Raw genomic sequence first — 288,358 nt, 5'->3', positions numbered from 1 at the left:
TCATAGTGCGTCATGAAGAAGTTAAACCCAAGCGAATCTATCGTCCCCCACTAATGAAAGGCTGGAGTGAGTTCGGTGGCCCATGAGCCTGAAGGTCGCCTCACATACACTGGAGCCAGTTGCAGAACACTGGTAGCAATAAACAAAAGATCCGCGTTGAACTCAGGATTGTTGGAGTCGACCGGAGGGTCAGGTGATTCGCACAGGAAGACGCCTATTCCCAGTTCTACATTTTAAACAACGAACCAGCTGGCAGCAGCTAGACCAGCGATTTCGCCCATCTGATGACGCTTCTAGGTCAAATTGCGAGGCCCACGAGAAAGGCGGGCTCTGGCACGTACGTCATTTGTGTAGGCCTGATCTCTCTCGCTCACCCAGCGGAGTAGACGAACTTCATTTCTAAACCTGTTAACTCTTAATTCGGTTAACGACAACTGAATATTCTACCGTGACTCGCCATTATTGAGTCTTACTGATTACTAATACTGCAACGAAACGCAAATGCTGAAATTTCAGATCCACGCCCCGCATAAATGGTATAACGGCATTCCGTCCTTCTCCTTAACAGTCCTCATTTGATACAATATGTATTGCCTCATGAAATCAAATGGTTCAAATGGCTCTGAGCACTATGGCACTTAACATCTGAGGTCATCAGTCCCCTAGAACTACTTAAACCTAACTAACCTAAGGACATCACACATATCCATGCCCGAGGCCGGATTCGAACGTGCGACCGTAGCAGTCGCGCGGTCCCGGGCTGAAGCGCCTACAACCGCTCGGCCACCGCGGCCGGCGCCTCATAAAATCGTTAACCGTTTTGGCATGGTTTTTGTTTATTGCACCTCGTACAGAGGTAAGTATCAGTGGTAGGCCTATGCACAGGTTGTCCACACAGAAATTCCCTATTTTGTGAGGCAATTTAAAAATAATAAATCTTTCTTTGTTTCAGGTCCGTAGGGTGCAGAAGGACTTATAAAGTTGCTGCCTAAATTTTTCAACATCTGGCGCACATTCATTGTTGAATTGTTGTCCGCGGTAGCGGAAATGGCGTCAGTTCTGGAGAAGGCACAAACTTTGCTTTGGAATGCAGAGCTTAAATTCATTATTATGGTGCAAAGGCAGTTTCGTTGTGTTTACAGGAAAGCAGAACCAGACACCAAGAACATAAAAGCATGGCACAGTTGGTTTCTGGAAATTGGCAGCATCGCATTTGCGACCTAAAAATTAAAAAAACGCACAAAACAACTTCAAAGCGGTTCTAGGCGCTACAGTCTGGAACAGTGCGACCGCTACGGTCGCAGATTCGAATCCTGCCGCGGGCATGGATGTGTGTGATGTCCTTAGGTTAGTTAGGTTTAAGTAGTTCTAGGTTCTAGGGGACTGATGACCGCAGAAGTTAAGTCCCATAATGCTCAGAGCCATTTTTTTAGCCAACTTCAAAGAAGCCTGGGAGAGGTCGCCGTGTCTCTGAAGAACAAGTTGAGAATATCCGCCAAAAATTCCAACGAAGTCCGCGAAAATCTGTTCGTCAAGCTACACGAGAACTTCAGATGCTTCGTGCAACTGTTCATGAAGTCATCTGAAAACGGCTGCCTCCGCATTCATGAAAGGTGCAGATACCGCTGGTCATAAATCCTGATGACAAGCAGCGACGATACGAATTTCGATGTGAAATGCTTAACCGAATCGATCAGAATCCTGCGTTCCTGTCAAGTTTAATGTTTTCTGACGAGGCCACATTCAAGATCTCTTGGACTGTGAACAAGCATAACGTTCGAATTTGGGAGTCGCTGAATCCACAAAGTGTCAGGAAAAGCTACGGGATAGCCCGAAAGTGGACGTTTGTAGGGGCCCCATGGGTGACAAGATAATTGGACCATTGTTGTTTGTTGGAACATCTGTCACAGGAACAACGTACCTAGACATGATCGACATCTTTATCTTTCCCTATGCTGAAGACTTGGAACCAAACCTTTGGTTTCAGCAAGATGGTGCACCCCCTTACTGGTCGCTGGATGTTCGGAAAGCTCTAAATGCAAAATTTCCAAGACGCTGGACTGGACGAGTTGCACCCATGAATTGCCCTCCACGTTCTCCTGACAGCACACCGTTGGAATTTGTTCTAAGGTGCTCCTTCAAGGACAGGGTGTTCGCCACTGCAGTGAGGGGCATTCGAGGCTTCCGTACTCGGATTGTGGAAGTCATTGATACCATTTCATCGGACATCTTGCAGCGGACATGGATGATAAGCTGAAAACAAACTCGACATTACAAAAAAGCCAATAGGCAGTTTGTCGTACTCGACATTCTTCGTGTCACTGCAGGGGCTCACGTGGATGTGTTTTGATCTGTTATTGAAATACTTTTGAAAATTTGTCTTCACACACATCCTACTTTTCTGAAAAAAATAAAGTTATTTCATTTAGCTTTGTGTATGGAACAAATTTAAAATAAGGAATTTCGTTGTAGACATGCTGATTTTCTGGTCGTTGCAGTACCAGTAATTAGCAGACCCCTTAATAGCGAATTTCAGTATAACATGCTATACTCGTTCGTACGTAAATTCCCAAATATGAGTTAACAGGTTTAGAAACGTAGTTCGTCCGCTGAGCTCGGCCCAGCCTCATGACGTAGCTTCGCAGCCTGTCCTCTTGGACCTCGTTCGTTATAACGGCTCTGTCCCATATTGAACATTCGGCTTGTGTGAACACTGTCATGGTCCCGGTGCAACACTGAAGTAACAAGTCGGAGTGTTGCTAACGTCTGAGGAGAGGGGGAGGGGGGGGGCAAATATACGGTGATTCACCTGCCTCTACCAATGGGTTTTATGTAACCCATCACACCAACGAATACCACGCGCAAAATTTTCGTTTTCTTTAGTTCGCTACGCGCAAACTTTTGATTCTGGAGTAAATATGAATAGTCACGTTGAGCCACGAATTTATTGTATACTCACGTTTATTCAGTACCACCTCATTAGCTACGCGATCTACCCATCCAGTGTTCAGGATTCTTCTGTAACGCCACGTTTTGGAAGCTTCTATTCTCTTCTTGCCTAAACTGGTTATCGTCGATGTTTCACTTCCATACATGGCTACACTCTGGACAAATACCCCCAGTGGCTCTGAGCACTGTGGGACGTAACATATATGGTCATCAGTCCCCTAGAACTTAGAACTACTTAAACCTAACTAACCTAAGGACATCACACAACACCCAGTCATCAAGAGGCAGAGAATATCCCTGACCCCGCCGGAAAATACCTCCAGTAAAAACTTCCTAATACTTAAGGCTATAGTCGATGTTAACAAACTCCCATTCTTCAGAAACGCTTTTCTTGCCATTGCTAGTCTACATTTTATATCCTCCCTATCTCTGCCACCATCTGTTAGTTTGCTGCCCAAATAACAAAACTCATCTACTACTTTAAGTGTCTCGGTTCCTAATCAATTCCCGCAGGATCGTCAGATTTAATTCGGTTACATTCGTTTATACTTTCCTTACTTTTGTTGATATTCCTCCTATATCCTCGTTTCAAGTCACAGTCTATTCCGTTCTGTTCTTCCAAGCTTTTTCCTGTCTGTGACTGAATCGCAATGTCATTGGAGAATCTCGATATTTTTATACCTTCTCCCTAAACTTTGACTCGTACGCCAAATTATCCTTTGTATTCCTTTTCTGCTTGCTCAAGGTGCATCTACATCTACATCTATGTGATTACTTTGCTATTCACAATAAAGTGCCTGGCAGAGGGTTCAATGAACCACCTTCAAGCGGTCTCTCTACCGTTCCACTCCCGAAGGTTCAAATGGTTCAAATGGCTCTGAGCACTATGGGACTTAACATCTGTGGTCATCAGTCCCCTAGAACTTAGAACTACTTAAACCTAACTAAACTAAGGACATCACATACATCCATGCCCGAGGCAGGATTCGAACCTGCGACCGTAGCAGTCGCGCGGTTCCGGACTGAGCGCCTAGAACCGCGAGACCACCGCGGACTCCCGAAGGGCACGCGGGAAAAACGAGCACTTAAATTTTTCTGTACGAGCCCTGATTTCTCTTATCGTGATGATCATTTCTCGCCATGTACGTGGGTGCCAACAGAATGTTTTCGCAATCGGAGGAGAAAATAGAAATTTCATGAGAAGATCCTGTCGCAACGGAAAACGCGTTTGTTTTACTGATTGCCACTCCAATTCATGCATCATGTAGGTGGCACTGTCTCCCCTATTTCGCGATGATACAAAACGAGCTGCCCTTCTTTGAAGTTTTTCGATCTCATCCGTCAGTCCCACCAGATGCGGACCCCACTCCGCACAGCAATACTCCAGAATATGGCGGACAAGCGTACTATAAGCAGTCTCTGTGATAGACCTGTTCCACCTTCTAAGTTTGCTGCCAATGAATCGTAGTCTTTGGTTTGCTCTACCCACAAACGCTTCTGTGTGATTATTCCACTTTAGCTTATTTGTAATTGTAATACTTAAGTATTAGTTGAATACTTGATTAAACAACATTTCGGATAGGCTACAAACCTGTCTTACTCCTTACTCAACCACTGGTTTCCTTTCATGATCCTCGACTCATAATTGCCGTTATGCTGTAAATGGCTTTTCTCTTCCTGTATTTTACTCCTGCTACTTTCAGAATTTCATGAAGCATACTCTAGTCGGTATTGTCAAAAGCGTTCTGTAAAACCAAAAATGCTGTAAACATAGGTTGTCCTTTCTTTAAAATATTTCATAAGATACGTCATAGGGTCAATTCTACCCGTGTGCTCCTCCATTTCTGCGAAATCCAAGCTGGTCTTCCGGAGATCGGCTTTTATCATTGTTTCCATTCTTCATTAGGGAATTCACGTTAATATGTTGCGATCATGACTTATTAAACTGATAGAGCTGCAAATTTCACAGCTGTCAGCAACTGCTTGCTTTGGATTTGAAATGATTACATTCTTCAAGAAGGCGGAGGGTATTTCGCCTCTCTCATACATCTTCCATACGAGACGTGAGAGTTTTTTCATGGCTACGTCTCTCAAGGCTATCAGTACCTCTGATAGAATGTCGTCTGCTCCATGCGCATTGTTTCGCCCTTTTTCAGGGCTCTGGCGAATTCTTTTCATGGTGTCAAACTTCCTATCTCATCTTCGTCTACGTCCTGTTTCTATACTGTTGCCTTGAAGTTAATCCCCCTTGTATAGACTCTCTGTATACTCCATCCACTTTTCAGCTTTTGCTTCTTTGCTTAGGACTGGTTTGCCAGCTGAGCTCTTTAAGTTCATATAACTGTTTCCCTTTTCTGCAAAAGTCTCTTTAATTTTTCTGTAACAGGTATCTATTTTTCTCCGGTGAAATATGACTTAAATTCTTAAATTTTTCATTTAGCATTCCTGCTTAGCCATTTTGCACTTTCTGTCAAATTCATTTTTACCCGTTTGCTCATATCGAGCGAGAGAATTTATAAATCTTTCATGTGGTGTTTGAAGGTATAGCAGGTTGCCTGAAGCCTACTCGTAGGGGTAGCTAAATCCCCCAGTATTATCGGCAGCCATACTTGTGTCGTGGCTCACTTCCCGTCATAGAGATGGATGCAGAAGCATGGAGCTATGTTGCGAAGCCACAATATGTGGTAACCCAGTCCAATGATACTATAGACCACTGTACTGCAGGACGCTAAGCCACCTTATTTTACCACACAGCTACCGGATTTCTTTGGTGGCGAGCCTGCCTGCCCCTTGGCTGGTTCTGAAGCCTTGTATGTAGGTGATGCCGCAACATAGAAAAGGAACAAGTAACTCATACAGCTTCATACAATTTGTAGCAGCGAAGGAGTATTGAAATTTTCCATTATCACAATTTTGTAAAATCGGTTGTAACTTTTGATACGAGAAAAAGTTTTGAAGTGTTGAAAGGTACAATTGAAGGTAATCTTTACAATTAATCTGAATGCGGCCTCAATACAACTGTCGCGCAAACGGAATGCAGTAGGATGTGCCGTCCATCAGAGCTGAATGAGGCATGAAGTGGAATTTCAGCTGTGAGAGCGTAAACAAAAATTCTGGCAAAAGAACATTTATTAAATTGGTAAATTTAACTGCAGACATGTATAGTAATTAATATGATGGTTCCTGTAGCCTGCAATCTATTACGTCGCATATAAATTAAACGTAGAACTTTACTTCCGAGTCCCCTGCAAGATCTATGACCAATGGAAGAGAGATGATCAAAGGATGATTTAATCACGAACACTTACATTCACACTCACTTGAGTGACTAACAGGAGGGAAAAGAACTGAAAGCCTTCACCACAGCAAACGTGGGAAGCAAGAGGGTCTGTTCCCTGGATTTTAACATGTGGGATAAATGAATAAATTTTTTATTAAACTGAATTGCTATAAAAATGAAGCATAAATGAGACTCACAATTAATTCAGATATTCTGCAGCGAAAGATCAGTGTGGCCTTGGTACTGTAGACTTTCACATTAGATCACGACCACGTGGTCCTCACAAACAAAAGCGTGCACGAAGGAAGTTGCCAAGTGAGACGAATTGCACAAAATTCAGTCATAAAATCACGGATATCATACGCAATATACATGCTCTCACGAAAGGGATACTAAACAAAACGAACGGGATCACAATAATCTCAACACGAGTCCACGTGTTTGATTAACAGTTCAACTGGACAGTAGCCTACACCGTCCCTTGATTTTAACACATTTAACACTCGCAAATTAGCAAGTAAAAGTTGTCACACACGATAATACACTATGAACGAGGAAATGAATCATTTACTTTGACTAGCTTTGAAAAATTTACATGAAACACAACATTAACTTCTCATTGAAAAGGCCGACTTACCGACAATCGGTCTCACCCGTCTCGTGTCCCACGGAACACTCCACGAGCATCCGCTCTACAACCAATACAAAAGATTCATCCAGTGCAAACAGAAACCTCTTTGCTACATGGTACGTGTTTCCTACAGCTGGCAGTTCTGACACAGTGGCAGATTTCTGCACTCTCACTGATCTACACACTGAAATCCCTGCACACTCTCATTCATACATTCAATTGATCGGACAAGAATAGAAACACTGAAATATGGCCCTTAAATGTATGAAACATGCACGTAGGGCTCCGACAACTACCAATAACGTAATGAAACGTTAAAACGAATTATGGATAGTATACTGTGGCCACCACAAACACACTCAGCTGCTCAGTCTTTTCCCTTTTCTTCTTTACATCTACGGTAATAGGCCATTTGCACCAACAATTGAGACGCCAGACGCAAATTCTTTTCTCGCGGATTCTGCAGAGGACGTCCTCATTCCATACCTTATCAGTCACCCCAGTTTTCAACATTCTTCTGTAGCACCACATTACAAATGCGTAGATTCTCTCCTGTTCCGGTTTTCCCACAGTCCGTGTTTCAGTACCATACAATTCTGTGCTCCGAACGTACGTCCTCAGAAATTTCTTCCTCAAATTAAGAGCTATGTTAGACACAGTACACTTCTCTTATCCTGGAATGCCCTTTTTTGCTAGTGTTAGCCTACTTTTCATATCTTTGCTCACTCCATCATGGCTTATTTTGCTGCCTAGATAGCAGAATACCTTAAATTCATCTACTTCGTGATCACGTGTCGATGTTAAGTTTCTCACTGTTCTCATTTCTGCTGCTTCTCAATTACTCCCGTCTCTTTTCGACTTACTCGTTGACCACATTCTGTATCCATTACACTGTTGGTCTCAGCCAACTGATCTTATAATTTTTCTTCACTTGCACTGAGAATAGCAATGTCATCAGCGAATTTTGTCATCGATAGGGCTATCCTTTCACCTGGTATCTTAATCCCACTCTTGAACATTTCTTTTATTTTCGTCATTGCTTATTCGATGTATACTTCGAAAAGCAAGCACGAGAAACTACATCCGTGCCTTAGACTTGTATCTGAACACTTCGTTTTTAGATTTGCAATCCTATTATTTCCTGTTGGTTCTTGTGTATATTGTACGCTATCCGTCCTTACCTGTAGATGTTTTCAAAATTCGAAACATTTTCACCATTTTACATCACGAACTTTTTCTTCCAGCTTGACAAATCCTATGAATTCATATTGCTTTTTCTTCACTCTTGCTTCCACTATTAACCACACGTCAGAACCAACTCTCTGCAGCCTTTACCTTTGCTGAAGCCAAACTGATTCTCACCTGGCAGATCCTAAACTTTCTTTCCGATTCTTCTGTATATTATCTTTGCCAACAATTTGGATGCGTGAGCTGCTATGTTGATTGTGTGATAATTCTCGCACATGTCGCCTCTTGTAATCTTGGTGATCTTGTGGATGACGTTTTCCCGAAAGTTGAAGGTATATCGCCAGTTTCATACATTCTCAGACAGGTACTAATTTCCCAGTTCCTATCGTTATATTTACGATGATAAACTTTTGTAACTTTTGTAAAGGTGATAGTAAAATTATTATCTGTAAATAATAGTAATATTGTTATACTGCAATGAGTTAGTTTTATTGCTACGAAATCTGTGGTGTCTTTGACTTCATTATAACCTATTTGCAAGGGATGCTGAACTTTCACCAACCAATTGCGATCAGCACACTACGGACGCCATTACATATTTTCAAGTCGCGTCAGGCCGTCGTTGCCCTGTAATGTGATAGTGAATAACCCGTCGGCGTGTCGTTGCTGTTGTGGTAGTCACTAGGCCGCAGCCTACGTCTGCCGATGCCGGCCCAGACCTCTACTTCCGAAAAGACGGGTTATGAGGAGTGAAGATTAGCTTCAGTGAAGAAGCAATGTGGATGAAACTTGTTGGATGTTATTCCTTTGTACAGCGTAGTAATTACAACTAGAGATGTAGATATGACACCGGGAGGGGGGGGGGGGGGGGGGGCGGGTAGAAGTATTGAATGCTTAACTATATGGTATACCATAATAAATAACTAAAACTGCTGACATAGTTATAAGTATACAATAACAAGCAAATTCGTTGCAATTAATGTAGGACACAACGAGATGTTTGTGATACAGCAGCGAGTGTGTAGTTGCGTTCCTGTATCTACTTGACTATGAAATAGACTCCTATTTAATTAAGATTTATTTAAAATTATGTCCCCATTCAATTGCGCTCAAATTTGCATTGGGCTCAAATTTGAAGAAAGTGCACAGGTCCTTAGAGAACCACACATCTGAAATGGTTTTTACATATGATTTGTTTGCTGAGTAATTCTAACTCGAAGGTTTTGCTTTCATGGTCGATATATTTCAGTCTTCTGTGGCGTAGTGAAGAACATGTATATCTGTGGTTTCCGACGTGTGCTTGCATTCAAAATTATTTGGCTTCATTTATTGTCTAAGAGACAACCAAAAAAATCATTGAACACCCTGAAAATTGTCGTACTATCTTCAGAGTGGCTACATAAAACACTTGCATGACTGAAGGAAAGATGATAAAAATAAATAGATGAACTTTATCATTTCCTATTGTCGTTGGAATAACGCAACAGCAGATGTAAAACTTTATGACTAGGCCCTATAGTCCGGAACCGCGCTGTTGCTGCGGTCGCAGGTTCGAATCCTGCCTCGGGCATGGATGTATGTGATGTCCTTAGGTTGGTTAGGTTTAAGTAGTTCTAACTCTAGGAGAGTGATGACCTCAGATGTTAAGTCCCATAGTGCTTAGAGCCATTTGAACCATACGCGCTATTTTTTAGAGCTTTGTGAATTTACTGTTCTGAGCCTCACGCTATACTATTAATTATTAAGTAGCAATGACAAACTACGAAAATATTTATCCCTCGCCTAGGGATAGCGCATTTGATTAGTAACCCAATCGTCCTCGGTCCCGGGTTAGAACCTCGCCACTGCTTAAATTGTGAATAAAAATTATCATCAAGTTCCGGCTTAAGAAGTCACCGTTATTCTGCCAATGGCGTTGTCAAAGAGAATGGAGGAGCGCGCAGAGGTTCAGGGGTGGGAAACTGACCCTAAAAGATGGAAGAATCACACATGATCGACGGCATGAGGTTTACAGAAGGTAATGGAAACCACTGCATTAAAGACAGTTAATGTGTGTCCACACGACGTGTAGCCTATAAAAGAAAATGTGTCATGATGATTTCTCCATTGGCAAAAGATGCCTGAGTATTCCCCCATTCCGATCTCCAGCAGGGGACTGCCAGTGGGGAGGTGACCTTGACGAAAAGATTGAATAACCAATGAAACAATAAGTTTCCATGATTCAGCGCGTGGAATGTCAAAAGTTTGAACTTAGTAAGGTAGCCAGGAAATCTGAAAATGGAAATGCTAAGATTCATTCTAAATACAGTCGGCGTCAACGCAGTTCAATGGAAAGAAGAGTCATGAGAAGGGTGTAGAGTACTATCAACAGCAGTAGAAAACGTTATAACAAAGTAGGATTCATTATGAACAGGAATGTAGGACAGAGAATGAGTGACTGTGAACAGTTCAGTTGTTCCCGACTGAGCTGTTCTCATCAAAATCGACAGAAAACGAACACGGACAGCAATAGTTCAGGTATACATGCCGACATCGCAAGCAGAAGAAGAAGATATAGAGGAGTATATGAAGATATTGAACGCTCTAAATTCGTAGGCTTCCAAGGCCCGTGTAAGTTTGGATCAAATAATTTTGGGTATTGGGCTGCGTCATTGCAACTACTAAAACAGCTAAATTGCCGACGTTTCGACATGTTCGCTGCGGCCCTCTAATGGCTACTGACGTCACGTATCTGAGGTATCATTGAAAAATGTGAAGAGGTTGTTATACAGAGGAAGGGGGGCAAACTAGGCCATAAAGGCTACAGGAAGTCGACACAAAATAACGCTGTGCTACGTATTATGACAGCCCGAACGCAGTGAATTAGTGACGCCAACCACATGCATCAGGAAATGAACGAGCTCAAGACACAACAGCAGAGACATCTAATGAGCGGTGAGGTACAATATAGATAAAACAGATAAAGCTATAAAAGACACGCTTCCTGTTGCTTGTATACCTTATGAGAGAGGCGTCAGCGACTGTGTAAACGAAGTTCTGCGTCCCCCAGGAGTAAGACCTATATTTAAAAGTTATTTGTTGAGGCCCACTAACTTCTCTGTGAATCAGAGACCGGGAAAGCAGTTGTCACTCGCGTAATGGTCATCGGGGATTGGAATGCCGTTGTAGAGGAAGGAAAACAATAAATGGTTACGGGACATTATGAGCTTGGTAGTAGGAATGACACAGAAAAGTTTCAGATAGTAACAGTGAATACCCAGACCAAGAATCACAAGAGGAGGTGACGTCCTTGGAGAAGACCGGGAGACACAGGAAGATCTCAGGTACATTATATCGTGGTCAGATACGAAGTTCAAGAGAGTAGTCAGGAAGAATCAAGGCGCAAAGAAGTGGGATTTTGAAACAGTTAAGGAGTGAAGAGGCAGGCTTGAAGTTCTCTGAGGCCATAGATACTCCGATAATAAATAGCTCAATAGACAGTTCAGTAGAAGAGGAGCGAATGTCTTTCAAAAGAGCAATCAAAGAAGTTGGAGATAGAAAGAAATCATTGTCTGAAGGACTGACTCAGGAAAAAAAGTAAAAGCACCTGTGGTGAAATTAAGAGAGAGGATGTAACATTAACAGTGCAGTGGGAATTTCACTGTTAAATGAAGAGGAGAGAGCGGACAGGTCTCCATTTGAGGAAGATATTTCTGGAGCACAGAATTGTAAGGCAGTCAGGCACAGACTGTGGAAAAACCGGAACAGAACAAAAGCTTTTTCGATGTGATGCTACAGAAGAATGTTGAAAGTCAGGCCGAATGGTAAGGTAACGAATGAGGAGGTCCTCCGTAGAATTAGCAAGAAAAGGAATATATTTAGGACACTGACGAGAAAGGTAGGGCGATAGGACGTCTTTTGGGACATTCCGTGATACTAGATGAAGCTGTAGTGGGTGAAAACTGCAGAGAAAGACAAAGACTGGGATACATCCAGCAAATAATAGAGCTCGTAGGCTGAAAGTGCTATTCTGAGACTAAAAGGTTGGCACAGGATGGGGAGTCAGTGGTGGGCCGCAACAAACCAGTCAGGAGACTAATAACCGAAAGAAAAAATTAGGACTTCCTTGAGTTCCGTATATGAATTTATTGTTTGTAAAAATAGTCGAAGGCTGTAAAGAAATATTAACGTAGATGTTATTAACAAAATTTGATGGCTAATAACGCAGGAACTACTTTTTTGATTAAGAGAGAGTTTACACGCACACATCCACCTTATTTTTCTCTTTTAATTGATATGCCTGTTCATTATACAGCTGTCTTTGATCGAATAATATAGAATTTTGGTGTATTTAGTTCGTGCTGCCCTGATGTTTCTTAACCTTAGCAATACTAACGCGCTTTCCATAACACGTAAAACCAAGCAGGTGGGATACTGGGATACTCTGTGATCACCGCCAGAAAAACGTAAAAAAAATTCGTTAAACGTGTTTAACTTTTATTAACAATGTACTTTTTAAATATGTATTGATGTCTAATTAGGGTACAGAACCTAAAAATGTCTCTTGATAAAATCTTAAGAACACCAACATATTTTCCACAATACTTACATCGAGTGGAGGAGTACTTTATGAGCGCCGCAAACAATTTAAAATATTACAGATTTCGTTAATTGTCGTTGATTTCCGTTGACAACACACTTCTTAAAGTTATATAGATGTCTGAGAAGGGCCCTGGATCTGAAAATACAAATATGACATCTGTTGCGAAAAGTCACATTCACTATTAGACTTAAATTTTTCGGTTAATATGCATATATGAGCAAAAAGTACCCACCGCCTCTTGGTATTTTTAGGGTTAAACTACCGTTCCCGCCAATCACAGTGTCTGAAATTTGTAGTCACTCTTGACTAAAGCATCGTCGTCATTTTGTGGCGAACTCAGCAACCTTGGCACGGCAAGCCTGTGAGTCCATCCTAGCACAGCCAATGCACCCCTTTCAGCTGTCAAATTTATCTCACACACAGCCGTGTCTGCCTTTAAAAGTTCTGCACTAGACGTATCTGGGCTGCTACTTCACACTTGTCAGTTCTTGCCGTCAGTTACAATAGACCTTATACTTTCTGTAATACGAACTCAATCTGAGTCTTTCCAGTGACTTAGTAAATAATGCTACGTACAGCCACCAGAACCTGCTTCATCACTCTTGCAGCGAAGAGACAAAATACTGCAGAATCCAGGATTCATAAGCGGATGCTGCATTGATAATGCAGAAGAAAATTGTTAAATCCCTTAGGGTGACGTGAACAAAAACGAAACAGTAACATCACGAAGTATTCAACTTCTATCAGTTCCATATAAGGAAGCAGAGGTACCAAGAAAAACTGCACGTCAGATATCAGGCATTGTCAAAAATGTTCAAATGTGTGCGAAATCTTATGGGAATTAACTGCTAAGGTCATCAGTCCCTAAGCTTACACACTACTTAACCTAAATTAGCCAAGGCCAAATACACACGCCCATGCACGAGGGAGGACTCGAACCTCCACCGGGACGAGCCGAACAGTCCATAACTGCAGTGCCCCAGAGCGCTCGGCTAGTCCCACGCGGCTCAGACAGAGTCACTGGATAAAATTTCTACACTCAAAAATGTTTTGTTGGTAGTACTTAACAATCGAATCCCTGATAAAAAATATCTCTACAAAGCTAATGGAAATATTAAACGTTCAGCATTACGAAATATTGGTCTTTAGTTTGCATTACAATTCACTGACATGAGCTCTGTTAATACTCATGGTTACTGGACTGCTAAAAAAAAAAAAAAATCACTGCTGCAGATGACGGAGAATAGCTAGTTGTATAGTTAATTATATAGTAGCAATGACTGGCAAGAGCGCTCAATGACATAACCACACTGCTAGCAGTAATCAGCTAGCGGAGCGTTTAGCTACCACACTCGCCTCGGCAAAAAAGCCTTCACCGTTTGGTCGTTGACCAACGGGATTACCAAACTGTAGGACGTTTCCGCAGCTTTGCAGCAAGGGATATATATGACACCTCGGGCGTCTACTTACCAACACGCCTCACACAAACACGTAATATATACCAATACCGACAACCAGGCCGGTAAGAATTAATGAATCAACGACCGCTGTGGAGTTGGTGGCCGCCGTGAGGCTGAAGAACCGACGTCGCTCGTATATCATCCACTGGAGTAGCCACTTCAGTTGCAATCCGGCTGGGAAACCTGCCTTGGAGGCCCAGCCTATGCACAATGGGTCAACGATCAAAATGAGACTCTTCCAGCTACACAACGCATGATCATTTGTTCACCAAAAAAAGCACACAGACTCTCAATATCTGCACCCGTCGTCTAGGGATAGCGTCTTTGACTAGTAACCAAAAGTACTCGGTCTCGTGTTAGATCCTCACCACTACTTTGAATAAAAAGCATCATGAATGGCTTCCTGAGGCTTCCGGCATATGAAGTCGTCCTCGTTCTGCCAACGGCCTTGTCAAAGAAGGTGGAGGAGCGGACAGAGGCTTAGGGCACTGTCTTGCCCATGCTGTGCGAAACTGCGCCTAAAAGGCGCAAGAATCAGCAGTGATCAATGGCAGACAATGCAGAAAGCAAAGGAAACCATTGAATTACAGATAAGAAATATTTCACGCACTGTACAGCCCCTAATTAAAAAAGTGTCATTATGATTTCGCCATTGGCAGAAGACATTCGGATTACGTTATGGTCAGGCAGAGATTTCAAAACGAGGTCTTGGAATGTCAGGCGTACAGAAGAGCAGATACAGACTCAGATCGCAATTTAACAGTAATGAAAATTAGGCAGAAGTTGCAGACCAAAGTCAGGAAGCGGGATACGGAAGTACTAGGGAATGAGGATGTACGCTTGAATTACTGAAGTTATAGAAATATTGGGCAGTTCAGTTAAATGAGGCAATCGCAGGAGCTGGAAAGGAAAACGTATGTGCAAGAAAGATAACTGCGAAGAAGTCATGGGTAACAGAAGAAATACTTCAGATGATCGACGGAAGAAGGAAGCCAAAAAGGTTCAATTAAATTTAGGAATTTATCATTTTGTTCATAGCTGTAGCTCATAACCTGCAGATTATTTCAACGAAGCTAAAGAGTAAGTCGTCAGCTGCACAACAAAACAGTCATTTGGTTCACTTTAACGGCTTCGACAGTTTAAAGCGTAAACAGAGGGAGCCAAGCAAAGGAAAGTAAACTGTTCAGATTTTATTATTGGTTTGTGATGGTGCCATGGGCCACTGGAAAAGCGGCTGTACGTTAAATTGTTCAGTATCCTGGAGACGAGGCCTGCCGCTGGACGAGCAATAGCAGGGAACACAAGTGAGACGCTCTCGTTCAGTTGTAGGCAGAGGACGCCGCCGACCCGAAGGAATTGTGTGGAACAGTGCCTGAAACTTATCTAGACACTAAATACCGGGTGATCAAAAAGTCACTATAAATTTGAAAACTTAATAAATCAGGGAATAATGTAGATAGGGAGGTAAAAATAGACACACATGCGTGGAATGACATGGGGTTTTATTAGAACCAAACAAAATCACCCCATATTGCTAGACACCTGAAAGGTCTCTTGCGCGCGTCGTTTAATGATGATTGTGTGGTGAGCCGCCACTTTCGTCATGCTTGGCCTCCCAGATCCCCAGACCACAGTCCGTGCGATTATTGGCTTTGGGGTTACCTGAAGTCGCAAGTGTATCGTGATCGACCGACATCTCTGGGGATGCTGAAAGACAACATCCGACGTCAATGCCTCACCATAACTCCGGACATGCTTTAGAGTGCTGTTCACAACATTATTCCTCGACTACAACTATTGTTGAGGAATGATAGTGGACATATTGAGCATTTCATGTAAAGAACATCGTCTTTGCTTTGTCTTACTTTCTTATACTAATTATTGCTATTCTTATCGGATGAAACGCCATCTGTCGGATATTTTTTGACCTTTTGTATTGTTTTGGTTCTAATAAAACCCCATGCCGTTCCAAGCATGTGTGTCAATTTGTACCTCTCTATCTTTATTATTCCGTGATTTATTCAGTTTTCAAATTTATACTGACTTTTTGTTCACCCGGTAAAACGTACTGTGTTCGAGCTAGTAAACGTTGGTGGGTATTTTCATAAGTCAGTCTGTGACAGTTACACATTAAAAAATAAGTAGTAGTTCTTGGCAGCACAAAGAAAACCTCGTCATAAAGTAAAAAAAAAAAAAAATGTCTACTTACATAAAATCCATTACTACATACTGGATAGAAAAGATAAATTAAAATTACTTTAAAACATCTAAGTAAATCAACTTAGAATGTGTTATCAGATGCAAGAAGGGTTCGACATGAAGTACAGTCACTGTAAATCATTTAACAGAGAAGCTGTACAATCAAAAAACAATCTGTTTTTCAGTGCGAGTTGATTATTCAGAAAATCCCCAGAGTTTAGGTGGAAATGTTTGTAGATTTCAACTTCTTCTAAAGGTTCATTCCACGTTCTTTGTCGACTACACGCAAAATTTCAACATCGAGTAAAGGTGGCCGGTGGAAGTGTGTTTTTCAATTTTAAGATGTTCCACGAAAGTTGACTTATAAGAATTCTCTTTGGTGAGTAAGTCCTCGTGAAAACAGGTTTTAAAATCCGTCGCTATTTGTCCTATACAAAATCCCGGAAACACATTGCAATGAATTTTTTATATTCCAGATTTGAGATATTTGTCGGTTGTAGGCCTGTAGTTATGCATAAAAAGCAACTTGGTGACGTTGTTAGTGGTAAGGGCAACACTAATGTCATATTTTCCTAACAAATTCCAATAATGGAAACTCCAGGTAGGAATATCAACAATGTAGGAAAAGGCACACTGCTGCTTACGGTAAAGGAGACACGCCAGGTTGTAGAGATTCACAATTGAAAGACACTGAGAAGAGTAATGCGGTAGTAAGTCAACTCGGCAGCTCGATATGACAGGCCTTCTAGGAAAGGAACTGCAAAATATTTTTTCTCAGTGACACCATTTGTATTAAGTAAAGAAGAACTGGTGTAGTTATTAGTTTTAGCATTTTGTAGTTTTTGCACAAGGCTAGAAGGATACCCGTTGTTGACAGAAAAGCACTTAGCATTGTTAAATTCTGTTGCAGTAGCAGAGAGAGAAAGAAGGACCTAAAACGCGCGACCAGTCACAGCACGAAAAAATGACGTTTCTAACCAAACGAGTGACATCAAGAAGCGTGGGTGATGTTATCTGTCGTAGTAGATTTCCTATACATCTACATCTATATCTGCATTGATACCCTGCAAATCTCATTTAAGTGCCTAGCAGAGGGTTCATCGAAACACCTTCACCATTCTCTATTATTCCAATCCCCTATAGCGTGCGGGAAGAACATCACCTATATACACTCCTGGAAATGGAAAAAAGAACACATTGACACCGGTGTGTCAGACCCACCATACTTGCTCCGGACACTGCGAGAGGGCTGTACAAGCAATGATCACACGCACGGCACAGCGGACACACCAGGAACCGCGGTGTTGGCCGTCGAATGGCGCTAGCTGCGCAGCATTTGTGCACCGCCGCCGTCAGTGTCAGCCAGTTTGCCGTGGCATACGGAGCTCCATCGCAGTCTTTAACACTGGTAGCATGCCGCGACAGCGTGGAGGTGAACCGTATGTGCAGTTGACGGACTTTGAGCGAGGGCGTATAGTGGGCATGCGGGAGGCCGGGTGGACGTACCGCCGAATTGCTCAACACGTGGGGCGTGAGGTCTCCACAGTACATCGATGTTGTCGCCAGTGGTCGGCGGAAGGTGCACGTGCCCGTCGACCAGGGACCGGACCGCAGCGACGCACGGATGCACGCCAAGACCGTAGGATCCTACGCAGTGCCGTAGGGGACCGCACCGCCACTTCCCAGCAAATTAGGGACACTGTTGCTCCTGGGGTATCGGCGAGGACCATTCGCAACCGTCTCCATGAAGCTGGGCTACGGTCCCGCACACCGTTAGGCCGTCTTCCGCTCACGCCCCAACATCGTGCAGCCCGCCTCCAGTGGTGTCGCGACAGGCGTGAATGGAGGGACGAATGGAGACGTGTCGCCTTCAGCGATGAGAGTCGCTTCTGTCTTGGTGCCAATGATGGTCGTATGCGTGTTTGGCGCCGTGCAGGTGAGCGCCACAATCAGGACTGCATACGACCGAGGCACACAGGGCCAACACCCGGCATCATGGTGTGGGGAGCGATCTCCTACACTGGCCGTACACCACTGGTGATCGTCGAGGGGACACTGAATAGTGCACGGTACATCCAAACCGTCATCGAACCCATCGTTCTACCATTCCTAGACCGGCAAGGGAACTTGCTGTTCCAACAGGACAATGCACGTCCGCATGTATCCCGTGCCACCCAACGTGCTCTAGAAGGTGTAAGTCAACTACCCTGGCCAGCAAGATCTCCGGATCTGTCCCCCATTGAGCATGTTTGGGACTGGATGAAGCATCGTCTCACGCGGTCTGCACGTCCAGCACGAACGCTGGTCCAACTGAGGCGCCAGGTGGAAATGGCATGGCAAGCCGTTCCACAGGACTACATCCAGCATCTCTACGATCGTCTCCATGGGAGAATAGCAGCCTGCATTGCTGCGAAAGGTGGATATACACTGTACTAGTGCCGACATTGTGCATGCTCTGTTGCCTGTGTCTATGTGCCTGTGGTTCTGTCAGTGTGATCATGTGATGTATCTGACCCCAGGAATGTGTCAATAAAGTTTCCCCTTCCTGGGACAATGAATTCACGGTGTTCTTATTTCAATTTCCAGGAGTGTATTTCCGTGCGGCTCTGATTTCCCTTATTTTATCGTGGTGATCTTTTCTCCCATGCTGGTCAGTCGCTACAAAATATTTTCGCATTCGGGGGAGAAAGTTGGTGACTGGAATTTCGTGAGAAGATTCCGTCGCAACGAAAAAAGGCTTTGTTTTAATTATGTGCAGACCAAATTCTGTATTATTTCAGTGACACTCTCTCCCATATTTCACGATGACACAAAACTTGCTGCCCTTCTTTGAACTTTTTCGATGCACTCCGTCAATACTATCTGGTAATGATCCCACACCCCGCAGCAGTGTTCTAAAAGAGGACGGAGAAGCGTAGTGTAGGCAGTCTCCTTAGTAGGTTTGTTACATTTTCTAAGTGTCCTGCCAATAAAACGCAGTGTGTCGTGAGCCTTCCCCACAACATTTTCTGTGTCCTCCTTCCAATTTAAGTTGTTAGTAATTGTAATTAGTATGTATTTAGTTGAATTTACGGTTTTTATATTACGCTGATTTATCGTGTAACCAAAGTTTAACGAGTTCCTTTTAGCACTCACGTGGATGACCTCACACTTTTCGTTATTCAGGGTCAACTGCCACTTTTCGCACCACTCAAATATCTTTTCTAAATCGTTTTGCAATTTGTTTCGATCTTTTGATGACTTTATTAGTTGATAAACGACAGCGTCATCTGAAAACAACCTAAGACGGCTGCTCAGATTGTCTGCCTAATCGTTAATACTGATACGGAACAGCAAGGGCCTATAACACAATCTTGGGGAACGCCAGAAATCACTTCTGCTTTACTCCATGACTTTCCGTCAATTACTACGAACTGTGACCTCTCTGACAAGATATCACAAATCCTGTTACATTATTGAGACGATATCCCAGAAGCACGGAATTTCACTACAATCCGCTTTTGTTGTACAGTGTCAAAAGCCTTCCGGAAATTCAGAAATACGGAATCGATCTGAAATCCCTTGTCAATAGCACTCGACACTTCACGTGAATAAAGAGCTAGTTGTGTTTCACAAGAACGATGTTTTCTAAATCCGTGTTGACTGTGTGTCAATAGATCGTTTTCTTCGAGGTAATTTATAATGTTCGAAAACAATATGTGTTCCAAAATTCTGCTGCGTATCGGCGTTAATGATATGGAACTGTGATTTGGTGGAATACTGCCTTTCTTGAATATTGGTGTGACCTGTGCAACTTTCCACTCTTTGGGTACGGATGTTTCGTCGACCAAACGGTTGTACATGATTTTTAAGGACTAATGCATCAGCATACTCTGAAAGGAACCTAAGTGGTGTACAGTCTGGACCAGAAGGATTGTTTTTATTAAGTGATTTAACTTGCTTTACTACTACGAGGATGTTTACTTCAACGTTACTCATGTTGCCGACTGTTCTTGATTCGAATTGTGGAATATTTACTTAGTTTTCTTTTGTAAAGGTATTTCGGAAGGCTGTGTTTAATAACTCAGCTTTGGGAGTACTGTTTTCGATAGTATGTCCATTGCTATCGTGCAGAGAAGGCATTGATTGTTTTTTGCCGCTAACATAATCCACATACAACCAGAATCTCTATGCATTTTCTGTCCGGTTTCGAGATAATATTTCGTTGTGGATACTATTATAAGCACCTCTCATTGAAGTCCACGCTAAATTTCGAGCTTCCGTAATAGATTGCCAATCTTGGGGATTTTGTCTCGGTTTAAATTTGGCATGTTTGTTTCGTTGTTTCTGCAACAGTTCTCTGATCCGTTTTGTGTACCAGGGAGGATCAGCTCCGTCGTTTGTTAATTTATTTGGTACTTAATAGTTGACGATACTGTTTCTTTGAATTCAAGCCACATCTGGTCTACACGTATATTATTAATTTGGAAGGAGACGAGATTGTCTCTTAGGAAGGCGTCAAGTCAATTTTTATCTGCTTCTCAGAATATGTATATTTTTCGTTTATTTTTGGCAGATTTATGGACTACAATATTCAGTCTCGCTACGACAACCCTGTGTTCACTAATCCATTTATCCGTTTTGATGCTCGTTATTAACTCAGGATTATTTGTTGCTAAGAGATAAAATGTATTTTCACAACCGTTTACTATTAGCGTGGGTTAATGAACTAACTGCTCGAAATAATTTTCAGAGAATGCGTTTAGCACAATTTTGGATGATGTTTATGCGTACCTCCAGAATTACACATGTATTTTCGCCAACATATCGAGAGTAAATTAAAGTCACCACCAACTATTATTTTATGAGTCGGATACGTGTTTGTTATCAAACTTAAGTTTTCTTTGAACCTTTCAGCAATTGTATCATCTAAACTGAGAGGTCAGTAAAAGGATCCAATTATTATTTTATTCCGGTTGCCAACAATGTTTTCTGTCCGTACTAACTCACCGGAGCAATCTGCTTCAATTTCACGACAAGATAAACTACTTCTAACAGCAACAAACACACCTCCGCCAACCGTGTTTAGCCTGCAGCCACAGCTTCCGGTCCCGCGATGCGTCCACGCTTCTGCCTTCCCCGCCACCATTCGAAAAGCTCCCGCTTGATGTAAGAATGTGGCAGCACTCAGACAACAGTATTTGTACTCCCCAGAACCAGCCATCCATCGTTGAACAGATGGGCTACGTTATGAAGCGCACCATGTGGTGAATACTGCTGTGAAGACACCGGCGTACCTATGAAGCTGACACCTGTACCGTCACTGGACACACTGCCGCCACCGTTGGTCTATTTGCCGAGATCCAGCAAGCTTCAACTGCTGCAGAGCTCGAACTGAGTTGTTTCCAGCTGTGCACTGCTGGGTCCAAACATAGCTAGTCGTGGTCATCCATCCTCCGGTGCCGAGTTCAGAGTTCTGAGCACCATTCCATCATTGGACCATCAGCTTCGCAGAACAGCAGTTGCCTCGGCAGGACGTGCTACGAGGCAACGAGATGTCAACAGGTGCCAGACGCACCATCAGCTGACACTCAGTAAGCGCTGCCCTCATAAGGACGATGCTGTGAGTGCAACGTGCGAGATGTCGCTGTGGTGGAGTATGTTTGGCACTCCCTGAGATCCGAGAATTCAACACGTCACCAGATTGAATGCCTGTAAATAATGCACGCTAAATGGCATTTATATCCATGGGTTGGTTTCTACTGCGGCATCCACATCCATCACAGTGACTGACTGACGGACTGACTTCCCATCTCCATGCCGTCCTGACATCCTGTCACGTAATAGTTTCTTACAATACAATTCCCCACAGCGGACATTAGTTTGAATAATTAATTAGTCCTGGACAAAATTTTGTAGAATTTTTAAGAATAGTTTGCCAGAAATGGCCTGAAATGTAATTTGTAGTGAACGAGGTGCTGATATAAAATTTGATATATTGCGTAACAAATTAATATCATTAATTGATTTCTTAAATCTAGCAGAGGAAATAGGTGCAAACAGTTCAAGAGGACGTCGAAGCAGTATGCTGAAAAAGGAAAGTTCATGGAGTTGAATGATGTGAATAAATCACGTGCTTCTGCTTCTAAAATTAAGAAAATTGTTTATTCTCTCAAAAGCAGAAGGTGATCTTGATTTGATGGTATTTCCACCAGATTGCTAAAGAGTTAACCCTAGACACTAATTACTGTCTTTACTGAAATACGCAAATCATCACTAGCTGAGGGTATTTTCCCCGAGACATCGAAATATGTAATTGTGAAACATATTGGGAAAGTGATAGGGGAGATGTCAATAGCTACCGATCAGTTTCGTTGTTAACATGATTTCAGAGAACACTGAGAAGTTGTTCCACTCTACAATAGTATTTTATTCGAACAACAATGGTAGATTTTAATTTTTTTTCACTATCTGTCACAGATGCGAGTAGCCATTTTTTGGGACCATTAGTTTGTAATCATAGCCGACAAAAGAATCTTGTGGTCCTAACGAAGGTAAAATTAATGTTCTTCTACAAGTGTACACATAAGATGAACGTTACGCAAAGCACTATAAAATGTTTCATCTCTGAAATACGTGTATTATACATACCTTACATATAAGTATAATCACACAGTCCATCAATGTAGAGATGAGTAACAGACGTTCATATTCAACGTTAGACCTCTTAACTGAAACGCTGAGCAAATCTAGTCGCCTCATTACCTGTGTAGAGGTCACTAGTAGTGATGTGCAACATCGTCATACGTAATTGAAACGTTACTTTCATTTTAGTCATCGGTATCACACAACTTTTAACAGCACAAACCTGCATCACAATTAATTACAACCATCTACGTATTTATAGCTATATAATTATAGTACATCTTAATTATAGTACATCACGTTTTATTATAAGCCAAAACAACGCCGCTTATAACATTGTTAGATAATTATAAGTCCGTTTTAATAATGAACTGTTTATATTGGCAACAACTTGCAGGTGCGCATGAGAATATGTTCCATAGACAAAGTATTAGTGAAGGCTTTATAAATGTTGAAGGAAAGTTTTTTTTACTGCTAGTACAGCTCCTTTACTGTGGGTGCATGTGGCAGTTATTCAGTACCTGTATGAAAAGTAGTTCTACAAGTGTGGATGCCAGATGAGATGTATAGGTGAACATCTGTTTGCCAGTGGCGTGTTGTATAAGAAAAGTTACCTTTATTATTGTTTATTATGTGAAATGATGTTGGCATATGATCAACATAATGATTTTACCTTCATTTACAACGAAGTGTGGACCACTAGTCATTTATCTGGTCAGTGCAAGTATTACATATGGTGCAGGCAGGACCACTAAAGACAATGGTCTGTTTATTTATATTGTAAAATGAGGAACATACTTGTTTTGGGATGAATAGGTTTCGAAAGATTGAAAAGTTTTCATATGTGACGACGTGAGCTTCACTACAGCCTGTAATATTGAATGGTAATTTAGCTTAAGGTGATTAAGTGTCCAGCTACCAAACTACACAGCACTCGAGAGTATGGGCCGTGGGCAAGACATTGCTTGGAAGTTTGCTAAGATAGGTTTACCGAATGTTGTATGGTTTATGTGTAATTATGTTTACTGTCAACTCGGCTACTTACCTATTGTTGCGTATGAGAGACAGTGATTTAGTAGTTGCAGAAAAATGATTTGTTTGTACACACTCTACATGCAAGATAAGGGACATAACCAATATAGGTAGCGTTTACTGCCCCAACAGAAATGTTTTATGAGATCATATGAGTTGAAGATAGCAAGTGATCAGTGTTAAAGTATAACAAGATACAGAACGCGCGTAATCTTTCTCATAAGAGTATATGTCAAATGTGTTGTAGGTAGGAAATAACTATTTGTATGGTAAGTACGAAGAATTTGCCGGTTCTGGAGTTAATAGGCTACGAAAGTTATAATATTTTACAAAGTGCGCTGAATATAGCACATTGTATGGTTTAAAGGTTTTTGTGTTTTACGCTGCAAGCCTGACTACAGTTACGGAGTGATAATCTGGTTTGTAATGTAGCTAGGACTTAGGCCACCAAATTGTGTAGTGCACTACTGGTTGAAGGTTTGGTACGACAAGCTTTACAAAATGCTGTGTGGAGCAATATGTAACTGTTGTTATTGTGGGTACGGCTGCTCTATTACGGTTAGATTCGAAAGGTAGTGATTCAGTAGCTACATAAAATGTGCTGTAGTACGCATATTTATAACTGTCAACTTTTCACTAACACTAAAGTAAATATGAGGTATTTACCTGTTAGGATGAATATGTTTTAAAAGTTGTAGTATTTTACGATGTCAGTTGAATGTAGCAAACGATAAGATTTGATTGTTTCAGGATTTTTAAATTTGCGACGTGAGCTGACCACAGCACATTATACGGTTCAGAGTTAAAAGATTGTACTAATCGGAAGAAATAAAGAAAGAGAGAAGTAAATTAACAAAAACGAAGAAAATTACATGTGGCTACGTCGGTCTAGACTGGCAGGTGTTGGCTGGGGCACATTGGGTCGTGGCGTTGCTTTGGTTTTATTACAATGCGCTGTGTACTATAATTATGTGTGTAAAACAATGTAGATAATCTTCATTAATTGTAATGAACGTTTGTGCTGTTAAATGTAGTCTACAATGCAAGTTACGTTTCAGTTACATATGAAGCTGTCATATATCACTGCTAGTGACCTCTAAAGTAATGAGGCGTCTACGGCAGCGTAGCGAATCAGTCTGCTACGTTCTACATCTACATCTACATCTACATGATTACCCCGCATTTCACATTTAAGTGCTTGGCAGAGGGTTCATCGAACCACAATCATACTATCTCCCTACCATTCCACTCCCGAACAGCGCGCGGGAAAATCGATCACCTAAACCTTTCTGTTCGAGCTCTGATTTCTCTTATTTTATTTTGATGATCATTCCTACCTATGTAGGTTGGGCTCAACAAAATATTTTCGCATTCAGAAGAGAAAGTTGGTGACTGAAATTTCGTAAATACACTCCTGGAAATTGAAATAAGAACACCGTGAATTCATTGTCCCAGGAGGGGGAAACTTTATTGACACATTCCTGGGGTCAGATACATCACATGATCACACTGACAGAACCACAGGCACATAGACACAGGCAACAGAGCATGCACAATGTCGGCACTAGTACAGTGTATATCCACCTTTCGCAGCAATGCAGGCTGCTATTCTCCCATGGAGACGATCGTAGAGATGCTGAATGTAGTCCTGTGGAACGGCTTGCCATGCCATTTCCACCTGGCGCCTCAGTTAGACCAGCGTTCGTGCTGGACGTGCAGACCGCGTGAGACGACGCTTCATCCAGACCCAAACATGCTCAATGGGGGACAGATCCGGAGATCTTGCTGGCCAGGGTACTTGACTTACACCTTCTAGAGCACGTTGGGTGGCACGGGATACATGCGGACGTGCATTGTCCTGTTGGAACAGCAAGTTCCCTTGCCGGTCTAGGAATGGTAGAACGATGGGTTCGATGACGGTTTGGATGTACCGTGCACTATTCAGTGTCCCCTCGACGATCACCAGTGGTGTACAGCCAGTGTAGGAGATCGCTCCCCACACCATGATGCCGGGTGTTGGCCCTGTGTGCCTCGGTCGTATGCAGTCCTGAATGTGGCGCTCACCTGCACGGCGCCAAACACGCATACGACCATCATTGGCACCAAGGCAGAAGCGACTCTCATCGCTGAAGACGACACGTCTCCATTCGTCCCTCCATTCACGCCTGTCGCGACACCACTGGAGGCGGGCTGCACGATGTTGGGGCGTGAGCGGAAGAAGGCCTAACGGTGTGCGGGACCGTAGCCCAGCTTCATGGAGACGGTTGCGAATGGTCCTCGCCGATACCCCAGAAGCAACAGTGTCCCTAATTTGCTGGGAAGTGGCGGTGCGGTCCCCTACGGCACTGCGTAGGATCCTACGGTCTTGGCGTGCATCCGTGCGTCGCTGCGGTCCGGTCCCAGGTCGACGGGCACGTGCACCTTCCGCAGACCACTGGCGACAACATCGATGTACTGTGGAGACCTCACGCCCCACGTGTTGAGCAATTCGGCGGTACGTCCACCCGGCCTCCCGCATGCCCACTATACGCCCTCGCTCAAAGTCCGTCAACTGCACATACGGTTCACCTCCACGCTGTCGCGGCATGCTACCAGTGTTAAAGACTGCGATGGAGCTCCGTATGCCACGGCAAACTGGCTGACACTGACGGCGGCGGTGCACAAATGCTGCGCAGCTAGCGCCATTCGACGGCCAACACCGCGGTTCCTGGGGTGTCCGCTGTGCCGTGCGTGTGATCATTGCTTGTACAGCCCTCTCGCAGTGTCCGGAGCAAGTATGGTGGGTCTGACACACCGGTGTCAATGTGTTCTTTTTCCATTTCCAGGAGTGTAGATCTCGCCGCGACGAAAAACGTCTTTGCTTTAATGACTTCCATCCCCACTCGTGTATCATATCTGCAACACTCTCTCCCCTATTATGCGATAATACAAAACGAGCTGCCTTTTTTTGCACCCATTCGATGTCCTCGGTCAATCCCACCTGGTAAGGATCTCACACCGCGCAGCAATATTCTAACAGAGGACGAACGAGTGTAGTGTAAGCTGTCTCTTTAATGGAGTTGTTGCATCTTCTGAGTGTCCTGCCAATGAAATGTAACCTTTGGCTCGCCTTCCCCACAATATTATCTATGTGGACTTTCCAACTGAAGTTGTTTGTAATTTTTACACCCAGGTACTTAGTTGAATTGACAGCCTTGAGAATTGTACTATTTATCGAGTAATCGAATTCCAACGGATGTCTTTTGGAACTCATTTGAATCACCTCACACTTATCGTTATTTAGCGTCAACTGCCACCTGCCACACCCAACAGCAATCTTTTCTAAATCGCTTTGCAACTGATACTGGTCTTCGGATGACCTTACTAGACGGTAGATTACAGCATCATCTGCGAACAACCTAAGAGAACTGCTCAGATTGTCACCCAGGTCATTTATATAGATCAGGAACAGCAAAGGTCCCAGGACGCTTCCCTGGGGAACACCTGATACCACTTCAGTTTTACTCGATGATTTGCTGTCTATTACTACGAACTGCGACCTTCCTGACAGGAAATCACGAATCCAGTCCCACAACTGAAACGATACCCCATAGGCACGCAGCTCGATCAGAAGTTGCTTGTGAGGAACGGTGTCAAAAGCTTTCCGGAAATCTAGAAGTACGGAATCAACTTGAGATCTCCTGTCGATAGCGGCCATTACTTCGTGCGAATAAAGAGCTAGCTGCGTTGCACAAGAACGATGTTTTCTGAAACCATGCTGATTACGTATCAATAAATCGTTCCCCTCGAGGTGATTCATTATATGCTCCAAAACCCTACTGCAAACCGACGTCAACGATATAGGTCTGTAGTTCGATGGATTAATCCTACTACCCTTCTTAAACACTTGTCCGACCTGCGCAATTTTCCAATCTGTAGGTACAGATCTATCGGTGAGCGAGCGGTTGTATATGATTTCTAAGTAGGGAGGTATTGTATCAGCGTAATCTGAAAGGAACGTAGTCGGTATACAATCTGGACTTGAAGACTTTCCCGTATCAAGCGATTTGAGCTGCTTCGCAACCTTTAAGATATCTATATCTAAGAAACTCATGCTAGCAGCTGTTCCTGTTTAAAATTCTGGAATACTCCATTCGTTTTCCCTGGTGAAGGAATTTCGGAAAACTGCGTTCAATAACTCCGCTTTAGCGGCCGAATCGTCGGTGACAGTACCATCGGCACAGCGCAGCGAAGGTATTGACTGAGTCTTGCCGCTTGTGTACTTTACATACGACCAGAATTTCTTCGGATTTTCTACCAAATTTCGAGACAATGTTTCGTTGTGGAACCTATTAAAGGCATCTCGCATTGAAGTCCGTGCCCAATTTCGCGCGTCTGTAAGTTTTAGGCAATCTTCGGGATTTCGCGTTCTTCTGAACCTCGCATGATTTTTCCGTTGCCTCTGCAACAGCGTTCGGACCTGTTTTGTGTACCATGGGGGATCAGTTCCATCTCTTACCAACTTATGAGGTATGAGGTATGAATCTGCTGTTGCTACTATATCTTTGAATTTGAGCCACATCTCGTCTACATTTGCATAGTCAGTTCGGAAGCAATGGAGATTCTCTCTTAGGAAAGCTTCTAGCGACACTTTATCCGCTTTTTTGAATAAAATTATTTTGCGTTTGTTTCTGGTGGATTTGGAAGAAACGGTATTGAGCCTAGCTACAACGACCTTGTGATCACTAATTCCTGTATCAGTCATGATGCTCTCTATTAGCTCTGGATTGGCTAAATGGCTCTGAGCACTATGGGACTTAACATCTATGGTCATCAGTCCCCTATAACTTAGAACTACTTAAACCTAACGAACCTGAGGACATCACACAACACCCAGTCATCACGAGGGAGAGAAAATCCCTGACCCCGCCGGGAATCGATCCCGGGAACCCGGGCGCGGGAAGCGAGAACGCTACCGCACGACCACGAGCTGCGGACTAGCTCTGGATTGTTTGTGGCTAAGAGGTCAAGTGTGTTTTCGCAATTATTTACAATTCGCGTGGGTTCGTGGACTAAGTGCTCGAAATAAGTTTCGGAGAAAACATTTAGGACAATCTCGGAAGCTGTTTTCTGCCTACCACCGGTTTTGAACAAGTATTTTTGCCAACATATCGAGGGAAGGTTGAAGTCCCCACCAACTATAACCGTATGAGTTGGGTATTTATTTGTTACGAGACTCAAATTTTCTCTGGACTGTTCAGCAACTATATCATCGGAGTCTGGGGGTCGATCGAAGGAGCCAATTATTAACTTAGTTCGGCTGTTAAGTATAACCTCCACCCATAACAATTCGCACAGAGTATCTACTTCGACTTCACTACAAGATAAACCACTACTGACAGACAAAAACACTCCACCACCAATTTTGCCTAATCTATCTTTCCTGAACACCGTCTGAGACTTCGTAAAAATTTCTGCAGAACTTATTTCAGGCTTTTTTGGGTATTCCATAACCAAGTTGTTGGTCCTATCTTCCATTATATAGGAACTTCCTAAATAACAACTCTGTTTAATCACAGATTGGATATCCGAAAAGTTGCACAACTGTGAGTACCATTAACACTTTAAGTCACCAAACATCATGCACTTTAAATAATGAAGCAGCACCAGTTCAACAATCTATCTAAGGCATTTCAGTTTCTGAATCACAATATTCTCCTAGATAAACTGCCGTTTTGTGGAACTGATGATGCAGCCAGGCAGTAGATGACGTCTTATCTAGCCGAGATTGTGCAGAAAGCTCAACCAATACTGGAAAGATTCTTCTGACTGGGAAGAAATCACGTATGCCGTTCCACAAGGATAGAAAGTTTCTCTTGTATACAAACGACTTTCGCCCTGGAAACCTACAAGTGAAATTAGTACTTTTAGCGACTGTCGCCAGTATTTCACTCAAACCATACTTACAGTAACAACCATCATAGCAAATTACGTCAGTAAAACAATTATTCAACGTATTTCTGTAAATAGTCTCACTCTCTACAATTTCATGAAGTTTGAGCATGTTCAGTTATCAGTGATAGCTAAATAATAAAAAAAGTAAGTAGAACAAATAGACAAACTGATTGATACAAGGGACTTTGACAACGGGCAGAGTCTTATGGCCAGTCTCCTGCGACCGGGTATCTCGGAAACGCCTTAACAGATACCCAACTAATGTGCTGCTGTTGTGAACATCTGTTGAAGAGAGATCAAGAGTAGTCCACAAGATATTGTACTTTTACACTCATCATGGAGCGTTGAGGTCGCTCCGTAAAACCGTACTGTGCATCCACAAGTGTTTTGGAGCACGCTGTTCACTGCACACTCTTCAACATGGGGCTCCACAGATAACGAATCCTACATGTCCCTATGCTGAACTAACGACATTGTCAGTTAACATTGCAGTAGTCATGGGATCATGGAGATTTGACCGTAGATCAATGGAAATGTGCAGCCTAGTGGGAAGACTTACGTTTTTTGTTACACCAGGTCGGTGATCTTGTCTGGATACGTCGTCATCAAGGCTGATGGCCGCTCGAAACATGCCCTGTGTTACAGACGTTGGCAAGTGTGGGCGGTGCTGTACTATGGAGAACATTCACTATGCCTTCCATTTCATATGCGGTTGGAATCTAAACATCCATGGTGCTGTGGACAATGTGAACATTATTGCAGGCCAAAGGCAATCCCTCGGTCACCTCTCATGGCGATGATTTTCCTGTCACGAAACCAGAATCATGCTACAGTGATGTACATATGAAGACCGAATCGACGAATGAAAATTTCTACTTAGACCAGGATTCGAACCTGTGTGTCCTGCTCACTAGGCAGATTCACTAACCACTACGTAACACAGGCACAGTGGCCTTACACAGCTGCATGGACAACCCTTGCGCACCCTTTCCTCAGTCCCAATTCTCATTGACGCCTCAGCCCATTTGGGTTTCTCCCTAACGTCGAGCAGCATTGAGGAAGTTCTCCAACTGTAATTGAACAGCACCCCAGCATCGAACGAAAAGGAGGGACCCTGCCTGACGCCCAGGCACGTGATTGGTTAATCTGTACAGCTGTGTAAAGCCACTGTGCCTGGGTGGCATATTGGTTAGTGGATCTTCCAAGTGAGCACGAGATCTGGTTTGAAATCGCAGCCTGGTACAAATTTTCATTCGTCGCTTCAGTCTACTTATGTAGGACATGGATGTTTGAGACTTGAAAATGTCTCTGTAACCATATAGATTCATTTTATTCAAGCTATAGTGGTTTGAGGAACATGATAGTGAACTCTGAACCAGAGTGATAAAATCTGGGATACTATAATGCGTCAGCTCCACCTCCAGAAAACACTGGGCCATATTTTTCAGGTGTCCCGTGGATAGAGATCGAGTGACACATACCCCCAGAAACCTATCAAGGACTTTAGAATCCTGCTTTATTGCGTTACAGTGTGTCAGGGTACGGCAGAGCCTTTGACGTACCAACGTCAGTATAAGAATGATCCTCATCGGTTGGACTGGCCGATAGTCGGAGCGCTCCGCATGGACACATATGCAATTAATGATGTACAAAGTATAACTAACACGACAGGGATGGTCCTGGCGTCTTGAGAAATGGATGCTGACCTGACAAAATGTAACAAATAGGGTTTTCAGCTCAATACCGAATGAAGCAGTGGTCCACTTTAATCTCTCTACATTACACAGTTTTCTGCTGACCTACATGAATAACAAATTCCTACAGGATCGATTCGATAACAAGTAACGTAGGAAATGAGAAAATTATCAATTGTTAACTTGGGTCAACACTAACACGTGACAGCCTCAGCAAAGAATGGTTAATTCAGATGTGTGGGACAAGACCATAACTTACACATGAATAATGGGAAAGCAGTATAAGAGCTATACATGCAACTACCATTTACGATTGAACCGTAGTGAGCCTTCACCCACTATAGAAATTATTGGATCCTGAAGCGAGGCTAATCTTAGCAGCTAGAAATCTGTAGCAGACTGTACTAAGTCAGGTGTTCTCACAAATCTGAGCCGTTCCCTAGCAGAACTCTTCTTCCCGAATCTGGAACCCAAGTGCTGTCCACTGTTCGTCTAATAGCAATGTGTTCTCTAGTTCTCTACCGGCACTGCCTTCGTTCTCCACTCTGCATTGTCGAGTAATTTTCATGCGTAAATCAAAACAGACCTGCCAAGTGCTGTCTGTTTAAGAGTATTGCGACGTTAACTAATCGTTGTACACCCGGGATGGCAGTTATTTATTACACACTTCTGACTTACTCCCCCACTTTTCACAGAGTTCAATGTTTTTGTCAATGCTACCACCTACAAGTACGCAGATGACGAATATTGTTGTCATGACTTCCAGTACTCTGCTATTTGCTTAGAGCCGATGACGAGCTCCCTTACAACTTAATATCCAGGGGCTATTCATCTCACATGAAATGGTGATAGTAAGCCGGCACATTGTTTTACAGAGAGAACGGAATTCCTCTTCACAAAGCAACACAGCCGATTCTCATGGAACACTACGATGTTTACCTCTCACAGACAGCCTTGGTTGGTTGGTTGTTTGGGGAAGGAGACCAGACAGCGTGGTCATCGGTCTCATCGGATTAGGGAAGGATGGGGAAGGAAGGCGGCCGTGCCCTTTCAGAGGAATCATCCCGGCATTTGCCGGGAGTGATTTAGGGAAATCACGGAAAACCCAAATCAGGATGGCCGGACGCGGGATTGAACCGTCGTCCTCCCGAATGCGAGTCCAGTGTCTAACCACTGCGCCACCTCGCTCGGTCAGACAGCTTTTCGCCTAGCGTTGCTGGAAGGCGACTTCTCGACAGGAAACGAAGTTCCTTATAGGTTTAAGGACCCGGACTTCACTGCTTGTATTAAATGAAACTTTCCACGAGTGCAGATATTCGTCACACCAAATAAAAAATTCTATGAATGTTGCCCTGGACCATTAGCGTGCAGAACGCATATCATTGTGCCAAAACTGCAGGAAGACGAGTGACTGTTGTCAGTCCTGACGTAAGTCGGGTCAGCTTGTAACAACAACTGTACATATAATAATTTTTTTCTTCTGATTTTCGATAAATTAGTGTAAGAAATGTTTTGATTTCATTTCTTTTTCTTTTCGTGTCATTATGTTAAAGAAACTGTAAGCAACTTTCGAGGTGAATATTAATGTTTATGTCAAATTTCAAGCTATGCTATAACAGAATTGAAGTGTAACCCATGTTGAATCTATTGTAATATGTTTAAAATTGTAATTGTGCGCCTGATCCATACGTAGGCAATGTATTAGGATATGTCGAATGTAAAACCTTTGGTGAATACCCTGTCTGTAGGGGAGCGGTAAAAAGTGGAGGCAGGCGAGCGCGGGAAAATGCACACGGGCGCTGCACTGCATAACGGGCTCAGCAGTAGTAGTCGGAGTTGGGCATCGGTCTGTGGAACACGTTCCGGATCGAGGAGGCTATCCTGGAAAAAGTGGTTTCATTGAGCCTCGGATGTGCCGTTTCCGACGACTATACAGCATGGCTATAATCTATAGGCACTGAATTGAAAAGGATTGCGACGCCAAGAAGAAGCAAAGTGCCGATACAGCAAGAGCCATAGCTGCGATTGTATGTGTGCTGTGCGCCTCGCCATCTCGCTGCCCGCCAACCGCCGCATCGACTCGAACAGGTTGAATCTTTAGAATTGTATTCGTGTGGACCAGTACCAGTGTTAATTTTGTTCCTGACTATTCAATAATAACTTAACTTTTACCAGAATTGCCCTATCAATTAATTATCCTCATCAATAACCCAGACAGGGTCCTTTCCACATGTTGTGCAATCCGAGTGTCCCGAAATGAAGATTTAAAGTTTATGTTAATAAGAATTACCTGCAGACCTATCTATGCTAGAAAGATGTTTAAGGAGCTTTATTGTTAATGAAAATATAAGCAAAGAACAAAGGTCTGACAAAGTTGGAAGATAATTTTGGAATTGGTTTAGTAATGAAGCTTAAATAATTTGAGACAAAAATAATGGTAGTTAAATGAGGAAGTAATAAGACTAAAAGAGTAGTAACTCATATTTTGTAAATCTTGAGTGCTTAATGTTTCTAATAGTTAATAGTTTCAACACAGTCATCATAACAGTTTCAGGCCCCCCCCCCCCCCTTCCACGCTTTTTTTTCTATTCATTTAAATTCTGGAGTGTACTGAACTGATTTGACCTGCAAAGTTAAAGTCAATATAAAACCTAAATTTATCAGTGTTTACTCTTATTAAAATTGACATTGTATGTGTGTTTCAAAAGTGCTATTTCTAGTGTATTCTATGCCCGATTTCAGTCGGATCAGTAGACAAAATGCAGTTTGTAGTAATCATTGTAGTGTAATGTTGTGTATTTACAGCTTGTCCAAATTAGTACAGAAAGGGAAAATATTAGTTCAGTAGATTTTTCTGGTTCTAAAATTTACCATATAATGAAGTATTACGACGTCTGGTTATGCTTGTACGTACACCCACTTGTACAAGGAAAAAACTTACTTAATGCCTAATTAGGCTGGCGACCGTATTATTAACAATTGGTAGCATCTGCTGTGCATATTCCTTGCCCGTCCTAACGTGTAGTTGCACTTTATACTTGCTTGACGTATCATTGATGTTACTGACTGGGTATAAGTCCGATTTTGCTTCCATTCAGGTACACGCGGTCAACATATGTACTAAAATCCTTTCTTAAAAAGGTGAAGCCCGTCAACTTATCATAGTACAGGCTTTAAAAAGTTAACGTACGCCAGAGCGGAGACGTTACAAGTGGCTTCCCGGTGACAGGACATCCAGTTGTTGTCGGTCACAAATTTAAGTGAATACCGAACAGTGGATGTTCAGTGGCTCGAATTGCAATAATAGTCAGTAAAGTAAATAGCAGTGAACGTCAAGTACAGTGGAGAGGTGTAATTGGCATTCAGCATGGACAGGAACGTAGACACGGTAGATGTGCCGAGCGTAATGGAAAATGCGGCTGGCAGTGGCAGGAGTTTACGCGGCCAGATAACAGATGGCGTTAGCGGAAGACAATTGGCGTACATACAATATCATGAACACGTTAACGAACAGATTGAAATGTCGAGATCGTCTCGAACACAGCAAGGGATAAAACAGGAAGTAGAGGGTGGCTTTGTAGATGATAGTGGGAATGTGAATGAATCCACTGACATGTTTGATTCACCACAGATAAAGAAAGAACCGAAAGAAACTTCTGAAGTAGGATCAGAATACACCGATTAAATAGAACAAAACAGTGTGAAAATTTTAAGCATGAACGATTTATTTGAACAATTAACCAAACAAATTTCAGGGCAGAATAATCAGCTTAAAACACACGTTGCCGAGCAGCTCAAAACACAGAATGATCAGCCTGAAACACACGTTGACGAGCAGCTTAAAACACAGAGCCATCAGCTCAAAACACAGAATGATCAGCTTCAGAAACAAGTTGGTAGTCAGGTTAGGCAGCTTAAAACACACGTTGACGAGCAGCTTAAAACACAGAGCCATCAGCTCAAAACACAAATGATCAGCTTAAAGCACAGGTCGAAGAGCAAGGAATTAAAATTAGTAAACAAATAGAACAGGTAGAACAAAAAGTGGGTAATTTAAGTTCTGTGGTAAATACTATGAAATTTGAAATTGACACCATTAACAAAAATATGGATACTATGCAGGGCGAAATTGACAACATTAACAGTAGGTTTGATGTTGAAATTCTCAACGTCCAAGAGAAAGTAGAGCCTCTGGTTGAAACAAAAGTAGACGAAAAAGTTTTCGGTCTTAAAACTGAGATCGTAAACGAATGTCAACACGGAATCGCACAATTGAAAAAGGCAGTTTCATACACTGAAAGAGATTTAGGTGAGAAAGTTACCGGATGTGTACAAAAATGTGAACAAAATATTTCGAAAATTCAAGGCAAAATTTTCGATCTTGAGAGTAAAATTAAAGATAGGCCTGGTGTTGTCTGTAATGGCACACCACTTACGAAGCTATTGGAAGGTGAGGAACACTTCGATCCCGCCAAGAAACATAACGGATGGCATCCGTTGGATTTCATCAAAAATTGCGAGAGGATTTTCCTGAACACTTGTCTGATCAGGATAAGATAAACGTAGTAATTAGCGCCTTAGCAGGTGACGCTAAGCGCTGGGGAATAAATTTGAATACCGAACGAATGACGTTCGGCGAATTTAAGCAAAGGTTTACGGAAGAATATTGGTCCGAACAAAAACAGGATCATTTATGGCGCGAGTTTATCATGGCCAAGCTTCATGATAACCGGGGCAGGAATTCTTTGAAAGATTTCTGCGAATATTGGTACAGGAAGTTGACGCATTTAAGAGGAAGAAGATCCGATTCAGGAATCATCTGGGAACTATATAAAAAGCTTCCAGAAGATTCAAAGAGATACGTGGGAAGCAATCATCGCAGCTTCCAAGCATTTCTCGAAAGGGTCGAAGACGAAGACCATTGGCGCGAAAGTCGTGCCAATTATCAAAATTTTGGTAATCGAAATAACCGTAATAATGACGAAAGAAATGACGGCGAAGGGTTTCTCGTCAATATGATACAGAGAGGTAGAGGTAGAGGCAGAGGAAGAGGAAGTTATCCAGGTCGCGGTAGAGGATACACCGCGCAAAATAACATCGACGCGGGAAACTGATTTCCGCGAACGTTGCGGGCCAAACGGAAGCGGACAATATATACCGGCCCCGATTTAAGAAAAGTAACCGAACTGACAGTTATATTATGAGACAGGTTAGAGACAGGCGTGGAACGACGCAACCTGTTGTTGCGAAACAAACGTCAGGTGCGAGCCAGAATGAGTCATCTAGGCCGCGCAGAGCGCTACTTGTTAACAGGCGAGTGGAGCATCAGAGGGCAACGGCCCAGCCTAGCACAACAGCTGTTCAGAGAGAAGCCGCTAGCGACGAGGCAGCATTAGATACGAACATTGCCGTATGAGCTGGTGAATACATTACGAGTGGTAATTCCGTGGCGAAGGAAATAATAGATGAAACTGTGGATACACAGAGAGGTGCGGTTATCAGCGTTAGCAATAAAGTAAAAGGCGAGAATGAATTAGCGGAAGTAATTGGCGTGTGCAGATCGACGATCTGTACAAGGGTCTCAAGCAATGTGAGTGGGAGGATTTTAAGAAGGAGTATGAGACAAGGAAGTTAGTTAGTGGAAAAGAAGATAGTAGGGACGTCGATAATGTGACGTGGCCCGAATTTGAAGAGGAGAGAGTAAATAGCGCCGCGCAATGTACGCGTGCTGCCGATAGGACGAAGGTTAAAGATAGGAAGGAATTGGAGGATGAAATCCTGAACATTGACGAGGAAGTAACTTCTGTTAATGATCCGCCAACAGTACAAGCTGCTACCGAAAGGCACCATGGGGAACGGACAGATAATTACCTAAAAGTAAATGAAGTCCACGAGGATTACACGAAATATGAATTAACAGTAGATGTGAGCGAAGCTGATAATGAGGACGTTTTGCCGAAAGAGGATACTGAGTTAAAATCTGCCCAAATCTGAATAATAGGCAGCAAATATGTTTAGTAATTTTCTAAATATTATTGTGTGTTTTTTTTTTTTGGTAAATAAGGAAATGAACTGCCATTCAATGCAAGCAGCAACAAATTGTCTTATAGTGTATATAGATATTTGTGTTTGCTTTTGTAGTTAAGTGGTTGTGTTCCAGATTTTGAAATTATTTCTTTGAGAAATTTAGTAAATATTAGTAATTTGGTATTTTAATAATGTTGTGATGGGAGGTTGGACTGTGCAAAAGGCACTTAAGTAAATGTCAAGTAAATGTTCCTGATATGTTAAAAAGTATAGACCTATATAATGTGAGTGAAAGGAAGTTTGTGATATAAAATTGTTTTTTTGGGACATTCACATAAAGATTCAGAACCACTGTATCAATGTAAAATTTAGTGTTCCCATTAAATTTATACTTAGTACAAATTTACTGGAAACAGAGGCATGTGTAACAACAACTGTACATATAATAATTTTTTTCTTCTGATTTTCGATAAATTAGTGTAAGAAATGTTTTGATTTCACTTCTTTTTCTTTTCGTGTCATTATGTTAAAGAAACTGTAAGCAACTTTCGAGGTGAATATTAATGTTTATGTCAAATTTCAAGCTATGCTATAACAGAATTGAAGTGTAACCCATGTTGAATCTATTGTAATATGTTTAAAATTGTAATTGTGCGCCTGATCCATACGTAGGCAATGTATTAGGATATGTGGAATGTAAAACCTTTGGTGAATACCCTGTCTGTAGGGGAGCGGTAAAAAGTGGAGGCAGGCGAGCGCGGGAAAATGCACACGGGCGCTGCACTGCATAACGGGCTCAGCAGTAGTAGTCGGAGTTGGGCATCGGTCTGAGGAACACGTTCCGGATCGAGGAGGCTATCCTGAAAAAAGTGGTTTCATTGAGCCTCGGATGTGCCGTTTCCGACGACTATACAGCATGGCTATAATCTATAGGCACTGAATTGAAAAGGATTGCGACGCCAAGAAGAAGCAAAGTGCCGATACAGCAAGAGCCATAGCTGCGATTGTATGTGTGCTGTGCGCCTCGCCATCTCGCTGCCCGCCAACCGCCGCATCGACTCGAACAGGTTGAATCTTTAGAATTGTATTCGTGTGGACCAGTACCAGTGTTAATTTTGTACCTGACTATTCAATAATAACTTAACTTTTACCAGAATTGCCCTATCAATTAATTATCCTCATCACTAACCCAGACAGGGTCCTTTCCACATGTTGTGCAATCCGAGTGTCCCGAAATGAAGATTTAAAGTTTATGTTAATAAGAATTACCTGCAGCCCTATCTATGCTAGAAAGATGTTTAAGGAGCTTTATTGTTAATGAAAATATTAGCAAAGAACAAAGGTCTGACAAAGTTGGAAGATAATTTTGGAATTGGTTTAGTAATGAAGCTTAAATAATTTGAGACAAAAATAATGGTAGTTAAATGAGGAAGTAATAAGACTAAAAGAGTAGTAACTCATATTTTGTAAATCTTGAGTGCTTAATGTTTCCAATAGTTAATAGTTTCAACACAGTGATCATAACAGTTTCAGGGTCCCCCCCCCCCCCTTCCACTCTATTCTTTTCTATTCATTTATATTCTGGAGTGTACTGAACTGATTTGACCTGCAAAGTTAAAGTCAATATAAAACCTAAATTTATCAGTGTTTACTCTTATTAAAATTGACATTGTATGTGTGTTTCGAAAGTGCTATTTCTAGTGTAGTCTATGCCCGATTTCAGTCGGATCAATAGACAAAATGCAGTTTGTAGTAATCATTGTAGTGTAATGTTGTGTATTTACAGCTTGTCCAAATTAGTACAGAAAGGGAAAATATTAGTTCAGTAGATTTTTCTGGTTCTAAAATTTACCATATAATGAAGTATTACGACGTGTTGTTATGCTTGTACGTACACCCACTTGTACAAGGAAAAAACTTACTTAATGCCTAATTAGGCTGGCGACCGTATTATTAACAATTGGTAGCATCTGCTGTGCATGTTCCTTGCCCGTCCTAACGTGTAGTTGCACTTTATACTTGCTTGACGTATCATTGTTGTTACTGACTGGGTAGAAGTCCGATTTTGCTTCCATTCAGGTACACGCGGTCAACATATGTACTAAAATCCTTTCTTAAAAAGGTGAAGCCCGTCAACTTATCCTAGTACAGGCTTTAAAAAGTTAACGTACCCCAGAGCGGAGACGTTACAAGCGGTCTGTAAAAAAAGAAAAAAAAATAATCGTATGGCACTGTTGGCCTGGATGTCCCAGTTGAGTTCGGCAGTCAAGTACAAGTCTTATTTCGGTGCCACATTGGGAGACTTACGGCCGATGACGAGGATGAGATGATGACGAGGGCAACACAACACTCGGTCCCCAAGTGGAGGAAATCTCCGACCCGGCCGGAAATTGAACCCGCACCCAGTGCATGGGAGGCATGCACGTTACAACCCAGCTAAGCAGGCGGACAGTGGACTGCGACTGCGCCTAAGGGTCGTCTCGCCTTGCCATTTCCTCTGAAATGGCAAACTGCATCTCTGAGGAGGGGTCGGTCCGAGCATAAGGTCACTGGCCTGGCCCACTGTGCGGGATGACTTCCAAAAGAGCTTCGGAGAAATTTACATGTGAAACTGCCAACAAGAAAAAGAATGAATTGATGCAGAAGTAGACTGCTTGTATCTGGTAATCGCAGACGTTATTCATCACAATCGCTCACTATTTTATTAAGTAATTGAAGCTTATATGCGACGGTTGTTCATCGAGTAATGTAACATATATTTTTCAGGGCTAATTTCGGTTAAAAATTCGATAATTATACTAGCTTCAAGCCCTGACAGGCGACGACGCTGTACGTAGCCTTTAAAATCGCATCTACTTATTGACTTATTGCTACATAACCGGATTCAGAATATATCATTCTTCTGCAACACAGCTAGCTCTTTATTCCCATGAAGTAATGAGTGCTGTCGACAAGGGGTCTAAGATCGATTCCATATTCTTAGATTTCCTGAAGGCTTTTGATACCGTTCCTCACAAGCGACTGTTAATCAAATTGCGTGCAAATGGAGTATCGTCTCAGTTATGTGACTGGATTCGTGACTTCCTCTCAGAGAGGTCACAGTTCGTAGTGATAGACGGTAAATCATCGAGTAGAGCAGAAGTGATATCTGGCGTTCCGCAAGGTAGTGTCATAGGCCCTTTGCTGTTCCTGATTTAGGTTAATGATCTAGGTGATAATCTGAGCAGCCCCCTTAGATTGTTTGCAGATGACGCTGCAATTTACCGTCTAGTAAAAATCATCAGGCGATCAATTCCAATTACAAAATGATCTACAGAGAATTTCTGTATGGTGCGAAAAGTGGCAATTGGCACTGATCAAAGAAAAGTGCGAGGTCACCCACATGGGTACTAAGAGAAATCCGATAAATTTTGGGTATACGATAAATCGCACAAATCTATGGGCCGTCAGTTCGACTAAATACCTAGAAATAGTAATTACGAGCAACTTAAATAGGAAAGACCACATAGATAATATTGTGGGGAAGGTGAAACAAAGACTGCGCTTTGTTGGCAGAACACTTAGAAGGTGTGACAAGCCAACTAAAGACACAGCCTACATTACACTAGTCCGTCCTCTGCCGGAATATTGCTGGGGTATATTGCTAGGTAGGATTGACGGAGGACATTGCAAAAGTTCAAAGAAGGGCAGCTATTTTCGTGTTATCGCGCAATAGAGGTGAGAGTGTCACTGGTATGATACACGAGCGGGGGTGGCAGCCACTGAAACAAAGGCGGTTTCCTTTGCGGCGAGATCTTCAATCACCAACTTTCTCTTCCGAATGCGTAAATATTTCGTTGACACCCACATCCGTAGGGAGAAATGATCATCATAATAAAATAAGAGAAATCAGAACTCGAACGAAAGATTTGGGTGTTCCTTTTTCCCACGCCCCATTTGAGAGTGAAACGGTAGAGAAGTGGTATGAAAATGGTTCGATGAACCTTTGCCAGGCACTTAAGTGTGAATTGCAGAGTAACCATATAGATGTAGATGTAGATCTGTAAAGGAGACGAGTTCCAAGACGAGAGCTGCCATAGAGTTCCTTTTTTCCAGAAAACCAGAACGTAGTAGATATTCACAGGCGCTTCAGAATGTCTACGGAAACCTGGCAGTGAACAAAGCGCTGTGAGTGACTGGGCGAGGCGTTTGTCATCATCGCAAAAGACTCGCGCAATTCTGTCCAGTCTTCCGCGTGACACCCAGCCGCACACAGCTGTGACTCCTGCAGTTTTGGAAAGTGCGGACCCTCTCATTCGAGGTCACTAATGGATCACACTCAAATACCTCGTAGCACAACTGGGCGTCTCTGTTGGCAGAACTGACACACTCGTCCACCATTTGTGGTACTTAAAGGTGTGTGGCATCTGGATTTCTCACTGCCTAACAGAAGACCGTAAGGAGCAACAAAGAGCCATCTGGGCCGAACTGCTTGCGCGTCATGAGGCTGATGGTGACAATCTTTGGTCGAACATCGTCACAGGCGATGAAGACTGGGTTCTCCACAAAACGGCATCCCTAGCAGTCTTCTTCCAGAAGAAAAGTTTAAAATTCACACCCTCAGCCGGCAAAGTCACCGCTGCGGTCTTCTAGGACTCTAAAAGGTTATTTGGTTTTATGTCCTCCCTCATAGTGCAACGACCAACTCAGAGGTTTGTTGTGCTACCCCCAGGAGATTGAAAAAGCAGGTTCAGAGTGTTTGCCGCTACAACAAAGCGAACTAACTTCTCCTTCTTCATTACAACGGAAGACCTCACTGAAGTCTGCACGTCCCAGAAGAGCACACAAAAAGAGGATCTCATTCTGACTTCCATCTGTTTGGTTCAATAAAGGAAGCATGGGGAGATTATTGACGCAGCAAGATGTTGGCTCCGAAGTCGGCCAGTAGAATAGTGTCAGGCGGGTCCTCCCAGGAATATGGCGTAAGACCATCGCACTCAATGGATATTACGTTGAAAAATACGGTTTTGTAACCAAAAGCGTGTGGAGTAATACGGTGTATTGGAATCCTCAATAAAACCAATAATTTTTCAGATCAAAATCAATTGCTTTACTTATTTAAAGCCACTCGTACAAATGATTTTGAATGTATGGAATAGTACATGAAACATGCCAGCACGGCAGTGCATTGCCGCATATCTAAGAGTAAACCAACAAGTTTTATGCAGGTAGTCAAAATATTTCTCTGGTAAGTCAGTTTGAAGAAAATTTGGAAGGAAACAGAGAGAGCAATGAAGATATTCCATAATGTCAATGGATATGTTGTCGGTGGATAGATGACGGGTAAAAGTTTATAACCCTTTCAGTAAATCTGTAACCTACGTAGTTCGATGCGTTACAAGAAATGACGTTGGTGTACATAAGAAACAGAGCAAATATTTGATTGAAAAGGCAGTAGAAAGGAAAATGTGGAAAACTGAACTATAACACACTCAAAGGAAAGTAACTGAATACCTTGCTAAAATGAACATTCTGTAGTATCGGCTTTCAGAGTATGACCCGATTCCGTACCCCTGTAACTGTCAATTTTATTTTCTGTAGCTTCAGACAGTTTCAGCCTTGGCCCACCATAAACATATAAATACATTTACTGCCTGCAATGACTTAAAAATATGTAATGAAGAATATTATGATACTCATCTCTTGCTAGTGTCGTACACAAGTTGTAACATGCCCGGGGGTACAAATGGTGGGGAGGGGGGCTGAAACTGGTTTCTCTCTTTGCTGTGCGCCCTGTCCACACCACGTACCTGATACTCCCGCGGCGTTCGTATTGTTCTGCTCCACACTGCTGCTGGCTTTCCTGAGATTATGTATCTAAATATGCAGGCGGGTTTAGGGGAGCCACTCTACATTAAGCACAGCACTGCTCTGCGTCTGGTATGAACATCTATATTCTGAGACAAAACAAAATCTCAGGTTTCACTGTTTACACTCTAAGTCGCAAGTGTTGATGCCAGTTAACATTCTTGATGATTATATGTCCACAATATCACTTGGACGAGCGTACGTGTAACCAAGGCGGGTAATTGTTGATCATGCAGAAGCCGAATGAGTGAACGAAAGTTCTTAGACTCGTCACGCATACACAGATATCTGGTATCAGTCCTACCTGACACTTATAATAATATAACACTGTTCATAAAGTTAAAATACAGTTTACAGTTCTCACTTGCACGAGCGTGCTCGTAACCGTCGCGGCGCGGCTGATTGTTGATGATGCGGACCGAACGCGATGACCGAACGCACTTTCTCACCCTCGCTGTAAGGCACTGGCACTCGATTGTACTGCTATGTGGTAACTATTTTTGCTGATTTACGTTAGTTCATTCTGGGAGGCCGAAGGCGACGCGGATGTTGATGTTGTACGGAACAACACACAAAGGGAGGATACTCAAACACGTTATCGACGGCGCTGCTCATATTTAATTATTTCTATACCCACTTTTCTCTGAATCCGCTTCTATATCTGATTACTTCACTGTAATAGCACTTGTAGCAACACTTGAACTTCCATAATAATGCCTTTCACATGTAGAGCTACCAACAGCACAACATAACAGCTCCGTGACCGTTCTCGAATCTGCAAAACGCGACGCTCGCATAGATACTCCGCAACCAAAACCATTGATATGAGAATACGCTTACAAAGACATGTCCATAGCTTCAAACATCTGATTTGAGGTTTCATACACATAACTAAAACTGCACGTCCAGCACCATTGGTATTCCAGCACGTCAAGAGGTGTACTCTATATTTATTAGTAACTGACATAATCATACTCGTCGCACTACCTTATGTCTCATACATAATACATCCGCACGTGCCATGAAATTTAAAATAGATTTACAGTAATAAGCAGCAAATACTGCCATTCACCAGTCATGAATGGAATTGAGAAAACAGTAATATAGAGTATTCCAAAAAAAGAGAATCAGATTTCAGAACCCTGTATGTCCAACCCGTATGAAGATGAACACTTTCTAATTATTTTTAACTTATGTATACGATTAGTACCAAACTTTTATTTTCAAAAGAGCAAATCACTTTTACGAGAGTACGTCTTTTAGATGCATGCACGTAATACGCTGAGATATTTTAACAAGAAACGACTGAGGTCAGAGGTCCCAGTTACCTTTCAGAAATATTCGATCTGCCCTCCACCACACGACTTAAAAAATCCACTCGGTAGTGTCGCAGACGTTTATGAGAATTCCTGGAGCTACAGCATTCACTGTTGTTGCTGCTAAAGTGTGTCGTATTCCCGCAGGGTTGTTGCAAGAGGAGTCTTTCACAAAAGAAACACATACCACTAGGTAAAGCGACCATGGTGGTCGATGCTGTAATCAGGAATCCATATGCCTCTTACACTGTAGGTGCCGTACTCACGACGAAAATTACGTCAGACAGTGAAATAGAGTGTCACCTGTTGCTACTGAGAACGCAAGATGCCTCCTCCTGCTGTGTTATCGGCATTCCGTTACGACGCAAGTTCGTAATGAGCTATCTGCAACAGTGAGCCGTCTAAAAGAAACCATGCAAACGACAGATTTATAACAGGCGTCAAGAAAATTATTTGGGTTTTATTCCCAAGTTAAAGTCCACCAAAATCTCCATAGAATGGCTCTTTTTGAAACAACCAGCATATGGTACAGCAGTTCACTCTACTCTGGGATTTGGAGCGGTTAGAGAATATTGTGTCACGATTAGCTGAAGTGGTCGATTGAGCTCTTTGTTCAACATCATCTGTTGCCTTCACGTAAAATATTCAACGAACATAAGAGGTAAATACTAGCGCTGCTCACGCTTCCGGTGCTGGGAACCGTCCTGGATTCCTCTGGTCGACGCCCTGAGTCAGATCCGCGAGCACTCCACCTCCTGGCATTCCGCACGCGCGGCCAGGGCTACGGCTGCGCTCGTAAACCTCTGCCGGCTCATAAAGTGGAGTCCCTTCCACAGCACTCAGGGAGCCAGAGGGGTCCGCGCTGCATCCGCCTGCCTTTGCTACGTGGACCAGCCGGATATCGACGACGGGCTCTCTAAAATGTACTTCTACTTACTACTCCACTGTACACCACGAGACCTCCATGTACGTCACCTCACATATGCTAATTTCAGAGAAGGAACTTGAGGTGGATTCGAAAGACCGTTAATACATTGTGATTCACCTAACCCTCCCACTATCATTTAATACAACCAGCACCCTTATATCCGGCCTTCATAAACCACACGCGAGATTTACATATTCTCTCTCTCGCAACGCGCAGGCTATTAGTCTCACAAAGAAAATGAGCAGCAACTTTTTTAGGAAATATAACGTAGTTAAATTCTGTACTGGGATACGTTTTTGCTAGACGCCACGGTTTTCGAGTTATTGAACAAAAACCTGCAATAGTAACCTCCAAACTCACCACCACGCCACACTGATCCCCACCGGTCATGACTTTCGGTAAATCGTTCGTGCTACTCAGCAGAAAAATTTCAGACAGCCCGAACTATACCAGATATTCGCCTTTTTTGGCGTGCATTAATTGAGCTATTACGCCACCATATATTCGAGTATTTCTGTAACATTCTTAATGTAAGCGTGCCCATGAGGGGAATGAACGAAAATTACTTTTGTAAACGTTACGCTAAAACAAATTACGTTCGCATTTCGATCCAAACTTAGGCCTGACGGATACAGCTATGTAACTGTTTATTTTATGTTGTTAACATTCACAAAATTATTAGGTGAAACTGACACAAACTGAATTTAACAATTTCGAATGCTCAAGTAAGATGGTATATGTAATGTTGGTAGTATAAGGCCAGTCGGTGAAGACCAGGCAAGGTCGAAAGTGGGAAGGAATTAGTGCAGATGCAAATATTTGTACTGTGGTAAGACAGTACCATGAAGAACATAGTATGAATTCCGACCGGTGTGGGCTGAGTGTAGGAGTGTGGGTGCCTTTGACTGTCACGTTTGAACGTTCTTCATGTGTAAGTCGAAAACTTCTGCGTCTAGCGAAAACGTATCTCAGTGCAAAATGTAACTACATTAAATTTGCTGCAATAAAGTCCTACTCATTTTTACATTGTGACTAGTAGTTGGTGCGTAGTGAGCGAGACAATATGGCAATCTAACGCGTGCTTTATAAAGGCCAGGTATAACATTGTGAGTTGCATAAAACGACAGCGATTGGCACAGTTGCCTCATACTGTACACACGGGGCGGAGAAAAACCACCCTATAATCACGTAACAGCAAGATAGAGGTCAAATGTACGAAGGAAGGAAGATTATAAATGATGCGTCTACAAATATATAAATCCAGCGCAAAAATTATTCGTATCTAAACTGCATATCCTTCGTTGCGATATCTGTTCACATTTGGGGAAAAAAAAGCGGTTTAGAATAATGCAGTCGCTCGTAAATTCAGTGCCCAGTGTGTATCAAATATAAGTTCATGGTGTACAACATATGATATTTACAACAGGCTGTGACCTCATTGCGAAGACTTCCGAGGTCAGAGTCAGTTTACGTAAAGTTTTCTGGTACACAGACAGAGTATATCGGAAGCCGGCACATATGGGCAGCTATTTGCACGCGCAATCGAGGCACCATCCAGCACAGAACAACTCATTTATCCATTCTTATGCCAGCTGTGAATATCGCATAAGCGATGGTCGAAACGTAACACATGTACTCAAAAGGCTACGTACAACGTTCTTGACCAATGACAACTACCACAAATCGATCCAAACAGCCACGGCGACAAACAAAAGGAAGCGAGATAGACCAGGAACTGACAGACTGCTGCCAGCAGCGCTCTGATCTACCAGTCTGAGCAGATAGGCTGCATACAGGCTTGCCCCATTCTGCTTGCCAGGCATCAGAGTCCAGCAGGCTGCAGCATCAACTTGTGACTCGAGCGCTATCGGCGAGTGACTAGCGCCGCGTGGCTTGCGTTGTGCAGTAGGGAAACAGGAGCACACGCCTCATTCGCCGATGAGCACCAATCATAGCAAACACCTCCTGGCATTCCGCACGCGCGGCCAGGGCTACGGCTGCGCTCGTAAACCTCTGCCGGCTCATAAAGTGGAGTCCCTTCCACAGCACTCAGGGAGCCAGAGGGGTCCGCGCTGCATCCGCCTGCCTTTGCTACGTGGACCAGCCGGATATCGACGACGGGCTCTCTAAAATGTACTTCTACTTACTACTCCACTGTACACCACGAGACCTCCATGTACGTCACCTCACATATGCTAATTTCAGAGAAGGAACTTGAGGTGGATTCGAAAGACCGTTAATACATTGTGATTCACCTAACCCTCCCACTATCATTTAATACAACCAGCACCCTTATATCCGGCCTTCATAAACCACACGCGAGATTTACATATTCTCTCTCTCGCAACGCGCAGGCTATTAGTCTCACAAAGAAAATGAGCAGCAACTTTTTTAGGAAATATAACGTAGTTAAATTCTGTACTGGGATACGTTTTTGCTAGACGCCACGGTTTTCGAGTTATTGAACAAAAACCTGCAATAGTAACCTCCAAACTCACCACCACGCCACACTGATCCCCACCGGTCATGACTTTCGGTAAATCGTTCGTGCTACTCAGCAGAAAAATTTCAGACAGCCCGAACTATACCAGATATTCGCCTTTTTTGGCGTGCATTAATTGAGCTATTACGCCACCATATATTCGAGTATTTCTGTAACATTCTTAATGTAAGCGTGCCCATGAGGGGAATGAACGAAAATTACTTTTGTAAACGTTACGCTAAAACAAATTACGTTCGCATTTCGATCCAAACTTAGGCCTGACGGATACAGCTATGTAACTGTTTATTTTATGTTGTTAACATTCACAAAATTATTAGGTGAAACTGACACAAACTGAATTTAACAATTTCGAATGCTCAAGTAAGATGGTATATGTAATGTTGGTAGTATAAGGCCAGTCGGTGAAGACCAGGCAAGGTCGAAAGTGGGAAGGAATTAGTGCAGATGCAAATATTTGTACTGTGGTAAGACAGTACCATGAAGAACATAGTATGAATTCCGACCGGTGTGGGCTGAGTGTAGGAGTGTGGGTGCCTTTGACTGTCACGTTTGAACGTTCTTCATGTGTAAGTCGAAAACTTCTGCGTCTAGCGAAAACGTATCTCAGTGCAAAATGTAACTACATTAAATTTGCTGCAATAAAGTCCTACTCATTTTTACATTGTGACTAGTAGTTGGTGCGTAGTGAGCGAGACAATATGGCAATCTAACGCGTGCTTTATAAAGGCCAGGTATAACATTGTGAGTTGCATAAAACGACAGCGATTGGCACAGTTGCCTCATACTGTACACACGGGGCGGAGAAAAACCACCCTATAATCACGTAACAGCAAGATAGAGGTCAAATGTACGAAGGAAGGAAGATTATAAATGATGCGTCTACAAATATATAAATCCAGCGCAAAAATTATTCGTATCTAAACTGCATATCCTTCGTTGCGATATCTGTTCACATTTGGGGAAAAAAAAGCGGTTTAGAATAATGCAGTCGCTCGTAAATTCAGTGCCCAGTGTGTATCAAATATAAGTTCATGGTGTACAACATATGATATTTACAACAGGCTGTGACCTCATTGCGAAGACTTCCGAGGTCAGAGTCAGTTTACGTAAAGTTTTCTGGTACACAGACAGAGTATATCGGAAGCCGGCACATATGGGCAGCTATTTGCACGCGCAATCGAGGCACCATCCAGCACAGAACAACTCAGTTATCCGTTCTTATGCCAGCTGTGAATATCGCATAAGCGATGGTCGAAACGTAACACATGTACTCAAAAGGCTACGTACAACGTTCTTGACCAATGACAACTACCACAAATCGATCCAAACAGCCACGGCGACAAACAAAAGGAAGCGAGATAGACCAGGAACTGACAGACTGCTGCCAGCAGCGCTCTGATCTACCAGTCTGAGCAGATAGGCTGCATACAGGCTTGCCCCATTCTGCTTGCCAGGCATCAGAGTCCAGCAGGCTGCAGCATCAACTTGTGACTCGAGCGCTATCGGCGAGTGACTAGCGCCGCGTGGCTTGCGTTGTGCAGTAGGGAAACAGGAGCACACGCCTCATTCGCCGATGAGCACCAATCATAGCAAACAATGCAAGAAACGTTAGAGAACAGCAGATCACCACTCCCTGCACCGTACGAACCTATCATGACAAAGTTCTCGCTCCTTCCGTCTCAAGTGACAAATCATAACAACGACCTTTTAAAATCACGACGTAACGTCGTGCCCAGTGAACAGCAATGACAAAATGTGAGGGTCTCCACACAACTAAAGCATTTCAGTAGTCCCAGAAAAAAGCCATTGTAAACGTGGCCGATTCGTTGGCGGTTTGTCCATTATGATTTTTTACATTAGGACGTGGTACGATACTAACAGAATTTTCATGTGAGTTTGTTACCTTTTTAACTTCATACCAATCTTTCACGACGATAAAAATGGGAATAAAGCTTTTACGTCATTATTTTAAAATGGTAGCTTATATCAATCACGAGAACATTTCTTGGACACCATTTCTGAATGTGAAAGTCAGTTATGACTTTAGGAGTGACAGAGAGTCAGAAAATCGGTTCTTACACGTTGCACAAATTCAACACACATGTTTATTTCTGAGGTTCCTGTCTTGATCTTTCAAAGGAGGAAAAAGGATGATCAGAATTTAATAATCCGTTGATGACAAGGTCATTAGTGACGGAGCACAAACTCGGATTCGAACACTAAGGAAGGAAATTATCAGAAATGAGCAATGCCCTTACAAAGAAACCATCCCGGCCATCACATGACACCATTTTTAGAAAACATGGCAAACCTAAATCAGGATGGTTGGCGGGGGAATTTAGCAGGTTTCAACAATTTGTGGAAATCAGATCTGTTGGGTCTGAGACTTGGATTCTTGACCATGTAGCTATTTAAAGATTTTCCCCATTACCTTTTAAGTTGCCTTTATACCCCTACATCCAATGGTTGCAGAATGTGAGTAGTGTGAGAAGGATATGTCAGAAGAATGTCTTCTTCGCCAGATCAGTGACCTCTGAAACATGGGATCCATGGGAATCCATTACTGAAATTATAGGTCTTGCGGGAGGTATACATTGTATGAAATGATTGAACCATTCCAGAAAAAGTTCTCTACTTATCCACCCATTTGGTGATTGTTTCACATTGTTGCCAGGAATTACGTCTTTCAGAAGATCTTCTGACATTCGGACACCCTTAAATATCACCATAGGTGGTATCCACTGACCACTAGCATTGACACAGGCAAGCAATGTATGATTTTCACCTCGATCAGCAAATGTTCTGCTATTTACATACTTTTTGCCAGTTGCTGCAACGATCTTGGATGCTTTCACCACATATGAGAGGCCTGTCTCATCGCAATTCCATACTAGATCTGGACTATTTTGAACTTCTAGATCTGTGACTAATGCTTCTAATTTTTGATGAAAGTCAGTAAATATTGATCTATTTCTCATTGAAGACCTATAAGCAGCTATATTTTCAGGCACTCTTAAGGTAAGCCCTTAGTGTGTTTTAAAATCTTTCCACCACCAGTCCCCTACAACTTCATCTTCTTCATTGAAGATATGTTTCCTACCAGTTGCTGCAGCTAGCTTATATGCCAGATTTAGAATCTGAATTACAGTCAATCCGAATCCTTATTCCTGCATGGAATGTATGCTATTGCATATTCTTTGTTCCACTTGTACAGGTAAAGAAAACGGTTTCCTTAATTTAGGTAGGCATACACATTCACCTTCAGTGCAGCTAAGAAAGTCTTTCAGGGTAAACCATGGCACATCACATTGCTTTGATGCCTTGTAAATTGAGTACTTCTCCTCTTTTACCAAACTTCCTGCTGTAACAATATTTTGGTTGGCATATTTGCGATATTTTGGAGGCATCTAACATGCAGAAGAAAAAAACTGGTTAAGCTCGTGATAGCTTGGTTAATTCGTGATATGTAAATTTCATATATTATCTGATTTAAAATGAAGTGCTCCATCTATACCACGGGCATGCTACCACAAATAAATAAATATCCGCTTTTAAATACGTTTATTAGCCAGTGTTTGCGAAGACTGCCTAGGGTGGCGCCAAGATGTCAGTCAAAATGCTAAGAATTTTACTAGCGCAGCTAAGGCTATTATGTCTAAACCCACGAACGCAAAAAACACAAACCTTAATCAGAAAAATTTATTTATATCACATCAACAACTGTGCAAAATCAAAAAATGTTACCTTGTTAATATGAGGAGTAATCAGCACTTTGAAAACACTTGGGATTCTACAGCTCGAAAGCGAAAGACAACTATCCCCAACGGAAGAAAAAAACTTACTGGGCTGCCAAGTCCGCTGCTAGCGTGGTGTAAAATGCCGCTGCAGGTAGGGGACATGTGCTGCTATTTGTGGGTCAGCGACTGCTCTTCTAGCGTCGTTGATAAATCCCTGAAGAGGAATCAAAAGAGTATCACGAAATAAGCAATGCCACGAACTTACCAAGGTTTACCCTACTTACAGACGTAATCAGAAAACGTCGATTAACATTCTTGAAGCACATAGACAGAATGAGCAACACCAGACTCATAAAGAGGATTTTTGATGTACTCAACAGCTCAATCAAAAAAACCAACTGGTTTCATGAAATAGAAGAGGACCTAAAACAAGCAAGAATCAATAAAGAAATGACAGATGAAGGAGACAAATTCAGAAACAAACTTATGAACAGGAAATGTGAAGTTAAAGAAACTAAGAGACCAGGACGAATATAGACGGAACAAAGAAACACAAACACAGTCAAAGAATGAAGAAGTTTTGGGAAGAGAAAAAAAAGAAGAAACACAAAAGGGGAATATTGAATAATCATGTAATATTCAGGTACAATCACTGTCTTAATGGCAAAAATGTATAATAATAGTAATAATAATAATAATAATAAAAAGAAATAAACGAACAAGCTAAAGGAATTTTACAGATAATGTTCCTCTGATAACCACTTGTCTATTGGTTATCAGCAATGTCGGCTGAAGTCTTCCTCATAAGAAGTCACTCACATTCAGCCAACAGCCTTGTCAAAGAGGGTGGAGGAACGGACAGAGGATCAGGCGACATTCTTGCCAGTGGGATGATGGGGCATTGCGCCGAAACCGGAGGAAACAGTAATGAGGAGACAGATGGCAGTGGAAACCGCTGCATTAAACGCATAATGTGTGGCCTGAAATTGAAAAAGTGCCACATTGATCTCTTCATTCACAAAAATGTCGGACTAGTCACCCATTCGAATCTCCTGGAGGGGACTGCCAAAGGGGCAGTGACAACGAGATAAAGACTGAATAACCAAGGAAGGGATGACGTTCTACGAGTACATTGAAAGTGGCCAGGAAGCTAGCAAATCTGAAAACAGAAATGCTATGGCTCAACGTAAATGTCGTGGGGTCATTGATTTCAAAGGGAAAGAAGACAAGGAATTCTGATCGGATGAGTATAGGTTAATATCAACAGCAGCAGTACTCGTCAATCGTATTACGAGAGTAGTAATCGTTATGAATAGTAAGTCAGGTCATAGAGTGAGTTACTGTGAACAGTTCAGTGACAGAGTGACCCTCATCAGAATTGACAGAACACCTACATAACAACGACAGCTGAGGTGTTCAAGTGGTTCAAATGGCTCTGAGCACTATGGGACTTAACATCTAAGGTCATCAGTCCCCTAGAACTTAGAACTACTTAAACCTAACTAACCTAAGGACATCCATGCCCGAGGCAGGATTCGAACCTGTGACCGCAGAGGTCGCGCGGTTCCAGACTGAAGCGCCTAGAACCGCTCGGCCACATTCCGTCGGCGGCTGAGGTGCATGTGCTGACGTTACGAGCTGAAGATGAAGAGATAAAGAAAGTATATTGAACGACGTAAATTTTATAATTATGGGGGACTGGAATGTGGTTGTAGGGAAATGAGTAGAAGAAAGGGTTAAAGGAGAGTATGGGCTCAGAACGACGTATGAGAGAAGAGAAAGTCTTATTGAGTTCTTCGAGAAATTTCAGCTAATAAGAGCGAACAGTCTGTTCAAGAATCACAGGAGTAGGACGGGTGCGTGGAAAAGGCAGGGAGGTAAAGAAATACGTCCGTTAGATTACATCTTTGTCAGACAAATATTGCGAAACCAGATGTTGCATTGAAAGACGTACCCAGGAGCAGATATAGACTCTAATCACAATTTAGTAGTGATGATGTGTTGACTGAAATTTAAGAGACTAGCTAGGAAGAAACAATGCGCAAAGAGTGGTATGAGGAGGTACTAAGGAAGGAAGAGATATGCTTGAAGTCCTCTATGGACGAGGATATTGCAGTAACGAATTACTGGGTGGACAGTTCATTTGAAGAGGAAGGGATGGTTCTAAAAAGTGCAGTCACAGAAGTTGGGAGGAAAAACATAGGTACGAAGTAAGTAACTGTGAAAGAAGCCACGGGCAATATCAAAATTATTTCAGTTGATCCACGAAAGAAGAAACTGCAATAATTTTCAGGGAAATTCAGAAGTACAGAAAGTCATTTAAGAATAAAATAAATCGGAAGTGCAGAAAAGTAAAGGCGAAATGGCTGCATGAAAACTGCGAAGATATTCGAACAGGAAGGATTGTCCGAAGGACTGACGCCGTACATTCAAAAATGAATACAACCTTCGGCGAAATTAATAGCAAATATGTGAACATTGAAAGTGCAATGGGAAATCCACTGTTAAATGCAGACTGGAGGAAAGTGTACACTGGAGGCCTCTATGAGGGGGAAGATTTGTATGATGACATGGAGTTGTTATAGCAGATGTAGTGGATCCAGTGTTAGAATTTTAAATTGCTTTGGAAGACTTATGATCGAAGAATACAAAGGGAGTACATAGCATTTTATCAGAAATTGTAATATCATTGGGGAAGCGTGCGAATGTATCTGGCTGGTGATATACCATCAGATTTAGGGAGAAATATAATCCACACAATTCCGTAGATGGCAAGAGGTGACAAGTGCTGCTGACAAGAACAAAACACAGAGGAAACGAAAAGAAATTTTATGGCCTGTTAAATGACGATCAGTTTTGTGTTAGGAAACGTGAAAGCACCAGAGAGACAGCTCTGACGTTGCGAGTGATAATCGAAATAAGACTACAGAGAAATCAAAACATGTTCATATGATTTGTTGACCTGGAAAACGCGTCCGAGAATTCAAATGGTGCAATATGTTCGAATTTCTGAGAAACATAGGATAAGCTATAGGGAAAGACGGATAAAACACAAGATGTACAAGAATCAAGGGGGAGTAATAAGAGTGGAATACCAAGAACGAAGTGCTCGGCTAAAAATGTGTAAGACATGGACGTAGTCTTTCGTCCCTACTGTTCAGACTATACTTCGAAGAAGCACGTACGAAAATAAAAGGATGGACTAAGAGCGGAACTGAAACTCGACGTGAAAAGATTTAAATGATAAGACTCGCTAATATCATTCTTGTCCTCTGTTAAATTGAAGAAGAATTACAGGATTTTCTGAATGGAATGAATGGTCTAATGAGTACGTAACGTGGATTAAGAGTAAATCACAGAAATAATATAGTAATGAGAAGTAGCAGAAACTTAACATCAGGATTGGTGATCATGAAGTAAATGAAGTTAAAAGAATTCTGCTTCCAATGCAGAAAAGTACCCATGATGGACGGGGCGAGGAGGACAAAAAAAAGCAGACTAGCAATACCAAAAAGGGCATTCCAGGCCAACAGAAGTCTACTAATATCAAAAATAGACCTTAATTTTTGGAATCAAATTTCTGAGAATGTAATTTTGGAGCACAGCATTAGCGAAGCATGGACTGTGGGAAAATCGGAAGGGAGGAGAATAGATGCATCTGAGATGTGGTACTACAGAAGAATGTTAAAAATTTCATGGATTTGTAAGGTATGCAATGAGGAGGTTCTCCGGAGAATCGGTGAGGAAGTAATACGTGGAAAGCACTGACTATAAGAAGGGACAAGATGGTAGGACATATTTTAAAGCATCATGGAACAACTTCCGTGGCCCCATCAAACCATTCAGAAGACTAGTAATTCAAGAAAAGAGAAACGTTTCTGCGAGATTGAGCCTCACCTAGGGCATCGACTGGCAAGCAATAAATGTTATTCTGGTCATTAAAATGGACAAGGAGGTCATCTACATTCTTGGTCGACTGCTTGATCTTGGCCACTTTGCCCTCGCTGTCCTCTTATGTGAAGCCTCATGATTTAATCAATGACTTAGCCCTGCCGACACCAACTGTTAAGAGAGTTAACGGGCTTTTAACACCCAGGTAAGTAGCTGAAAGACGTTCACCTTGCTAGCCTTGGCGCTCAGATTTCCAGAGTTAAAGACATTCGTTATCTGGAGCAATTAGCAAAGATTTCGATGTCTGGAGAAAACATTCCCTTGATTTCAGCTTAGGTGAAACTGTTGATGATTAAGCATTGGGTCAACTTCAGTCGTTCGTAATCAGCAGCGAATTCTCATTGTTGAAAGTTCAGTGGTAGCATGAGAGTATACCTTCTTAACAGGGGTGGATTGTGGGCACCTGGTAGTAAACCTCCACATCTAGTTCTCGGTAGCTTCCCAGTCTTCGCATGAGTTGGTGTATAACACCGAGGGCATGCTTGTCTGCAGAGGAGTAGCACACAACTATTTCTGTGTTTCTAGGAGCTCGTAATTTTCCCACCAAGTTTGTACCTGTTAGCGTCCTCAGGATGTTATTTCTAGCACTGACTTTATAATTAATGCCTGAGCAGTGTGACAAATCTCAAGGAGAGATGCAGCGTTACCCCTACGTATTTTGGGCTGCAAAAATGTTTCAAGAAGGTTCCATTATAAGACATGTTGAGGCTTGGCGCCTTGATACCGCTCCTGTCAGTAGCCTGTGTATAGGGAGAATGACTCATGCATGTACAGTGACAGAAGGTATGAAGCGGGTTCAGTCGAGTACGTAGTTCTAATTTTCATCCACCAGAGTGCAGCAGCGGACAGAGGCATTCAAGGAACAGGTCAAGACAATGTTTTTGTGAATTGTTCTGTTCATTTCTTGAAGGATTTTTTTGTTTATTTATGTTTGTACAGTTATGTATATGTCTTTAGTAGTGTGAATGATGTGTGAATGTGGTCTAAAGTAAATACGTAGATCATTGTTATACTGACAAATGATGTACGAACAAGCGCGAGAAATTTTTAAGACATTGTGATTGAAGACGTCGGGGAATTTTGTATCATCATATGTTAAGTAAGTTTGCGGTAACAGGTAAGATAATTCCAGTGCAAATGACAACAGCTGATAGCGAAAAGTACAAATAAAATATGAGAATGTTAAATATTTATTTCGGGGGAAAGTACAATTCCAAAGCGTGTTATTTGTTGACTGGTGAGTCATGAAAAGCGAGGACTAACGAGGGAGAATATTATTTTTCACTTGACCTTAAAAAGAAAACTGACGAATCAGAACGGGGTATTCTTTCCACGTCTTTTATCTTGGAGACAGAGAATGCTTACAGCAGTCTAAAGTAGTCGGAGACCAGGCTATCAATAGTACGGTCGCGTGTAGTATGAATTCCGAAGGAAGTTACAGTTTGCTGGTTTTAGCTGTGCCACATAACTGAAAAGTGCTTTCAAGTGAAGGCATATTTATTCCGGTGTGTTTTGTTAGAAAGTACGGATTTTTTTAAGTAATTTTTGTATGAGAAAAGATAGTAATTCCGCGTGGCATACTGAGCAGATCGGTGACCAAGAACATCAGTGCATTGGACACTGATAAACTTAATAGTGAGTTGAACATTTTCATTTCAGAACAATCTGTGCTTAGCAGCTGTTCAGATTTCGGAAAATACGTTACCATAAACCTGCTAACGTGAATGACAAGGTTTGCGTATGAATGGGTTAGGATTAGCACGGGTTTGGCAATGAACTTGTAATTCTAAACGTCAGAATATACCGAACTTTTGCCAGTATTTCCACCTTTCATTCAAAATTAAGACCTCTTCCCGATTTTTTTCTCTCAATGGAGAGAAGTCTTCCGAAGTAAGAGTGATTTCAGGTGTGCCGCAGGGGAGTGTCGTAGGACCGTTGCTATTCACAGTATATTAAAATGACCTTGTGGATGACATCGGAAGTTCACTGAGGCTTTTTGCGGATGATGCTGTGGTATATCGAGAGGTTGTAACAATGGAAAATTGTACTGAAATGCAGGAAGATCTGCAACGAATTGACGCATGGTGCAGGGAATGGCAATTGAATCTCAATGTAGACAAGTGTAATGTGCTGCGAATACACGGAAAGAAAGATCCCTTATCATTTAGCTACAATATTGCAGGTGAGCAACTGGAAGGAGTTAATTCCATAAATCATCTGGGAGTAGACGTTAGGAGTGATTTAGAATGGAATGATCATATTAAGTTGATTGTCGGTAAAGCAGATGCCAGACTGAGAGTCATTGGAAGAATCCTTAAGAAATGAAATCCGAAAACAAAGGTAGTAGGTTACAGTACGCCTTTCTGCCCACTGCTTGAATACTGCTCAGCAGTGTGGGATCCGTACCAGATAGGGTTGATAGAAGAAGTAGAGAAGATCCGACGGAGAGAAGCGTGCTTCGTTACAGGATCATATAGTAATCGCGAAAGCTTTACGGAGATGACAGAGAAACTCCAGTGGAAGACTCTGCAGGAGATACGCGCAGTAGCTCAGTACGGGCTTTAGATGAAGTTTCGAGAACATACCTTCACCGAGGAGTCAAGCAGTATTTTGCTCCCTCCTATGTATATCTCGCGAAGAGGCCATGAGTATAACATCAGAGAGATTTTAGCCACAGAGAGGCATACCGACAATCCTTCTTTCCACGATCATTACGGGACTGGAATAGAAGGGAGAACCGATAGAGATACTCAAGGTCCCCTCCGCCACACACCGTCAGGTGGCTTGCGGAGCATGGATGTAGATGTAGATGTGGATGTACGAGTCGCAGTACGATACATTTCTGTTCGGCTTTCCTACCGGCGATCTGCTACGACGATTTCACAGATAGGTGCAGGTTTAATCTCAGAAAGTAACCGTGCCTCAGCACTGTACTCGTAGTTTACTTGAAGCCGCTTAATTTCTGAGGTGCAAAGCACAAATTCGGAACGTTGACAGACTTGGCCTTTCGTGGGTAGCTTTAAAATATGTGCTAAGGTCCTTCAGAGCACTGCCTTGGGTGATTTTCACCTCTTCGAATGTGCCACACTGGCAAGTTAGTGGAAGGGAGGCTGCATTGATAAAATTTCTTGTGTTCTTGGGGTGTTGTAGGTCAGTAGTGAAGATGTTGCATAATAACAGAACCTTGACATTGAAGATCGACAGCAAACCTTCCATTCTTTAGCAAGACTGACAGCAGTTTATTACGTTTGGAGACCTCTGTAAATACAAAGCTCTTCTATAGCAGTATACTGCGGCTCACGGTCTCACACGCTGAACTGAGATCAGTCAAAGCTTTTCCTCTGATTTTTCGATTTTCAAATCCACTCTCAGTTTTGTGTGTATGGTTGAGAGCTAGTGAGACAGCACATTTACCTGGTCTGAAGCCTGCAGTGGAATGAGGTTTTACCCATAACCTGGATGGGTCTGCTGAGGAGCATTTTTCGAAAACCTTAGATAGATGACACAGGAGAGATAATGCTCAACAGTTCCTGGAGTCTCTGCTGTCCTTTTCAGACTTAATAAAAGCAATTACGTGAACTCATAAACACTATTTCGGTAATTATCAGATGCTTAGGTTTTTATTATTAAACTGTGGTAACCATTCATTTGCAGTCCTCCTGAATTTCTTCACTTATCGAAATGCAGTGTCATCGAAACCAGTAGAATCAACTAATTTTCAATGAATTATTGGATTCTCCAATTCAGTAGTCTAAATATATTTCATAAGTTCTGATGTTTCTTCATTCCAGATGCAGTTAGGATCCACATTATTGCCTGGTATTAGCTTCTTCTGCTATTTTTATATTCATGAAAAATTTATGGGCAATCTAATCGGCTCTTACATCTAAATGGGTATTATTTGTAGTTGGTTTTCTGTCAGTTTCTTCCGTCTACAGACGTCCTGTCTATACTGTGTCATACCGACTTCTTCTCCTTGACGAGAGTGTCTTAGATGTTACGGTACATGCCGCTTTATAGGTACCCTCGCCCATTTGGTTTGTTCGAATAGAGTACAGAAGTCTCATATTTCAGAAATCTCATCTTAAAAGCGACCCTTGATGTAGATGGTGTAACGTCTGCAGAAACCTTCAGGACACTCTTAGTAAATGACCATAAGCTCTGGGAAAATGTTTAATGTTTGGAGCAAGGCGTTCAGTACAGAAGAGAATATTTTCCAGTCCACTTTTCTGAAGGGGTTGGAAGGAAATTCAATGCATTCCAAACGTTGACTGACAATTTCCGAATTAAGGAGGTCCTCCGCAGAATCAGTTTGGAAAGTAACAAGTAGGAAACTCTCACAGAAAGAAGGGACCAGATGACAGGGCGTTTGGTAAGACATCCGGCAATAATTAACGTCGTAGCAGAGGGAGCTGTGGAGGATGCAAATTACGGAGCAAGAAAGATATTGCAACACAATCAGCAAATAATTGGGAAATGATGGGTGCAAGTAATGTGCTGAAATAATGAGGAGGGGAAGGCTTTTTGAGCCTCATTAAAAGTGTTGGAAGACTGATAATTAGACCAACACGTCTGTTGCTTGACGTCTGCGACAAATACAAATGACACGAGATAATTTTAGTTATCCTCCGTGCTTCCTCACATATGTGATCTAGCATGGTGCTCTAAGCAGATCCAGAACTCGTTTGATAATGTGGTGAGGTGTCATTCCTCGGCCTTGATTCGTCGTTGAGAGCCCTGTTCAGGACTCTCTTCTCTCTTGTGCCGCTGTAATATCTCTTTATATTCTACTAATTATCCCTGCACAATTCTGTGAGTGAATTACGTTTCCTACTTGACCATCTGTATACTCGCAGAATCGATGCGCAAAGTAATACAGTACTGTTACTATTCCATGAGCGCATAATTACTCTTTGTAATATTCTCTCTGGTGTGTTGAGATGATTTCTAGAATCTTCTCCGTGCCGAATAGCCACATTGAATATTTGTAATTTGGCTATCGAGATTACTGGAAGAAAGGGATTGAAAATATATTGTATGCTACTTAAGGAAATATATACTGAGCATTTACATCAAAGGTGTGTAAGGAATTTCATTACGTATGTATTCTCTGATTGGAAGTTTGCATGGAGGTGTCGTTTCGTTGGTAACCAGAAGGGAACTTCCGATGAATTGGAAACGAACCTGCAATTATTAGATCCAAGAGCTCCATTATTTCATCGGATAATTAAACTCTATCAAAGCAAACTTTCCGCTTGATCGGAGGTTTCCCGACTGACTACGCAACGCAAGAAAATCTAGACATTTTATTTACACATCGCTTCGAATCATCGAGACTGCGGACAAGGAGAGTCATCGTCCGATTCTGATTAAACAAGTAAAGCTTAATTATAACTTTCTTGAGCGACTGTGATGACTGTGATATGGCTGCTTATGAATGAGAACATTAATAAAATACTAATAACTAACTTTCTTCCTCACCAACAACCAGTATAAACACAATACTAACTAAAATTATACCGCGCCTAGGGAGGCGGCCACAATACAAACAGTTCATGGTGAAATAGATGACGGCGCACTGTCCGCTTGGATACTTAATTGTGTCGCTGCTGACCAGGCTATATCCCCGCCGAAGGTACGTGATGTAGTTCTACAGTAACCGGAAACCCCTTAGTGGATATCAAATAGGGTGTGACCACACTTCGCTTTTGCAGTGGCTTGAGGTCTGTTGGGGCCACTTCCAGTGAGGTGTTTTAATGTCTGTGGAGGAATGGCAGCCCATTCTTCCTTCCAAAAGCAGAGAAGGTAGTGATGTTGGACGCTCGGGTCTGGAACGAGGTCAGCATTCTAAGGTATCCCAAAGGAATTCCATTGGGTTCAGGAGGAGACTCAATTCCCACTCCTTCGCTAACTCCATTATCTCCGAACAGCACCTACACCCTCCGTCCTTCATTATCTGTCAGATGTATTAGTATCTCTGCCCTTCTACCCTCAGTAGTTCGCTCTGGTACAGTGGAAACTATTTCCAGAGGTCTTAACATATGGCCTGTCATCCTGTCCCTTCTTTTCATAAATGTTCTTTACTCCGCCGATTCTGCGGAGAGATTCCTCGTTCCATTTCTTATATGTAAGCATAGTTTCGACATTCTTCCGTAGCACCACGTATTTCTCCCGTTCTATTTTTTCCACTGCCTATGATTTACTACCATACAATGCTGTCCTACTTAAGTAATTCCGAGAAATTTATTCCTCAAATTAAGGCCTATTTTCCATACTAGCTGACTTTGTTTTGGCCTGGAATGCCCTCTTTTACTTTGCTAGTATGCTTCTTATGCCCTCATTGCTTCGTCCGTTATGGGTTATTGTGGTTTGTAGTTAGCAGGATTCTTAAATTCATCTACTTCATGAACACCAATTTTGGTGTTAAGATTCTCGCAATTTTGACTTGCCTGCTTCTTCTCATTAATTTTGCCTTTTGCCAGTTGCTCTCAATTTATATTCTACACTCACTGTATCGATTTCTCCAGTCAACAGATCCTGTAACTTACACTGAAGATAGCAATGTCATCAACGAAACTAATCTTTTCATCCTGAGTTTTAATCTTACTTTTGAATGTTTTCTTCCGTCATCGGTTTATCTATATTCTGATTGCAAAGCACGAGTAATTCTTATACTTCGTACTTGCTCTTCCAGTCTTATCGTTCCTTCTTGGCTCTTGTATGCACTTTATATTACTTGTTTTCCCGTATAGTTCACTGCATTTTTCACAGAATTTCGAACATTTTGCCTCATTGTACATTGTGTAGCGACTGTTCTAGGTCAACAGAACGTACGAGCTTGTCTTCATTATATTATTATATACAAGTAAATGCGTCACAACTGCTGCTTTCTATCAAGCTATGCGAAACACACCCATACCACCTTCTACATACTTCACTGTTAGCACTACAAGTGATAGCAGGAAACGTTCTCCTTCAGCGGACCAAAATTCTCCTGTGAGCGTGAGCCATTACTCCCGATCAATCGTTTCCATTAATACTTGGTCCATTATTTTCATTCTGCACACCCCCTCAAATGTTGCTGAGCACTGTCAACAAAAATGCGTGGCTTATGAGAAGTTGCTTGACCATTGTACCCCATTCTTTCCAACTTCCAGTACAGTCACTGAGCTAGCTGAACTACTGGTGGCACTCTTTAAGTCATGAGAAACTCCTTCCGCTAATTTCATGCGACTTTTAGAATCGCTGTAAAGCTCGATGGTCCCTGTCTGTCGAAACATGATGCCTGCCTAATTTTGATTTATCTGTTGATGCTCCTTTGTGTTTCCACTGCACAACGGTTCACAAGCAGTTGGGCGCGGGGGTTCACTGTCACTCTGCATTGTTGCCCGATTCCCCACATCCCCTATGCCTTCCCACTATGACAACTTCGATGATGCGATGAATTGTTACCAGACGTCTCACCTTAACCCACCCTTCTGAAACTGACCAATTGTCATATGTACCAACCAGCGAGAAATTAAAAAACTGGTTGGAAATTCGAAATAGCCAGAACTTTCCCCCACTCCTATGATGTCACTCTTCTAGTAGGGTGGGTAAATTGACAGAAAACTCAAATAGCCAAATAGAGCAAATGTCCTGTTGGTTGGAAATCAAGGATGGTGGATCCTGGAATATGGGGACAGACTGTAGGTTTCTGAGATCACTTGTTCAGAGTATTGAATACAAGATGGTGGACGCTTGGGCCAACCTGCATGTTTGTCAGACTTCCCTGCCCCATGGCATCAGAATCGCACACGGCGGATCTCGTTATTGAGCTAGTCTGTATGGTTGTCAGATCACTTGTGCCAAGCATGGAATCGAAAATAGCCGACCCTGCAATACTGAGGCAACTAACCCTCATCATGTCAGATGACTTGTACTAAGTACAGAATCAAGGATTACTGACCCGTTGATATTATTTGAGATGGTGTAAAGAGTGACAATACTGGACTGAGGATGAGTAGAAACGAGTGATTGGGAGCAGTGCTTCAACCTACATCCTACATTGTCAGGTTCTCACCAGGCCAATATTGTAATATTCCAAGATGAAGGACCATGGGATATGGTTACAAGGTCATTATACCTAAATTTAAAATTGTAGGTAGCACAAATTTTCCCTACTCCTATGATGTATCAGTTCCGTCGCTCTAAGAGTAAGCTGTTAGCCCAGTCTTCCATTGTTTATACATTTTTCCGTCTAAAATTACAGTTTAAACAATTTCCACACTCTTCTGACATTACAGTTAAGTAAATGTCACCCCAAGTGTGAAACCCAAGAGCTGATTTGATTTACGTTAATACTGGCGATAAAATGACTTAGCACAAGTTTAAAATGGCGGGAAGCCCTCTGGTGGTCAGAACCGGATCACTTGTCTCAGTTTTAAATTTTTTCACCGGAGCCAAATAATCACTAAAAGTTTGCAATAGCTAGGTCCGGAAGAGGTATAACATGTGTCTTTATTTAAACAATGAGCTGCACGGTACTGCAACACTGCAGGTGTTGGGCCGCACCGACTTGCTGCTGTGGCCACTTCACCCATATCATGCAGTACTAGCACCTTCACCACAACCAAAGCCATACAGAGTAATTCCGTACATAAAAGTCATCATCCAACTGTCGATAGGCCCTAGTGCCTGACCATCAGAGAATCCTTTACATGACACACAACACACTGGTAAAGGGAGACTGCTTTTGCCTGCATGTCGGAGCTTTTGAGTTACTTGTATTGCTACGCCACGTGATTACTTAGGTATGTGGGCTGTTGTCTGTCCTCTACGGTTGGCTAAGAGAGTGAGCATAGATCACACCTGATGCATTCAGACACAAGACACTGCTCTCAGATGCATTCCTAATATTGCACAATTTTACACCAAAACGTAATCTAACTTTTCACCTGTTCCTTCCCTGGCCACTTGCTCGTCAGGAGTCTTTCGACGAGAGAATCATTACTAACGTATCAACGCCCCAATACAGCTCACACACTCTGACGAGAAATTTTAAGACATTAGAAGAAGGGGACGCAAAGACCACACAATAAATTTTAATGTGTGTAACAGTATTATTCTCTAACTACTATCGATTTTTGTGTCGTATGTGCCCTTTGAAGAAGAGAGAGAAGACAGGTGAAACGAGTGGATTGAAATCCTCTGAGGAAGAATACTTTGCCAGTGAGATGACAGGAGATGAAATTAGTATCGATATGGATTACATAGGGGATTCAGTGTTAGAGCCATAATTTCAAAGGGCTCTGGAAGGCAGGGGGGACAGACAGTATTACATCGGAATTTCTAAACCATCGGGGAAAGTGGCAAGGGAACAACTACTCAGACTGTTGTGACTGGTGACACACATTCAGCCTTTCGGAAGATTAACAAACAACCACTCAAATCCGAAGATATCATGGGTAGATAACTACGAAAATTATAGCGTACTAAGCTTAACAACCCATGCAACCAAGCTCGTGACAGTGATAATACGGGTAAGAATGGAAAAGGAAACTGCGGAATTACTAGATTAAGATTAGATTTGCTTCATGAAAGCTAAAGGCATCAGACATGCACTCCTGAAATTCGGCTTAATGATGGAAGGAAAAATGCAGAGAAACCAAAACAGTTTCTTTGGATTGTCGACCTAGAAAAAAGGTGCAAGATAAGAGGGAGATTGGTAATATACAGTTTGTGCAACAACTAAGACGAAACAATAGTAAATGACCCAAAACGAAGTGGCTGGATTAAAAAGGGTGTAAGGCAGGGATGACATCTCTTAACCCTACTGTTCTATCTACATACAGCAGAAGGAATGATGGAAATAAATAAAATGTTGAAGAGTTAAAACAAAGGGTGATTGATAAAAATGATAAGATTCGCCCATGTTATCCTCAGTGAAGCTGCAGAAAAGTTACAGAATCTGTTGAAGTCGATGAACAGTCTACTGAATACAGAATGTGGACTCAGAATCAACCACAAATAGGCAAAAGTAGTGAGAAACAACGTAAAAGAAACAGAGAGAAACTTAACATCATGATTGGTGAACATGAAGTGGCTGAAATTAGGGAGTTTTGGTATCCTGTTAGTAAAATTATCCATGATGAACTAAGCTCAGACGACATAAATAGCAGACTAGCAAAATCAGAAAGGGCTTTCCCAGCTGAGTGGAATTCACCGTTACCTAAGACAGGACTTAAATTGAGGAAGTTTTTCCAAGAACGTACGCTTGAAGCACAGCGTTTTGTGACAGTGAATATCACAGAAAGAAAACTGGGGCAGGGTAGAATCGAAGCATTTGAGGTGTAATGCTATGGAGCAATTTGAAAATTATGTGAACTGATAAGATAAGGAATGAAGAACTTCTCTCTACAGAATTAGCAAGGAATAAACCTATGGAAAACGCTGAAAAGAAGAAGAGATATGATTAGAGGATATGTGTTAAGACAGTAGGGAATTAAGAAACTGCATGATACTAGAGGGAGCAATTGAGGATAAAAATTGAAGGGGAGGAGAGAGATTTGAATTCATTCAGCAAATTATTGAAAATGTATGTTGAAACCGATACTCTGGGAAGAAAATACCGCCACAGGAGAAAAATTCGTTATGGACCACATCAAACCAGTTTAAGACTGATGACTCAAAAAAAGCTATTTCACCATACAATGCTGTACCATACCATGAAAACATTTATTCCTGATGTCAACATAAAGGTCGCTCTGGAAGAAAGTTTAATCTATGTCGCTGGTAAGGGCAATGATGTCTTCCGCTAGCATCGGATGTTACCCTATTCTCATTGTAATCACCTCTGTTAAGTGATTCAGTAAGTAAGGACATAGGGCACAAGTGCTACTATGAGCTGAGGAGGTTAACGAAGGAGAGCAATTAATGGCAGGCTGCATAAGATCAGCCGGAAGACGGGTGACTAAAGATAAAAAGAAACAGAAAACGTATTTGGTACAAAAGGAATTTTAAGAGTGATCATACTTAGGGAGATACGGACAGTATGGGTAGGGCAAGTTAAGATATGTTTAATAGTGTGCTGAGTCACATTCCGCACGCAATACAGAGGTCATTCCACGTGGCGCGAAACCCTGGTTTATTTCTCGAGAGATGTGAAATCAAGTGTTTACAATTCTTGTAAGCTGTGGATGGAAACCCGTCATCCAATTCCATAATAGACCCCCTTACGTCAGACGAATTTGACTGCTAAGAAATCAGGCATCCATTTTCAACTACTTTTTAATGTTACCCGACAACCCAACTGCAACTGCAACGTCCTAACCGACTTGTAGATAATAATTTTAATGTTTAAACAATTAACACTCTTCGTGTGTGTGTGTGTGTGTGTGTGTGTGTGTGTGTGTGTGTACGTTCTAGCATAGTTTAGTTTACGACAAGAACATCTAATTATCTATAAATATGCTGCATGCTGAGCCACTTGTCGAGTTCAGGACGCCACTGTAACAAGTTGCCCCATGCTGCAGAGGAGTTGTAACAAAGCGCCCCATGTTACATTGAAATTGTAAGATACTAACCATTGTTATAGGTAAAATTGAAAGGAACTGTCTCAGGTTACAGTGAAATTTTAGCAACCTACTCCATGCTGCAGTGGGATTCTAACAAACTACCCAATGCCAGAGCTGAATTGCAACAAAACACTACGTGTTACAGATAAAGTGTAAAAAAATGTGAAATTGTAGAACCACACTCATTTAGGGGCTAGGAGGGGGTGGGAACCTAGTAGGGCCAGCAAGCAAATGGTTCAAATGGCTCTGAGCACTATCGGACTTAACATCTGAGGTCATCAGTCCCCTAGACTTAGAACTACTTAAGCCTAACTAACCTAAGGACAACACACACATCCATGTCCGAGGCAGGATTCGAACCTGCGACCGTAGCAGCACCGCGGTTCCGGACTGAAGCGCCTAGTACCTCTCGGTCACAGTGTTCGTCTTCATAACACAGCATATGTGCGCTGCTTTCACAATGATGTCAGGAAAAATCCAGTGAGAGGTGGGAAATGTGGCAACCACGCAGACTGCACACGTTATGAAATATCTGTGAGCTAGAAAGCCCTAGGGTGTTTTACAGATTCTTGGAAGTTAGTACCTGTAGAGTAAGGTCATATAAATTATATTTTGAGTAGCTTAAAATATCACATTTCTGGTGAATGAATAATACACGGGCATTTTGAAAAGCAAAGTCGCCAAATTTTTTATATCACAGCAGTTAAAACTTTTTAATAAAACCACTGCTATTTACTTTCAACATTTTTAATATTGATATCTACGTATTTGTCTTGATCTGCTCCTAGAGTAGTCTTTACAATAGTGTTTAGCGTGGTGCTATGAAATATAACTGTGCTGTGCAGGAGAAAATGGAGCTATAACTTATTTTCCAGTTTGATGAGTTTATTGACAAATGGAACACCCTCTCCTTTAGCATGAGAGTGGTAGACAACACACAAGCTCTGCAACAATGCGACATTTGGGCTCACTGTCATCGATCATCAAAGGTCTTCACTTTGACAGCGATTAGGCGGTGATAGCACAGATAAAGATGTGGCTCCAGCAAAAAAATCAACCGTTCGATAGTGTCAGTGAAAACTAATTTGTGTCTTGATGAGAGAAATATGTTCGTTGGCAGGATGACTATGTTGAGAAATAATTAACCGGACATAAAGAATATAGATGCAGAATGTTAAACAGTTTTCATTTTAAGAAAACTTCAGACTTTTCAGCAAGCTGATTGAAGACTTCCATCATAAGAAGTCACCCACATTCTTCTAACAGGATAGTCAAAGGAAGTGGAGGAGCAGACAGAGGTTCTGGGCAGTGTCTTGCACTGGGGTGGGAAACAGTCCCTAACAGATGCAACAATCAGCAATGATCAAGGACATGAGGGTGCAGAAGGCAATGGAAAGTGCTGCGTTAAATACATGTCATGTGTCTCCACAGGACATGTGGCCTCTGATTGAAAAATTGTCACGATGATCATTCCACCGGCAAATGATTCCGGACTAGACCCCTACTCGGATTTCTGGACGGGACTGCCAAGTGGGAGGTGACCACTAGAAAAAGATTGAATGACCAGCGGAAGGACAACGCTCTATGAGTTATGGCAAGGAGTATCAGAAACCTGACTGTGGTAGCGAAGCTAGAAAATCGGAAAAGGGAAGTGTTAAGGTTCAATCTAGAGGAAGTGGCAATCAGTGAAGCGAAATGGAAACAAAACAAGATTATCTGGTCAGATGAGAATTGGGTAATATCAACAGCTGCAGAAAATGATGTAATGGGAGTAGGATTCTGTCTCAATAGGAAGGTAGGGCAGAGAGTGAGTAATTGTGAACAATTCAATGATAGGTTTGTTCTCAACAGAAACGACAGCAAACCAACACCGACAACGACAGTTCAGGTGTACATGCCGACGTCACAAGCGAAGGTGAAGAGTTAGGGAAAGTATATGAGGATGCTGAACGGGTGATGTAGTATATAAAAGGAGATGAAAACATAATAGACGTGGGTTATTGGATTGTGGTTGTAGGGTAGGAAGTAAAAGAATGGGATGCGGGAAAATATTGGCTTGGTAGCAGGAATGAGAGAGATGAAATACTAATAGAGTACTGCAGTACATTTCAGATAGTAGTAGCGTATAATCTGTTCAAGAATCACAAGAGTGGGAGGCATACTTGGAAAGGGTCGGGAGATATGAGAAGATTTCGGTTGGATTACATCTTGGTCAGGCAGACGTTTCGAGTTCAGATATTGGCTTGTAAGGAGTAACAAGGAGCAGGTATAGGCTCAGATCTCAATTTAGTAACAATGAGGAGTTGGCTGAAGTTCAAGACACTTGTCAATTCAAGTTAGTGCACAAAGAAGTGGGATACGGAAATACCACGAAATGAAGAGATACGTTTCAAGTTCTGTAGTTCAGTAGGCAGTTCAGTTAAAGAGGACTGAACATCTCTATAAAGGGTAATCACAGAAGTTGGAACGAAAGAGTAGACACAAGAAAGGCACTCAGGAATACCGAGATACAAGTTACATAGAAATGAAATCAATATGAAGTTCAGGGAGACTAAGGCAAATGGCTGCATGAAAAATGTGAAGGAATCGAAAAATAATTAACTGTCGCAGGGACTGCCTCACCATATAGGAACCTCAAAACAACCTACATTGAAATTAAAAGCAAGGACGGTAACAATAATAGTGCCTCAGATATTCCACTTTTAAGTGCAGAGGAGACAGCGGATACCTGGAAGGAGTACACTGAAGGCCCCTATGATAGGAAGACTGTCTAATCACGTGATAAAAGAGGGAACAGGACTCTAAATGGAAGAGACTGGGGATCCATCATTACAGTAAGAGTTTAAAAAAGCTTTGGAGGACCAAATAAAGATAACATTCCACCAGAGTTTTTAAAATCATTGGGGGAATTAAAAAAAAAATACATTTGTGTATAGAATGTATGAGACTGGCGATGTACCATCACCCTTTCCAGAAAACATTCTGAACACAGTACCGAAGACGGAAAGAATCGACAAGTGCGAGAATTATCACACAATCAGCTTAAAAGCTCATGCATCCAAGCTGAAGACAGGAAAAATATACACAAGAACGGGAAAGGGTAATGAGGACCTGTTACATGACGATCAGTTTGGCTTTACGAAAGGTGAAGGTACCAGGAAGGCAGTTCCGACGTTGTGATTGATAACGGAAGCAGGATTGAAGAAAAATCGACACATTCATAGTAGCTGTCGATCAGGAAAAAGCATTTGTCAGTGTAAAATGCTGCAAGATATATGAAATTCAGCAGAAAGTAGGGGTAAACTGTGGGGAAGGGTTGGTAATAAATAATATTTACAAGAAAAAGAGGAAACAATAAGACAGAAAGACGAAGAACGAAGTGCTCGGATTAAAATAGTTGTAAGACAGGGCGATAATCTTTCGCCCTTACTGGTCAGTATAGTCGGAAATAAAAGAAAGATTCATGTGCAGGATTAAAAGTGAAAGAAAAGTGAAAAGGTATCAATCATAAGATTTTCTGATGTCATTGCTGTATTCGGTGAAAGTGAAGAAGAAATACAGGATTTATTGAATGAAACAACCAGTCAATGGGTACGGAATACGTATTGAGGGTAAACGGAAGAATGACAAAAGTAATGAAAAGTAACGGTATTGAGAACAGTGAGAAACTTAGCATCAGAACTGGGCATCACGAAACACACAAAGTCAAGGAATTCTGCTATCTAGGCAACAAAATAAGTCATGACAGATGTAGCGTGGACGACATAAAAGCAGATTATCATTGGGAGGAAAGACATTCATGGCGTAGAGAAATTTGCTGTTATCAAAGACAGGACTTAATTTGAGGCAGAATTTCTAGGAATGCACACTTGGAGCTTATCATTGTGTGGTAATGAATCTGGCAACTGGAAAACCAGAAGAGAGGAGAATTGAAGCATTTTAGATACGAAGAATGTTGAATATCTGGTGGACTAATAAGATAAGGAATGAGGAATTTTTCCACAGATTTAGCTAAGAAAAGAACACTTGGAAAATCCTCACAAGAAGAAGGGACAGAACGATAGGACATTTGTGAAGCCATCAGAGAATAAATAACGTCTTCTGTACTAGAGGGAGCTGTGGAGTGTAAAAACTGTAAAGCTGTAGGGGAAGATACAGAATGGACAACATCCAACGGAGTATTGAAGACGTAGGTTGCAACAGAAGACTGATGAGAAAAAATCATATAAAATTTTGTAGGTATTACTTTTCACCATCCTGTTATATGTTTGCAGACATAGAATTGTATGGGGAGAGGTTGGATAGCTATCAATAAGTGAAGCTATGTGTTCATGTGCTACACATAGCAATGCTCGTTACTACCAGAAGGGTAATGCAGTAGGGGAATGTAGACCAGAAGTAGCATGTTTCGTGTAAGTGGCTTACTACGTTGGAATACAACGTTCCTAGTGAGTGAAGAATATGCAAATTCATAGAACAAGACATCTTCTGAAGTGTTCTGAAGGATTTTCTCTATAAGCCTTCACCAAACAATTCTATAAAATCTGTACACGTAAGGACATCACTCGCTCGATCGCTTTCTATCAGGTTTCTGAACAGGAATTTCTAAAACTGAGTGCGTTACGTGGTAGACATGCGTTTTTCACTGTTCTCGTGGAACAATCCAATACCACTGCCGGCCGCGGTGGCCGTGCGGTTCTAGGCACTTCAGTCCGGAACCGCGTGACTGCTACGGTAGCAGGTTCGAATCCTGCCTCGGGCATGGATCTGTGTGATGTCCTTAGGTTAGTTAGTTTTAAGTAGTTCTACGTTCTAGGGGACTGATCACGTCAGATGTTGAGTCCCATAATGCTCAGAGCCATATGAACCCAACGAATACCACTGGCAGGATTTGAGAATTGAACATTGCAAATTTTTTTCCTGTTGAATTCTGACATGATGCTATAGAATGTCAGTCGTGCATCAGCTCTTTACAGGGATTATGTAAATTTGTGATGTGTGATAACTCTGCAAATCTGGAAGAAATTGATTTACCATATTTTATTCGCCTATAATTCTAAAACTTCATGTGGAATGCAGTGTATGCCGTAACAGGAGACCCCCACTATCGTGAGCGTTCGCAAACTTTTTCAACAAAAGGGCTATCTCACTAACATTGTTATTTAAATAACAAAGTTTCTGTTTATCTAAAATGATTTAGAAGTCCTGTGGGATGATTCGTTGTCAATATCGCGCTTATAGTTTGGCACCCACCGTATGTATGTTCGATTGAAACCCGGTGATACTTGTCAGCAATCGCCTAGTGTATAGCAAAGAAGGCTTTTACCAACCGAAAAGGCTCCTTCACCATGTCTAGAACTACTTACAACAGTTTAGGATATGAGACCTTCACACTAATTCTACTAGCTACAATCTCTGATCATAGAAAAATGGCTCTGAGCACCATGGGACTCAACATCTTAGGTCATAAGTCCCCTAGAACTTAGAACTACTTAAACCTAACTAACCTAAGGACATCACACACACCCATGCCCGAGGCAGGATTCGAACCTGCGACCGTAGCAGCCTCGCGGTTCCGGACTGCAGCGCCAGAACCGCACGGCCACCGCGGCCGGCTGTGATCTTAGAAATGAACAGCAGATTTCCTTGCTGCAAAAACCTCCGAGATCAATGCTCACAGGATATACAGCATGTATTCGCCACCCACACCACCCCGTAACCAAATCACCTGTACAAATATGTCAACTGATACACTATCTCATCAGGATACAGTGTTGAGAGCACTGGGTTTTCCTGAAAACATGGCAAATGAATCTGTTGACATATGTCCTTGGGCTCGCTTATCGGTCCTGTCCTGATGACGTAGTGTATCTGTTGACATATATGTTACGGTGGTTTTGTTAGTGGGTGGAACGGGTGGCGAATTCTTGCTGTACATGCTGTGGGCATAGGTCTCAGAGATTGTTACAGCTTGTTACGCAATGTTTGTAAACAGTGCATGACCTTAATCGCCCTTATGTGGCCCTTGCACTCGCTTATCTGATCGTGCCTGCCAAACATACACTACTATTACGTGCGCGGGCATATGTGATAGCGCCCCGCCGACCAAGCACTGAAATTTTCAAGGACACTTTCAGTGCGACACTGCGACTGGGTATCATCTGACGGAGTGTTTCCGAGCAAAGTTGTTGCGTTCGCGATGCCCTGTCGTCGTTACAACAGACGTCGTATCCGTCGGGCTCCTCTTTAGAAATCTATTGATAATGTGTCAGAGGCTACATCGTCTAAAATTGGTGCGCAAGTTATTTTGCAGGGACCGACGTTGTTTGTCGGTTGTGTGTTGAAGTTTACTGTTACTAAAAGCGATGGCGCTCAACATGGTAATGGTTGGGTAACTGCTGCTATAGTGCCTTGTTCTGATGCTAAACAAGCCCCCGGGCTTGATAGCTTTAAAAGTCGTGATGTGATTGCTTATCGTCTGTTTCAGCTTGTAGAGGTATGTAAGAAAGATGTTGGTAGTATTTAGTTTCTAGCATGCCTCTGGTTTTGAGGACTACGTATCGTTGTAAGATAAATGAGTTAGGGGGAGTTTTCGTTTCGTTTAAAGTTTATTTAAGTAGTAAGATTATTAGGATTGTTGGTGACTGAGCATTTTATAACTGTAATTGAATAATAATGGCTGATAAGAACAACACACTGATCTAGCCAAATTCATAGAAGTAATTTATTTGCTTTTGTAGCGTCTCTGGGCCCCTGGCTTCTATGGGTCCCAGGGTTCTCAATACAGTATCCAGATGACATAGTGTATATGTTGACATGTGTGTCAAGGTGGTTTGGTTAGGGGTGTTGTGGGTGGCGAGTTCGAGTTGTACATTCTGTGAGAATTGGCCTCTGAGGATATTAAAGCATATTACGTAATATTTGTAAAGAGTGCGTGCCCTTGATCGCTCTTACGTCGTCCTTGCGCCCTCTTACCTAGTCAACTGTCGTAAGCAAGACAGTACCACAGATCTACTCTTGCAAGTTCTATACGTGAAGTACCAAAGTTTATATGGACGTGTAGTCCACCTCATTTTCAACTTTAGGAGACTGTACCATTAGAAAACCGGCGGAAAAGTTAGAAGTCGTATATTCAATGTGAAACGCTAACAGTCTATTGAGGAATCGCTGAAAAGCCACTTAAAATTACAATGCTAGCCTGAATGCTAGATCTCTTTCTCTTTATAGGAAGGATGATTAGAATTTAATGTATTTTATAAATCAATACCATTGCAGAAAAATCGCTAGCTCACACTGACTGCAGCCACTTTGTTGTAGAGCCACAACTGCATAGCCGTCGGGCTTGTCTGATCTGAGCACAGCTAGGACGCTACTAAACGCCTTCCATTTGCTCAATTCGTGAGATTGATTTGGAAATCTAGTGGAGGCCTTAAGCTCGTTAAAAGCGCATCATTTTAGCAGTTCGCATGAAACTATACTGGCAATTTGGTGTTTCAGATTGCGCCGTAAGAGAGACCTTCTCCCGATCTCAGTCTTCCTCTACTGTTTTTACGCGCTGCAGGTCCATCTAGCACGAAGGTAGTTGTTACGTGATGTCTTAACAGATGTCTTATCATCGTCTCCCTTCTTCCTGTTTCCGGAACATTCCTGTCCTCGCCGATTCTGCGGAGGACCTCCTGATTCCTTACCTTATAACTCCACCTAATTTTCAACATTCTTCAGCAACACCACATATCAAATGCTTCGAGTCCCTTCTGTTCCAGTTTCCTACAGTAAATGTCTCAGTACGTACAAAGGTGTGCTCCTGTTGTACATTTTCGGAAATTTCTTTTTCTAATTGAGTTCTATGTTCGATATTGGTAGATTTCCCTTTGCCAGGAATGCCCTTTTTGCTGGAGGTCGTCTGCTTTCTATGTCCTCCTCACTCTGTCCGTCATGGGTTAATTTGCTGCCTAGGAAGCAGAATTCCTTAATTATGTGCTTCGTGATTGCCACACCTGACGTTAAGTTTCTCGCTTCTCTCATTTTTCCTACTTCCCGTTACTTTCGTCTTTCTACGACTTACTTTCAAACCATATTCTGTACTCATTAGACTGTTCATTCCATTAAACAGATGCTGTAATTCTTCTTCACTTTCACTGAGAATAGCAATGTCATCAACGAATCTTTACCTTGATATCCTTTCACTCTGAATTTTTAATCACGCACTTGCACTTTATTTTTATTTCACTCACTGCTTTTTCGGCGTATAGACTGAACAGTAGGGGACGTCACTCCCTTTTTAATCCTAGTACTTTGTTCTTGGTTTTCAGTCATATTTTTCCCTCTCCTTCTGTCTCGTTGTATATTATGCATCTTTCCCTACAGCTTATTCCTATTTTTCTCAGAATTTCGAACATCTTCCACCGTTTTACATTATCAAACGCTTTTCCCTAGTCGACGAGTCCACAGAACGTATCTTGATTTTTCTTCAGTTCTGCTTCCATTATCAACTGCAACGTCTTGTGTCTTAGCTTTACTAAAGCCAACTCTTTGTTATCTAACGGGCCCTCAATTTCCTTTTCCATTCATCTGTATGTTATTCTCATCAATAACTTGGATGCTGCTGTGTCACCCGAACAAGACACAATCAGAGCAAAAGCACCACAGGCGCAAAGATGCGAGCTGGTGGCAATGCCATAGAGACTCGCCACTTGCGCGAGTTCCACCAGCGGCCCGGGAGGCGGTGAGGATGAAGATATCGACTTCGCATCTGCCAATTGCCGGACGAGTACAATCCACCAATGACCGGATGACAACGGACAGAAGCTTACTGGAAAGTTGGAAGAGCAACTCTCGCCCACTTGGTTACAGATTCCCGTCCAGGGTTGACAGACAGGGAACGTCGTATTGTGAGCTCTTAGAAGCGAAAAGACCGTTTTTGTAAATTGCATTTGCTATGTACTATGAAGTTTACCTACGATTATTTGCACTTAGGCATTGAGGGACTTCTTGTATTATATTACCCTACAGTGTTGCAGACAAGTAACAAAGAGAAGTAAACCTTTTTAACTTATTTGTGTGAATTTGTCAATATTTGTTGGAGTGTTGTAGAACCTATCCTGTTACCTGCCCCTGGGGCATAGCTGCGTCATGGTTGCAGGGAGAAATTGTCTTGGCGATGTACTGCACCAGAAGCCGTTTCAAGAACTCACGAGCTCTGCATACCGTAACAACAAGGGCCACTCGTCTTATATAGCAGTAGCGACGAGGCCATTTCAAAACTGGCGACGAGAGTTTATTAAAAGATGCATTAGCTGTTGAGCTGATTATGCGATAATTCTCGCACTTGTTGTCTCTTATAGTCTTGAGAATTGTGTGGATGCCGTTTTACAGATGACGCCAGTCTCAGACATTCTCTACACCAATGTCAATAGTCGTTTTGCTACCACTTTCTGCAACGATTTTAGAAGTTCCTATGGATTGTTATCTATTCCTCCTTCCTTACTTCATCTTAAATCGTCCAAAGCTCTTTTAAATCCCATTTCTAATACTGTATCCCCTATACCTTCTCTCATTCGGAAGGACGACGGTTCAATCCCGTGTCCGGCCATCCTGATTTAGGTTTTCCGTGATTTCCCTAAATCGGTCCAGGCAAATGCTGGGATGGTTCCTTTGAAAGGGCACGGCCGACTTCCTTCCCATCCTTCCCTTATCCGATGAGACCGATGACCTCGCTGTTTGGTATCTTCCCCCAAACAACTCCCCCCCCCCCCCCCCCCCTATTCCTTCCCTGTCTACTGCCGTTTCTTCTGTGACGTCACCGGACAAGTCGTTCCCCTTGCAGATACCTTGAATGTGCTCTTTCCATCTACCAGCTCCCTTCCCTGCTTTTAACAGTGGAGTTCCCATAGTACTCTTAATGTAACGCCCTTACTTTGTAATTTCATTAAATGTTGTTTCGACTTTTCTATGTGGCGTGTCCGTCCTTATGACAGTCATTTATTGTTCAATTTCTTCACATTTTCCATGCAGCCATTTTGCCTTAGCTCCCCCGGAACTTCCTACAGTTGTTTGAATAAATAAAAACTCGCCTATCCTACCACATAGTCACAAAACAGCTTCAAATGTGATGCGTGACTTTGTGGTGAAGCAATCTTCTTATACAGCACAGCATTCCTGTCGTACAACAGACGCACAGTAGTAACTGTTTAAATATTATTGTAAGTCTCGTACTTACGATAAGCTACACATTTCTTGAGATGGTAATCTTGAAACTGGGTAGCTGAATGGTACCGAAAAATGATTCAAACAGCGTGCCTACTTCTTATCCATTAATTTCATCTGCTCAGAACACATCTGTTACACTGTTAGACAGCATTTTGAATTTCGTAAACATTTGAGTCAACATATCTCCGGAAACCAACAAAGGGGTTTGTGCCATACAAAATGATCATTTTATTCTGTGCAGATCTTCACTTGCTTAGTCCATGCTCTTCAACTCTCTCTAGTTAAAGCTACTGCTAAAATTTCGTTCACTCCAAAGCCTAAGTATGACAGAAAAATCAACGTTACTTAAAAAGTAATATTGTCGCATATAAAAAAAAGTGTATGATTATTGCAAACGGTATGCAGTTACTGTACATAAGTTTCATTCTCTTGAAGTTGGCTTTTCTAGAGGCAGTATTTCAGGACGCAGGCATATTAATAATAATTCGTTGGTGGAAGTATTCAAGAGGATTAAGATGCCAGGAAACATCCAGTAATGAAATTAAACTGTGAGTGTAGAATTGCGAAGTCTTAGGAATGTGTCTAAGACGTGTGACTTGGATCTAATCTCATCATCTATTATGGTGGTGCACTACCTTAGAAAATAATAGAGGACAGAGATGTGCTAACATTCCAAACTAACGACGCAGCATAGTGAGGGAAACAACTTGCAAGCTCTAACGCACAGGTAAAAGCCATCTCCCTGGTGCAGTGCACTGTGTGATATCAAGCATTCTGCAACGTTTGACACCAGGATTTGTCGACAGCCATGGTTTCTGACGGTGGCAGCAGCAGTGATTTAATGCAGGCCAACACCCATGACCATCCGATAAGCTACAACACACTGTGTAAATAATGCTGCACGTGCATAATTGTACCAGTCTTACCTTACCACACAAACAGTGATTAATGTTCATACATACTGTAAAATGATGACAGGTTGTCTGGTTCTGGGTTCTTGCCATTTTAAACTTTGTCTAAGTGATTGCCTCATCATTTTAAACTTAGAGCAAGCTAAATGTAACATCATAGGATTGGAGAAAGTCGACGATTTTTTAATTTCCCACCATTTTAAACCTAGTAACACGTTCTGTAGTTACCAAAAGCGACCTGGCAACTACCCGGGCTAATACATATCACATCGTCTGCTATCTACTGTTCTGATGTAACAAGGCTGGGGAAAATCTGACTACGATGCACACCTAGTTCCGTATACAATGACACACTATCTAGGATTCTGATGTCACACGGCTGGAGAAATCTGAAAACCATGCAGGCCGGACCAGTAATACTAGGTCAGCCATCTTGCACCGCATATGTAGCAGAAGTGACTTGTAAACAAGCTGGCTGGTCCAGTATACCAGGTTCTGCCATCTTGAATTCCAACCACAAATGATCTGACAACCTTGTAGGCTGACTCAGTATCCCAGAGTCCACGATATTGAGTTCTGCGCATTGTAAAAATGGTTTTATAACCCTGCAGGCTCACCCAGTACCCCAGAGTCCGACCTCTTGGATTCTGACATCTTAAGGCAGGGAAAATCGTAACACCATGCCGGTTATCTCAATATTGCAGTGTCTGAAATCTTGGATTTTCAATGAATGGGACAAATGCAAATCTAGGCAGTTTGAATTACCCCCGAACTTACAGTTGGGACAACGATACTACTATCGCAATGACATCATAAAACTGCTGGGAAACATAGGTGTCAGAAAGGTGGAGGAGGGACAAAATGCACAACGTCATCGATGACATACGGAGCGCGGCAGGAGCCGGAGAAGGAGACAAATATCGTAGTAATGAAGAGTGGCCCAGAACACCCAAAGTCTTGCTGCTATCACCAATCGGTATGGGCAGCTTTAAAAGGGTAGAAATATTCTTGATGGATTTATTACACAGGTTAGGTTCGACAACTAGTTCATGTTCGAAATCAGTGAGCTCTCCCATCCGTTCTGCTGTTACTGCTTCTGGTCAACACATCACTACTCCTTCCTTTTATATTGGCCTGTTTGTCTCCCGTCTCACCTAGTGGTCATTTCCACGTTTCGTAGCAGCGTCCGTGTGCTTATGATCAGGAAGCCTACATATCTGCATGGCTGGAACAATATTTGGAGTTTCGGAGTACATGTCCATGGAGCAGCCGAGATCCGGCATGGTGTAGTGTATGACACTCCAGAATCCATCGACTCCATATTCGCATGACAGTCGTCGGATCTGGCCAAACGTGAGCACCAATATCGCCAAACGATAAACTGCGGTCTCACTTGGCTACGATCTTCCCGTGGTACAATTCCTACACGTGCTGGTAGGTGTTTCAGCTTTTTACACGAGGTACAAAACCACCTTATCACAAACCAAACAGCATTCCGATACGCTTTCCGAATGCTATATGCACTACACAACCTTTTCTTATACGTACGAGTAGATGACGCTTCTCCCATTTAATTATCGCGGATGCGATGAAGTGGTTAGCACTGGCAGTGTCTATCCAAGCATGTAATACCGTTAATGCCAAATCGACATGTGTTGCTTGGTGTCTTGATGGTACTGCACTTTTCGTTGTCAGGAGTGTGACAATCAGAAATGGAATTACAATGAAATGAAAACCCAGAGCTGCTTACAGGCTTGACGTACGTCAACAGGGACAGGTGAAAATGTGTGCCCCGTCCAGGACTCGACCCGGGATCACCTGCTTACATGGCAGACGCTCTATTCATTTGAGCCACCGAGGACACAGAAGATAGTGCGACTGCAGCAATTTATCTCTGGCACGCCTCCCGCGAAACCCACATTCTCAACGTATTGTCCCGCACTACATTCGTAGTGCCCACGCCCATTATACTAATTAATCGCGGCGTGTTGCCGATTCCCATAAGAGTTAGGCACTGTTTGTGTATCCGCACAGAAGAAGATGGTCAAGTGGACGGTGAGCCTTAATTGTATATATACTAAGGTGGTATCTGTTCTTTCGGACAGGTTGGTCCATTGATCGTAACCGAGCCAAATATCTCACGAAATAAGCGTCAAACGAAAAATCTACAAAGAACGAAACTTGTCTAGTTTGAAGGGTGAAACTAGATGGCACTGCCATAGGTCAAACGGATATCAACTGCGTTTTTTTTTAAAATAAGAACCCCGATTTTTATTACATATTCGTGTAGTACGTAAAGAAATATGAATGTTTTAGTTGGACCACTTTTTTCGCTTTGTGATAGATGGCGCTGTAATAGTCACAAATATATCGCTCATAATTTTAGACGAACAGTTGGTAACAGGTAGATTTTTTAAATTAAAATACAGAATGTAGGTACGTTTGAACATTTTATTTCGATACAAGTACCTTTGTGAACTTATCATTTCTGAGAACGCATGCTGTTACAGCGTGATTACCTGTAAATACCACATTAATGCAATACATGCTCAAAATGATGTCAGTCAACCTCAATGCATTTGGCAATACGTGTAACGACATTCGTCTTAACAGCGAGTAATTCGCCTTCCGTAATGTTCGCACATGCATTCCCAATTCGCTGACGCATGTTGTGAGGCGTTGTCGGTGGATCACGATAGCAAATATCCTTCAACTTTCCACACAGAAAGAAATCTGGGGACGTCAGATCAGGTGAATGTACGGGCCATGGTATGGTGCTTCGACGACCAATCCACCTGTCATGAAATATGCTATTCAATACCACTTCAACCAAACGCGAGCTATGTGCCGGACATCCATCATGTTGGAAGTACATCGCTATTCTGTCATGCAGTGAAACATCTTATAGTAAAATGGTTCAAATGGCTCTGAGCGCTATGGGACTTAACATCGGAGGTCCTCAGTCCACTAGAACGTGGAACTACTTAAACCTAACTAACCTAAGGACATCACACACATCCATGCCCGAGGCAGGGTTCGAATCTGCGACCGTAGCGGTCGCACGGTTCCAGATTGTAGTGCCTAGGCGCTTCAGTCTGGAACCACGCGACCGCTACGGTCGCAGGTTCGAATCCTGCCTCTGGCATGGATGTGTGTGATGTCCTTAGGTCAGTTACGTTTAAGTAGTTCTAAGTTCTAGGGGACTGATGACCTCAGATGTTAAGTCCCATAGTGCTCAAAGAAACTTGAACCATTTTTGTAGTGCCTAGAACCGCTCGGCCACTGCAGCCGGCATCTTGTAGTAACATCGGTAGAAATTTACGTAGGAAATCAACATACATTGCGCCATTTGGATTGCCATCGATCAAATGGGGGCCAATTGCCCTTCCTCCCATAATGCGCACCATACATTAACCCCCCAAGGTCGCTGATGTTCCACTTGTCGCAGCCATCGTGAATTTTCCGTTGCCCAGTAGTGCATATTATGCTGGTTTACGTTACCGCTGTTGGTTAATGACGCTTCGTCGCTAAATACAACGCATGCAAAAAATCTGTCATCGTCCAGTAATTCCTCAGGTGTCCAGTGGCAGAACTGTACACGACGTTCAAAGTCGTCGCCATGCAATTCCTGGTGCATAGAAATATGGTACGGGTGCAATCGATGTTGATGTAGCATTTTCAACACCGACGTTTTTGAGATTCCTGATTCTCACGCAATTTGTCTGCTACTGATGTGTGGATTAGCCGCAACAGTAGCTAACACACCTACTTGGGCATCATCATTTGTTGCAGGTCGTGGTTGACGTTTCACATGTGACTGAACACTTCCTGTTTCCTTAAAAACGTAAATATCCGGAGAAAGGTCCGGACACTTGGATGATGTAGGATATTGAGCAGCGTACATAGCACGCTCCCGTTGGGCATTTTGACCACAATAGCCATACATCAACACGATATCGACCTTTTCCGCAATTGGTAAACGGTCCATTTAAACACGGGTAATGTATCACGAAGCAAATACCGTCCGCACTGGCGGAATGTTACGTTATACCACGTACTTATATGTTTGTGACTATCTATCACAAAGCGAAAAAAGTGGTCCAACGAATATGTAATAAAAAACGGGGATTCCTATTTTTTAAAAAAACGTAGTTGATATCGGTTTGACCTATGCCAGCGCCATCTAGTCGACCAACCATAGCGCCATCTGGTTCCCCCTTCAAGCTAGAAAAGTTTCGTTCTTTGTAGTTTTTTCGTTTGACGCTTATTTCGTGAGATATTTGGCCCGGTCATTATCAATGGACCACCCTCTATAATCAAAAATGGCTCTGAGCACTATGAGACTTAACATCTGAGGTCATCAGTCCCCTAGAACTTCGCACTACTTAAACCTAACCAACCTAAGGACATCACACACATCCATGCATGAGGCAGGATTCGAACCTGCGACCATAGCGGTCGCGCGGTTCCAGACTGAAGCGCCTAGACCCGCTCGGCCACCCCGTCGGCCGTGTGGCCATCCTTACGTGCTAATGGCAGTGGTGTGGACAATAAACAAAGTGCATCGAATACCGTCAGGTGAACTTAACAGAAAAGCAAATACTTCGAACACATAAACAATTTTACAGTTATAGTTACCGAGCGAGGTGGCGCAGTGGTTAGACACTCGCATTCGGGAGGACGACGGTTCAATCCCGCGTCCGGCCATCCTGATTTAGGTTTCCCGTGATTTCCCCAACTCGCTCCAGGCAAATGACGGGATGGTTCCTTTCAAAGGGCACGGCCGACTTCCTTCCCCGTCCTTCCCTAATCCGATGAGACCGATGACCTCGCCGTCTGGTCTCCTTTCCCGAAAAAACCAACCAACCTACCAACAGTTATAGTTTTCCGTCAGCACTGTTGGTTGTATTCCGCTGGTCTGTACGATCTTGTGTAATTTGCTGACAAGTCGCTAGTGAGTGCGCTGATACTATAGTACCTCAATACTAAAATGTTGGACCACACTAAATGTCTGTTCGGTCTCATCATCTTAAGCACAGTCAATGGAAACATTTTCGGTGACAGGTGCATGGTTGGTGATAAAGTAGTTGCAATTTATATTAAAAAAGTGTAAACTGTCATAGCTTCCAGTACGGTCGCGTTATTATAAAAACATAAATCCAGATGCTATGTGTTGTAAGGATTATACATTAACAAGACTGAATCAGTATCAGTAAATATACGTGTAGCCTAGAATTCTGTCATTTCATCAACGATTAAATTCTTCCATTTATGGCTGTCGATATACATTTACAATCCCTCCTGGACTTTCAGCTGGAATCTTTTTCCGTCTGTATAGAATTCTTTCAAATGAATTCGTGCTACGTCACGTACGCCTGAACTGATACTTTTTCTTTGTGTTTGATGGACGGGATGCGACGCTATTTTAAGTCATCACTTGTGGGCTAAGCGTTTTTTAAAACCAGTGTATCTAACCTTTCGTTTTAGTTTTTGTGACATAGCTCCATATTACAAAAACATTACGAAGTTCCGTTTCTTTTTCATTACTGGGGATGTCTCTGCACCTAGTGACAGTAGTTTTGTTTCATACATTTATTAGCAGGCTTTAGACAAGTGAACACTGATTCACATGATGAGAAAAATCAGCTGAGGTTATTCCAGAGCTACGTCGGTAAGGAAATGATGCGGTAGCCAAACAAGAACACGGATATATCCACCATAGCGTGAGTAGTATGACAGTGGAGGTAACATGTCATCTTTGGAACTTCCACACAGTTACGCTAGTAGCTTTGGATCGTTCGTAACCAAACACTGGAATATATTACAGCTTCTCTCAGGTGGCACACTACGTGAAGCAAAAAGGTCGTATCATCAATGAGACAAAGTGTGGAATGTCATGCAAATCACGGCTGTGGCAATAGACTACTGTCATTTTATAACGACCAACGAACATTTCAAATTAATTTGAATCGTTCAGTTAGACGGGGAAAGACGGCTTACGTAAAGTTTCTGAAACCAATGACAATTTCATACGGTATGGCCTTCAATTTACTACATGTGGATCGCTACGTTTATCGCAATCTTTGCAGCACCACCATATTCCCAATATAGGTCGTCCAACACATGCACGGAACTATATGCGTGTATCTCGGTCGTCGGTTGCCTCTGGATCCCGGGGTCCTGGGTTCGGTTCCCGGCAGGGTTGGGGATTTTTTTCTGCCCGGGGACTGGTTGTTTGTGTTACACCCATCATTTCATCATCATCATTCTTGAAGGTCACTAAAATTAGACTGTGTAAAGATTGGGACATTGTACGGGCGCTGATAACCGCGCAGTTGAGCGCCGCACAAACAAAACATCATCATCATCTGACGTCGGTCTGTTGTAGAATTGTGGAACATGTTTTACTCTAGCGTATTATGAAATTTCTGGAGACCTAAAATCTCCTCTCTAGGTATGGACATGAGTTCCGAAAACAACGATCGTGTGAAGCCTAGCTCGCTCTGTTCGTCCACGAGACCCAGAAAACAGTAGATCCCGGCGTGTGGGCCGATAATGTGTTCCTTAACATCCGGAAGACGTTCGCTACGGTTTCGTAATGAGGCTATAGAACAAAATACCAGCATATGAAATATCAGACCAACTGTGTAGCTGGATCTAAGATTTCTGGCAAACGGAACACAGCTTGTTATCCTGAACGAAGATAAGTCTTCGGATGTAAAAGATTCCCAAGCAGTCCGTCAACAAAGGAAGTGGCTAACTAAACATTCGTTCGACCAGTACTTGAATATTACTCAGTAGTATGAGATTATAGCACTGACAGAAAAAATAGAAAAATGTCCAAAGAAGAGCAACGTGTTTCGTCACATTTTCATTTAGTAAGTATGAAAGCGATACGGGGATGTTCAACTCCAGTGGATGACGGAGCACGCTGCAAGAAAGGCGTTTTGCATCACCGTGTGATCTGCTGTAGGCCGCGCGGTCTAGGGCTGCTTGTCACGGTACGCGCGGCTTTCCCCGTCGGAGGTTCAAGTCCTCCCTCGGGCATGGGCGTCTAGGTTGCCCTAAGAGTAAGTTAAAGTTAGATTAAGTAGTTTGTAAGCCTAGGGACCGATGATCTCAGCAGTTTGCTCCCATAAAACGTTACATCATATTTTGAAACTTTTCTCTTGTTAACAATTCCGAGTGTGTCCATTCTTGCAACTGACAATCTATATATTTATTCCTTGTAAGCATACCCCGCGAAAAGAGCCTGGAGATAAAAGAGAGATTTGAGACCACATGGGGGCTTACCATCAGCCGTTCTTCCGGCAAACCATTCGCGACAGAAAAAGGAAAGGATGGAAAGTATAGGTGGTAAACAAGGTACCCTCCTCCACACAACTAAGGTGTAAAGATATAGATGTATGTGTAAATTACACATTATAACACTCAACGTCATCCATACGAGTTTTTCAAGTGTTCAGTAGTAGAATCGTTATTTAGTGACCAAGATCGTAAACCGCTAATACTGTAATTTCGAGGAGTGTTGCAGTAGTGGCACAAGGAAACCTAAAGACACCGTCGTCTTATTGAAAGAGATGTACAATAGGTTCAAAGTGACACTGTTCTTACTTTTAATAGCACCAGGATTTGAATACATTTTATATAATTGTATATACAAGAACAGGTATTCCTCATTACATAATTCTTCCCTTACATTTGTTCTTATTACAGCATGCATGGCCTGGTAATCATTTATACAGATTTAATATTGTTTGATAGAAAATCATTCATTGTTACAGATGTGAAGAATGAGAGAGTACGTGCCGATTATCATAACAATGTTTTTCGAAAGACAAATTCATTATACTATTTCTCATGTGCCAAACCTACGTCGCAACACGTGACTGATCCCGTGGAATTTGTTTGTGTCATCAATTTACACTAACGTAAGTACGCTAACTTTTAAATTTATGGCAGGCCATGGTTGCATATGTGATATCAATGGTAAAAGGGTATGCCACAAGAAGCTATGTGAGAAACTATCCGTTGATCATAGGACACACTTACTCTCATAGCACCATCGCTATCTTATTGTAGTATACACAGAATTATACAGTAAAGATCTCTAAGGAATCTTGAGATACCGACGTGCTGAAAAGAAGACTTGGAGAAGGTGGTACTTGCAGAAATACCCTTCAATGTACTGCATTCGGAGTCAGTGGAGAGGAAATTCCCCAAAAGTTGCAGGTTTTAAAGCAAGAGGAATAATAAAAGTTAATAACTCTCTTCAGGAGGATGTGTATAATCCGTATGTTTTTTTTTAATGTACGTAGTGTGGAACTGCCGAGTTAGGTGCAACGATGGCGGCAGGGATATGTATCTTACTTTGTGAGTAAAGATTCTAAGGTGAAATCTGTAAGATTATGCAGCTGTAATTAAATACATGTGAGCAGAGCGATGCTTCCGATGTTTACAAATAAGATTTTCTAGTTTTCTAGGGGGCTACTAGCCAAAGACTGGACTAAAACACAAGTACCGTAACTGGAGAATTTAGTCTGATGACAGTCACTTAACAATAGATTTGCCTAATGCAACAGTAACTATAAGATTGTATTGCATATTAATATGTGAAACAAGTTCCTTATAAATATTTAATGATGTCTTGTTTAGACTGTTGCATGCTGTATATATTTTAGCCTTGTGCGAAACTGTCAAACGATATATATGGATTATTGATATGCCATGTCGATTAGAAAATTTACAAGAATCTACTAGTGAGAGTCGGGAGTGATTTAGTTTTACGTCTTACGAAAGATGACATTCAAAAGCTATTACGAAGTGATATGTTACCCGCTGGTCATCAGCTTTGAAGTAAATAGCGATGAAGAGGAATTTATATTTTTGCAATTTAATATAAGATTGCATTATGTCTATAGGTTTCTTTGTCTTACTACGATTCTGTCCGTAACGTTATGAATGAAGAAAACACGATAAAGTTTTGCAATGAACATTTGAACCACGATAACTATTTGTTAATTGTATAATATTAAGTCAATGTAAATCCTCTCGTGTCAACGCTATTTTCTTTTGTAACAAAATGCAGATTTTACGTTGAGGAACTATGACCGTGATTTCTTGTGCAGGCTCTCACCTGAAAATTCAGGGAAGGTTAGAGGGACAGACAGAAACTTTATCATTCGTAATGTTTATCATTCTTAATATTTTCAAAAATACTTTATTTTTAACGTTCTCAAAGTTTCAGATATTTTTCTTACAATTCAACTGAATTAGACAATTGTTTCAGCTGTACTGTGTATAACTTCGTTCTCCACGTAGTTATAAGTTCTATGGGTACATAAATATTTATGTTAATAACTTTCTGCACACGCCAGTAGCACACTTATTGAGCCGTTGAGCCATATATTCGGAATTCTGACGTATGAACACACACGCTTCCATCACTCACTTCGTCACACATATTAAGTTTTTTTTAGAAAGGCCTTTCCCGTCTTCCATCAGTTCAGCACAAACTTAAAAAATGGCAGACCCGTACGGATACTGAAATCTGGCAAGGAAACACGCAGACACGAACACGCAACATCAGATTATGAAACCGTGGTTAAATGAAACTCAAATGATGTTCGTTTCCTGACATGTATTATAAAATGTTACACCAGTGACTATCGTAATTGTTTATTACCTTGTGATGTGGCAACTGATGGTTCAGACGCAGACAGAGGGTAACCAATGGATATCGTGATAAGCATAAATATTCATAAATACGATACATAATTTGGAGTCACGTTAAGTGATGCTCACATGAGCAGACCACATGTGAGTACAACAGATGGCACGGAGCTTATGGGAAATGATTTTATAGAGGCGTAAGTCCGAACTGTATATGTTGGTTTTCTTCTCGAGATCTGAGCAAAGCGATGTGTTATCGAGGAACGTCTGCAGGTTTGCAAACAAGGCTGAAAGCACAAATGCATAAAGATATATTGTGACTGAGAAGGGTCGTAGATATTCGTATTGTTCTTGCGAGTTACTGACTTCTTAATGGATAGGTGACGTTTCTTTCACGCAATGTTTTAGTCAACAATTATATGACGTTATTTTACGAGAATGGACAGACATAATCAAAGGACAGTAGGTACTTTGGATTTTGAGGGAGTTTTGGTAAATAGACTTTGGCAGAAACCAATATAGGTTTCGATAAATAGTGAATATTTCTGTCACGCATTTGCAGCTCATTGTGACTATAAAGAGGGGAGAAATATCCGATCATATTACACGTGTGCCCTCTTCGTGCTGCAGACGTTCATAAAAGGAATTCGTGAACATTACTGCAGAGTTAAGGAGTGTCCCTGTGTGGAGGATTATGCGACGGACGACGTAGCTCAAGTGCCTTTACGATGGCTTCAGTCCACCACGACCCGGCCTAAAAGGGTTCATCCGCATTGCCCACTGTCCCCGTTAGTATTTCGCGGAGCAGTGCCTCATGTGGCCACCCTGCAGCGTATAGGCTGGTTCACACATCCGTCGTCATGTAGTCCTGCTGTCACACACGCAGCTCCTCCATTTTGTTGGCGGCACTCGCGGCTGCCGCCGCCGCTGCCGCCCCCGCGGCGGCGGCAGCAGCCCCCTTCTTCTTGGTGAGCGTCCCGGAACCGCCCCCGGCTAGCAGTGGGATAGCGTGCGGCGGCAGCAGTGGTTGGGACTCGGGCTGCGCCGTCGCGGACAGCGCGGGGATGGCCGCCGGCTTCGGCGTCTTCGGTGGGGGCGGAGGCCTCGGCACTGAGACTCCTCCAGGTGTTCCGCCGCCTCCGCTCCCTGGTACACCGCCCCCGCCGCTCCCGCCGTTGCCCGTAGCGGACGGCAAGTCGGCGAACTCGGGAGGAGGCATCTGGTGGTGGTGTGCGTGGTGGTGGTGCGGACCGTGCGGGTCCCCTTTGCCGCTGTCCGCCACCAGCAGGTCGCCGCAGATGCTGTTGGGCATCTGGCCGTTCTCGGACCGCTTCTTACCGACGACGGCCGCCGCCCCGCCTCCGACACCGCCCCCGCCGCCTCCGGGACCTCCTCCGCCGCTGCCGCCCTGTAGCCGCGTCTTGTCGCGCTGGTAGTAGACGCCCGCGAAGATGAGCACGTTGAGGATGAGCAGCGAGCAGCCGATGGCGATGGTGACGCTGAGTGCCGTAGAGTAGGCCGCGAAGCCGTCCTCCGGCTGCTGTGGCGGCGCGGCGGCAGAGGCTGAAATGGCGGACGCGGAGTCCTCGTTGGCGGCGGCTGGAGGCTGGCTCGGCGCCGTCGCGTTATCGCCGCCGGACGTCGCGGGCGGCGTGGGCGTCGCGGCTGCGCCTCCACCGACGGCGGAGTCGGGGGCTGCAGGCGCGAGGGGGCGGCTCGTCACGAGTGGCGGCAGCGGGGGTGGTGCGCCGTCGTCGTCGGGCAGCCGGTGGTGGGAGGCGGGCACGTCGTCGCCGCCGGGACGGTGCAGGTCGGGCACCAGGTTCAGCCAGAAGGAGAGCCGGTGCGCGCGGTAGTGCGTCTTCACCTTTGGCTTCGTGTCTGCGTGAACAACATATAAACGAATCAAGGAACGAAGGTCTCCGACAACCCTGAAAAGCCTGGATGTACGCTAGAAACCAACAGATTTTTAGTGACACATGAACAAAGTGCACACATCCTTACTTCAGTATTCATCGTAAAAATGAGAAAGGCTCGTATTTGTAAATGTTGACATAAATGTGACAATTTGATATTGCGTTTAAATACACTCTAATTTTGATAAGGTAAAGTAAGGCATTAGATGTAACCTCATTGGTTGTATTATCTTCATAGATCTAAAATCCTACATGTAATGTATGGCACTGACATTGAAACACGTAACGATTACATAGCAAAGGGAGACGTTCAGTAAATGAATAACAGGTCACCGACATATTTCCAAGCAACGGTATAGCAGGACTTTTTTTCCGTAGCATAACAGAATCAAGACTTAAGGAAAATGAAGACAGGTTTACAGGATTTGTCGACATAGAAAATATTTCGGCGATGTAAGTTGGGACAGGATGTTCGAAATTCTCGTCGAAAACGCGATGATGGAAGTAAATGACATATGTAGCATATGATAGCAGAACCTGGCTGTTATGTAATACGGATTTTTGATGGGGTATAGCAGTAACTAGCCACATATCGGTTTATGGATACTGTTTTGAAAAAGTACCGTTATCTGTTTCGAACTGATAGTACTAATCATCAGGCAGTTTTCAAGTTTCCGCCGAAATACATGTTACGTTGGATTACAGGTGACTTGCCGCAGGATAACCTATGGTTCGCAGTTACAAAGTTGTAATAATGATGGTTGCTCTAAAGACTTAGAATAAAATTATCGTGATGTTTCCGACAGTGTCGTTTATTTTTACTGTTTCCTTTTTCTTCTCAACGATTCGCGTCATGTTTTTCGTATTGTTACACACAAATTTTACACACATTCGTTGGGCCACAAAACTATTTACTAATGTGAATCACATATTATGATACACTTGAAACACATCAAAATGAATACAGATTCGTAATACAGTACATGAGCGCCAACGATTTGTGTCAGACTGATTCTTTCCATAACTGCGGCATTTCGGGATAGGGTGTCATTAAACTGAGAACTCATTTTACGTTAAGTATAATGTGTTGAATATGGAGGAGTAAAAATACAACGAATATTAATATAAGTCGCTGGAGCAAAATGATGAACAGAGAACGACCACGCGGAATCTTGGTAAGTGCACTTAAAAACAAGTCTGCTCAAAAATGGTTCATACGGCTCAGAGCACTATGGGAATTAATATCTGAGGTCATCAGTCCCCTAGAACTTAGAATTACTAGAACCTAACTAACCTAACGACATCACACACATCCATGCCTGAGGCAGGATTCGAACCTGCGAGCGTAGCGCTCGCGTGTTTCCAGACTGAAGCGGCTAGAACCCCTCGGCCACACAGACCGCCTAAACAAGTTTGTTGCACAGCCGTCATTACGCTTTCGTAATTGTGAATTGTTGTTTATCCTAGGGCAAATCACCTTCAAACGAACGTATCATGTATTTTGGGGAAACACTGAAAGTCGTCTACTGATGAGGATTATCAAATCGATAACGGGTTTCAAAATGTTTTTCGATACATTATCCAAAATCCAAGTGCAGCTGGTTAGTGCAGTACACAATCAACAATTTGTAATAAAAGACAGGTTCACGATTCGGATTAAAATTCAGGGTGAAAGAATATCAATGCTAATAAATGATGATGAAATTTCTGTCCTTAGAGAATGAGAATAATTACATAACCTGCTAAATGCAATGAACAGGATAATGAGTACAGAATGTGGACTGAGAGGAAGCTGAATAAAACGTAGCTAATAAGGCGTAGGAGTAATTTATTTAGCGATAAACTTAATATCAGAACTAAAGAACAAAAACTAGACGAGGGAATTCTGATAGCTTGGAAGCTAAACTGCTTCCGGTGGACGAAGCAATGAGGATATAATAATCAGACTATCAAATGCAAAGAGGGGTATTCCTCCCAAATAGTAATCACCTAGTGTCAAACGTAAGCCGTATTTCGATCAAGTTATTTCCGAGAATGGACGTTGGGAACACAGCATCGTATGGAATCGAATGACAGACTTTGATAAAACCGGAAAACAAAATAATAGCGTTTAAGGTATAGTGCTATACAAGGATATTGAAAAACAGATGGGCTTCTCAGATAAGGAATGAAAAAAGTCCTTGATAGAACCAGCGAAAAGACCAACATATGCCGAAAAACAACAGGAATTAGGGACAAGATGATAGAAAATGTGTCAATACACCTGCGAATAATTCAGGACAAATGTTGCTTGTGCTACTCTGAGATGAAGATGTCGCCACAGGAGAGAGATTGGAGACGTGATACAACAAACCAGACAATTTGTCTTTCGTTTGAAAAAGGAAGTGAAATGATCATTTGGCATCAACTGGGAGTTAAATCGTAATTTTACTCCCTCTCGTTTCCTAAAAAAGGTACAACGTTTGTGCGTTTCTATCTTTCTTCCACAAACAGTGAGAAGAAGAGCTTCGGATAGTAGCAATAAGGGTGTCCTGAGACCATGACATCTCTCTCAAAATCCTTACATCTCGGACGGTAAGACAGACACCGTCGGTGGAGCCTCAGTAATGTCTCCACGTGCTGTGAACTAACAATCCAGAAAAAGGACAAAAACGTATTTTATTCATAATTTTAGACAACAAATCCGTGGTGCACAATGGGGTACAGAACTGTAGTGCACGAGTACCTGTGTTGTGGAACCTGGCCGAGTCTAAATTTAGGTACTACTTTGTAGATTTTTGTTCTCTAATTCACATATCAAAAAAATGCTTTGCATTACCTCAGTTCCGAGTGTTTCGGAACATGTACAGGAAATTGGCACAGAGATCAACATAAACATAATTTCCGCCCTTTTCTATTGCTTATGAAAACCACACACGCATATTGCACCACCATACAGAGAGACCTTCAGAGGTGGTGGTCCAGATTGCTTTACACACCGGTACCTCTAATACCCAGTAGCACGTCCTCTCACATCGATGCACGCCTGTATTTGTCTGGCATACCATCCACAAGTTCATCAAGAAACTGTCTGCCCCGGTTGTCCCACTCCTCAACGGCGATTCGGCGTAGAACCCTTATAGCCGTTGGTGGCTCACGTCTTCCATGAACAGCCCTTTTAAATCTATCCCACGGATGTGCAATAGGGTTCTTGTCTAGAGAATATGCTGGCCACTTTAGTCGAGCGATTTCGTTATCCTGAAGGAATTCATTCACAAGATGTGCACGACGGGGGCGCCAATGGTCGTCCATGAAGACGAATGCCTCGCCAATATTCTGCCGATATGGTTGCACTATCGGTCGGAGGATGGCATTCACGCATCGTACAGCCATTTCGGCGCCTTCCAAGACCACCAGAAGCGTACGTCAACCCCACATAATGCCACCTCAAAACAGCAGGGATCCTCCAGCTTGCTGCACTCGCTGAACAGCGTGTCTAAGGCGTTCAGCCTGACCGGGTTGGTTGATGGCACATGCGACACTCATTCGGTGAAGAGGACGTGATGCCAATCCTGAGCGGTCCATTTGGCATGTTGTTGGACCCATCTGTTCTGCGCTGCATGGTGTCGTGGTTGCAAAGTTGGACCTTGCCATGGACGTCGGGAGTGAAGTAGCGCATCATTGTAGCCTGTTGCGCATAGTTTGAGTCTTAACACGACGTCCTTTGGCTGCACGAAAAGCATTATTCATCATGGTGGTGTTGTTGTCAGGGTTCCTCCGAGCCACTGTCCGTTAAGCAGCGGTCATCCACCGCAGTAGTAGACCATGGGTTATCTCTCTGTACCTCCTCCATGCCCAAACAACATCGCTTTGGTTCTCTCAGAGACGCCTCGACACCTCGATTGTTGAAAGCCGTGCCCAGCACAAAGTAACAATGCGGACGCGATCGAACAGCGGTATTGACCGTCTAGGCATGGATGAACTACAGACAAAATGAGCCGTGTAGCTCCTTCCTCGTGGAATGACTGGAACTGATCGGCTGTCGCAGCCGCTTCGTCTATTAGGCGCTGCTCATGTTTACATCTCTGGGCGAGTTTAGTGACATCTCCGAACAGTCAAAGGGACTGTTTATGTGTTATAATATCAACAGTCAACGTCTATCTTCAGGAGTTCTGGAAACGGGGGTGACGCAAAACTTTTTTTAATGTGTGTAATGTGCCTCGACTCATGTAGAAACTTTATTTTATTAAGAGGTTGACGTATTACACGTATGCTAAGTGTCTTGAAACTTGAGGGTCCGGATGATATACGTATCTTTAGGACAACATTAACTCAGACGAGTGACGGTGGAGAAAGAAAACTGTCATTAACTTGATGCTACAACAATATATCCACTTGTATGATGCAATTCAGCGAAGCTATTAATGGAAATCGCGAGACTAGAATTGGAGATCTGCTCTTGCTAGAAACGGACCCAGTGTCTCCACTGCTGCAGGACCTCAGCTAGATTAATTTCTGAATTTATTTTTCTTGTCATAGCAGGTAGAACTTAAATTACATCAAACGTTATGTTTTGTCAAATGGTCGGATTTATTGGTGAGCTACTTCTACTGCTCATATTGCAGTGTGCAGTTGAGACAATAATAATTTAAGTAGTGATATTTTTGCTACTAAGTCGGCTGGTACATTGAACTTCTCTCGATTAGGCTGAAGAGATGTAACTACTGTAAATATGCTATTGTATGTGATTCATCTTGAACAAACGAACAAACGAAAATGGTTTTTTTTTTCTTTTGCCCAGACATGCTTCGCTGAAATTACAGTATTTCTGTGTTTCTTTTTTTTAAAAAAACAAATTTTCGTTCTACTAAACAGCGGGGAAAATTCTTTACTACATGTACATACAAAAATTGGAGTTTCTTAATAAATATTCACAAATTTGAAAACAGACTCGATTTTTATACATGGCTAGTTACAACTAACTGTGGTTTTCCTATGTTTTGCGTTCTACTGTGTTTCTTTCACAGTTAGGCATTTGCAACAATGTAAAACTTATTTTAGAAAAGTTATTTAGATCGAGAGACTAACATTACTTAATTGTGTGTGAAAGCCCGAAACAATTTTGACAGTGTAAAATGGTGTAAGGTGTTCGAAATTCTCGGAAATGTACGTATAAGCTGCAGGGAAATACGAGTAATAAACAATACTTACAAAAACCAAAAGGAGCAATAAAAATTGAAAACCGAGAAATAAGTACTCATATTAAAAAGGGTGTTAAACACAGATGCACTGTCTCACACCCACTATTCAATCTATTTATCGAAGAAGCAATGAATAAGAAGAAAAGTAAGCTCGGCACTGAGATAGGAATTTAGATGGTTCAGATGGTTCTGATGGCTCTGAGCACTATGGGACTTAACATCAGAGGTCATCAGTCCCCTAGAACGTAGAACTGTTTAAACCTAACTAACCTAGGGACATCACACACATCCATGCCCGAGGCAGGATTCGAACCTGCGACCGCAGCAGTCGCGCGGTTCCGGACTGACGCACCTAGAACCGCTTGGCCACCACGGTCGGCGATTGGAATTTAGGGTGAATTTATACAACTGATGATATTCACTGATGATGGTTGCTATTCTCTGTGAAGGTAAAGAATAAATACGGAACCTGTTGAATGGCACTGACTATCTTATGGGCACATAGTTCGGACTCAAAGTAAAGTGAAGAAAGGCCAGTAACAAGTATTAACGGAACTGAAATTAGCGATAAATTTAACATCAAAATAGAGGACCACAAAGAAAACGAAATGAAAGAATTTTTCTACCTTGGAAACAAAATAGCGCATGAGGAACAAGGTCTGAACGACATAAAGTGGAGACTGGAACAGGGGAACTAGCAAAGAGGATATTCCTGGCCAAAGCTTTTCTAGTAGTCTCAAATATCGGTTTTCATGACAGGAATAAACTTTTGAGGATATACGTTTGGAGCATAGAATGGTGTGGAAGCGAATCATTGACGATTGGGAAATTGGAAAGTAGGAGAATCAAGGCGTTAGTGATGCTCTGCTATAGAAGGAGGCTGGATATCTAGAGTCAGTGTAGAAAAGAGTAAAGGGGTTTTCCACATTATCGACGAAGGGAGGAACATGTGGGAAACACTGACAAGACTGAGAGACAGAATTACAGTATATCTGTTTTGACATCAGGGAACTATAGAACTAGAGGGAACTGTAGGGGATTAAAAACTGTAGGGGAAGAAGACTGAGACTGTGTAATATGCGATTCTAAAATGATATGTAGTAAAATATATTTACGGAATCTTGACTCTGCAATACTTTAGATGTAAAAAGTGGATCAGGCGTAAGAATATGTACCTGAGAAAGATACTAAAGAATCCGCAACATACCTTGTTTTCAGTAATAACCAAACAGACGAATTTCACTCTGAGATGATAGAGACATTAGTATATCACACAGTTTAATTTGCTCAGTAACCTAAAAGTGAATTCATTCATCTTTCTTCAGGAGAATATTTCATCACAAGTTTAGTACTTGGGCAGGTTTCCGTTTATCGTTTATAGTAAATGACTAAGAACTGCATTGCCTTCGTTAACTTCACAAAATGATCTGCAACGATTAAAATATGTAGCCTTATCGTTGATGAAAAAATAAGTAGCGAGAAGTGACGAATGGGTTATTGTGTATGAAAATACAAGTACCAGTTGAAGAGAGGTACCCGTTAGTGCTATTGTGGCAGCGACAGTAGCCAACAATGCCAGTAGCGGCTTATTATTTCTGAGTGCTGTAATGTAGGAATGGACAAGTACCGAGGTTGAGGTACTTCTTGTGGACTGCCTCGTACGCCGTCCACTCGATGTTCTTGAAGCGGTTCCTCTCCTGGCGCGCTCCGTGCACCAGGTCCGGCTCCTGCGGTTCGTTCGGATTCCTGAAGCAGAACAACCACTCCTGTGAAACACTACTCATGTTGAACTAGTACAGAATTATTAAAACACTAGTCAAACGAGAAAAAGGAAAAAAACTTCGGCCTTTGTAAAATAAATAATTTCATCTCTGAGCCAATGAAGATTCTTTTACTTTGCGCTTGAAACTGTAGAGGAACATGTTACTTTGACTTGCTTTATAACGAATAACCTAGTACACAAATGTTTGCACAGTAACGCAAAACAGCAACGTCAGTTTAAATTTGATGACACTTGAGGGAGACTGCATGTAAAATCATGAAAATGGAAGACATTATCTGGCATATTTACTGGTTTCTCCTACTCAGTGAAGCAAGAATTCGTGCTTGACCCCACTTCAGCAGTTTACTCACCAAATAGTTTTGATATCCCGACAGATAGGTTCTATGTAACACCCAGTTAGAACTGATAGAGAAACTGATCAAAATTTCCACTTGGTGTAAAGAACAGCAACTCTTCTTAAATGTAGGCAAATGTAACATAGAACCTACAAGAAAGGGAAAAAGGAACAACGGTAAAGATCACAAGACTACTGGCGTAAATCTTAAGCACGCCATGTCGTATAAGTATTAGGTGTAACACTAAGAAGTGACATCGAATGGGGCGGTCATATAAGATTAGTATTTGAGAAGGAGAAAGGGATTTTAGCCACGGTAATACATTTGTAAACGAATTCGCATACCAAACGCAAGTATGACCTATTCTAGACTTCTCTTACTGTGTTTAAATTCCTTACAATGGCGGCATTCGGAGGTGCACTGCCAGGTTCGTTAAGTAGTCGGTTTAGTCGATACGGAAAACTAACAGATACGTTCAGGAAATGTACATGGGAATCTTTGGAGGGACGGCGATACAGTTATTGTCAAAATCTATTGGTTAATTTAAAAAAAAATATCATTCAAATACTGTGAGAATACAACAAGAGAGAACAGGGCGAGTACGGAGGCATATAATAAGGTAATAAGGTACTTTCCTGTCGCTCAGTGTGCTAACGACACAAGCAAGGAAATCGATACCTCTAGTACGAAACAAATCCAAACACAAAGACGGGGTGTGAGCATTTAGTTCGCAGGAAACCACGTTTAAGAAAACTATGAAAATGAAGTGTTATATGAAGCCAAGGACTATGAAAATGAAATATTATACGACGTCATGCTCTGGAATTTGATAGAAACTCGGCACTATTAATTTCGTTTAGAACTAAGGTAAGATTCGCTGGAACTACAGACAGAAGTCAGGAAGATCACGAAGACATTTTAAATGCAGCCATCGAAGTTAGTGTTCGAGGATCGTGGATACTGAAGAATAAGTGCAAGGTTGATGAGGAGAAAAGTAAAAGTCATAAAATGGAAATCATGACGAACATGTTTGTCAAACTTTAACTTCTTACGTTAAATGATCTCTCTGGTTACTTGTTTCATTTACGTATTTTTCAGTGTTGAAATAAATTAATACAGACACGTTCGCGAATTCATACTCAGGTGAAAGTCCGTGGATTTAATTCTCATGACGTTAAAAGGTGCTTAAGATGTTATGTGTCTAGAAACTAACCAGATACCTAGTCAAAACGTAAGTTGTAGCTATACTCACAACTCAGAAGATGTTGTTGTTGTTGTGGTCTTCAGTCCTGAGACTGGTTTGATGCAGCTCTCCATGCTACTCTATCCTGTGCAAGCTGCTTCATCTTCCAGTACCTACTGCAACCTACATCCTTCTGAATCTGCTTGGTGTATTCATCTCTTGGTCTCCCTCTACGATTTTTACCCTCCACGCTGCCCTACAATACTAAATTGGTGATCCGTTGATGCCTCAGAACATGTCCTACCAACCGATCCCTTCTTCTAGTCAAGTTGTGCCACAAACTTCTCTTCTCCCCAATCCTATTCAACACCTCCTCTTTAGTTATTTGATCTACCCATCTAATCTTCAGCATTCATCTGTAGCACCACATTTCGAAAGCTTCTATTCTCTTCTTGTCTAAACTCTTTATCGTCCATGTTTCACTTCCATACATGGCTAAACTCCATACAAATACTTTCAGAAACCACTTCCTGACACTTAAATCTATATTCGATGCTAACAAATTTCTCTTCTTCTGAAACGCTTTCCTTCCCATAGCCAGTCTAACTCAGAAGATATTTGAAGGAAGTCAATAAATTCAGACACGGCTTTGCCTCAAATATTGATTCCCTATACTCGAAACAATAGCGCATGGTGGGAGCTATATCAGTCGACTTTCTTCCAGTAGCTCCTGTGAAGCTCAGAATCGTTGTATACCTTTAGTACTGATAGAAACTGTGTTTGGGCATAAACATGGAAACAACGAGAGAAATATATGCTTGAACGTAGATGCAGACTCTAGCTAATCCTGCAGGTTGCGCTGTAGGATCTGACCACCAGCGGTACCTCTGTAACAATGTCCTGAATACGCTACAAGTGTCAGCCCTTTGTCACAAAAGTGCTCATTGTTGTTACGTGTGCATGAAGACTGAGCTAAGCGAAATCAGAGAGATAATTGTTGGTACTCGATGGTGGGTGTCGCCATAAACAAGGCAGCTGAAGTATTTGGGTTTCAAGAGGCACCGTATCCATCATTTATACCGCATACAGGGAAACCGGTGAAACATCAACCGCTAGTCCACAACGCAGTCGAAGTATGTGTTTAGTGAACTTGAGAGGCGGTCACTGAAGAGGATTCTGAAGAAACACAAGAGGTCGAAAACTGCTAAAGTCACTGCAGAAGTGAATGTCGTAATCGTGGACGCTGTTAGCACCAAAACAACGCGAAAGTAACTCCATAAACAAGGGAACTGTAGGGCGAGCTGTAATTCCAAAATCACTTGTCAGTATCGCAATGCTCATAAAAGGAAAACATGGTGTCGAAGCCATAAAACCTAAACAATGGATCAACGGAAGGGAGTAATTTGATTGGATTAGTCTTGTTTCAAAATGTTCCCAACTTCAGGCCAGGTTGACGTTCAAAAGTGAAATAAGGCGGGGATTCGGTGATGGCAGTCGTGGTTACTCTGCAAGATTACGTAACTGCCAGAGGTTATGTCACACAGTTTTGGGTGATCAGGTCCCTCCTGTAGTACAGTCTTTGTCCCCTGATGATGATGATGGTGCTGTGTTTGCAGAGATTAGGGCCCCTCTTCACACTGCTCGCATTCTCCTGCACTGATTTTATGAGCACTGGGATGAATTGTCACATCTCCTCGGCCACCACAGTCACCAATTTTCAATATTATTGAGCCTTTGCGATCTACTTTAGAGAGAAGGGTGCATGATTGTTATCCATCTCAGTCGTCATTACAAGAACTTGACACTATTATGCAGGAAGAATGGTATACCATTCCCTTGAAAACTATGCAGGACCTGAATTTATCCACCCCCATACGGCTTGAAACTGTTATGAGTGTCAACGTGCTCCCGTACCGTAATTCCATATATACTACTGGCCATTAAAATTGCTACACCAAGAACAAATGCAGAAGATAAACGGGTATTCATTGGACAAATATATTGTACTAGAACTGACATGTGATTACGTTTTCACGCAGTTTGGCTGCATAGATCCTGAGAAATCAGTACCCAGAACAACCCCCTCTGGCCGTAATAACGGCCTTGATACGCCTGGACACTGAGTCAAACAGAGCTTGGATGGTGTGTACAGGTACAGCTGCCTATGCAGCTTCAACGCGATACCACAGTTCATCAAGAGTAGTGACTGCTGTCTTGTGACGAGCCAGTTGCTCGGCACCATTGACCAGACGTTTTCAATTGGTAAGAGATCTGGAGAATGTGCTGGCCAGGGCGGCAGTCGAACATTTTCTGTATCCAGAAAGGCCCGTAAGGGACCTGCAACATGCGGTCGTGCATTACCCTGCTGAAATGTAGGGTTTCGCAGCGATCGAATGAAGGTTAGAGCCACGGGTCAGAACACATATGAAATGTAACGTCCACTGTTCAAAGTGCCGGCAATGCGAACAAGAGGTGACCGAGACGTGTAATCAATGCCACCCGCTACCATCACGCCGGGTGATACGCCAATGTGACCATCATGATGCTGTAAACAGAACCTGGATTCATCCGAAAAAATTACGTTTTGTCATTCGTGCACCCAGGTTCGTCGTTGAGTACAGCATCGCAGGAGATCCTGTGTGTGACGCCGCGTCAAGGGTAACCGCAGCCATGGCCTCTGAGCTGATAGTCCATGCTGTTGCAAACGTCGTCGAACTGTTCGTGCAGATGGTTGTTGTCTTGCAAATGTCCCCATCTGTTGACTCAGGGATCGAGACGTGGCTGCAATATCCGTTACATTCATGCAGTTAAGATGGCTGTCATCTCGACTGCTAGTGATACGAGGCCGTTGGGATCCAGCACGGCGTTCCGTATTACCCTCCTGAAACCACCGATTCCATATTCTGCTAACAGTAATTAGATATCGACCAACGCGAGCAGCAATGTCGCGACACGATAAACCGCAATAGCGATAGGCTACAATCCGACAAACATGATGGTACGTCTTTCTCCTCCTTACACGAGGCATCACAACAACGTTTCACCAGGCAACGCCGGTCAGCTGCTGTTTGTGTATGAGAAATCGGTTGGAAGCTTTCCTCATGTCAGCACGTTGTAGGTGTAGCCACCGGCGCCAGCCTTGTGTGAATGCTCTGAAAAGCTAATCATTTGTATAGCACAGCATCTTATTCCTGTCGGTTAAAGTTCGCGTCTGTAGCACGTCATCTAACGGTGTGGCAATTTTAATGGCCAATAGTGTATTATTCACCCCTGCCGAGCAGTGCTCACTTGAATTCCTTCAATCTTCTTCCTTAATCTGACCTCATTGCTGTTCCATTAAATCGAGTTCTCATGTGTACGCTGTAAAGATTTTTTATGAGTGGTTTCTTTTATAATGGATTTTCCCAGAGCTCTTCCATCGTATCGACAACTTCGCATGCCCATTTTACAACAGATATCATGTGGTCGCTGCCGTTTCATGTCGTCTCACAATATTGCGCTTGCGCATCAATAAGATGTTATCACATTTAAGAAAACCTAGAGGATATTTCCGCTTATTTATGTGCACTGTCACGTATTTAACCAAATTAAATTAAAGCTGCCATAAATTTCACCATACGTATGCGTTACCACCATCTCAACAAGGGTTGGATCTTAAACAGTGGCAACCACTTATTCACGACTGATACAAAAGAGTTACATATTGGAACCTGCTACTGTTCTTCAAAGTAGTCACCAGCATTGTGTAGAACCTGTTGCCAGTGATGTGGAAGGCGTAGTATACCGTTAGCCGAGCGTGTTCTGCTGACGGTGCGAATGGAGCGGTCTACTGCCTGTCGCAAAACTGGAACAGTTCTGAAGCGAATGCCATGAAGTGGTTCCTTCATCTTCGGAGTCAATCAAAGTCACAAGGACTTAAGTACGGGGAGTATGGTGGATGGTAGAGTGCTTCCTATTCCCATCGACCGAACAGAGCAGCCACACTTTGCGCTATATGCGCCCGCGCATTGTGGTGCAAAATAATGGGTGGGTTGCGCAGAAAGTGTCGCCGCTTCTTTCGCAAAGCTGGTCGCAGATGTTGCTCAAAAAACGAACAGTAATACTATGCATTGACGGTCTGCCGTGGAGGAACGTAATGCGTTAGGATAACACCATCACAGTGGTACACAAGAATCACCGTAACTTTCGACTGCTCCATTCTTTTGTATTGATCGTGAATAAATAATTGCCACTATTTAGGTTCCAATCATCGTATGTACACTCCGAACACGCCTCTATGGCATTCCCTAAAATTATTATTCATGATTAATACTAACCATCGAGGATTCCGTACTGGCTTCCACCTGCCCACAACTATTCGTGGAGGACAAACGTTTGCGGAGAACTATGTAGTACCTTCCTCAATAAATTATAGTCTGGTGTTCAACACTTCTTGAGTATGTATGAGTGCGAAAACTACCTACTCACCTGAATGTCTGATTTGCAATACCTCGCTTGTGAAGAAAGCTTGTTTAGTGTTGTTCTTAATGTACGTTACCGTTAATCTCAAAGCATCGCCGACTGAAAACTGAGTCATAGAGTGCCACAGTTGTGTTATACTCGTATGTCATTTTGAAATAATGTTTTTAACATGCGCTCTTCACCTTACATTTAAGTGAACAGGCAATTCTATCTTAGAATAGCGTATTATGTTCAAAGCTATGTTGTATGTTAAAAAATGGGATAGAAACAGCAAAACAAAGTTGTTGCCCTAATATTTTCCACACGCTTAACTTAGAAAGTCAGGCGAAGAATGAGAAGTATTTCTCAAAATGGAAGTTCCTCAAAACTGAAGCAAAAATAGGCAATAGGCAATATTATACTCTTTTGTTAAGCACTCCGTCTTCAGACCACACATACCCTATCGGGACCAGCCGACCGCCGTGTCATCCTCAACTGAGGATGCGTATAGGAGCGGTGTATGGTCAGCACACTGCTCTCCCGGTCTTTATGATGGTTTTCTGTGACCGGAGCCGTTACTGTTCGGTCACGTAGCTCCTCAGATCGCATCACGAAGCTGAGTGCACCAAGGAAAATAGCAACAGTGCATTGGCGGCCCGGATGGTCACCCATTCATCTACCAGCCACGCCAGAATTCACTTAATCTCGGTGTTCTGACGGGAACCGTAGTATCCACTGCGGCAAGGCCATTACTCGCTCTTTCGGTTAGTCCAGATAAAACGTTCGTCATACTCCCGACAACATAAAAATTATAATTAATATGTCTAAACCGATTAAACTACTATTTTATGTTCAACCAAATTTTACGTTGTAAAATGGGAAGCAGTGGTCCATAGCAGATACTGAGTAATTTAATATGAATTTTGTAAACTTCCGTCCCGTAACGATTGCTGAACTAAGATACGTCTTTCGTGTTTTTGTCCACGCGAATGAAATTTACCCTGGCCACTGAGTTGCAATACTGACAAAATACACTTCGAGTGAAAATAAAGCCAGAGGGGCAATATCAAAAACCCTGAATTATAAACAAACTACTGGGTTATTGAAAGCTTAAAGAGTTTCTTTGAGTAATTTCTAAATCAGACCGTGGTACCCAGGAAACCTTGATGTGACCTTGATTACATGCAGGGCAATAGCACAAACTGACAGCGACAATTAATCCTCATTATTGCCTACCCTTTTACACACTACGCAAAATTTTCACGAGTATACTAATGCGCGATAGATATTACAGTAGACGCGCTTTCTAGCGAAAACAGTTCTGATACGGACCAGCAATGTACATTGGCCACAATTAAGCATTGGAACCGTTTTATATTTCATTTTATCGTCTGACGGAAATTATTCCCGGCTATAGCTTCACAATCGTTTTCCCTCCCTTTATTTGGCTACGTATCTACTCCTCTGTCATCTCGGGACATTTGTTCCATCATAATGAAAACACGTTGTGTTACAACATATAATCCTGGAATAACTCGATATAATCAGGAATTTACTCCATACTGTCACTGAAGTGGCTGTTTAGAATATACGTAGGTAGAATCATAGGACTAAGTGGTTATTTCGGATAATAGTATCGAACACAAATGAACTTAACAGAGAAGTGACCATTGCCAGGACTTATTCGCTAATGATACAGGCTACACTTTTCTGAACCGAAAAGTGTGGTATTGTTGTGGAGGACGTTATTACAGACTGATACTGAATTCCTGGCGGGGACCGCAAATCTGTTTATGCTGATATCTGTCAGGCTGCCACTGATTACGCCATAATCAGAAATCCGTGACGTGTCGTTAATCAAATCTGACATTACCTGCAGGAAATGAATACGAATTAGTGCCACTTCCCCGAGTAATACATTCGCATTAAGCCTTACGTCGTTCGGTAAAGCGAACGAGTATGATAGTCCGGAAGTGAATCTGATGGTAAATTCGTTAAAAGCAGCGATTGTAAAATATTTGTGGTGTGATCTTTACAGTAAGGAAAATATTTATATGTTCAGTAAGCTAAAATGCTACTAAATTCAAAGACTCTTTTTGCGATTATTATTTTTTGGTGCTGTAAGCATTTTCGGCTCCACGGACATTGTCAAGCTACCTGCAAACATATTTTGTTAGTGCGTATCTGTTTGTAGCTAATAATTTCGTTGCACTTACTTTCAAAACACATAAATAACGCTGTCGCTGTGTAGCACTTTGTACTTCTGCGTAGTTTGGGTGTAGCGTAAACCAAACTACATATATGTAATGTGTTTCAGCAGTGGAATTCTCCTGCTGAGCCGTATTCGTTAAGACGTAAGTTGGACAGTTTCATTTGACAGTTCGGTCAACGATGTTACAAGGTCATATAAATTAGATTATTCATCTATGGAGCTGTGTGCTGTAATAGTAAATTCTTTGCTAATATTTGCTGATGTGGGCTTCGAAAATCAATCACTACATTTTCGGCCACTCCTATGTGCCTAATGCATGTACTGCCTAACAAATTCTAGTGGCCGAAATTGTCTTAAGGACGAGTTGTCCTTATGTGTATGCTGAAGACGAATGTCATAGGTTTGTGGTCTGTATATATGATGAACGGTCTAGTTTCAAAGTACGAGCGATAGTGCCGCACTGTTTCATATGCGGCTAATAGCTCGCTACCAAAAGGGCGCTGTTTGACTTCGGATGCCGTGAGCTTTGGGGAGAAAAAAATCAAGTGCTACCAACAATCATTAACACAGTGATAGAGGCCGGCACTAATTGCTTGCTGGCTGGCGTCTACAAATACTGTTGAAGGTTCGTCACGTACAGGATGGGCTAGCAAAATTGCTTTCTGCAAGTTGGCTTTCACCTGTTTGAAAGCGCGCTATCCGGTGTCCGCTGTAGTGGCCACCGACCTGTGGCATGCTTAGCTGCCAGAGCTACTGTCAGAGATGCTTGTACCTCGGCTGGGAGAAGTTTAGGACGCCTAGGAATCTTCTTAGCTGATGAAAGTCTATCGGGCGAGGAGTGTCCTTCATGATTTCAATCTTGTCTTTCAAAAGTCGGTTGCCAAACGCTGAAACGACGTAGCCAAGGAAATTTAACTGCGTCTGACGCAGAGTACACTGTGCTTCGTTGACCACTACACCATAGTTGTGTATTCGGTCAAAGACCGCTTTGAGGTATTCTTCGTGCCGTGCGGTAGATCTGGAAAACACCAAGACGTCGTCCAGGTACGCAAAACACAAAACGTTGCCATGTCTGTGCAGCATTTTTCAGTCCGAAGGGCATTCCTAAAAAAATCGAACAATCCAAATGGAGTTACCACAGCAGTCTTTGGTAAGTCTTCATTCCCCTCTGGTATGTAGTTGTATGCCTTCTTTCAATCGATTCTTTTGAATATCGTGGATCCTGCTAGTAGGTTTGTGAACCCTGAGACTGTGCGTTTGCTCTGGGCCCGGTAATCCCCACAAGGCCTCCACGTGCCACCCTTCTTCTTTGCTAGGTGTAGTGGGGCCGCGAAGGTGCTATTTAACATGTGGATGACGCCCGTTTGTGGCATATCTTCGAACTCCGCCTTTGCTGTCGCGAAACGATCGGGAACCAATCTTCTTGGCCATCGTGAGACCGGTTGTCCTGGTATGCTCTTAATCTGGTGAACTGTGTTATGCAACACCGCGTTTACTTGTTCTCCACTTCCCAAGTTGTTCACAGCACTTCGACCCAGAGGTTCTGTGACGAACTCGAATTCAATTTTTATCTGTGCTGCATTGACGTTTATCTCTATCCTCTGTTGACATATAAAATCCACTCCAAAGATAGGACCTGAGAAATTTGCCAGCATGAAATTTTACATAAATTCTTTCCCAAATCCGAGATTCACTTCTATTTCGCGATATCCATTCGTCGCTTTGGACGAATTTTTTGCAGCCATGAGCCGAGTAGGCTTGGCTGACATTCTTTTTTGTGTGCCTACTGGTAATGTGCTAACGTCGGAGACCTATTAGACGATATAGTAAAGATCCGCATTAACTTCGCTTGCGTACAATCTGCGTGACGATGGTAGTAGAATGGATTGGTTGTTCGTTCACTGGGGTTCTGTTAGGCCGTCGACTGTCTTAGTAGGGCGCTTTTGTTGAGCTACCCCGACCGCTGGCACCGTTTGGGTATGAACACGATGAAGTAAATTTCGTCGATCGCTCCCCGATACGCAGATGATAACAACATGTTGAATCTAGCCTCTTCGTATTATATTGTTTATTCTTACTTTCAATGTGTTGTCAGTGTATATCCACTGTACCTTCTACACTACTGGCCCTTAATATTGCTACACCACGAAGATGACGTGCTACAGAAGCGAAATTTAATCGACAGGAAGAAGATGCTGTGATATGCAAATGATTAGCTTTTCAGAGCATTCACACAAGGTTGACACCGGTGGCGACACCTAAAACGTGCTGACATGAGGGAAGCTTCCAACCGATTTCTCATACACAAACAGCAGTTGATCGGCGTTGCCTGGTGAAACGTTGTTGTGATGCCTCGTGTAAGGAGGAGAAATGCGTACCATCACGTTTCCGACTTTGATAAAGGACGTATTGTAGCCTATCGCGATTGCGGTTTATCGTATCGTGACATTGCTACTCGCGTTGGTCGAGATCCAATGACTGTTAGCAGAATATGGAATCGGTGGGTTCAGTAGGGTAATACGAAACGCCGTGCTGGATCCCAACGGCCTCGTGTCACTAGCAGTCGAGATAACAGGCATCTTATCCGCATGGCTGTAACGGATCGTGCAGCCACGTCTCGTTCCCTGAGTCAACAGATGGGGACGTTTGCAAGACAATAACCATCTGCCCGAACAGTTCGACGACGTTTGCAGCAGCATGGACTGTCAGCTCGGAGACCATGGGTGCGGTTACCCTTGACGCTGCATCACAGACAGGAGCGCCTGCGATGGTGTACTCAACGACGTACCTGGGTGCACGAATGGCAAAATGCCATTTTTTCTGATGAATCCAGGTTTACAGCATTATGATGCTCGCATCCGTGTTTGGCGACATCGCGGTGAACGCACATTGGAAGCGTGTATTCGTCATCGCCGTACTGGCGTATCAACCGGCGTGAAATTATGGGGTGCCATTGGTTACAGGTCTCGATCACCTCTTGTTCGCATTGACAGCACTTTGAACAGCGGACGTTACATTTCAGATGTGTTACGACCCGTGGCTCTACCCTTCATTCGATCCCTGCAAAACCCTAGATTTCAGCACGATAATGCACGACCTCATGTTGCTGGTCGTGTACGGGCCTTTCTGGATACATAATATGTTCGACTGCTGCCCAGGCCAGCACATTCTCCAGATCTCTCACCAACTGAAAACGTCTGGTCAATGGTGGCCGAGCAACTGGCTCTCCACAATACGCCAGTCACTACACTTGATGAATTGTGGTATCGTGCTGAAGTTTCATGGGCAGCTATACCTGTACACGCGATCCAAGCTCTGTTTGACTCATAGCTGAGGCGTACCAAGCCCGTTATTACGGCCAGAGTGCCGGGGGGAGTGGCCGGGCGGTTCTAGGCGCTTCAGTCTGGAACCGCGCGACCGCTACGGCCGCAGGTTCGAATCCTGCCTCGATCATGTATATGTGTCTCGTCCTTAGGTTAGTTAGGTTTAAGTAGTTCTAAGTTCTAAGGGACTGATGACCTCAGATGTTAAGTCCCATAGTGCTCAGAGCCACTACGGCCAGAGGTGGCTGTTCTGGGTACAGATTTCTCAGGATCTATGCACCCAAATTGAGTGAAAATGTAATCACGTGTCAGTTCTAGTATAATATATTTGTCCAATTAATACCTGTTTAACATCTGCATTTCTTCTTGGTGTAGCAATTGTAATGGCCAGTAGTGTACCAATGCCGCTACTTGTTTCTGCAAGGCTTGTATTGCTCTCTCAAGTGTTCATAATGTCTGTTAACATCTGTGTGTCGCTCTTTTAGCGTAGCCGCAGTCTCTGGCGTGTCGCTTTCCTCAGGCGATTTAATTACACTCGGTGCGTTCTTCTTGTCTAACATTGCTTACACTTTGTCTGCAAGCGGAATATCGCGTTGATGGCAGTATCGCCGTAGGTAACAACATCTGCTTGCACCATAACTGGCAGCTGTGCCATCCACAAGTGTCACAGCGTGGCGTCTGGTAACTCCTCTTCTCTGACGATACTTCGTAAATGTCGCCTGAATTCTGTTGGTGTTCTGTCACCTATTTCCTCGTTGCGCAATGCTTGCTGGATTCGTTGTCCAACTGACGTACACAACCGATCAATTAGCGTTTTCGTTAGGGGTGTATACTGTTGTTTTTTGGTGGTTTAAATATGACGTCCGCGACCATAGCGGCAGCTTTGGCGTCCAAACTGTCTGCTGCTGACGCGAAATGTACGTCATCGTCAGTCATTTCGTTCTGGACAAATGCTAGGTTTAACGCTGCAAACCACAATTCCGGTTTCTCATGCAAGGCAGAGTTTGCACTTACATTCTAGACTTGAATCGCAACTCGTATTTGTCGGCCTACCTGTGTGTTGAATCTTTGTCTTCTCTCAGCGATTATGGCCACGTCTCTCCTCTATCTTGCTTATCTATTGCGTCTTCAAGATCCTTAATCTGCTTCTGCCAGTCGTCTTGTACCTTTAACAGCCACAGTGCGGCTTGAACTCGATATACTTCTGGATAAGACGATATCGTATGACTCTGTATAGTCTCTGCCATCTGTGACTTCTTCTGCGTTTCGGGAGTCACCAGTTTGTAGCCATCCTGCGTCTTCATCATTTTTTGACAATGAAAACACTTTCGAGGATGCTAGGACGAATTTTTTTATTTCTACGGAACTCGCTATTACTAACTGTTCGAAAGTGAATTAAAGAAATCTAAGAGTAGTGTCGAGTTCATAAGGGTAAACATATTGACAATAGCGTCCGTTTCAAAGACATAAAATATGCTGGGTGCGATCTGTTCTTTGTGCGGCGATTATCACAAACTTTTTAGAAGAAATAGAACTCTACATACACACACGCAAATTTACAGACAAAATTCGTATCTAACAAATCGATTTTAAACATAAAAATTATAATGGGAACCTTATTGAAATTATAGACAAATATAACACCCGCAAATATTGATAAAGAGTTTACTATTACCACACACAACTACATAGATGAATAAGCTAATTATGTAACCTTATAACATCATAGACTTAACTGTCTAATGAAGCTGTCAAACTTACGTCTTCACGAATATTGCTCAGTGAATAAATGTCACTGCTGAGACTTTAGATAGCTGAACTCTCGTCTGCGCTACACCTACGATACGCAGCAGTACAAGGTATTAGACAGCAACAGCGTTAACGATGTGTCTGAAAGTATATACTACGACGGACCTACGCAAAATTGTTGTTGTTGTGGTCTTCAGTCCAGAGACTGGTTTGATGCAGCTCTCCATCCTACTCTGTCCTATGCTAGCTTCTTCATCTCCTGCCGGCCGCTGTGGCCTAGCGGTTCTAGGCGCTTCAGTCCGGAACCGGGCGACCGCTACTGTCGCAGGTTCGAATCCTCCCTCGGGCATGGCTATGTGTGATGTCCTTAGGGTAGTTCGGTTTAAGTAGTTCTAAGTTCTAGTGGACTGGTGACCTCATATATTAAGTTCCATAGTGCACGGAGCATTTTTTGTTGACTTCTGGAGGTACTTCAGATGCGTAATAGGTAGTAGCGAAACGGTAAGCGTCGCGCACTGTAGATAAGTCGTCGCGAGTTCAGTTACATTCGGTGCTACATTTTGGCCGGCCGGAGTGGCCGTGCGGTTCGAGGCGCTGCAGTCTGGAGCCGAGCGGCCGCTACGGTCGCAGGTTCGAATCCTGCCTCGGGTATAGATGTGTGTGATGTCCTTAGGTTAGTTAGGTTTAATTAGTTCTAAGCTCTAGGCGACTGATGACCTCAGAAGTTAAGTCGCATAGTGCTCAGAGCCATTTGAACCATTTTTTCTTCTTCATCTCCAAATACCTACCGCAACCTAAATCCTTCCGAACCTACTTAGTGTATTCATCTCTTGGTGTCCTTCTACGACTTTTACCGTCCGCGCTGCACTCCAATATTTAGTTGTTGATCCCTTGATGCCTCAGAACATGTCCTACCAACAGATCCCTTCTTCAAGTTGTGCCACAAATTCCTCTCCTCCCCAATGCTATTCAGTACCTCCTCGTTAGTTATGTGATCTACCCCTCTAATCTTCAGTAAGTTAGAAATAGACACAGATATGCAGGTATGCGCTAACAGCTGAGTATGATAGCAATGGATTCGAAAGAAGGTTATAGCACCGGAAAATAACACCATAATAAAAAGTCTTTGAATGTCGCAGTGGTGTGAGTTACTACATATATAGCGTATATAACGTCCATACAAGACATCTGTAACGCAGCAGGCACAGAATTATCCAAAAGCACAATATTTTTCGCAACGGCGCAAGTCGATACACGATACTTCTTGCGTAACAATAGCCCAACCGTTTGTATACAACGTTTTATTTATGTTTCCGTGGCACACTACCTTCCAGGCAGGAACAAGTATTTGTGAGCAAAAATATGCAATGCTTCGTGACTATCAAGGCACATCAGGCACGTTACAGACAGCGCTTAGGCAATTGATGTGCGCGATTTTAATATACAGGATTCGTAGGTTCTTCCACTGTACGTACTGGAGATACCTGCAGATGATACAACTGCGCCGTGAACGGTCCTCCACAGGCATTTCACTGATTACTTGATGCGTTAATATCACGGTCAGAGACTGCCGTGGCAGTTCTCACAGACAAAGCTAGGTTTTAAGAGTCCTAATTTCACATGAACACTGAAATACGTTCATCTTCATAAGTGACCAGTACGCGTTAAGTTCTTGTAGGCTGCTCGGCAGAGAATGCAGAGCATGATAGCATGCGATTAAACACTGAAAACACTGAAATTACTTAGGCTGCACAACAAGCACATTGAATGAAAGCTTTTGAAATCTTTGACAATCTTAAAACATCAGGAATAAGAAACAGGAGGCGAAAGGATATCTAAAAATTGTGTGGGAACAACAGTCGTAAGAGTCGGAGATGAAAGAGATGCAGTAATTGAGAAAGAAGGGGGAAAGGGTACAACTGATGTTATTCAGTCTGTACATTGTGAAAGCTGTGAAGTGGATAAAGGAGAATTTTGTAAAGCGAATTATCATTCAGCGAGAAGAAACCCCTTTAGGTTTGCTGATGGCAGAATAACCTTGTCAGAGTAGCAAACGACTTGAAATAACTGTTGAAAGGAATGGATAGTGTCACTAAAAGAGGTTATACGATGAACGCCAAAAAAGTAAAATGATTTTAATGGAACGTGACGAAATTAAATAAGGCGATGCTGAAGGAATTAGATCAGGAAATGAGGCACTAAAAGCAGTAGATGCGTTTAGCTATTTGGGCAGTAAAGTAACAGGTGACAGCTGAAGGATATGAAGTGCAGACTGCCAATAAAAAGAAAAGTATTTCTGAAAAGGAGGAATTTATTAAAATCTAATTTAAAAAAAATAGGTATTAATCTTCTTCGAAAGCGTTTGTACGAAAGTGAGACGTCTACGATGAGTAGTTCAAACAAGATAGGGAAAGAAGTTTCTGAAATGTACTGCTGCAAATGAGTGATAATGAGTAGATGGATAGTTTGAATAACTAATGAGAAGGTAGTTATTCGATATGGAGGAAAACGAAATTTATGGCGTAACGTGACAAAAAGATAGATTCGGTTCGAGTGACATATCCTGAGGCACCATGGAGTCGTCAGTATAGATGGAGGGATGTGTGGCCTAGGCTCGAATACAAGCAGGTTCAGATATATGTACTCAAAGAGTGTAGTAATTATGCAGAGGTGAAGACACCTGCCAATTGCAGACTATCATGTAGAACTGCATCGAATCAGAGTGAGGACCATAACAACAACCACGACAACAACATAAGTCGCTAAGCACCGCTATTAATGTCAATTATTTTTAATCAAGAAACATATAACTAGCTCTATATTGAAAGTAGTAATTCTATTAGACGCAGTACTATAATTAAAGATTATTGTTGCTTGTGTGGAATCCCGTTTTGAGGTAGCAGTAATGGTACAGAGATCAGTAATTGTAATATTGGAAGAATATATGAACATTAATGCAGAAAAAGTCTGTTAACTGCAGGGAAACTATTTTTTGAAGCATTAAGGGGTGTAAGAGTTAATCAATGCAGTCTCATTTAGGAAGGGAGAATGTGTCGAGCAAAATTTCCCTGTTTCTCCAGGAACTTCAAACTTCAATTTTCTGTTCACCAAGATCACCAGACTTTGCAATGACGGATTATGCCTGTGCGGTAATAGGAAAAATTTACTGTTTTCCAAATCAGTGGACACAGTGTAAGAAGTAGTCACAGGTACTTCAGTAGATTTGAAAATTAAAAATACATATTAATATCCTCTGCAGAAATGAACATTCCGATTAGAACAGATACATTTTTGGTTACTGCTGAAGGTGAGAATGGTGAGCCATTCATATTACAAATGTAATCCTTATCATTGATGGTCCAACTCCCAGCATTTATGTTCTGGGGAAAAAAATTAACCATTTCTCACTTTCAGTTTCCCAAATAAAGCGAAGGGTCTCAGACACTTTATCATTCCTCGAAGTGAGCCAGCTAGGGTTACCCCAAGGTAAGCATACAGAGCGCAGTAGCAGACTTAGATAGTACAGGATAGTCGTAGATAAGCAGTGGGAATCATGGATCCAAAGTAACCTCGAATACTGTCCTTAACCTTTAATTCATCGTGTCATCATCCCAAAAACTCCTCTCCCCCTCCTTCCCCCTCCTTCCCCCTCCCTCTCCCGTCTCCACTCCAATCAATCAAAGCCTCATATCTTATGAGACATTAAAATGAAATAGCCAATCAAATCCCAATACGGTGGAACTGACCCAACTGTGTTTGTGGAAAATTTGTAAAAAGTAATAGAAAATTGTGGTACTAGCCATGTTGTGCTTCTTACCTTCTACCCTTCCCCTCTGCAGCTAATCACAGCAAAGTATGAAAATGTGCCAACCGGTCAGAATGTACATGAGAGCTTCTGGTGCCGAGTTCAAGTTCCATAAACTGCGTCCACATATATTCCTCTGATTATAAACAGTGTAATATTGAAATTGTGCTGTCGATTGCGCAAAAAGTATTGTCAGGATCAGAGATATGCAGAAAAATTACGTAACCTTCATTTGAAAGCCAAAGATATTTGTGTATAATTGGTATGCCGCTGTGTAATAAGCTTAATATTAAAATGATACAGACAGTTCCATAATGACGGTGCGAAGTTCAATGATATGCACTGTTTCCATAAACTTCACTTGAAAATCAAATAATACATATGCATAAAATGTCGTAAGATGTTTGGTTCTGAATTGCACACACACACACACACACACACACACACACAGGCTAGTGGGTGAGGGCAATGTTGGTCAGTTGACTGGATAGCACTGAGTGGAACAAAAATGTTCATTATACAGACAGACTAGCATTAACCTGCATGTTAATGGGTGGGCGGTTTACAGGTAGACTAGTTATGATGGTGACGGCATTCTTATCAACGGCAAAGCTTCTGCAGCGAGTTTGCATGCTTTTATAAGACCCCACCATGCTTAAACAGCAGGAAAAAGTGTGATTACTATGCATTAGTCAGCAAATACTTTGTATTGCTGTTGCAGCATCATGTTTCTGGTTTCCCACATTCGTAATGTCTATGAACGAAGCTCTGAGATATACAAAACTCAATCCCTGAAACAGAGGACAGATAAGCGGAACTCGAATTCCGTGCCACAGTTTTGCAGTACTAAAGTTTTACCGTAAACTAAACATTTCTGCTCCTCAAGATGCATGTTATAATCCAGCTCACTACGCAGTTTAAGACCACGCAATATTAGTGAGCGATTGCCAGGAGGCTCTGTGATACGACGGTGCCCACCAGGGGACGTTACCTTGCTCATTGCACTCAGCAAATGTAATACTTGCTCTATGATTCGGTCTACATTTCCAATTCTTCTGTGGACTCAAATATACTCTTTCATGTGAACAGTTTTCAAATCAGCGAAAAGCACTTTTCGTGGACGTATCTCAACTGATAGAATGGTGTCACATGCAAATTCTCATCCTGCTACTCAGTCTTCCCCTTTATTTTCCACAATACTGCAAACTTGCAGAAATATAAATGCTTCGGTAAACTAACTCCTCTAAAGATTCAGCAAACGAGCGGACATTTCGCCAGTGTTCATTAACATTCATTTCTACAAGCATTTACACTATAAGGAAGAACTTGTACGTGCCATACGAATGCCGCATTTTTCTTTTTTTATACAAATAATTGCCCACATTATATAATTGGAATCATAATGGAAGGCTCAGAACTGCACTCTCGTAGCATCTGAAGGTTACAGCTAAGTAGTGTCCCAAATGTCGCACATTAAAGCAAGAAACTGCAGCAAATTGTGGCAAAAATCGCCACATCGTAAAATTGATACGGGATGTGTCCGCTCTTTGCCTTTAATATCAGCTTGACCTACGCTGTCAAACTTTCAATGTGACATCTGAATGCCTGCTGAAACCCATTTTTATTCAATGACCACCGAGGAAGATGGCGCAGCTGTTAGCACACTGACTCGCAGTCGGATGACGACGGTTCAAACCTGTGTTCAGCCATCCTGATTAAGGTTTGCCGTGATTTCCTTAAATCGCTTCAGACAAAGGCTGGGATGGTTCCTTAGAAAGGGTACGGCCAACTTCCTATCAAACCAACCATGTAACCAACCAACCATGTTATTAAATGACATATAGCAGAGATGGTAGTGGTGTTGGATGCCCATGTCGGTCAGCACTGTAAGTGATCCCAAATGTATTCCATCACATTCTTGCAAGAACTTGGAGCCAACTGTGCTGCTCCATTTTGGGAATGTTATTGTCCACAAATCATTACCACACAGGAGCTGTTTTAGGACATAGTGTATTGTGATGTTTAGGCAAACAGTCATCAAATGGCTCCAAGCCCTATGGGACTTAACATCTGAGGTCATCAGTCTCCTAGACTTAGAACTACTTAAACCTAACTAACCTAAGGACTTCGTACACAGCCATACACGAGGCAGAATTTGAACCTGTGACTGTAGCAGCAGAGCGGTTCCGGACTCAAGCGCCTAGAACGGCTCGGCCACAGCGGCCGGCTACAAACAATCACCGCATCCTCTGCCATATGATGTACACAATGCTGTATAATGTCTTAATGCTTGGGAGGAAACAACACGTTCTCAGCACGGTTTCAGAAAATACTGATCTTGAGAAACGCAACTGGCCTTTTATTCACTCAAACTACTGAGAGTTATCAACAGATGACCTAAGGGTAAACAATAAACTGCTAACAGTTAAACAATTAAAAGGTAAAATGGTTACTAGTAAGACAACTAAACCTGGAAATTGTGGAACGGTTAAGTAGGTAAATGGTTAAACAGTGAAATATTTAAATGGTTAAACGGTAAATGGTAAACCGTAAACAGTCTTCGTTTACCGCCCAGTAAAGTCATCGTATGTTCAATACGAAACTCAAAATGTGTTACTAATTACCTATATTTTATTTCGCTTGCCACTGATATTATAAGCTGATAATATCGAGTAGTTTTGTATATAATAGTGCACAGTTCCACATGTCCTTCTGTAGTTCCTTGAGATTAGCCAGTAGACAACAGCGAACAATCTGCAGACACTGTCTTATAAAACTTTTAGATGGACAAGAAAATTATTACGATTTTCAGAAATCAAGGAAGACGGAATCTGATTGTTTGCCTACATCTACCATTTTCAAAATATCGTAAATTAAAACACGATCTCTGTTGTAGCGCGACCACCACTGTAAAATCCGGCTCGGGCTGTATCACATCAATTGTCTTCGTAAGGTAAACGAGGCCACCTACGCTGAGCATGAAGTTTTTCTATGACGGTATTCCTAGTTGAATTTCACTGGAAACCGCCGTCTCCATCAATAAGGGGCTCAGACAGTCGTGTTATCACTGATTCATTGATCATGGACCTCCGAAAGTATGCCTTACGGACCAGATTCTTCGTTTTGTTGTATTTTACCAAATGACCCGTGGAAATACAATGTTAGGCGATAGCGGAATTATTGACTTTAAGGATCTAAGCCGCTGATGTACTACGATGAGTTCCTGCACTGTGCGAGTCGTCTACCCTATCTAAGATTCGCGTCGTCGCACGGAATTCTGCTAATACCTGCCCTGCTCAACTTTAAGTCGTCTTGAAGATAGTCCAATACCACCGAGACTTTAGAAGAAGGACGAAAAACTGCTCTAACTTGAAGTCTTCTTAACAATCTGCCTGCTTTGGCTGAAATATTGGCAATATATAGTAAATAAACAGTCATCCTCATTCTCTTGCTTGTCTTGTCGTTTGCATGTCTGTAGCGATTTCTCTGTACTTGCTGAGACGAATATCCATGTCTGTAACACAGTTTTCAGGCGGTCCAGTTTGTAGATTATCAGCATCCGAGATGGTATAAGCTCGGTGGATTAAGGTTTTTAGAATACCTATTGCTTGTGCCGGATGGTGGCAACTAGTAGCTTGCAGATTTCGAATGCTCAAGTGTGTCATCGATCTTACTTCACACCAGGAGGTCTAAATTCGGCATGAAACCATCTTTGTCCATCTCCTTAGTAAATATTATGTTTTAGTGTATGGAGTCCAGAGGTTGAAGGAATTCTTGAAGACTGTCCAAACCATAAGGCCAAACTATAAAAGTGTCATCAGCGTACTACCAAAATACGATTGTTTTCAAAACAGCTGAGGCGACTGTTCGCTCCTCAAAGTCTTGCATAAGTAGATTGATCACCAGGGTAGATAAAGGAATCACCATGGCGACACTGTCACACTGTTCAAAAAACTCGTCGTTAATTAAAAAGTATGTTGAGGAGACAATGTTATCGAACAAAGCTATTGCCGATGAGATGCAGGTAGCCGACCAGAGGCACATTTTTAAACTGCAAAATGTCATCGGAACTGACCAACAGGTCGTTGATTTCCAGCTTTATTGTCTGTAATCTGCTGATAAAATCATTAGAATATCTTATGTGATGTGGACATTTGCCTACAAGTCAAATATTTGGCCAAATATTAGGCGGCTACTCCTATATTGCTTACTATACGACGTAAATGAACACCTTCTTCGTGGGCCTTGAACAGTCCATACAACCTTTGTGGGACTGAACCGTTTGGTCTCAGTCTCTGAATGCTCTCCTTTGGTAGAGTACTATTAGATATATGTTCTGCTGATTTTCGAATCACTCGATTAATAAGTTCCTTATCGTTTTCGGATACGTTGTATCACTCAATAAAACATTGTTGTTATTAATTTATTCCTCATGTGGCATGAGAAAAGTAGTATTACCTTCATCCGTCTTGAGTACTACCGTATCCACGTCTGCTGGTAAGTTACGGAGGGCTGCTCTCTCTGTAGGACACATGTTGCTCTTCGGTGTTCCGGCTCTCGTCAACACACGGCATGACACCCGAGGAATTTCCTTTTGCTGAATCTACTGGAAGACGGCGCACAGCATCTTCGATGAAACTGACAAAGTCCACTAGTGGTGGTGAAATATGTCTAGGAACAAAATTAAGACCTCCTTCCAACACGGAGACAGTCGCCTCTTCTATAGATTTCCCCATCAAGTTGATAACAGATCTTCGAGTAGGTACTTCCTGCGGCAACCGTGTTGATAGTCGTTCAGTCTTTCCACTCTGCCTCATCGTAACTCCGACTTTGTCATGAATCCAGTTCCCTTCGGCCCATGGCACACCATCCACCCCGTCCGAAGACAACGTCGATAGTCATACTAATCCAGAGATGCAAAAAGAAAAATAAAACCTGCAGAACATCTTTCTAACAGTGCTCTATCAAAGTATGTCATTAAGGGACTAAGACCAAATAGTTCAGTTATACCTAGGCCGTATGGAGCGTTCAAGGCCCATAAAGAAGGTTTGCATTTACGTCCTATAGCAAACAATAGTGGAGCAGCCGCCTATGAGTTGGCCAAATACTTGGCGTCATTACTGCAGTCAGTGGTTTGTGGTGATTTTAATGTAGATTTCTTAAAAGATACGGATAGGAAAAATGAGATAGAATCTTTGTTTGCTTGTTTCAATCTAGTATCTGTTGTAAATTTTCCAACTCGTGACCAGCAGGATAGTAGGTTACTTATCGATAACATTTTCATAGACAGTGCTCAGACAGAGACAATTATTGTGTACCCAGTTGTTAATGGGCTATCTGATCATGATGCACAGTTAATGGAAACAACACAAATAGCACCTTACAGGATTCATGCAGGTACATACAAGGTAGGGAGGCTTATTAATGCGAACAGGATACAGAGCTTTAAGTGCAGCCTAGAAGAGGTAGAATGGGATCAAGCATACACAGAAAACGATGATGATGCCAAATTCAGTTTATTCCACCGTAAATTAGTCTACATATTTGAGAGTTGCTTTCCTGAATCGTTATTCAAAAAAGCCATTTCAAAGTCAAGAAAGCCATGGATTACTAAGGGAATTAAGATATCGTGTAAGAGGAAGAGGGAAACATAAGGACAGGCCAGAATAAGTCAGGATCCGACGTTACTTGCTTACTACAAAAGGTATCGTAATTTTTAAGGAAAGTCATTAAGAAGTCGAGACGCTTGTGTGTTCTGACTGAAATTAATAATGCGGATAATAAGATTAAAACTATACGGAATATTGTCAAACGGGAGATGGGGCAACCTGACAGTGCACAGTATACCATAGCAATAAAGCTAAATTATTATGTTGTGAGTGATAATTCCCAAGTTGCAAGTATTTTTAACAATCACTTTCTGAATGTAGCAGCAAAAATAGGGTTAATGGGTTCGGTTGAAGAGTCAAAAAAATATGTTAGAAATGTCACTCCCCAGGACTTTAGGCCTTCAGAAACAGCACCAACATCCCCCAATGAAATTAATGGGATTATAGATATACTGAAAAACAAGAGCTTATGTGGTGTTGATGGAGTCTCTAACAGAATTTTGAAGTGTTGTTCTAATTTAATAAGCGAAGTCCTTAGCGATATATGTACTGCTTCACTGACACCGGGAATTTTTCCAGACAGATTGAAATACTCAGTTGTCAAACCTCTTCGTGAGAAAGGGTACAAGAGTGACTTAAATAATTATAGACCAGTCTCATTTCAGACTTCAGTTTCTAAAATATTCGAAAAAGTTATGTATTCAAGAGTAGTGTCACATTTAAGTGAAAATAATTTACTCAGCATGTCACAGTTCGGATTCCGGAAGAGTTCCTCGACTGAGAAGGCAATCTACACATTTACCCATCAAATAGTGCAAGCCCTAAATAACAAACTATCGCCAGTTCGTATTTTTTGTGATCTCTCCAAGGCATTTGACTGTGTGGATCATGTCACACTCTTAGAAAAACTCAGGTATTATGGAATTGAAGGCTATTCACACAGTTAGTTTGAATCATAGCCGGCCGAAGTGGCCAAGCGGGTCTAGGCGCTACAGTCTGGAACTGCGCGACCGCTACGGTCACAGGTTCGAATCCTGCCTCGGGCATGGATGTGTGTGATGTCCTTAGGCTAGTCAGGTTTAAGTAGTTCTAAGTTCTAGGGGACTAATGACCTGAGAAGTTAAGTCCCATAGTGCTCAGAGCCATTTTAAGCATTTTTTTTAATCATACTTAATGAACAGAAAGCAAAAAGTCGTGCTAAATAGCACAAACATTGTTGGGAGGGCGGTAAATTCTAGTGAATGGGGAGTTATCACAAAGGGGGTCCCACAGGGCTCTGGTTTAGGTCCTCTGCTGTTCCTTATTCATGTGAATGGCCTCCCAGTTAACGTTCAGCTAGCGGAACTAGTACTTTTTGCAGATGACACGAGTGTTATAATAAATCCCATTCCAGAAAAAGCAGCTGAAGATATTGTTAAGGATGTCTTTCAAAGAATTATTAAGTGAATCTCAGAAAATGGATTCTCCCTTAATTTTGAAAGAACTCACTACATCCAGTTCTGTACACTGACTACAGACCACCGACAGTTGATGTAGCTTATGAACAGGGCTCAGTTAACAAGATAGATTTCTCCAAATTTTTGGGTGTTCACATTGATGACAACTTGAACGGGAAGAAGCATATTACTGAGCTTCTCAAACAACTAAGTTCAGCTTCTTTTGCTCTTCGTATAATCGCTAGTCTTGGTAATAAACAGATCAGCCTCCTAACGTACTTTGCATATTTCCACTCAATAATGTCTTATGGAAAAGTTTTCTGGGGTAACTCACCACTTAGACATAAAGTACTGATTGCACAAAAGAGAACAGTGAGAATAATTAGTGGAGTTCACCCAAGGACGTCATGTAGGCACCTTTTAATGGAGTATTTTAACTGCGCCATCAGCGTTCATATATTCGCTAATGAAATTCCTTGCAAATAATCCATCTCAATTCGTGAAGGACAGTGCTGTCCATACGTACAACACTAGAGGGTAAATGACCTTTTCTATCCGTTATTGAAGCTGTCAGTTGCTCAAAAAGGAGTACATTATTCAGCAACAATAATCTATGATCATTTTCCCAAGCATAACGTGTCTGGCAGGTAGCAGATCACGTTTTAAATCTAGCTTAAAAATCTTTTCTTTTGGACAACTCCTTCAACTACATCGACGAGTTTCTGTTTCAGAAATGGTAAAAAAAAATTGTGCATCTAAATGTAGTTGCATGTGTAGAACTAAAAATTTCAGTAATATTAATATTAGCACTAATCATGTATAGAACTAAAAACTTCTGTTATATTAATATTAGCACTATTCATCTGTGTATATATATCTTGTAATCTGACTTGTTCCACAACATATCGATAAAATAATAGGGAAAATTATGTATGGAAAATGACATAACTAAAACTAAACTAAAACTAAAACCATTGTAGGCAAGCATCCATTACACATAAAATATTCTAGTGATTTTATCAGCAGACTGCAGTATCTTATGCTGGGAAGCAACGACTTATTGGACAGTATCGATGTCTTTTCGCTTTTTAAAAATGTGCCTCTGTTCGATTCACTTTATGTCATCGACAATTTCTTTGCTAATTTTTACTTATGGACCGCCTGACATCATTGCATTGAAACAAGCGTTCAGTTCGTAGTGCTGTGGAACATGGGAAAAAAACCGCAAATCGGCATTCGTAAGAAGAACAACAACACCAAAACTGTAACAAGAGCGTAATATGTAAGAAATTGTCCACGTAACTTGCCACTGATGATGCCTTTGCAGAAAATAAAGGCGAAACGCGTACGGCACTGAAATTGTGTTTTATTCAGTTGCTGTCAGACGGTCCATAAGTAAAAATTATCAATATACCGTAATATTACGCGCAACTGAGGAAGACAGGACTACAAAAGTTGAAGATGACAATTGCTTTGTTTGAGTGCATCGTCTCCTCGACAAACCTTTTATTTAACAAAAAAATGGCTCTGAGCACTATGGGACTTAACATCTGAGGTCATCAGTCCCCTAGAACTTAGAACTACTTAAGCCTAACTAACCTAAGGACATCACACACGTCCACGCCCGAGGCAGGATTCGAACCTGCGACCGTAGCGGTCGCGTGGTTCCAGACTGAATTTTATTTAACAACGAGTTTTTAACAGTGGGACAGTGTCGGCATGGAGAGCCCTTTGTCTACCCTGGTGACCAATCTTTTATGAAAGGAGTTAAGGAGCGAACATTCGCCTCAGCTGTTTTGAAAACAATCGTATTTTGGCGTTACGTTGATGATACTTTTATAGTTTGGTCTCATGCTTTGGACCGCCTCCGATAGTTCCTTCACTGTCTGAACTCCGTACACAAAAACGTAAAAATTACTATGGAAATGGAGATATGGTACCTTAGAGCATTCGGTGTTCATGAAACCCATTCATTCAGACCCGTATCTGCCAGTTACAAGTTGCCACTATCCGGCACAAACGATGGACTTTCTAAAGACCTTAATCCACCGACCTAAAACCATATCGGAAGCCGATACTCTGTAAACGGAGCTGGACCAAACTGTGTTCCAGATCAATGGATATTCGTCCAAGCAAGTACACGGAACACTACACACATACAAACGACAAGACAAACAAGAGGATAAGGATGACTGCTTATTTACCCTATATGAGAAATAGTTCAGCCATAACGGGAAGGATATTAAGAAGACATTATGTTAAAGCAGTTTTTCGTCCTCCTTGTATAGTCTCGGCGCTATTGGGGTCTGTTCAAGAAGACTTCAGGTAGCGCCAGGCAGATGTTAAAAATTCCGTGTAATGCGACAAATCTTTACTCGGACAGACAGGAATGCATGAGCGGCATTCTTTCTTCAAGCGAATATGTCCACTGACACCGAAAATTGTATTTCTCCTGGTCATTTGATGAAACACAACGAAATGAAGGTTGTGGCGCATACGCCAAACTTTTGAAGCTCCATCATAAATGGATCAGTGGAAATACGAGTGTCTGAGTCCCTTAGTAATCGAGACGGTGGTTTCCTATTCTATTCTGCATATAATTAATTACAAGTAATGCGTTTGCCATTAAGAAATATGTTAAAATCAGGTATGATTGTCTAGAACGCATTTGTTGGGATTCAGATATTAATAACCTGATAAGTACCAGCAAAATACCCAATTGTGATGGGTTTAAGGATCTCACACGATTTTTTGCCTCATGTCTCCCAGTTTTCACCAACAGAGTGTGGGAACGGAATCAGCCAATGGAGTCAAATTCTCAGCACTCTGTAAGTACCTATTGCCCAAGTCAGTTTCGGTTAGGAAAACGTATATGAATACCAAGCATGCGCCTCTATTGAAGATTTATGACACCAGTGAATGGTATTCACCCAACGTTACAGACTGACTTACGGTAAAGGGGGAACGATTATAGCTGGGCATTAAAAGAAATTGTTAAACCTCGCGTTAACGGTAGTTGGCATAAGGTATTTTACTTGGGAAAACCTAGGAAATTGTCATAAACGATAATAAGAAAACTGTGGTAAAGGCTGATTATAACACTAATGCTTTTTGCTTCAAATGGTTAAATATAGCCAGTTCGTACCCACAAAATAGCAATGTGAGCCACATCCTTATATCATGTTCATATTTACAAATATTGAACTTTGCGAATATTTCATATTTTCAGAATGAGATTTTCACTCTGCAGCGGAGTGTGCGCTGATATGAAACTTCCTGGCAGAATTTTCTTGTGGTCCTCTTCTGCCCCTCCTATAACCATCGACCTCAGCTCAGAGCACTAAATTCCGTATGCATCAACAGGTACATTTATTTTGTCACTCTGCAGAGTGAAAATCTCATTCTGGAAACATCCCCCAGGCTGTGGCTAAGCCATGTCATCGCAATATCCTTTCTTTCAGGAGTGCTAGTTCTGTAAGGTTCGCAGGAGAGCTTCTGTTAAGCTTGGGAGGTAGGAGACGAGGTACTGCCAGAAGTAATGCTGTGAGGACGGGGCGTGAGTCGTGCTTCGGTAGCTCAGTTGGTAGAGCACTTGCCCGCGAAAGGCAAAGGTACCGAGTTTGATTCTCGGTCCGGCACAAAGTTTTAATCTGCCAGGAAGTTTCATTTCATATCTTAGTGCACTGAATCGTGTGGATCTATTTAGAATGACAAAATAAATGTACCTGTTGATGCATACGGAATTTACTGCAATGAGCCGAGGTTATAGGAAGGGCAGAAGAGGACCACAAAAAAATTCTGCTACATAAAAACTTTCTAAAACTAGCACGTTGTACTATAGCTATTCACAATCACACATGTGAGTAGCACGTTAATTTCATACTAAAGAGAAGTTAGTGGCATATTTAGATGAATATTCGCTACTGAAATCAGTCAGAAGTACGACACTCAAACAGGTAATGGATTCGTAAGGTATGAGTCGTACAACAAACAATTAAATCCAGCATTCGTCATATATGCAACTCGCAGTTAGTAAAGGGATTCGTGTGCACATACCGCAAGGTATAGCTTTCCACGTGCAAGACAGGTACAGCGACCGCTGTTCAGAGTTTCAGCGGTATCTATGTGCAAGTTGCATATAATGGTTTAGGAAAAGGCTGTGACCTATTGGCCAATGAATAAGAAATTAATTATTGGAAAACCAGATGCTGATTGTTAGTATAGAAGAGGAAGAAGAGTCTGAACAGCACAAATCTGCCACATTTGCAAAGAACGCTTCATGCAGACTGACCTCAGATCACCACCATTTTAGCGGCTGATTTCGTGGTGCTGCGCATGATAACTATAATTTAAATTATAAACTTAATTTTATAGTGTACCTGTTGTGTTCCACGATCTATCGGATTACGATCCACAGTTTATTATCATGAACCTCTGCAAACAAGAGGAGGAAACGGCGAAAATAATTTCAGGTTATGTTTTTGCGATTTCAACAAACGAGGAAAAATATACTAAAGTTGTCATAAATCTGTCGCGGTGGGATGTCTAGACTTAATATTTCGGTTTGTAGAGTCCTTCAACTTATTGGTATTCCGTGTAGATAAATGTGGCTTACAAACATGTAACTGAAGAATCTGTTTTGCTAGAGGACACTTACAGCTGACTGAGGCGTTCCAAGGCTTGCTAACCACTGAAATAACAATCAAAAAACAGGAATACCAAAGACCATCCAGTGTGTAAACTTTACTTGAATGCAAGACATTACAAGAGTTCTCCAACTACATTTGAAAAACAACTCATTGCTAATTTCTGCTGCATTTGTAAACTTCTGCAGACACTGTCTTAAAACAGACAAACTAGATCTGACCTATTATGTGACCTGACCTGCCTAGGTATGGGACGCGTTGCTGGAAACTACAAAAGTAAAATTGCAACATTACGGACACAGACCGATTACAGTTCGTTATAGCGCAACAATAGCAGTTTTATTGTTATCTGCTCACATAGTACATGCAGTTGCAAGCAGTAGACTCTCATGGCTGACTATGATGAAAGGAAAGATGAGTTATATTTCATAAACTTCGACGTTAACAGTCTGTACCACTGAGTAAGGTCTCAGTGTAACTACTATCTGATGTGGCAAGTCTGTGGACAGTTTCGATATAATGAGTGTACCTAATAACTCGGAAATAGGGTACAATTTAGAAGTGGATCTTCAGTATTCGGAAAGTTTAAGGAGTATCACTCTGATTATACCATGTCCTGAGCAAATTGTACCACTGCGTAGCATCAGCAAGCAGGGTAATCCAGAGAAGTTCATTTTCACAATATACGAGATAAGATAAACTGTATAATTCACGACAGAAATTTATTGCCCAGATAACGTGATTCCATAACGTTCTATGGATGAAAACGTATATTTGTATTAATGCTCAGAAACATGTAAATACCAAGAAAGACTTCGGAATAAATTTCCTCACACTCACAAATAATAATGTTTCCTGGAAAACTGTTCACAATCTGCCGAATATTAATGATGTGAAGTTAGTACCGAAATGAGAAGGTAGATTCGGAGCTGCTGCTCTGATTGCAAGAACAAATTTTCTAAGTGCAGTATCGTATTTATTGAAAATTTGGTTACATTCAACACGAGCAGACTTAACATTGTTTACGATAAGCATATAGCTAAAGCAATGGCTATCCTAGATATTTCAAAGAAGCTGATTAAAGGTTTTTATTATGGCCAGACACTGAAGACATTTGAGTCAAAATATGCTAAAATGTGTGACACTGACATGGATAGCTTAATATATCTTGTCACCACAGCAAACATTTCTGATGCTATTAAAAGCAGTGGGCTTCGGTGGTCTGACACTTTGGCTTACCCTGGTAATAACTTTTATAATATCAGACATGTGAACAAAAAGAAAGCAGGTTTAATAAAAGATAAATTGTCAGGATCGATTATTACAGAATTCGTAGGACTGAGAGCTAAAACGTACTACCTTGACACTTGAGGGCAACGTGTAATGCGCATAATGAAAGGTCTTAAATATTTAACAGCAAAAGATCTTAACACTGAAGAATACTGGGAATGCGTGTTAAATACTGGCTACAATCAACAGTCCCGTATATAATTCGTTCTGAGCTGCATTCAGTTAGGACCATACAGCAATGCTAACTAGTTGTTTTAGCTACAGATGGTGTTTCTTACCTGACGATCAAGTGAGCACTGTTGCACGGGGTCATTCCTATGTCCAACAGTAGATTTGACAGTAAACAATTGTAATTGTGTAAGTTGGCATTCCATTTTTACGACCTTCCATGGGCAACAGATACGGTGACAGTCAATTCCACCGGGCAGCTCCTCGACGAGACGATTCTAATGATATGTCACACGCCGTACTTTGGGATTAATCGACTTAATTTTCGTCTCAAATGATAATGAAAGTGTACTTGACTGAACTGGATATTATACTTTTCCCATTTGCATGTACATACATTTAGACAGCAACGGAGACATGGAACGGAGAGAATGCAACTAGCCACGACACATCACTTTTGTTCAAGAGCCACGTTGTAGACTCATGTCGGAGGATGGGGTTTGTCGTAATTATCACGGCTGCAAGGAATCAAAGGACGCAGCGTGGGTCTCGACAGAGTCACACAGCTTGCGAAGGAGGGCAAACGGTGCGTTTACAGTCCCAGCTACCCCATGGCAGAGGTTCAAATGGTTCAAATGGCTCTGAGCACTATGGGACTCAACTGCTGAGGTCATTAGTCCCCTAGAACTTAGAACTAGTTAAACCTAACTAACCTAAGGACATCACAAACATCCATGCCCGAGGCAGGATTCAAACCTGCGACCGTAGCGGTCTTGCGGTTCCAGACTGCAGCGCCTTTAACCGCACGGCCAATTCGGCCGGCCATGGCAGAGGCGACTGTGCGGTTCACACTAATTAGAATGGCCGCATTTTCAGAGGTGACGAAGGCAATACTTAGTTAAAACCGTACATGGCACTCAGATTAAGAGTACTTGATATCTAAATATATTCATAGGAATTCTACTAAAGTCGTGGGCCTCTCGTAGAACGACCTCTCTCTGACGCTGCCAGGATAGCGAAAATGGTATTGATTCCGACTAGCTTGTAGTATTCTGATAAGCAATTGTACTTAGATAAACCTGCAAGGACACTAGATATTAGAAGAAGGTACTGATTCTTATAAGCAATACAATTAAATGAACCTGCCAGGATTGTGGAAATGGTAGCAGTTCTGATGAGCAATTATAATTAGATGAACATGCCATGATTGACGAAAATGGTAGTAATTATGACAAGACTCGTAATTAAATGAATCTGCCAGAACACGGAAATCAGTATTGATTCCGATTAGAAAATGTCATTAGATGACTACAGCAATTATTTTGCCCCAGTTTCTAGACCAAATATTTTGGTCGAAAGAATTCAGAAGATTGAAATCACTTTCACTGCAAGAAAATTCACTGATTCAGGAGATTAAAGTAAATGTGTGACACTTCTAGATTCAGGAAATTTACGATAGATAGCGTACTTGCTGCTTGCTCATTTCAGGTTCCTTCAATTTTTATTTTTATTCCAGAATGAGATTTTCACTCTGCAGCGGAGTGTGTGCTGATATGAAACTTCCTGGCAGATTAAAACTGTGTGCCCGACCGAGACTCGAACTCGAGACCTTTGCCTTTCGCCGGCAAGTCCTCTACCAACTGAGCTACCGAAGCACGACTCACGCCCGGAACTCACAGCTTTACTTCTGCCAGTACCTCGTCTCCTACCTTCCAAACTTTACAAAAGCTCTCCTGCGAACCGTGCAGAACTAGCACTCCTGAATGAAAGGATATTGCGGAGACATGGCTGAGCCACAGGCTGGGGGATGTTTCCAGAATGAGATTTTCGCTCTGCAGCGGAGTGTGCGCTGATATGAAACTTCCTGGCAGATTAAAACTGTGTGCCCGACCGAGACTCGAACTCGGGACCTTTGCCTTTCGCGGGCAAGTGCTCTACCAACTTTTTTTTTTGTTTTTTTTTTTTTGTTTAAAAATTTGTATTGAACAAACTAAAAGTACATATATATTCACTATGCAAGAGTTCTTCAAAGTACCATTTAAAAATATACAAATGACTGTTAGTTAAACAAAAAACAATATTAAAAAAGAAAAACATTAAATAAAACAAAATATAACATATTCTGTCTTCTTCCTTTTTTTAAAAAAAAAGAAAAAAAATAAAATTGTGTTTGTTTTTGGTCGATGCATGAGAACGTGGATAAGGGTGTTGCATCATGTGACAGGTAGGCATGGTACACCCCAACTTTGAGGGGGGTCAAGAAAGACGCTGCGGAGATAACCGGCAAAAGTTTGTCGGTAAGATGGTTTTCGGGTGAGGGTGCTATGCGCGGTCACAACTTTGTACCAGAAGTCAAGGACTGTATGCGGACCACTCCGAAAGAGATATTCTAATGCCTGTCCTCGAAACCAGATTAGGGTATGGTGCTTAGCAAGAGGGTAGTGAAATGTCTGGGGCAACAACAGGAAATCCGGGGTTACCGTCGTTGGCGGGACACGGAGGTAAAAGCCCACGATTCGTTGGATGAGGAGCCATACGTTTTGTTTCAGGGGGCACGTAAGACGGTGCTCGTCGGTGTCTTCGAGCTGACAGTCAGGGCAGAGTGGGGAGGTGGCCAGTCCTATGCGATAAAGTCGACTATTAGTCGGGAATTTTCCATAGACTAAAACATACCAGAGTGCAGACACAGACGTCGGTAAAAAGGGTGCATGCACACACCCCCAAACCGTGCGCCAGTTAATGTCAGGATGCTGTAGCACCATGGGGTCGCAAGGGTTGGACAGCATAAACAAACGATAATAATCTTTTGTACGGGGAGGACGGGTGACTGGAAGATCGGCCCGAACGTAGCTGAGTTCTATGAAACAATTGGCGATGTAGTACAATAATGGAGAAATAGGTGCCACATTGATCGGTGGATCGAGAGAAGCTGGTCGGAGGATATCTAAGAGACAGCGTGTTAAAGACGGGACCGGCCCCTGCCAGTGCCGCAACAGAGTGTGGACAAAGAGTGCAGAAGAGCGTGCCCGCACGTTGATGAGTCCGAGGCCACCTTTTGCAGGAGGCAGTGTTAGAGTGTTGTAGCGGACTTTGAAAAGTGCCCCTGCTGACACGAAATATCCAAAGGCTGATTGGATGCGGCGGCCAAGGAGTAACGGCAGTGGGAGGATCTGGGCAACGTGTACCAGTTTAGGGGCGACATAGATGTTTACATAGGACACACGTTGGAGTTGGTTTAAGTTACGGTGCACTTGACCGCGGACATGGTGCCGAATCGACTGCAAAAGCCGCCGGTAAGCCAGGGCCACTGTGCGGTGTGTGGAGCTCGTAAATTCGATACCCAAGTAACGAAGGGTGGCACTAACTGGGAGTGGGGTCGGCACCATAGCCGGGAGGCCGCGCCCAATGTGCATCATAGTCGATTTACGGACATTAAGAATGCTACCAGAAAGACGTCCATACTGCTGGATCCATTGGATGGCGTCATTGAGTTCCGTGGAGGAGCAGGTGAGAAAGAGGAGATCGTCCGCATAAGCCCTACAGTGAAAGGTGTGGTCACGCAAAGTGAGGCCCTGCAGTCTAGAGGTAAGTCCAGTGATGAGGGGCTCAAGTGCAATGGCATACAGGAAAGTAGACATAGGGCATCCTTGACGCACAGAGCGGCGTATAGGAATCGGTCCTACAAGCCTCCCATTGACTTGTACCATCGAGACCGCGGGAAGGAGTAACCGGCGAATGGCATCGACAAAAAGCAATGGGAACCCCATACGTGTCGCCACCATGAGGAGGAAAGGGTGTCGAACGCGATCAAAGGCACTCGTGAAATCGACGGATACCAGTGCTGCACGAAGGCGACAAACCGACGCCAGTGCAATGAGGTCACGGCATTCTCCCAGGGCTGTTTGTAAGGTGGCCCCACAACCACGTGCAGTCTGCTCAGGAGAAAGGACCGTAGGTAAGACGGTGCGTATGCGCGCTGCTAAGAGGCGTGCATAGATTTTATAGTCTGCATTCAGTAGTGTAAGGGGGCGATATGCAGAGACATGAGACCCTCCCTTCGGTTTAGGCACAGGTAGAAGAATGCCAGTGACGAATTCAGGTGGAATTGGGAAGGACGGAGTAAAGAGTTCCTGAATCATTTCCGTCCAGCGAGGAAGCATTAACGTGGTGAACGCCCGGTAAAACTCCACTGGGAGACCATCTGGTCCGGGTGATTTGTTCTTGGCCCCTTTGTTGATCGCTTCTACCACCTCTTCTGCGGTGATTGCAGACATCATGGACGTTGACTCCGCTACGGTGAGGGTCCGTTCAGGGGAAGGACGGAGATCATCAGGAAAGGGCGTCGCCATCGCTTCATCATCATAAAATTGGCGATAATGTTCAGCAAAGGCGGACACGACCGCCGCCTGTGTTGTGTGGTGAACACCATCGGAGGTCGTGATGTTGGGGACGAAAAGCCGACGTCGACGACTATGGTCGGATGCGGCATGGATTGTGGATGGGGTTTCGTCGTGGAGGAGGTCTTGTCGTCGGGAACGCACCACGACACCATGCAGTCGTGCACGTTGAAGAGAGAGGAGACGAGCTTTAGTACGTTGTCGTTCCCTGTGGGTGTCAGGTGATGGAGGGAGCGCATCGAGCTCACGGAGGACGGCGTAGTGAAAATTTGTGGTGTCTCGATGCCATGTTGCTGCTTCCTTGCCACATTGTATGAAGGCCTTTCTGATCGCAGGTTTGGCACATTTAAGCCACCAATGGAACGTGGATGTGTACTGCGGAAGGCGTCTTTCGCAAGACGCCCATGTAGCGGCAATACATTGTCGGCAGTGTGGATCATTAAGGAGGGAGGTATTAAGCTTCCAGTAACCTCTGCTGCGCCACACTGACTGAGGTGGCAGAGCCAGGGAGCAAATGGCGGCGCAATGGTCCGAAAATGCAAGGGGCCATCGTTCAGCTTGGGCGACTTCATTGCCGAGGTGAGCAGAGACATAAAACCGGTCCAGTCTGCTCGCAGAATGTGCTGTATAATGGGTAAAACCGGGGGTATTGCCATGAATTTTCTCCCAAACGTCCACTAGATGAAAATCTTCGATTAAGGTGAGCAGCGCCGGGCATGGCGAATAACCAGGTACTTGGTCCTGCGGATGGAGGACACAGTTGAAATCACCTCCCATGATAAGGCGATCATAGCGTCCAGAAAACAGGGGCGCCACGTCATGTGCGAAGAAAGTGGACCGCTGCCGACGGTTCGTGGAGCCAGACGGAGCGTAGATATTGATGACGCGCGTGTCGAAGATGGTAACAGCCATGCCTCTTCCACATGGAAGGATTGTCGTGTCCGTGAGTGGGATTCCTTCGCGTATGTAGAAAGCCACTCCACGCCCTGATTCATCACATGTGGACGTGTATGAGTCGTAGCCGTAGACTGGTGGTAGTGTGGCAACGCGTACTTCCTGAAGAAGGGCGACGTCGACGTCAGAGGCCCGAAGCATGTCACATAGGAGTTGCAGCTTGGGTGCAGTGCCGATCATGTTGATGTTCAGTGTGGCAAACCGGTATGTTTGTTTCAGTGGTGGTGGACGCGCATCTACCATCACCAAGGGAAGTAAGAGGAGGGCACCGACAGGAAGTCCCGTCCCATCAGCTGCAGTGCCTCGCTTTTGATGTTAACAGGCAGCCTCGTCCGGCGGAGGTAACTCATCCGGAGGAGGGGGCGTACCTTCCTCAATGTCGTCGGCCCATGCTCCTGTGCCGTGGGTCTGTCCAATGTCCATGGGAATTGCGTCGTGGTGAGAGAGATCTGGAGTTGTCGGCGGGGAGACAGGCGTCTCAACCGGCGCACCGATCGTTACATTGTGCGTGGCGACCTCCATAGTGGTCCCGTCCTGCGAAACGTCTTGTTCATCGTGAAAGTTGTCCGCCGACCTCTGCGTGGAAATGTCGGCTGCTTGGGTGTCGTCTTCGTCGTCGCGGGTGGCAACGCTCTGAGAGCCCGTGGGGGAACGGCGACGGCGTTTGCGCCTACGTGGCGAGCGTTGTTTGCGCACGTGTTCCTCAGTGTCGGACGACGGCAAGGAGGAGCGTCGACCTGGTTCGAAGGCGTCGGTGGGTACAATGAGATTGTCAAACAGGTGTTGTGAAGATGTACTGGTCTCCTCAGCGTCCGGTGCGGGAGCCTGTTCGGCGGCAAGATTGTCAGGTGGGACGTCTGTACCGTCCGTTGGTGACTGGGACGGTGGGACGTGCCGATCGGAAGGACCGGGCGACGGACTGGACGAAACTGTAGACGTGGCAAGAGCCGCTGCGTAAGTGACCGGTAGGGCGGTCATCGTGGGTGTGACGGACGCTTCCGACAACGGGAGCTGCGCGACACGTCGTTGAATGCATTCAGACCGTAGGTGACCTTCTTTCCCGCAACCGGAACAGGTCCGAGGTTGGCCGTCGTACATTATAATGGCACGGCAGCCTCCGATACGTAGATAGGAAGGCACGTGTTTCTGCAACTCGATGCGGACCTGTCTAACACCGTTTAAAACTGGATAGGTCTGAAATTGGACCCATCGTTCGGCAACATGTTCCAGGACGTTGCCATAGGGACGGAGCGCCTCGATGACGACGTCTGCAGGTAGTTCGAACGGCAGTTCGAAGATCCTTATCGTCCGTGTGCCGAGACCTGCGTGATCGACGGTAACGGGTCCGACGTTGCCGTCGGAATGACAGAAGCGCAGTCCACGTTTTGCCTCTTGAAGCACCTTGTCGCACGCCGCATCGTTGATCATTTTGACGTAGACGGTACTGCTAACTATGGACAAGTGGATACCAATTAGATCCGTTGGTGGTATTTTAACTTCATCGCGTATAAATCGTTCTACCTCCAGGGCCTTGGGTCGGGCGAAGTCGGAACAAAAGTTGAAACGTAATGTCTTCTTCCGATAGTTGTGCGCCATGGTGGTCTAGAAGGAAAACGGCACTTACAGCGGCCGAAGTAAACACAAACACACTGTGCGCGCCTCGCCCGCAGCGCTCTGGCGCGTGACCGCCTCGCAGCACTGCCGGCGGCAGACTTAAGTGTTGTCCAACTGAGCTACCGAAGCACGACTCACGCCCGGTACTCACAGCTTTACTTCTGCCAGTACCTCGACCTTCGCAGGAGAGCTTCTTTAAAGTTTGGAAGGTAGGAGACGAGGTACTGCCAGAAGTAAAGCTGTGAGTACCGGGCGTGAGTCGTGCTTCGGTAGCTAAGTTGGTAGAGCACTTGCCCGCGAAAGGCAAAGGTCCCGAGTTCGAGTCTCGGTCGGGCACACAGTTTTAATCTGCCAGGAAGTTTTATTTTTATTTCTTTATTTTTTTTTAAATTCTGTTTCACATGAGAACAGCGTTGTCTCGTCAGGGAGAGTACAGGGCAGAGCAATTTTTTGCAAAATTAATGCCGTCTCAAGAACTTTCTTTATCAGAGACGTCAGATACAAACATGAATTATTTTCCTGAAAAAACTAAAATCCTATAATTACATGTTGACAAGAAGCCAATCGCATTAACACTTAGAAGGACAAAGAGTGTCACTCCGGTTCGACATCGCAAACAGGGATAGGTCGCAACAGAGCCGCCAGGTTGTGAGGCGGGGAGTGGGGGGAGGGTGTTAGACCAGACCGAGCTGGTTGAGCAGCCTGGCGCTGATCGTATACAGCCCGATGTGGGACAGGAGACTAAAAATGAGGCGGAGGTACTAAGTGAACAATGAGAGTCACATCCTAAAAGTGACAGACTTCTGGAAGCAGCAGACGTAATCATAGAGGATCGAAGGTCACAAGATCGTAGCGATCGTAATACCGAAGGGTTATATGTTAGTGCACCAGCACTGTGTGCATGGGAGAAAAAATCGGAAATTCACAAATGAAACAGAGAAAGGTTGCATGCAATGGTAACAGGGAAGAGGGACAGTAAACACGACGACGAACTGGACATGTTCGAAGATTTGCAGGAACTGAGTCGGAAAATTACCGTAAGTGTAAAACAAACCTGTCAGTAAATATCAACAGCCTGTCGAGATGTATCAGAAAGTAAAAAAAAATAAAATAAAAATCAAGAGATTCGAGAGATAAAGAAAGGCACTAAGTGAACAGTTAGATCGTAAAAGACAGGACGCGAAGCCAGGCCACGATGCTATTGGAAAACTGACATCACAATAAGAACATAAGGAGAAAAATATCTGCGACGTACAGAAAGCGGCTACGAAAATCCGAGGCGAATTAAATACCTCACGCGACGTCATTCAAAAGAGTGTCTAGAGCGCGAAGAAAGACATAAAAAATAATAGCGAATAGCCCTTCGTGTAGAGCGAGAGAAGCTTTAGAAGAAACGGGTGCACGACAGAAAGCGACATGCCCCGCGTTATGGAAATTCAACAATAGAATTCCCACAAATGAATCCAAAAACAAATAGGGGGTGTAACCTTACAAGATTTAGTAAAGCTGTTCTTGAGTAAATACGAGTAAGACATGGAGTGTCTGAAGCGTGGAGAGTGACCAAAGACTACTATCGAAAAACGGAGTACACGCAGTGGGAAAGAATGCGAAAAGACATCTAGAACCGAAACTGAGTGTAGTGTAGGAAGCACAAAAGTCCCCACTTAGTAGATCGGGCAAAGAACTAATGATCAAACGTGCACAAGAGAAACAGACAATCTGTAGTCAAAATTACACGAATTTCGAGGCGTTAAACCAGGTTCAAAGCAAACAGATATGATAATGCTGCAACAAAATCTGATTTGACCTGCGCACGCGGTAGTGCATGCAGGCAAATGTCAAGCTAGACCAGTCCCAGGTATACATGTACCAATGCATTGTGTATCAAGACACAGTGTAGAACAGTCTGTAACGTATAACAGTTCGACGTTGTTGGCATGTTAAGACACAGGACTGATGACAGGCGTAATTCAAGGACTCGAAACATATCTGGAATAGAGAAAATGTTAACTACAGGGCAAGTAGACACAAGTAACTGCAGACCGTTAATACGATGCAATACGCATCTAAGAAGTCTGAAATACCCGATAACCGTTCCACAAGAAGGAGGTAACAATGTGAACACAACAGGTGGAAGACGGGGTACGATGGTCGAGTCAGCACCAAAAAATTTTCAGAATAATAAATTTCGTAACGACCACTTCTTAATAGTCAGGAATTTTTAGCATTATAAAGAGGATGGAAACACATTTCTCCCACATGCCCTTACAAATCAGTTTCAAGTTGGCTTAGCGGAGAATTGGCCATTAGCGTACAAATTGGCCTTTGTATCCCCCACATGGAAAGTGGCGTAGTAGTAACGATTCAGAGAGTGGTAAGGATCTGCATGTCATACGACGATCTTAAGACATATTTTATTAGAATATCCTGCTGGACTGAAGCACAAAATCGTTTAAAGTATTGGTTCCTCCAAAGAACCATTATCGAACTTTGTGGGGAGGCGAGTTCATTGAAATATTTTTAGAACATTGCGAAAAGAAATCAGTGTCTCGATACACTGTACAGTGATGGGGAGCTGATATGTTTCCATACGATGAAAATTCCGATTCATTATCAACAGTCATTATTAGGAAGAACAGGAGATAATGTGCTAGCGTTTAAAGGGGTTCTGAGAGAGATGGAGTTCATGGAATTCACATTTAGTGAAGAAGAAACACGCAAACGAAAGTATCAGGGAGAAGGTAACGGTGATAGACAGAGGAGCGGCAGTACCTTCGGATATTGAATAGCAAACACATGGCAAAACGCAGACTGGAGTAGATCGAATGATAACATAAATAGGACCGTTAACGGGTTCCATTATAACAGAAACAACAACGGAAATGACAACTCAAATACGTATGGGCGTCCTTGGAACGGGCAAGGCAGACCAAATAGTTCCCAGCCACGCTACCAAATCTTTAATGGTGTTCTACCTTTGTTCGACAACAACAGAATCCGGGCAATCAAAAGATTGTACAACTATTAGAGCACGACAGTTGGAGCTAAGACCACCTAATGCGGGTCAACGTCGGAAATGACTAGACGTGGAAGTGAAAAACCAGGATGACAGTGGGTTACTCTCACCTAAACTCAGAACTGAAATCAGGAGAATCCTTACACTTGCTTATGGCGTAAAAAGTTAACAAAATGATACTTAAAGTACACAGATGGGGCTAAAAAGTAAAAATTTCATGTTGGGACACAACAGACTGATAATCTAATAGATGATGCAAGCTTTGACTGCCTAATACAAATGTTTGAACCGGATGGGGAAGACAGAGAAATCTCTCAGGATAGTGAATGACCCGTAGGAACACAGGTAGCAGGAAAATAAGAAGTGAGAATCACTGTTTCCACTCCACTGGAAGCTAGTTACCTGACATTAGATAAACTCACGGCTTAATACGAGACAGACTACAGAAAAACGAAGATCCATTCAACAACGTACAAGCGATGCAAATTCTCTAATAGGAAACAAGGGAAATAAATTGTCTCTAGTATGAATCACTAGAAGAAGCATTAGTAAAAGAGGTGGAACCCAAGACTTCAATAGATGTTCATCCGATAGTCGAAGTATCCATAGATAACACAGAGGTGAAAGCGATGCTCGACAATTGGAGTAAGCAAACAACCATTTCGGAATATTTATTTAATCGTTGTAATGCGGAGTAGAAAGTGCCATTTTGGAAACCAGGAACACGAAATTGGAAATTCAAGGGGTCCATAACTGGACCTTCAAGTAAGATCGTAACTCAAATTAGAGCTACAACTCTCTTTCAGGAACGCCACTGAGAAACCAATTTCGTGATCATTCCAAAGCTGTCCGTCGAAATGATTAAGGGGACCGATTATCTCAATGAGTGGTAGGCAATATTAGGCATTAGAAATGGATGTGTCATGTTTGTAGACATTGTGATTCACTTCGAAGATAAAATTACAAACACATTCGCTTCAGGGACTACTTGCAACTGCAATTTGTGACAGATGATGCAAAAACTGAGGAAAAACGTCATTATATTTGAGGTCTGTGTTTAAGAAAATTGAGTTGGCACCAGAATGTAGACAGTACACAGCCCTCATTGCATTTGGTAGATGCTACCAATTTAGAAGACTTCCGTTCGTACTCAATATCACCTCAGCGGCGTTTATAGGCGGCTTGGGAACAATCCTAGACAAGGATTTACAGGAGAGGTTAACTTCCTACGTCGATGATATTTTGATAGCAGTGGGTACATCGGGTCAAGACAACCAAACATTAAGTAAACTCACTGAAAAGTTAAAAGCTCATTTGGCAACGATAAATATAACGAAGTCCATCTTTGGAACAAAACAGGTAGAGTTTCTAGAACATATTACCTTAGCAAAAGGAATTGCCTCGGACTCATACAAAATAGAAGTAATTAGACAGTAAGATACACCCAAAAATCGTAGAACACAGTGAGGATTCTTAGGAATTGTCAATTTTTAGAATAAATTATATTAATTATTAATTTGGCCACACTTCACTTACGAGCACTGTCAGGAGAAAAACGCCCTAGCAGTGGGACAGACCATATGATGCAGAATTTAAGAAATTAAAGGCACCATTATTAGCAGCGCCGTTTCTATCACATCTAGACCTAACGCAGAGTTTCTGCATGGCAATAGAGGGCCGAAAAAGTACTGGGAGTGCTCATACATCAACGATTTGAGCAAGAAGGACGAACAGCTTATAAACCATTGTATATGGAAGCAAGGTTTTATACAAATGTGAAAGAAACTACTCCATAACAGAGACAGAAGCTTTAGCGGTAATATGGGGTTTCAAAAATTTGCCACAAATATCAGAGTATACAGCGATCACAAAGCGTTAGAATGTATACTGAGGGCGACACTAGGTATTCAGGACTCGCCCAGTGAGTGCTTAGTTTACAAGAATGTGATTTCACAGCGATTTATATACTTGAAGCAACAAATTGAATAGCAGGTGCCGTACCACGTTCGCCAAGGTACAGTGAAGACGACACAAGGCAAAATTCACACGAGAAACATTTTTCAGTCTACTATATAAGTAACATTCCTTTTGAAAACTTTATTACTAAAACTTGTAAAAATATCGAAACAGAACAAGAGAAGGTTTCAGAAACACTAAAGATTAAACACAAATGAAAGAGTAAGTATAAATAGAGATTAGGCACGTTATTTGTTGCGTGATGACATCTTGTTTTATTGACGAAGTGTGTAGTGCCTTATGGAATATTTTTCCACCAAATGACTTAATTAACAGACACATTTGGTACATCGATCTAAGTTATGGTCATTTTGGATCAAAGAAATGCTGTCTCAAAATCAAACGGTCATGTCACTTCAATAATATGGAAAGGTGAATAAGAATGGTACTAGCAAAGTGTAAAGACTGTCAACGGGCTAAACGTGTAACATTCCAAACAAGAGCACCCACATAATCCATAACACCCACTAAACCGAAACTGTTATTCACAACAGACTTGATGGTGCCGCTTACCAGTACTACAAATGGGCACACGTACATTTTTGTGGTAACAGTACTAATTTCAAAACAAGCAATACACCTATGAAAAAAACAACAGGAAGGAACATCAGTGAAGACCTGACAAAAAATTTTCTGAAACAAGAATAATGGGATAACAAGCTGTTGTGGCACAGTGGGCCACAATACAGGTCGATTCAATGGCGAGCCAGACTAAAAAGGAGCAGAATAAAACCTGTATATATTTGGAAGTATCAGCCTAGTTCTGACGTGCCAGAATACATGGTGGAAGATGTGGGACATTACGCTGCCTACACTGCAAAAAAAGGCTCAACACTTGGGATACCCATTTACGAGACTTCCAAGACTCGACAAATGTATTGCCTCATATCACAACTCAAGTACCACCCACGACTGTTCTAAACATCCAAAAGCCGTAAGTAAAATAAGAGAAATAATTAAATTCCCACAACCCCGAGACAACAACAGAGACAAGTCGTAGCAGAAGCAATACATAATATTCAATGTGTGTGCATGATATGCAAAAATAGAGCAGATAGAAATGCGAGTAGGCGAGAACATAAAATAGGCCAGAATGCCTGCCTGTCGAGTAACCAAAAACAAGAGTTTCACAAATTCCTTCTTGCATTCAGGGGATTGACGGGGGTCTGACCTATTACCCATGCTAACGCAGTAGAACCAATCGACCCCAAAACACAAAAATTAGTGGGAGTGTATAATGTAAGAATAGTTACGTAAGCTACGCCTAGGAAAGTTATTACAGGATAAATTCTGGTAAAAGCGCAAATGATCACTATCAGTTTAAGGTAAAACATTCCATTTTATACTCTGTATAGAACACAACAATGCGCTAAGCAACCATTATAAAAACAGACCATACATAGTATTTTGAAACAGTTGTGAAAAATAAGCTGGGAAAATTGAGGCAGACAGTCCTAACAGCATAATGGGATGAAGTAACTTAGAAGCTGCAATATTTGTTAACGAGTGGGTGCACGAAAGATATGTAATGTTGCTTAAGGGCTACGTATTTACACACAAAGAATGGAGAATTGATGTGAATAAGAAGAACCTATTGGACTTAAAGATAATTGTCAATGGTTTAATGGGTGTGTAATTAAACGAAGGTTAAGAGACCAAGGCCACTAGCTCACTGAATGAAAATGTAGTAAGCATTGTGTTGTAATAACATAAAAGAGGATTGTTGGACCCAAGGATCACAAGTATCAATATATGAAGCATATCTTGTAAGCACATAGTGATGGGATACTTCCTAGCAGATTAAATTTGTGTGCCACACTGGGACTCGAAACCAGGATCTTTGCCTTTCACAGGCAGGCGCTCTAGCTACAGAACTGCCTGAGCAAGATTCGGGACCTATACTCACAGTCTTACTTCCACAGTAAGTCATTTACAGCTGTCCAGACTTCACAAAAGTTCTGCTTGGCTTGCAGAACTAGCACTCCGGAAAGGAAGATTATTTGGAGATATGGCCTTGTGGATTGTTTCCACTATGAAAGTTTCACTCTGCAACAGCGCGGGTGCTCCATAAACTTCCTACCAGATTATAACTGTCTATTAGACAGTGACTTGAACTCAGGATCTTTGACTTTTACAGACAAGTGTTCTCCCAACTGATGTACCTCAGTATGACTCACAACACGTCGCTATGGCTTTACTTCTGCCAGTACCTCATCTCCTATCTTTCAAACTTCACAGAAGTTCTCCAACTTAACCTGAAGGATTAGCATTCCTGGAAGAAAGGATACTGTTAAGACTTTGCTTAGCCACAGGTTTGCGAATTACTTCCAAAATGTAATTTTAAATGTGCAGCGGAGTATGTAGTGACATGAAGGAGATGAGGATGTGAGGAGACGAGATACTAGCGGAAGTAATGCTGTGCACATGAGTTGTGAGTCATGCTTGGGTAGCTAGGTTGGTAGAGCAATTACCCTTCAAAGACAAAGATCCTGATGTTGAGTCCCATAGCAAGAGACAGTTTTCATCTGCCATGAAGTTACTTAACTGTGATATATTGTTTGAAAAATTTCGTGTAACAAAATTTATATCTGTATATTATTGTATGGATTTTCCTCCCTCCATTCCCTACGTTATATAATATAATGAAAATCAAAATTCTTTTAAATATTTTTGAAGTTAACTGCAGCAGTGAAAAATCAGTATTAAAAATTTAATTACGAAACAGTACTGACTGCATTAAATAATTTATTTTTATATTAAAATGTGACTGGTTTCGATCTGATCCATACCCCCCATTTCCAACAGAAATAATGGAGTAGCAGGTCTGATTATGATCTCACACAGACCGAAACCGATCACTTTTTACCATAAAAATTGTTTTAAGTGGTGAAAGAGACACACACATACACAGACACACACACACACACACACACACACACACACACACACACACACACTCTCACTCATACACATACACAGACACACACACACACACACACACACACACACACACACACACACACACACACACGCACGCACAGCTCACTGGGACGGACTGTGTTTTATCATAAATCTGAGATGTGAGGATATATGTGCAGCACTGACCTTTCTCTTTCTCAAACAGTCAGTTGCTGTGCTGTTGTTTGTAACACATGTACGTGTGTGTGTGTGTGTGTGTGTGCGTGCGTGCGTGTGTGTGTGTGTGTGTGTGTGTGTGTGTGTGTGTGTATGTATGAGTGAGTGTGCGTGTGTGTGTGTGTGTGTGTGTGTGTGTGTGTGTGTGTGGTAGAGACTGAGTATCTATACTTTCTTGGCCTGATTTCGTAACGGTTGCTTATCGCATTGTTGTCTTCTATACAGAGTATAGAATTTATTCTGCAATAATTTTGCTAGTCATAGCATACATAATTATTCTTAAATGATGAACATGGTGAGTCAGTACCATTGTTCTCACAGTGCAGAAGGCGTCACATATTGGAAGAGATATCAATTACTTCGGGAGGGAGGTCATCCACAGGGGGGACGGTTTCAGGCAGTGGATTATGTCACCTATTGAGGTTGTTAGCTGCTAGTGGTGTAAGCTGCTAGGGGAATATGACCGAAATCCTTGACTCTTTCTTTTTTTTAATACAGCGAAAAATTCAGGTGTATAAGTGCATGTAAGAGAGAAAGAGAGAGCACATGTCAAATGATGACCATTAATTGCTCCATCCCATAACATGATAATGACCTCGATCCATGTAAGCTATGCCACTTAATATCACCAAAAGAGTGACAGCAGTCACCTTTTGAGGTGACCATCATTTTCCCCTAACCACCTTTTTCAACTGACCAACACACTCTATAGATGATCATACCCTACTGAACATCATTCTCCATTCACCATTATTCACCACTGTCCATCATTAAACCTCACAAACACGTGTGTGTGTGTGTGTGTGTGTACACAATAGAGAGAAGAGAGAATCTTGCAGCTACATTATCATTTGTGGCCTCATTTTAATACTTCGTTATGAAGTCAGGGAGAAGGATGTGAAACGTAACTGCTTTGGTTTGTATGAAGCACAGCTGCATTGCCTCCCAGATCTTGGAGTTTCTTTTTTATTTCACACTGGCACAACTGAGTTACTTTTATTTAGGTCCACTTTAGAAGGTCCTGAAAGACTAGGCTATTATTTGCTTATACGTAGAGGGGAGGGAAGGGGGGAGCAGAGGAAGTGGGGTAGGGATAGGGCATTACGATATGATGCATTCAAAGTCAATGAGTGTGGTGAAGGTCATTTTTTATCGGGAACCTTCACTACATACCTAATGATAGGCATAAGAAGTTACAGCCTACTTAACTCGACAAAAAAACTAATATCAAGCTAACAAGTTATATATATGTTTGGTATGTACATCATTCAAAACCTTGTCTGACTGGATTATTAAAAAAATTGAAAATAATTAAGTTAAGATAGAGAGCTTAATGCTTCAGGTGTTTGAATTTCAATAGAGCTTTTTGGGAATCAAGTTTTGTGGGACAAACATTGCACACTATCTTCTCTTCTTCAAAAACATTCTGGAAAATCTCTTGCACACTATATATAGACATTTTGCGTCATTGCTGTTTGTGACCCAACAATTTTGGCATACTACAGCCTCATGTCCACAACTTAACACAGGCTGCCCACAATTTCAGGGTGTATACGTGGACAAGGAAAAAAACTCCCGGGTGTTTCCCGGATTTCCCCATTAAAAATACACTTTCTCCCGGGTGAAAACACACTTTTTCCATGTTAGGTAACAGTATATTTTCCGTGCAAAACTTGTCAATCCTTTGAATGGTGATGGTTTTATACACGGGCGTTGAATTTTCCGGCTATTTAGAAAACGAAACTCAGGAGAAAAGACACGTTTTGGAAATATCTTTGATGTGCAGCAACATGTACGCTTCGTATTTTCGTATTACGAAAGTATACATTGCAATTCCGCCAAACACCGCATGTTACTTTCCGAAACATTTAAATCGAGATTGCGATGCGCTTTTGTAAGCCGGACATAGCTCATGTCACGTGATCTCGCCAGCTGATGACATCAGATATTCAGAGAATAGGACAAGTGATGTAGTCAGCCAACAGCAACATCACTGTTAAGTAGCACGAAGACACAAACAGGGAAAGTTAATAGTTTAAATTAATCTACATAATGTTGCTACAAGAAAAAAAAAGCTTTCACATATTATATTGTTCTCTAAGGTTAATAAACTGCCAGAGAAGCTAAGCTTTCGCAATATAATGTTGATCTTTTTTGCGCGTGTTACACTTTAAGATATATCACACAAATGTGTCAGTAAAATTTTAATAATGACATGTCTGATCTTCAGGGTTCGAAATTCTTCTAAATGGCTCGTCATCAAAGAGTTTATTTCTAAATGTGAGGCAAACGCTCTGTGATTTAAGAAATTCATGTACATTCTCGCACATGGTTCAACTTACGTAAGAGGATATTTACTTTGAAAGTAACGCTTTTCAAACCACCATTCGCAATATTTTCCCGCGACCTGTTAGAAATAGGTTCGTTTCAGCAATTGCCAGAGAGCGCAGATAACAGGTGACACCGCGCTTGCACAGCTACCATGATGTCGGAAACCCGTATGTACGTGTAAAACTTTGAAAGATCATACATTGTGTAATAAAAGAAACAAGACATCAGAGGATACTCCAAGAGCATCGGTATTTCGTGAACCATACTAAAATGTATACATTTAAAATGCATATTTAAAGTGCACATTCGTATGTCCAGATTCCCAATGAAGTAGACCTCGACCTGACATTAACCTTTTTAATGTGGTTTTCGGGATGTAAATTTTCTTGGAGCACCACTACCTTATTATACAATGTTTGGTTCTTTATTATAGCATACTGTCATACGTGCTAGAAGATGGAAACGTGCACTTGAAATGCAGCAAAAAGTTGAAACTAGCAAGTAATGTGGAATTAAACATTTCGTTTCAAATGCATTGACTGACTCTGCGGAAAAAGTTAATAAAAGTCAAATTTCTTTAGCAAACAGACAAAAATAACTTCATTGTTCTGCAAGGCGTTTATTGCTTGACTGTCAGAAAGTTGGAAATGAAATAAAATCTGAAACTAAGTACATATTTTAGCCTTCCGTAATTGTGTGAATGTACTTTCATTCACTTGATAGCTCCCGCCCACACAAATCCGTTTTGTTTTCATTTGACATGAGAGTAAACGAAGGAGAAACAGCAAAATCACTAAATGTAAACACGGGTCACATGGAGACTACCCACTATAACTCAGACTGCGCTGCGCATCAGTCCCGGATCTACGATATTTGCTAACCTAGTCAATACTAAAGAAAAATCGAATTTTCAAACGTATGTTTATCTTGTAGCGCACATCTTTCCGAAAAGTCTGAAACAAAACATATGTGCTCGAGGAAATGTAAGACATGTTGTTTGATCTTAAGTGTGCCAAAGCGCAGGTCAAAAATGATTCAGATGGTTCTGAGCACTGTGGGACTTAACATCTGAGGTCATCAGTCCCCTAGAACTTAGAATTACTTAAACCTAACTAACCTAAGGACATCACACACATCCATGCCCGAGGCAGGATTCGAACATGCGATCGTAGTGGTTGCGCGGTTCCAGACTGAAGCGCCTAGAACCGCTCTGCCACATCGGCCGGCCCGAAGTGCAGTGCCACGCCTCTTCAAACAGCAAACTTGTAAATTTTTTAATGGATGCCATCAAACTAAATTGAAGACAGTGGCAACTGAAATGTCCTGTGGTGCCTCTCCTGCTCCCAGTCAGCAGGCTTGCCCCTCTTAAAAAAAATTAAAAAAAACCTCGCATTTAATAGCGGATGGGATTATTTGTAATCTGGAGAACAAGAACTCTTCAGAAAATTTACAGTCTTTATTGCCTGTTAGCTAATAACTTGCTGTTCTGTGTGACATAGAATTAAGTATAGGATACATAAAGCCAATAAAGACAAAAGACAAGCAAGAAAGTAAACATTAGCTCCTAGCATTTTTTTCTCTCTATTCTTGCTACAGCTTTACAGGGCTTGCTTTCCTTTCTGCGAAGGAATCTATTACCTCATCAAAGCTCGTCAAACGTTTTGCTACAAGAAAAATCGATATGTCGTTATCTAACACTGAAAAAGCTGTTAATACAAATAATACCCAAGACTTGTGTGGTTTCTCGATCTGATTACGTCTATTTTGTCACTGTATACTAGATAAAACAAAATAGGCCTTTCTAATACTGCACCAATTTTGTAGCACACGCCAAGTAAACGAGACTGTTTTGCCACAAATGGTCATTTTTATAACACAACAGAATATAATTCACGGCTACAAATCTCAAATGCCTATTAGGCCTACTACAAGCAAAAAGCTTTATGTTAGGAAATAGTTTCACATTTCATTGATACGCACCAGTTTCTCAAGCATGAGATCGAAAAGTAGTATTACGAAATTTTTATATAAATTTGGAATCGTCTCATTCTTCCATAATTTGTGTGATGTCCCCGTGTCTTCTCCTCCCTCGTTCTAACAAACAATTTTGTCATCACCAATTCTGTAGCTATTCCTGCCATTGTCAAAATTTGTTCGTCGATTAATTTCACTAACCCTGCCACAATCATAGGTTTAGTTACCCCGCGACTATTCTCCGGTTAGGCGTTGTTACATGTTCGTACAACACATTTTCCGCGTTACTTCCAGATAGAACTTAAGCGGCTGCTAACCGGTGACTGTACAACTGGTCCTTAATAGTGTAGCGATCTGGCCAAAAAAATTCTGTCAAAATTTCACTTTCTTGGATACACCGAGAAGATAATACGTAATCTTTCTCACCTGTTATTCCTGTTAGTCGTTTATTTCCATTCTGGTAGTCTGAATCTATGGATTTCGCAAGTAATTATAACAACGCTGATCATTCGCAAACCCAATCAACCACATAATCAGACAGCGATTGGCATTCATCCTTTCGGCTTTACTACGCTCAGCTCGTATAGCCCCGTCCCCTTTTGTCTGCGGAAAGTTTATTTCTAGATGCGACGAGGATTCTCCTGACAGAGACATCACGCATTCATAAATCAACTTATGATTCATTCAGAAATCAACTTAAAATGTTTTCAAAAATGTTCAAAAACCAACAGTGATGCGTTTCAAAATCATATGAATAATCGATAGACCAACGTGCGCTGGATGCGCTTTGTGAAACAAGTTCTTTTTTCCTCAAGAATATGACTTTGGCACCCCTTTTACCCGGTACCCTCTAGCTGCTTGCTGTGCTGCTTGCACAGCCAATAGCCACATTCCTATAGCCATAAGCGAGAGAATCTACTACCCAAACGTGACTCAACTGCACATACGCATGAGCACGCTCGTACCTGCTAAAACGAATCTAAAGTAAACAGTTGTGACTACACGCTCATCGGAGACAATTTGTTGTTATGAAGCATTGCATAGTCTTCCTAAGGCCTTTAACACATTTTGCTGTCGGCACACCCTTGCATGAGCACTGTGTGTCCTTGTTGTATATGGCGCATTTCCTTTGCGATTTATGTTATTTTCGTTTTTTTTTTCTCCCGTTTATGTTTTATCGTTGAAGTGTTATCCTTCAGTAGCGGGACACGTAATATCCTTTGTTAGAGTATCGGTTATTACCAGTCAAAATTAGAAAAAATTAACAGGAAACTGAAACAATGAAAAATTCCCGGAATTCTAAAAAATTCCCGGTTTTCTCCCGGATGAAAAAATTCCCGGGTTTTTCCCGGATCTCCCGGTTGTCCCGGGTTGTATACACCCTTAATTTACTGGTTGCATGTATGTGTTTACAGTCGTCAGTTCAAGCTATTGTCACTTTGTACTGTGTTGACGTCATTTGTATCCAGGAATAAAATCAGCTTCGGAATGTTGTGGGCGGGCACTACATATACCCACTGATTACACATTCACTTACTCAGTACACTAACGAGATTCCCTACACACCCACTCAGTTTACATGATCTTCTCCATCAATTCTCAGTAGAATAAAAGTTGTGTATTCGTAACTGGTAATGTTTTATTACGGAAACAGACGTTCGACAGTAGTGCCTTTTATTTCACTTATTTAGCTCTCGTCCATGTTACAAATTTCATATTAAACACAGTATTTAGCTGTAGACTACTTACCCGGTCCTGGCGAAGTTGCTCCAGTAGATGATGGCGGCCTCTGCCAGCAGCACCTCTGTCTTGGTGTAGTTCCTGGGGAAGTGTGCGAGGCCGCCCACCAGCGGCGCACCGAACACGTACGGCAGTTCCTCCCCGTGGATGCAGCCCTGCCTCTGTGCACACCACCATCCAACACTGTCACACCTGCTGCAGTATATGCTGTAGTACACGACCATAATTGACCACGGTATTCTCTACTATTTAACAGCGACATTATGTGAGCACCCATAAGCAACGAACATCCCTAAGGGTCAGTATTTACTACCAATAAGCTCTGAATAAATTCCATTGCCTCTTTGAGTTGTAACTAATGCATAGAAAATTTAGCTTTAGATGATATTGCTAGCAAACAGCAACGACGACTGTCGCCCATTTCTTACTCAGAACCATTCCACGCTCATTTCCATGGAATACTCCAAATTAAAAGTTGAATTTTCCTTATTGGCCATCAAATCAATTAATGAAGCTAAAACTTCTAAACATCATTTAACAAATGTGTTTTATTATGTACACAGAATATTCCTTACGACTGCTACAAGGCATATTCTGAGAAAATTCTGGAAAGAAAAATTGGGATTAATTATTGATTCTAGTTACTTTACCTGTAAAACATTCCACAGAGCGTCATGGATATTCGATGGCGAAGTAAAGCATTTTGATTTAGCCACCCGGGTACCTATGTATGTTAAAACGCCGCTTCCAGGACGGTAAGGTGCGCCAATCCTAGATCAAACCCATTTGGCTAATTAAAGACCAGGGTCTGTGTACCACCCATCCTGGATGTAGTTTTCAGGTGGTTTTCCACATCTCTCTACCTGAATATTGGGCAGGCACCCTATTCCTACCTCAATTACACGATTCGCTGACATTTAAGAAACATTTGATTATTTTCACATGAAATACTGTACTTTCGGATAGTTGGGGTACATATACTAGGTCCCAAGAGGAAATGGGATGGCGACGAGAAGAGCATCTGGAAAACCCTGAAGTTAACCACGTCAGAACCGTCAATAACCATGTCGACCCTGTGCCGATGCGAAACAAAGGCTGAAGAAATAGATGAAGAGAAAAATTAAACACTGGAGACGTGAACTGGAAGTCTGCTTGTTCGCACCGAAAATTCATTTAGTGTCTGGAGTAGCTCATGTTCAACTGATTGCAACCATTCAGAATCTACCTCCACCAGCGTAGTGCCATTTCTGAGTTGTGAATTTGGTGAGCGAGAAAAATATACGTTTACGTCTTCCATTAACTACCTGATATAATTCCCAGCTTTTTCAAACTACAAAAGCCTTTGGATGTGGAATTAAATGGAAGTGAAAGGGCGCTAAATCTGATGGGGAGCGTGAATGTTCCTACATTTCATACTTCAGATGGTTCAGACTGGTTATGACGTTTTCAGTCACAAACACTTTACTTACCATCTACCACGCTCTTCATATTGTTGTTATCTTGCTCGCTGGGTACTTAGCAATTACGTTTCATTGTCATAGGAGTTAAATTATAATTCGCTTCCGTATTTCCAACAAGGAAGCGTATTTCATTACCTCCGTAAGACAGGGTGGAAAAAAATTGTGTGAAGAAATTTTAACCCTGGGTAGCTTATGCAAGGAGGAACCAAAATTAGTAATGTTGTTTAGGTCGACAACGCACCATTTTTAAACAATGGAAACTTGGCGCCATGCGCTCCGAATGGCCGTGGGATTGCCCTGTTGCCGTTAGGCAGTTGACGGGCAGCGCTGTGGTTGTCGGTCCACACATACAAATGTCCCTTGCCCGGCACTGCTCAAATCGTGATACGCACACGTGTCGCATAGGTCTTGCTGTTTGTCTCCACCTCACGTCAGAGGCATTCACACGTAAGTTTCGTTTCGGAGCAAACACACGTCACCTGTGATTTAGTCATACAGTAAGAATGGCGGCTGGCGGCACAGTATTCGCTTGCAGAACAACAAAATATGGTTTCTGTTTATGAACTAGCTGACGGTAATGTGCATGAAGCTCGACGGCTGCATGAGGAACGGTACCCAGCAAGTCAGTCCCCTAGAACCTAGAACTACTTAAAACTAACTAGCCTAAGGACATCACACACATACATGCCCGACGCAGGATTCGAACCTGCGACCGTAGGGGTCGCGCGGTCCCACACCCGCAAAAGTTTACAGCAATTCATCGGCGACTTGGCGAAATAGGCTCGTTAGCGGGATATCATGGTGATGCTGGAAGACCTCGAACACGACGGGATGCTATATTTAGAGAGATTGTTCTCGAGCACTTCGAGGAAGCACCTACGACAAGTACTAGAGCGCTTAGAGACGATATGGACACCAAGAAAGATTTTCGCTCAACATTTGGGCAGTCATTGTGGGTGACTATCTGATTGGGTCGGTCCGTCTACGTCCTCAACTTATCGGGGCAAATTACCTCCACTTTTTGCAAGAAACTCTACCCGGCCTGCTGGAAGACATTCCCCTGAATATACAGCTACGTATCTGGTTGCAGCATGATGGGTCGCCCGCACATAACAGTTGTGCTGTGCGCGAATATTTAAATGAACTCTTCGACGGCCGGGTACTTGGCAGAGGTGCTAATAGGACTTGGTCCCCGTGATCACCATCCTTCACACCACCGTACTTTCTCCTGTGGGGATTCTTCACGGTTCTAGTTCATCCACCCTGATGCTAACCATCCAGAAACGAAGAGGAACTAATGGAACGTATTCAACATGCCGTCAATCACATCAGGGAAATGCCAGGAATCATTGAAAGAGTTCAGCAAAACACCGTTCGACGTCACCAAGCACGTGTCGCGTCAGAGGGTTGCCATTTCGAGCACCTGCTGTAAGTAAATAATGTCATTGCTACAAGAAAGGCCTTTTCCACTTGTTAAAGATGCGAACAGACAGCTGTTGACGGGTTTGTTCCTGGTGCCATGAAAATACAATGGATGTGTCGGGACACCGGTGGATTCGCCCCCAGGCCCTCCGGAGTGGAAAGCTGGCGCGCTACCACCGAGTGTGCGGGCCGTCTTGCATACATCGCGATCTCCAGGAGGCAAAGCATTCGCGGTCATGCTTTGTCCCGAGCTTCCAGCAACAGGGCAATCCCACGAATAATCGTAGCTCGTGGCGCCAAGTTTCCGTAGTTTAAAAATTGTGCGTTGTCGACCTACACATTAGTAATTTTGGTTCCTTCTGACATGAACTATCCAGGGTTAAAATTCCGTGGCACAATTTTTCTCTATATTACAGTATGACATGACGATAAATAAATTCTTGGGAGAAGTGATCATCTCCCTTTCCAAGAATGAGGTTGTGCTCGTACATGAACAATCAAAAATGAATTTTGCCGTTTCCCGAGCAGTTTCCTCAGTGTCTATTACCACAAAAAGGTCGGTGAAACACTTGAGTCGTTTTTGTCTGTTTTGTTCATCTCACAACTTGAACATAACAGTATTTTCCTGCAGATATGTGCGCGCCAGAAGTTAGTGGTGACCAATGGTATAAATTAAGTCCCTTTTGGAGAAGGTTTCTGAGAAAAGAGCGATCATAATCAAAATATTTTTTTTTTACAACGTAACAGTCTAACAACCCATGTAAGTGGTTAAAATTGAAATGCTGTGTTTAATGGTGCTACACAGCGACCTGCTCCTCGGCACACTCTCCCCAGCCGTTATCATGGAGTGTTAACTGTCTGAAGATTTTCGTGCCATTATCGAAGCGCTCATCTCACTAATAAGTTTTAAGATTTAACAACTTACACGCAATCTTAGATTGTTTCTTACTGAAAAATGTGTAAATCATAAGAGGAAATTTAGCATTTACGTACGCAAAGTGAAGTAAGAGTTTCACGCTAATGGAGGTTAGATGTGTTGTTCGTGGTGGGTATATGATATTATATGACTCAGTTCAGATTTTCATTACCGCTTGAATGAGACTCAGTCCAGTCCAGTTGCAGTTCAGATAGAAGATAGAATACAGGACGAATTCACATTTGACACATTATTTGCATCATGATTTTGTAACTGAAAATATAAAACAAGAGAAAGAATTTGTACGTCGAGCGATCGTCGTTTGAAATGAATGCAAACAGACTTTTCGGAATATAAGCATTTGAGATGCAATAACAATAAGAGATGTGGTAAACAGCTGATATGTTGATGGTGTTCCAGTTTGTATGGTGAACTAAGGTACTTTGAACAACTGGTGACATAATTGATGGTGGAATATATTTATTAGTTATTAGTGATAACAATTATTGACTACTACGTCGAAGCAGGTGAATTTCAGAAGACGGCAGTTCATTTGGGGACACTGATTACTTATGGTATTGTCGACTTCGTAATGACTGCAGGAAACCCATTTTCATCTTGCAACCTGATGGCTTCTGCGAATATTGTATATTTTACTGTCATAAAACCGGTCTAGTTGTGAACAGACATCGTGTGATCGTTTTGACAGAAATATAGTGCCAAAATTTGCATTTCACCTGGAAAAACTGTGGTTATGGCAAAACTAAGAAAATCAATGAGAAATCAATCAGCTCATGTTTTCCTTCACAGAAGAATGCGATAATACAGTACTTGTAAAAAATTGGAATCAGTTTAGTGTAAGTGCACTGAACATGTATTTCTTCTAGCGCATTTTACTTCCACGTAACAAATACATCCACTTTTAGTTTTTATTATTTATTATAATTTTTATTATTTTTTATAATTTTGCATGGCAGGTCACCGGGTACTGAATAAATACACATTCTGCTACTTATACGTGTACTGTAGCCATCCGCATGTATTTGCAGTTTTTGAAATGGAGTAAGAAAGTGATACAAATATTTCATTAATCTTGTGGCAGGTAGCAGTTCCACAGATACCTCGTCGCGAAATAATTAAAATTTAACAAAGCTGAAGTATGGGTTCAACAGATAAGTATTTTCATCCATAGCTATACACTATCACCATTTTTATTTTCATTTCAGAAAGTATTTCTCATTTTACCTCTCTTAGAGTTTCTTGCCATCAGTTCACATATGGAGCTACGTAAGGATGAGTGATTGTATAAATGACTCAGTGGCCACTGTAATTAGTCTAATATTGTCTTCGCAGTCGGTACGGAAGCAGTATGTAGAGAGTTATAGTACGCTCCTAGACTGTGAATAGTGAGTTTCTCCCAGTGTGTAAAATGTTCCAAACAACATGTGAGAATGCAGCCATGGTTTTCGAAGACGTGACACAGCTGCCTTCCCATGATCTGTAACCTTGAAGCATCTCACAGATCAGATGTAGCGCATTTCTTTGAGGCTCCCTCACGTTTGAAACAAACATGAGAGTATTCTTGCAGTCGTTCTCTGTATACGTTCACGCTGCCCAGCCCGATTTTGTACATGTCCCACATACCCGATCAATTTTCTAGGACGAGTTGCACTACTGCTTTATAAACAGGCTCTTCTCAAGACTAACTGCATCTTCCCAACAATCTACCTCTGAAAGAAAATCTGTTCCATGCGTTATCTATGACTGAGCCTATGTGATCGTTCCATTTCGTAGCCCTAAAAATTGATACATCCAGGTATATGTATAATTTCACTAACTCCAGTTGTGATTTATTGAAACTGTTGTCATAGGTTACCTTATATCTGTGTTCCGTCTGGTTGATAATTTTACATTTCTGATAATGAAAAACAACTTGGCAGTCCTCGCATTATTTAGAAATCTCATCACAGTCTGAATCTTTGTGGGACTTGCCTCAGACAGTACATCTTTAAACATGCCTGCATCTTTTGTAAAAAGTTTGATGCCCATACTAACACTGTCAGGTCATTAATATACAATAAAAACAGCAAGAGCCCAAATACGTCTACCCTAAGGCCTCCTTGAAATTATTTTTACTTCTGTCGATACACTCTCCATCCAAGATACCTTACGATCTTTTCCCTACCAAGAAAGACGCAGTCCAGTCCTGAGTTTCGGTTGGTATCCTCTTGGTGTCACAGGAAGGTGGATGATTGCTAGACATCATCATCATACCGGAATCTGTATGACGCTTAGTTTCACATCTTCTGGTCATAATTGTAGGGATGTAAGATCTAACTGTCTCTCTCCATAATTTTTCATGATAACCACTTGTGGCTGCCAGTGACTGCCCATGATTTATCTGGACATCAGTTAGCTGAAGATAGAAGGTCTGAGTTTACTAACGTCGGTAATGTTGGCCCTAGCATGCGAGTTGTGTCCAAATTATAGCTAGCATAGATGCAGCCACCCGCAGTGTGGACAGGGTGACAGTTGGAGAAATCCATATGGAAAAAACAACAGTATCATTTCGCGCAAAGCTTCCAAAAATAAATATACTTTGACTGAAAGGAATGCTTTTGAACACTTGAATGAGGGCGATAGATTATCATTCTCCCTTCTCCCAAAGGATAAGCAACGTTAGTTTTGCATGTAGCTTACTGATATGGGGAGATTAACACTTCTGGCAGACAAAAACACTCCACCACCAACTGTATCTAATATATACTTTCTGAACACGCTTAGGTCCATTATAAAATATTCGTCTGATCCTATTTCTGGCTGTAGTCAGATTTCCCTACCTATAGCGCTTTGCAACTCAGTGTTTTCTGTTAGCACATCCAGTTCTGGTTGCAACAACGTGCAACAACAGTACGGTTTGTTGATAGGTTGCCTGCATTTACTCTGCACCCTTTTAGACTGAGGCACTTTCTGTAGATTCCCCGAGAACTTCTATTCTGATAAACACTGACTAAAGCAAAATATCTGAATCTCCTGGCTTGTGGACTCTCCTCCTCTCAAAATTGGGACCATTACCGAGGCAAGACGCAGTGATGCATGGTATTAGAGTCATGTCTGGAGTGACTGTAAGTTTTATATCCAGTGTTCTTATAACAGGTGGATACGACTGCTATGGTGTTAAGGTTTTGATGTGAAATTTGTGATTTATTTAGATCTTTCATAATTACAATTATGGCCACATGTAAATTAAACTTTAGCGAATCGGGACTGCTAGTCTCGAAGTAGTTCCGAGGCTTTCAGATCGGGCTAGCTCAGATAGAGTAACATCTCCCTCTCTGTCTGTTTCTATTATTATCAAGATTTATCCTATCATCAATCATCATATTATCTTAATATCTGAATATTTTTTGCTTCATTTTCTCCTTTCGATTTCTAATGTATGTTTAATTCATTATTACTGCCATTGTAATTGCTGAAAACAATAACTGCTGTTTGTAATATGGAATATGTTTCGAAATCTAGCTGTAAAAGCTGTAAAATGAACGACTTGTTATAAAATGTAAGGCAACAGGTCTCTAAAGCAACAATAAATCAAATCAATAAATCAGATCACTCACACGTGCCTGTAAATATGAAACACCAGAACGGATATCAGAATATTTAATATCTATATCGCGACTGAAGCTGAACTAAGACACCTTGAAACTGGTATGGTGTTAAGGATGTGAAGTGAAATTTGTGATTTATTTAGATCTATCATAATTACAATTATAACCTGATCAGCTAGAAAACGAAAACTCTAACAATCGTACAAGTGGTACAACTGGTCATCAGAAACATAGGTTGATGTAGTTCTCCATACTTTGTCTGTTACAGCCCTTATCCACTTCAACTTGCTTAAGGATTCTTCTTCCTGTACACACTTTGAAAATGGGGAGCTAAAAAAAATGTGACTTGAGTTCCCTCTTTGCAAAATGCGCTCATTTTTAACAACTATTTCGGGAACTATACCAAAAACATCTTGGGTCTTTCCAGACTGCATTCACATTTCTATTCGTCACATTCATAACTCTACATGCCGATCAAACCTAATTAGATAATGATATGGGCTGAAGGAATGAGTTCAAGATTTGTGCCATGGCTGTCTTCCACCCAGGTCTCGTACTTATCAGGGGATGTGCTAGTCATTAGATCACAGTAGCATTGTGGTTACCCTGTTGCACAGTCCAATGATTTCCCTAACACAAACTACAGTTCAAATCTTCACCCCATTTTCCTCTTCACACGTCGTCATTATTATTCCATCACATCAGTAAAATTAATTACGTTCAATATATAGAACTGGCCCCATCATTTAAGTAATTCTGTCATTAATAGGTGCAACATATAAAAAGGATTGAACTGATTCCCCCATTGGGAAGCAGATGGGAAAGGAGGGTGACGCTACAAGTCAATCATTCAGATTTTTCTTAATCGTTGGCTGTTACTTAATTTCAGAACCTCAGTTAGACATTTCGCATATTAATATATTTTGGCATCGTAAGAGGTGGATTAGGAACTACCTCAGTGTAAGGAAGTACGTTATGAATTCAGCGAGGTTCAATAACCATTAAATGAATGTAGTGACATGCTAAAAATTAGAAGCACTTTTACTTATCACTACCATTTTGCATTAACAGGATTGAAAGGCACATTGGTTAATTTTCTTTTTTATTTTTTTTATTTTGAGAACTAAGATCAAACTTTACACAAACCGTCCCTTAATAAGCAAATTGGTGATGTAAATCGATAAAACAAATGAGGACACACAAACTATCACAGTCCAGGGAATGGGAACTGCATAATTAGGAAAACGGATAACACTCAAATTGCTCACGTATGAACACATGCTGCAGCCCAGCAACGGTTGTTCTGTAATCTTTTATTATTCAAGTGACCAAACAGCAAATGAGTGTCAGCTGTATGCATCAGGCTTTGGGAGCTATTTCCGGAGTCCCTGGAAGCATCTTTCCATACGTGTACATAGTCATTTTACTCATGATTACATGCCTTATAGGGTGAAATGTACAGGTATTATTGGATTCTACGCTTTATGATCTACTATTTTAGAACACCATTTAACCATAGACACTATCTTTCAAGCACGTGAGGAAATTAAACTTCGGATGCTACCCCGCAAGACACAAAGGTGCCCACTTCAGAATGATCCAAAATCATGGCCTATAAAACAACATGTGAAATATAATAAATACGGAACCCTAACATCATCTAAAATGTTAAAGTTCCTTTAACATTACAGGGTAGAACAAAACACCCGGTCGCTCTACTATCAGATCTAAGGGTAGCTTTAGAAGTCCACAGAAATATGCGCCATCGAACGGATATGTGAAAATGAAAATGATCTGGAAACACTTGCTTAACCATTGTGACTGGTATAAATGAAATTAACCATCATCTAAAGTTAACTTAAGGTGCACCATTACCTTAGTCGCTCTACCAGTGGCTCGCTAATACAAGCACCCAGTACTTATGGGACCAAGTGGAAAAGTGCCAGAAGACGACTGGTGAAACTGTTTAACCTGTGGCCAATGGTGGTGGGATATTACCACTAGCAACGGCTGAATGCCAACTGCATATCTCTGCTGTGCTACCCTGACCCTTTTCCTGTCACCAAGCGAAAACTCTACGCTTTCCAACGAGCTCAACATAGTGATAAGTTGTGAAAAATTTGTTGTTGCCAACGGTATTTCAAACATCACCTAAATCTTTATGATCAAAAATTAGAAAATAAGTGTGAAGAGACATCTGGGAATTTTTAAAGACTGAAGGTTTCAGATTTTAGAAGTAGGAGAGATATTTTAATTATTTACATCTTACTAACCCATCGCACCTCTTTCGGTTTTCTATTAAAGCTCTTTTCATTCCAATGCCACGCAGTACATATTAATTAGTTACTCGATGCATCTATCTAATATTCAGCATTCCTCTGCAACAACTCTTATATTTTCATCTTATGTGAGCAGTTCATCGTACATGTTCCACTTCACACTACCCTCCAGAAAAATTATATTCGGTAATGACATTCTTACACTTAATACACTGTTCAGCCAGAACATTATAACCACACACCTACCATCCATATAAGCCCGTGCATTTAGTATCAGTGAGCGTGCTGTCCATGTGAAGAAGTCGAAGGCGCGCGATCTATCTGAGTGTGGCTGAAGGCAGATTGTCATGGTCTCGAGGTTCTAGAGGAGCAATTCGGTCACTGCACGATTTTTCGCGTGATCGAGGAGTGCTTTGGTGAGTGTCTTCAACATGAGGCGGGGTCAGAGTGAAGCCACGTCCGGACATCGTGGGGTTGGGCGGCCATCCCTCATTATCTATGTCAGACGTCGAAGGCTGGGCTGACTGGTAAAACAGGACAGGCGGCGAACAGTGGCGGATATAACAGTAAGCTGGGCTGGGTACAAGTGTGTCTAAACATATGGTGCACAGAACAAATGATGCACCTCCACAGCCGACGTCCCACCCATGTTCCAATGTTAAGACCATTTTTATCGGAAACTATGGCTGGAATGGGCACGTGACTACGGGCACTGGTCGTTGGGGCAGGGATAGAGCGTTAAATTGTCTGATGAATCCCAATACCTCCTTCACCATTCCCATGGGACGGCTCGAAAGTGTCATCTTCCAGGAGAACAGCTCTTTGACACGTGCTGTGGGGCGGAGACAAGTTGGCGGTGGCTCCATTATGCTCTGGGGAATATTTACGTGGGTATCCAAAGGCCCAGTGGAGCTCATGCAAGGCACCATGACGGCCAAGGAATGTCATGCACTGGCTGCAGACCACATACACCCATTCATGACGACCATCATTCCCAATGGCAGTGGCATTTTTCATCAGGATAATGCCCCATATCACAAGGCCAGGCGTATAATGTAGTGGTTCGAGGAACACAGCGGCGAGTTTCAATTTATGTGCTGGCCATCCATCTCGCCAGATGTGCACCCAATCGAACACATTTGTATGCAACTGAACGTGGCGTCAGAGCTCGTCGCTCCCCTTCCCCGAATTTATGGGAATTAGGTGACCTGTATGTTCAGATCTCTCCAGGACCTCCAAGGGCTCAGTGCTTCCGTGCCACGATGCGTCGCCACTGTTATCCGTGCCAAAGTTCGGCATACGAGGTATTAGGAATGTGGTCATAATGTTCTGGTTAATCGGCGTACATACAATGTTAACAAATTTCTCTTCTTCAAAAACTATTTTCTCTTTATTTCCAGCCCTCATTTTACAACTTCTTTACTTCTTACTCCGTCAGTCATCATCCTGCCCAAATAATGAACCATCTATATTTAGTGTCTCATTTCCTGATCTACTTCCCTAGACATCGGATGACTGACTTAACTAACTCAGTTACATTTAGTTCACTTTTGCAAGTGGACACCATGTGATCGGTTTTCAAAAAACTATCCGTTTTGTTCAACTGTTCGTTGAAGTCCTTCGCCATCTCTGACAAAATTATACTGCCATCGGCCAACCCTAACATTTTCTCCCTCCTCCTTGAAGTTTAACTCCTTCTCAGGTTTTTTTCTTAGTTTCCTGTACACCTTCTTTGTGCGACTTTACACCCTGTGTCCCTTTCTCCTCAATTATTATGTGTCATTTACTTTTATAACGGCAGCCTGTTTTCTGTAGAGCCTGTAATGGGGGTATCAATTACATATATCCGTGGTCTAGCCTCATCATTTTGTCACTGCTATTGTTCAGTTATTCCACTTTCATAGCAGATAAAATCGAAGAACTGAATATTTGCAACACTGTTGCTTTTCTCCTTGGATTCAGCCGCCTTTGTTTGCTCTAGATTTATGTGTGCTCTGTATTACTTAGAAATGCATAAATTTGATGAAAATATGTAATCGTATAACATGAATAATTCAGAATTTTGGAACACGTTCAGTGTGATTTTATTATAAATAAGATCGCAACACATGAAAATCCTGTTGACTGTCGAGTAATATCCCTATTTCTTTTTTCTTCGCATATCAAATCTTCTAAAGACTGACGTGTGTTCGTTGTGTTGGCACAATGTTACATCGTTCTCGCATGATTTTGAAACCGATTATAGAAGTCAAATATGATTCGTATGTCAAGAATTTTTTTCCCCTATTCACATGTGAAAATTAACTTCTTTAAGTTGCAAAACACACTAGAAGTCTACATATGTACTTCATTTGCTTTGGGCCCTTGCCCCACTTCAACATGGGGTCGGCCTTGTTTCTATGCGTTTGGCGATGTTAGTGACAGAGGGTGGCCGGATTCTCTTCCTGTCGCCACCCCGTAACCCGAGGACGGAATTAGTGTACCCCAGCTGTCTGTGTCCAGTGTAAGCCATGAAATAGTGTCAACGGGTTGCAAATGGCTGCGAGCCGTGTGACTGAGGCGGGACGTGGGGACCAGCCTGGTACTCACGTAGTGGGATGTGGAAAACGGCCTAAAAACTATATCCAAGTTGGATAGCCGGCACACCTTCTCTCGATGTTAATCCACCAGGCGGATCCGAACTGGGGCCGGCACGCCTACCCGAGTCCAGGAAGCAGCACATTATTGCTCTCGGCTAACCTGGCGGGTTGGAGTCTGTATATGTATACCAGGAGTAAATAAAAAAATTACACACCCGAGTTGTGGTGTTTATCTACTTCCTGAAAAGAAACTAATAAATCGGGTATAAACAGTAATAAGAGACAGTCGACGAGAAGCAGAGTTTTTGAACATAAAACATAGTATGTGATTCAAAAATGGTTCAAATGGCTCTAAACACTATGGGACTTAACATCTGTGGTCATCATTCCCCTAGAACTTAGAACTACTTAAACCTAACTAACCTAAGGACATCACACACATCCATGCCCGAGGCAGGATTCGAACCTGCGACCGTAGCGGTTACGCGGCTCCAGACTCAAGCGCCTAGAACCGCATGGCCACAACGGCCGGCATAATATGTGATGCGCTTTATTCATATTAGTTGACGGTTCCACGTTAAGCGGAGAAATGACAGCTCTGTCTCTAATTTCAGCTTATCACCAATGGCACCTATGTACCAATGAGTGTATGTAAACAGTTATAATTGAAAAAAAAAACATGGCTGTCAATAGTAGTAGCGTGTGCCGTGTTCGTACCAGGAAAATGCTTTACAAAGCTGAGGACAATGTGGATAGCTATGACTCAGATAAGGATTCTAAATATGCTATGAACGTAAATCTACTTCGCAAGTTGCTGCTAGTTAGGTATATGCGAGGAATTATTTGAACAAGGATACAAATTAAGTTGTGTCCCTTGTTATAGCTTACGTGAATTACAACCGAGGTCTTCAGATAAAGAAGTGCCTTTATGTAAAATGGGAACCCTCAGCACAATATAGTCTGTTCCAGCATGTAGGACACAGCCATAACAAGCAAAGACGTGTATTCATCGCCGCGGTGCAGTACTGTAGGATCTTCTTGAGCCAAATGTTTCTGAAATTCCATTCTGCTGTAATACTGTTCCGAGAAAGTAATGATATTATTTCGAGCGACATATGGTCTCCAGTGATAACGAAATTCACATTTCATGAAAGAGCCTCCGACATCGAAAGTCCAGAATGGCAGCTCTGTGGAATCAAGGCCTGTCCTGGCAACCCCGGGGGACCCCAAACACTTCAGTGCAGATCACAGGGGATGAGCACAAGCCGTACATTTTTCCGACTCGGCCTTCCAACGGTCGTAACGCCGTTATATATCGTGTAGCCTTTATCCGACGGAGAATATTGTTTTATCCGAGGCGGTCGGATGCTGCGCTGGAGATGGAGAACTGGGAGCACAATGGGGTGGGGTGATGCCTGGCGGAGGAGGGGGGAGGCTGGAGTTACGGGCAGGCCCAGGCGCGACTGGACGTGTGGAGGCGGAGGGCCTTTCCTGGCAGAAGCGGCGGATCTGCGTGCAGCAGGTGCCGCTATCTCGCCGCCGCCGGCCGCGCCCCATCAGTCTCTATACGGCGCGGGACCCCCAGCAGTGGGCAGCGCCGCGCCGGGCCGTGCTGAGCTGTGCTGCGGGCAAACTGCTCCCAGGGGCTGCGCGCGGCGGGGAGTGGGGCGATACGGCGCCGCGTGGAGAAGAGAATTACGGCCGAGTCTGCAGCAGCGCGGTTGCTGACGTGACGCCGCTTGATGGAACTAATAACTCGCACGTACTCGTGCGCACCGCTTTCGCTTACGCAGCGTTCAAGTTTCCCGACGTTGAAACCAAGTCGCCAGAGTCGCATCGAAGTCCACGGTTAAGGGCTAAATAATGTTCTTAGAGATGTGGTTCGCTTATGCAAATGAATGAATGGCTGTCTCTATTTTCCCATACCAGTTTCGCTTTTTTTATTTCTGAACCATGTTCAGGGCTCTCTAATACGCGTTTATTTCTGAGTACAATCACGTGTAACCCTACAAAAAGCATACAGAACAAAAAACCGACTTCAGTCACATTTACAAACATTAATATACAAACGAAATAAAACACATGAGCGTATCATTACTGCCAATGAGTGTAGCTGCGTTTGTTAGAAATTTCAAAACTAGATATAGGGAGCACGTAAGAAGTTCGGACTAGTAAACTAGTCGTTCTACCTTTGCTGAATACCTAATAAGGCAAGGACATTAACCATCTTACATAGAACAGGACAAGAAAATTGTTAAATTAAACATTACAACGGTAAACGCGTAACATTACAGCACCACATTAACATACCTCAGAGCCTTTAAAATGGACAACAAGGTGAAAAATTACTAAATCATTGTATACGACAATCCTGTGGCCAGGTTAGATACTAAAGCAATAACGGAGATGGAAGGAAGATAGGGTTTTAAATCCCGTAGACATATAGGTCATTAGAGACAGAGCACAAGCTCGGATTGTGTCAAGCACAGGGAAGCGTGTTGACCATACCTTTCCAAAGCAACCACAACAGCATTTAGAGCGATTTAGGTACATCGTCGAAAACGTAAAAAAAAAAAAAAAAAAAAGATACAGAACGTAAACACACTAAATAGCAACCCAATACCCACTAACATACTCCCCAAGAAGAAAAGGAAGAAAAAAAAGAATTACACATACACACAACCACGGAGTGTTAAGCTACATACAGACACCACAACAGAAACAAAAGGCGAACGATAAACATAGAAGAACAGCTGGTACCACTGCTGTAAACACACCAAATCAAAACACATTGTGCAGTGACAGTGATGTATTAAGTTGAAATGTGTTGATAAAACACCGAAAATCGGTCATCCTTCTTACGTAGACCGTAGCCACGTATGTACTAATACCACGAACAGTAAGTAGAAACAAATATTAATTTAATCTCAGTGAACTAGTGCCACAAAATGTTTTCTCATCTAAGAACACGAAAATAACAAAAACTGTAATGTAGTTACTAATCTGTAATTATTATATGACGCAGTTGTTACATTGAACAAGAAATATTTACTACCAGGTACTGAAGGTGCTTCACTTATAATAAGAAGCAAAATGCGTATGGCACAATAGGAACAGTCTTCCATATACTTGCACTAGTCTAACCACATCTCCAAGAATATAGAAGCAACTAACTAACTACGAAAAAGTAACGCTCTCCGCAGAATATGCGGAGAGAGGAACATATGCAAAAAGTGACAAGAAAAGGAACAGATTGATAGGACACAGACATAAGAAAAATATGGGACGTTGGGTGCAAGCGCTACTCTGGGATAAAGAGGTTGGCAAAGGAGAGAGATTAATGTCGGGCCGCATCAAACGAGTCAGAAGGCTGATGAATCAGAACAAGATTTTTATTTTATGTGATGGTACAGTAAAAGCGGTTGTCCTGTAGGCTGTTGAAAATAACTGTATGATACCTGATGATGGTCAGTTGGTCGAAACTGCTAGTTAATAAGGATTTGCTCCATCATCATCTCATGACGTTCTAACACTTTAATACAGATCTCTAATTGTTCTGATTGTTGACAGCATCATATTTAAAGTACCAGGGAAGCAGGTTGCTTGCCTTACTTGCCCTGGGTCCCATTGAGTCTTACCCCTAACGGTTGAGGGACTAACCAGTGGATTTGGTAGTCTTTGCCGTCTGAGTACAAAGGTGACCACGACTCAGAATATGTCCGACATGCCCAGCCTTATTCCAAAGTAACTGGTATCCCTACTGTCAGGACCACTTACTTGGCCACTCGTACGTTGCCTGTGGTTCATGAACTAGGACGTGACAACAGGATCCCACACCATTAGCCACTTTAATACGGATGTATGAGCTTAATTTTTTCCCGTATGTACTTAAATTTCGTATTTCGATTTTCTTGTAAACCTCACAAGATGTTTGTATGTGTAAAGAATGTTTATTGATCTTTGTAAATAACAATGTAAATAACTATAATTTGTATTGGGTCAATGCTGGTTAGGAAAATATTATAGAAATGTTAGGGACATGAATGAAAGAGCAAAGACGCACTGTGTAGCGGCGTCTTTGGACGTAAGTTGAGTCACTACACAATATGCGCACTGCACAGGCACTTCACTGCAGACTCTGCGATCGGAAGCGCGAGTTGCTTGGTGAGTCAGTATGAGGAGATTTTTTAATTAGCAGCACAACAGCAATTGACGAGTATGGGTAGATGAAGGGCCAACTCCATTAACATCAAGGTCACACTCCATCAGTGGTCATTGCTGAGTGAATCTGCGCTTGCAAAATTTTGTCTGGAGCTACTACAGCGTTTTCGACGACAGCTACGGTTTCAAGCCTTGAACAACGAACGACTGTATAACTGTTCCACTTACTTGACGTTTTGTCTGTAACGACATTACCCAGTGATATTGGTGAACTGTTAATTTTAATGACAATTACTGCAAAAACTTAGAAAGTTTAATTTAATAATCATCTCAAGTAATTATTACCAAATGAGTCCCATGACCATTCCTGTTACTGAAACATACCGAGTGTCGTTTATCTGAAAGGTGAGAAATATATCAAAACTAATTTAAGTAACGGTTCGCTTCTACATATTTGATAATTTTCAAAACAGAAGTAGAAGCATTTTTAAAATGCCTCATCAACTTCACTGTTCACATAAATTTCTCCGCTCAGGGACTGGGTGTTGTGTTGTCCTCATCATCATCATTTCATCCCCATAGACACGCAAGTCGCCGAAGTGGCGTCAACTCGAAAGACTAGCACCAAGCTAACGATCTACCCGACGGAAGGTCCTAGCCACATGGCATTTTATTTAATAACGAGTGAAGGAGTAACTGAAATTCTTCTTATTATTTCGTGATGCGTTTTGTTACTGCAAAAGTGTGTGTAGCATTTTGTGGCCCACGTATTCAAATTATTCCTTACTCATTGCTGTTCGGACTTTTAATTACTTAGTGAACAGACAGTGCCCAGTTGGGCTGGCGAAAGTGTTCTCGTTTTTCCAAAAGTATTGGTAATGTTTATTGTTTCGTGTCCCGAGTCCCATGGTAACCACTTTTCACTGGGACAATACATGAATAATTACATAATTTTCGATAATTAAGTTTTGCTGAGAGTAGAGTAAGTGGTACAAGTTGCCCTCAGATATAACTTGTTGGAAACCTTTCTCTCACAAATAGGTGTTACATCTTCCTTTGGGAACGATACCTTTGCCCGATTTTACTTCTGTTAGGCACACGGGAACACGGTCAAACATATTTTCTCAAAAGGCGATTATATAAACTGGGATGTTACAACTTTTCTGAAATATGACTTTTTTTATCTCTTCATCAGTAACAAATACATTATTAATCATGCAAATGTATCCGACACAGAAAAAGTGGTGGACAGCACAACATGGTGCAAGATGTCGCCATGGGACACAAAATTTGTGTAAGGTATGTGAACTACTGAACATATACAGTGTGTGCCAATGCCAATAGGGAAAGGTAAGAATGGAAGACCAAGAGAAAAGTGCTCGTAACATTAAATGCGTAAGTCAGGGACGGATTCAGTTTGTTTACGCCGGGTTTCCACAGGCGTATATTATTTACACGCACATTCGCCCACCACCACTCACGAAAGCCAACCTACGTATGGAAACAGCCTACTCGCACTCAACTGTTACCGGCGTTTAACTTTCTGGCAAAATGTCGCTTCCTCCTCCGTTGCCTACGAACTTCAGTAGCTGTAAGTAGATGCATATGCTCTCATTCCACTCTGGTTAGACGAGAGCACAGATCTTGTATCCTTTGTGTTCATTGAAAGTTAGCGTCATACAAAAATAACGGCCTTAGTCTTCAAGTAAGTAAATAAATAAATACGATGTAAAATGGCACATTGTTCTTAAACTGTGCTATAGGAAACGCATTCTAGCGTTCAGCAATTCCTAATAATCACACAGTACTGTTTGACGTGGCGGAAAGGATTCTGAAGTATTGTTAAGTCAGAGTGTAAACCTTGGTCAGATTCATAGTACTGAAGAACAGTTAATATAATATATGTATTTTTTCAGTATAATGGTAATTATTTACTTTATAAATATTAAGATGAAATGGAAATTTCTTTGTGACATTAGAGCTTGAAAGCTACTCTTGAAGTTCATTAAAATCTTATGAAAACAAAAAGGTGTTCGTATTGTAGCTATCATTGAGTAATGCGATGTACATATTGGTGTTTTATTATCTTCCGGATATTTCAATACTACCTTTAATATAAGAAATCTGGAACGGCGGATTGAATACTTGCATTAACTTTTGATATGGAATTCTAAATGGGGCTCCCAAGCATTTCGAAATTAACTTCACTCATTCGGAAATGATTTTTGAAAGAAACGTCAATTTCTACAGATAGCACCCTTATTAGTGTATGGGATGTTCCATAAAGATCCCAACGAGACACCAAAATCCAGCATTAGTAGGTCATGTTTGTTGTTTAAGGTTACTACACGCTATTAGGTCAAAAGCTGAGCAACAGCTGTAAAAATAGTTTCTCTTGTCACCATACTGAATGTCGCGTAAGTACCTTTGCCAGCTTCGGCGAGTAGAAACACTAATTGCATTTAGAGGTAGTGGTGGTGGGATGGGCGTGCATGTAATTCATGCATGTAGAAACACAGCTTTAATGTTCAACATGTACATTGAAGAAGCAATGACGGAAGTAAAGAAACAAGAAAGCAAATAAATTATAAGACCGGCTGGTTATGTTTTAACTTCCGTGATAGGCAGGAAGAATTACAGAACCTGTTGAGTGGAAAGAACAGTCTTATCAGAGAAGAATATGGATTCAAAATAAACCAATAAAAGATGACAGATCTGAATAGTAGTAGAAATTGCGTTAGAGATAACCCTAAGGCGAAAGTAGGGTATCGCATGTAGCACCCTTTCAGGTTGCAGGGGAAGAAGGTTTCTGTTCCAGCTGAAAATGATGAACAGCTCTTCCCCTATTCATCCGAAATGGATCGCGGTTTGAGCTGACGAGGCTGACGTAAAGGGCGATTAATTTTTCTCATACACACGGTGTTTTCCTACACCGTTGCTGCGAACTCTCTGAAACTCAGGGTAGGGAGCAGAAGTGTGAGTAGGAAACGATCAATGTAAGTGCGTATATCCCGTTCCTAATTCCGATTCGCTGGGAGACAAAAGTGAAAAATAATTTCTTGGAGTGTTTTGGAGGTTTGTGATATCGAAGAGTTTGCAGCTGGTGTCTTGTACCTTCTGGGGCGGAGGAGTTTACCTAATGTGTGCTTCAGAAGACAATATTTGGTGATCCGGTGAGATGAAGCACGCCATTTATTCAGCACTGAAGGTCTACAAGCAATCGAAAGAGCATTCCAGTAGGCCAGCGAGGAATTTCCCTTAGGTATTTTCCACTTTTCTAGAGGAATGTTGCCTGGTAGGCTTTCATCAAATAGTGAAGTTAGCTTTCTGATATTTGACTCAGAATGCAAGCAATTCAAAATTCAAACTTGAACAGTAAAATGAAATAAAATACTGGAAATTCTTCAACAATCGTAGCTAAATAAACGAAGTGGCATGATTATCTCATTTATAGGGTCCCCAGCTCATCCAGACCTGGTTTACAATGACTCTATCAACCAGCTGATTAAGGAAACCAGTGTTTCTGGCCCTGCAACGAACGTCAATCTACTATGACGCCCACAGCAAGTCATGGATTGGGAAACTAGCCGAATAAGAATGATGAGAGTATTGACTCCTTTCAGTCTGTCATAAGGGGTCAATACTACGTGATCCAACAGCTAATTAGAGGCATAACCTTGTTTCTAATATTTCAAACGAAACGAAAGCTGATAGCAATCCTAATATGAGTGTAAACCAATCATAGCTCAACTACTTAACAGTCCATCCGACAGGTATGAAGAATAGTCAACAAGTAGCCTTACTGATACTAGCCTATGTGTCTATTGTTGCTCTGTCAGTCAGCTACGATAACAAACATGTAGGCTAACATCAGTGAAAGTACGTTTAGCCCACTGTTTTACTTTCTGGTAGGAAGCTATTTGTGTCTTTTCGTACCATATTGTATGACTAGTTATGGTAATGAGAAAGTGTGTGCTTTGAGAATGGGCATGTCAGCTAGACACCACTAAACCGTGCAGCAAAAACTGTACATTACTTCAACTGAGAAAATTATGCAATTCCCGGTTTATAGTTTAATACGGAATTGTAGCATGTTAACCGGAAATCTGGTAAACTATCTGTCGTTCCAGGCGTATGCTACACAATCTACGTCAAGTTCCTTTCATAGTCAGTATTATCTACGGTTGATATGTCAAGATCCCTGAGATGTAACTGTTGTACCTATGTGGCCATCATAAAAAGTTTTAAATCACTGATGAAAGAAATTGTTTGTATATTTGACTTTATATTTGTACCAAGCTCTTGGCAGTATGGTTCACTAAAACTAACCCAATACAGTAAACCAAAAAATCGTCTTACTGTACCCACTGTATTATAGTTGTTTCCTTGGTCATTGGCCTGTGATTTTTTAACGTGACTTTTCCCCTCATCGAAGCTGAATGGTATTCTTGTTTTGTTAAGTGGATATTATCGGCATTAGTTTTTCAGATACAACTGGACGAGCCAGTTCGAGTCTAGCTGTCTGACCTAGGCATCTTTCTGAAAGTACACTCATGTCCAGAGAAAACAGAACCCCTTGAATGATAAGACGCTTATGTTCGCAGGATATGTACATTAGTGTGTTCTGCAGAAATGATTAGTATTCAATCACCTCGGTTCAGCATGTGTCCTATTGCCTTGTAGGCACCGGCTCCTCCATGGGCCCTAATAACTGGTTTCATGCGTTATGGCACCGAACCAAATAACGCGGGAATGCAGCCCTGCGGTATAGCCCCCAAAGCTTCATTCACATGGCTCCAAAGTTCATCTACGGTGGATGGCATTGGGTCACAGCACTGCACTCGTCGATTCACCGTATCCCACACATTTTCGGTTTGGCCAGAAGTCTGGTGATCTGGAGGTCCACGACAAAACGCTGACATACTGCGACACAAAGAAGGCAGATGTTCGTGCAGCAATGTGTAGTTGTCCATTTTCTTGCTGCAAAATGGCGTCTGGGGTGTTGGGTAGAAAGGGTATGGATACGGGTCGCAGGCTGTCATTCACGTAGATCACATTGGAGACAGTGATCTGGACACGTACCATCAATGATTTGCGGTGGTACCCAATAGCACTTCACACCATAAGGCCTTCAGTTAGCGCTGTATGTCTTGTGGGAATGCAATCACTTTGATGACCAAAATGCGGCCATCATTTTCAAACAAAGAGAATTTAGCTTCGTACGAAAACACTATCTGATGACATTCCCGTCCCCAGTGACGTCGTTCCATACACCATTGCCGTCTAACGTGTTTCTTCACAATCGTCAAAGGTAGAAGGAGAAGTGGACGACCCGTACGTAACCCATGCCGTAATAAACAGCGACGGACTGTCACCCCTGATAGTGCACGATGTGATCGAATGATCCACTGTGGCGCCAGAGACGAGGAGGACGCATACCTGTCCTGCAATGCCATTACGATGAGGCGTCGATCTTCTCGTGGGGTGGTCAGGTGGAGCGACCTGACCCACCGGATCGCGTTCTACGGCCTTCCGTGAACCATTCTGCACACACCAGCTGCACTGCTTAAACACTTAGTCCCGCACGAGCAGCAATTTCCCGGATGGATGCATCACATTCTTTCATGCCAATAATGCACCTGCTGTCAAACTCACAGATTTAACGGTACGGTTTTTGTATACGTCTGCAAGACATTATCACTTCTGCTCAGCCACACTGTAGCCTTACGTTTGGTTTATAGCGACAACGAGAACCGCAGGCACATGTTACCGATAGGTGGTGTTGCACAGCGATAATGTTGTTGGCCTTGAACCCGCGGGCCGACATGGTTGAAACGCTAATAATTTCTGTAGAACACACTAATGTACAAGTCCTGTGAATATGAACGTCCTAATCCTAGTCATTCAAGGGGTTCTTTTTCTTCTGAAAGTGAGTGGAGTTTAATTGGGCGACGGCTTTGCTCTTTGATGTCGTTGCAGCATACGGCGGCGAGTGTGAGTTTAATCGGCATCACGCGAATTCTGAGTCAAGGACGAAAGAACGTAGGTGAAGTAAAAGAATGCTGCCACATTGGAAGGAAAATATAACATTAACAAAGATGTCAGATGGATGTAGGAAGCAGGCCAGCGCAAGCATAGAGAGCATTCATCGCTAAAAGAGGTCCGCTAGTATTCAACATGGCAGTAACCTGAAGAAGAAATTTCTGAAAACGTGCATCTAGAGCACTGGATTATATGGAAGTGAATAATGGAAAGCGGAAAATACGAGCATCTAAATACTTGTGACCAAGAGAAGTTTCCTATACATTAAGTAGACACAAAAAAAACCGTATGGCTGCCTGGAGAATCGACGGCGACGAGATTACGTGGATTACATTTATTATAAGAAAGGGCAGGGAGATAGGACATGTGTCAAACCAACAGTAAATAACTACTACTGTACTAAAGACGGTCGTAGAGAGTCTATAACAGAAGACGAAAATGGGACTGTATTCAACAAATACACTGATGTGACGAAAGTCATTGGATAGCGATATGCCCATATACAGATGTCGCAGTATCGCATACTCAAGAAATGGAAGGGCAGTCCCTGGTGGAGCTGTTGTATGTATTTACCTGGTTCATGTGAAATGGTGTCAGACGTGATTATGCTCACACGACCTGGATGAAAAGCCTTTGAACGTAGAACGGTAGCTGGAGCTAGAAACATGGGAAATTCCGTTTAGGAAATCGTTAAGGCTCTGAGCACTATGGGACTTAACATCGATGGTCATCAGTCCCCTAGAACTTAGAACTACTTAAACCTAACTAACCTAAGGACAGCACACAACACCCAGCCATCACGAGGCAGAGAAAATCCCTGACCCCGCCGGGAATCGGACCCGGGAACCCGGGCGTGGGAAGCGAGAACGCTACCGCACGACCACGAGATGCGGGCGAAATAGTTAAGGAATACAATGTTCCGAGATCCACAGTGTCGAGAGCGTGCCGATGAAACAAAATTTCAGGCGTTACCTCTCACCATGGACAACGTATCGGTCAAAGCCTTCCACTTATCGACCGAGAGCCGCGGCGTTTGCGTCGAGTTTTCAGTGTTGACAGAGAAGCAACAATGCGTGAAATAACCACAGAAATCAGTTCCCGGCTGGGTTGGAGATTTTCTCCGCTCAGGGACTGGGTGTTTGTGTCGTCTTCATCATTATTTCATCCTCATCGACGCACAAGTCGACAAAGTGGTGGCACTTCAAAAGACTTGCACCAGGCGATCAGGTCTAACCGCCGGGAGGCCCTCACCACACGACATTTCATTTCAATGTGGGACGTACGACGAACATAGGACAGTGCGGCGAAATTTGGCGTTAATGCACTACGGCAGCAGGCGACCGATGCGAGTGCCTTTGCTAAAAGCACATCACCCGTAGCCCTTTTCCTGGGCTCGTGACCATATCAGTGGGACTCTAGACGACTGGAAAACCTTGGCCTAGGCACATAAGTCCCGATTTCAGTTGGTAAGAACTCATGGTAGGGTTTAAGTGTGGCGCAGATCCCACAAGCCATGGATCCAAGTTGTCAACAAGCCACTGTGCAAACTGGTGTTCGCTCCATAGTGATGTGAACTCGATTGATATGGAATGTACCGGGTCCTCTAGTCCCACTGAATCGATCACTGACTGGAAATGGTTATGTTCGCCTACCTTGACACTATTTGCAGCCCTTCATGGACTTCATGTTCCCAATTTTTATGGATGACAATGCGTCATGCCACCTGGCCACAACTGATAGCGACTGGTTTGAAGAATATTCTGGACAGTTCGAGCGAACGATTTGGCCACCCAGGTCCCCCAAAATGAAGCCCACGGAAAAAATAATTATGGGAAATACTCAAGGGGTCTTTTGGTGGACAACTCTTGCGCTGGGAACACTTTTGCAATTATGGACACCTATAGAGGCTGCATAGCTTAATGAACACATGCCACATCAAGCTGATACACTAAGCCGGAAAAAGGAGTGCCCACACCGTATTTTGAGGTAATGGAAAGGAGTGTATGGTATCGATGGCCGGGAGGCCCCATCAGGGGAAGTTAGGCAGCCAAGTGCAAGTTTTATTTCTGATGACGCCACATTGGGCGACTTGCACGCCGGTGATGGGGATGAAACGATGATGAGGACACCACAACACCCAGTCCCCGAGTGGAGAAAATCGCCAACGCGGCCGGGAATCGAACACAGGTCCGCATGCTTGGGAGGCGAGCACGTTACCACCCAGGCAAATAGGAAGACATATTTTCACTTATACCATGACTACTGTCAACTCAGCGCAAATGAGAAAGCTGGATGTAGGGGACACTCAGAGTTCGTGGCCACTAGTCGAGACGTACATTGGAGACGAAAGAGGTGGTGTACAGTCGACCCGTAACGTCGAATCTCTAAAATCATCCCTCAAGCTGTATTCACACATCCTTATGTCCAGGCTACAGTCTTTTATCGCAATGAAGACAGAAATTAACAATGTAAACGTTTTCAAATACACGCTGCTCATAATTTAGACTAAATGCCGACCAAGTGCCGATAGTACTGTCGTGTAAAATCACAGAGCATACTTATTCTTTGGTATCAGCTATGCTGACATATTTCATACCCAGGAGATCTCTAAATGAGGCCATTGCCAGCTGCAATACCAAGCTGAAAAGGACTCCAAACGCTCGAGCTGCAAATAATTGGGCAAAATAGCGTTTGCAGTCAAGATTACTTTCGTATTTTCCCACAAACTTCACAAGTAACTGAAGTCCATAAACTGGATACTCGACTACCGTTTACACATGTCCTTCACGTATAAAATATCCCGTTCCCCTCCATCATAGACACTTGCACAATATGCCACAGGCTCCATAGCCGTACCTCTAATTTCGTAGTTGCATATTATCGGGTTCTTTATCCTTGATAAGTTTATTGCCATATATTTATCCATATTTAAGGAGGGCACTAAGTGAAGGTACTTAGTCACTGTCAACTTCCTACAAACCTCCATGTGTAATCATTTCCTTTAGACAGCACCATTGTACCTCTAGTGAACTGCTGCCCCTAGGTGACTAATCGTTTATTGAGAACATTAGCTGTATTATTGTGCTCTTTTAGAGCACTTTCAATCGTATGACGTTGTGGCTTTAATTAGTCGAATAACACATTTGTGAAGACTGTATGAACGTATCCTGATCATCAGTTGACAGAGGTCCCTGCAAGGACAAACTGCCACATTCACAGCCATGTATGATCTACATTGTGTGGACAGTTTTCATCAGAGTTTTTTTTTTTTTTTTTTACAGAATCCGTTCTGATATTTTTTTTGGAGAAGTCATTCACGGAATAGAATGGGAGAATTCAATTTGTTGAGAAAATTCTGAGAAGGTGGAGTGCACCAGTTAAGAAACCGTATATTAAACGCTGGTGTGAATTACTTAGAATTTGCACTCTTTATTTGGGGTTATTGTCAAGTATGCTTTACAGCTTACATCGACGGAATTCAGCAATGGACTGCTCGCGAGAGTTTGGTAGAGTCCATACCAATATAAACAAAAAATTCTTGAAAGATTTAAATCCACCTACCTTTGAGTAGATTTAAGGAAATCGTATTCGAGGAACAGTGTGCATCAGTTAAACCACTTCACAATTGTATCCCTCCTGGGGATCATGAGAATGATATGTTGCCAATGGAGGCTCGTAATTTTCCCTCGGTCCCTTGGCAATCAGAATAGGACAGGTATCCACTAGGCTATTGGTTGTTATAGTTTACTGAGTGAGAACTTACGGAGTAAGTATGTACATGTATAGTCTATGCCACAGATCATTCGGAAAGCAAATAGATAATGTTAGTGTGGAGCATTGATCGCTGTATGTTTCGGACACCGAGACTTTAAGGAAATGTTTCTAACAAGTCAGGTCCCTTGTTGAGACTTGTACGCTAATATGACGTGTACAGGCTCCGTAACAGTGAAACATCGCCTGAACCAAGAATGTTCGAGTCGGAATTTCAAATATAGCAGTTTTTGTTTACGTTGCGTGGGTTATATCCATTCTTTGTGGTGTTTGGCCGTAAACGTACTGATCTGCATTAGCACAAAGAGTATGTTACGTTAATGCAACTACCGCTGTTTTAGCCAAGTCCAGCATTCCAACCGTGCAAGTTGGTACAGTCCAGCACACTGGACTCGCAATCGGTAGGACGACGGTTGAAACCTGAGTGCAGCCATCCTGATTTACGTTTTCCGTGATTTCCCTCAATCGCATCAGGCAAATGGCGGGATGGTTCCTTCGAAAGGGCAAGGCCGATTTCCTCCCCTAACCTTCCCTATTACGAGCTTGTCCTCCGTCTCTAATGAATGCGTTGTGGACGGCACTTTAAACACTAATATCCTCCTCCAGCAATCAAGGGAAATCACAACCCGCTCACATGCTTTCAAAAGTCATGATAGTTGTCGCTTGTCATTTGTGCTTAGAGTGGTGGTCGAGTCAGTGCTGTATGGGCAGTTGAACTCAGACGATGTGCATGCCACCAGTGCTCTGACGCACTTGCGCAATTTGCTTTCAGTAGAATTATAAGCGCCATGTTCTATTAGTTTTAATGTTTCAGTGCGAAACAATTTATGTCGTACACTGGCATACGGAATACTACTGAAATTGAGTGCATTTAAAATTGTTTGAAATGAGCAATCATTTCGGTAGTGAACCGTGGAGCTTGTGATTCACTAACAAAGACTGCTCTCAAATCCAACTCCTCTTTATCTGCTTCCTCGAACTATCAGTAAATGAAATAATATATCGTTAACATCTTGGAGTGAAGAGAGACAGCATCGTTGTAATATAACACAACTACTCCTCGTGTTATGATGTCTCGACTCAATAACTAGAGAAACGCAATTACTCTGTAACGAGCGGAGGTTTCTTTTTTAAAAGAACTCAGGTACCTCACTTGAAAAGCTTTAGCTAGGCGGGACAGTTTCAGAGAGAGGTATACAGAAGAAGAAGTGTTAATTTTCCCTTCTCAGCCGTTCTAGCTTCTCGTTGTTTGCTTAATTACTTCCACGGAGTGACTACGTACTCTGGTCAACAAAGCCATGTTTGGCATCCTTACTCCGTGTTCCCAGCTAATTATCCACCTTTAACAAGCTCAAGATCTTAATCGAAATACGTAGTTTAGAGCTTAGTATTAAACAAAGAAAGGCCGACGATGGAGAGTAAATGCACCAAAGAGAAGTCTGTCATAGGGGACGATGAAATGCATGAAGCTAAAACCAATTGTCATACTGTTATAGTCTTTAATATGTATTTATTACATGTATTAAATTGTTCTAATACTTACAGCACCATGAAATGCTGACGTTCTAACAGACACATCGCAGAGATTTACGGCAAGAGACACACTCAGACAGCCGAGAGGCCACGAACAGTCTTTGACCTCTTCGATAAATAGTCACAGTCTTGCACGGCAGAATGACGTTTCAAATTTACAATACTACTTAGTTTCCAGTGCACGGAGTATGTTTCAGTTGTGCGACTCAATTCGTGACTTCTGTCAGAGAGGTTACAGTTCACAATAATGAACGTGAAGTAATCTAGTGAATTCGAAGCTGTATCTGGCGTTCTGTAGCGAACTAGTACAGACCCTCACCTGTTATTAATCTTTAGAAAAGATTTAGATTACAGCCTGGACAGAGTTCTTAGACTGTCGGCAGATGATTCCGTTATTCAGTGTCTGGTAAGGTCATCATTAGATAAAAACGAATTGCAGAATGATTTAGAAATGATGTCTGTATGATGCGAAAAATAGCAAATGACCACGAACAATAAAAAGTGTGAGATAACCCAAATCAGGGCAAAAAATGTTTGTTAAATTTCGGTTACACGCTGCATCATAAAAATTTTGAATTTGCCGGTTCATCTAAATATACAATGGTTACAATGACAATCAACTAAAATTAGAAACATCCCACGCAAGTGTTGTGGAGAAGGCGACCCAAAGACAGCGCTTTATTGACAGAAAAAAAGTGTAAAAAGTTTGTAGAAAACAGTACGCTTTCGTTAAGGTCTTCCGTTCTCTTCTGAAGTATTGCTGAAAGCTATAAGATGCTTGCCATATAGGCCTGGTGACGGGGTCGGCAAGGTTATTAACGCATTTGGAATTGTTCGAGAGTGGCCGGATGCCATCTCTGTCGCCACCCCTTAGTGCCCCTCCCACCATTCCCGATGTTATTTGTGTACCCCTGAAGCCTGCGTGTAGAAGTGTGCTAACGTTCTCTAAATGTTTGTCAGTCGTGTAACTGAGGTGAGATGTGGTTAGTAGTCTCATATTCACGTAGCTGGACCACTAAAATCCACATCTGGATAGCCGGCACACCGGTCCTCGTCGTTATTCAGCTGATCTGCGGACGGCGGACATGTCCGGATCCCAGAAGCACTGTCCTAACGCGAGGATCCATCCGGGCAGGCAAAACTGAGCTCATTTGATATAGGGTGACAATTATTGAACTATATGAAAAAATGTAAATTAGTTACAAACTACGGCTTCCACACATTGTATCCAACATGTAAACGTCACAAGAGATATTGGGATTTAGGTTATGACATTTTCAACATGTCTGTCATCTTTGCCGGTGATGTGCCACAGACGAATAGCAAAATTCTGCATGATCCGCTGGTGTGTCGGAACATCGATGCAGTCGATGACGTCCTGTATGGCTGTTTTCAGCTCAGAAATGTAGTCCCATAAAAAGGAGTCGCATGTCATCAAATCCGGACGATATACAGCCGATCAAGACCCAAGCCAATTACCTCTGGGTACCACAGATCACGGATGCTCTCCTCAGAGAGGTCCTCGAGGACATAAAACACTCTCGTACTTCGATGGGGTTGAACTCCGTCCTGCATGAGGCACATCTAGTCGAAGTTAGGGTCATCTAGGATTATGAGGATAATATCCTCTTCCAAAACCTTCACGTACCGTTTGGTACTTAACGTACCATCAAGGAGTGTCGCACCGAATATTCCGTGACTAGACATTGCACACCACAGTCACCCGTCGAGGGTGAAGGGACTTCTCGATCACGTAACGTGGATTCTCAGTCCCCAAAATGCGTCAATTTTGCTTATTGGCGAACCCATCCAAATGAATGTGGGCTTCGTCGCATACGCATGCGCGTAATTCCTATCCTGCCCCGCGGCCAACCGTCCAGATTGAACGCCCTAGCGCAAATAGTTCAGAAGTTATGGCGATTTTATTTCGTATACTTCAATAATTGTAGCCCTGTCTTATTTCTGAAGAACACAACACGTGCCAAGACCTCTAAAAAGCGTCTTCCACAGAGCTTTGCTGTCTTCATCGAATGGACAATATGTTATAAAAAATTTTAAATCATAGCTTTTCCCCCAGACGGACAATGTCAGGAATATAAGCATTTAGTATTGTTGCGAGATGGAGGAAGAAGTATCACGGTTATTGTAAACGTTAAAACAAAGGCGTTTACCGTTGCTGATATATCATCTCACTAAATTTTAAACACTAAATTTCTCCTCCGATCGCCTGAGAATCTTTTGGCTCCTGCCTATATAGGACGAAACGCCAGTCGTGATAAGATATGAGAAATTAGAGTTCGCACAGGAAGATTTAGGTATTAACCATTTCGGGAGTGGAAAATAGACCAGTTATCTTACCCTCCGACAAAGTTTTGAGTGTGAATTGTAAGCGTGTAGATGTTATTAAATTTTATATGTATAGGATATGCACACAGCTGACTTTGTCCCTTTAAAATAAAATGTCATCAGATGTCACAATAAATAACACAAAAACTGACAACTGGTTTCTTCGCTATTTATACAATGAAATTTGCGACTGACAAGGAAACTTCACCAACTTGACCCCGTATTTTGATGAGAAGAAGCTTCAATAGCTAGATATCAGCTCCAACATTCGATCCTACGCGAAAATGTGCAACATAATTATGATGGAGGGAGACTTTTGGAAATTTGTGGTAAGTTCCTATGGGACTAAACTGCTGCGGTCATCAGTCCCTAGGCTTGCACACTACTTGATCTAACTTAAATTAACTTACGCTAAGGACAACACACACACCCATGACCGAGGACGGACTCGAATCTCCGACGGGGAGAGCAACGCGAACCGTGGCAAGGCGTCCAAGACAGCTCTGATGGTAGGCAATTATGACCTGAACGTACAGCTTTTAAACTTCGCGAGTACAGTTTGTCTGTCACTCGGTCTGCGCCACGGCAGCAGCCTAAAGTCCGGGCGCAAAGTAATGTACGTCGCAATGACAACCTCCACCCTCCTATCCGCGGGATGTTAAAGGGGAGAGAGGGTTCAGGAGGAGGGGAAGACGTCTGGCGAACGTGTTTCCAAACTTTGTTCGTGAACACGTTTTTACGTTGTTTTGGGAGAAAGGAATACGCAATACGAATCTCATGCAAGTGTATGTTCATTACTAAGCCTTAAAATCAAAGTGAAGAAACCAAAGTAACTGAACAATTATAATGAAATGGTGTAAATAATTTCCGGTTTATAATTTAATGGTGCCAGTGTCGTTGAGAATCACAATAGTTTAACAAAGTCAGTTTTCCAATCCAAAGAACGTAACGCACAACAAAGGTATTAATAATTAAATAGTGCTGAACTATTTCTTAAACGACATTATCATTCACTTCATTAATATACAGCGCATTTGTGAATCGTTGCATAAATGTGTTCAGTGCAAAGAGATCTCTGGCACGGTTTACAGGTTGGAAACCGCACAATTTGACACATTCAGCAAAGCACTATCGCTCGTTAATTTAACGACATCATGAACACGAACCCATTACTCACTCCATTAAACAGTACTTCGCAGTCAGGCATTAACGACTGTACTGGGGTGGATTGAATGACAAGCAGTCAGTTCACGCGAAGTTTAAAAGCTGTACATTCAGATGGTCATAACTGCCACTATCAGAATTGTCCAAAGTTTCTCGCGGGATCGATTGCTGCGCCAGATGTCTTGCTAGTGTACTTTTTTCTCCTCAAAACACGAGGTCAGGTTGGTGACGTTTCCCCGTCAGATGTAAAACAGTGACCTCTTTTTAAATTTATCTTGATCAGGTCGAGTCCACAGCTGACACTGACGTTAAAGATTCATAAAAACAACCTCAGCTGTAATATTACACACTTATTGTGCTGCGACAGCTCTCATTCTTTGAATATCATCAGGCTGATGAAGTGTGCTTAAGTCATGACGTGTAGGGTCAGGTAGTCATAAGTAATTTTAAATAATAAATCCAAAACGCTGCAAATAAACATTCTGACTACCGTCAGGCGGAAGTATGGCATGCTGCGTACAAGTAAGCATTTTTGATCAAGATGAAATATTGATCATGTTTACTGTACGCAGCATCTCGTGTCAGCTCGCCATATTTAGGGCAGGCGGTCGTCAGAATGTTTATAAGCAGTGTTTTGGATTTGTTCTTTAACATTACCTACTACAACTAGTCATTTATGTCATGGCTGCAGCACAACTCGGCAACACGATGATGCTGAAAGAATGAAACTGATCTTAACATAATAGTTGTATAATAAATGGTCAAGTCACATTAATGTGACCGTCGCCTATGTTCGAAGTCAACGTGAAATAACCAGCCACACAGGGCAGGTGGTCGCACTAGCAGTGGGGGGTGGGGGGTGGAAAATAGTGCTGTCATTGTCATAAAGCAGAAATGGGGATTTTCAATGGCTTGCGAGTCAAGGGTGGAAGCATTTCCGAAACAGCAAATTTTTAAAACTGTTTCGCATGCCACCATGGTTAAAGTGTACCGTGAGGGGCACTAACCAAAACCAGCGCCAAGACAACTTTGGTGTACCATGGGCCACAAATGACAGGGACGAACGATGGCTGAGGATATGTCCACGGGAGAACAGACGTACATCCGTTGAGCAACTGACCACCCAGATGAACCAAGGGGTTACCATCAGCGTCTCCTCAACGAATATTCAGCGAACGTTGATCCGTATCGGTCTCCAAGGCAGGAGCGTGGTTCATGCATCCATGCTGAGTGCTGTTCATCAGCTACGAAGACTGGAATTTGCACGCCACTGAATATCCACTGTGTGGTGACAGATGGCCTTTTCAGATCACTTACGTTTTACGCTCCGTCGAACAGTTGAACCTTTGCGTATGCTGCCCTGCAACAATCGTCGGAAGGAGAAGGTAGTGTTACGGTCTAGATAATGCGTTCGTCACTTCTCTGGGTGATCTCACCATTGTGGAGGGCACAGGATCAACACACATACGGACCTATCCTTAGGGACCATTTCCACCCTAACATGCAATTTGTTTTTACTCTCCAGAATGGCATCAACCAGCAGGGCAATGCAACGTGTCACACAGCTCGCAGCGTGCGTTCGTGATTCGAAGAGCATCAGGGTGAATTTACCATACTTCCCTGTTCACCAGATCCCCCGAATTTGAACCTAAAGGAGAATCTATGGAATCACCTCTACGTGGCTCTCCGTGCCATGGATCGTTAACCGTGAAACTCTGGGCAGCTGGTCACGGTTCTGGAGTCGTCGGTGCCTTCCTGAAACTCACTGACTCTTTACCTGCACGTCAGCGCTGGAAGTGGTGATCTTTTATGATATTGACTGGTGATTACATTATTTGAATGGAATGTATAATAGAGCTAAATTGGTTTCTATTAATCATTATTATCGTTTCAATTTCTTACACCACAGTTTCAGTACCTGCGGGTAGTCTCCGTACTTGGTCTGGTAGTCGAAGACATAGAGGTAGGAGTTCCTGCGAGCAGCAGAGTGCAGATCGGCGGTCTGCACGACGGGCGCGACCACCTGCGCATCACTGAGCGCTTCCAGAGTCTCGTCACGGATGTTGATGGGATGCTGCACCGGCCTCTCCCAGTCCGTGTACTCGTTCACTATCGTCGCTAGGATTTCGGACAAGTGGAACCGGTACGTGTTACGCACGAACGTCCTTAGTATCTTGGCGCGGCGGTCCGCCTCTATCCCGTACTGGACGTCCTCGCCGGAGAAGGCGAAGTAGGCCTCCGCCTTCACGACTCCAAGCAAAAGGTCGTAACGCGACAGCTTGGAGACTACCGACTTGCGCAGCAGCACGCTGTTGACGAAGGAGCCCCCAGCGCCGTTCCAGCCCCCGGGGCCGCCTCCGCCGCTGGACGACGAACCTCCGCCTCCGGAAGAGCCGCCACCGCCGCCGCCGTTGGCGCCGGTACCGGACCCGGAGGATCCGTCACCTCCGGAGCCGCCGCTGATCCCGCCGCCACCCCCGCCGCCCCCGGGAGGGTCGCCGCTATCGACGACGACGCCGTCGACGCTGGGGCCGAAGGCGACGGAGAACTGCGGTGCCTCGACGGGCGCCGACATGAGCACGTCGAGCGGGCGGTCGCGCAGGCACTTGAGCAGGCTGGGGTGCGGCAGCTCGGGCGAGCAGTTGGCGTGGCGCGCCACCTGCTGCGCATAGCGCGCCGGGCTCTCCACCAGCGCCCAGGGACTCAGCGCCGAGCCGCTCATCAGCACCGCGCGGTGGAACAGCATGCCTGCCGGAAGGTTCAGTACAAGTGTTAGGTCTGCAACTTTGCTTTTGCCGTTTTGCAATAGTCAGCAACAGCGTAAGGAGGCGGTACAGGTAGTAAGTAGGTCGCAAGTGTCAAATGGCTTGGTTCAAATTGCTCTGAGCACTGTGCCACTTAACTTCTGAGGTCATCAGTCGCCTAGAACTTAGAAGTAATTAAACCTAACTAACCTAAGGACATCACACATATCCATGCCCGAGGCAGGATTCGAACCAGCGACCGTAGCGGTCGCTCGGCTCCAGACTGCAGCGCCTAGAACCGCACGGCCACTCCGGCCGGCCGCAAGTGTCATACAACAAGCTAAGGCATTTGTAAAAAGAACCCCGCCAAAATATTTAGCGATTTGTGATTAAATCATATTGTGATTCTCTGCTGAATATGACAACTTCTGAGCCCAATTCTCATCATCTGCGGGAAGTTTTAATTTTCTGCTGTAACATGAATAAGTCTGTGGCTGAGGCTCAAAACATCCAGGCTAAGACCTAAGGTGAGGCACCTATTAGTGAAAGATTATGCACAGGATGGGTTCAACGCATCAAGAAAAAAATGTTCAAATGTGTGTGAAATTTATGGGACTTAACTACTACGGTCATCAGTCCCTAAGCTTACACACTACTTAACCTAAATTACCCTAAGGACAAACACACACACCCATGCCCGAGGGAGGACTCGAACCTCCGCCGGGACCAGCCGTGCGGTCCATGACTGCAGCGCCTAGACCGCTCGGCTGATCCCGCGCCGCACGCATCAAGATGGGTGATTTTGACGTCGAAAACCGACATCGCGGCCGAAGAGAGATGTTTCCCGAAGCTACTTAAACCGATTACATCAATCATTGGAGATCCTTATCGAAAACAATTGATACCTGTGAGCCGAGTACTGAAGGAAAAACGGGCATATACAGCGATAGAAACGAAAAAGTGATATTTTTAGAGTGACAATTCTCGACTCCAAGTCCCATGACACATCGAAACGTACTTGGAAACGCTGAAATGGGAAGTCCTACCCCTCCAGCCGTATTCTCCAGAGATAGCTCCCTCCGCCAAATTTCTCGATCAAAGGCACACGTCCTAGCTGACGGGCATTTCTGGTCCCCTGAACAAGAGCTAGATCGGAATTAATCATGGTTCTCCGTAACAGACGCGTAGTTCAAAAAGTGGTACAAATGGCTCTGAGCATTACGGGACTCAGCATCTAACGTCATGAGTCCCCTAGACCGTAGAACTACTTAAACCTAACTAACCAAAGGACATCACACACATCAACGCCCGAGGCAGGATTCGAACCTGCGACCGTAGCAGTCGCGCGGTTCCGGACTGAAGTGCCTAGAACCGCTCCACCACCGCGGCCGGCCACGCGCAGTTTTTCCGCCACGAAGTTCCTCAACCGCCCGAACGATAGGAGAAAGTAGTGGCCAGCGATGGTCAATATTTGATAAATTTTTGCGAGTTCTTCATAATAATGCCTCGAACGTCGAGAAAAAATAGCGAAAGCAAAGTTATAGATCTAAAACCACAGACCATCGGTTATCCGTTCGATTGGGGTGGGGGAGGGGAGGAAGGGCTGTTGCATTAATTTTTTTTCATATAGCCGATAACTTAACATAACATAGAATATAAGTTAAACAAAAAATCTGAATTCTACCCAAAAGTTTTATACGTATCAAATGTCTTACAAATCAAACACAGAACTGTCTGCTATTTTGTTGAAAATTGACATTTGGAGACCGCGACTGAGCACTAGACACAGGTTGATAGTTACAAGGAAGAAAACAGCAACCAGCCACTAACGATGATGCTATTTATTTACACAAACAGCTCCGTTATCGGTTTCGAACCGACAGGTTCATTCTCAGAGGGATGTTAACGTCTAGATATTCATCAGTTGTTGTTTACAGAAGTTTTTCTTTATTTCGACTTTTGGCGGAGGTTTCATAGGGGGGCCTTGCCCTACGGGAAAAAGCGGTGTTAGAAACGACCTGTTTGAATATAATTATCAATAACACCAACTGAATACAATGCAAACAGGTTGAAATCTTATACAGTTTACTTACATCGTTAATGGAGCACCGTTCGGTTGCAGTGTTGTTTACTTGTGTTGACGAAAATATGTAGAATATTTGAAACTCTCATTTGAATTACATATATTTTCACAAACTGTCTATCACTATATAATAACAAAAAAGTTTCTGTCACATGGGAAAGTGTATATAAAGATGGCGAATATCATCCCGGTTCCCAGAGCTCCTGAACATAGACCATATATGACCACCACGGAGGGCGTCCGACAGCCGATCAGTTCCAGTCAATCCACCAGGCTAGAGGTACACGGCTCGTGTTGTCTGTATTCAACCATGCCTAGACGGTGAATACCGCGGTTCGATCGCGTCTGCTTTGTTACTTTGTGGCAGGAAGGGCTCTCAACAAGGGAAATGTCCAGGCGTCTCAAAGTGCACCAAAGCGAGTTATTCGGACGTGGAGCAGACACAGAGAAACAGGATCTGTCGATGTCATGCCTCGCTCAGGCCGCACAAGGGCTACTACTACAGTGGATGACCGCTACCTACCGATTTTCGTGCAGCTACAAGACGTCGTGTTACGACTCAAACTGTGCGCAATTGGCTGCATGATGCTTAACTTCACTCTCGACGTCCATGGCGAAGTCCATCTACGCAACCACGACACCATGAAATGCGGTACAGATGGGCTCAACAACATGCCGAATGAACCGCTCAGGATAAGCATCACTTCTCTTCAACAATGAGTGTCGCATTTGCCCTACGCCAGACGGTCGTCGGAGACGTGTCTGGAGGCATCTCGGTCGGGCTGAACGCCTTAGACACACTTTGCATCACTTCTCTTCAACAATGAGTGTCGCATTTGCCCTACGCCAGACGGTCGTCGGAGACGTGTCTGGAGGCATCTTGGTCGGGCTGAACGCCTTAGACACACTTTCCAGCAAGTGCATCAAGGTGGAGGTTTCCTGCTGTTTTGGGATGGCATTATGTGGGGCCGACGTACGCCGCTGGTTGTCATGGAACGCGCAGTAACGACTGTACGATCAGGGTGTATACATGGACCAGGAAAAAAAAAATTCCCGGATTTTTCCCGGATTTCCCGGTTAAAAATACACTTTCTCCCGGGTGAAAATTAACTATTCACGTGTTAAGTTACTGTATACTTATCCTCGGCACTGTAAAATTTATGAGTCATTTGAATGTTTATGGTTTTACACGCCGACGAAAAATTCCCGGCACTTTAGAAAACGAAACTCGTGGGAGGGGGAGGGGGGAGAGGAGGAACACGTTTAGGAAAGATCTTCGATGTGCAGCAACATGTACGCTGCATATTTTTGTGTTACTAAGGTATGAATTCGAATTCTGCCAAACACTGCATCTTACTTTCCAAAGAATTGAAATCGAGATTGCGACGTGCTTTTGTAAGCCAGTCATAGCTCATGTCACGTGAGCTCGCCAGCTGATGACAGTGTAGGACACGTGATGTAGTCAGCCAATAGTAAGATCACTCTTAAGTAGCGCGAACACACAAATAAGAAAAGTTAATGGTGTAAATTAATATACATAGTGTTGCTACAAGAAAAACAAAGGTTTCACATATAATCGTGGTCTCTAAGACCAATAAGCTGTAAGAGAAGCTAAGCTTCCACATGTAATGTTGATCTTTTTGCGCGTTTTACACTTTGAGATATATCACACTAATGTGTACTACTAAAATTTTTAATAACGACGTAAGTGTCTGATCTTCTGAGCTCGAAATTCTTCTAGATAGTCTTACTCAAAGAGCTGACTTTTAATTCAGAGTCAAACGCTCTGTGATTTAAGAAATTCATCATACGTTATCGCACATAGTTCATCTTATGTAAAAGGAAATTTAAGAACCTTCAACGCAATCGAGGCGGGTTTTTAGTTTTTTAATATAATTTAAAGGAAATTTACTTTGAAAGTAACGCTTCTCAAACCACCATATTTTCCCGTGACCTGTTAGAAACTGATTCGTTTCAGCAGTTGCCAGAGAGCACCATTTAACAGGCGCCACTGCTCTTGGGCAGCTACGATGACGCAGGAAGCTATTACATTCGTACGTGTAAAACATTAAAAGATCTGCAGTATGTTACAAAAGAAACAAGGCATCAGAGGATACTTCAAGAGCATCGGAATTTCGTGAACCATACTAAAATACATAACTCGGCTGAATGTACACATTCGTATGTCCAGATTCGGATGCAAATTTTCTTGATTACCAGTACTGTATTATCTCATGTTTGATTCTTTATTATGGCATAATACCATGCGAGCTAGGAGATGGAAAATGTGCACTTGAAATTCACCGAATAGTTTAAACCAGCCAACAGTGTGAAAAGAAACACTTCGTTTCAAATAAACTGACTGCCTCAGCGCTAAAGATTAATAAAAGCCAAATCTCTTTAGCAAACCGACAAAAATAAGTTCATTGTTGTGCAAGGTGATTAATGCTTGACTGTCAGACAGATGGAAATAAAACCTGAAACTAATAACATATTGTAGTCTTCCGTGATTATGCGAACGTATTTTAAATCATTTGATAGCTCCCGACAACAGAAATCCGTTTTGTTTTCATTTAATGTGAGGGCAATAAATGAAGAGGAAACATCAAAATCACTAAACGTAAACACGGGACACACGGAGACTACCCACCTCCCCACTACAGCTCAGATATCTCTGTGCATCAACCCCGTATCTACGATATTTCCGAACCGGGACAATAGTACGTAGATAGCGCCGCCCAGCCACACATCCGTAGGCAGAAGCGGGAGAAGGTACTACAATTGCGCATGCACAAGAGCCCGTCCGCAACTACTCAAACGAGTCTAACGTACGAAGCTGTCACGTCACGTTCATCGAAGGCAATTTGTTGTTAGGAGACATTGCATAGTCTTCCTAAAGCCTTTGACACACTTTGCTGTTGGCAGATGCTTGTATGAGCACTATGTTTTGCTGTTGTATATGGCGCATTTACTGTGCTACTTAAGTTTTATTTTCGTTATTTTTTTTTCTCGTTCATGTTTTGTTGCTGCAGTATTATTCTGCAGAAGCGGGGTACAGTAAAATTATTTGTTGGAGAATTGGTTCTTACCAAGCAAAATCACAAAAATTTCACTGAAAACTAAAACAAAGAAAAATTCACGGAATTCAAAAAAATTCACGGGTTTTTCCCGGTTTTCTCCCGGAAGAAAAAATTCCCGGGTTTTTCCCGGATCTCCCGGTTGTCCCGGGTCGTATACACCCTCACGATACGTGAATGCCACCTCCGAACGGTAGTGCAACCATATCGGCAGCATATTGGGGTGGCATTCGTATTCATGGACGACAATTCGCGTCCCCATCGTGCATATCTTGTGAATGACTTCCTTCAGGATAGCGTCTTCCCTCGACTAGAGTGGCCAGGGCCTGGGATGGATTGAAAAGGGCTGTTTATGGACGAAGTGACCCACCAACCACTCTCAGGGATCTACGACGAATCGCTGTTGATGGGTGGGGCAATCTGGGCAAACTTGTGGATAGTATGGCAGAACGAATACAGGCATGGATCAATGCAAGAGGACGTGATACGGGGTATTAGTGGTACCGGTCTGTACAGCAATCTGAAGGCCTCGCTATATGGTGGTGCAATATGCAATGTGTTGTTTTCATGAGCAATAAAAAGGGCGAGAATGATGTCTATTTTAGTTTCTATTCCCAATTTCTGTACAGGTTCCACATCTCTCGGAACTGAGTTGATGGGAAACTTTTTTGATGTGTGTAATGAACTGTAGCTGCAGTGACTCAATTTTAAATGGGCATAATCATGTACACTATTATATTGTGTTTTTTTTTTACCACATAGCCACAGAAATGCAGTTTATACTTGGCCAAATGTACCTGCGAATGTGAGTGTACCTGGCAGCTTCAGACATGTTTTGAAAAAGATCCACTGTTGAAATTCTTTTTCACATGGTAAAATGTATAATGTACACAAAGATGGCGATGTCATATAACAATGCCAAAGTATTTCATTGTCGCAGATATTACAATATGTGCATTGATGTGACACTAGGCTCTTCAATATCTCGTGAACATACCCACAGAAATACGATATATACTTGTGCAAATGTAACCACGAAAGTGACGTGTAACTGGAAGCTTAAGATATGTGCTTGAAAAAGATCCCCGCTTGAAATTGTCCCGTAGCACGCGTAACAAACGGAATACAGCCCTAAGAGAACTCTCGTTCTGTCGTTGCAACCACAAGAAAATGTGTGTTGTTTCAATGGACGCGATTCTCTTTGTTCAGGTAGAGCGTCAAGTGTGATGGTGATTTACGCTTGGTTTCTCGCCTACATCTGGAAATGTAGTGTGCTACAACATCTTTGGAGGTTTTCTTCCTTAAACACTGATAATTGTAGTGTAATTTTTAGTTGCTGTGCAGATCTATACATTTCTGAAGTTTCACATAGCACACTTTTTCGCACACCACTGCTTTCTGTTTATTTTTATAAGTATGTATGCCACGTATACTGAAACACAAACCATAATACAAGTTAAAGTATAAAAATAAACATAAAAGTGGTGTGCAACAACTTGTGCTGTGTAATTCGTGAAAAATTCATAGTTCTGCAGGGCAACTAAAAATTAGACTACAAGTATCAGTGTCAAACCAAGAAAACATCCAAAGATGTGCTGGCAGACGGTATTTCCCGATGTAGGCGAGACACCAAGCCTAAATCACCACCATTGATGACGCATTACCTTGACAAAGCGAAACCCGTCTGGTGAAAAATCTCGCACTTTCTTGCAGTGGCAACTACAGAACTAAAATACCCTCAAGAATTGTAAACCAGCTACGGTGAACATGACCACGCAGGTGGAGAATGTAGCCTGCTTGGACAACTTTAAGATTTGTTTACATGGTTTCCAAACGTTACTAAGGGTAATATAGTTTTCTGCTGTATGGCACCACCACCCCAAGAAGCTTTCGCCACAACGGGGTATAAATAACCGAAAACTAATGTACCTATCAACCATTGTGAATCCAAATGTGAACAGCCGCGCCTGAAGATAAACGTGTAAGTTCGAAACCGTCACTTCACTATATTTGTATGTGAGCAAATTTATCAATAGTGGCCATCTACTGTATTCTTTCTCACAGCGGTAAACCTGCACAGAGTACTGGTACTTTTAAGTTCAAAATTATCATTGAAGCAGACGTAAGGCTTGGAAAAATACCCTACTTGATAATAAAGTGAAGCACCCAGAAGGACAGGAGGAAACGGATTATAACTTCACAAATTGAGAGGCTAGCAGATGTTATTTCAATACTTGCAAAATAGAGACAGATTTACAAAGAGTATGCCAGTATGTTCTCACTTATAGCTGGCCAGGATGTATGCACTGATTCGGTCCGGTATGGTGACATACAGCCATGACAAACTTGCCCACTGCTGTTGCAACTGGTCCTTCATATCCAGGATAGTGGCACTGTGACAGATTTGACGTCCGAGCTGGTCCCACACAAGTTGTATCGGGGAGAGATGTGGGGATCTTGCTCACCTGGGAGTACTTCAGCATGGAGCGTACAGTTCAATGAAACGCGTGCCGTGAGAGGATGACCATCATCCTGTTGAAAATCGGTACCACGATACTGTCACACGAGAGATACACATGTGGAAGCAGCATGCTCATGATGTAGCGTTATGCCGTCAGATCTCCCTGAGTCTTTTCAGACCTTCAGCTGTCATAATACCCGATGGCACCCCACACCATAACACGTGGTGTTACACCTCTGTGCCTCTCCAAAACACTGGAAGAACGAAATCTCTCTCCAAGTCACCATACTTGCTGACGAAAGTCATCCGAGGTCGTACAGAACCGCTATCATCACTGAATACAGTGAGACTCCATTCATCAGCTGCCCACACTTCCCAATCACGACACCACTCAAAACGCCTACGCATGGGGCGGTAATTCACTAGTGCAGCTTCTGCTAGTGCTCACCAATGGTGCGGGATGGCATACGATGTAGCAGGGAGTTCATTACCTGCTCTCTGATGTGAACGGGTTACGATGTGATTGGTGCACGACTGGGACCTTGACGATGAACATCGAAAAGTCCCACAAATTTGGATATTGCACGATGCCAACAGCCCGAGAAATGGAGAAATACAATGGGTCACCTTCCCATTTCTGTCAGATGCTGACAACGTTGTCTCACTAGAATACGTGGTATCTCTGTGGCAGTCACTATAATAAATCAACATCTGACGCAGTTCATGCCTATAACATACCCTACCTTATGCTTGCCCTAACCCCTTCATAGCCGCCTCAAGGCAGTAAGAAGTATCTTCAGCGGGTGGTCTTTTTTAAACATGGCTTTTTTTACCCGTGTGTGTGTGTGTGTGTGTGTGTGTTTGTGTGTGTGTGTGTGTGTGTGTGTGTGTTCCAGGTATGTTCTTGTGGATTTAGGGCTTTCAACATGTGCTCTTATTATAAAAATGTGTGAAACGAATCTCGTGAAATAATGTGCCTAAAATAATATCACTTCAAAACACAATAATTCTCTCCAGTTTTCGTGAACTTTTAGTTATCCATTTCGATATACTTATAAAGATAGTAAAATCTAAATATACCACAGGATAAAGAAAGGAACTCGGGAATCCGTGGCTAGCTGATCACTTAGGGAAAGAAGAGTTTGGGCCTGCCACTCTGGTAACACATTAGAACGTTCTCCCTTTTCCTTTTTCTCTGGGCTCTTCCTCGTCCTCGCTGTTCGTCAATTCCACTGGCAATTATGTCATCGCCTGCCGGAGTGACCGTGAGGTTTAGGCGCTACAGTCTGGAGCCGAGCGACCGCTACGGTCGCTGGTTCGAATCCTGCCCCGGGCATGGATGTGTGTGATGTCCTTAGGTTAGTTAGGTTTAATTAGTTCTAAGTTCTAGGCGACTGATGACCTCAGACTTTAAGTCGCATAGTGCTCAGAGCCATTTGAACAATTTTGAATTATTTCATCGTACGATAACAGCTCAAAGCAAGGACGAGCAACATGTCATTCGAGCCAGTCTTGGCTATACCCTTCTGATAGCATGCTTTATATCCTGAAGACTCTTTAATAAGTCCAACCAGCAGGAATACAAAATGGATGTCTGGTGACTGTTTGGTGCAGTGATGCACTTATCTAAAAGAAAGATGTTTTTCTAAGCTTTCTGTGGCATACAAACCATGGTTTCCTGCATTTTCATCGATTTTATTTGAAAGCTTTGATTTTAACCATCATTAGTAAATTTTGTAGTGTTACCACTGATATTTTAATGTGCATTGTTGTTGAATTTCCTTTTCTATATCCCCGACTTAAGCATATTCTGCGAGTACCTGGTCGATTAATTTAAGGTTAAAAAAAACGTTTACGTTAAGATATTGTTACTAACGACACAAAAGCAGCACATTCGTAAGAGAAAGTTTAGACGTCAGCATAGAAGAGCAACGATGATTTTTGATAGTGTGGGGGAAACCGCCGGACTGGGCAACCAAGCACTAATTTGTGGAAATGGTCGCATAACGAGCAACGTTGAGCGAAGACATGGAGCCACAAAAATTACACGAACGGTAATCGCTTTCAACATTAACCCAAGGAAGAAGAGGTTGGTAAAAACATCAAATATTGTGAGACTGACGCGTTAATAAAAATGGTAAGTAGGCTGAATATTTCATATGAGAGCAGAATGTATGTTGTTTCGACGTTTTCTGTTACTCGTAAAAAGTCTGCGGAATCGTGACATCAAAGAAAGGAAAGCAGGACAAAGGTTTAACATCCTATCGACGAATAAGTGATTAGAAGTGGACTAAAACTTTTATTTGGGGAAGATGCGGAAGGAAATAGCATGTGCCCTTTTCAAAGACGATGTTCCAATAATTTTTAATCAGTTTAGAGAGACTCGTTGAGTGCTACGACATTGCTATTGTGAGTGGTAATCTTTCTTTTCTTTTTTTTTCACTTTATACATAGCTTTGCTTGTTCAGACATCTTATTCTACAGAGTAAAGTGATAATTATGTTTTTATTTTATTAATTATTTGTACGAATCTTTTATTGTCGTGATTATTTTCAAGTTCTGACCATGTAGCAATTTTAATTTCACAATAATCTTTGTATTAACTCCTATAGATGTAAATGTGTAAAGGATAACTGTTATTCGAACTATGAGAGAAATAAACACATAGAGTCAGAGCTCAGTAGCGACTTTGTGTATGCTGTGGATATAATCAGATATAACAGTGGGTCGGTATCGTGTTGGATAAAAACTAAGGCACAATATTTTCGAAGTCTTACGTCCCGATTGGATCATGGAGTTAATATTGACGTGAATATTCTGACAAGAAAGTGTCTGACTTTCTCGAGTGGTGCCAGCTTCCTGGAGTATTACAAATTGAAATGGCGAAGCGCACGTCAGTTGACAATCATTTTTGTCTGTTATACTAAATTTGTGGTGGAGTGAGCTGCAAAATCAGATGTGTTCTAAGATTTTTCGTTTGAAACATAATGACGTTTCACGCGCGTTAAAAGAACAACAGTCGTTATAAAACTAACTGAAGATTTTATTACATTTGAAATTTATTCAAGGCATTGAATTCACGAATATGACTCGTGTGACAAAACGGACAAACTATAACTTCACGATCGGCGAGCTGAAGGGAATTTTGTAGTTGTTCATAACTGTACACCTGATGTTAACATCTGCATCGCGTGTGTCAGTAATGTTGTCGTTCAACACATGCGAACTTTGATTCACATAGTATTAGCAGCTTACGGCCAGCAACCAGGCTTTACTCACAGAAAAACAAGCCAGTGGATCATGCACTAGACGGTAAGTTGTAACACGTGGAATTTATCTCTGACGTATCTACGAAAATTTGGACACCGCTACCGCTGAGCTTCCACCAACATCGCAATGCATCGCATCCCAAGCACAATTAATTCTAAAAACGCTCTCAGTAAAGACTCGAGTTCAACATGAATGTAATTTAACTACTGCTTGTGAGAAGTTGTGTTCAGTGTTTTTTTACTCTGAATAAACGTAATACAATAGAAAAGGTATTCAAAATTTCCTGCTGTCAGTTTTGCTGTAGTGTTATCTCTCTGCCATTACAATTTGCCAAATGTGTTTTGTCCCTTTTATTTTGGTAGATATTGCATGTAACATTGTGTGTCTTTTAGAGGATGTATTTCAGTGTATATGTATGCAGTGACCACATTATGCAGTTCTACGCATTATGTTTTACGTGTTTAAATGCTGTCATCTGTGCCGTCCATCAATTGTTTCCGAACTCCGACTAGTATGTATAAAGCAACTAATTTCTCATTGGTTCATGACATAAACACTATTAGAACTTCACACGTGACAGCTACACGACTACTGGGAATTAATTACTTACGTTCTAGGACATTCTCAAAGCATCATCACAGGTCTGAGTGATCTTTCATGCTTTTGTGGAGCCCATCCAACGATATTCCAAGCTGTCTCACCATTATTCTCAAAAGTATTCATCAGATTTTTTAAATTTCGTTTGAGATTTGCTTTACCAAATTCTAACGTAACCGTAGAGCAACGAGTTATTCTGAATGTAGAATAATGAAATTTCACTTCATCTCGTTTCGGGTTTACACATTTAGAAACAGCGCACAGACAAAATTCGGTATTTTAATCTGTTCAGAGATTTATTTACTTTGCACTAATTAGGAACAGTCACAGGAGAACTGAACCATGGTACGTCCGAATGCTAATCTAAAGGCACAACCACAGTGCCATTTCACTCCCAAGAGAGTAAGTTCTAGATCCCTGATAACCATTGTCTGCTAAGGTAAGTGTGTGCCATCGAACTCCGTTACGGCTCACAGTTTTACTCAGTCAGAATTAATGGTGAAAATTACCGTACTATCTGTTTAATAAGTCACAGCTGCCAAATACTAACACGAATTCTTTACAGATGAATTGAAAAACTGGTCGAAGCCGACCTCGGCGAAGATCAGTTTGGATTCCGCAGAAATATTGGAACACGTGAGGCAATACTGACCCTACGACTTATCTTAGAAAATAGATTAAGGAAAGGCAAACCCACGTTTGTAGCATTTGTAGACTTAGAGAAAGCTTTTGACAATGTTGACTGGAATACTCTCTTTCAAATTCTAAAGGTGGCAGGGGTAAAATACAGAGAGCGAATGGCTATTTACAATTAGTACAGAAACCAGATGGCAGTTATAAGAGTCGAGCGACATGAAAGGGAAGCAGTGGTTGCGAAGAGAGTGAGACAGGGTTGTAGTCTCTCCCCGATGTTATTCAATCTGTATATTGAGCAAGCAGTAAGGGAAACAAAAGAAATATTCGGAGTAGGTATTAAAGTCCATGGAGAAGAAATAAAAACGTTGAGGTTCACCGATGATATTGTAACTCTGTCAGAGACAGCAAAGGATTTGCAAGAGCAGTTGAACGGAATGGACAGTTTCTTGAAAGTGGGATATAAGAAGAACATCAATAAAAGCAAAACGAGGATAATGGAATGTAGTCGAATTAAGTCGGATGTTGCTGAGGGAATTAGATTAGGAAATGAGACACTTAAAGTAGTACAGGAGTTTTGCTATTTGGAGAGTAAAATAACTGATGATGGTCGACGTAGAGAGGATATAAAATGTAGACTGGCAATGGCAAGGAAATCGATTCTGAAGAAGCAAAAGTTGTTAACATCGGGTATAGATTTAAATGTCAGGAACTCGTTTCTGAAAGTATTTGTATGGAGTGTAGCCATGTATGGAAGTGAAACGTGGACGATAAATAGTTTGGACAACAAGAGAATAGAAGCTCTCGAAATATGGTGCTACAGAAGAATGCTGAAGATTAGATGGGTAGATCACATAACTAATGAGGAGGTATTGAATAGAATTGGGGAGAAGAGGAGTTTGTGGCACAACTCGACAAGAAGAAGGGACCGGTTGGTAGGACATGTTCTGAGGCATCAAGGGATCACAAATTAGCATTGGAGGGCAGTGTGGATGGTAAAAATCGTAGAGGGAGACCATGAGATGAATACACTAAGCAGATTCAGAAGGATGTAGGTTGCAGTAAGTACTGGGGGATGAAGAGGCTTGCACAGGATAGTGTAGCATGGAGAGCTGCATCAAAACAGTCTCGGGACTGAAGACAACAACAACAACAACAATTAATGTTACCTAGATTTTAAAAGAATCAGCCACATGATGCCTGTTACGGAAATCAAATGATTAAAATTAGCACCACTTGCAGTATAAATTTAAACATTTAAAAACTTCCTCCTCATAATTCCACCTTAATAATTCTTGTGTACTCTAAGGATTTTCTCCTTTCCGCTACGAAGATACTTTCAAAATTAAGTTCTTACCACTTTCAGTCACTTTTTTCATCTTCAGTACTTCAGTTGCCGAAAATCAAAACCCTTACAGTAAGTAAGCAAATGAACGTAATTAAAAGTTACACAGTATTTCACATACCGCAATACGCACGTATTGCTATCGATATTTATAGGTCTTATATTAATACAACAACGGCACGAAAATGATTCCATTTTGTATCCTATAACACAAGAAAATTGATACTGTTTGTTATAAAGAGAATAGCGCGGTTCATATGTTTCTTTTGGTGTTCCACAACGTAAGAAATTATAATACTATTTGTTAGAAAGAGAATAATGCGGCTCATTTGTATGTAAACTGGTGAACGTGATTGTTAGACTACATTAGGCATCAAATTTCACTTCAGCGGACGATAGAGGATGGAGGACTGAAAACACTTGCTTCCGACCGAGATATGCCGTGCCATGTGGCAGTGAGCCCAATGGAACCCCATCAGTGATGGGGAAACCTCAGGGAACAATGGCTTCAGAAAGAAAATGATGCAGATAAGCCGGCAGCGAAATATGACCTCACTGGCACGCGTATCGGGCATCACGCAAAGGTTCCCACTACTTTTCGTTTGTGTTTTGGAACACGAATCTGATGTATCTAAAAGAGAATCGTTATCTGCCTTATAAAAAATTGAATACGTAGTTTTATTTTTACTTTTTAACGAAAATTGTCCAGTACTTCGCGCATTGTGTGCCGCAGGGGAAACCGGATTCAGCCATAACCATGTGTAGCCTAAAATACTTAGAGGCCTAGAACGAATACATACTGATCATTACTGTATTTGGAATATTTTATTGTTGCTACTACGGATCCTGCTCACGCAGTATCTCATCATACATACTTTCTATGATTTTGAAACTAAATTTGTCAAAATAAAATAAAATACTTTTTACGTCTTCTTGGTGATAAAACTTTGCACGAGTTCTTACTTAGATGGAAATAATCGTTAAATAAACATTGGCTACTATAAATATTCAAAACAAAAGTAAGTATCTCTCGAAGACAGAACTTTAGACACGTCCTGCTGCACCATGACTTCTTGGAAAAATACTCGTATCTTCGTTAGTCAGTTTTACAAGAAAATTATTTTCAAAAATTTCTGAGTTCTGATATTCATATTGTTACCTTCATTTCTTTCCTGTCTGTTACGAAATTCGTTTCTTTACACCGATCAACAAGTGAATTTTAATTATTTGTAGGAAATTCTGCAGATATTTTCTTTTGCGTATTGATTTGTATCCTGATCTTTTAATTGTTTTACTTCGTTCAATAGTTCCAATTTTATTACATTAGCATAAGGAAATTTGAGACATAAAACTATAGAACTGAGTCTAAAATTAGTTTATGCAGCGTGGTCCATTGATAGTGACCGGCCAAATATCTCAAGAAATAAGCATCAAACGAAAAAACTACAAAGAACGAAACTCGTCTAACTTGAATGGGGAAACCAGATGACGCAATGGCTGGCCCGCTAGATGGCGCTGCCATAGGTCAAACGGATATCAAGTGGGTATTCTTAAATAGGAACCCCCTCTTTTCATTACATATTCGTGTAATACGTAAAGAAATATGAATGTTTTAGTTGGACCACTTTTTTCGCATTGTGATAGATGGGGCTGTAATAGTCACAAACGTATAACTACGTGGTATTACGTAACATTCCGCCAGTGCGGACGGCATTTGCTTCGTGATACATTACCCGTGTTAAAATGGACCGTTTACAAATTGCGGAAAAGGTCGATATCGTGTTGATGTATGGCTATTGTGATCAAAATGCCCAACGGGAGTGTGTTATGTATGCTGCTCGGTATCGTGGACGACATCATTCAAGTGTCCGGACCGTTCGCCGGGTAGTTACGTTATTTAAGGAAGCAGGAAGTGTTCAGCCACATTTCAAACGTCAACCACGACCTGCAACAAATGATGATGCCCAAGTAGGTGTTTTAGCTGCTGTCGCTACAAGATGTTTCACTGCATGACAGAATGGCGATGTACTTCCAACATGATGGATGTCCGGCACATAGCTCGCGTGCGGTTGAAGCGGTATTGAATAGGATATTTCATGAGAGGTAGATTTGTCGTCGAAGCACCATACCATGGCCCGCACGTTCACCGGATCCGACGGCCCCGGATTTCATTGTGTGGGAAACGTTGAAGGATATTTTCTATCGTGATCCACCGACAACGCCTGACAACATGCGTCAGTGCATTGTCAATGCATGGGCGAACACTACGGAAGTTATTTACAGGTAATCACGCTGTAACAGCATGCGTTCTCAGAAATGATAAATTCACAAAGGTACATGTATCACATTGGAACAACCGAAATAAAATGCTCGAACGTACCTACGTTCTGTATTTCAATTTAAAAAACCTACCTGTTACAAACTGTTTGTCAAAAATTGTGAGCCATATGTATGTGACTATTACAGCGCCATCTTTCATAATGCGAAGAAAGTGGTCCAACTAAAACATTTATATGTCTTTACGTACCACACGAATATGTAATAATAAATGGGAGTTCCTATTTAAAAAAAAAACACAGTTGTTATCCGTTTGACCTATGGCAGCGCCATCTAGCGGGCCAACCATAGCGCCAGCTGGTTTTCCCCTTCAAGCTAGACAAGTTTCGTTCCTTGTAGTTTTTTCGTTTGACGCTTATATCGTGAGATATTTGGCCCGGTCACGATCAATGGACCACCCTGTATAATTAGCTACTACATGTGAATAGAAACAATTGTATTTAATGTATTTGTAAGGTATAACTAATGTTAATATGACTTGCTTCTTTTATTTGTAAAAGAATTTCACTTATAGTGTTACATTTTAGATCTTGGAAAATATAGCACTATAAGCGTAATTCTTTTCTTAAGAGTATGTTCATGTATGTGGACAGTGCTTGACCTTTTCTGTAAACAGATTTTATCTTTCTTTGAGAAAGCGTGACCAAAGTACGAAGAGGAGCAGATTACTGCAATGAAAAGAAAAGTGTGCACGTGATACAAGCGCAGAGAACTAGCTTTGTAGTGCCTCGGTTACGATTCGGATGGACAGCATGTGTTGGAATTGTATAATAACGAAAGCAATAAACTTGACTTGTGGATTGTAAGAAATAAATTAGATGACAGTCGGAGAATTGTCCGTCAGAGAGTAATTTTATGGGAGTGTAATTAAAACACCCAGTACTAAATCGGTACAGTATAAAGAGTAAAATATGAAAATAAAAAGGTACATCTATCGCAGCCTGACTGAAAGCGGCTTTCGCATCTTAAGGACATGAGAGCACGATGCCTGAGCGCTCTGAATATTTTAACACATATGAGTCATGGTGAATAAGGAGCACGCCTAACCAGTATGCGCGTTTAATAGAGACTTTGTGCTACATTGGTTCGATTTTTGGTGCATGGTGTTTGGATCCTCGAATTGGTGAACCAATAGACTGGCCACATCGGTACTGAGGTATGTGAGCCAACGTTTAACACTAGGTGGCAACACATTTCGTGAGACAAGGCTACTGAAGTCACAATTGCCTCAATACCATACTGGTACTCGTCCACCAGTGGAAAGACTGGTGTACGAGCCAACTGTGTGAAACAAGATTTTACGGGATCCACATGAAGGTCTGCCCTTAGGTCGCAAAGGGTACAAGAAATATTTTAGTTGTGAGATTATTCCAAGGGGAATGCACTCTAGACCCAGCTATTAAATTACTGAAACTTCCCGGCACATTAAAACTGTGTGCCGGACCGAGACTCGAACTCGGGATCTTTGCAAAGGCAAAGGCAACGGTCCCGAGCTCGAGTCTCGGTCCGGCACACAGTTTTAAAAAAATGTTCAAATGTGTGTGAAATCTTATGGGACTTAACTGCTAAGGTCATCAGTCCCTAAGCTTACACACTACTTAACCTAAATTATCCTAAGGACAAACACACACACCCATGCCCGAGGGAGGACTCTAACCACCGTCGGGACCAGCCGCACAGTCCATGACTGCAGCGCCTTAAACCGCTCGGCTAATTCCGCGCGGCTCACAGTTTTATTCTGCCAGGAAGTTTCATATCAGCGCACACTCCGCTGCAAAGTGAAAATCTCATTTTGGTATTAAATTATTGTTTCACAGCACGTGGTCGCTTCCCGTGCTCTGGGAGTAGGCATAGACTTGAGCTGTGGATCCACCGACGTTTTTGGATTTGGATCCCTATGTCTGGCTTATTTTGATTGATTGACGTACCACTATTTACCAAAAATGGTTCAAATGGCTCTGAGCACTATGGGACTCAACTGCAGAGGTCATTAGTCCCCTAGAACTTAGAACTAGTTAAACCTAACTAACCTAAGGACATCACAAACATCCATACCCGAGGCAGGATCGAACCTGCGACCGTAGCGGTCTTGCGGTTCCAGACTGCAGCGCCTTTAACCGCACGGCCACCATTTACCAGTTTATTAGTTACGCCTGATGGCAGAAGTTGGGTTCAGTGTTCCCAACTACGTATTTCTTACGAGTAAGTTACGTGTAACATGAGGAAGTGGTTTCTAGTACCTCGAAACCTCTTTGAATCTGAAAATAAACAGCTTAAATACAGCTGAAGCGGCTACTTAATCTTGAAGATGGTTAGTCACAGCTGTGGTTGCCCTTTCTACAAGATTTTCCTCATTAAGATAGACATTACACTTACACCAGTGCATACACTGATGATTAAAAGCAAGATGAATAAAGGTTTGTTCATTAGTAGCTCTCTTTGGTTTTTAAATACGATTTTCTTTGAAATATCTTCTATATGTGTGGTACCATCAGAGCATAATACTAAGGCGGTTCTGTGGGTGTTCACACCTGTTCAGCAACCTATCATTAGTGTTCGTCTAAAAAATGAATACACTTCCCTTAGTGTTGGCCAGCGTAAATCTTGAAGCTGTGGGAACAGATGACGTGTCTTCATAGCAAGAAGATACTGCCTGGCTCTGGTCCCATAGTACGCTACAGGCATAGCAGCGAATGTCTCCAGCAGAAGACAATCCAGGACAACCTTCTACAATTACGCTTAGAAGAAAAACATAAACCTCTCTGCTGGGTACCAGGACATGTGAAAATATGCGGAAACGAGTAAACAATTCAAACTTCTGGAGAAGCTTACGGAGAACACAATGTGCCGTTCCCCTGCAGAGTGTCGGCTTGCTATTGAGGCAGGGAGATACGCATAAGTGGGAGGAACAATGGATAGCAGTGATGAATCATGAGTTGCGATCAGTAAGTCCAGCTATCCGACTGTAACCATCTCGGACCGATCGCTACGACTGGACAGCGTGACCCAGAACTGCCCGAAAATAGGGGAGGTCTGTAAGACATAGCTTCTGACAGGAATCCTTAATCAGTGATGGTTCGTGTGTACACTTCACCAGATGCCACATACTAACTCAGCACATCTTACATTTGAAGGAGGGGGCAGAAGTAAATTTAAATGGGAACTTGTCATCTATTTAAACCGAAGGCGAGGCAAGTGTAGTAAAAGTCTGAAAATGTAATAAATGAAAAGCACCAGTTTGCTTTTGTTCTACATGTCCCGAGGTGATTTTAAAGCATAGTTAGATATAATAAAATTTATTGCCACAGCCAATGGCTACAGTCTCTTCCACAGGAAACAAAAACGGAAAATTATACCCCTCCTCTATGCCCCACCTTCTTCCCCATCCACTGTCTGCAAGAAGTAGTGTACACTACCATTTATACGTGAGGTATCACAGATTGTTGCTAAAGCACTAAAATCCTGCCAGTGTAGGCTTTCCTATTATGTCAGGAAAACGACAGCCGAGTGTGTTTTAAATAGCAAAGATAAGATCCAGTTATTAGCCAACAGTGGGGTATACAAAATCACCTGTTCTGATTCTGACAAATTTTACATTGGTCAGTCAGGCAGAGACATCGCAACTACGCTTGCTGAACATGAACGCAGCTGGAGGTTGCAGAATTCAGACTTTGCATTTGCTGAGCATGTACTGAGTGAGGGTCACAACTACCTGCCCGTGTCCTGTGTACTTCACCTAGTAAACAAAGGCCTGAAACTAAACCTGCTAGAAGCCCTCGAAATTAACAAATATCTTGCTCAGAGTCCAGATCTAATCCTAAATGACCAGACACAGCTAAACACTTCCCCTCTCCTAAACTTTATATAATCATCTCTTTTGTTCATTCCTTACCACACTGTCTCTTCCTACAAATTCCCATTTTCCTGTATTCATAAAGTTCTTTTGTTTTGTTGAAATTGTCTTTGTATTCCATATAGACTGTAGTTTCAATAGTTAAGTCTTTCTTTAAATTGGTACTTGTATTACTGTCCATGTTTAACACCACTTGTAGTTGTGTTTAACGCAAACTGTTTCACAGTCTGTGGTTTGAAGAGCACCAGCAGATGAGGTACAGGCGGAAGTAAAGCTGTGACAACAGGGCGTGAGTCGTGCTTGGGTAGCTCAGATGGTAGAGCACTTGCCTGTGAAAGGCAAAGGTCCCGAGCTCGAGCCTCGGTCCGGCACTCAGTTTTAAACTACAGGAAGTTTCAGCACCAGGATGAGATTACCGCTCTCCCCTGGCCACCAGAGTCCCCGGTCTTAGACTTAGTCGAAAATATATTCGACCATGTCGATCGGGTTGTTCGCGCTGTGGATCCTCAAAACGAGAAACCTAGATCATCTGGCCACAGCACTGGTCTCGGCATGGCTCCACATCCCTGTCGGAAGTTGTCACTCACTCTCTTCCTGAACATTTCGCAGCGGTTCGCGCTTCAAAAGGTAGATATTTAGGCTTTCGACAGTGGTCACACTTACGTGACAGGACAGTGCAGTTCGCGTTATTGAATTTCTCTTTCTGTAGTAATTGTTAGAATTGCTCGTAAATAATATTTTAGTATTTGTGTGAGTATTTGCGTCTCTAAAATATTTTTGTGTATTCATCGTTGGTAACTTTACTGTTTTACCACTTATCCACTTATCCACACACGTCCCAGAAAATACGGACGCTGAAGAATTTCTAATGAACCTGATGAAGCGCGCCAAAACGCGTCATTGAAAGCTAACGCTACAAGCCACAAATACTTTGAACAAGCTTAATTTTATTGTCACGACTGATTTCGGATTGCATTATTTCAATACAGTGTCACAATTGTCAGCAACATGTCATCCGCTCCTGTACTGCTTAAGATATTTTAAGCTGTTTGTGCCGGCCGAAGTGCCCGTGCGGTTAAAGGCGCTGCAGTCTGGAACCGCAAGACCGCTACGGTCGCAGGTTCGAATCCTGCCTCGGGCATGGATGTTTGTGATGTCCTTAGGTTAGTTAGGTTTAACTAGTTCTACGTTCTAGGGGACTAATGACCTCAGCAGTTGAGTCCCATAGTGCTCAGAGCCATTTGAACAAGCTGTTTGCACCGTTTTATGTGCGTACAGTGTGGAAGCAAATGATATGCTGCTGACAATTGTTATACTGTACTACAACGCCTCTAAGCACCTGAAGACAGGCAGAACATCTCGACGTCGACCTTAGAAACAAAATGAAGCTCCTTGGGGTAACTTATTTGGGACTTGCCGCGTTGGCTCTCAACGACCACTAAACACAAAATTATACTTATTATACCGGAGCTAAGGGAGCCCCTGAGGTTCGGCAGCCCATATTACACCAAAGAGGAAGAGTTTGTCTATGCCCAAGGCGTACCAAAAGCACAATGGTAAACACCGGCTATTTACATACAAGATAATGGAAACAGGCATTCCGAACACTACTTCCCGCAGGGGGAGCTCGAGCCACGACCTACAGGAAGTATCACTACGCCAAAACCCTATTGGTTAGAGACAGCTATTTAGGGACTAGAACCAGCCCCGAAGTTCAGTTCACGCCGGGTAGTGACTTCGTGTACTGAGACCGTTGAAGATAACGTCTTCGTCTTTGAATTGGACTGTTTCTATTGTGTGTGTGTGTGTGTGTGTGTGTGTGTGTATGTGTGTGTGTCTGTGTGTGTGTGTGTGTGTGTGTGTGTGTGTGTGTGTGTGTGTAGGTTGCCACGAACCTTTGTGGAAAATTAGAAGTGAAGTTTCATTTGCTTCAATTAGGAGACCTTTACTGGCATAATTACTGTTACCCATTGTTTGTTGTCCTGTCATCAACCTTGCGAACTTACATCAACAAAAGTTGTGTTTGTGAAAAATTGAGAATCGTCAGTCACAACAATACTTATTATAACAATCATCATCTTCAGTGTCATCATCAGCACCAGCTCACCGTCGGGCACGGCGCTGGACGTCATGAGCAGGTGGACGCAGGCTGCGCCCGTGCCGTGCCCCACCAGCGTCACGTTGGTGGGGTCGCCGCCGAAGACGGCGATGTTCTCCTGGATCCAGTGCAGCGCCGCGATCTGGTCCATCAGCCCGTAGTTGGCCGGCGACCGCAGGTACACATCCGTATTGGCGTTCAGGAAGCCTGTAGGGCAACCAACCGAATAGACACTTATAACGTACTACATTCTCCAAAGGAAACGATTGTAAAAGAGACATTCACCAAAGCTGATAAGACTCTTCCTCTGTATCCCAATAAATTATTATTCATGCAGGTATCTCGTCTCTACAGCTACAACTAAATGAAAGCGTTTCACTTTTATATATGAAGCATCTTCAGTGGCCTGTAATAAACGTTTGTTTTTATGTATATAATAAATCCATTAAGTAGTAGTTAAAAGTATATTAAAATGTCACGTTTTCTTCTGTTACTCTCTTGTTTTACAGGTTGGAAACAACTGTGGCTGCACAATTTTCGTGAGTTAAAACTTTCGTTTGGTGTAACATTTCCAATGTTGTTAATTCATGTTTGTCTTCTGGGTATGTATTTATTCTATCTTCATACCCCAGATGACTCATTTTTGGCGTTTTTTATACGACATTTGTTTCAAACACTTCAAGTGTACTTGTGACTGTGTATTGAATTTGTGTTTCTTTACCCTGTGTAGTGTTACCAACCGTCACTGCGTTTTATATTTTTGTTTGCGTTGCGTATGTGTGGTTTGATATTTGTTCATTCGTTATGTGTGCGTATGTGTCTTGTGTGTGTTGTTGTATGTGAGTACGTTATTCTTCGTATGAGTGAATTTTTTGCTTTGGGCTCACGCGCGCGCCTGTGTGTGTGTATGTGTGAGTGTGTGTGTGTGTGTGTGTGTGTGTGTGTGCGTGTGTGTGTGTGAGAGAGAGAGAGAGAGAGAGAGAGAGAGAGAGAGAGAGAGTGAGAGAGGGGGGAGGGAGAGGGAAATAAATTAATTATTTAGGCTGTTTATGTCTACACTTCTATTTGTTGTTGTTTTAGTGGTAACATGATCAGCGAGTTATTGCTTATATTGATTTGGCCATTAATTAATTTGCTCTCATTCCAAGGGCTCTTGGTAGATGAAACTTTTTCTGTGAGGCAAATGAAATCGCAACTGGAAATATTTGGGACAGAATTGGTAGGGAAACTTCCTGAGCCGGCCGTTGTGGCCGAGCGGTTCCAGGCGCTTCAGTCCGGAACCGCGCAACTGCTGCCGTCGCAGGTTCGAATACTGCTTCGGACATGGATGTGTGTGATGTCCTTATTTTAGTTAGGTTAAAGTAGTTCTGAGTCTAGGGGACTGATGGCCTCAGATGTTAAGTCCCATAGTGTTCGCAGCCGTGTGAACCAAACCTCCTGAAAACTATGTTCAGAAAGGGTGGATTTGAGGTGTTTCTGCATAAATTCTAGGGGTAATATATCCCATAAGAGAAATACAAAAACCTAGTAAATGCATTTATTTATATGTTTCCTGTATAAAATAGTTGGCGTACACGACTCATGCGATGTATGAGATATTGCTGATGCCCCATACTGATTAACGTAGGGCGACCACCACTTTGAATTGCTGTAAGTAACCAGGTCCTGTGCGGGAGGTGGCCGGGTCTAGGGGAAGTTCTGAGAAACGTAGTCGAAAGGTATACGGAAATAAGGATAATATTCAATATGTAAAAGAACAGCAGAGAATCGAGGCGTTCGAGACGTTGTACTACAGATGAATGTAGAAAATCAAGTGAACTATTAAGATAAGGCGTTTGAGACGTTGTACTGCAGATGAATGTTGAAAATCAAGTGAACTATTAAGATAAGGAATGAGGAGGTTCTCCTCAGAATCCACGAAGAGCGAACGATTTGGAAAACACTGAAAAGAAGAAGGGACAGTATGATAGGACATATGTTAAGGCATCAAGGAATATGCTCAATGTTACTAGAGGGAATTGTAGAGGATAGAGACTGTGGGGGATGACTGAGTTTGGAACACATCGAGCGAATAACAGGATGTGGGGTGCAAATCCTACTCTGAGATGAATAGGTGGGCACAAGAGTTCGAGTCATGTTGACCCCAATCAAACCAGCCAGAGAAAAATCTGTGAGAGGTATTGTAGCTTACAAGGGAACCTCCCCATCGCACCCCCCTCAGATTTAGTTATAAGTTGGCATAGTGGATAGGCCTTGAAAAACTGAACACAGATCAATCGAGAAAAAAGGAAGAAGTTGTGTGGAACTAATAAAAAAGTAAGCAAAATATACAAACTGAGTAGTCCATGCGCAAGATAGGCAACATCAAGGAGAGTGTGAGCTAAGGAGCGCCGTGGCCCCGTGGTTAGCGTGAGCGGCTGCGGAACGAGAGGTCCTTGGTTCAAGTCCTCCCTCGATTGAAAAGTTTACTTTTTTTATCTTCGCAAAGTTATGATCTGTCCGTTCGTTCATTGACGTTTCTATTCATTGTAATAAGTTTAGTGTCTGTGTTTTGCGACCGCAACGCTAAACGGTGCGATTAGTAGACGAAAGGACGTGCATCTCCAATGGGAACTGAAAACATTTGATCGCAATTTCATAGGTAAACCGATTCCTCCACAGGAAAACACGTCTATATCCTATACGACACTGGTTACGGTATGTGCGTCACATGACAGGAATATGTTCTTGACCCACCTAACTTGTACACTTGGCGAATGGATAAAAAGATACTTCTACCTTGCCCGATTTAGGTTTTATGGTGGATGTGATAATCACTCCCAAAAAAGTGATGAAAAGATAACGGACGGACAGATAATAATTGTCTGAAAATAAAAAAATTGAAATTTTCACTCGAGGGAAGACTTGAACCAAGGACCTCTCGTTCCGCAGCCGCTCACGCTAACGAAGGGGCCACGGCACTCCCTAGCTCACACTTTCGTTGATGTTGCCTATCTTGCGCATGGACTACTGAGTTTGTATATTTTGCTTATTTTTTTCATAGTTCCACACAACTTCTTCCTGTTTTCTGGACTGATCTGTGTTCAGTTTTTCAAGGCCTATCCACTGTGCCAACTTATAACTAAATCTGAGGGGGGTGCGATGAGGAGGTTCCCTTGTTAGTAGAGTGAAATCAAAGTTTTAGACAATTAAATGTTAATAGCTCATTAATGATTTTAATTTAAAAAACGAACTGAAATAAATGGTAGCAAACAAGGCTTACAAGGGTGGGTACGTAGCCCTGCGTTATTGTTATGTAGCGCACGGGGATTATAATAAATCAACAGAATATTGTTTGAAATCATGTCGTGTTCCTCAGCAGTAAGCATGAGAGATTTGACATGTAATTTCTGGATTCATCTTTCACTGTATTAATCGTACTTCTGGAATCTGTTACGATTCTGTTAATCTCTGCAACTGCCTAGCATTTAAACATTTACGCGTATTGTGATTTTTGCTTGTTTATTTACCGATTTATTTATATTGTGAGTATTCCTTACACACTCACACACACACACACACACACACACACCAAACACTCACGCATACGCAGACACACGCACAACATACATATTCCACGATGTACAATCTGTAGGTTCTGATTGATGAGAGGATACGGGGCAAACAAGATCTAATGAACTTTTGTCCGGAAATGCTTGGCTTCGATGCTAGAGACCACTTAGTCAGTCACACACTGTTACAGAGACTGCTGTCTGAGCGCGTGCTGTATCATGCAGCCACACTTATAGTATGTGTTGAAAATAATTTCCATGTGCCTCAACACATGCGTTAAGGCGGCGTGGTATGTTCTGCTTCACACGTTCACATCGGCTACGCTCCATCCGAACAGTGTCAAAGGCAGCATGAATACGCTGCTGCATTGTCTCCATATCAGGAATAGGTTTTGCATACAGGATATTTTTGAGATGGCTCCATAATCAGAAATCGCACGTGATGAGATCTGTTGACACAGCCCCCTCATCCGTGCTACTGGACCCCCTCATCCGATCACTGGACCCGGAAAGACACGATTTAGATGTGTTCGGACGTTAACGGTGAAGTGGACTGGAGCACCATCATGTAGCGACCAATAACCCTTCGAATGACCAATGGCACTTCTGCTATCTGGGCAGGCAAAGTCAGACGCAAGAAATGCCGATTGTTCCGGCTTGTTAGGCGACGTGGAAGGAAGGTTAGTCCAAAATAGGTCTCCAATAATCCCGGCCCTCACATACCGGCTCCACTGGTGCTAACGATTCGCTATCACCAGGACTTCTATATACTATCCCACCGATGACTGTCATGAAAGTTGAAGTTAACACTCCACGTAAAGGTGGCCGCATCTGTGAATAAGATGAATGACACAAATCCCGGAATCGTGCGTTCCTGGTGAAGAAACATTGAACGTTGTGGTTGTTGTCGGCGGGGATAGGTCTCCTGATACAACATTACTGCTCACCGCCCGTTGCCATTTGGCTTTCCAAAGTAAACACCATCTCGGCATGCTCATGAGTTGAATAAGGAACCATTGTGAACAACACTATATCACATCCACTACAACGTGAGTCAGCAAGGGAAGTGAACAGGACACAACATTACCAATTACTAATGGCGCGAGAGGGCGCTAGGGCAGGACGTATGAGGAACAGTACCACGCTCTAGGAGGAAACTATGCGTACTGTAACTGTGACTTCATGGTGCAGTGCGTATTAGATCGCAGTCTCTGTAACAAAATATGATTGGGTAAATTGTCTCTAGCATGGGAAGCATGCATTGCCGGACATCAGTTCATAAGCATTTTTTGTTCCGTATCTCTCGTTGATGAATCCGCAGAGTTTGTACCCGATGGAAAAAAATTACCCTACATCACCTCTGCTGAACAAATGATTATAGCTATTAAGGTATGCATTTTAGAACCCTTGTCCAATAGATATTTTTTTTCTTCTTTTAGTCTATACTGTTTCTTCAATAATATGGAAGGCAAAGACCTTGCAGTACAAGAGATATGTTTCACGGTACCGAAGATGATGAAGTGTTCATATCTCTTAAGGTATACGTTTTAGAATCCATGTTTACTACACTTTCTTTGTTTCGAATGTCTATTCTTGTTCCATTCTTGAATCCTGACCACTCCCCCAGGGACACACTGTATATACACGTGCCGACATTGGTCACCCGGGTAGTTCAGAACCGTGGTTCACTGCTCAACGGAATGCTTCTGAGAGCCCATTACTTGTTTTCGGATGGTAGGAGCAGATGACGACGTGCTTATTACACGATACGGTAATTCTCATTTGTGGTGGTGAGATGTGGTCGGCCGGAGCTTCGACCACGGCTAAAGTGCTACTAAGATCCCGCGCAGTCTAACATAATATCGCCCTCAAATTCGAGTGCTCCACAAATCTGCATGATGCTAATAACGCTGTACCAGAAGAGAACTTTACATATAGGTGCCTTCAAAGTGATCGGAGATAGGGGAAGAGGCCAGCCGGATTTCATTATGGTCAGACAGAGGTTCCTATATCCAACATTTCATTGTAAGTCACACTTAAGGGCTGATATAATCTTACATCACGATTTAGTAATGATGAACAGTAGACCAAAATTGAAGAGAATCATCCGGAAGAATAAATGGGGAAAGAAGGGGGACACTGAAGTACTCTGGAATGATGAGAAGCTTTTAAAGTTGTCTAAGGCTGTAGATAACGCGGTAATGAATACCACGGTATGCACTTGAAGGCGACTGGCCATTTGGCAGTCGCAGAACTGAAACATGGAAACTTAAGAACGTAACTGCAAAGGAAATACAGGTAAAAGAAGAAATACGCAAGTTATCAGTTAAAGGTGAAAGTACAGAAATAATTAAGGAAAGCCAAGAAATCAACAAAGTAATTCTATTAGCACTGAAATAAACAGGAACTGTAACAACGCCAAGGCGAAATGGCTGCAAGAAATGAGTAAAGAAATCGAAAGAGATTTGGTCGTCGGAAGGATTGATCAGCATGCAGAATATTCAGAACCAACTTCGGTGAAATTAAAACTGTAAGCAACAACATTAAGGCTGCAATGATAGCACCACTGCTATACGCACAGGAGAGAGTGGATAAGCAGAAAGAGTAAATTGAAGGGCACTACGAACGCGAGAATTGTCTGATGATGCGACAGAAGAAGCGAGTATGGGAGAAATAGGGGACCCTGTATTAGAATTCACCTGAACTTTGAGATCAAACAAAGCTGAAGGGTTAGATAATATTCCTCTGAATATCTAAAATCAATGAGAAAAGTGGCAACCAAGCGACTATTCTCACTGGGTGTAGAATCTCTGAAACTAGAGAAACACAATGAGACTTGCACAAACAGATCATCCACAAAATCCAGTAGACATCAAGGGCAGGTAAGTTGGATGACTATCGCGCAGTCTGGTTATTAACTCATTCATCATAATTCTAACAAGAAATATGTAAATAAGGATGCGAAAGGAAACTGAGGATCTGTTGGAGAAGAATCAATTTCACTTCAGGATAAGTAACGGTGTCAGAGAGGAGAACAAGTCCATTGGGTTTGTCGACCTAGGAAAAGCATTCGACGGTGTAAAAAGGCTCAAGATGCTCAAACTTTGGAGAAAAATAAGAGTGAGTGATAAGGAAATTGGGGCAATATGCGAAGAGGGAAGGAAAAGAATCTAAGCCGAAGAACGAAGGGCCCGAAAGATAGAGGGCGTAAGACAGGGACGCAGTCTATCACTCTACTGTTCAATCTACACATCGAAGATGCAAAAACGGAAATAAGAGAGGGTTTCAAGAGGGGAATTTAACATTCAGGGTGAAATAATATAATTAATTAGATTCTCTGATGACAGTGCGCTCCTCTGTAACTATGAGGAAAAATTGCAGGACTACTCGTATGGAATGAGTAATCTCATGGAAATTTGTCCTGAGAGTAAACCTTAGAAAGACTGAAGTAATGAGGAGTAACAGAAATGAAATTAGTCTTCAACATAAAATCGAAATTGGTGATCGCGAAGTAGGCGAGGATAAGTAAGTCTACCTTATAACCAAATGAACACATCACAGACGAAGCAACGAGAAAATGAAAAACTGACCAGTGGCAAACAGGGCATTCCTGGCCAAAAGAATTCTACTACTATCAAACATCTCTGAGAACGTACTCGTACGTTTGAAGCTCTTCATTGTATGGGCTGTTGGAGAAGTGGCGAAGAAGGGAACTGAAGCTTTTGATCTGTGGTGCTATAAAACGATGTTGAAAATTAAATGAGCTGAAAAGGAATGAAGTTGTTCTCCGCATAATAGTTCAAGGAATTAACACACAGACCGAGCGAGGTGGCGCAGTGGTTAGACACTGGACTCGCATTCAGGAGGACGACGGTTCAATCCCGCGTCCGGCCATCCTGATTTAGGTTTTCCGTGATTTCCCTAAATCACTCCAGGCAAATGCCGGGATGGTTCCTCTGAAAGGGCACGGCCGATGTCCTTCCCATCCTTCCCTAATCCGATGAGACCAATGACCACGCTGTCTGGTCTCCTTCCCCAAAACAACCAACCAACCAATTAACACATAGAAATCAGTGACAACATGAAGGGGTAAGATGATAAGATATTTGTTAAGACATCAAGGAATAACTTCGGCGGTACTAAAGGGGGCTGTGGAGAGTAAAATCTCTAGAGGAGAAGGCAGAGATTGGACTACATCGAATAATAGACTAAGGACGTATGATGTAAGTCTACTCTGTAATGGAGAGGTCGGCAGAAGAGAGAACCTGATGACTCAGAGAAGAATGTCTACGGAGCGATATCAAATGGAATGACCTCTCAAAGATAGCTGTATGTTTTTAGTTATTATTTATGGACATATCAAAGATAACGAAGGAAATATAATTTATGGACATTTATCGACATATCAAAGATAACTAAGGAAATATAATTCACCTATGAAAGAGCTGGCAATATAGGTCGTCATGGGATCGTTCCTCGAGTAATTCTTCCCCGTCAGGTACAAATTCGAAGTATAATTAATATAGGACATAACATGTTCCTATGAAGAGCACCATATTCCGTCAGAGATTCAATTAGCGGGAGAGAGAGTGTCAGACAACAGCCTACACTTCAAGGATGGCGTTACTCGACACGGATACGTTTTCTGTTAAAATCCCAGAACGCACGTCCCTAAAACAATAAAGCAAAATATTAATTTCCGTGTCGCATAGCAACCGTGGGAAAAAAACCACGAAAGTGCTAACTGGAACGGAACATTGCCTTCAGTTATACTTTCCAGGCACCATTCGAGAATGGAAGAGGACAAGGGAGAATGCTTACCATTATAAGACCATGATATATGTATAGATATATATATGAGTCATCAATACATGGAAATTGTTTAATATGTTATTCTACGAGAAAAAATAAAGAAAAAAGTTCATATAAACATAGGTCCACAATTGTTTAGTTACATAGTTACGGCTGATAAAAGATTTTGTCCGAAATTCAGCCAGTTCGCTAATATGAAGCCATCGCACAACTGTATGACGTTAAAGTAATGCACGATTTCCATTAATTTTGTTGTTATTGATCTGGTGAATCTAATAAAACATGTCTAGACGTGTATCTGTGGTAGTTTTCCAGAACATCCAGAGAATCAAAAATTATTATTCCAGTAAATTTATTTACTTTCCATTAAGAATGTAGAAGATACATTTATGTCATTGTTGACAACCGCTAGTGAGTTGGTTCAGTCGTTTCCTAACCTCGAAACTAGTTGGTTTTCTGTATTTTTAGTGAAAGAACATAATAACGATAGTGCATTTAAGTGAAACAACGCAGTAACTGTTATAGTTTGTATATTAATTATAAAATAGGAAATTCCCACGCCCGGGTTCCCGGGTTCGATTCCCGGCGGGGTCAGGGATTTTCTCTGCCTCGTGATGGCTGGGTGTTGTGTGCTGTCCTTAGGTTAGTTAGGTTTAAGTAGTTCTAAGTTCTAGGGGACTTATGACCACAGCAGTTGAGTCCCATAGTGCTCAGAGCCATTTGAACCATAAAATAGGAAAGCCTCTCAAATTTACGACAGAGGAATATATATATATATATGTGTGTGTGTGTGTGTGTGTGTGTGTGTGTGTGTGTGTATTCTCGCAGAATGAAACGCCGAATGAAAAATTTGTACCAAGGCCGCGATTTGGATCCATGTCTCCTGTTCACAAGGCAGATGCACTAACCACTGCGCCACACAGCCACAATAGCCTTGCATACGATTTCCGGCCTTGGTACAAGTTTTTATTTGTCACTTCATTCTGCATAAATACATATGATACAAGTCTGGGACTTACAAATGTCTCTGGAACCACAGTTTCATTTGATTAAAGTACCTATGCCTGGGTTTCAGAGAGGATCCCTCGTTTCGTTTGATACTAGGCGCTATTGCAATTCAGCGGATGAGTCTCTGCAACACTCTTCGAATTTAGGGGGATACTAAGTGTGCTGAGGCGTCAATGAGAATTTAGATTGACGGCAGAGGTGTGCTAGGATAGCGCTTGCAGTTCAGCAAAGCAACTGTGTGAGGGTGGCGTAGTGGTTACCGCAGGGGACCCAGGTTCGAATCCCGGCCTTCGTAGAAATTTTCGTTCGCCGTTTCAGTCCGGATATACACTGATCAGCCAAACCATTATGACTTCTACCTACCGCGACATTGGATGCCGCTTGGTGACGTTGCGGGAACGTGACTCGGTAACAAAAATATGTAAGCGGAGCAGACACGGACCGGGGATCACTTTAGCGAAGATATTGGCAACAAAGGGGGATATCCATTGAGATAAGCGACTTTAATAAAGTGCAGACTATTATTACGAGGAGCCTGTGAACGAGTATCTCGGAAACGGAGAAGCCCAACGAATGTTCACGTACCACTGTCGTGAGCATCTACGGAAAGAGGACAGTCAAAGTACCAGTAGTAGCTAAATATTCGTACGTTCACGATTCTTCACAGAGCATGTTGTTCAAAGGCTTGTCTGGTCCCTAAAGTACCGGGTGATCAAAAAGTCAGTATAAAATGACACACATGCTTCGAATGACATGGGGTTTTATTAGAACAAAAATACAAAAGTAAAAAAAATGTCCGACAGATGGAGCTTCATCTGATCAGAATAGCAATAATTGGCATAACAAAGTAAGACAAAGCACAGATGACGTTCTTTACAGGAAATGCTCAATATGTCCACCATCATTCCTCAACTACAGCTGTAGTCGAGGAATAATGTTGTGAACAGCACTGTAAAGCATGTCCGGAGTTATGGTGAGGCATTGGCGTCGGATGTTGTCTTTCAGCATCCCTACAGATGTCGGTCGATTACGATACACTTGCGACTTCAGGTAACCCCAAAGCCAATAATCGCACTGCCTGAGGTCTAGAAACCTGGGAGGCCAACCATGACGGAAGTGGCGGCTGAGCACATGATCATCACCAAACGACGCGCGCAAGAGATCTGCCGGCCGCGGTGGTCTAGCGGTTCTAGGCGCTCAGTCCGGAACGGCGTGACTGCTACGGTCGCAGGTTCGAATCCTGCCTCGGGCATGGATGTGTGTGATGTCCTTAGGTTAGTTAGGTTTAAGTAGTTCTAAGTTCTAGGGGACTGATGACCACGGATGTTAAGTCCCATAGTGCTCAGAGCCATTTGAACCATTTGCAAGAGATCTTTCACGCGTCTAGGAACGTGGGGTGGAGCGCCATCCTGCATAAACATCGTACGTTCCAGCCGGTGTATATCAGCCAGGCTGGGTATGATGCGATTCTGTAACATATCAGCGTACCTCTCACCCGTCACGGTAGCAGCTACAAAACCAGAATCACGCATTTCCTCGAAGAAAAAAGGCCCGATAACGGTAGATCTGGTGAATCCAACCCATACCGTGACTTTCTCGTCGTGCAATGGAGTTTCCACGACAGTTCTAGGATTTTCGGTAGCGCAGATTCTGCAGTTGTGGGCGTTGACAGACCCTCGGAGCGTGAAATGAGCTTCGTCGGTTCACAACACGTTACTCAACCAATCGTCATCTTCCGCCATCTTTCGAAACGCCCACACCGCAAATGCCCTCCGCTTCACTAAATAGCCAGGTAACAGTTCATAATGCCGATGGATTTTGTACGGATAACATCGGACCAACCAAACAGTACCGTATGGAATGCCGGTGCGACGTGCGACTGCACAAGCGCTGACTTCCCCGTGCATAGACAAACCCGCTACAGTTTCCATTTCTTCCTGAACTGCCTCAGCAGCATTACGCCTTGTGCTCGGTCGTTCACTACGGGGTCTATCGTGTAAACAACCCGTAGGTTCGAACTTCGAAATCATTCTCGCCACAGCTGCATTTGCCAACGGACCTTTACCGTTCGAATCCCCTTCCTATGGCGACAGGATCCTAACGCTGAACTAGCACATTCCCCATTCTGATAATACACCTTCACTAAAAGCGCCTTTTCAGGTAACGTCAACATGCTGCGACTGCTGGCGCATCTGATTCTCTCTCTCTCTTTTTTTTTTCTTTATTGTGATTTCATTCCCCTGCCCCATATGGGCTGGGGAGGGTTGTCAGCAGCACAATCCGCCGCCCTTCAGCCGAGTGACTTGACAACTAAATCAAGAATAGAATGTTACATATATAAGGCGATAAAAAAGGGGAACATAAAATAGAGTAAGGGGAGATAATGGAGGTAAAAAGATTCTCTCTCTCATTACATCTCCTTTTATACACGATGGTCATGCTCAGTCACTGACGTTTTGCCGTCCAGCGCCATCTGTCGGACATTTTGTGAACTTTTCTGTTTTGTTCTAATAAAACCCCACGTCATTCCAAGCATGTGTGTCAGTTTTTACATCTCTATCTACATTATTCCGTGGTTTATTAAGTTTTCAAATTTATACTGACTTTTTGAGCACTCTGTAGAATAGATGGTGAACTGTGGCATTTCTAACGAAAGAGCACAATGCTGGTGCACGCCCAAATGATTCGGAGTACACTGTTCATCGCTCATTTTTCAATATGGAACTCTGCAGCAGACCGCCCCTACGTGTGCACTTGTTGACCCAGTTACATCGTCAGTTATGATTGCAGTGGGCAAGGGACCATCGGGATTTGATCGTCGATCAGTGGAAACGTGTCGGCTCTTGCATAAATCACATTTTTGCTACACTAGGTCGCTGATCGTCCCCTCAAACACTCGAAAGCGCAGCGCACCACGGATACAGGATGGTGGCATCAGTACTATACTATCGGATACGTTCTCGCGCGCTTACATGGGACCTGCGCTAGTAATCGAAGAAACGCTGACAGCTGCGAATGACATGCATTCCGTCATACATGGTGTCTACCCCAAACGGCGATGTCGTCCTTCAGCAGTATAGTTGTCTGTGTCTCTGAGCCAGAACCGCGCTACAATGGTTTGAGGAGCATTATGGTAAAATTACGTTGATGTCTTGACAACCAGAGTCGCCTTAGGTAAATGCTAGGGAACCCATCTGGGTTGCTATAGGGTGCCATCACAGCGTACGCAAATCAGCGGCCCGTTTTTACGAGAATTAACGAGCTGTGCGTAGACACCTAGTACCATATACTTCCACAAACCTACCAGCAAACTGTCAGATTCCGGATGTGCAGAATCAGTGTATTATTTTGTTCCAAAGGCGAACAAACACGCTGTTAAGCAAGTGGTCATAATGTTTTGGCTCATCAGTGTATACATTATACATGTTGTTTTGATTTGAAAAGGTTTTTCTGCTGTCATATAGCCTCATTTGATTAAAGGGAGAAACGATATTAGTTCCGTTCACCATACTGATTAAGGCTGCTTGCAGAAGGTAGATGTAGATGCAGTAGCAGCAGCACGTTTACGACCTATTATTCACAAGGAAAATTTATTTTACAGATACAAAAATATTGCAGATATCAGATTTTGCGAGTACTTGATGACTAATCGATATTTAAAAGATATTAAGGAAAAGAAACCGACGTACAAGTGAAACTACCGGATTGTTAATTATTTAATTCGACTGTTCTGGAGGGCAGTTGCCTATCACAATAATAATTATACAATACTGCAATGTCTCATTAGTAGTAGACAAAATGTGATGAAGTGACTAAGACACAGGTACGCAGCATCAAACTAATCACATTACAAAACCGGAAATTAATGTCACGTTTTGACCAGCTGTTCCTCTATGTGCGGCCTTCGTAACCTACTTTACATTCAGGTAACTCATTTTTCTCCTGCCGCTGTTGGTCTGTATACGTTTAATTTAGCTGAGGGAAATTGAGATTCACTGATAGTAGCAAGTTTCAATGGCACAGAAACGGGAAATAAGGCAAAAAGAACTTCGCATAAATCAGCTGCCGAGAATTAATATGGCCGTCCTCTGTAATTTGTAGCGCAAGGGAGCCGACGTCGTCACGGAAATACCTTGATTCATGCAGCGGATGTATTAATGTCGGTGGATATCCCAAGCGATTTCATACTCCTGCGAAAATGTTTAAAAATTTAGGTGACTATACATTACCGGAGACGCACAGTCTCAACATGTATCCCACTTGCCCAGGCCTGCGACAGTAATACGAAAAGTTGCAAAATGGAGAAATATTTTCATTATTTCCTCCAGCAACAAATTAGCCATGCGATGTAGACTGACACAACCAAAAAATAGGATATAAAAGCTACAGCAGTCAAACATATGCTACACATACGTCAGTGTTAGAGTAATATTTACTTCCCCGAGTACCGTAAACACAACCATATTCCAAAATAAATACCTTAAGCGTAAGTATGGATGTTTCATGCTGAAAATGGTGGACAATAGCTTGTAAATTCCAATAACGAGTGGAATAATCACATGGATAACGTTCGTATTTTTACCTTCTTGGTAACGACAATAGCTAGTTTACAGAGACTGGTACTGTGTCAACGTTTCCTTTTTAGTTAGATTTAGTAAAAATACTCTAAAGTGTGGGTTAGCGTTTCATTTTAAACATCCTAACAAATAAAATTCAGTTTCTCCACTGAGATATCAAATTTTTACGCTAAGCTTAAAGTCAGTAAACAGAAAAGCCAGTGGTTATACTGTTCATGTTATGTTTGTAATAGCAACGGAATAGACACTGTGTGAGAGTATTTTAAATTGTAATGATACGTTAATTCATTAAGGTTAAAGTAAGAAACATAAAATCTGCCTGGGATAGTTGTAACTTGTGAAACATGACTTTTCCACTGGACAGTGACGTGCCTGTTGTTTGTTGACATATTTACAGGGTCATCATTGTCAGAGAGAGTGGGTGCAAGGATGCACGGATACAAACATTGTATCAGAGTAATATCGCTTGCTTTCAAGGAGTCTCAATGAAACGTACTGTTTACCAACAGTGATTCTTAACTAGCAGAACGTCTTAGCATCAGTTATATGAGCTGACGTCGATATCCTGGGTACTTTATTCGTCATTACTTTCAAGTACAAACTTCTCCTATTCCTGCTACATGAAATCATCATACCACCAAAGTTTCTTTTAAATATTTTAAAGCGTGGTTATACTGTCGCCCATTCTTCTACAGTTAGTCTTTCATGTTATTTGGTGCTTTGGGCACGAAAATTTTAATGGAAAATTTATAGCTGTTTCTATTTAACATATTTTCTTTAGTGTTCACTATTTCCAACTACTCCTAATAACACTTTCACCATACCTTCTGACACAGATATTTTTCCTTTTTTTTTTTCTAACCAGAACTGTGAATATTTGAGAGGCAGAGTTAGGGGTTTCATTTTCTGTGCGGGAGGGTCGAGGCAGTTCGTTATTCACCTTATAAGCTCCTTGCTACATGTGGGTCAGATCTTTCCGCTTCTACTGTATACACGTTTACTGACCTCACTTTGGCCATTTCTATGGAGGGGTGGTCTCCTTTGTACTTGACTGTGGTGAAGTGTATTTCGTTTTCTGAATCAGAGGTGTAGTAATCATTGATAGTTCTATCTTGCGTTTAACTTTTTATAAGCCAATTATCGTCAGTCTCGATCATTTGCGGAATACCCTTTTTTTACATTTTGAATTTCCTTTAATTGTACTTCGATTTACTGTCAAACCGTAACCATCTTACTATGCCGTTGCCTCACTCATTACGCAAACTCCTCCCTTCTCCCGTTGCAATGTACAACACTACTCCCTTTCCCCAGCCTCCCTTAATACAGCCCAAACAAGCACGCGCGCATACACGCACACACACACACACACACACAAACACACACACACATCTCAAAAGTTGAAAATCCCTAGAAGATGTACAACTAATTTCAGAAGTATTGAATAACTGGGTGAAAACTGCACCGATGAAATACATCATGTTTTTAATAATCTTTATAAACATTTTGATATAATTTCGTATTCACCTTATAAGCTCCTTGCTACACATGAGTCAGATCTTTCCGCTTCTACTGTATACACGTTTACTGACCTCACTTTGGCCTTTTCTATGGAGGGGTTGTCTCCTTTGTACTGGCCTGTGGTAAAGTGTATTTCGTTTTCTGTATCAGAGGTGTAGTAATCATTGATAGTTCTATCTTGTGTTTAACTTTTTATAAGCGAATTATCGTCAGTCTCGATTATTTGCGGAATACACTTTTTTTACATTTTGAATTTCGTTTAATTGTACTTCGATTTACTGTCAAACCGTAACCATCTTACTATGCCGTTGCCTCTCTCATTACGCAAACTCCTCTCTTCTCCCGTTGCAATGTACAACACTACTCCCTTTCCCCAGCCTCCCTTAATACAGCCCAAACAAGCACGCGCGCATACACACACACACACACACACACACACACACATCTCGAAAGTTGAAAATCCCTAGAAGACGTACAACTAATTTCAGAAGTATTGAATAACTGGCTGAAAACTGCACCGATGAAATACATCATGTATTTAATAATCTTTATAAACATTTAGATATAATTTCGTATTCACCTTATAAGCTCCTTGCTACATATGAGTCAGATCTTTCCGCTTCTACTGTATACACGTTTACTGACCTCACTTTGGCCATATCTATGGAGGGGTGGTCTCCTTTGTACTGGCCTGTGGTAAAGTGTATTTCGTTTTCTGTATCAGAGGTGTAGTAATCATTGATAGTTCTATCTTGTGTTTAACTTTTTATAAGCCAATTATCGTCAGTCTCGATCATTTGCGGAATACACTTTTTTTACATTTTGAATTTCGTTTAATTGTACTTCGATTTACTGTCAAACCGTAACCATCTTACTATGCCGTTGCCTCTCTCATTACGCAAACTCCTCCCTTCTCCCGTTGCAATGTACAACACTACTCCCTTTCCCCAGCCTCCCTTAATACAGCCCAAACAAGCACGCGCGCATACACGCACACACACACACACACACACAAACACACACACACATCTCAAAAGTTGAAAATCCCTAGAAGATGTACAACTAATTTCAGAAGTATTGAATAACTGGGTGAAAACTGCACCGATGAAATACATCATGTTTTTAATAATCTTTATAAACATTTTGATATAATTTCGTATTCACCTTATAAGCTCCTTGCTACACATGAGTCAGATCTTTCCGCTTCTACTGTATACACGTTTACTGACCTCACTTTGGCCTTTTCTATGGAGGGGTTGTCTCCTTTGTACTGGCCTGTGGTACAGTGTATTTCGTTTTCTGTATCAGAGGTGTAGTAATCATTGATAGTTCTATCTTGTGTTTAACTTTTTATAAGCGAATTATCGTCAGTCTCGATTATTTGCGGAATACACTTTTTTTACATTTTGAATTTCGTTTAATTGTACTTCGATTTACTGTCAAACCGTAACCATCTTACTATGCCGTTGCCTCTCTCATTACGCAAACTCCTCTCTTCTCCCGTTGCAATGTACAACACTACTCCCTTTCCCCAGCCTCCCTTAATACAGCCCAAACAAGCACGCGCGCATACACACACACACACACACACACACACACACACACACACACACATCTCGAAAGTTGAAAATCCCTAGAAGACGTACAACTAATTTCAGAAGTATTGAATAACTGGCTGAAAACTGCACCGATGAAATACATCATGTATTTAATAATCTTTATAAACATTTAGATATAATTTCGTATTCACCTTATAAGCTCCTTGCTACATATGAGTCAGATCTTTCCGCTTCTACTGTATACACGTTTACTGACCTCACTTTGGCCATATCTATGGAGGGGTGGTCTCCTTTGTACTGGCCTGTGGTAAAGTGTATTTCGTTTTCTGTATCAGAGGTGTAGTAATCATTGATAGTTCTATCTTGTGTTTAACTTTTTATAAGCCAATTATCGTCAGTCTCGATTATTTGCGGAATACACTTTTTTTACATTTTGAATTTCGTTTAATTGTACTTCGATTTACTGTCAAACCGTAACCATCTTACTATGCCGTTGCCTCTCTCATTACGCAAACTCCTCCCTTCTCCCGTTGCAATGTACAACACTACTCCCTTTCCCCAGCCTCCCTTAATACAGCCCAAACAAGCACGCGCGCATACACGCACACACACACACACACACACAAACACACACACACATCTCAAAAGTTGAAAATCCCTAGAAGATGTACAACTAATTTCAGAAGTATTGAATAACTGGGTGAAAACTGCACCGATGAAATACATCATGTATTTAATAATCTTTATAAACATTTAGATATAATTTCGTATTCACCTTATAAGCTCCTTGCTACATATGAGTCAGATCTTTCCGCTTCTACTGTATACACGTTTACTGACCTCACTTTGGCCATATCTATGGAGGGGTGGTCTCCTTTGTACTGGCCTGTGGTAAAGTGTATTTCGTTTTCTGTATCAGAGGTGTAGTAATCATTGATAGTTCTATCTTGTGTTTAACTTTTTATAAGCGAATTATCGTCAGTCTCGATTATTTGCGGAATACACTTTTTTTACATTTTGAATTTCGTTTAATTGTACTTCGATTTACTGTCAAACCGTAACCATCTTACTATGCCGTTGCCTCTCTCATTACGCAAACTCCTCTCTTCTCCCGTTGCAATGTACAACACTACTCCCTTTCCCCAGCCTCCCTTAATACAGCCCAAACAAGCACGCGCGCATACACACACACACACACACACACACACACACACACACACACACATCTCGAAAGTTGAAAATCCCTAGAAGACGTACAACTAATTTCAGAAGTATTGAATAACTGGCTGAAAACTGCACCGATGAAATACATCATGTATTTAATAATCTTTATAAACATTTAGATATAATTTCGTATTCACCTTATAAGCTCCTTGCTACATATGAGTCAGATCTTTCCGCTTCTACTGTATACACGTTTACTGACCTCACTTTGGCCATATCTATGGAGGGGTGGTCTCCTTTGTACTGGCCTGTGGTAAAGTGTATTTCGTTTTCTGTATCAGAGGTGTAGTAATCATTGATAGTTCTATCTTGTGTTTAACTTTTTATAAGCGAATTATCGTCAGTCTCGATTATTTGCGGAATACACTTTTTTTACATTTTGAATTTCGTTTAATTGTACTTCGATTTACTGTCAAACCGTAACCATCTTACTATGCCGTTGCCTCTCTCATTACGCAAACTCCTCTCTTCTCCCGTTGCAATGTACAACACTACTCCCTTTCCCCAGCCTCCCTTAATACAGCCCAAACAAGCACGCGCGCATACACACACACACACACACACACACACACACACACACACACACACACATCTCGAAAGTTGAAAATCCCTAGAAGACGTACAACTAATTTCAGAAGTATTGAATAACTGGCTGAATACTGCACCGATGAAATACATCATGTATTTAATAATCTTTATAAACATTTAGATATAATTTCGTATTCACCTTATAAGCTCCTTGCTACATATGAGTCAGATCTTTCCGCTTCTACTGTATACACGTTTACTGACCTCACTTTGGCCATATCTATGGAGGGGTGGTCTCCTTTGTACTGGCCTGTGGTAAAGTGTATTTCGTTTTCTGTATCAGAGGTGTAGTAATCATTGATAGTTCTATCTTGTGTTTAACTTTTTATAAGCGAATTATCGTCAGTCTCGATTATTTGCGGAATACACTTTTTTTACATTTTGAATTTCGTTTAATTGTACTTCGATTTACTGTCAAACCGTAACCATCTTACTATGCCGTTGCCTCTCTCATTACGCAAACTCCTCCCTTCTCCCGTTGCAATGTACAACACTACTCCCTTTCCCCAGCCTCCCTTAATACAGCCCAAACAAGCACGCGCGCATACACGCACACACACACACACACACACACAAACACACACACACATCTCAAAAGTTGAAAATCCCTAGAAGATGTACAACTAATTTCAGAAGTATTGAATAACTGGGTGAAAACTGCACCGATGAAATACATCATGTATTTAATAATCTTTATAAACATTTAGATATAATTTCGTATTCACCTTATAAGCTCCTTGCTACATATGAGTCAGATCTTTCCGCTTCTACTGTATACACGTTTACTGACCTCACTTTGGCCATATCTATGGAGGGGTGGTCTCCTTTGTACTGGCCTGTGGTAAAGTGTATTTCGTTTTCTGTATCAGAGGTGTAGTAATCATTGATAGTTCTATCTTGTGTTTAACTTTTTATAAGCGAATTATCGTCAGTCTCGATTATTTGCGGAATACACTTTTTTTACATTTTGAATTTCGTTTAATTGTACTTCGATTTACTGTCAAACCGTAACCATCTTACTATGCCGTTGCCTCTCTCATTACGCAAACTCCTCTCTTCTCCCGTTGCAATGTACAACACTACTCCCTTTCCCCAGCCTCCCTTAATACAGCCCAAACAAGCACGCGCGCATACACACACACACACACACACACACACACACACACACACACACATCTCGAAAGTTGAAAATCCCTAGAAGACGTACAACTAATTTCAGAAGTATTGAATAACTGGCTGAAAACTGCACCGATGAAATACATCATGTATTTAATAATCTTTATAAACATTTAGATATAATTTCGTATTCACCTTATAAGCTCCTTGCTACATATGAGTCAGATCTTTCCGCTTCTACTGTATACACGTTTACTGACCTCACTTTGGCCATATCTATGGAGGGGTGGTCTCCTTTGTACTGGCCTGTGGTAAAGTGTATTTCGTTTTCTGTATCAGAGGTGTAGTAATCATTGATAGTTCTATCTTGTGTTTGACTTTTTATAAGCGAATTATCGTCAGTCTCGATTATTTGCGGAATACACTTTTTTTACATTTTGAATTTCGTTTAATTGTACTTCGATTTACTGTCAAACCGTAACCATCTTACTATGCCGTTGCCTCTCTCATTACGCAAACTCCTCCCTTCTCCCGTTGCAATGTACAACACTACTCCCTTTCCCCAGCCTCCCTTAATACAGCCCAAACAAGCACGCGCGCATACACGCACACACACACACACACACACAAACACACACACACATCTCGAAAGTTGAAAATCCCTAGAAGATGTACAACTAATTTCAGAAGTATTGAATAACTGGGTGAAAACTGCACCGATGAAATACATCATGTATTTAATAATCTTTATAAACATTTAGATATGATTTCGTATTCACCTTATAAGCTCCTTGCTACATATGAGTCAGATCTTTCCGCTTCTACTGTATACACGTTTACTGACCTCACTTTGGCCATATCTATGGAGGGGTGGTCTCCTTTGTACTGGCCTGTGGTAAAGTGTATTTCGTTTTCTGTATCAGAGGTGTAGTAATCATTGATAGTTCTATCTTGTGTTTAACTTTTTATAAGCGAATTATCGTCAGTCTCGATTATTTGCGGAATACACTTTTTTTACATTTTGAATTTCGTTTAATTGTACTTCGATTTACTGTCAAACCGTAACCATCTTACTATGCCGTTGCCTCTCTCATTACGCAAACTCCTCTCTTCTCCCGTTGCAATGTACAACACTACTCCCTTTCCCCAGCCTCCCTTAATACAGCCCAAACAAGCACGCGCGCATACACACACACACACACACACACACACACACACACACACACACACACACACACACACATCTCGAAAGTTGAAAATCCCTAGAAGACGTACAACTAATTTCAGAAGTATTGAATAACTGGCTGAAAACTGCACCGATGAAATACATCATGTATTTAATAATCTTTATAAACATTTAGATATAATTTCGTATTCACCTTATAAGCTCCTTGCTACATATGAGTCAGATCTTTCCGCTTCTACTGTATACACGTTTACTGACCTCACTTTGGCCATATCTATGGAGGGGTGGTCTCCTTTGTACTGGCCTGTGGTAAAGTGTATTTCGTTTTCTGTATCAGAGGTGTAGTAATCATTGATAGTTCTATCTTGTGTTTAACTTTTTATAAGCGAATTATCGTCAGTCTCGATTATTTGCGGAATACACTTTTTTTACATTTTGAATTTCGTTTAATTGTACTTCGATTTACTGTCAAACCGTAACCATCTTACTATGCCGTTGCCTCTCTCATTACGCAAACTCCTCTCTTCTCCCGTTGCAATGTACAACACTACTCCCTTTCCCCAGCCTCCCTTAATACAGCCCAAACAAGCACGCGCGCATACACACACACACACACACACACACACACACACACACATCTCGAAAGTTGAAAATCCCTAGAAGACGTACAACTAATTTCAGAAGTATTGAATAACTGGCTGAAAACTGCACCGATGAAATACATCATGTATTTAATAATCTTTATAAACATTTAGATATAATTTCGTATTCACCTTATAAGCTCCTTGCTACATATGAGTCAGATCTTTCCGCTTCTACTGTATACACGTTTACTGACCTCACTTTGGCCATATCTATGGAGGGGTGGTCTCCTTTGTACTGGCCTGTGGTAAAGTGTATTTCGTTTTCTGTATCAGAGGTGTAGTAATCATTGATAGTTCTATCTTGTGTTTAACTTTTTATAAGCGAATTATCGTCAGTCTCGATTATTTGCGGAATACACTTTTTTTACATTTTGAATTTCGTTTAATTGTACTTCGATTTACTGTCAAACCGTAACCATCTTACTATGCCGTTGCCTCTCTCATTACGCAAACTCCTCCCTTCTCCCGTTGCAATGTACAACACTACTCCCTTTCCCCAGCCTCCCTTAATACAGCCCAAACAAGCACGCGCGCATACACGCACACACACACACACACACACAAACACACACACACATCTCAAAAGTTGAAAATCCCTAGAAGATGTACAACTAATTTCAGAAGTATTGAATAACTGGGTGAAAACTGCACCGATGAAATACATCATGTATTTAATAATCTTTATAAACATTTAGATATAATTTCGTATTCACCTTATAAGCTCCTTGCTACATATGAGTCAGATCTTTCCGCTTCTACTGTATACACGTTTACTGACCTCACTTTGGCCATATCTATGGAGGGGTGGTCTCCTTTGTACTGGCCTGTGGTAAAGTGTATTTCGTTTTCTGTATCAGAGGTGTAGTAATCATTGATAGTTCTATCTTGTGTTTAACTTTTTATAAGCGAATTATCGTCAGTCTCGATTATTTGCGGAATACACTTTTTTTACATTTTGAATTTCGTTTAATTGTACTTCGATTTACTGTCAAACCGTAACCATCTTACTATGCCGTTGCCTCTCTCATTACGCAAACTCCTCTCTTCTCCCGTTGCAATGTACAACACTACTCCCTTTCCCCAGCCTCCCTTAATACAGCCCAAACAAGCACGCGCGCATACACACACACACACACACACACACACACACACACACACACACACACACATCTCGAAAGTTGAAAATCCCTAGAAGACGTACAACTAATTTCAGAAGTATTGAATAACTGGCTGAAAACTGCACCGATGAAATACATCATGTATTTAATAATCTTTATAAACATTTAGATATGATTTCGTATTCACCTTATAAGCTCCTTGCTACATATGAGTCAGATCTTTCCGCTTCTACTGTATACACGTTTACTGACCTCACTTTGGCCATATCTATGGAGGGGTGGTCTCCTTTGTACTGGCCTGTGGTAAAGTGTATTTCGTTTTCTGTATCAGAGGTGTAGTAATCATTGATAGTTCTATCTTGTGTTTAACTTTTTATAAGCGAATTATCGTCAGTCTCGATTATTTGCGGAATACACTTTTTTTACATTTTGAATTTCGTTTAATTGTACTTCGATTTACTGTCAAACCGTAACCATCTTACTATGCCGTTGCCTCTCTCATTACGCAAACTCCTCTCTTCTCCCGTTGCAATGTACAACACTACTCCCTTTCCCCAGCCTCCCTTAATACAGCCCAAACAAGCACGCGCGCATACACGCACACACACACACACACACACAAACACACACACACATCTCAAAAGTTGAAAATCCCTAGAAGACGTACAACTAATTTCAGAAGTATTGAATAACTGGCTGAAAACTGCACCGATGAAATACATCATGTATTTAATAATCTTTATAAATATTTAGATATGATTTCGTATTCACCTTATAAGCTCCTTGCTACATATGAGTCAGATCTTTCCGCTTCTACTGTATACACGTTTACTGACCTCACTTTGGCCATATCTATGGAGGGGTGGTCTCCTTTGTACTGGCCTGTGGTAAAGTGTATTTCGTTTTCTGTATCAGAGGTGTAGTAATCATTGATAGTTCTATCTTGTGTTTAACTTTTTATAAGCGAATTATCGTCAGTCTCGATTATTTGCGGAATACACTTTTTTTACATTTTGAATTTCGTTTAATTGTACTTCGATTTACTGTCAAACCGTAACCATCTTACTATGCCGTTGCCTCTCTCATTACGCAAACTCCTCTCTTCTCCCGTTGCAATGTACAACACTACTCCCTTTCCCCAGCCTCCCTTAATACAGCCCAAACAAGCACGCGCGCATACACACACACACACACACACACACACACACACACACACACACACACACACATCTCGAAAGTTGAAAATCCCTAGAAGACGTACAACTAATTTCAGAAGTATTGAATAACTGGGTGAAAACTGCACCGATGAAATACATCATGTATTTAATAATCTTTATAAACATTTAGATATGATTTCGTATTCACCTTATAAGCTCCTTGCTACATATGAGTCAGATCTTTCCGCTTCTACTGTATACACGTTTACTGACCTCACTTTGGCCATATCTATGGAGGGGTGGTCTCCTTTGTACTGGCCTGTGGTAAAGTGTATTTCGTTTTCTGTATCAGAGGTGTAGTAATCATTGATAGTTCTATCTTGTGTTTAACTTTTTATAAGCGAATTATCGTCAGTCTCGATTATTTGCGGAATACACTTTTTTTACATTTTGAATTTCGTTTAATTGTACTTCGATTTACTGTCAAACCGTAACCATCTTACTATGCCGTTGCCTCTCTCATTACGCAAACTCCTCTCTTCTCCCGTTGCAATGTACAACACTACTCCCTTTCCCCAGCCTCCCTTAATACAGCCCAAACAAGCACGCGCGCATACACACACACACACACACACACACACACACACACACATCTCGAAAGTTGAAAATCCCTAGAAGACGTACAACTAATTTCAGAAGTATTGAATAACTGGCTGAAAACTGCACCGATGAAATACATCATGTATTTAATAATCTTTATAAACATTTAGATATAATTTCGTATTCACCTTATAAGCTCCTTGCTACATATGAGTCAGATCTTTCCGCTTCTACTGTATACACGTTTACTGACCTCACTTTGGCCATATCTATGGAGGGGTGGTCTCCTTTGTACTGGCCTGTGGTAAAGTGTATTTCGTTTTCTGTATCAGAGGTGTAGTAATCATTGATAGTTCTATCTTGTGTTTAACTTTTTATAAGCGAATTATCGTCAGTCTCGATTATTTGCGGAATACACTTTTTTTACATTTTGAATTTCGTTTAATTGTACTTCGATTTACTGTCAAACCGTAACCATCTTACTATGCCGTTGCCTCTCTCATTACGCAAACTCCTCCCTTCTCCCGTTGCAATGTACAACACTACTCCCTTTCCCCAGCCTCCCTTAATACAGCCCAAACAAGCACGCGCGCATACACGCACACACACACACACACACACAAACACACACACACATCTCAAAAGTTGAAAATCCCTAGAAGATGTACAACTAATTTCAGAAGTATTGAATAACTGGGTGAAAACTGCACCGATGAAATACATCATGTATTTAATAATCTTTATAAACATTTAGATATAATTTCGTATTCACCTTATAAGCTCCTTGCTACATATGAGTCAGATCTTTCCGCTTCTACTGTATACACGTTTACTGACCTCACTTTGGCCATATCTATGGAGGGGTGGTCTCCTTTGTACTGGCCTGTGGTAAAGTGTATTTCGTTTTCTGTATCAGAGGTGTAGTAATCATTGATAGTTCTATCTTGTGTTTAACTTTTTATAAGCGAATTATCGTCAGTCTCGATTATTTGCGGAATACACTTTTTTTACATTTTGAATTTCGTTTAATTGTACTTCGATTTACTGTCAAACCGTAACCATCTTACTATGCCGTTGCCTCTCTCATTACGCAAACTCCTCTCTTCTCCCGTTGCAATGTACAACACTACTCCCTTTCCCCAGCCTCCCTTAATACAGCCCAAACAAGCACGCGCGCATACACACACACACACACACACACACACACACACACACACACACACACACACATCTCGAAAGTTGAAAATCCCTAGAAGACGTACAACTAATTTCAGAAGTATTGAATAACTGGCTGAAAACTGCACCGATGAAATACATCATGTATTTAATAATCTTTATAAACATTTAGATATAATTTCGTATTCACCTTATAAGCTCCTTGCTACATATGAGTCAGATCTTTCCGCTTCTACTGTATACACGTTTACTGACCTCACTTTGGCCATATCTATGGAGGGGTGGTCTCCTTTGTACTGGCCTGTGGTAAAGTGTATTTCGTTTTCTGTATCAGAGGTGTAGTAATCATTGATAGTTCTATCTTGTGTTTAACTTTTTATAAGCCAATTATCGTCAGTCTCGATCATTTGCGGAATACACTTTTTTTACATTTTGAATTTCGTTTAATTGTACTTCGATTTACTGTCAAACCGTAACCATCTTACTATGCCGTTGCCTCTCTCATTACGCAAACTCCTCCCTTCTCCCGTTGCAATGTACAACACTACTCCCTTTCCCCAGCCTCCCTTAATACAGCCCAAACAAGCACGCGCGCATACACGCACACACACACACACACACACACAAACACACACACACATCTCAAAAGTTGAAAATCCCTAGAAGATGTACAACTAATTTCAGAAGTATTGAATAACTGGGTGAAAACTGCACCGATGAAATACATCATGTTTTTAATAATCTTTATAAACATTTTGATATAATTTCGTATTCACCTTATAAGCTCCTTGCTACACATGAGTCAGATCTTTCCGCTTCTACTGTATACACGTTTACTGACCTCACTTTGGCCTTTTCTATGGAGGGGTTGTCTCCTTTGTACTGGCCTGTGGTACAGTGTATTTCGTTTTCTGTATCAGAGGTGTAGTAATCATTGATAGTTCTATCTTGTGTTTAACTTTTTATAAGCGAATTATCGTCAGTCTCGATTATTTGCGGAATACACTTTTTTTACATTTTGAATTTCGTTTAATTGTACTTCGATTTACTGTCAAACCGTAACCATCTTACTATGCCGTTGCCTCTCTCATTACGCAAACTCCTCTCTTCTCCCGTTGCAATGTACAACACTACTCCCTTTCCCCAGCCTCCCTTAATACAGCCCAAACAAGCACGCGCGCATACACACACACACACACACACACACACACACACACACACACACACACACATCTCGAAAGTTGAAAATCCCTAGAAGACGTACAACTAATTTCAGAAGTATTGAATAACTGGCTGAAAACTGCACCGATGAAATACATCATGTATTTAATAATCTTTATAAACATTTAGATATAATTTCGTATTCACCTTATAAGCTCCTTGCTACATATGAGTCAGATCTTTCCGCTTCTACTGTATACACGTTTACTGACCTCACTTTGGCCATATCTATGGAGGGGTGGTCTCCTTTGTACTGGCCTGTGGTAAAGTGTATTTCGTTTTCTGTATCAGAGGTGTAGTAATCATTGATAGTTCTATCTTGTGTTTAACTTTTTATAAGCGAATTATCGTCAGTCTCGATTATTTGCGGAATACACTTTTTTTACATTTTGAATTTCGTTTAATTGTACTTCGATTTACTGTCAAACCGTAACCATCTTACTATGCCGTTGCCTCTCTCATTACGCAAACTCCTCCCTTCTCCCGTTGCAATGTACAACACTACTCCCTTTCCCCAGCCTCCCTTAATACAGCCCAAACAAGCACGCGCGCATACACGCACACACACACACACACACACAAACACACACACACATCTCAAAAGTTGAAAATCCCTAGAAGATGTACAACTAATTTCAGAAGTATTGAATAACTGGGTGAAAACTGCACCGATGAAATACATCATGTTTTTAATAATCTTTATAAACATTTTGATATAATTTCGTATTCACCTTATAAGCTCCTTGCTACACATGAGTCAGATCTTTCCGCTTCTACTGTATACACGTTTACTGACCTCACTTTGGCCTTTTCTATGGAGGGGTTGTCTCCTTTGTACTGGCCTGTGGTACAGTGTATTTCGTTTTCTGTATCAGAGGTGTAGTAATCATTGATAGTTCTATCTTGTGTTTAACTTTTTATAAGCGAATTATCGTCAGTCTCGATTATTTGCGGAATACACTTTTTTTACATTTTGAATTTCGTTTAATTGTACTTCGATTTACTGTCAAACCGTAACCATCTTACTATGCCGTTGCCTCTCTCATTACGCAAACTCCTCTCTTCTCCCGTTGCAATGTACAACACTACTCCCTTTCCCCAGCCTCCCTTAATACAGCCCAAACAAGCACGCGCGCATACACACACACACACACACACACACACACACACACACACACACACACACATCTCGAAAGTTGAAAATCCCTAGAAGACGTACAACTAATTTCAGAAGTATTGAATAACTGGCTGAAAACTGCACCGATGAAATACATCATGTATTTAATAATCTTTATAAACATTTAGATATAATTTCGTATTCACCTTATAAGCTCCTTGCTACATATGAGTCAGATCTTTCCGCTTCTACTGTATACACGTTTACTGACCTCACTTTGGCCATATCTATGGAGGGGTGGTCTCCTTTGTACTGGCCTGTGGTAAAGTGTATTTCGTTTTCTGTATCAGAGGTGTAGTAATCATTGATAGTTCTATCTTGTGTTTAACTTTTTATAAGCGAATTATCGTCAGTCTCGATTATTTGCGGAATACACTTTTTTTACATTTTGAATTTCGTTTAATTGTACTTCGATTTACTGTCAAACCGTAACCATCTTACTATGCCGTTGCCTCTCTCATTACGCAAACTCCTCTCTTCTCCCGTTGCAATGTACAACACTACTCCCTTTCCCCAGCCTCCCTTAATACAGCCCAAACAAGCACGCGCGCATACACACACACACACACCCACACACACACACACACACACACACACACACACATCTCGAAAGTTGAAAATCCCTAGAAGACGTACAACTAATTTCAGAAGTATTGAATAACTGGCTGAAAACTGCACCGATGAAATACATCATGTATTTAATAATCTTTATAAACATTTAGATATAATTTCGTATTCACCTTATAAGCTCCTTGCTACATATGAGTCAGATCTTTCCGCTTCTACTGTATACACGTTTACTAACCTCACTTTGGCCATATCTATGGAGGGGTGGTCTCCTTTGTACTGGCCTGTGGTAAAGTGTATTTCGTTTTCTGTATCAGAGGTGTAGTAATCATTGATAGTTCTATCTTGTGTTTAACTTTTTATAAGCCAATTATCGTCAGTCTCGATTATTTGCGGAATACACTTTTTTTACATTTTGAATTTCGTTTAATTGTACTTCGATTTACTGTCAAACCGTAACCATCTTACTATGCCGTTGCCTCTCTCATTACGCAAACTCCTCCCTTCTCCCGTTGCAATGTACAACACTACTCCCTTTCCCCAGCCTCCCTTAATACAGCCCAAACAAGCACGCGCGCATACACGCACACACACACACACACACACAAACACACACACACATCTCAAAAGTTGAAAATCCCTAGAAGATGTACAACTAATTTCAGAAGTATTGAATAACTGGGTGAAAACTGCACCAATGAAATACATCATGTATTTAATAATCTTTATAAACATTTAGATATAATTTCGTATTCACCTTATAAGCTCCTTGCTACATATGAGTCAGATCTTTCCGCTTCTACTGTATACACGTTTACTGACCTCACTTTGGCCATATCTATGGAGGGGTGGTCTCCTTTGTACTGGCCTGTGGTAAAGTGTATTTCGTTTTCTGTATCAGAGGTGTAGTAATCATTGATAGTTCTATCTTGTGTTTAACTTTTTATAAGCGAATTATCGTCAGTCTCGATTATTTGCGGAATACACTTTTTTTACATTTTGAATTTCGTTTAATTGTACTTCGATTTACTGTCAAACCGTAACCATCTTACTATGCCGTTGCCTCTCTCATTACGCAAACTCCTCTCTTCTCCCGTTGCAATGTACAACACTACTCCCTTTCCCCAGCCTCCCTTAATACAGCCCAAACAAGCACGCGCGCATACACACACACACACACACACACACACACACACACACACACACACACACACATCTCGAAAGTTGAAAATCCCTAGAAGACGTACAACTAATTTCAGAAGTATTGAATAACTGGCTGAAAACTGCACCGATGAAATACATCATGTATTTAATAATCTTTATAAACATTTAGATATAATTTCGTATTCACCTTATAAGCTCCTTGCTACATATGAGTCAGATCTTTCCGCTTCTACTGTATACACGTTTACTGACCTCACTTTGGCCATATCTATGGAGGGGTGGTCTCCTTTGTACTGGCCTGTGGTAAAGTGTATTTCGTTTTCTGTATCAGAGGTGTAGTAATCATTGATAGTTCTATCTTGTGTTTAACTTTTTATAAGCGAATTATCGTCAGTCTCGATTATTTGCGGAATACACTTTTTTTACATTTTGAATTTCGTTTAATTGTACTTCGATTTACTGTCAAACCGTAACCATCTTACTATGCCGTTGCCTCTCTCATTACGCAAACTCCTCTCTTCTCCCGTTGCAATGTACAACACTACTCCCTTTCCCCAGCCTCCCTTAATACAGCCCAAACAAGCACGCGCGCATACACACACACACACACACACACACACACACACACACACACACACACATCTCGAAAGTTGAAAATCGCTAGAAGACGTACAACTAATTTCAGAAGTATTGAATAACTGGCTGAAAACTGCACCGATGAAATACATCATGTATTTAATAATCTTTATAAACATTTAGATATAATTTCGTATTCACCTTATAAGCTCCTTGCTACATATGAGTCAGATCTTTCCGCTTCTACTGTATACACGTTTACTGACCTCACTTTGGCCATATCTATGGAGGGGTGGTCTCCTTTGTACTGGCCTGTGGTAAAGTGTATTTCGTTTTCTGTATCAGAGGTGTAGTAATAATTGATAGTTCTATCTTGTGTTTAACTTTTTATAAGCGAATTATCGTCAGTCTCGATTATTTGCGGAATACACTTTTTTTACATTTTGAATTTCGTTTAATTGTACTTCGATTTACTGTCAAACCGTAACCATCTTACTATGCCGTTGCCTCTCTCATTACGCAAACTCCTCCCTTCTCCCGTTGCAATGTACAACACTACTCCCTTTCCCCAGCCTCCCTTAATACAGCCCAAACAAGCACGCGCGCATACACGCACACACACACACACACACACAAACACACACACACATCTCAAAAGTTGAAAATCCCTAGAAGATGTACAACTAATTTCAGAAGTATTGAATAACTGGGTGAAAACTGCACCGATGAAATACATCATGTATTTAATAATCTTTATAAACATTTAGATATAATTTCGTATTCACCTTATAAGCTCCTTGCTACATATGAGTCAGATCTTTCCGCTTCTACTGTATACACGTTTACTGACCTCACTTTGGCCATATCTATGGAGGGGTGGTCTCCTTTGTACTGGCCTGTGGTAAAGTGTATTTCGTTTTCTGTATCAGAGGTGTAGTAATCATTGATAGTTCTATCTTGTGTTTAACTTTTTATAAGCCAATTATCGTCAGTCTCGATCATTTGCGGAATACACTTTTTTTACATTTTGAATTTCGTTTAATTGTACTTCGATTTACTGTCAAACCGTAACCATCTTACTATGCCGTTGCCTCTCTCATTACGCAAACTCCTCCCTTCTCCCGTTGCAATGTACAACACTACTCCCTTTCCCCAGCCTCCCTTAATACAGCCCAAACAAGCACGCGCGCATACACGCACACACACACACACACACACAAACACACACACACATCTCAAAAGTTGAAAATCCCTAGAAGATGTACAACTAATTTCAGAAGTATTGAATAACTGGGTGAAAACTGCACCGATGAAATACATCATGTTTTTAATAATCTTTATAAACATTTTGATATAATTTCGTATTCACCTTATAAGCTCCTTGCTACACATGAGTCATGTCTTTCCGCTTCTACTGTATACACGTTTACTGACCTCACTTTGGCCTTTTCTATGGAGGGGTAGTCTCCTTTGTACTGGCCTGTGGTAAAGTGTATTTCGTTTTCTGTATCAGAGGTGTAGTAATCATTGATAGTTCTATCTTGTGTTTAACTTTTTATAAGCGAATTATCGTCAGTCTCGATTATTTGCGGAATACACTTTTTTTACATTTTGAATTTCGTTTAATTGTACTTCGATTTACTGTCAAACCGTAACCATCTTACTATGCCGTTGCCTCTCTCATTACGCAAACTCCTCTCTTCTCCCGTTGCAATGTACAACACTACTCCCTTTCCCCAGCCTCCCTTAATACAGCCCAAACAAGCACGCGCGCATACACACACACACACACACACACACACACACACACACACACACACACACATCTCGAAAGTTGAAAATCCCTAGAAGACGTACAACTAATTTCAGAAGTATTGAATAACTGGCTGAAAACTGCACCGATGAAATACATCATGTATTTAATAATCTTTATAAACATTTAGATATAATTTCGTATTCACCTTATAAGCTCCTTGCTACATATGAGTCAGATCTTTCCGCTTCTACTGTATACACGTTTACTGACCTCACTTTGGCCATATCTATGGAGGGGTGGTCTCCTTTGTACTGGCCTGTGGTAAAGTGTATTTCGTTTTCTGTATCAGAGGTGTAGTAATCATTGATAGTTCTATCTTGTGTTTAACTTTTTATAAGCCAATTATCGTCAGTCTCGATCATTTGCGGAATACACTTTTTTTACATTTTGAATTTCGTTTAATTGTACTTCGATTTACTGTCAAACCGTAACCATCTTACTATGCCGTTGCCTCTCTCATTACGCAAACTCCTCCCTTCTCCCGTTGCAATGTACAACACTACTCCCTTTCCCCAGCCTCCCTTAATACAGCCCAAACAAGCACGCGCGCATACACGCACACATACACACACACACACAAACACACACACACATCTCGAAAGTTGAAAATCCCTAGAAGATGTACAACTAATTTCAGAAGTATTGAATAACTGGGTGAAAACTGCACCGATGAAATACATCATGTATTTAATAATCTTTATAAACATTTTGATATAATTTCGTATTCACCTTAAAAGCTCCTTGCTACATATGAGTCAGAACTTTCCGCTTCTACTGTATACACGTTTACTGACCTCACTTTGGCCATTTCTATGGAGGGGTGGTCTCCTTTGTACTTGCCTGTGGTAAAGTGTATTTCGTTTTCTGAATCAGAGGTGTAATAATCATTGATAGTTCTATCTTGCGTTTAATTTTTTATAAGCCAATTATCGTCAGTCTCGATCATTAGCGGAATACCCTTTTTTTACATTTTGAATTTCGTTTTATTGTGCTTCGATTTACTGTCAAACCGTAACCATCTTACTATGCCGTTGCCTCTCTCATTACGCAAACTCCTCCCTTCTCCCGTTGCAATATACAACACTACTCCCTTTCCCCAGTCCCCCTAATACAGCCCAAACACGCACGCGCGCATACACGCACGCACGCGCACACACACACACACACACACACACACACACACACACACACACATCTAGTAAGTTGAAAATCCCTAGAAGATGTACAACTAATTTCAGAAGTATTGAATAACTGGCTGAAAACTGCACCGATGAAATAGATCATGTATTTGATAATCTTTATAAAAATTTAGATATAATTTCGTCTCTCTATGCAATAAATACCTAAATCCTTTCCTCCACACAACTATGATCCATTTCGTCACCTAGCCCTCTACCGCCATCGACCTAACATCCACTAACAGAAATTTCTTTTCTCAGCTTGTCAGCTCCCTTACAGAGCTCAGACAGTTTCGTCACTCGACCTGTCGCCGGCTTAAAAAACCCCTCCCCAATTCACTTCACTCAATCACGATACAGCATTTACTCATCAACCATCCACGTTGCAACTGGCGAGTCGTATGGAAACCAAAATAAAAACGCACACACACACACACACACACACACACACACACACACACACACAAACACACACACACACACACACATATGAAACAATCATAGAAATGAGCATCAAATACAAGTAAAACAGATGACACTCGTAAAACATATATAATATCTCGAAAAACTAAAAATGTTGTATCTGCAATGAATAAGGTTTTACAAACACCTTCTGTAAATTTGTTAGTTGTTGCTGCCCTCACAGAGTAAATTTTCGGAAATTACAATGTGTAAGTACAAAACGAAAGTGCGTTGAACAATCGCTTTCGCAAATTTGAGCCCGTGCGAAGGTGATATAAAAACTGTCAGTGTCTACACGCACGTAAAGTGAAAATTAACTGTGAGGATGAAATCAGTTTGCACGGAAATCGTAACTTAAAATGATGGAATGAGGCTGTTTAAATTTGTGTTTCGAGACGATGTTCGAATCCGTAATCTTGAATACAAATATTCATTTTACATGATTTCCAAACAACAATAATCACTTGTTAGAACATAAATAGGAAATAATGGTAGAACACTAGAATATACAGTGTATAAGTCCTTGGGGTTTAGCTGGATAATATTAAAATTCAGGCAGCTCATAGATAATGAAGAATTAATGTAGGTTAAGTGTTACAAAGAAGAAAACAGCAACCAGCCACTATTAATACTTCTATTTATTAAGGTAAATAGCGCCGTTACCGGTTTCAAAAATGATTCAAATTGCTCTGAGCATTATGCGACTTAACTTCCTAGGTCATCGGTCGCCTAGAGCTGAGAGCGAATTAAACCTAACTAACCTAAGGACATCACACACATCCATGCCCAAGGCAGGATTCTAACCTGCGACCGTAGCGGCCGCTCGGCTCCAGACTGTAGCACCTTGTCGGTTTCGAACTGGCAAGTTCATCAACAGAAGGCTGTTCACATGATTTTCAAGATACACTTTACATTATCATCCGTTTTCGATTTTTGTTATTCGATAATGTAAAGTGTATCTTGAAAATCATGTGAACAGCCGTCTGATGATGAACTTGCCAGTTCGAAACCGGTATCGGCGCTATTTACCTAAATAAATAGCAGTATTAATAGTGCCTGGTTGCTGTTTTCTTCATTGTAAGAATTAACCTACATTAATTGTACACAGCCACGGTCTCACCATGTCAGTTTCAGGCAAAATAGCATTAGATAATGAAAAAGCTCAGAGCAACGTGTTATACATTTAGAATCATCTCTCATTGTGTTACACAAAATATAAGTGCTATAAAAGGCCATTTATGTAAACTTCTACTTTAATAGTCTTATTTTTAAAGGCACAGGTGCAGCCACGTCAGCGGTTTCCGAAACAATTTAGAAGGAACGAGAAAGTTTTTACCACTTGAGGTGAAAAGCGTGGTAAGACATCAAACTGTCAAAACTTCTGAGCGCACGAGTTCCGCTCGCGACCTCGTTTTCCGAGGCAGCCGGGCCAGTACTCTAGTCGAGCAGGCGGGCGGATAAGTGGTCTACTTGTGAGAGTCAACAATGGGGAAGGCCGCTCGAGTACTGATGGGACATCTGTGCCAGTGACGGGAGGGGAAGGAGCCACTTTGCGTACGCCACTGACCTAGAACGCCGAGACGGTAGTTGATTGTGACGACGACGACGCCGCCGTAGCTGGCGAGGACGCTGCCGTCGTAAGGGTTTCCGGAACTCCACTCGTAGGAGTCGCCGTGGACGTACACCATGACGGGGTAGCGCGACGCGCCGCCGCTCTCCCGTGCGCCCACTGCGAACAGACAGCGCGAGGTGAGTAACATTCAAGGCTGCATTTCCAAAAAAAGTCATGTCGTTTCTACAAGCACCACCAAACAGCTACTGCGAAGCCTGATTTTGATGGACCTAATTTCTACAATTTCCTCACCACTTTTAAATATCTCAGATGACGATGTTGTGGTCGAAAATAGTTCCAGTAAAATGTTTAAAGCAGCTTTTTTGGTGGTACATACAGTGTGTTTCAGGAGAAACGTTAAATACGAGGGTAGTCCCAACAGTAGGGTCTCTTATTTTTTATAAGTACATAGATCTGTTTATTTCTACAATAGTTTACATCCGTTTACAGCTTGAAAAATGGTTCAAATGGCTCTGAGCACTATGGGACTTAACATCTGTGGTCATCAGTCCCCTAGAACTTAGAACTACTTAAACCTAACTAACCTAAGGACATCACACGCATCCATGCCCGAGGCAGGATTCGAACCTGCGACCGTAGCGGTCACGCGGTTCCAGACTGAAGCGCCTAGAACTGCACGGCCACACCGACCGGCTACAGCTTGCACATTTAGCTATTTTTAGACATAATCACCAATTCTGTCGATGCATTTTTGTAGACGCTGTGGCAGTTTTCGTATGCCCATGTCATACCAGCTCGCCGCCATGCTGATCAGAAAGTTATGAACCTCTTCATTCACCTCGTCGTCGGACCTGAATCGCTTTCCGGCCAAATGTTCTTTTAACCTAGGAAACAGGTGATATTCACTGGGCGCCAAGTCAGGACTAAAGGGTGGGTGGGTGATTATGTTCCACAGAAACAGTTGCAGGAGAGCAACGGTTTACCGAGCGAAATGTGGGCGAGCGTTGTCATGGAGAATGTGTACACTCTTGCTCAACATTCATCTTCTCCGGTTTTGAGTTGCCCGTTTGAGTTTTTTCGGAGTCTCACAGTACCCGTCAGCGTCAATTGTGGTCCCAGCGATTCAGCTCCGACGACGAGGTGAAAGAAGAGCTTCATAACTTTCTGAACAGCATGGCTGCCAGCTGGTATGACATGGGCATACAAAAACTGCCACAGCTTCTACAAAAATGCGTCGACAGAAATGGTGTTTATGTCGAAAAATTGCAAAATGTTCAAGCTGTAAGCTGATGTAAACTTTTGTAGAAATAAACAGGTCTTTGTACTTATAAAAAAAAGGATTACCCTCCTATTTTAGAGGGTAGGACTAGAGCGAGTGTTTTATCTACAGTAGGAGTGTCCAAACCGGGAGCTGCCGGATGCATGTGAATCTATCACAAGATCAGTAAAGGAATTCATAAAATTTCGTTTATTTGAGGCTATGGTAAAGTCATTAATTTCAGTTTGGATCTCGCACCACACGATCCTGTTCTCTTATTGGTCCATACCGTTCTTTTACTTATTTTTCCTCAGTAGTTATTGTTAGTGTTAAGTCTATTATGTGCGTGCCAAAAATACTCGTCTACTTCCGACGTGGCCCAGGTAAAATAAAAGGTTGGACACCCCTGACACAGCAGATAGTGAACCTAGGAACACATGATGTTTTTTGGTCGGTACTCTAGACCAGTGACCACTTGAATGAATATGCACAAGAGACCGCCATCAAAAGTTTCCGCCGTATTCTACAGTATTTGTTTTTGTTAGATACGAAATTTTGGATGTATGATTATTTCTTCATGTACAGGATTTTATGTTGAGTGAAATGAAGTATATTTTTAGAACTGTTTATATTGCATGTGGACTTAAGACACACTTGGTCGTTCGTGCATCATCCTGCACGCTGAAACACAAAAAGGACTTTTACCATGCAAGATGTGTTAATTGCAAATGTACTCAGTTCCTTTGATGCCTTACCTATTTTACCATTCTTTAAAATAGTAATTTCTGTTAATTTCCAGAAGCTACTTTTTCCTAATATATTTCATTTGTAACGAGTTTTCGATAATAAAACTTCTTGATTTGATTTCACTTACTGGTTATTGGTGTGTAGTGAAGTAATTATGCAATACATTGATGGTTAGTTACAGTACTGAGATTTTCTGGAGTACACCGCTATTAAAGTTCCATAGAATATTTGTTTCTAGATAAAATGTTGTACTTTAGAACATATTTCATATTTGCAAAATTCTTAATTTTTCGCAGTAATATACGTAATTTCAGGAAGATACCGGCAGTAAGGAGTTAAAATTTGTGGTAAAGCCAGAGCATGAAACAAGGTCTGCCGCTTATGAGGCAAATGTGTTATCCTCTGCACTTACTTGTTATTGTAGGTACGGACTACCTTAGTTGAATGCTCTCCCTAACACAAAATTTTAGTCACACCTCAGCCCACTTTCCCCTTGTTAAATCGTTAGTATTGTCGGAGCTAATCAAAAATGGTTCAAATGGCTCTGAGCACTATGGGACTTAACTTCTGAGGTCATCAGTCCCCTAGAACTAAGAACTAATTAAACCTAACTAACCTGAGTACATCACACACATCCATGCCCGAGGCAGGATTCGAAACTGCGACCTTAGCGGTCTCGCGGTTCCAGACTGTAGCGCCTAGAACCGCTCGGCCGCAGGAGCTAATCGATATCGAAACAGCACCGCAGCTTTGTACGTAATGAGGAAATCCTTCCTGTGCCTCAGGTGCAGGTGATCTATTGATCTGATGTAACTGTATTTTCCCGGAGGCGTATTGAGTATCAGTTTTATCTTGGATTAGGACAGATGAAATAATGTGTTACAGTTTGTGCCAAGGCACGAGGGGAGAATGAGATGAAGTGCGAGCTGAAGTTTGTGTTAGGGAGGGCGTTGGATTAGGGTAGTCCGTGCAGCTGCATTACCCATAGCACAGAGACACGTTAAGGACACGTGCAATACCTTTCCAACCAGACCAACATGACTGGAAGCTCATGAGACGAACAGCAATACGTTCCTGAAAAACAAAGAACAAAAGACGAGGTGTAGTTGATAACACAACCGCCTAATAAACAGGAGACCTGGTTCACGTTCCAACCTTGGCACCAATTTTAACTCATTATATCAGCTTCTCGCATTAGCGGGGATAAGGATAAGTCTCAATAAGTCTTCAGGAAAATATAATGACTTAAAAAGTGAATGTCATTATTTAAAAAATGGAATATGACAGTATATAGATCTAAAACTTTGCTTCCGCCGTTTTGCAATAGATGTCACTAGCGGCAGTTGGTGTTTTAAGTGACCGGCGTATCATACACTACGAGCCCAATTCTCGTCATTGACGGAAAGTTTCAATTGTATGCTTCAACATGAAGTAATCCTCGACTGAGGCCCACAAAATGTTTCGTAAAACCTACCGTGAGGCACCTGCTAGTGAAATAATATGCAAAGAATGGTTACAAAGTTTCAAGAAAGGGTGCTTTTCACATCGAAGATGGTCATGGCGGTGGAAGAGAGAAATGTTTCGCACGTACTGAATCCGACGGAAACAATCACAGATCGCTGTCGAAAGCAATTTACGCTTTCAACCCAGCACTAAAAGATAAACGGTCATAATACAGTGATAGATATTAAAGGTGATTTTCCGACAGGACTGTGCTCGACCCATTCGCACAACCTGTCAAAACATACTTGGAAACGTTGAAATGGGAAGTAGTTTCCCACCCGCCGTATTCTTCTTCTGACTGCCACCTTTTTCGATCAATAGCACACGGCCTGGCTGACCATCACCTCCGGTCATATGAACAAGCGCAAAATCTGATCAATTCATGGATCTCCTCAAAAAACACCCAGTTTTTATGCTGCAGGATTCGTATGCTGCCTGAAAGATGGAAGAATGTAATGACCAGTGATGGCCATACGCTGCACCATAATTTTTTAAGTTTTTCACACTAAAGTAATTTGTAGATATAACAGTAAATTTCTATTACAGAAAGTGGAAGTCTCAAAAGTGTACCAAGTTAGAATAAATAATTCCTCCCAGCATATCCGAACTGGCTGGCGCAACGACTTCCTTTGTTAAACCTTGGGGCGTATTCTCTCCGGGGCCAGAGCACCTCACCCTGTCCCAGAAGCGGGCGGTTTAACGGGTTTGGCTATCCAGGATTGTATATTTAAAGTCGATTTTCATAAATTCCACTTGTTTTTTCATTGCATTTTCGAGTTCTCTTAGCAACACCACGTGTAGATTTTTAGGTTTCACCTTGGGGTTATTTCGTAAGTGCAGCAGTAGTTATAATCCGAGCGATTAGTTGACTTCTGGTGATTTCTGTTTCTTTGTAGATTTCGCCCTTCTATTACGACAACAGAAAAATTTTAAAGAGGTAACATACGGGAGCCATCGTGGCAACTAACGTGAAAATTCTTCCTCATCCATGATCTGGCGATGAATTAACTGACGACTTGAATGTACAGCAGCCACATCACTCTTATAGCCTAAGGATCATCTTTGCGTAAACCTTGAAACTTGTTTTCGCTAAGTATAGATACTGGAGAGAGAATACGCTAACACAACCGGCGTACCAACTGACTGTTTTTCACACCTCAACACAAAGGCTTATGAATTTTCGTTATTGATAGCGGCAAGAGTGAATGCGGCTTCAGTCGTAAACCGTATTAATGAGACTTACAGTTAACCAACGATATAATTCCAATCGTCATTATTCACCACTTTCTCAAAACTGTAGATTCTTGTGTAGACTTTAAGCATAGAGGCCATGTATTCGTAAATTCAGCGTATTCGTTTACGTAGAATAACCACACGTGTGGAAATTGTACGTGTGCTTCTTGTAGGCCTACTTTCTATGCCCTCTATTACACAATTCGCAGTTTCAGATGAGATATGGTTGCTGGGCTCTGTCCTGGACTTAGGCTGCCTAGTAAAAACCCGATTCTTGAATCTCATACTCTGCCATTAGGAAATCGTGTGCCGTTTCCTCTAGAATCACAAATACCACACCGTCGTACTGACCATATGTAAAATTGTGCGGCATACTTATACGATACAGTAGAACGTATTGGAACTGCAGCACCAAAACACGAAACGAAAAATTTACAAATATTTAAGATTTGTCCTGAAACACCCAGTATAGATGGTGATTCAGCTGCCCCTACCGCAGTCGTTTTATGCAACTCGAAACGTTGTAGTTGGCCACGCGCAAAATTTTCATATTCCCTCGCTCTTACACGCAAACTATTAGCCATAGAGAAAAAGATTAACAGGTCCTTTTTGTTTGAAATGAAACGACAAATTTTGTACTGGGATACGTTTTCGCTACAGTTTCGACTTGCTCAAGATGAACGTAACAAGTGGCCTTCCATCGCACCTCACACTCGTCTCTCAGCAGTAGGAATTACTGGTACGTTATTCGTGGCAGTCGCTCATACCACTGTACAAATATTTCCGTCTACTTTAACTATTCCCGACGTTCGACCTCCTCTGACTGGGCTATTACGCCACCTGCATTGTAGGTTACTTCGTTAACATTATTGATTTAAACGTGCCCATGAGTGTTATGAAAGAACGAAAGATACTTTGTAAACGATATGATGAACCTAATTACGTTGAAAATTCGATCCAAACTTAGCCATTACAAGGACAGCAGCTACATAGTCACAAGGCCTGACGAATGTAACGACTTCTTTGCGTATTTGAAGTTGTTAAATTTCACAAAATTGTTACTTAAAATTAACACAAATATCAGTTTTACAATTTGCAAGAGCTCGACTAAGCTGGTGGTTCAATTAGTCGATGAAGAGCTAAATTGGTCGACTGTAGTAAACAACTGGTGCAGCAGCAAATATTTGTACATTGGTAGGAGGAAGAGCCACGAGCAACATACTAGAAATCATGGCCGGTGGGGGCTGGGTGTGGGAGTGGGTGAACGTTTGAAAGTAACTTTCGTGGATAATTCTTGAATAAGTTGAAATCAGTAGCCTGTAGCGAAGACGTATCCCAATACAAAATTTATTTATATTAAATTTCCTACAAAAGGTCAAATTCATTATCCTATAAAACTACTTGTTTGGACGTAGCGAGCAATAGAAAATGAAAATCTCGTGACAGGTTTATGTAAGCCAGATATATCATTACGAGTTGTATAAAACTGCAGCTAGCTCACCAAGTACAGATGACACCTTTTTACAACAAGCTGTTTTACAACGAGATGTATAAAATTGCAGCTAGCTCACCAAGTACAGGTGACACCATTTTTATAACGATGTCTTTTGTCAAAGATGCAGAGCAGGACTGAGGAAAAATAATTTTAGTTCTGTCGTAAAGTCTGAGCAAAGAGGCACAATTATCAGGGTTACCGTTAATCTTCGTATGAACTTTTATTTCATTAAAAATTAGAATCCGTGTGAACGTATGCTTATGCGGCTCTCCTTTCCTTGAGAGCTGTTACGGTCTGTGACCATATCATGTTATTTAACAGACCAACATTTCTGCCACTTTTATAAGTGACTTTCATACAAACATAGGACCCTCATGATGGGCAGGTAGAACAGACACCGTAACGTTGGTCAACTATGACGGACGAAGTCAAATACCCGGGAAAGCGTCATTCAGTACTCTAATACATTTTCAATCTCAAAAAAAAAAATCTGTATAATTTTGTATGACATACTGAAAAGCGAGAAGTAGACTAACCAGAAGTCGTGAGTTTAACCGATTTTGAGGAAGTAAAGGATTCATACCTGCTTTAGCCGTTTTCATGTTTCACCACTAAGCCTACAAATTACACAGTAGCTCCACAATGTCTGACTATCAGGTATCACGTAACAAGATCGGAGCAGTTGTGCTCTGAATAATATCACGTGGTAGCCACGTTGCCACAACATATGTTACGTAAAACAGTTATTTAAATTAAAACACATTTCTGTTTGACCAACAATCAGCCATTTGCTTCAGTGTCTCTCGCTCTGAAAGCACAGAGAGAAGAAGATCGGTATCTACTTCAACATACAGATACTTATCATGAAGTTACTAATGATTGGCGTTGGTTTGACTGGATAACTGTCTAAAGATCTGCCCACTACAGTTGTAACAAACCTCATAAAATCATAACACTTGTCATTTCAAATGTATTATGTGAGTATACGATATTGACGCGTTATACTATCGTGTTGAGGAGCAGTTGCTGTTTTCTACAAAAGGTTATGACTTCAAAATGGTTCAAATACCACTGGGCACTATGGGACTAAACATCTGAGGTCATCAGTCCCCTAGAACTTAGAACTACTTAAACCTAACCAACCTAAGGATATCACACACACATCCATGCCCGAGGCAGGATTCGAACCTGCCACCGTAGCGATCTCGTGGTTCCAGACTGAAGCACCTAGAACCACTCGGCCACACCGGTCGGCGTTATGTCTTCAGTAAATCTAAAATTCGACACGGGTAGATGCCTTGATAGTCCATTCAGGGATGCAGTAGTTCGAACTAAATGTTATTTACTGGGAAGTAGCTCAAGAATTTGAGTTCAGTTCACGATGATTGTTCTATGACTAATGCAGTAGAGCAGTAGAACCCACCAGAAACTAAAATCGGTGCTAATAATAAAAGCGCTCCCACCCTCGAACAGCGCGGAAAAAAGAACATCTATATCTTTCCCTGAGAGCCCTGTTTTCCTTATTTTATTGTGATGATGATTTCTCTCTAAGCTGGTCGGCATCAACAAAATATTTTCGAATTCGGAAGAGAAAGTTGGTGATTGAAATTTCGTGAGAAGATCCCGCCGCGCTCGTCGCTACTGAAAACGCATTTGATTTAATGATTTTCGCCACATATCCTGTATTATGTCCGTGACACTCTCCCTCCCTATTTCTCGATAATACAAATCGCGCTGACCTTCTTAGAACTTTCTCGGTGTACTCCGTTAATCTCTCTGGTGAGGACCACATGTCGGTCAGCAGTACTCCAAAAGAGGACCGTCAAGCGTCGTGTAGGCAGCTACTTTAGTAGATCTGTTTCATCTTCTAAGTGTTCTGCCAATAAAACGCAGCCTGTGGTTCACCCTCACCATAACGTAAGTTTGTTTATTTCGAGTTTTCTCGAATTTATACCACAATCGATTGGCTTAAACTGATTTAGAGATTATCAACTTCATTATCAGACCTCTTATTTATTACATAACCTACTGCTATTCGCAGTGTATACAATGCGCTTAGAGCCAAGCAGCTGCTATGTACGGTGCACAGCCGACCACATTGGAATCTATTTTGCGAATTATAAAAATTGATATATATATATATATATATATATATATATATATATATATATATATATATATATGTGTGTGTGTGTGTGTGTGTGTGTGTGTTCCACATCTCTTAAACCACGGGACCGGTTTAAAACAAATTTAGTACACATATAGCTGTGGGGGTACGAACCACCTATCTGTCCTAGTACAGAAGATATGACGTCATAAACACTGCGATGCGTGAGAAACTGCCGCCTCATGGACGACATTTTAATTTATTATTTCGTTGATAGTAACTCTGTTCGCAACACATTAGGCAGTCAGTGTCCATATATGCCGCTGAATGTGCCTACACTCATATATCATTGTGCAACATGTAGTTCGAGATACAAGGCGTTATAAATACTGAGATGCGTGAAAAAATCCCACATCATACATGAAGTTTTAATACATTTATTCTTTACTACTAAAGCGCTCCTACGGTCGACTCAACTTAAGGAAATCCTTAACACCTACATCTAGTGCTTTTGACACCTTTCAACTACGAAGCGCAAACGGCTGCAGGGGAAAACAATAGCCGTCTGGTGACCTATGAAGAGGCGTTACCATAGAGATGTTTACAAAATCGCATTGTAGACATGCGAAGCAGCTGCGTCCAGCATACAGAAAATGCACGGGATCATCTTACACCACTTCTACTGCAGGAATACGAATATAGAGTGTTGGAAAAATGAATACACCGGCAATTCCAGGTTTGTCAGCTGGTATAAGGCATACTCTGAGACTGATAGTATGTTATTTTACAGTAATGAAGACGTGGGTTTTGGTGTCAGCGTAAATTTGTAAATTAATTAACGAATTTCAACAGTTGATTTTACATAAGTAAATGTCAGATAAAATGTATAGTTGGCCGTAAAAGTGAATTCTATTTGGCTCAAAATTGCGAATGGGAAATCATTGAAAATTTCTCTCCGTTAGTCTAGTTAGTACTCACAGTTTTAAAATCACAACCCTTTGCCACAGTGCGCTTTTGTAACAGAGGAAGAAATATTTTTTCGTCCCAAAATTCAGGTTACAGAGGGAAAAGAAAGAGTTTTCTATGCGTTCATTAAACAACATAAGCATAAACGGTCTAGTATCGCTTGTTATGTAACTGGGCGCTTATGTCATGACTATGACTACCGCCAACTCCCGTCCTATTCAAGAAAAAAAAGTTAAATTCCACAATTCAATAAATGATATGTGTAATGGTTGGACGATACGTTTACCTTACAAACATTAGCTAGAACATCTGTTATTAAGTTTACTATGGTCATTAGTAGACTTAATCATAGCTGGTTCTTTAATTCTGACACTCTATTTTCACTTTCCTTATGATGTAGACTATATATCTTCGCTTTCACCATTCAGTTAAGGGCTACGTTTTAAGTAACATTGTGCTGTTTTTCGACCTAGTGCAGACACACCGCCATTTGACGATGACGTCACCTAGTGGTCCGTTACATTTGACTGATGGCCTTTTTGAAAATAGCCTAAGTCATTTCAGGTGGGGAGAAGCACAGGTCGTACTACTTACAGCGGAACTATGCCCCTAGAAGGGCACTGGACATCCAACCGACATCCAGTCGCGAACTACCATTCCGTTTTACCACTCACCACGCACCAGTGATGCAACTTGTCTAATGATCCCTCGATTCTAATGGCTTTTCCTTATGTGTTTCTAAGTGTGTCTTTTTGGTACCATCTAGTAGTACATATATTTTATCACTCTTTGCAACCCAACATGGTTTCGATACACGTTTCGCGCTATCAATTTTTACTATTTGTCCCACTTCAATGTTCGCTGTCGATGGCGCGTATCTCACCTGCCTACAGCCAACGTCACACGTCCGAAGGGACACGCAGTTTCCATACATAGCCGGTGAGGAGAGAGCGCCGCACATGTGGCTCCAGTTTTTACGACGGCCAGGCACTGCCACTGCAGTCTGCGGCACTTTTAAATTATTCACACGAGCGTTTGCCTGGCCCGCAAATCGCTCGCTGCCGCCGCAGTGAACTGGCGGGGTAGTAACTCTAAACGGCCGCCGCCAAGCAGCCATGCATTATGCACACGACGCCGTCTCCGCGCCCCGCGACTTGCGTAGCCCTCCATCCCTAGCCGTCCGTGCTCCTTCCTTCTCGCAACAACATCCCTTGGAGCCTATTTTCCTGAGTCGGACAAATGATACAAGGCTGTTCAGCAGGTAATTTAAGTAAACTAGGACTGTCGTCCGGGCAGCAAGTAAACTCAGATAATGTGGAACAGTTCTCGTAGGATATATAATGACATGTTAACAATGATAGAGTAAGTAGCAAAAGTACACGACTATAGTAAATTTGCTCTCGTGTGTCCTCAGCAAGTGCCAAGTTCTGAAATCACCTTAACATGTATGGAAATTTTTTTTATGTTTATCTACAAAGACCTCCAATTCCGAAATGAGAGACTGCTTAACCACACGTTACGTTTAAGGATTTGCGAGACTCAGAGGGCCATAGACACGGGTTCCCAGGTAGATGCCGCGTTTCTTGACTTCCGCAAGGCGTTCGATACAGTTCCTCACAGTCGTTTAATGATCAAAGTAAGAGCATATGGACTATCAGACGAATTGTGTGATTGGATTGAAGAGTTCCTAGATAACAGAACGTAGCATGTCCTTCTCAATGGAGAGAAGTCTTCCGAAGTAAGAGTGATTTCAGGTGTGCCGCAGGGGAGTGTCGTAGGACCGTTGCTATTCACAATATACATAAATGACCTTGTGGATGACATCGAAAGTTCACTGAGGCATTTTGCGGATGATGCTGTGGTATATCGGAAGGTTGTAACAATGGAACAATGGAAAATTGTACTGAATGCAGGAGGATCTGACGCATTGGGCAGGGAATGACAATTGAATCTCAATGTATACAAGTGTAATATGGTGCGAATACATAGAAAGAAAGATCCCGTATCATTTAGCTACAATATAGCAGGTCAGCAACTGGAAGCAGTTAATGCCATAAATTATCTAGAAGTACGCATTAGGAGTGATTTAAAATGGAATGATCATTTTAAAGTTAATCGTCGGTAAAGCAGATGCCAGACTGAGATTCATTGGAAGAATCCTAAGGAAATGCAATCCGAAAACAAAGGAAACAGGTTACAGTACGCTTGTTCGCCCACTGCTTGAATACTGCTCAGCAATGTGGGATCCGTACCAGATAGGGTTGATAGAAGAGATAGAGAAGATCCAACGGAGACCAGACCGCTTCGTTACAGCTTCATTTAGTAATCGCGAAAGCGTTACAGAGATGATAGATAAACTCCAGTGGAAGACTCTGCAGGAGAGACGCTCAGTAGCTCGGTACGGGCTTTTGTTGATGTTTCGAGAACATACCTTCACCGAGGAGTCAAGCAGTATATTGCTCCCTCCTACATATATGTCGCGAAGAGACCATGAGGATAAAATCAGAGAGATTAGAGCTCACACAGAGGCATACCTACAATCCTTCTTTCCACGAACAATACGAGACTGGAATAGAAGGGACAACCGATAGAGGTACTCAAGCCCTCGAAACAACGTATCTGTAATATTGTAATTGATCTGGCCGTATTAAGGAACTTATTATTCGCGGAATTACAATTCGCGCCTTATGGCAGCAAGACCAAATTTCCGCTAGACATGTGTTATGGGTATTATAGCTGCTCTTTGAATAGAACCTAGAGCCTCGTTTTCAAGTGTGATTTAAGAAGAGTTCATCAAAGAATAGAGAAAAGCGCACAAAAAGTGTCAAAAGTAGATATCAGTATCTGAGGACCAAATACCAAAGTGGATAATACAAATTACACTGTTCGACATGGGTTCTATTTCTGATATTAAAGTATGTGTTTCTAGACCATTTTACCCTGGGAAATTCAAATATGTAAACAAAATATCGTTGTAAGGTATACTTTTTATATAATATGTATATATATATGTATATTCACAATTCATGGCAAACACAGAGACGTTATAGAGAAGTACGGTTATGTTGCAGCATCCAGTAGTGATAGAACGTGATAATTTCTTGTGCAACAGCAGGTGGGAAGAATCAGACATCATTAGGTTATCCCCCGCCACACCTATGTCATTAAGACCACCTGAAACATCTCATTAACTCGAACGGCGACAGCCGGTCGCTGCCTCGGCAGTAAAGGGGCAGGTGCATCGAGTTTACAACAGTGGTGTTAGCCGCAATTTGTGTCAGCCTTAACGAGTGGGTGTTTTGGCTGACAAGTAACTGTCTGCCATATTTCCCAGCACGGTTGAATTTTTTAGTTCCTGTGTGTAAACTGATTTAGCCTGGTGCTGATGATAAAACGACTGCTTGTTTTTACACTTCAGCGTTCCTCTAGTTCCCTACTATTAATTTAATACAGGTGTATTACCAAAGTGGTATTTTTAAGTTTTCAGAAATGCCACGTCATCGTGGATGTCGATATAAGCCGGACAACTTCTGCTACATCTGTGGGAAGTTCACTTTTGCAAGAAACAGGAAGAAAATTTCTTCAGTCATAAAGAAAGCATACAAACATTACTTTGGAGTGGAGGTAGGAGACCAAGATAAAGAATGGGCACCACATTTCTGTTGTGCTACATATTACTGCGAACTAATTCAATGGTGGAAAGGTAATGAGAATGTGGAGTTGTTTGCTGTTCCTATGGTGTGGAGGGAACCTAAGGACAATGTTACTGATTGTTATTTCTGTCTAACAAAAATTCAGGGTTTTACAAACAAAAAGTCGAAGAGGCACATTGTTTACCCAGATCTGCCTTCAGCGAGATTGCCAATGCAGCATTCCGACAACCTTCCAGTACCTTCAAGGGCTCGAGGTCAAATTCCGAGTGACAGTGAAATAAGTAGTACTGAAGAAATCACAGATGATGATTCTTTATATCGCTACACAAGTGAGTCATCGCCACATTTGTTAACACGGGCAGATTTAAATGATTTAGTACGTGATCTAGGACTAAGTAAACAAAAGGCGCAGCTGCTTGGTTCAGGATTACAAGAGTATAATCTACTGCACCAAAGTACTAAAATCAGTGTGTTCAGGCCCAGAGAACATGCCTTTATTTCTTATTTTGCAACTGACGAAGCAATGACATGTTGCAATGACGTTGCTGGCCTGATGAAAGTGCTGAACTTCACTTATATTTCATAGGAGTGGAGTCTTATCGTAGATGCATCGAAAACAAGTCTGAAGGGTGTTTTGCTCCATAATGGAAATAAAATACCCTCTGTTCCAGTAGCTTACGCTAGTTTGACAAAAGAGAATTTCGTACAAAGGATGCTAAATTAATTAAAATACAATAAACACAAATAGAAAATATGTGCAGATTTCAAGGTAATTGCTATGGTACTGGGAATGCAACAAGGCTACACAAACAATGCCTGTTTTCTTTGCGAGTGGGATAGTCGAGACCGAAATTCTCAATACGTGAAAAATAAATGGCCTAGGCGAAGATGGAAAGATGGCGAAAAGAATGTACAACGTGAAAGTCTGCTAGCTCCTGAATATATACTACTTCCACCGCTTCACATCAAACTTGGCCTGATGAAACAATTCGTGAAAGCCATGGATACAACAGGCTGTGGGTTTGCATATCTAGCTACCAAATTCCCCCGTCTTTCAGCTGCAAAAATAAAGGAAGGTGTATTTGTGGGCCCACAAATTAGGGAGCTGCAGAAAGATGGAAATTTTGAAGCATGTTTAACTGATAAAGAAAAAACCGCATGGGACTGTTTCAAGATGATGTCGGAAAACTTCCTCGGAAGAAGAAGAGCTACTAACTACAAAGCAATGGTGAAGGATATGATCAAAGCATATCAGGATTTGGGGTGCAATATGTCTTTGAAGGTTCATATGATGGACTCTCATCTGGACTACTTCACAGACAGTTGTAGTGACGTATCGGATGAACGTGGGGAAAGATTCCATTAAGACATTTCTACCATAGAAAGGCGCTGTGAAGGGAAGTGGGTACCTTCTATGTTAGCAGATTATTGCTGGAATATCATTCGAGAGAAGAAAGATTCACAATACGAGAGAAAAAAAGTGATGTGCATTACAAGGCAGTGACTCATTTTTTGTCAATTTTCTGTAATTTCTCATGTCAAATAAATGCTTCAAAGTGTATATACAAAGGTTACTGTGTTACATGTTAGATCCCACCCTCCATTAATGTGATGAACTTATAACATCATAAAGATGTGCGTTTGCTGCACTATATCAGAAACTGAAAAGAGAAATAAAATTGCGATTACTCATAAACTATCCCTGACAGAAAAAAAACCAAAAACAGTTTTCAATTCAGCGTTCAAAATACAACTAGGATCACAATATTTTTATCAGAAATAGAAAAAAAGGTTTTTTTTGTAGAACAGTGTTGTTTACAAGAGGCTGCATGATCTTGACACAAAACAGGCGACTCAGAGAATGAAGAATTTTGCAAACAACCAATAATGAGAACAAATAATCTGATTACCTAACCCTTTCTCTTATTGGCGCTGTTCTCCTTAATTTACATTCTTCACTCATTTACAATATGAAGTTCAAATTGATTATTTATTTCATTCACATCTGATTAACTATGATGATAGACACTACTGGTAAAGTTTAACACGTTATGGTTGACGCCGTGAATGGCTTCCTCTCTACTGACAAAATAAGGCTGTATGCAACTCGAGGTGTGGTTTGCTATTTGTATGTCTTTCACTTCCTCGGACCTCCCAACTGACTTACCTAACCTCTTGAAGAGGGACCTATGCTTATCGTGGCGCAGCCTGTTTATTTCCACCTTAACAAATCTTTGCCAGAGGTAAAAGAAGTTACAGGCGACAAGAAATCCAAAGATCGACTGGTGGATCGAACCCAGGTTAAAATTCTGGTACCTTCTCTTCTTCGTTAAAATACTGAATTTTTATATTGAGGCAGTCCTTCTCAAATGGCGCTCATTACTCAGTAACAAACTCGTATAGACTTTTACTGTCAGAAACCGGTTATGATCACCAGTGCCATGCAAGTTGACTGCCTGCAGCTGACTGAGGTACTGCAGTTCAAAGATTGGCGTACTTAGAAAATACGTGCTTCATTTTTAATAATCCAGCACACACACGTATATGTTTCTCATGTGAATATTCGTTTATAAGGGACATGCAGTGAGTGAACCTTTCAAATTCACACCCATATCTGGGCCAGTATGAGTTCAGAGCTTTTGCTCAACTTGGTAGTAATGCAGTATCGATACCAGCAATGTCGTTGACACTGGTAAAAGCCTGATGACTGTGAAAACGCAAAAAAATCAAAAAGTGAAACCTTCAGATGGATATTTGTTGAACATGAGGAGAGGGGCTGACCTAGAGAAAATCCAAATATGATGATCAAGTACATACAGTACACAGGTCCTGCCTTTCTATACGATCCAGTCACAATGTGACCATCTGTCAGCAGCCTGAATATCCAGCGTCTGCAGCTCAGACGAGCAGGAAGGGAGTTGATGAATTTCTCGATGGTACCGACAGAGATGCAGTACCATGCTGACTCCAGTGCCGCTACCTGTTGACAGTTTCTTTCTGGTCAGCCTTGATTTGCCAGTACCGTGGCTCAGTGTCCATAGCTGAAAAAATACTTCGGTCATTTGAAGTAGCCTAGGGTGTCATCAACGCGTGGCTATGGATAGACATCTTTCCTCATGAGTTTGTTCATTCGTCGGTAGGCGGTGCAGAATGCCGTGTGCCGTCTACCTTGACAAGGACCATCAGTAGAGGCCCGAGGCCTCCGTGAAGGTTAAATGATGTCATCTTGCAGCAAATTCTCCACATCCTCTTTGATTATACGTCGTTCAGTTGGTGGAGGAGGAAGAGGAGATTACTGTCCCAACGAGGTCATTAGAGAGGGAGCAAAAGTTCGGATTCGGCCAGGACGGAGAAGGAAATCCACCGTGCCCTTTCACAGGAACCAAGTGATTTAGTGATGTAGTGAAATTGCGGAAAATCCAAATGTAGATGGCCGGACGCGAGTTTGATCCATCATCCTCACGCACGCGAGTAAAGTGTGCTAACTACTGTACTGCCCTGCTCGGTCGTTTAGCTGACGACGGACTGTATGACTGCTGTCTAGTTAGCCGATGATCCCCAGTGTCAATACGTTGTTCTACCGTGGGCTGCGTGGTTTGCCTTTTCCCCAGTCCAAATCTGGAAACATCTGCAAATTGACACAGAACGGCTATCACCTGCCGATGTTATTCCTCTGTCATACCACATCCTATTGACAGCTCGATACTAGCTTCCTTCCCGGCATTGTCTGTAATGGCAGCAGAGTGCGATTCTTCTTCGACGACACTAAGCTTCCTTTTCTGGACTGATCAAGTTGTTCCTCCTTAAACTCTTTTGGTGGTGAATTGTTGCTGCTCGTGACAAATGGTGATCCAAACTTCTACTTGACTAACTATAATCCCTGAGATCGTTGCTCCCATGTACATCTCTTTGTGAGACTGACTAGCTTTTTCCAGTCGACAAAATTTCAGTTTAACCAAGCACCTCGATTGGCGGGTAGAACTGGTCTCGTTGATGACGGAGGGAGAACAAAGTCTTCAGCGGCAAGCAACCGCCAAAAGCTATCGTTATAGTGTGTGCTGTTGGAATAGCTTCATTAGCATGGAGCTCCCATCTTCCATACTCTATGACTGATTTTTGTGCCTGCAAGACATCCTAGCCGAGATTAATATTACGACTATATTCTTTTAAAACGATAGATTCAAAGGGCTGTGTTCTGTCATTGGTAGGTATTCTAGTATTACGTGCCCCAGTCAGCTGGACGTATTATCCATTTGCGACTTTCAACACTGTCGCTTTCGTAACACAAAACATATCTTCTTTAGGTAACGACGAGAAGTACAGGACATTACAGAAGAGGAAGTCCTTGAGTCGACTAGCACACCAAAGGAGTCGTCGATGATAAAGTCAGTGACACTTTCTGTCATCCTGGTGATTGTCGTCTATGGGGTAATTGCGTCTGTGGCAGCTTTACGTCCATAAACGGTAACCTCGCTTCATTTCCTTTGTCATTAGCTAGGCGTGCCACTCGTACCTCAGCAGGACTGCGGGGAACGGCTGTGGCGTGTTGGGGACTGACCGTGACCAGGGTATGACGATGGGCTTCGTCCCACAGCTCGACTATAATCGTCTGCAACTGACTGGCGTGAACAGAACTGTAGTGGTGGTTGACGTCCGGCGGCGTAGCAGTCGTCGAAAACCTCCCTTTTTTCTCTGCAGCTGCGTTCAGCCTGTCCAGGACGTCCACTGCGGAAACACTCGTCCGTGTTGTCCAGAGTCCTCCAAAAACCCGCTCTTCGTCGGGGCGTAACACTTGGAGTAGGAGTTGTTGTACTTACTTTGGTCGGGTGCTAGATTGTCTTCTCATGGCTGGGTGACTGCGGTGTATGTCCTAGTTGGCCAAGTCCATTCTTCAGGGAACATTCACCAGTTGTCGAAGATTGGTGCAAAGGATGGATACCCCTCTTCTTCATCATTCTCTGTTACCTCACGACGTATAAGGTTGCCATTCTTGGCAGCTATCTCCTGCTGGCTGGGTCCCACAGATTTGATTGCTATAAAAAGCCTTATCTCTTCTCTCATTACGTGGTATATGCGAAAGGCGGTCTCCGAAAACTACAATAGGGAGAACAATCGGGAGTCATTCGTACTTCTTTCGCATGGTACTTTTCTGTCACATTCGATGCGCTGGCATCATTTGATGATTTTCTCGGTTGCTGTGACGTCCTTCCCCAGAAGAGCTTCGTAATATGTCTTCTGCAATTCCATTCATCATGTATGAGATTTTTTTGGCTTCTGTCATAATTTGATTCACACGATGCCATAGAGGTAATGCATTCTGTATATAAAACTGTGCAGTTTCCTCATGACCTTGTGCCATGTTCTTCAAACGTTTTTCTGCTAAGCGGATTTGGCGCTGATTGTCGCCACACGTTTTCTTCAGTTTGCGCTGAAATTTATCTGCCTATTCAGCTTCTCTTCATTATTTTCGAACCACTACTGAGATGCGCCGTCCAAGTAAATGTAGACATTTGCCGACACATATCGTATATACTTCTCACCTGTTGTATTTGGGTACTCAGTCGAATTCTTTCATCCAATTCGTTGGGTCCTGCATACCCAGAAAACACTGACACATTCCCGATTTGCTGCTAACTTACAACTGGCTTATAATTCATTGGTCGTTTGAATATACAGTCAGTAGGAACGATATACGGCTATTATTCCAGTCCCTGTCCGTGCAGGTATCGGACTTTAGATTCTCTAGTTGGAAACAAGGTGATGCGAATATTTTGAATTACCTAAACAGTCATGTTGTAAGAAGAAATGATAAATACTAAGTAACAGAAAACTGCATGAGGTCGAATTTGAAACGGTTACCTATAGTATGCGAAGCTTTGAAACCAAACACTACGCCAATCTACACACACTAAAGCTCTTGCTGTTATGAATCAATATTCATGCAAATTCAACCCATCACACAATGACAAGCACAGCCCCACTAATGCTGAACATTGTAGCTTTTATTTCACCATCAAATGTACACGCCCCGTTTCTGTTCTTTTAAATGTTGCCGTTACATCTACGTGTTTGTCACAAAAGTAGTATACACTATGTGCTCAAAAGTTTTTCATATTAGGTGCATTGTGCTGCCACCTACTGCCAGGTATTCCACATCAGCGACCTCAGTAGTCATTAGACATCATGAGAGAGCAGAATGGGTCGCTCCGCGGATCTCTCGGACTTCGAACGTGGTCAGGTGATTCGGTGTCGTTTGTGTCATACGTCATCTCGCGAGATTTCCACACTCCTAAACATCCCTAGGTCCACTGTTTCCGATGTGATAGCGAAGTGGAAACGTGAAGGGACACGTACATCACAAAGGCGTACAGGCCGACTGACAGAGACCGCAGACGGTTGAAAAGGGTCGCAATGTGTAATAGCCAGACGTCTGTCCAGACCATCACACAGAGATTCCAAACTGCACCACGATCCACTCCAAATACTCTGACAGTTAGGAGAAAGGTGAGAAATTTGCATTTCATTGTCCAGCGGCTGCTAATAAGTCACACATCACGCCGGTAAATGCTAAACGACGCTTGGTGTAAGGAGAGTCAACATTGAACGATTGAACTGTGTAAAATCGTTGTGTGGAGTGACGAATCACAGTACACAATGTGGCGATCAGATGGCAGGGTGAGGGTATGGCGAATGCCCGGTGAACGTCATCTGCCAGCGTGTGTAGAGCCAACAGTAAAATTCGGACGCGGTGGTGTTATGGCGTGGTCGTGTTTTCCATGGAGGGGGCTTGCACCCCTTGTTGTTTTGCGTTTCACTATCACAGCACAGGCCAACTTTGATGTTTTAAGCACCTTCTAGCTTTCGACTGTTGAAGAGCAAATCGGAGATGGCGATTGCATCCTTCAACATGATCGAGCACCTGTTCGTAGTGCACGGCCAGTGGCGAAGTTGTTACACGAATATAACATTCCTTTAGTGGACTTGTCTGCATAGAGTCCTGACCTGAATCCTATAGAACTCCTTTGGGATGTTTTGGAACGCCGACTTCGTGCCAGCCCTCACCGACCGACATCGATACCTCTCTTCAGCGCAGCACACCGTGATGAATGGGCTGCCATTCCCCAAGAAATGTTTCCTCGCCTGACTGAACCGTATGCATGCGAGAGTGGAAGCTGTCATTAAGGCTAAGGGTGGGCAAACACCATACTGAACTCCAGCATTACCGATGGAGGGCACCAGGAAGTTGTATGTCATTTTCAGCCAGGCGTCGGGATGCTTTTGATCACTTAGTGTATGAGCAAGAAACCCTCTATGTTCATCTTCTCTCTCTCTCTCTCTCTCTCTCTCTCTCTCTCTCTCTCTCACTCTCTCTCCTTCCCTCCCTCCTCCTAGCCACATTTGGCCCAGAAACAGCAGGTCTCACGAGTATCAACACTGTGGGGTTTGTATCCTGCGAGTTCCAATAGGAACGAAAGTACATGGAAAAAATATTTTTCAGCCCGTGGTATATAGGCCGCCTCGCATGGCAAGCATATTACGTAGGAAGTGTATTGGCTGTTTAAGAGAAGACCAAATGGGAACTGATGTGAACACATTTTATGGCATTGTGTAATGTGAACGTTAGAGTATTTCGAGACAATCGTCATGAAGATGCATCCTGTCATAAAGCTGCGTCTACGAGGCAACGATTTGTGGATAGTGACATTCTTTGAATGAACTGGTCTGCCGAGAGTACTGACCTCTACTCAGTGGAACATCTTTCGCATGGGTTGGAATGTCGACTTCGTTCCAGACCGCAGCGTCCCATATTAAAATCTCCGGTAGTTTCGGCTGCTATTTGTGCACATATATGTATGTGAAACTGTTCCCATATTAATGTCCGTTAATAATTGTCCGAATACCTTTGATCAGATAATGTACCTACAACTGCAGCACAGGCAGCTTCTCCATTATTAATTTAAACAGATGAGTCACTTAGCTTACACAGATCATGACACAGTGCGTGGAAGCCACAATCCTCTCCATTACTGAGGAACCCATCTGTAATAAACTTATAGTGCACTGTTAAACGATAACAAATATAAACTACCTCCACCATTTCATGATTTCTTGTGCTGATGAAAGTTTAGAATTGCCACTAATGCAGCACCTCAGTCGCTATTTATATTTTGTAAGGATGTCACATGGCGCTGGTAACATAAAAATCTTAATGCATCAATAAGGATTTTTTCAAAAACTGTGAATGACGTAGCATGATCTATTCATTTGACTTTCGATAGGTAGTGCTAATGGCTATACTGTATTTCTGAAAATGGTGTTTCAGAACATACCACCAAGTGGTAAATAAATCTATTCATTGTGAAAGCAGTTTCGAGCAACAAGATCACCATCAGGCCAGAAAATACCACCTCAGACTATTGATTTACAGCTCTGATAATAACCATTCTACTTCCACTTATAGACATCTAAGATTTTACTACCAAAATAGATTTCTTTCCTGCAAAAGTCAGATACGACTGTGTATTGTAAACCGTTGAACTTTTCTTCTTTGGAACAAAAATAAACTTGTAAAAGTGCTGAAAAATCTGCTTTTCAGCTAAGCTTCTTGTTCATTATATTTTGAAAGTATTTTTGCTTGAGCAACAGTATTTCTACTTTTTCTAACAGGTTATGGTTTCTTGCACTATTTTCTGTACATGATAGGTTGTTGTGAATGCCGTTTAGTAAGCGACTATTAAGAGGACATACGGTTAACTGCTGTGAACTTGCCATACTCACTGAGTGTGAAAGCAGTAGGTTGCTCTTTACAGGAGTAACTCTCCTATACAGAACGGCTGGACACTGTAGCGCTAGATAATCCATAGTTTGTAATATTACGTGTACTGGTAAGAGTGTATTGCAAGAGACCGAATTTTATTCTGAAATATTTTAAATCGTGTGAAAATTTAGACGGTTTTTCGTTATCTAGTTAATACTATAATTCTATTCGTATATGAGACTTGAAATCAGGTAAGTTAGAAGTGCCTTGACCTTACAGGCCTTCAAGTGTAATTAGAATGGTCATCATCAGAACTACAATAAATTGTAAATCAATTGCTTGAGGTTACGTATTCTACCCTGATAGTGATTATTATGTTCAAACATTTCTAGCACAATGAAGAGATTTGTTTAACACTTGCTAGTATGTTCTGCAACACGACTTTCAGAGATGCAGTGCAGTCATGTGCACTGCCTATCGAAAATCAAATGACTAGTTCATGCAGTTTCATTCACAGCTTTTGAAAAAATCGTTGTTCATGTAGTTAAGGTTTTTATATTACCAACGCCATGCTGAGATCCCTACAAACTGAAGATAGTGACTCAGGTCCTGTGTTAGTGGAAATCGTAAACTTGCATCAGGGCAAGAAAGCATAAAATTGTTTACAGTAAAGGTAAATGTAGTTTATATTTGTAATGGGTTAACAAAGCAGTATAAGCGTGTTACAGATAGTTTTGGAGCAGATTGTGGCTTTCATGCACTGTGTAAAGCTAAGTTACTCGTCTGATTAATAATAGAGAGGCTGCCTCTGCCACAACTGCTAGTGCACTGTCTGATCTAAAGTATCTGGACAACTATTAGCGGATGTTAATATGGGAACACATTCCAAGAAATATCTATGGAGAAAAGGGCAGCTGAAACCAACGGAGATAGTCATGTCGGACGCCGGATTCTGGAACAATGCTAACATTCTAACTCGTTCGAAAGATGTTTCACAGAGTTCAGGTTTGGACTCTCGGCCGGCCATTCATTTCAAGAATGTCACTATCCACAAATCATTGACTCATAGATGCAGGCTTATGACATGATACATTATTGTCTTCAGACACTCTACTGTACGCAGTACACAATTCATGTCCTTCACATTTGGTATTTTCTTAAGCGCACTAAGGGTAGCACTCCCTAACGACCGATCTATCTCTCCATAGCATACGTCACTATTGACGCTACACATACTAATAAGTAAGATTCTCCAGGCATTCATCCAACCCATCGGATTGTCATAAGATGTGATTTATCAAATCGTTCGTTTCCACTTAACGATTGTCCAGTGGATACCACCTCAGCCGTCGCTTAGCTGTGACTACAGACGTGAAAGGCTTACCAGGAGGTGCTCGACCAACGTACGTCATTCCTTTTAATTGAATATCCACAGTCACAGTACTAGCCTGCCGGGGGTAGCTATTTGGAACTCATGAAGTATGCTTCACTCATTGCATGCAGTTTTTTACAGCTATCTTCCACGATGCTCGAAGGTCCCTGTCCATTAGTATATGAGATTTTCTGCTGTGACTTAGCTCTTGTTGTTCATTCGCTTATCCACTTTACGATCACATCACCAGCAGTCCATTTGGGCAGCTTTAAAAGGTGTGAAACATACCCAACGGAATTTTGGCACAGGTGTCACCCAATTACCAATGTCTCTGTGCTCTTCTCAACGACCCATATGCTGTTACTGTTTCTCTACTGACAGCACAATAGTCCTCGATCTCATTTATACTGCCGACTCAGCCTCTCCTGACTATCTAGAGTCAGTTTCTTATGATACAGAAGTGTACGCATACTTTTGATCAGGTAGTGCAAATGAGACGGGCGGACGGCCGTGAAACATAATCTCCTTGCCAAATTAAGCACATTTATGCCAGCTAAGTCGCTTACAAATGGTGTTGTTTCCTGTTGTTGTTGTTGTCTACAGTCCTGAGACTGGTTCGATGCAGCTCTCCATGCTACTCTATCCTGTGCAAGCGCCTTCATCTCCCAGTACTTACTGCAACCTACATCTTTCTGAATCTGCTTAGTGTATTCATCTCTTGGTCTTCCTCTACGATTTTTACCCTCCACGCTGCCCTCCAATACTAAATTTGTGATCCCTTGACGCCTCAGAACATGTCCTACCAAGCGGTCCCTTCTTCTTGTCAAGTTGTGCCACAAACTCCTCTTCTCGCCAATTCTATTCAATACCTCCTCATTAGTTATGTGATCTACCCATCTAATCTTCAGCATTCTTCAGTAGCACCACATTTCGAAAGCTTCTATTCTCTTCTTGTCCAAGCTATATATCGTCCATGTTTCACTTCCATACATGGCTACACTCCATACAAATACTTTCAGAAACGACTTCCTGATGCTTTAATCTATACTCGATGTTAACAAATTTCTCTTCTTCAGAAACGTTTTGCTTGCCATTGCCAGTCTACATTTTATATCCTCTCTACTTCGACCATCATCAGTTAATTTACTCCATAAATAACAAAACTCCTTTACTACTTTAAGCGTCTCATTTCCTAATCTAATTCTCTCAGCATCACCCGACTTAATTCGACTACATTCCATTACCCTCGTTTTGCTTTTGTTGATGTTCATCTTATATCCTCATTTCAAGACACTGTCCATTCCGTTCAACTGCTCTTCCAAGTCCTTTGCTGTCTCTGACAGAATTACAATGTCTTCGGCGAACCTCAAAGTTTTTATTTCTTCTCCGTGGATTTTAATACCTACTCCGAATTTTTCTTTTGTTTCCTTCACTGCTTGCTCAATATACAGATTGAATAACATCGGGGAGAGACTACAATCCTGTCTCACTCTCTTCGCAACCACTGCCTCCCTTTCATGTCCCTCGACTCTTATAACTGCTATCTGGTTTCTGTACAAATTGTAAATAGCCTTTCGCTCCCTGTATTTTACCCCTGCCACCTTCAGAATTAGAAAGAGAGTATTCCAGTCCACACTGTCAAAAGCTTTCTCTAAGTCTACAAATGCCAGAAATGTAGGTTTGTCTCTCCTTAATCTAGCTTCTAAGATAAGTCGTAGGGTCAGTATTGCCTCACGTGTTCCTACATTTCTGCGGAATCCAAACTGATCTTCGCCGACGTCGGCTTCTACCAGTTTTTCCATTCGTCTGTAAAGAATACGCGTTAGTATTTTGCAGCTGTGACTTATTAAACTGATAGTTCGGTAATTTTCACATCTGTGAACACCTGATTTCTTTGGGATTGGAATTATTATATTCTTCTTGAAGTCTGAGGGTATTTCGCCTGTCTCATACATCTTGCTTACAAATAGGTTGACAAATTTATGCGATGCCTTAAGAGGTGGCAATAACTAGCAGTTATTTTATATTGAGGAATTACTCTCGCATGGAAGATGTTTACGTTGATGGAAATATGGTATTTCCCATCGGTTTTAGTTGGTGGAGGTCATAGAATACGGCAAACCTATCACCAACAGAGCCATACTGCGATAATCCTGCGTTGGCTTAACAGGCAGAACTGCCGAAGCAACGCTCTCCCCCCCCCCCCCCCCATCTTCCCCGCAACCCTTTCCACTCACCCTGTAAAACTATTTCATTCCAATTTCTTGCTACAAAGATTTAGCAAATGTTATAATTTGTAAGTCTATTAAACTCTAAAATATTCGAAGTGAGACCAAATGTATATCTTGGTTTTTATGACAACAGCAATACAAAGATTTTAGCGTCATTTATAAAAGTAATAGCGTTTTATGATCATCAAGTGATTCATATGTATAAGTTGTTAAATAGAAATAAAATAAATTTGGGGTCTTGTTTAGAAAAGAGGGAACGTGGCTTTCCAGGAATCGTGTTTTATTATAATATTTAACATTATATTTCGTTGCCGGCCGTTGTGGCCGAGAGGTTCTAGGTGCTTCAGTCTGGAATCGCGCGACCGCTACGGTCGCAGGTTCGACTCTTGCCTCGGGCATGGATGTGTGTGATGTCCTTAGGCTAGTTATGTTTAAGTAGTTCTAATTAGTAGGGGACTGATGACCTCAGATATTAAGTCCAATAGTGCTTAGAGCACTTTTGAGTGTCGTATCCTGTCGACAAGACAGCTGAATTTGACCATCTGCTTTCACAAATACTAGATAGGCAGGTTTTTATCTCGTCTCTAATTTGCAGACACTGCGTTTACAAGATGCTGCAGTAACTGAAGTTTCTAATATTCCCAAAGCAATTCACAATAGTGGATCAGTGTAACGTTGTCATAACCTTCAGTATAACCAAATGGGAAGTCATGTCGATGGTGTTCATCAGAAAGGTGCTATTTCATTAACTAGCTCCGCTTACGAGAATATACATTCTACACTTACCAGCAAACGTTTTTCGAGATAAGATTTAGAGCTTTTACCAATCGCATTTCCTGAGACGATATTAAAGTCACATCAAATGGAGCGGCTTACGTGAGGTCGGTTTTCAGCTTCACTTATTATTCTGCCAAATACTTCAAAGCACTCACATTAAAAACTTTCGCTCCAGTCTTTAGTCGGCCTAAATCGGTAAAAGTGGGAGGCCTAAGGTTAAACAGCACATTCGCATCCGCTCCTACTCGCCGATCTTCGAGATCCTGTCACTGCCAAATAGCAGCAGTAAGCCCAACGTTGCACATGGGCGAGCTATGGCGGCGACAGCTGTGTGAACGATGTATGAAACGTTTTAGCAATACACGTCTCCTCGGTAGTATTTTTTGTTTCTAATGCTTCTTGGGCGGAAGGACAGGGCAGAAACGGCAGTGTGACAACTGCTTGTAGCTGCGACTACTGTCGTTCTTCCCATAGGCGGAAGAAAGAAACGCAAGCGTTAGGAGAATTCTCGCATCTTTCACGGTTAATTCTGCAAACGCTTACCTTTCGTAGTTTTTTTTTTCTGTTAGTCTCCTGCGCTGTCTTTTGTGCTTTTGTCCTTGGGGGGGGGGGGGGGGGGGGGGGCATATCTCACCAACTTCTTGATGCGGCCTTTGTCACGAACGCATACGATCTGTAACTTGAGTAAGGTAAATTGCACCTTCTATTGGTCCCAAATTGTTCCAGAATGGACTGGCGAGCACGGCATGGACATGAAGGTGAGGGTGCTTTATACAACAGTCTCGCTGCCCAAATTTGGGGGGCCAAATTGTAATATAGAGTCAACAATTAGCATTTGTAGTAAACAGCACATGGCCGCCTAGGCATCAGATAGGTTTACAATATCTTCCATTGTCTCATGGAATCCAAGCAAATTCACGAACGCATTATTATGAGAGCGATATGGGGCGTAATATGTTGGGTTCCACCATCTTTTTCTGTAAAGACAACCCAACGTGCCGTGACTACCATGCTCTGAGTGTAGACTTACAGCACTCATGTTACGTTCTGAATTAGAAGGGTAAAAGTGACGGAATCTCATTGTTGACTATTTTTTTATTTTGCCTCCCGGTCTTCTTGGTTGTCGTCGACGGTAATGCAGTGTAAAGTTATTACAAACCGGACTGCCGATTACAATACCAAGCACGTTGGTGACAATAGTAGTATTCACTACTTTTTGCTTTCAGACTATTGAAGTAGCTATCGTTTCCCATGTTACGTCAAGTTGTTTGCTTGCATTAATAAGAGTCTTTAAAACAAAACTGTTGACAAAAATTTTAGTACGGGGAAACAATATGAAAATTTCGCAGGGAGTGAAATCGCTCGACCGCCCGGTAATCTAGAGAGTGGATCCTCACAACCCGTATGGGCAGGAACCGGAACGGGACCATAAACATGTATATGTTCATACTTTACGTTAGGTTTCTCATCGATAGTACAGTTGCTGAAGGATAACAGCATTTTTCAACAAAGGCTGTAAACTATTTTCCAAATTATGTAATTCAGTTGCATGTCTACTAGCTACTTCCAGCGTTAAAATCCATTTCAAAGTGATACATGAACACTCATGTACAATCCAGTAACTCCCTTGCATACTGAAATTGCTTGCAGGACCGGAGTTCGGAAACGGGACAGTGTCTTTCGGAGGCAATACTTCCCTCAGTAATTAAGTTAATAAGAGTGTCACTCGTGAAAGGCCAAGTTCCAGGTTCAGTCTTTGTACGACAACCAGTTCTGATCAGTCAGAGAAATTCAAAACAGTGCACACTCCGATGGGCAGTGAGAAATCGATTCTTGTTTGTCTCTAGAGTGTCACTTCTCTGATGAATCATAAACAACCAATCACTACCGATCATCTCTCTAACACTGTCATGTTTTAAGTGGACACACTACTCATTGGCCGGCCATTGTGGCCGAGCGGTTCTAGGCGCTTCAGTCCGGAACGGCACTGCTGCTACAGTCGCAGGTTCGAATCCGGCCTCGAGCATGGATGTGTGTGATGTCCTTAGGTTGAAGTAGTTCCCAGTATCGAGGACTGATGACCTCAGATGTTGAGTCCCATAGTGCTCAGAGCCATTTATCAACTACGCAAGGATCTAGGTTGCGGGTTCGAGTCTCGGTACAGCAGACAGTTTTGATCAGACAGTAAATTTCGAATCACTCAGCGATGCCCAGTGCTTCTACAGCATATTTCACCAAAACAGCATCATAAACAAACAAATTCTACCGAACAGATGTCTAAAGCTGATATGTTTTATATGGCAACAGTATGCATGGTTACCACTGTAGCCTGTAGCGCTCACATGTTCAACATTGAAGTTACTGCTGCTACTTCGCTATTGAGCTGTAGATCTTGAATATCGACGAGCAGGAGCTACAGAAAGTGTGCTATATGACCTAAAAGCTTCCGTAAAGCTTGAAAAGTGACAGAGAAGTATTTCCGGAAGTAAAGATGAGAGCGCGTCGTGAGTCACGTCTAGTTAGCTCCATCAGAACAGCATTAACCATGGAAACCTCGGTTCCGACTTCCAGTTCATGTCCTCCCACTGCCCCCCATTCCCCTCCCCACCACCAAGCCCCTTGTTTCAGTCAACCATGAAGTATCAAAACAGCACACACAGCGCTGCTGAGCAGAAGATTCGTTAAGGAAACAGAACACAAACACACGAAACATAAAGACTGAAGACCTGACACACGAAACTGGATGCTAGTTTCACAGCGAACCTTGTTGTTGTTGTTGTGGTCTTCAGTTCAGACTGGTTTGATGCAGCTCTCCATACTACTCTATCCTGTGCAAGCTTCTTCATCTGCCAGTACCTACTGCAACCTACATCCTTCTGAATCTGTTTAGTGTATTCATCTCTTGGTCTCCCTCTAAGGTTTTTACCCTCCACTCTGCCCTCCAATACTAAATTGGTGATCCGTTGATGCCTCAACACGTGTCCTATCAACCGATCCCTTCTTCTAGTCAAGTTGTGCACAAACGTATCTTCTCCCCAATCCTATTCAATACTTCCTCATTAGTTATGTGATCTACCCATCTAATCTTCAGCATTCTTCTGTAACACCACATTTCAAAAGCTTCTATTCTCTTCTTGTACAAACTAATTATCGTCCATGTTTCACTTCCATACATGGCTACACTCCTTACAAATACTTTCAGAAATGATTTCCTGACACTTAAATCTATACTCGGTGTTAACAAATTTCTCTTCTTCAGAAACGTTTTCCTTGCCATTGCCAGTCTACATTTTATATCCTCTCTACTTCGACTATCATCAGTTATTTTGCTCCTCAAATAGCAAAATTCCTTTACTACTTTAAGTGTCTCATTTCCTAATCTAATTCACTCAGCACCACCCGACTTAATTCGACTACATTCCATTTTGCTTTTGTTGATGTTCATCTTATACGCTACTTTTAAGACACTATCCATTCCATTCAACTGCTCTTCCAAGTCCTTTGCTGTCTCTGACAGAATTACAATACCTTCGGCGAACCTCAAAATTTTTATTTCTTCTCCGTGGATTTTAATACCTACTCCGAATTTTTCTTTTGTTTCCTTCACTGCTTTCTCAATATACAGATTGAATAACATCGGGGAGAGACTACAACCCTGTCTCACTCCCTTCCCAGCCACTGCTTCCCTTTCATGCCCCTCGACTCTTATAACTGCCATCTGGTTTCTGTACAAATTGCAAATAGCCTTTCGCTCCATGTATTTTACCCCTGCCACCTTCAGAATTTGAAAGAGCGTATTCCAGTCAACATTGTCAAAAGCTTTCTCTAAGTCTACAAATGCTAGAAACGTAGGTTTGCCTTTCCTTAATCTAGCTTCTAAGATATGTCGTAGGGTCAGTATTGCCTCACGTGTCCCAACATTTCTACGGAATCCAAACTGATCTTCCCCGACGTCGGCTTCTACTAGTTCTTCCATTCGTCTGTAAAGCTCTGGCGACCAAGAATGCGTTGCCTGCACGGGGTTTCGTTCTGAACAATCCTTTGTTTGGCTCTCCCAGACCACCCGACGGGGTCGCTTTCGTTCAAGGTTTTAGATTTTAAACCGATGGAAAATTTGGGGACGGTTAAACGGGCGTCGTCTCTTCTGACTCCTAATTGCAGAATTCGTCATTTGGATTAAGAATTCGTCATTTGGAGTAACTTAAGAACTCGTCATGTGGTTTAGTCTCTTCGCCCTCTCCAAGTTTTTTGCTCCCAATATTTGGAAGCAGGGCAGACTGGGTTTCAGATCAAAGTTACCGGGTCGCTGTACTGTGTATGAGCACGTGGTGTTGCTTCTCTGCGCACTTAAACTGCGAATTTGCCCGTGAACCAGCGTAGGCTTTACGAGTTATGAACAGCAACTGTAGTCATTTGTCAGGATTGTTATTAGTTTCTCTCGATTTTTAGCTGTGGTATAATTTCAATAAATCCAGATGGGACAGAACAGCAATCACAGGCTAGCTATGAAATCCCAACTTTGGTTCGAAAAATGATGAATATTCTTTGCGATGATTTTGTGAATGTCTATTGTGAATGTATGTGCGCCCCTCTTGAATATTCCTGATCAATAGAATCCGTTCTACGGAACCAATGTTCACCGATTTAGCTCGTTGAACTTTCCCTAGTACTTCTAGAGCATACCAGCACATTATCCCCCTCCTGTGACCGCTAACCTTATGGTATCTGTAATGAAACATTACTAGGAAACAGTTAACAAATTAATGTTGAAAGTCCTATACTGCCGAATTCCGCTTATTGGCTAAAAACCGACGCGATCCACCCGGGTATGGCACAATCACGTTCTCTCTCAATGCGTGTCATCAGTCATGACCCACATCTCGAGATAACCAGATGATTCCCTCCCCGCGAGGAACGCATAGCTTTTGAGTCAACAAAGAGAATTCGGCAACCTAGGACTGTCTTTTACTATCAACTTCAGTAAAGGTTCCCGTACCGAAGCGCCACAATGGATTGGAAAAATTATTGCAGTTAAACAATTTCAGTCCCTGATCGGGCGATCTGAATCCGGTAATTAGATTTACATTCGAAATCAAGACTAAATTCACTTAATATTTCTGGGACTTCAGACGACACTCAGGGGAAGGCAGAGATTGTTAGGCACTGTATTGGTTCTACAGGTAGCTCGTTCCTACGAAAAGCCCCTTTCATAGGGAGCAAGTCCGGCCCATCAAATATCACGTAACAGTTGGCCAATATTTAAATAGGCAACAACAGTTGGTGGTATTAAAGTCGTAATTCTAGTGAGATACGAAAGATGACCTTGACGCGCTAAATATCAATGACCCATAATTTCTGCCATTAGTTTCCAATATCTAATTGAGGTCCACCTTGTTCAGGAGCTGGCAATCAATGATTCCGCCACTACCTTAATAATTGCAGAAGCTCACTGAATGACTGCAGTGGAGCTGCACCCCTCGCTGCTAAGCGGGACGTCGCCCTAAATTAGCAGAACGCGAGACGAGGCCGGCACTTTGTGTGAAGGACGTACTGAGACACCAGGTGGCGTCCTTCCCCGGACGTGCTGGCCCACTTAGGCCGCACAAAAACTGCGCCCTGAGAGCCGCCGTAAACTGCCCGCCCTGAGAGCTGCGCTGCCAGTCCCGTAATTACACTGGCGTGGCCCCTGCGCGTTAGGCCTCCCATCTGGCAAGACGCCAGAGCGCTGGTGCCTACCTACAAGGCGAAATGCGCACTCGCCCCGCTGGCCACTGCTTCCTGATGCAGTCAAGTGCCTTTAATAATATAACACAGAGGGGATACGACCCCATTCTGTCGCATTACTTAATGAATGTTGAAAATAGCTTCGTTCGAGAGGTCAAAGGCGAAGTAATAATGAAATTTCATGCATCTTGAAGCATTCTAATTAAATGCAGCCCAAGAAAAATTTACTTGCACACTGAATAGCACTAAATGAGTTGTGACCCGGACTTAGGTATCTGGTGAATTCCCAAAGGAAACTAAACAAGTCTGTTACACCACGCACTGTTCAAGCGATGACTATTACTGTCTCGGAAAAATTGAGTACCTCCTTGCGACGCGTTTTCTAGTTCTATCAAACGTTAGAATTTCTAGAACCATTTTCAGATTATATTCTCAGTTTCCTAAGATTGAATGAAATTGGTTTTCATCATATGTCCATAAATATGACCAAGAGTGTTAGCATTAACAAAGGAGCATAATATTCGACAGAACTTTCATGTCCACTCTAACCTCACCGGTACCTTGCTGTAACGAAATGCGTGGTCCAGTTGAATACTGAACCAGTTTCAGTTAGTCGCTCTCACATAATACACGGTAATTTTTCCCAAAACACTGGAGAGGAGCTGATTACCAATGGAAACTGGTGAAGAGAGCACTCGGTGAATAAACTAAGACGATGCAACTATAAGCCACTCCTGATTAGTTAGGAACAATGTGAACCACGGAGATAAAAAAAAAATATTCTAAAATCGCTCCATTTCCTTCATGTGTTAGTTGAGCTCTAAGTTAAACTGAATCGTGGTAAGATTCCAAACGAAATATGGACTTACGCCGCCAATAATCAAATACATTCGTAAGACAATAAGAAATGCAGCCATCAGTTTCAAAGTAAAATTTTCTTAGTTTACCTAGGTTTCGATGCCAATAATGTTATCTTCTTCAGAACCTATAAATTAACCCATACGGACAATTTACAGAACGAATTAAAGGTCCTCGAAAATATCGCTCAGAAGAATGGATATAATCCAGTACAGTGTGAGAGTTGTTTAACAAAAGCACACGAAGTAATACTACCACCCTTTCCAGGTCAGGTACCCATAATCAAGACTAGACAACGAAATACATATCAGCCCTACAAGGCAGGTCGTTTATTGAAAAACCTAGGGTGTAAAGTTTCTTACTCTACCACCAACAACCTTAAAAAGAATTTAGTCCATTCTCTTGATAAAGGTACTGATAAATCATCCCTGTCTGGTGTATATAAGATCACTTGTGCTGAATGTCCCCGTTATTACATTGGCCAGAAAGGAAGGGCCCTGTCTGTTAGGTTTAAAGAGCATCTGCCGACTAAAAGCGGTGATGGCCCTATCTGTTATGTTTAAAGAGCATCTGCCGACTAAAAGCGGTGATGGAACACGAGGATCTATATTTGCTGAACATCTTGTCCAAAGGGCTCCTACGTCTCTAAAAGATGCAGAACGTTTGTATAATGAAGTCAAAGGATGTAAGTTAGACACCCTTGAAGAATTGCAAATTTTTAAACATCTTATTATTGATAGAGAAAATTTACTTAATGATCAGCTGCAACTAAAAAATATAAATTATTTCGAAGGGTTTCAACCTTTATTCCAGTGGAGTTGGCCCACGGTCCGTTTCGAATGGCCGATGCTGTTTCCTATCGGCTTTGCCCCTTTATTATAGTGCCTTTGTACATTGTGTCTCCATATATTTTGTATTATACTGGTAATGACACCAGCTGCAAAGGTGTCTCTTAATTTGCCTGTTTTATTTCCAAGATATTTCATGCTTCGCACGCCTGTGTCTCCCATACTAATTTATTAGTTACTGAACGAGCCTCGCAGCGGAACTGCTCGCGACACCTAGTTTCCTTGTTGCTTACGTGTGTCCCTTAACCCTGGCCCGGCGTAGCTCCGTCTACGTTTTTATTATTGTTTTTAGTATTGGCAGACATAACCTTTTGATTATGCGTCTTAATTCTGCATTAGTTTTATTAGACTCACTACTCGTGCCATCATATCCCCAAGTGCCCGACTGGAGACAAGTCCAGTCGTGCTGGCCAGGGAGGTTTCTGCAGTTTCACGGGCAATGCGGGGCGAGCATTATCCTGTTGGAACAACGCAAACAGATACCAAACACTGGTTAGCGTCCCCTCCAGAAACATTCCAGGTGAACGGGAGACCATAAGGTCTGGGTTGGGACCAGTGTGTCCTGGACGAATGCACGCTACGCCCCAACGCTCCCCAGGTCTGCGTCGTATGTGCAAACGATCATCACTTGCGTGCAGTCAGTGCCTGTATTCATCGTTGAAGAACACGGCGCGCTACCCAATGTTGCAAGTGATCCTCGACGTCTGCAGTTAAGCCACGCTCGTCCAAGTTGTGGGTGAGTGGAAGACAGGCTAGAGGTGTGCGTGCACATAGCCCCACTGCAAATAACCGGTTCCCAACAACCACTGTTGACTCGTCTGGGCTCACACGCCCTCTTGCCCATGCTGTGGTAGCTGTAGGATCTGCCGTTCTGTCACAGCACATCTATCTTGTGTGGAAATTCTCTGAAAGGACCATTCTGCCTCTCGGAAGGCCACAACGTAGCCCTTTTCAAATTCTCTCACTTGGCTGTAGGAAGCAGGTGTGCATCTCCGTGACACAGTTGCCTGCTTGCTTCACATACCTGCGCTATAATGAGTCTTCTGGCTGTGAGTGTTCCCTATTAAACGGCAGACACAAATGGCGCTCTGGTACCTATGTCACTAAGCTATTAGCGGACGACGTTGTAACCATTATCCCCTAGGTGGCATTTGCTGTCATCGGATTAAAATCAACGTCGTCTTTCCAGGTGCAGTATTTATTCGGGCAGTATATACTGTGGTTCCGACGGTACTTTCTTTCTTTCTCAGTAAATTTGTGCTGCCTTTCGATAACTTTTTTTCTTTATTGTTGTTTCATCGCCTCGTATGAGAGGGGGTTTGGCTGTCAGTGGTACAATCACTCCGCTCTTTTGCCGAAGGACATGGAACATAAATAAGGGTCAAAAGAAAACAATAAACTGGTAGCTAAGATACTTACAGGTGATTTGAATATTTATAAAGATAGATTTATTGATGGTTTTATAGAAAAGAAACTTGATTTTCGTCGTCTGTGCTGTTGTCGGATTGAGTTTAACGCTCTTGTTCGATTTTTTGTAGCAGTCCGAGACTGTTGTCCTCAGACGTTACTGCGCTGCTCAATAATGATGTCAGAAGCAACCTTACATTCTCATTACGAAAAATCAATAGACGTGATCTCAAGTTTCTCGGGAAACGTCCTGTCATTTCTCATCCCTAGTGGTAATTGCACAGTCTTTCATGTGAAATATGCATTTCAGAGTGCATATTCACATTAACGCTTTTGTTTTGTTTCCTGTCAGGAATCATAGAGTGATGATTTTACATTTAGGTCTACTTCAACACATGTAACTTATTTTAGTATTTTGGTTTTCAGGAAAAACATTTCATTCTTTATAACGGCTGAAATACGAATGACGTTTGACGCATGGAAGAAGATATGCCGAAGTTTCCCAGTTTAAGTGGTTTGTCACTTCACCTATAGCTCCCAACTGCGATCAATCTGAAGGGACTGGTACGGTTTGGGGGTTTGTAAACGACGATATGACGTGCCATGTTGAAGTAACACCGCCGAAAAAATACGAACATTTGTTCATGATTCTGGTTCCTAAAACGAGTGGAATCTATATTCCGTCTAGCGTCCATGGAAGTTGGAGTTGGTTCACATACATATTAATCGGCATCCTCAATGCGAATCATAATAATTTCAGTGGAGACTAATACTTCCATCGCATCTAGACAAATAACCTGATAGCGCAGTATTTCCTAACACACCTGCGTAGCCCGACACGGTAATATTGGAGTGGAAGTTCACGTTGATCTCACGGGACAGCTAGAACTCTAAGATCACAACGAAAATTGTTTTCTTTCGTTGGTAAAGCGTTTAAAGGCAGTCATTAAAAAAACTACTCGTTTTACGTATCAACTCTGCAGAACCGTATTTTGCATCTACTATGTTTAACATACTCTTTCGGTTTTGTTTCTCTGCACTCATGACTCAATTGACTTTATTCCGGAAACGAAAGTAATTATTAGGGGAACGATATCATTACATTTATTTTAGATGTACTTGAAGTATATTCAAACAAATAATATTAAACTACTAATTTATATACATTTGTCCTTTCTTCTGATTAGAGCAAAGCATTTCATTTGCCAGTCGATAGAACTAAGGTGCTGATATGTTGTCAATAGGTGTGTAGACCCTATCCACTGGAGACAACCCATGGGCGATGTGCGCCGTATCGCTACCATAAATCCGCATCACCTGCATTAGCCGCCCTGCTCGGCTAATAGTCCATGCACGCTACACGACTGGATTAATCTGCGTCATTATCCATAGTAATCAGCTGCTGAATATCTGGCCCCAGAGCTGCGTCGGCTGTTTGTGCCAACTGCCTTGTGCTTAGGGCCGAACAGCGCGTTGGGACATCCCTAACAGGCTGAAGTGGTCCAGTGCGGTAGTTACTGCGACGAATCCATAGAAGAGGTCCCTGGAAAACGGCTACGGCGTTTCATCCTAAGAAGATTTAAAAAGTGAACCAAATATCATTTCCGAGCAACAAACAAAGCAAAGAAGTTTTGGGCGAAAGCTATTGTAATACTGCGCATCGCAAAGTAGCATTGTTGCCTAATCAAAGTAGTTAGTTTTCTTCCCGAAATAAACGCGGAAAAGTCAAATAGACCATATGCCAAAATCAACGTGATAAGAAACTAGCGATCTATAGGTATTATGTGCAGTAGCAAATTTTCATGTCATTGTCCTTGAGGCTCTAATAATTAATTTGCACTGCAACATCATACTTTCTCGAACAGACTTGCTCTTTATTAGGTCCTTGAAATACGCATTGGTAAATTATCTGCGTGCTAAGCTACTCTTTGGCGAGACACTAAGTAACGTTTCAATGCATAAAAATAAACTACTCCAACAAAATTGCATACAAACCAGGACACTCCCTTTCTAAATCCCACTGTAACGTTAGAAGGAGCCACACAGGCCAGACCAATGAAAGAAATACTGAAGGTAGCACTCTGTACCGCAATGCTGAGGTTCACAGAAGCTGACACAGCAAGAGAAGGTTAAATACGCTCACTCACACAATCGTAACAGAAAATATTCCGTTCAGCGCAAACCACATGTTATATCTTCTCGGCCTTCCAGCAGCATCAGGTGGTTAAAATCCCACGAGCTTTCGACTGAGTACTCCTCGGCCATTGTCAAGCGGTGCCGAGTCGCCGAGGCCTCGAACTTATGTAGCGGCGCTGCTGGCGGTGGTGTCATTGGTGCTCTCTTCCCCGCCAAATGTTATAATGTCCCGTGAGGGATGATTGAGAACATAGAACGCCTGGAGTGTACAAGGTTACACATGTGTGCGGCTACTACTGTGTCGGCCGAACAGTGTGCACTGGTGAGCAACGCCGTGCCGAGCACGAGAGGTGCTTTCGCCATCGATACCCTGAAATGTCAGCCGTTTTGGGATAGAATTATAAAGGAATCTCTAAAAATAAAAATGTCTGACAACATCGTCAGTAAGGACGACGGTTTGCACCTCAGCACAGTTTTGGACAAGCCATCGCCAGTTTGAACCGGGTGCGACGCATGCGGGACGGAAAACACGGGCCGCAAAATTACTATATCTGGAGAAGAAGAGAGCGCCAGTGACATCACGACCAGCAGCGCATAACGGCGATGGCACGGCGAAACGGCACTCATTTACATTTTGATAATGGCCGATGAGAAATTTGTTGTAAGTTCCCAGGGACCAAACTGCTGAGGTCATTGGTCCATAGGCTTATACTCTACTTATTCTGACTTAAACTAACTTACGCTAAGGATATCACACACACACCCATGCCCGAGGGAGGACTCGAACCTCCGACGCGTGACAAGGTGCCCCAGACCACGCGGCGTCGCCGCGGGCCGAGGAGAGCTCGTTGGGATTTTCATCACCTGACACGGCTGGAAGCCCGAAAATGTTTTGTTAACTCATATCACACCGAGACCAGGCATTCATATATGTGATATCTCTTTATTTTCCGTCTCCAATGAAATTAAAAATCAAATAACCAATTATGAAATAAATAAAGTTTTTATAAAAGTTTAAATACAACCTAAGATTCAATAAGTCCACTGATCGTGGTAATATTACTTTATGAAGACGTACACAACGAACAAAGACAGTTACGCGTTCATAAAGACAAGATTCATTCTCCTACTCGTCTACCATTAAACGATTTTAGTGGACGGGAATTATTTTCCGCATTTACGTGCCAGAGGTATATGCAATATTAATAGTTAACGAAATATGTAACATCCAATATTATATATATATATATATATATATATATATATATATATATATATATATATGGTGGTCCATTGATCGTGACCGGGCCAAATATCTAACGAATTAAGCATCAAACGAAAAAACTACAAAGAACGAAACTTGACTAGCTTGAAGGGGGAAACCAGATGGCGCTATGGTTGGCCCGCTAAATGGCGCTGCCACAGGCCAAACGGATATCAACTGCGTTTTTTAAAAATAGGAACCCTAATTTTTATTACATATTCGTGTAGTACGTAAAGAAATATGAATGTTTTAGTTGGACCACTTTTTGCGCTCTGTGACAGATGGCGCTGTAATAGTCACAAACATATGGCTTACAATTTTAGGCGAACAGTTTGTAACAGGTTAGTTCTCTAAATTAAAATTCAGAACGTAGGTACGTTTGAACATTTTATTTCGGTTGTTCCAACGTGATACATGTATCTTTGTGAATTTATCATTTCTGAGAACGCCTGCTGTTACACCGTGATTACCTGTAAACACCACATTAATGCAACAAATGCTCAAAATTATGTCCGTCAAACTCAATGCATTTGGCAATAAGTGTAACGACACTCCCCTCAACAGCGAGTACTTCGCCTTCCGTAATGTTCGCACATGCATTGACAATACACTGACGCATGTTGTCAGGCGTTGTCGGTGGATCACGATAGCAAATATCCTTCAACTTCCCCACAGAAAGAAATCCGGGGACGTCAGATCCGATGAACGTGTGGGCCATGGTATGTTGCTTCGACAACCAATCCACCTGTCATGAAATATGCTATTCAATACCGCTTCAACCGCACGCGAGCTAGTCCGCAGCTCGTGGTCGTGCGGTAGCGTTCTCGCTTCCCGCACCCGGGTTCCCGGGTTCGATTCCCGGCGGGGTCAGGGATTTTCTCTGCCTCGTGATGACTGGGTGTTGTGTGATGTCCTTAGGTTAGTTAGGTTTAAGTAGTTCTAAGTTCTAGGGGACTGATGACCATAGATGTTAAGTCCCATAGTGCTCAGAGTCATTCGCACGCGAGCTATGTGCCGGACATCCATCATGTTGGAAGTACATCGCCATTCTGTCATGCAGTGAAACATCTTATAGCAACATCAGTAGAACATTACGTAGGAAATCAGTATACATCGCACCATTTAGACTGCCATCGATAAAATGGGGGCCGATTATCCTTCCTCCCTTAATGCCACACCATAAATTAACCCGCCAAGGTAGCTGATGTTCCACTTGTCGCAGCCATCGTGGATTTTCCGGTGCCCAATAGTGCATATTATGCCGGTTTACGTTACGGCTGTTGGCGAATGACGCTATGTCGCTAAATAGAACGCGTGCAAAAAATCTGTCATCGTCCCGTAATTTCTCTTGTGCCCAGTGACAGAACTGTACACGACGTTCAAAGTCGTCTACATGCAATTCCTGGTGCAGAGAAATGTAGTACTTGTGCAATCGATGTTGAAGTAGCATTCTCAACACTGACTTTTTGAGATTCCCGATTCTCGCACATTTGTGTGCTACTGATGTGCGGAATAGCCGCGACAGCAGCTAAAACACCTACTTGGGCATCATCATTTGTTGGAGGTCGTGGTTAACGTTTCACATGTGGCTGAACACTTCCTGTTTCCCTAAATAACGTAACTATCCGGTGAACGGTTCGGAGACTTGGATGATGTCGTCCAGGATACCGAGCAGCATACGTAGCACAGGCCCGTTGGGCATTTTGATCACAATAGCCATACATCAATACGCTATCGACCCTTTCCGCAATTGATAAATGGTTCTTTTTAACACGGGTAATGTATCAAGAAGCAAATACCGTCTGCACTGGCGGAATGTTACGTGATACCACGTGCTTATACGTTTGTTACTATTATAGCGCTATCTATCACAAAGCGAAAAAAGTGGTCCAACTAAAACATTAATATTTCTTTACGTACTACACGAATATGTAATAAAAAGTGGGGGTTCCTATTGAAAAAAATGCAGTTGATATCCGTTTGACCTATGGCAGCGCCATCTAGCGGGCCAACCACAGCGCCATCGGGTTTCCCTCTTCAAGCTAGACGAGTCTCGTTCTTTTTCGTTCGATGCTTATATCGTGAGATATTTCACCCAGTCACTATCAGTGGACCACCCTGTATAATAAAAGTGGTAAAAATTAAAAGAATTTCAGTGTCTTGTGTACATTACTAATACGAACAAATTGCTATTTTCGTTCCAAGGATCCTATACTCGACGATGCAAATTTTGTATGGTATTCTTCAGAGCAGGAAAGGCTACGTACTCATAAGTAAATAATATTGTAGGGGGGCAGAATAGGAAAAATCATGTAATAAGTGTTCGGTAAGAAAGAAGGAATGTTTTATTGTGTTTGTATGTCAAATAATAAGGTTCAGAATGAGATTTTCACTCTGCAGCGGAGTGTGCGCTGATACGAAACTTCCTGGCAGATTAAAACTGTGTGCCCGACCGAGACTCGGACTCGGGACCTTTGCCTTTCGCGGGCCAGTGCTCTACCATCTGAGCTACCGAGGCACGACTCACGCCCGGTACTCACAGCTTTACTTCTGCCAGTACCTCGTCTCCTACCTTCCAAACTTTACAGAAGCTCTCCTGCAAACCTTGCAGAACTAGCACTCTTGAAAGCAAGGATATTGCGGAGACATGGCTTAGCCACAGCCTTCAGATTTATCAGATTTATCAAAGTCCTGACTGTAGTAATCCTGTTTCAAATTTAATACTTTTTACGCTTCAGCTATGACTGAAGTCAACTATGACCAATACGCGTTGTGCATTGTACGCACGATTGTGAGTAGTACACTTAAGTATTTGAGCTTCTCGCCTTATTGTAATGTATGTTAGGGTTGCCTGCAGCTATATTCGTCTCACTACGTATTTAGATCTCCACGTATTGATATTTCCTGGATAAAGGCCTCCTGTAGACATTCCTATGCGTTACAGTATTGAGCTATAGGCAGTGATGTTTCCGAACGTTTCCTTATGTCGTCGTCTCGCTCTTTTGTTATCCCTTGTGATACAACGAAGAATTTCCATTTCTTTTACCATCTACAAAAGTTCCTTTGGCTACAAGACTGGTTGAGTACCTTCAGCGTAACGAGGTCTCTTCACATTTTACCCGTCAGGATACACTTCGTCTAAAGGTAACATCCCTCGGAAAATGGATAAGCAAACATGATTAAAAATGAGATTTTCACTCTGCAGCGGAGGGTGCGCTGTTATGAAACTTCCTGGCAGATTCAAACTGTGTGCCAGACAGAGACTTAAACTCCGGACATTCACCTTCCGCGGGCAAGTGATGTACAATCTTTTTCTTTTTTTTCTTTTTTCTTTTTTTCCGGGCTGACGTCCCATGTTACCCATTCAAGTTCATCGTTGATCTGCTTACTCAGGTTTTTGTTATAGAGGGCGACTAACCCTCTGACCGAACACGCTGAGCTACCGTGAAAATGTGGACCGCTGTGCAGGGGCTTCTCTGTATCGTTCCAATTTTAGTATATGTATCGCCGAAGCGAGTACACCGTCTGACCTACCGAAGCACGAATCACAACCCGTCCTTAAAGCTTCATTTCTGGCAGTACCTCGTCTCCTACCATCCAAACTTCACAGAAGTTTTCCTGCTAACCTGCGAAATTTAATTCTGGAAACATTGTCCAGGCCATGGCAAACCCACATCTCCGCAATATCTTTTCTTCCAGGAGTGCTAGTTCCGCAAGGTTCGCAGGAGAGCTTCTGTGAAGTTTGGAAGGTAGGAGACGACGTACTGGCAGAAGTGAAGCTGTGAGGGCCGGCCGTGAGTCGTGATTGGGTAGCTCAGATGGCAGTCCGGCTCTCGCAGCCGAGCGAAGCAGACGTGCAGTGTGTGCCCTCCGCCAGCAGAGCGGGCCAACAACAGCGTGACGCCGTAGCGCTACAAGACCATGTCAAACCAATACAGACGATCAACCTTGAAATTCTCATTTCGGAACGACTGTACACTACCAAAGGCGCTCTAATTCGAAGGCCTTTAAAAGAGGGAGCCATGACCGGGCTGCCGACATTGTCGGCATCCACTTTTCGATCGTCGGTAGCACGGTTTATGGAAAATTCATAAACGAAGCTACATGCACCAAGCTGCTTTTTGAGATGAAACAAGAACCCCGCTCCTGCCACGCAGATGGACATGTTGCCAACGTCGATGTCGGCCATGCCGCACTGGGTCTGCGGACTGCACGCATAATCAAACTTCCAATTGAACTCCCTGTCGCAGACGTTGTGGCGGTGCACCACCCCTACGGCACGGTACACGAACATATGGCTGAAATATGGACCCAGTTTATGGCGTATCTACTGCTCAATCGAGTACACCAAGTGCTCATTGACCTCCAACGACACGTGCCATCCTACCTACAAATAGGAGGGTGCCGGGCCATGGTTATTTATGACGGCCAGCCTAAAACGTGTTTCGGATGCGGCTACGAAGGCCACCTTCGTTCCGAGTGTCTCCATCGTCGGATCACACGACTCCCACCGATGGACGTTGCACCTCCATCGACGAAGACTATTCTCCCCGTGGCTCACGCGGCGGAGCTGACGACTTTCTCCTCCAAACACACACAGCCGACCGATTTAGCGATACAGGAATCATCTTCCACGGACAGAAACCTGGACGATCAATCTGCCTGGCCATTGGTGGAAAACAGTACGATGACGCTGGAGCTACCGAACGCGACTGACATTGACGAGAGCAAGATGGCAACTGACTCCCTTATTGTACCGACCGAAGCATTTGTCCCGGCGGGGCGTGAGTCAGTGCCGTTTTCTGAAAATGAAGACCACGTACGGAAACAGCGATCACCGGAAAGCCGAACGCACCGTCGTCGGACCGTGTCGGAACACGTGTCGGAACACGGCGGTTCACATTCGGCCGGGCAAGAACAACCACTCAAGAAACCAACCGCGAGACTGAGGCCGTCTCCATTGACTCCAACCTTGCAGAACAGACGGATAAACATGCAGCGTTCGACTACCAGCCCCTTGACATAAACAGTGAGCAGCAGGAAGGTACCAGCGCAGGCAACGAATTCGCCCGGTCCCTTACTATCAAACATTCCGAGCCTATGGAACAGGAACTGACATTCGCACCCGCTTCGTGGGCCGAGGACGTCGAGACACAAGATCCCGATCAGCGGCCAGCTGAGGCGCCGCCTGATCATGCAGAATTAGCAGCACTCGGCGGGGGGTAACATCACTTCCGATGTTCGCTTCTATCCAACAACGACGTGGATAACCACGCCCAATCAACGTATTCCAGGCTTACCGCCTGGCGACAGTGAATATCAACATGATAAGTTCTCCTGTCAAGACCGAACTTTTGAAAGAAACAATACGAGCCATGGGAGTTGATTTTGCTTTCCTACAAGAAGTGAAAACGAATGCACTCCCGAACTTTTATGGTTACGCTTCATATGTGATACCCGATTCTACTCCACGGATGTCACCCCCTCTTTCCTCGGACGGTGCGAAAACAGCGTCTTCGCCGGCGATTTTAACTGTTTGCTTCACCCCAAGGACCAAATCCCACACTACGTTCCCTGTCCGGAACTGGGTGCGATGATACAAGAACTTCACTTGTGCGGCACGTGGGAAAAAGTCCACGGTACTCGCTCTGGCCACACTCATCTTACCAGTCATTCGGCCAGCCGACTGGGTCGCATATATGTGTCGCAAGGCCTCACACAAGAAGTGGTGGACGCCGAACTATGGCCCCAGGTCTATTCATATCGTAGTGCCTATATCTGCACTATACGTCTTCTCTACCAACAAGTCTTGCGCAGCGATGGCTTTTGGAATCTTAATATAACTCACCTCCAAGATTTAGATTGCCGTCTGCAAGTTGAAGAAACGTCGACTGACTGTGAACGCCGTCACCCCCGATACACCTAGACTTTGGAGTGGTGGCTCCTCTGTGCCAAACCAGCAATCCGCAGGACAAATGTGCAGTTTGGCAGGACGTGGCAGCGTGGCATCGACAGACCATCAATTCTTACTGTGCGGCACTCAGGGACCTCGACGCTTTACCCCCTTCCCCGGAGAGACAACATGAGCAATGCAGAATCAAGGCTCACATCCTATCATTGACGAAGCACGGCCTAGAAGGTTCCGCAGTCCGCTGGCGACAGCAGGACCGAACGGCCGCAGAGGAATCCACTATGCACCACGTTGTGGCGGATAAGGCTCAAAAGTGGCTCTGAGCACTATGTGACTTAACTTCTGAGGTCACCAGTCCCCTTGAACGTATACCTACTTAAACCTAACTAACCTAAGGACATCACACACATCCATGCCCGAGGCAGCATTCGAACCTGCGACCGTAGCGGTCTTGCAGCTCCAGACTGTAGCGCCTAGAACCGCTCGGCCACTTCGGCCGGCGGTGGATAAGGGTCGACATCGCCAATATTTAATCTCACAACTAAGGACACAAGCAACCATAGTAAAGGCGGTGGAGAATCATTTTCGTCATCTTTAGGAGGAAAGAACCGTTGATGACGAGGCCACTACTGAAGTGTTACAGCAGGTAACACGTACTATCGACAAGACTACCGTGAATGCACTAGCGGAGGAAGTCTCACTCGAAGAATTCGAAGACGCCCTGGACAAAGCTGTGGCCAGTAAGTCTCCTGGGCCTGATGGAATTTCCATCGAATTCTACCAGACCTTCCGTGACATCATCATGCATCGCTGGGTTATAATGTTCCGCGAACTTATGTCTGTGGACTGTGTTGGCCGCCAGCGGTTGTAGAAGGACTTCTCATACCGGCATACAAGAAAGGTGGAGGGCTATCAGTTAACGACTATCGGCCGCTCACAATGCTGAACATCGACTACAAGATTTTCGCCAGGCTTATGGTGGGCGATGATTCTCGCCCCAGAACAAACGTCGGAGGGGGGGGAAGCCAACATACACAAGGCCACCCGTGACTGCAGGGACTTAATAGCGATCGCCTCTGCGTGCCGACTGAGAGCGGCGATCGTCTCCATTGATTTCAATCGCGCCTTTGTTAGAGTGCACCGTAACTTCCTCCTACGTGTGATGGACCGTATGGGATTTCCCCCGGGCCGCATTGACACCCCATGGCGTCTTTGGACCGCAGCCAACTCACACGTCCAGGTCAGTGGAAGTACGGTAGGACCAGTAACCGTTAAGAGGTCTTTACTACAAGGTTGTCCCCTTTCTACCTACCTTTATGCAATCGCACTCGAGCCACTCCTCAGGTGCCTTAACCACCGGCTATCAGGCATCACGCTGCGGGACGTCACCTTTCGCAATAGAGCATACGCTGATGAATTGCTACTGCTGACTCGTCCAGTGACGAAGTTCAAAGCGTACTAACCCGAATCGAGCGATACGGACAGGCCGCAGGCAGTCTTTTGAACATCAACAAGGCGGATATTGGGCCCGGTCTCGGACCGTAAGTCCTCGCTCCCCTCCCACCAGTTTCTGATCTGCGATATTTGGGAATCACGTTCACGAAGGATGTACGGAAAATAGCTGGAGCAAACTATCGACGGTTACTACAGATCATACGCGCGATGGTGCACCAGAACCTGCTTCAGGACTTGAATCAGCTACAGCGTATTGAGTACTTGAACCTCTACGTAGCATCAAAACTCAACCATGTGGCACACGTCCTCCCACTATCGTTGCAGATAGGTCGCCGGCTTCAGGTGGCCTTCAGTTGCTACGTTTCCGAGGGCCATATTTTTAAAGTACGGAACGACACTCTTACCATTCAAATGCACAAAGGGGGGCTGGGATTGTTCAACGTCAGGGAGAGAGCAGCTGCCCTTTGCATAAGCAACATGAGGAAACGATGGAAAAGTCAACACGCCTCTCTCACAGGTAGTTTACTACAGGTTCTGATGCCAGTCTCTCACGCCCCGCCGGTGTTGGTTGCGCACATCTACCATTTGTCGACCTTCATTCTGGATTACAGCTATGTCAGCTCGAACCTCCCCGCCACACATCCACCAAAGGCGAAAGGGTGGAAAACGATACGCCACAACTTGACGTCGTCCACGGTGCGTTCGAAGTGGTATCTGATCGCCAACATAAAATACGTGACATTACAGCGGCTTCGCTCTATTTGACTGGCAGACTCACCTTATTGCCCAGATTGTCACCTCGTGGATACCGGTGAATATCGTTTTACATGCGTATCATCGTCCGGAGTTTGGCGACTAACACAGAAGATATTGGCTTGTTACTTCCAGGTCACACATGATATGATTGACCCTCAGACCCTCCTCTGACCAGATGAATCTTACTTTTCCGCCGCTAAATATCATGTGCTTACATGGTTCAAAGGAATTACTGTCACCTATATCTATAGCGACGGAGAGATAGAGCAGCTTGATTACTAGTGGTTCCTACAAAGTGCTCACAATGCCCTCGAACGCACACCGAGATAACGTACGCTCTTCGCAAATTATTTATTCTGTGTTTTCGTTAACCCCCCACTCAGTTGGGGAGTGCGAAGCTACGGTTAATGTTCTGTGCAGCATCACATTTACGGCTGAACGTCCTGCCTTGTCGGCGATGAGAGAAGGAAGATACAGGCTAGTTCAAGGATTGCTGTTTTCCTTGAAGCACTGGCGAAGCAGAGTGCCTCCGTTGCAGATACACTTCTAAGGCGCTGTTGGAGATGTCAGATAATTATGGCGAAGTACCATATGGAACCATTTACGTTTATTGTAGAACTTTTTTTGCTGGAATTACATTAGTGATTTACATTTTTATTTATTTTTTGTACCCATTGAATCCCACCTTTGCTGTTGTAACACTTAGTTACTATAATTACCATTTGTACACGTTTCCTGAACATAATCATGTAAAATAAATGAACAAATAAATAAAAGTGAGGGAATAGTTAATTCCTTTTTTTATGGGAGAGTTAAGGTGGCGGTGCCAAGTAGGGGTTGATTTGATTTTGTTTCTTTTATTTTTGGAGATTAAACTTGTCAAAATGAGAAGATAGGTCCACAAAAGAAAAGAAAAGATGGTAGACCACTTGCCTGTGAAAGGCAGCTGTGCCGAGTTCGAGTCTCGGTCCGGCACACAGTTTTAATCTGCCAGGAAGTTTAAAAAATGATTGAGTTTGGTCGCCACCATGGTCCCTGGATCTTACCACTTTATGTTTTTGCTTGTTGCACTGGCTTAGAGGCGAAGTCTACCAATAAAAAACTGAGCATGAGGGATGTGTCCCCACAATGGTCGGTTCGTGAAGTTGTGGCAACGCAAGCAGTCGAACGTGTAACTGAGCGTGTGGACTACATTCGTGCCTATGTGATGGACCATTTAGCTGCATCTTTTCTTATGTGTAATCCTTCTGTCATAGTGATCTCTCTGTTTTTTTACCGAGAGCTTTGTTCCTTGATATTCGCTTTTGATTAAACAGTAAAGCGTATAATATCTGCAACCCCTGTATTCAGCTGTGGATCATAATCCACACAAGAGGTGACCCCGACAATGGCAGAAGATAAGCTAATCAACAGCGCGATCACATCGCCTACTGAAGTGGACAGTACACATCCAAGACTGTTATCGGATGTTTAAGACCTTTTCCACAACCGGCACTGATTTCCGTACAAATTCCGAGCACTTCCAGTTTTATGTAGTTCACAGACAGTTCGCCACCAAGCTGCATCTCCCCTTCAGCGTCGCGTACTAAATTCGTCGCACCGCAGTACATATCGCAACAGCGTGATTTTCAGTTCTGGCTCCATGAACTTTCCTTCGAGGCCTATGGCATCTCAGATAATAATATGCAATTTCTCCTCATTACTGGAGCATTCGACCAGAATAATTTGTTGATACTATCAAATACTACGCACATCACGCCCATTGCGCCAACCGACAGATATCCGCATTCAACAAGTGCTGCAACATGAAGCTATTGGTGACAAGGCCCTTCCGTTTTCTGGCGTCACTGCGAGCACCGATTTCCGAAAGCGAGGTTCCCGACACCATGCTCAGATCTGGACGAACCAGTTACCTCTCGCGGGAAAAAGCGCAGTGATTTTCAGTACTTCCTCGCCCTTCAACCCACAATTGCTTATCGCAGATCCCGTTTCTCATGTTCTATCACACAGTGACGCAAATGGTTCCTCACAAACTGGATAACACGGTGTCTTCGGGGTGGTTACGGATGCC

General features: G+C 42.3%; 1 protein-coding gene across 1 annotated transcript; it reads right to left on the bottom strand.

Annotated features, from left to right (window-relative positions):
* Positions 1–87,880: 87,880 nt before the first annotated feature.
* Positions 87,881–250,254, bottom strand: LOC126452251 (neuroligin-2-like). Its single transcript, XM_050091042.1, has 9 exons — positions 250,021–250,254; positions 242,853–242,907; positions 239,823–239,984; positions 204,270–204,467; positions 181,681–182,510; positions 148,491–148,642; positions 96,953–97,071; positions 89,388–90,110; positions 87,881–89,345 (listed from the first exon to the last, which is right to left on the bottom strand). Exons 1-9 carry the CDS (start codon positions 250,252–250,254, stop codon positions 89,104–89,106), a joined length of 2,715 nt encoding a protein of 904 aa, XP_049946999.1. The 3' UTR covers positions 87,881–89,103.
* Positions 250,255–288,358: the final 38,104 nt, after the last annotated feature.

Source organism: Schistocerca serialis, unplaced genomic scaffold (genome assembly GCF_023864345.2).
Source record: "Schistocerca serialis cubense isolate TAMUIC-IGC-003099 unplaced genomic scaffold, iqSchSeri2.2 HiC_scaffold_842, whole genome shotgun sequence".
Classification (NCBI taxonomy): Eukaryota; Metazoa; Arthropoda; class Insecta; order Orthoptera; family Acrididae; genus Schistocerca; species Schistocerca serialis.
This window is presented reverse-complemented; position numbering and strand designations above follow the sequence as displayed.

What these genes read in the sequence shown, in the direction of transcription:
- LOC126452251 (XM_050091042.1), bottom strand. Translation starts at nt 250,254, where the DNA reads ATGGCTGCTTGGCGGCGGCCGTTTAGAGTTACTACCCCGCCAGTTCAC. An exon ending in GTGACGTTGGCTGTAGGCAG is followed by an intron (nt 242,908 to 250,020) that starts GTGAGATACGCG and finishes TTTGTTTTTCAG; the next exon opens with GAACGTATTGCTGTTCGTCT. An exon ending in AGTACGGAGACTACCCGCAG is followed by an intron (nt 148,643 to 181,680) that starts GTACTGAAACTG and finishes TGGTGTGCACAG; the next exon opens with AGGCAGGGCTGCATCCACGG.